Genomic DNA, 288,358 nt, shown 5'->3' with positions numbered 1-288,358 from the left:
CAGCATACAACTATGCTGGAGGCCCTGGTGGAAGGAGAGACGTCTACCCAGGGTCTGCAGAGCTTGAGAAGACAGAACACAGGCCGGACTAGCTGAGCCCACCCCCCGCCAACCCCGAAAATGCAGACACTCAGCTTCTTCTGTGTCATATTCCCTTTTGAGAAGGAGAATAGGATGCAAGATAGGTTAGGAGGGGAGAAACAGCCGTGACAGAGAATTTTAATTGTCTTAATTAAATTTACCTCAAATCCATGTTCAACACTCAAGGAGATATAATCTTATAGTTTTATTACTTATTTATTTTGTTGGCAGGAAGGCGGATTTGAGAATAAGATGAATTGGTACAGAAAACAAAATATTTATTACTTATTTCACAAAGTACTTAAGCATGGAGTGTAATTCAATTTTGTTAGAGGAGAATTAAATTGAGGTAATACAATTAAAGCCTTGTCTTGTATTTGACTCACTGCTAGGAGGCAGTTTCAAGGTAGCAAGTAGCTTAGCTAATAAGCATGGATTATACTGTATTAAAAGTCTCCATGGGTATGGAAATCATGCAAATCTTGCAGTTAGGCTTCAAGAACATTAAGTTCTAGCAATATAACAAGACAGCAATGCTTATGTTGTAGCAAGTCAGAGGAGTTTCTTTTTTTTAATTCATATTTTTATGATAAAAAATAAACAAGGATAAGCATATGCCAAAGCATGGTTATGAACAGAGGAGTAAAATTTTGGGGAATTTTACTCTGGGTTACTATATGATACATTACTACCATTTCATAAGAAATTTTTGTTCATAATAGAGTCCTAATTGTTAAGCACACTGTATTACTGAGATTGCTTGTTCACTCTGTAAATGGTATTAAATTTAAATGCTTCTTTTGATTATGAAAAGGCCTGTATCCTATCTATAAACCAAATTGAGTACATTGTCTTGAAAATTTTGGGTTAACTGGTGCCATCTAGTGGTGAAGGAATCTATTGCTTTTTAATCACCAGTGTTTTGGGACGGCAGTGGCTGGCTCCAGGGACAAAGCAGGCAAACATCAAAACTAAACAAACAAAAAATAGGCAATCATCCCCTACACGTGACCAATTGTTCAAGTTTTGTGTCCCCTCCACAAAATTTCTGCTTTTGTTTACTCTTTGGTATCTTCGTCTAGTTGTGGGTTTTTAAATTCACTTGTCCAGAGAGTTTTTAGATATTTGAAAGATGGGCAAAGGGAATTAATGCCACCATCCTGCAACCAGAACTTGAGTGATAGGGTTTTGATTCTAGAATTTTATGGTCCTTTGAGCGAACTTGATGGGCTTTAAACTCCTCTGGATTGGATTGATATCACACAAAATTCTGTTTCCCAGATAGGCTTCTCTCTCTCTTCTTGCATGAATAATATTTTTATACGGTAAAAAAGGCACCCATAGTTGTTCCTTGAAATGTGGCCTGTCTTAGGTTCCCTGCCTAAATTTTTCTGCATCCCCGTTTTTCCCAGGAAATGACTCTACTGTGTTTAAACTTTAAATCAGCTCCCACTTAGAAAAAAATTTCAAAAAGATTTTTTTTTTCCCAACTCTCAATCACACCCATTGAAATAAAGAAGCCAGAGAATGACATCAGCATCTTCGTGGCATAAGATATTCCCTTTCTCCTCTCCTTTGATTTAAAACCAATTGGATATGTATAACCAAACAAAAGTGCCTCTGTGCACTGCACTAGGACAGCTGGGAGACACATCCATTGTCTGCATCTGAAAGGGAATGGATTGGACCTCAGAGGAGACTAGGGGGCCGAGAGTATCACAGCTGCTGTGGAGGGAAGGGGCGGTCGTGGCCTCTCTAGCAGAGGAGGTGGAAAGGGAAGTGTTTAGTGAAAATCTATCTGCCTGCTCAGGTATAGCTGGAAAGACCTGCTGCTCTCCAGGAGCACCTGGATCTGTGAAGCAAACTCTGATGTAGGAGGGAAAGGAAAGGGAAGAAAGCAGACAAAGGGAATAAGAGGATCACATTTCCTGTTGTCCACTCCATGATCTCAGCAGGAAGACAACTCAGTCCCCTGGGGTTCCCTACTGGGCTGCGGACACAGCCAAAGCCCCAGGTCCCATGCACATACCTCCCCACTCTGCTACCAGCTTCTTTTTAGGCCACAATTTTTAGGGTCACTCCCAACTTTTTTGCAAGTCAGATCCACTCAGAAAAAACAAAAATTTGTGCTAAGAGCCATCTCCTGGAAAACAAAAAAAAAGGTTTCTGTCAATCTGTTGAACTGTTGAATCAAGGTAAACACAATCTTCCCTAAATAAGAAAGGCATTTGCCCTTTCAAATGAGATTTTTATCACATGTTATGAAATAGCATAGTAATACAGTATCACAGGAAGAAAATGGCAATTCTTAAGCAAAGGAACTGAAAGACACATAATATTGCAATACAACTGATAAAGAATTCAAATGGCTGTTATGAAGAAATTCAACAAGGTACAAGATAACTCAGAAAGACAATTCAAAGAACTTAGGAATAAAATTAATTCTATGGAGCCTGTTTCTCCAGTTTCGTCACTAGCCTTGACTAATTCCGCAGCCTTCTTCCTCGCAATGATGACTAATGTCTCTACTTTTGTGCATGTTCGTGTGTTTTATCCCCATTTTACAAAAATCTTGGCTTCTTAGGTGTCAATCCCATGTCAGCAGGTAAGGAATTTGCTGCAATGCAGGAGACCCTGGTTTGATTTCTGGGTCAGGAAGTTCCCCTGGAAAAGGGAAAGGCTACCCACTCCAGCATTCTTGGGCTTCTCTGGTGGCTCAGATGGCAAAGAATACACCTGCAGTACGGGAGACCTGGGTTTGATCCCTGGTTGGGAAGATCCCCTGGAGGAGAGACTGGCAATCCACTCCAGTATTCTTGCCTGGAGAATCCCCATGGACAGAGGAACCTGGTGGGCTATAGTCCATGTGGTCGCAAAGAGTCGGACACGACTGAGTGACTAAGCACACTGGGTCAGTATGTCTTAATAATCAGCTAGTAATTGTCCTAAGTCATGTGTGAACACTTTTACTCCTCCTTCTTGCTGAGGTATATGGGTGTGAGTTGGTGTGCACATTCAAAAGTTCAGGCAGTTAACAAATATTTCATGATTTTTGCCTTTTTGGTGCACAGGACATCATATTTAGCTCTAGAATGATGATGGGTGGAGAGTAATACAGTCTCTTCTGTGTGTGCATGCATCCTTGTGCATATGTTCAGACCCCCTGCCAGACCCCCTGAAATTCATTGATTATCAATTGTTGATTATCAAAGTCCACTTATGACTCTCACATCCTCTGGAAGTCTCTGTTAACATTTCTGGGTTTTCTGTTCATTATGCAAGCCAGTATCACATCTGCAATATTGACCTTCCATGAAGGCTTCCCACCATGACTATGATTATTTTTAACAATGTCCCTCGGCCTGGGGCTTTTCCAGGTTCTAGCCCAAATCAAACATTCAAATCAAATGCAACATTCAAAAAACAAAGATCGTGGCATCTGGTTCCATCACTTCATGACAAATAGATGGGAAAACAACGGAGACTGTGGGACTGACTCTATTTTCTTGGGCTTCAAAATCACTGCAGATGGTGACTGCAGCCGTGAAATTAAAAGACGCTTGCTCCTTGGAAGAAAAGCTATGACCAACCTAGACAACATACAGAAAAGCAGAGACATTACTTTGCCAACAAAGGTCCATCTAGTCAAAGCTATGGTTTTTCCAGTAGTCATGTATGGATTTGAGAGTTGGACCATAAAGAAAGCTGAGCGCCAAAGAATTGATGCTTTTGAACTGTGGTGTTGGAGAAGACTCTTGAGAGTCCCTTGGACTGCAAGGAGATCCAACCAGTCCATCCTAAAGGAAATCAGTCCTGAATATTCATTGGAAAGACTGATGCTGTAGCTGAAGCTCCAATACTTTGGCCACCTGATGTGAAGAATTGACTCATTGGAAAAGACCCTGATGCTGGGAAAGGTTGAAGGCGGGAGGAGAACGGGAGGACAGAGGATGACATGGCTGGATGGCATCACTGACCCAATGGACATGAGTTTGAGCAAGCTCTGGGAGTTGGTGACTGACACAGAGGCCTGTTGTGCTATCGTCCATGAGGTTGCAAAGAGTCAGACATGACTGAGCGACTGAACTGAATTGAGTTTTCAGTTTTAAACCTATCTTGAATCAAGATCGAGTGCATAGTAAAGGTGCAAGAATCTGGGCTGGGAGGACTTCAAAACCCTCCCCAGAGGAATGGATAAAGAAGTGTGGTACATATATATGATGGAATATTACTCAGCTATAAAAAGGAATGAAATAATGTCATTTGCAGCAACATGGATAGACCTAAAGATTGTCATACTAGAGCTGTGCTGGTGGCTCAGTGGTAAAGAATCCATCTGCCAATTGAGGAGACAGGGATTCAATCCCTTGTCCAGGAGCATCCCAAGTGCCACAGAGCAACACATGCCTGTGTGCCAGAACTACTGAGCCTGTGCTTTGGAGCCTGGGATCCACATATACTGCTTCAGCTATTGAAGCCTGTGAACCTAGAGCCCCTGCTCTGCAACAGGTCACTGCAATTGAGAAGCATGCACAACCCAACTAGAGAGTAGCTCCAGCTCGCCACACCAGAGAAAAGCCCCCACAGCAACGAAGACCCAGTGCAGCCAAAAACAAGTAAATAAAATGTAAAAAATATTGTCATACTGAGTGAAGTAAGTCAAACAGAGAAAGGCAAATTTATGATACTGCTTACAAGTGGAATCTAAGAAAAGGGTACAAATGAACTCACTTACAAATCAGAAATAGAATTACACATGTAGAAGAAAAGTTTATGGTTACCAGAAGTAATGGAGCAATAAATTGGAAGATTGGGATTGACATGCACACACTAGTTTATATAAAATAGATAAATAATAAGGACTTACTGTGTAGCATAGGGAACCCTACTTAGTACTCTATAATGGCCTATATGGGAAAAGAATCTAAAAAAGAGTGGATGTTTGTATATGTATAACTGATTCACTGATTCACACCTGAAACTAACACAAAATAGTGTCAATAAATCAGCTCTACTCCAACAACAGTAAAAAAAAAAAAAAAGTAAAGGTGAAGAAATTACAAAAACTAAAAGAAGAAAAATATTTTGAGCCACGTGCAAATTATATGATATTCAAATTTCAATGTAATGGATGAAGTTTTGTTGGCACACATGCTTACTTGTGTCCATATGTCTACGGCTGCTTTTGCACTGCAATGGCCAGGTAGAGTGACAGAGACAATTTACGGTGCTCAACAAACTCTTTGCTTCCCACTACTGCTCATCTCACTGCAAATCACAATGATGTCTTCATAATTTGGCTACTGTTAATAATGCCATGATTAGCATGGAGTGCACATATTTTCTTGAGTTATTTCTTGTATCCTTTGGATAAATACCCAGAAGTGGGATGGCTAGATCATATGGTGGGTCTATTCTTAAATTTTGAGCCGTGTCTATACTGTTCTCCAATAGGGCATGCATGCTCGGTCGTTCTGTCGTTTCCTGCTCTTTGAGACCCCATGGAATGTTGCCCATCAGGCTCCTTTGTCCATAGAATTTCCCAGGCAAGAATACTGGAGTGGGTTGCCATTTCCTACTGCAGGGGATCTTCCCAATCCAGGGTTCAAACCCACATCTCTTGCTTCTCCTGCATTGGCAAGTGGACTCTTTACCACTGAGCCACCTGGGAAGCTTGTTTTCCATAGTAACTACACCAATTTACGTTCCCTTCAACAGTGGGTCAGAGGTTAAAGTGTCTGCCTGCAAGGCGGAAGACCTGGGTTCAATCCCTGGGTCGGGAAGATCCCCCGGAGAAGGAAATGGCAACCCATTCCAGTATTCTTCCTGTAGAATCCCATGGATGGAGGAGCCTGGTAGGTTACAGTCCACGGGGTCACAAAGAGTCAGACACGACTGAGCGACTTCACTTCACTTTACTTCAACAGTGTATGAGGGTTCCCTTTTCTCCACATCCCTGCCAACGCTCCTTTTTTCTTGCCTTATTTGGTAAAGTCATTCTAACAGATGTGAGGTGATATCTCACTGGGGCTTTTATTTGTATTACCCTGATAATAGTTTTGTTGAACATCTTTTCACGTGCTTGCTTGTTGGCCATCTGTCTGTCTTCTATTCCACTCCTCTGCCCATCCTTTAATTAGGTTGTTTTTGTTGTTGTTGAGTCATATGCGTTGTTTGTGTTCATTATGGCATCATTTACAATAGCCAAAATGAGGAAACAAACTTGGTGTTCAACAACTGATGAATGAATAGAGATGTTTTACATGTATATGAAGTGGAATATTTCTCAGCCATAAAAACATCTTGCCATTTATGACAACATGGATGGAACTTGAAAATACTATGTTAAGTGAAGTAAATCAGACAAAGAAAAACAAATACTGTATTATTTCACTCATAAGAGGAATATAATAAATAAACAAACAAAAAATCCAAAATAAATGAACAAACAAAACCAAGCACATAGGTACAGGGAACAGAATAGTGATTATCAGAGGGTAAGGGGCTGGGGTGGGTTGGGTGGTGGTGCGGTAGGAAATATGTAAAGGGGGAAGAACTGTATGGGAATAGATGGAATGAAAACTAAATTTTTCGAGTGAGCAGGCTGTAAGTTCTTCAGAAACAGAAATACAGTGTTGTTCATTTGAAACTTACATAATCTTATCAGATCAGATCAGTCGCTCAGTCGTGTCCGACTCTTTGTGACCCCATGAATCACAGCACGCCAGGCTTCCCTGTCCATCACCAACTCCTGGAGTTCACTCAGACTCACATCCATCGAGTCGGTGACGCCATCCAGCCATCTCATCCTCTGTCGTCCCCTTCTCCTCTTGCCCCCAATCCCTCCCAGCATCAGAGTCTTTTCCAATGAGTCAACTCTTCGCATGAGGTGGCCAAAGTACTGGAGTTTCAGCTTTAGCATCATTCCTTCCAAAGAAATCCCAGGGCTGATCTCCTTCAGAATGGACTGGTTGGATCTCCTTGCAGTCCAAGGGACTCTCAAGAGTCTTCTCCAACACCACAGTTCAAAAGCATCAATTCTTCGGCGCTCAGCCTTCTTCACAGTCCAACTCTCACATCCATACATGACCACAGGAAAAACCATAGCCTTGACTAGACGAACCTTTGTTGGCAAAGTAATGTCTCTGCTTTTGAACACACTATCTAGGTTGGTCATAACTTTCCTTCCAAGGAGTAAGCGTCTTTTAATTTCATGGCTGCAGCCACCATCTGCAGTGATTTTGGAGGTCAGAAAAATAAAGTCTGATACTGTTTCCACTGTTTCCCCATCTATTTCCCATGAAGTGGTGGGACCAAATGCCATGATCTTCATTTTCTGAATGTTGAGCTTTAAGCCAACTTTTTCACTCTCCACTTATAAACTGCCTTAATAAAAAATTAAGAAAAATCACAGTGATGTCATTATTAGTAAATGGCACTTCGTGTGCCATTGTATGGCCATACTCTGATACTGTATTATTTTATTACCAATACATACTCATCAAGTAAAAGCAAGAAAAGTAGATTCAAGTGTATCGTTTTTAAAGTACAATGACGTATGGATTACTTTGATTTAAAAGTTGGTAAACAATAACACTTAAAGTTATGCTGAAAGAATACAGTATGCCTCAACATAACCAGACTAAGCAGTGATCACAACATTCCCAAATGACAGGAAAGAAATGAACAGAAAAATATAAAATTTTAAACAGAATACCTCATCACAGCAGAATTGTTTCAGAAAAATAAAAATAAAAGTGAAGCTACAATCAAATTTGAAGTGGCTCATTTGTTAGTCAAGCAAGATAAGCTATTTATTAGTGCAGAGTTATCTAAAGTGAGTTTGAGTAAAGCATCTCAACAAATGTATGCAAAGAATCTAAACAAACTTGCCAAAGACTCTCAACTTCTCCCCCGGGTCCTCTTACTCTGGCCTCTGTGAGACAACACTTAGAAAACGAAGACTTCACTAAGCTTTGGAAAATCCCAAGAAACAAAAAGGTTGGTGTAATTTCTTAGTTGCTAGGTGTACCATATCACTTTTTTTGGCATGGATATGAGGAAACTAAAAGAATGCCTTTGGTCACAGACATGATACCTATTGTCTTTTTCACTCTGATATTATTACAGAGTTATCTAGAAAGAAAGAAGGGGGAGGAGATCATAAGTGTCTCAAAAAGTTCCTAAATGATTCAGATAAATGAGAATTCATGATATGAAATCAGAGATTCTTTGCTGAGCAGCTCATTTTAATACATGTTCTAATATCATTGATTCCTAATTTTCAAGTTATGCCACACTCACAAAATGAACTATTATCTTAATTAACAAATCATCAATTCTTCGGCACTCAGCTTTCTTCACAGTCCAACTCTCACATCCATACATGACCACAGGAAAAACCATAGCCTTGACTAGATGGACCTTTGTTGGCAAAGTAATGTCTCTGCTTTTCAATATGCTATCTAGGTTGGTCATAACTTTCCTTCCAAGGAGTAAGTGGCTTTTAATCTCATGGCTGCAGTCACCATATGCAGTGATTTTGGAGCCCCCAAAAATAAAGTCTGACACTGTTTCCACTGTTTCCCCATCTATTTCCCATGAAGTGATGGGACCACATGCCATGATCTTTGTTTTCTGAATGTTGAGCTTTAAGCCAACATTTTTCACTGTCCTCTTTCACTTTCATCAAGAGGCTTTTTAGTTCCTCTTCACTTTCTGCCATAAAGGTGGTGTCATCTGCATATCTGAGGTTATTGATATTTCTCCCGGCAATCTTGATTCCAGCTTGTGCTTCTTCCAGTCCAGCATTTCTCATGATGTACTCTGCATAGAAGTTAAATAAGCAGGGTGACAATATACAGCCTTGACGTACTCCTTTTCCTGTTTGGAACCAGTCTGTTGTTAAGCACTTACATTTTTCATCGCCATCATGATATTTAGCTGTGACATTTGTATAAGTCTCCTTTCTTATAATTTGCATAATTTTCATACCCTTAGGATCTCAGAAGTTCTGTGTTAAAATTCTGTGGATTTCTGGGGAAAGAACTGAATCAGGAACCTGTGGATGGTCATTTCCTTCGAAAAGGCGAAGGTTAGCCGTGAATGGCTGTCTTGGACTGTGGTGCGAGTGAACCGCATTGTAGTGTGTGGGCTTCCTTCCAGAGTTTCCAAAAATGGCGTCCCTTTGGCCTTCTTCTCTTACCTAGTTAGTTGCGTTTCCATGGCTTCTGCTTCTTGTCTTACAAGAAACTACATTATGTTTTCCTAGAAGGTATCTGATAAATATCCTAAAATTGTAAGTTCTTCCTACCTGACACTTGAGCATCCACCAACGCCTAGCACAGTGCCTGGCACAAAGCGGTTGTTCATTTAGTGTTCATTTAATGTTAAACTCTTTCGCCTCATTAACAAGACCACAGAACTGATGATGTATGATGACTGTACTGTTGTCCATCACAGGCTGCTTTTACATCTCCATAATGTATCCTGAACCTCCCCCTAGGGAGATGTAATAACACAAATGACTTTCTTTCACTATTGAGAGGGGCTATTAGATACCTTTTATTATACCAAAATCTTATATCATAAAATTGATGAAAACATCTCATTTATCTGACCTTTGGTGATTAGAGTTTGCAGAATAAATGAATTCGTCATATGACAAATAAATTGGAACACATGAAAGGTCATATGCGTCTACGTCCAGCAGCAATAAACATCGGCTTTGTATTTCTCTAAGTTAGTATTTCTTTCACTTAATCTGAAGTATAATTTTCCCCTTTCTCTTGAAAAATAAGAACTGGTAACTAAAGACTTTACCAGTCTTCACTAAGTTTTTGTTTGTGTTTTCAGTTTATTTGGAGTTTCATTTGTTTATATTTCCATGTGTTTTAAAAATCATTTTCTTTTATTGCTACTCCTCCTATCAGCTGCTGTTTGTCATCAGAAATCAGTATCTCTGTAAGTTTAGTTTAAGGCTATCTCACATCTAAACTGGGTAAAGGTGTAATAATTTTAGCTTTGACATTATAAATGTATAACCTTGGACTACTTATGAAAATCTCTGTGTGAAAATTCATGTCCTCATTGCTAAATATTAGCTGACTGATCTTATGGAATTTTTAAGTACTTCTGTAATGTACAATAACCAGTGTTAGCCTGGAACAAAACAGTCATCAATTTATAGTAATTTTCTTTTTTTCCCAGGTAGTTGAAGGCACACTGTCTGTATGTAATTATAATATAAATACGATGGTAAGTGTGTTCACATGCTTCCATACAGTGGGTGAGTCATGGCTTTGTGGAGGCATAACTGGGAACTTGGCAAAGAAAAAAGTAAAAGAGGAAAAATAATGTTTTTCCAACACTAGGTTAGCATGTTTCCCCAACACTAGGTTATCATGTTTCCCCATCCTTAAAATGTCACCAAAGCAATTTCTTTGCTGTCCATCCAAGTACTGTTAGTGGCTGGAAAAATCATGTTGTCTATGGCTCAGAGTGAAAGGTTTCACAAGATTTTCCAAAAGAAGATGAAAGATTTCCCCTTGAGGTTCATCTGGGATATAAATGAAGAATAAAATTCTCAGCCAAATACATATAACCCTAAAAGATCAAATCCCAAAGACAATTTTTTTAAATGTTGCAATCCTTGACTGCCTTTGGCTCATTATTGAAAAACCTCAGGGATTAATAAATATTAATGTAGTAGCTTTATATCATGTGCATTTGTGACCTGTTTTTTATTTCCAGGGATTCCTCAGTTTCTGATCAAAAAAAGATTCCCTTAATATTGTGGCAAACAATTACGGGGTATCTCTAAATTTTTCATTCAGTAATTCCTGAAGTTCTTGAGCAAAAGGGGTGGTCATAACATGTGATCAATCTGTGATCTTCAGGCACCATCAATTTAAAATAAACTGCTTGTGGGCTATTTTCACTTTTAAGATTTTAATTTTTAAGTAATCAAATGACTCAACCGTGTTTTATGACTTATACATCCTGTGTTTTACTTATGAGCATTTGTATCTCACAGAGGCCCCTGGTGGGCTATAGTCCATGGGGTCGCAAAAGAGTGGGACGTAACTTAGAAACTAAACAACAATTACAACGTCTGTATCTCAATTATTACCATATATTCATAAATTATATCTTATTTCATCTGGATATTATTTTTATGTTTAAGAATACTCTGTAATGAGTATTCCCATAATCTAAAATATGTATCATCTATGTATATGAATAACTGATTGACTGTGCTATACAGCAGAAACTAACACAACTTTGTAAATCAACTATCGTTGTTGTTGCTTAGCTGCCCAGTTGTGTCTGACTCTTTGCGACCCCATGGACTGCAGCACGCTAGGCCTCCCTGTCCCTCACCATCTCCTGAAGTTTGCCCAAGCTCATGTCCGTGGCATTGGTGATGCCATCCAGCCACCTCATCCTCTGTTCCCACTGCCCTCAATCTTTCCCAGCATCAGGGACTTTCCAATGCGTCGTCTGTTCACATCAAATGACCAAAATACTGGAGCTTCAGCTTCAGCATCAGTCCTTTCAATGAGTATTCAGGGTTGATTTCTCTTAAAATTAACTATATTCCATATAAATTTATTTTAAAAAATTTAAAAAAAGAAAATGTATTTTTTCAAATAAAGCAAATTTACCCAGCATTATTTATTGAATATTGTATCATTTTCTTACAAACTATAATAGACTTCATTATCTTGTAAATAATTTTATGTATATGATTTGATTCTTGTATAATGACACATTGGCTGATAAACTTTTTACAGAAAATTGACATTTTAACTTATAAATTTATTGCTCTCATAAAGAATCCTATTGGAATTTTGTTATTGGTTTAAATTATAATTTAATAAGTGACACCTTTACAAATTGAGTATTTCCATTCAGAAATACTGTACTTACCATTTATTTCTGTTTTCTTTCAGGTAACTTGGTAAAGAACACTGCTCTTATAAAAGCCTTGCTCCTTTCTTGTTAAATTTATTCCTAAACCTATATAGATACTTTTTGTAGCTTCTGTGAGGAGAATACTGTTTTAGCTACATTCTCTAACTGCTTTCTGTTGCTCCTGATTTTTGCTGGCTCCTTGAGAATCTGGGTTCCTGGAAGTTAATCAGGCTGAGGGGGAAGCGACGCAGTTTGTGTGAGGTCCACAGTAGAGCAGGTGCTGCTCCACCCTCAGATTCTGCATCCACTGATGCCAGGCTTAGTCACTCAGTCATGTCCGACTCTTTGCAACTCCTTGGATTGTAGCCCACCAGACTCCTCTGTCCCTGGGGATTCTCCAGGCAAGAATACTGGAGTGGGTTGCCGTGCCCTCCTCCAGGGGATTTTCCCAACTCAGGGATTGAACCCAGATCTCCTGCATTGCAGGTGGGTTCTTTACCATCTGAGCCACCAGAGAAGCCCGCGTCTACTGGTACTTCTCTGCTAATTTGTGCTCAACTTAGGGTTCCTGGCTGCTTCACTTGCTTTGATTTCAATTTGCTCATAACTCTGTGTATCTTTCCCAAGAAACATATATGATTTTCTTTCCTACATTCTTACTTTGAACAAGGATGGAAGGAATCCTGATTCTTGCATCAGAAGGTTTCTCATTTTCCAGGTCTCCTCCTGGTTTTACCTCCTGCCTTTCTGAACTTCTCTGTTGGAGGGACTCAGAGCTACCACACATGGACTGAGGAAGGGACATATGTCTCCAGAGAAACGTTGTATTTTTTCTCCTTTATTCTTTCCCAACAAAGGTTTGGGTTAGTAGTTACAAAGTTTATATAAAACAACCCATGTTACCTCAAAAAATGATCACAATAATGTCATAAATTAACTACCTTTCAGAGTACATATGACCATAACTTTAATAGTTTACTTGTTATTACCAGGACATTCTTACCATGGAAAAATAAGAAAAATAGATTCGAATGTCATGCTTTGAAGGCACAGTGGAGAATGGATTACTTTTATTGATGAACAGATAAAGCAGTGTTTTTATTACATGATGATGCTATATTGTTGTTTTAGCTGCTCAGTCATGCCCGACTCCTTTGCGACCCAATGGACTATAGCCCACCAGGCTCCTCTGTCCATGGGATTTTTCAGACAAGAATACTGGAGTGGGCAGCCATTTTCTTTGGGGCATCTTCCTGACCCAGAGATCAAACCCACGTCTCTTGCACTAGCAGGCAGATTTTTTACCATTGAGCCATCAGGGAAACCCTAATAATACTATAGCTAAGCTAAAAGGATACAACATGCATTCATCTAAGCAGACTAAGTAGTTGTCACAATATTCCTAAGTTACATGAAAGAAATGGACAGGAAAAATACAAAATTTTAAACAGAATTTCTCAACAAAATGGCTTCACAAAAATAAAAAATGATTCTGCAGTCTAAATTTGCAGTTTCATTTGTTAACCAAGCAAGATAAGCTATTTATCTATTTTGGGTCTAAAACTTTGAGTAAAGTATCTATCACAGGGTCAGGAAGACTCCCTGGAAAAGGAAATGGCAACCCACTCCAGTATTCTTGCCTGGGAAATTCTGTGGACACAAGAGACTGACGGGCTACAGTCCATGGTGTTGAAAAGAGTTGGACACAGTTTAGTGACTAAACAATAAAAGTATCTAAAGAAACATATCCATAGAAAATATACAACTGTAAACTATCTCCTAACATCTGTGACTCTGGCTTTGTCTTTAGTAGATGTGTATTACAAAGAATTAAAGTATAAGCTTGAATGAATTCTTACAGAAAAATCTGTGGATTTTTGTTTCTTGTTATATAAATACTTACATAATAGTTGTGCTGTAAAACTAAAACCTTTACTGGCCTATTACCAAAAAGTTTGCCAATACTTCTCATTAGGTTCATATCTTCTTTCTTATTTAAAGAATATAATATTGTCATTATTTATTTTGGTGTTTCAGATGTCCCAGAACTTCTCAAATGCCTTGAGTCCAAGTTGGCTCATGTGCTTTTGAGGTCTCCAGTGTTCTTTGTGTTCTCTCTGGTGTAGGAGATGTTCTAGCCTCATTTGAACTTTCCTTGCACCACCACTGCAATCAGTCACTTACTATGAGTCCTCTAAATAGAGAACGGTATTTAGAAATCAGGAGCTAGGCTTTAGGTATGCTCATTGCTCTGACTTCTCATCGCTTCCAGGTCCCCCAGTAGACGGAACTAGGTAATATAAAATGGTATAATTTTATGTGATGATATGATGGGCTCCCAATTACTTCTACTTCTTGGGCTCCAAAATGACAACATGAAAAGTACTTGATTACTTAGAGTGAAGAAGAGAACAAACTGCAGCACAACCTCAAAATTATATAGGCCTTTCAAAAACATTTTCTCCATTTCACCTTTAGTTAATATTTTGGGCAGACCTTTATTGGAATAGGGCATCCCCTCCAACATTTCAGAAAACTAAGACTTCAGTAATCATTAAAAAGTGCTGAGGAACCAAAAAGTTACTAACATTCTTAGTTGCAAGCTGTACTGTACCTTTTTTTTTTTGTTATGGAAATGACAAAATTACACCAGTTTTTAAAATTGTAGATGTGGTACTGTCATTTTCACTCTTATGTTATTAATGACTTGTCTAAAGAGAGATGCCAAGCACCTCTAAAGGCCCCTAGAGAATTCAGTTCAATGAAAATTCCTGCCATAAAATCCGAAATTATTGGGGGAGCTATTCACCTTTGTAAGTGTTCTAATCTCTTTGATTCCTACTTTTCAGGTTCTCAAAATGTATTAGTGTCTTAATTCGTGAACATTAGGTGAAACAAGAGAGAAGATGAACATTTCCAAACATAAATTACCCTCAGATTAAACCCTATTTCCTTATCAGTGCCGATTTGGACATTGAAGGGATTAAAAATCTCCCCTGGAATCAAATTCTGTGTTTAGTGGAAAGCTGAGAATCACTATTAAAGAGAAGCTCATGCAAGCATGATGACTGCTGCCGCTGCTAAGTCGCTTCAGTCCTGTCTGACTCTGTGCAACCCCATAGACGGCAGTCTACCAGGCCCCTCTGTCCATGGGATTTTCCAGGCAAGAGTACTGGAGTGGGGTGCCATTGCCTTCTCCAATGCATGAAAGTGAAAAGTGAAAGTGAAGTCGCTCAGTTGTGTCCGACTCTTAGTGACCCCATGGACTGCAGCCTACCAGGCTCCTCTGTCTATGGGATTTTCCAGGCAAGAGTACTGGAGTGGGGTGCCATTGCCTTCTCCCATGAGGAAATGTCTAAAAGATATGTTAGGATAGATCTGAGACAAATTTCAATTATTGTTGAGTTCAGGAAAAGTAAGCTGGGATGTGATAATTCCTGGTGCTATTCCTGCTATTATGTTATAATTCTCAATATTGCTTTAGCTATTTGAGGACTTTTGCTGTTGCATGCAAATCTTAAGATTATCTGTTCTAGTTTTATGAAAAATGCCATTCATTATTTGACAAGCATTGCATTGCATTTGTAGATTGCTTTATGTAGTATGGACATTTAAAAACTACTGATTCTTGTAATCCATGAGCATGGTATATTGCTCCCTTTTTTCAGTTGTCTTCGGTGTCTTACCTGAATGTCATGTAGTTTTCAGAGTACAGTTTTTTTACCTTATTGGTTAAATTTGTTCCTAGGTATTTTATTATTTTTGATGAAATTGCAAACAAGATTGCTTTTCTTCACTTCTCTCTTGGTTAGTCAATATTAGTATATAAAAATGCAATAGGTTTCTGTATTTTAATTTTGTATTATGCAACATTACTGAATTTATTAGTCTAATAATTTTATATTCTCTGCAGCCAAAGATGGAGAAGCTCTATACAGTCAGCAAAACCAAGACTGGGAGCTGACTGTGGCTCAGATCACAAACTCCCTATTGCAAAATTCAGACTAAAATTGAACAAAGTAGGGAAAACCACTAGACCATTCAGGTATGACCTAAATCAAGTCCCTTATGATTATACAGTGGAAGTGAGAAATAGATTCAAGGGATTAGATTTGATAGACAGAGTGCCTGAAGAACTATGGATGGAGGTTTGTGACACTGTACAGGAGGCAGTGATCAAGACCATTCCCAAGAAAAAGAAATGCAAAAAGGCAAAATGGTTGTCTGAGGAGGTCTTACAAATAGCTGAGAAAAGAAGAGAAGCAAAAGGCAAAGGAGAAAAGGAAAGATATACCCATCTGAATGCAGAGTTCCAAAGAATAGCAAGGGGAGATAAGAAAGCCTTCCTCAGTGATCAGTGCAAAGAAATAGAGTAAAGCAAAAGAATGGAAACGACTAGAGATCTCTTCAAGAAAATTACAGATACCAAGGGAACATTTCATATAAAGATGGGCACAATAAAGGACAGAAATGATATGGACCTAACAGAAGCAGAAGATATTAAGAAGAGGTGGCAAGAATACACAGAAGAACTATACAGAAAAGATCTTCCTGACCCAGATAACCACTCTCACTTAACTCTATTGAAATGATAATTTATGGCTTATCAGCCAGTCTATTCTAACTCAGTTCTCATGAGTAGAGATTCCCTGGATTTCAGCTTCAGTGAGGAAACCTCTAGCAGGTTCAGTTCAGTCAGTTCACTCGCTCAGTCGTGTCCGACTCTTTGCGACCCCATGAACTGCAGCACGCCAGGCCTCCCTGTCCATTACCAACTCCTGGAGTTCACCCAAACTCATGTGCATTGGGTCGGTGACGCCATCCAGCCATCTCATCCTCTGTCGTCCCCTTCTCCTCCTGCCCCTAATCCCTCCCAGCATCAGGGTCTTTTCCAAAGAGCCAACTCTTTGCATGAGTCCTAGCAGGTTAGTAAGTTCTTATCTTGAACTTTTAATTGGGTGTCAAATAACACCTCATATAGGCTTCTCTGGAGGTCAAGAGAAAACATTCATCAAAACCAAGGGAATGCTTTATCACTTATTATTTTGATTCTGAATTTTTAATGTGACCGTTTGGATTGCTAAAATGCAGATTTTTGATAACAACCTGCCGAAATTCTGATTCTTCCAGTCTGGTGTAGGACCTATAACCAGGACCATTTGTGCAGAAACCCAGGGACTCTCATGAAACTGGTTTTCTACTCTTATACTCTGTAAACTTCTAAACTTTGACTCTCTTTATTAATCAAGTGAGTTAGTGAGTTACATTGGATTTTTTAAAAATTACAGTTTTTTTTTCCTGTGTAATTTAGACAAATCCATATTTGCAACTTTCTAACAAATTTATTTTCTTGGTGTGCATGTGAGTAATGAGTGAAGTCCCTCAGTCATGTCTGACTCTTTGCGACCCCATGGACTGTAGCCTGCCAGGCTCCTCCATCCCTGGAATTTCCTGACAAGGATACAGGAGTGGATTGCCATTTCCTTCTCCAGGGAATCTTTCCGATCAAGGAATTGAACCTGAATCTCCCGCACAGAAGGCAGACTCTACCATCTGAGCTACCAGGGAAACCTTGGTGTGCACAGAAATTTCAACAATACAGAATGGAATTATGGGGCTTCCCAGGTGGCACAGTGGTAAAGAATATGCCTGCAAATGCAGGAGACACAAGAGACATGGGTTCGATGCCTGGATCAGGAAGATCCCCCGGAGGAGGAAATGGCACCCCACTCCAGTATTCTTGCCTGGGGAATCCCATGGACAGAGGAACCTGGAGGGCTATAGTCCATGGGGTCACAAAGAGTCAGACATGACTGAGTGACTGAGCACATACACACACAGTGGAACTATATGTTGGTTCTAACAATGTTATTACAACTTCTGGGATTTCCTCATCTGTTTAACACTCAAAAATAGATATTTTAGGTAGAGCTAATAAAGAAAAACTTGTCTAGTTTGTGTTTTGGACATATATATCAAAATGCTTGCTTTTCATTTTTATTTAGACTTTCTTATTTTGATTTCTTTAAGATTCCTGATTAAAAAAAAAAAAAAACAACAACTTATTTTCAAAAACACAATAATTACCATACTGTGTCTTGAAATTTCCTCAGTGGCTCAGCAGGTAAAGAACCTGTCTGCCAAGACAGGAGAAGTAAGAGATGGGGTTTGATCCCTGATTTGGAAGATCCCCTGGAGGAGGAAAAGGCAACCTACTCCAGTATTCTTGCCAGGAGAATCCCATGGACAGAGGAGTTTGGTGAGCTATAGTCCATAGGGTCACAAAGAGTTGGACGCGACTGTGCATCTGAGCACACATGCACATCTTGAAACTGTATGAGGGCAACATTTCTATTTAGGTTTTGCTCTTATAAAGGAAAAGGCCATGAGTCTTTTCTCTAGTACATTTCACTGTATGAGTGGTTAGTGTGCCTCAAAGATACAGTGGAATCTAAGTCAATAGGAAAAAAATATTCCTGAGTTTTATGAAAATATCCTAGTGTCTCTCTTTTGCTGCCAAATTTGAAACTTAATACTTTGTTTAATTTTAAAAAAGGACCTTATTTGTACTACAGGGAATGGAGAAGGAGCTGAAGGATGAATCTGAATCACTGCTATCATGGAATCAAAACAATCATAGTGCTTCAGAGTGACGAAAGAACTAAGATTACAATATGCTTACTAATTTTATTGTAAAATACAACTAAACAGAAAAATTTTGGACAAGTTCATGGAGGTCATTAGAAGGATTAAAAGAAAAAACTCCAAATAATTTTGAGACAGACAGATGGGATTCCTATTGAACTGTTATTAAAAATTAAGTCAGAATTAAAAAGAGGATTATTTATTTTTACAGGTACCATCTAGACCCAGCAGGTGCTAAGCTACATTTATTTTTAGGGGCATCGTAACAGAACTGAACATGTGTGAACACTTGGCAGTGTCCTTCCTGGAATACAATCTACACCAACTGGACCCTGCCAAGAGGCCACCATGCCAAGGGACCATCCTCCTGCCTCTTTGCTTCCTGCATGCTATATTATTTAGCACCAAAAGACCTCAAGAACAAAAAAACTAAAATACATCATATAAATAGCTAATAGTCCTTTTTATAAATAAAAATACTTCTTTCAAATATTGCTCCCTAGCACCAATCATCTGCATTTCTTCAGGATTATTATAGCTTTTATTATTCTATATATTTAAAATATATATGGAATTATAAACATACAAATAAATTAGGTTGCAATATACATTGTTTGCTGAATGGTTATACAAAATATTTGAAAAATTCTTTTATTTTAGGCCATAAAATTCTATCCTTTTTAATAGTTTAATAGAATTATATTGTATAGCCATGCAATATTGAATGTATATTGATGGATCAGTTCAGTTCAGTTCAGTCGCTCAGCCATGTCCGACTCTTTGCGACCCCATGAATCGCAGCACGCCAGGTCTCCCTGTCCATCACCAACTCCCGGAGTTCACTCAGACTCACGTCCATCGAGTCAGTGATGCCATCCAGCCATCTCATCCTCTGTCATCCCCTTCTCCTCCTGCCCCCAATCCCTCCCAGCATCAGAGTCTTTTCCAATGACTCAACTGTTTGCATGAGGTGGCCAAAGTACAGGAGTTTCACATTAGCATCATTCCTTCCAAGGAAATCCCAGAGCTGATCTCCTTCAGAATGGACTGGTTGGATCTTCTTGCAGTCCAAGGGACTCTCAAGAGTCTTCTCCAACACCACACTTCAAAAGCATCAATTCTTCAGTGCTCAGCCTTCTTCACAGTCCAACTCTCGCATCCATACATGACCACTGGAAAAACCATAGCCTTGACTACACGGACCTTTTTTGGCAAAGTAATGTCTCTGCTTTTGAATATGCTATCTAGGTTGGTCATAACTTTTCTTCCAAAGAGTAAGCTGCAATCACCATCCGCAGTGACTTTAGAGCCCAGAAAAATAAAGTCAGCCACTGTTTCCACTGTTTCACCATCTATTTCCCATGAAGTGATAGGAACAGATGCCATGATATTCATTTTCTGAATGTTGAGCTTTAAGCCAACTTTTTCACTCTCCTCTTTCACTTTCATCAAGAGGCTTTTTAGTTCCTCTTCACTTTCTGCCATAAGAATGGTGTCATCTGCACATCTGAGGTTATTGATATTTCTCCCAGCAATCTTGATTCCAGCTTGTGCTTCTTCCAGCCCAGCGTTTCTCATGATGTACTCTGCATATAAGTTAAATAAGCAGGGTGACAATATACAGACTTGATGTACTCCTTTCCTGATTTGGAACCAGTCTGTTGTTCCATGTCTAGTTCTAACTGTTGCTTCTTGACCTGCATACAGATTTCTCAGGAGGCAGGTAAGGTGGTCTGGTTTTCCTATCTCTTTAAGAATAACGTTCATACTGGTCAACAATACAGAACATGCCAGCAAGAGAGAAGAATAATATGTGGTGAATTACATTAGCTGAATCATTTTCAGGAAAAGCACAGTGATGTATATATAGCACAGGGAACTCTACTCAATATTCTGTAATAACCTACATGGGAAAAGAATCCTACAAAAAAGAGTGGATACATATATATGTATAACTGATTTTGCTTTGCTGTATGTGTGAAACTAACACAACATTGTAAATCAACTATATGCTAATAAAAAATTTTTTTAAAGGGCAGTGATATAGAATCTTTGTGGGTTTTATACATTTGCAATCCTGTGATCTTATTAGGAGGATATGATAAAGACAATCAAATTATTTATTTTCATTGAATAAGTATTTACTGGCTGCTCACTCTGTTCTAGACCCTGAGGTCACATGGGAACAAAAAACTGGCCCCTGTCTTCAAGGAAATTGAAACTTACACCTAAATTTATTATGCAGTCATGGAAATGACTATAGATAAATGAGAGAATATGAACAAGTTGATAAATAAGTGATAAATAAGGTATTAAATTATGACACCCCAAATTTTTTTTGGTAATAAAACTTGGACACACAATTTTGCAGTTGTGCTTAGAACTGATTCCCAAGTATTCTTGCTTTAGAAAAGTGTGAAAGTGAAAGTCCTTCAATCATATCCGACTCTTTGCAACCCCATGAGCTGTAGCCTGCCAGGCTCCTCTGTCCATGGGATTTCCCAGACAAATTTACTGGAGTGAGTTGCCATTTCCTCCTCCAAGGGATCTTCCCAATCCAGCGATCGAACCCAGGTCTCCCACACTGCAGGAGGATGCATTACCACCTGAGCCACCAGGGAAATCCTAGAATGCTGTACCTGGCCTTACAGTATATTTTAATTCCCAATGTTTTACAACTGTGGAAACTGAAACTTAGATAGATTAAATAACCTGCCATACAAGTAGTAATTCATAGAACTGCAATTAGACACCAGGGCTCCTCTTCACATGAACCGTAAGTAGTTCTTATCTATTAATTCTACATAATCCCAGGTCCTGAACATTCATAGCTCAGCCTTGTATCAGTTGTCTGACTGAGAGCTAGTCTCTGGACACTGCACGTTTAATGGTGACATTGACAATAACTACATCACTGAAGTGTGTTGAACAGTAAATATAATGGGCTTTAGTTTTGTATTACTACATAACACATTATCACAAGCCTATGGTTTAAAACATCACCCATTTATTATCTCAGAGTTCTGTAGACAAAAGGTCCAGCATCATGGCTGGGTTCTTTGTTTAAAATCACCAAGGCTAAAATCAAAGAGTTGGCCAAATTTTATTTCTTTTTGAATACTCTGGGTGGTGGGGGGTACCCACTACCAAGTGCATTCAGGTTGTTAGAAGAATTTAGTTAGTTGTAGTTGCAAAACTGAGGACCCTGTTTACTTGACAGGTGGCCCTGTTTACTTGACAGGTGGCCCCTTCATCTTCTAGCAAGCCATGGCCTCTTGAATCCCTCCTGTGCTTCAAATCTTGCTGACTTTCACCTTCCTCTTCTGCTCCACAGGTTCACTGGATCACATTGAGTCCAAACGGATAAGCCAGGATAGTCTCCCAATTTTAATCAATGTCAGCTAATTAGTAACCTTAATTATATCTGCAAAATCCTTTTTTGCCTTGGAAGGCAAACACATGCATAGTTGTGTAGAATCGGGGAACTTCTTGGGAGAAGATTCCTAACTCTGCCTACCCCAGAATGTTAATTTGATTTAAGCCCCATAGCAAGAGCTCATCAGTTTCTATGAGGATGATAGACATGCTAAGCTACCCCTTTGTTCTCTTGTCCTCTGCCTTTGAATGGGATGGTTAGAGAAGGAAATGGGGGCAATCCCCTTCTTAAGCAAACTGTCTTTCTCTCCATTTAAAAACTTTGAACCTTGGAGTAATGGCATTTATGAAGGCAGTATATGCTGTGTGGAAAAAGTAGGACCAACATAAGGACCACTTCCAGAAAGGGGGAATCTTGCAACTGAGAATGGCACGTCCTCCTTTAAGATGGACCTTTAAGGTGGCATCATGCTGAATCTTAGTTCCCCAACCTGGGATCAAATCTGTGTCCCCTAAAGCAGAAGCACAGTCTTAACCACTGGATGGCCAGAGAAGTCCCCCTTAGGGATTCTTTACCATGGACTTCAGTGAAGGATTTCTTTGCAATAAAGAACACACAAAAAAGAAGAACTTAAATGAAAAGTGGGAAACTAGTCAGATATGTGCAGGCTGACCAACGGAAAACAACGGGCTTGTGTGCTCAGAGGACCAGTAACATTATCAATAATCAGGACTATCGCCCAAGTATTACACCTCATACATTACAGTCCACACTCCCAAGTGAGAAACCAGACCTCTCACCTGCACCTTGAATTCGTATCAATGGGAAAGAACCCAGGAGTCTGGGGGCATGCCACAAAGTTGAGATAAAAATGGTAATATAGAACATTAGGTTGTCTTTTATTATTTTAGTATAAAATACAAAAAAATTGGTAATGCTATAATTATAAATAAGTCTATAAACTTATTTCCAGTTTTAGAAATAAGGTATTATCTTACCACTGTGATGTATGTGTCTGTTCAAAATGTTAACTAAAGGCAAAATGAAAGAAAGGGTTTAAGATTCAAATTGTTCCAGAATTGGTCAGATGCAATATTTCAAGGCTGGTTCTGGTGTCCTTTTGACATGTCTCCAAGATTGTTTGTATACCTCTTTTCTTTCTGGTATAGTAAGATGATCCAAACTCATTTGCATTTTCTTTGCCCCATCTCTGTAATCAGTCATTTCTCCTGATTTCTGTAACTAGAGATTGGTATTGAGAAACCAAGATCTTGGTTTTATTTGTGCTCACTGCTCTGACTTTTCATAGCTTTTATGTCCCCTAGCAGACAGACATAGGAAATATAAAATGGTACAGTCTGAGATGATACGAAATAATGTGCTCCCACTTACCTCAAAGGACATAGAAAAAAAAGATGAAGTGATTATTTGAAGTGAGGAAGAGAAACCAGTTACTACGTCACAACTATATAGGACTTTCTAAATTCTTTATTCCATTTTACCTTTAGTTAATATTTTGAACAGACAATTATTGTACCATCCAAAACCTTAGAAAGCTAAGATTTCAGTAAGCCTTGGAAAGTTCCATGGGAAAAAAGATGACTAATATTCTTACTTGCTACATGAACCGTATCCTTGTTTGGTATAGCGATAAGACAACTAAAATAACGTTTTCGATCACTGACACAGCACTATTTTTTTTAAACTTGTGTTACTGCAGACTAACCAAAAATAATGGGCGAAAGATCTCAGAGCATCTCAAAAGACACGTAAAGTATTTAGTTTAATGAAAATACATGTTGTACATTCAGAAATTCTTGACTGAGATATTAATTTTAATAACAATTCTTTTATCCTTGATTTTTATCTTTAAGGCTATGCCACTCTCACAAAATGGATTAATGTTTAATTTTCAAACATTGTAAGAAACCAGATAGATGGAACATTTAGAAGCTTATCTCACCCTCAGATTAAACACTAGCTCGTACCAGTGGAGATTTGTACATTGAAAGGATTAAAAATGTCCTGTAGGATCAAATACTGGGTTTAGTGGAAACCTGAGAATCATTATTGAAGAGCAGCTTATGCAGGTTAGCTAACAGAATATTGAGTGAAAACTCCAAAGAGATATTTCCACAGATCTGAGACAAATGTTAATTATGTAGAATACAGAAAAGATGGGCCGAATCTTCTGTAACATCTAATAAAAAAATAAAGAGCAATGAAAGGCATCATTTAAGTGATGGACAAGTCTGGCAATTTTGAAAAATTGATTTAAATATTCAGTGAGTTAAGAAGGCTTTTGGATATTTCCATAGCCAGTTTTACATGGGATGATATAAAGAAATGAAGAATGCACACCTGCCCTCTGAGATATATCTAAACGATTTTACTAACCTCCCTTCAGGCCCAGCAAAGTTGTTTCTATAACTTTCAAATATTATACATCCTTTTGTGTGTTGTACTGTCCTCAAAGTTAAGTAAATATGACTTACTGGCCACATACATTTCTCTTTAGTATCTCCAACAGTTTTGACTACTTTATTACCGGGGTCCAGCTCTGGTTGGATCCAGGGATTCCCTCAGGAGGACGGCATTGGCGATTAGAATAGCAAAGCAGAGAGATTTTAGAGGCTCATTATAACTGATTTAGGCGAAAAATCAATAAAGTTTGTGACACCGAACTTGCTCTGACTACGGAAGCTGCAGGCGCCCTCTCGAATCGCTGAAGGTGCCCCATCTTAGGCACCTTCTCCAGTGGGTCTTAGAAGCCCAGGCAAGTAAGTGGTCCCAGAGGACCTCCATGCTCCAATTATTTTGGCCTGAAGGAAGATCAGAAGAGAAAAAGAGGAAAAGGAAACAAGAAAGAACGACATAGGGAGACCAAGCTTTGAGCAAGGCCTGTAGCTTTATTTTCAAAGGGAGCTTATATACCTTAAGTTGTGCATAGAGGATAATAGAGGGTATGAAATCATGCAAAGTCAGCAGTCTATGATCCTTATTGAGACCAGGCTTTATTTTCTGCAAACTTATCATATACAAATGGTTTAGGTGATTTACATCATCTTCTGGCCAGAAGGCCTGTTAACATTTTATGACTCTGATAAAGGTTTGTCAACCATAAGACTTATTTTCTCTAAGAGTAATTATTTTAAAGTTTGGCGCCATCCTCCGAAGGTGTTAGATAAAGTTGCATTCCTATAGGGCAAAGGTGCAGTGGGTTTACAACAAGGAAAGAATTTATTACCTTAAGGGTCTAAAGTTGTTAGCACCAAGGCCACTACTTATTTTTTCGATGTACCAATTATATTAATTAATACACTTTTAAGGATACAATACAGGGGATGTGGAAACTTGGCAGCAAGCATTGGCTCAGCAATGAAATCTTCTACTAGTTCTAACAATTTCTAACTCTCTGAGAGGCTCTATACTATTTGAATATCTTAAGCTTCCCGTGCCTCTCGGGGTTGGGAGACTGTAAACAATCGTATGCGCGGCTGTAGGAGTCCGGGTAAACCTGTCAGGCAAGTTAGAGAGCCCTCTGAGGGGTCTAGATTGAAACACTCCTATTATGCCCAGGAGGCTCATTAGCTAGAGCTCTAAATTGATTCCTTCAGAGAAAAGGTGGTCGGGGATAGCCCCCCGTGACTGTCAGAGGAGTTGGTGAAAGTCATGAAGCAGTAAAACAGACAGACTCTGGTTTTGGGGTAGATGCTCAGGCACGCCCAGAGGGGCACCCCTTGAGTTCTGGCTCGCCTTGCCCACCAGAACTCTCCCACATGACCCTGTCATGGGTGGGGACTCCCGGCACTTTATTGCTTCTGAGCAACCTGATATCCTTTCCCTAATGTCAACAGAATCTTATTCAATTGATCAACACTGGGCTACCAGCTGACATTCTAGAACACTACTCATTGGTCAAATCAAACTCTGCAAGGAGTATTTCTTCCTCAGCAACATGTCAATCCCTAACACCCTAAGGTTGTATCAGAGTGAATCCTGCTTCATCAGTTCACCTCTAACAGTGAGTAGTAATAGGGGCAGACTTAGCCTCTTTCAAGTCTTACCCTCTCTTCAGCATACAAACACATTTAATTTTTTCTCCTCAGATTGCTGGGTTTTTCCCCCCTCTCCCTTTATTTTAGACTTCAGTGCAAGAATAAGGAAAAACAAGATGTCCTTTCTCTCTACTGTCACTTTCTCCTATATTCATCATGAAGATACATACAAGTCTTGTCAATGCTGAGATCCTGTATGAATCCACCCCATAACCAACTCTTCTCTTGCATCTGTGACAAACAACTCATGATTTTATCTTAAAGCTGTGCAAGACAGACTGAACTATTAATAGCAAAGAAGTGGTATTCAGAATGTTTGTGTGGACTGCCTGATACGCTTTCAACTTTTCTTAACATTCAGTGTCTGGAATTTGTGTTTTCTAGGCGGTTGTTTGGGGCATTGTGGGGTGTCAGGTGGTTTGTGATATTGACTCATTTTCATCTTTGCTTGCACTTCAACTATAGTTTCTATTTATGAACTTATGCATTTGTCCATGTTATACAGTAAAAATGCTGCCACACCACACTCCACAGTATGAATTCTCCAAGGTTTTTCATGGCAACGTTGTGATGCCATGTCAAAATAGCACTGCAGATATTGAACCCATTCTTTGCAGGTTATCAGTCTATTCTGTTCTCAGTCCTCAATAGTTGAGGTTCTGTGGACTGCAACTTGAGTGAGATAACTACAAGCAGGTTGGTAGAACTCTAACTGAATCTTCAATTGAGAGGTAAATTGTTGTTGTTGTTTATTCACCAAGTCTTATCCCTCTCTTTTGTGACCTCATGGACTATAACGCATCAGGCTTCTCTATCTATGGGATTTCCCAGGCAAGAATGCTGGAGTGGATTGCCATTTCTTCTCCAGGTGATCTTTCCCACCCAGGGATCGAACCCACATCTTCTGTATTGCAAAGCAGCATGCCCCAAAGACTTCTCTGAAAGTTGAGATAAAACATCAATTGAAACAAAGATAGTGAATTAACATTATTTTGATTCTCATTTTTGGAAAGGCTAGGTTATTAAAATGCAGATTTCCAAGTTACACTCCCCAGAAATTCTGATTCTGCCAGTCTGAAATAGGGCCTACAATATGAAAGCTTGTCCAGACTCCCGGGTGATTCTAATACAGGTGATTTTTTTTTTCTCTTCCTTAGCAAACTAAGCCCAACTTTTATTTCCCTTTAATGATAAGGTGGTCTTTCTCAGGTGGTTCAGTGTAAAGAATCTGTAGGCAATGCAGGTTCAATCCTTGTGATGGGAACATCTCTTGGAGAAGAAATTGGCTACACGCTCCAGTTTCCTTGCCTGAAAAAACTCATAGACAGAGAAGCCTGGCAGGCTATCGTCCATTGGGTCAAAAAAGAATCAGATACCACTTAGTGACTAAACAACAACAGCAGTGATCAAATGAGTTAGATTGTTTGAAAGGATTAAATGTTGCTTTGTGATTAAGCTATATTTGCAAAATTTTTAACAAATTCATTTTCTTAGTATGCACAGAAATTTTTAAAAAGTACGTAACTGAAATATATGCTGGCTCTAAATATAATATTATTAGAACTTCTTGGATTCCCTCATCTATTTAACAATTAGGAATAGATTTCTCCCTAATAAAGGGCCCCTGGACAAGGGCCCTGTCCTTTCCTCACTCAGACCCATCAGCAAATCTTACTTCCTGACAAAAAAAAAAATATTAATAGTAAAGTCTTAGATATGTATTTAAAAATAGAATAGATTTCTCTGCCAGAGCTAATGAAGAAATGTTTGGCAGGAATGATTTTTGAAGATGTATCTTTAGACTGCTTCCAATTTTTGCTCTCATTTTCTTTTTTAGACTTATTTCAGGATTCTGATTAAAAACAATACAAAACTTCTATTGGAAAATATAATAATTACCAAATAGTATCTTGCAACTATATGAAGGAATATTTCCAGTGTAAATCCAATTGGTATTTCTCCCACACAACATATACCACAGTTCATCTGATAGAGCATATTAAATCCAAGAACCTCAAAAGCTTCTTTTAGACACAGTAGATTCTTCATGTTCCAGAAGAAAAAGAGAAGTTAAAAGTACATTCATTAAAGAAATGTCTACTTCTAAAACAATGAAAAAGCATGTAATGTGTAAACATATAAGATCATAGGAAACTGTATGATAAAATGTTTAAGACCATGGACTCTGTTGCCAAATTGTCTGGCATCAAATTGAAAGGTTGTTGCTGAGCCGTGAAAGACACTGGGATTCTTGGCCTCCAGAGGAGAACAATTCAATCTGAGGCCAGCAACAAAGTTTGATTGCTCAGAGATTTTGTGTAATAAAGTTTTATTAAAGTATAAAAGAGATAGAGAAAGCTTCTGACACAAACATCAGAAGGGGGCAGAGAGTGCCCCCTGCTAGTCTTTAGCAGGATGTTATATAGCTGATAGCAGTCAGCTAATTAAAAAAGGAGATGTCTCAAAACTCATGAATGGCACCAGGCCCCTCACCCACAACATGCATTTTGAGATAACATTGGCACAGTGTGAGTTGTCCTGGACCATAAAAAGATTGACATGAATCTTGAAGAAACGCAGGTGTCCAAGCAAATACAGTCTCATTAACATAGCTTAAGAGAACATTTGGTTGAGTAAAACATACTGGTTTGTCAAAGTCAGTTCTGAGTCATAGGCAAGACCTGACTTGAAGACAGAGTCTAGGATAAATACATAGTTCATTAACATAGCTTAAGATAAACATTTCCATAAGAAAAATGCATTGGTTAGCTCGAGGTTTGAGAAAAGTTAAGTTCTGGTGGAACCAGGTGTTCTCCTTATGTCAACACAGAATTTTTAAAAGAAATCTCTTTTTAAAAGAAACCCCTCTTAAAATTTCTATAGAGAAGGGGGAAATATCTAACACTTGTAGTTTGTTTCCTCCTGCTGCTTAAGAGAGAGAGAAAAAACGTCTAACATTTGCAGCCTATTTCCTCCATTTCAAGACCCTGGCCTTTCTGCCTGTTGCCGTCTCAAAATCTTGCAGCTCTGGTAACTGGGCCACCTTAAGCAGTTTGCTGATTTACTCACCTGTATGTTTGAAATCATGATAATATTGCCTTCAAGGCAACCACTTTAACTTAGCATCTTCCTTTCCCCATCTTTAACACAGTGGTAATAACAACATCTCTAGCAACAAAGGGTTCCTGTGAAGATTAAATGATATACTATATGTAAGCTGGTTTCTCTGGTAAACGAGTTGATCCATATTGAAAATTCAGGAAGTCTTAGTCATCATTGTAAATACTAAGGATTCGAATTGTATTTTATCTGTTTTTACTTGTAGGTGATGATTATGGATGGTGACGACAAATATTTATTGAAATTTAAAGGCTATAATTTTGCACGTCTTTTTGTTGATATTAACTTTCTAAAAAATCTAGATGACTTTGAAACTAGAGATGATGATGTCTTCGTCATTACATACCCCAAATCTGGTAAGTCTGAGTAAGTCTGCCACCTGTTTCATTCTTTACTCTGGTTTGGTAATACATGTGGACAGATGTACTCTTATCCAGACTTTGACAGTAGCCCAGCCAACAATTAGGTAACCATTTAGGATCAGAAGAAGGGTTAAACAAACCTCATGTGTCTATCTTATAAGGTCATTTGAAATGCTTATACTGTCATCTCTGTTAGCACCTATGAAGAAACCAAATAGGAAGCCAATAGCTCACCAGGCTCCTCCGTCCATGGGATTCTCCAGGCAAGAATACTGGAGTGGGTTGCCATTTCCTTCTCCAGGGGATCTTCCCGACCCAGGGATTGAACCCAGGTCTCATGCATTGCAGGCAGACGCTTTAACCTCTGAGCCACCAGGGAAGCCTTCAGGAAGCCAATAGGAGATACTTATTAAATGCTGCCCTTGGTCTGAGAATGAAGAAAATACATTTAAAAGAAAAAAACAAAACAAAACAGGATTTTTATTAGGAGCATATCTCAGCCAGAACTAATTCATGTTTCGTAGTTCTCTAATTGATTTGTACTTCCATATAATAAGAAACCCCAGTAGCTCAGACGGTAGAGAATCTGCTTGCAATGCAGGATACCTGGGTTCAGTCCCTGGGTTGGGAAGATTCCTTGGAGAAAGAAATGGCAACCTACTTCAGTATTCTTGCTTGGAGAATTCCATCAACAGAGGAGCCAGGCAGGCTACAGTCCAGAGGGTCACGAAGAGTTGGACACAGTTGAGCAAATAACACTTTCCATATAAGAAGAAAATAAATTTCTCTAGGACAAATTGTCCTCAACATGAAATTTTTACAACTTGTTTTTTTTATATTGGGCTTCCCTGATGGCTTAGATGGTAATGAATCTGCCTGCAATGTAGGAGACCTGGGTTTGATTCCTGGGGTGGCAAGATCCCCTGGAGAAAGGAATGACTACCCACTCCAGTATTCTTGCCTGGAGAATTCCATAGACAGAGGAGCCTAGTGGGCTACAGTCCATGGGGTCCTAAAGAGTCAGACACAATTTTTCATATCAGGCAATTTTTTATATTACACTGTTTAGAACATAAGATGACTGGGGCCAGTGAAGCAATGTTATATGAAGTGAATAATGGTCTCAAAGACACACTGGAATCTAAGTCAATGGAAATAAAAACATTCCTGATTTTTATGAAAATACTCCAACTCTTCCTTTTACCATCTACTTTGAAATTCATGACCTTGTTTACTTCCCTGAAATAGTAATACATCCCTTTACCCCTGGATTCTCCCACTCTGCACAACTTATTAACACCTCTGATTTGGTGATTATTTTTCCTCCCTTAGTTATCAGTGGCATCTCAGTCTGCCTAATTTTAGTTCAAACACTGAAGTCCATATCTAGTTTTTCCTTTATCCTTAATTTTGCCCAAGTATTTTGTCAAGAAATAATAAGTAAGCAAAAAAAGTGAAAGAGGTCTTGAGCTCTTAATTTGTCTATTCTTTTAAATGACAAAACTTCTATATGCAAGACAGCAAAAGAGACACAAATATAAAGAACAGACTCTTTAACTCTGTGGGAGAAGTCAAGGGTGGGATGACTTGAGAGAATAGCATTGAAACATGTATATTACCATATGTGATATAGATTACCAGTCCAAGTTCAATGCATGAATCAGCACACTCAAATTGGGTGCACTGGGACAACCCTGAGGGATGGGATGGGGAGGGAGCTGGGAGAGGGGACTCAGGATGGGGGACACATGTACACCCATGGCTGACTCATGTCAATGTATGGCAAAACCCACTACAATATTGTAAAGTAATTAGCCTCCAATTAAAATAAATATATTAATTTTTTTTTTTAAAGAAAGGAGACTAAGGAAATGAAAACAGAGTTAGTCAGAGAAAATTTTGGAAACAGACTTTACTTGAAGTAGAGGAAACCGAGCTGAAGGATGAATCTGATTCACTATTATTATGGAATCAGAACCCCCACAGCTCTTCAGAGTGAAAAAGGAAGTAAAACCCTTGATATCATCTCTAATAATTTTAATGTAAAACACAAACAAACAGAAAACTTGGACAAATTCACTGATGTCTTTAAGGTGGTAAAAAGAAAGAAACTGCTTCAGATAGTTTTGAGATGGAGGGCATTATTATTGACATTTATTGTTAAAAATTAATTCAAGGTTGAAAACAAGATATATATTTTTACAGGTACCATTTGGACTCAGCAGATATTAAGCTTGATTTACTATGAGGGACATCGTAACAGAACTGAAATTGTGAACACAGCTGACAGAAGCCCCTTCCTGGAATACAATCTACACAAAATAGACTTTGAGAAGAGACCATCCCCTCGCCTCTTTGCTTCCCACGTCCCGTACTATTTAGCACCAAAAGGTCTCAAGAACAAAAAAGCTAAAGTATGTCGCACAAATAGCTCATGAACCTTTTGAACAAACAAAAATAGTTTCTTTACATAATGTCCTCCCAAACCCACTCATTCACATTCCTTCTAATGTGATTATTATAATCTTTGTGATATTGTTCTTAGTCTCCCAGTCCTGTCCGACTCTTCACAACCCCATGGATTGTAGCCCATCGGGCTCTTCTGTCCATGGGGATTCTTCAGGCAAGAATACTGGAGTGAGTGGGTTGCCATGCTCTCCTCCAGGGGATCTTCCCAACCCAGAGATTGAACCCAGGTCTCCCATGTTGCAGGTAGATTCTTTAGAGTCTAAACCAACAGGGAAGCCCATGACTGCTGGAGAAGCCTATCTCTTCTCCAGGGGACCTTTCTGACCCAGGAATCAAACCAGGGTCTCCTGCACTGCAGGTGGATTCTTTACCACCTGGGCTACCAGGGAAGCCCTGGTACCTCCTATACCCCACCAAATAAAAATATTACTTTACACATTAAAGCTATATATGAAATTTTGCAACAAGCAGTCTTATAGATCTTCACACTTTTTTTGTTCTGGTGAAGTGTTTCCCTAAAAGTGAAAATTTCAGCTTTAGATGACCAAATTTTTAAATGTTGGTAGGTATTATCTATTTGCCTTATAAAATCTATCACTGACACTTCATCAAATAGCATATAAGAATGTTTTTTTCCTTACACACTCACCAAAGAATGAAATTATAAATCTTTGCTAATGCGTTAGGTAAGAACTATCTTATTCTTGAGTAACTGTAGTCCTTTTGGTTTTAGTAAACTTGAGCCCCTTTCTGTTTATTTCCAGGCCTTGAAATATCCTTCATATCCTTTGCCTATCTTTCTTAAAATTTGTCTTTATTTACTGTTTGCTTGAAGCATTTGTATGGGGTAAAAATTGTTCCACTTAACAGTTACCTTTAAAACTTGTTGAATGCATTTAATTTCATGTAACCAACTTAACAATTTTTCCTTCATAGTATCTTGCTATCGAATTTTGTTAATAAACACTTCCCAGCTAGAAAGATTGTGCAAATACTTTCCAGTTTTCCTCTCTGTTTTTATTTTTTACATTTAATTATAAATTATATCAGATATCACAGGTGATTTGAAATATGACTATTGGGTAATAATTGCCAATGGGATTGGCCAATTGATCCAATATGATTTCAGCATTTAGTCTTTCCCTACGGTTTTCAAGTCTACATTTTGATATGCTATTTCCATATTTCCCTCCTCTGACTATTCATTCTGCATTCCCAAAATTAATAGATATATTTAATATGTGCCCATTCTTCACTGTTTTGAATGATGTAACTGATAAAATCCCATGAAGTTTATTCTTTAATATGTTAATTTCCCAATAATATTAAATGCTGATTAACATTAATAAAATAAGATTAAGTCTGAGAAATCATTATCATAGCTCTTTTCCAACATTCCATCCAGCAATATTCTATGGCTCTTTATTTATCAGATATACATTTGTGTCTGGGCTTCCCAGGTGGCTCAGTGGTAGAGAATCTGCCTGTGAAGCAGCAGATGTGGGGTATATACCTGGGATGGGATGGTCCCCTGGAGAAGGAAATGACTAACCTCTCCAGCATTCTTGCCTGGAGAATCCCCATGGACAGAGAAGTCTGGCGGGTCACAGAAGTGCTGGACATGACTCAGCAACTAAACAAAGAGAACATTTGTGTCCACCACAAGTGTTATGATGCTCTTTGTATGCTTCCTACATTTTTTTTTGTGGATTGCCAGATTTTGGTTTAAATCTTACACACGTAATTAATTGGTTTTCATTATTGCCTTCTCTATTTAGCTATTACTGTTATAAAGTAAATGATACTGATCTTGTTACACTATTATATTTGGCTCCACAAATCTCTTCATTTGTTTTATTAATTTTCCCTATATTCTATGAAATACATTTTATTTTAAAATAATAATATATTCTATATTTCTCTGCTTTTCAATATTTGTACTTCTTTCTTTTCTGTTTCAGGACTTAAATATCTATAGAAAAGAAATAGAATACTGAGGTGATGAGAAATATTATGTCCTTGACTGACATTTTTTTGTACACTTTTCTTCATTTTGTTTTTTGTTTTATGTTGCAATGATTTTGAGGTACACAATGCTGAGAAATACTTTTTCCCCCTTTCTCAGTTCTCTTGAAATTTGAATTTTGTTCTTCAGAAAAGTTCTAATCACTTAAAAATCCTTTTTTGGCACCTGAGGTACAACGTTCCCTCTTTCCCACCTTTAAACTAAAGCAAAAAGAAATTGATTAGATATTTACTAATGCTTTATTTCTGAGATAAATCTTACATTTTTATATTATTGTACTTTATTAACATTCTGCTGGAAGAATTTTTTTTTTCAGGAAATTTTATCTGTAATTATTTTTTAAATAGACAGTTTTCTATGATATTGAAAGATATTTGATTTTAATATCATTGTAAGTCAATTTTGTAAGACAAATTTTGAAGCTTTTAAAATTTGTTTAGTTTTTCAAGTATTTTAAAATTACAAATAAGAATATTTTGAAGATTTAATTAAATTCCACTACAATATGTCTCATACTGATAGCTCTATAGTTCTAAAACATTTTCCCTTTTGCAGTTTACTTCATTTAGCTACCTTTCCCTAAATCATTAGTATAATTTTATTTTCAAAGTAAATTATCACCCTTTCATCTATATTTCAAAACTGTTGAAAAAAACTGCAATGTATACGTTCATGAACTGATGAATATTTATCTAATTCTATGATTACATTTTATCATTCATTAGTAACAGTGAAAATTTTTTCATTGTACATTCTTTGTTCTTTTCTTTGTACATTTTTCAGACTATGGGCATTTTCTTATTATATTGTTTTTTTTTGCTGCAAAGAACTAAAATTTTTAAAATAATTAATATTTTCCACTTCACTGATTTCTGCTTTGATTTTAACTTTTTCTCATATTTTGTTTGAATATATTTTTGTCATGTGATATCCAATATTTATTTGTTAAATATTGATATTTTAAAATGATGAATATCCATTTCAGCATTGCTATGGATATAATGTTGTTAGCATCAAAGTAACCTATCTTTTCATTTTTAATTTTCTCATTGGTCCAAATTATTCTGAAGAATTTTTATTTTCAAATAAAATGTTTATAAATATTTATAAAACTAAAATTGTTTTTCAGTGTTGATAATTAATATTAAGGAATAGTAATTATGGAATCAAGTAATGGTATAGTAAGAATTCTAAGTTTTGAAATACATCAAGAAGTTTTATGGCCAATTACATGTAGATCAATTTTTCAATGCATTCCATGACTACCTGAGAAAATAATGTGAATTCTCTGCTTGGGGCACCAGAAATTGAAAGTGTTAGTTATTCAGTTGTGTCCAACTCTTTGTGACCTCATGGACTGTAGTCTGCCAGGCTCCTCTGTTCGTGGAATTCTCTAGGCACGAATACTAGAATGGGTAGCCATTCTTTGTCCAGGGGATCTTCCTGGCCTAGGGATCAAACCCAGGTCTCTTGACTTGCAGGCAGATTCTTTACCATCTGAGCCACCTTGGGACCCTAACACAAACATATAAAATAAATTTTGCTAAATAATATTATAAATTTATTATGTTAACCTTTTATGCTTATGTTTGAAGATAAGTGTGTAAATTTTCATGATTGTAACTAAATTGAAATCTTTCCAGAGTTTCTAGACATTGTGCTATTCACATTTTTCTATTAATGCAGTATACAGATTCCTATTCTGTTGGTCATTAACCAATTTTTTTATTGTCCTATTAAAATATTTGGCTTTAAATTCTGCTTAGCTATATATTATCAATTGTTTTCCCCTTCCCTGAGATTTTGACATGTGCCTTTTCTTGTTCTTTATTTTCAATGTTTTTTTGACTGCTGTATAATTTTATATATTATGTAAGTAATTCTATGAGACCCACACTTTTCCTTCATTGAATACTTACCTTCTTCCATTATTCTATTATTAGAATATACCCTATTACATTACATTCTTGAGCATGTCCCATGGTGCACATCAGCATGAGCTTCCCTAAGCACCCAAGAATAGAATTGCAAAGCCACAAAGTACAAAAATATTCAACTTAATAAAAGGATGCTATTTTTTTCAAAGTTGTTGTAGCATAAACAGTGAAAACTATAAAATATGAGTTTTTATTTTTCTTTTAGTATTTTTTTTCTATCAGATTTCCTGATTTTATCAATTGGGTGATTATAAGATGCTATCTAAAACTGATCTTAATTTCCAGTTATTTAATCAATAATGAAATTAAGCAGGTTTTGAAAACCTTATTGCCCACAGTTATTTCTTATTCAGTGAAATTATTAAAACTTTTGTCAGTTTTTTTATGTTACCTATTTCATAGAGATTTGTATATGTATCTTCTGTTTTATTTTGTTGTTGTTGAGTCTCTAAATCATGTCTGACTTTGTGGGACCCCATGGACTGCTGCATGCCAGGCTTCTCTGTCCTGCACTATCTCTTGGAGGTTACTCAAACTCATATCCATTGAGTCGGTGATGCTGTCCAATCGTCTCATCCTCTGTCGCCTCCTTCTCCTTTTGCCTTCAATCTTTCTCAGTATTAGGGTCTTTTACAATGAGTAGGATCTTTGCATCAGGTGGCCAACGTATTGGAGCTTCAGCTTCAGCATCAGTCCTTCTGATGAATTCCGAGTTGATTTCCTTTAGAATTGATTGGCTTGCTGTCCTTGCAGTCCAGTGGACTCTCAAGGGTCTTCTCCAGCACCACAACTGAAAGGCATCAATTCTTTGATGCTCAGCCTTCTTTATGGTCCAACTCTCGCATCCATACATAACTACTGGGAAAAACACAGCTTTGACTATATGGACCTTTGTCAGCAAAGCAAGCTCTCTGCTTTCTACAGTGTCTAGGTTTGTCATAGCTTTCCTTCCAAGGAGTAAGCATCTTTTAATTTCATAGCTGCTGTTGCAGTCTGCAGTTGCTGTCTGCAGTGATTCTGGAGGCCAAGAAAATAAAATGTAGCACTGTTTCCACTTATTCTCCTCTATTTGCTGTGAAGTGAGGGGACAAGATGTCATGATTTTAGTTTTTGAATGTTGAGTTTTAAGCTAGCATTTTCACTCTCCTCTTTCACCCTCATCAAGAAGTCTCTTCAGTTCCTCTGCTTTCTGCCATTAGAGTGGTATCATCTGCATATTTGAGGTTGTTGATATTTCTCCTAGCAATCTTGATTTCAGTTTGTGATTCATCCAGCCTAGCATTTTGTATGATGAACTCTGCATAGAGGACTTCCCAGGTGGTGCTAGTGATAAAGCACCTGCATGTCAATGCAGGAGATGTAAGGGATGTGGATTCGATCCCCGAGTTAGGAGGATCCCCTGGAGGAGGGCTTACAACCCACTTCAATATTCTTGTCTGGAGAATCCCATGAACAGAGGAGTCTGGTGGGCTACAGTCCATGGGTTGCAGTGAGACAGACACGACTGAAACGACTTAGCACACAGGCACTCTGCATAGAGGTTAGATAAGCAGGGTGACAACCCACAGCCTTGATGTACTCCTTTTCAATTTTGAGCAATCCATTGTTCCATGTTTGGTTCTCTGCCTTTTCTAAATCCAGCTTGTACATCTGGAAGTTCTTGGTTCACATACTGCTGAAGCCTAATCGCATGATTTTGAGCATTACCTTGGTGGCATGTGAAATGAATGCAATTGTATGGTAGTTTGAACATAATTCTAGATACTAATCTATTATTGATATCTGTGCTGCCCTTGGAGAAGGAAATGGCATCCCACTCCAGTACTCTTGCCTGGAAAATCCCATGGATGGAGGAGCCTGGTAGGCTATAGTCCATGGGGTCACGAAGAGTTGGACACGACTGAGTGACTTCACTTTCACTTTTCACTTTCCTGCATTGGAGAAGGAAATGGCAACCCACTCCAGTGTTCTTGCCTGGAGAATCCCAGGGACGGGGGAGCCTGGTGGGCTGCCATCTATGGGGTCGCAGAGTCGGACACAACTGAAGCGACTTAGCAGCAGCAGCAGTGCTGCACTTACATTTTCTTGCTTTTTGTAAAGTTTGGTACATTTTGATGAACAGCATTCTTATTTTAATGGAGTCTGATTAATCCATTTTTATGTATTTCTATATGGGAAATATTTTCCTGTTTGAAAAATAGTTTCTTTACACAAGGTCAGTAATACTTTTTTTATCTTTTTAGATTCTAAAAATTTGCTTTCAAAGTTAAATCCTTTATCCTTTTGTAAATATGTTTCTACACATTGTGTGAAGTAGAAATTCATTTTTTAAATATGGATTATTATTTACCCAACATCATCTGTTAAGTAGATTTTCCTTTTCTCACTGATCTCTAATGCTACCTTGTCTGTATGTCAAATATCACTTAATGTTCACAGAGGGTAAATGGAATATCTTTTATGGAAGGTAATTTGCAAACTTAATCAACCTTACAATAAATAATTTCAGTTTTAGAAATTAGCCCTTTATGCTCACACAAGTGAAAATTCATAAGAATAAAGTTTTTATTGCAATGATCCTTTTGATAGAAAAAACTTTGGGAACAAGTTAGTGTCTGTCAGTAGTAGCCTGGATAAAATAAATTACTTTGGATTCATATAATGAAATACTAAGTAGGTATTAAAAACTCTGTAAAGATAATCCAGAATTGTTCAAATTGTTCATTTTCTCCTCTGCAGGTAATTTATGTCAGCAGAAACCCCAAGGATGTTTTGATCTCATATTTTCATTTTTCTAATATGTTGGTTACATTTGAAGCTTCAAATAACATAGGAGAGTTCATGGAAAAATTTCTAGATGGAAAAGGTAACTATGAATTTATTTATCAAGCAACATGTTTATGAAGCCACTTTGTCATGTAGCCAAATTCTCAAACCAAGGGAACATACTTAGCGAGAAGAGAAGGCTAATCATAATATGCTCAATACACACAAGTGGTTGGTATTGGCTATCTACTCACCATCCTATAGCTCGCTCTCTCTCTCTTTTTTTTTTATAACTAGGACCACCTATATGAGAATTGTCAAGGCTGCACAGTGTATAAAAGAAACTTTGACCAGGGAATAATTGAATCAGAAGAGATCTAGATCCAAAGCTCATTCCAGAGTAGCTAATGTAGGTGTCATTTTATGCTCTGTCATGGTCCTGGGGTAGACCTTATTTGGCAGCTGTGGGATTCTCATTCCAGCACTGAAAAAGATAGACTGATGCAAGTGATTCCTGGAATGTGGGATCTGGGCTTTCTCACACTTAGAAGTTTATATTCATGTGCTGGTAAATGAAGTTATTATACACAATCTTTAAATAGACAATAATAGGAGAAATAAAGATGTATGTTTTCAGGTGAAGGAAGCAGAAGAAGGAAGGGAGTGATCCTAACAAAATCTTAGTTCTTAACTAATGTTAGTTCTTACCTAAGAATTTAGTTCTTCAGGATTCTTTTCTCTGCATTGCTGCTTTCCTACAAACAGAATAACTTGCAAAAGCAGTTTTCTATTAAAATGGTGCAATTGTTTCCCACAACTCTACTTTTTAAAAGATAGCATAGATGTCCAGTGGTTTGGAGCTTGGTTTGCCTTTTGAGGATTCTTGAACAGAAAACACAGACTATAGCTTGTTATGTAATAAGTGTGACATCTTTACCTGCTAACTTATTAATTTTCCCACAGTGGTAGGAAGCCTTTGGTTTTGTCACGAGAGTGTATGTTCCTCGGTTCTTTGTCTCATCACAACAAAGATTTGGAGCAACGGACATTAAAGCCCTCGGTGCGTCACAGCTCTCAGGTCTTGGACAAACCGTGCTACAGCTCTTAGGCAAATCAGTGTTACAGCTCTATTTTATTTATAAGATAGGAGGAGAATCTAAGACCCGAAGAGAAGAGAGTGGAGAAGTGCGTGGGGAGGGAGAAAGAGAGAGAGAGAAAGAGAGAGAGAGAGAGAGCGCGCATGCACGCGGGAGAGAGGGTCCGAGAGAAAGCGCTTTGGCTCCTCCTTTTATATGTTTTTTTCCTCCACCTGGGCCTGCCCTATGCAAATTGGGCATAGCCAGGAGTGCTGTTTGTTCTGTTTGTTCTACCTGAAGTCTTCACTCTGGTCCTCGGACCTTCCTTGTCTTTTAGCCACCGCCATTTTGGACTCCTTTTCCCGATTCTACCTACCTAACAGTTTGATCACATGAGAGGCTGGTATGAGCACAGACATGACTTCAATATCCTGTTCATGGTGTATGAAGAGATGAAGAAGGTAAGAAAAGAAAGTTATTTTTAAATTCTTTATTGGAAATTCTTACGGTTTCAATAAACCACATTCTCCACTTATCTTTGTATGGCTGACTTTAAAAAGGCACTATGTAAAAGCTGTGATGACTAGACTGAACATCGACATTGTAGGAATCAGCGAACTGAAATGGACTGGAATGGGTGAATTTAACTCAAATGACCATTATATCTACTACTGTGGGCAGGAATCCCTTAGGAGAAATGGAGTAGCATCATAGTCAATAAAAGAGTCCGAAATGCACAACTTGGCTGTAATCTGAAAAACGACAGAATGATCTGTGTTCATTTCCAAGGCAAACCACTCAATATCACGGTAATCCAAGTCTATATCGTGACCAGTAATGCTGAAGAAGCTGAAGTTGAACAGTTCTATGAAGACCTACAGGACCTTCTAGAACTAACACTCCCCGCCCCACCAAAAAAACATCTTTTGCATTATAGAGGACTGGAATGCAAAAGTAGGAAGTCAAGAAACACCTGGAGTAACAGGAAAATTTGGCCTTGGAGTACAGAATGAAGCAGGACAAAGGTTAATAGAGTTCTGCCAAGAGAACACACTGGTCATAGCAAACACCCTCTTCCATCAACACAAGAGAAGACTCTAACATGGACATTACCAGATGGTCAACACCAAAATCAGATCGATTATATTCTTTGCAGCCAAAGATGGAGAAGCTCTATACAGTCAGCAAAAACAAGACCAGGAGCTGACTGTGGCTCAGATAATTAACTCCTTATTGCCAGATTCAGACTGAAATTGAACAAAGTGGAGAAAACCACTAGACTGTTCAGGTATGACCTAGATCAAATCCCTTATGACTATACAGTAGAAGTGAGAAATAGATTTAAAGGACTAGACCTGATAGACAGAGTGCCTGATGAACTATGGATGGAGGTTTGTGACATTGTACAGAGACAGGAATCAAGACCATTCCCAAGAAAAAGAAATGGAAAAAAGCTAACGGGCTGTCTGAGAAGACCTTACAAATAGCTGTGAAAAGAAGGGAAGTGAAAAGCAAAGGAGAAAGAGAGAGATATAAGCATTTAAATGCAGAGTTCCAAAGAATAACAAGGAGAGATAAGAAAGCCTTCCTCAGCGATCAATACAAAGAAATAGAGGGAAACAATACAATGGGAAAGACTAAAGATCTCTTCAAGAAAATTACAGATACCAAGGGAACATTTCATGCAAAGATGGGCTCAACAAGGGATGGAAATGGTATGGACCTGACAGAAGCAGAAGATATTAAGAAGAGATGGCAAGAATACACAGAAGAACTGTACAAAAAAGATCTTCACGACCCAGATAATCACGATGGTGTGATCACTCACCTAGAGCCAGATCCTGGAATGTGAAGTCAAGTGGCCCTTATGAAGCATCACTACAAACAAAGCAGGTGGAGGTGATGGAATTCCAGTTGAGCTATTTCAAATCCTAAAAGATGATGCTGTGAACGTGCTGCACTCAATATGCCAGCAAATTTGGAAAATTCGGCAGTGGCCACAGGACTGGAAAAGGTCAGTTTGCATTCCAACCCCAAAGAAAGGCAATACCAAAGAATGCTCAAACTACCGCACAATTGCACTCATCTCACACGCTAGTAAAGTGATGCTTAATATTTTCCAAGCCCGACTTCAGCAATACGTGAACTGTGAATTTCCAGATGTTCAAGCTGGTTTTAGAAAAGGCAGAGGAACCAGAGATCAAATTGCCAACATCCGCTGGATCATTGAAAAAGCAAGAGAGTTCCAGAAACACATCTATTTCTGCTTTATTGACTATGCCAAAGCCTTTGACTGTGTGGATCACAATAAACTGTGGAAAATTCTGAAAGAGATGGAAATACCAGACCACCTGACCTGCCTCTTAAGAAACCTGTATGCAGGTCAGGAAGCAACAGTTAGAACTGGACGTGAAACAACAGACTGGTTCCCACTTGGGAATGGAGTACGTCAAGGCTGTATATTGTCACTCTGCTTATTTAACTTATATGCAGAGTACATCATGCAAAATGCTGGACTGGAAGAAGCACAAGCTGGAATCAAGATTGCCGGGAGAAATATCAATAACCTCAGATATGCAGATGACACCACCCTTAAGGCAGAAAGTGTAAAAGAACTAAAGAGACTCTTGATGAAAGTGAAAGAGGAGTGAAAAAGTTGGGTTAAAGCTCAATATTCAAAAAACCAAGATCATGGCATCTGGTTCCAACACTTCATGACAAATAGATGGGGAAACAGTGGAAACAGTGACAGATTTTATTTTTCTGGGCTCCAAAATCACTGCAGATGGTGACTGAAGCCATGAAATTAAAAGATGCTTACTCCTTGGAAGGAAAGTTATGATGAACCTAGATAGCATGTTAAAAAGCAGAGACATTACTTTGCCAACAAAGGTTCGTCTAGTCAAGGCTATGGTTTTTCCTGTGGTCATGTATGGATGTGAGAGTTGGACTGTGAAGAAAGCTGAGCACTGAAGAATTGATGCTTTTGACCTGTAGTGTTGGAGAAGACTCTTGAAAGTCCCTTGGACTGCAAGGAGATCCAACCAGTCCATTCTAAAGGAGATCGGTCCTGGGTGTTCTTTGGAAGGACTGATGTTGAAGCTGAAACTCCAGTACTTTGGCTACCTGATTCGAATAGCTGACTCATTTAAAAGACCCTGATGTTGGGAAAGATTGAAGGCAGGAGGAGAAGGGGATGACAGAGGATGAGATTGTTGGATGGCATCACCGACTCAATGGACATGGGTTTGTGTGGACTCTGGGAGTTGGTGATGGACAGGGAGGCCTGACACGCTGTGGTTTATGAGGTCAAAAAGAGTTGGACACGACTGAGCGACTGAACTGAACTGAAAAGCTGTGAATTATGTTTTATTTGGGGCAAAATGAGTGCTGCAGCCCAGGAGACAGCACCTCAGATAGCTCTGAGATTATGCTCCAAAGATGCAGGTGGGAAGTCAGTATATATGTGATTTTGGTGAAGGAGGACACATGCAATCGAGCACATGTTTTCCCAGAAGGTTTCTTCTAGTCTTGTAAGCTTTTTCTATCCACGGGAACAGTTGTTGTCATGCAGGATTTTAGTGCTTTTCTAGATATGAGAAGAAACAAGAACTGGGCTCATAAAATCAGCTCCTGACAATATCTCACTATCTGAAGACCTATCCTGCCAGTTTTCCCCTGAGCACAGAATGCCTCATTTCTGCTCTCCAGCTGAACTCCTTTCAGGGGGTGTTGAAGGTCAGCAGCTGCAACAGCACATGATTTAATCCTTGTAGAAGTAGATGGCAAGTGCCAATTTGTAGTTGACAGTATCTAAATACTTTTCGGAGAAGGCAATGGCACCCCACTCCAGTACTCTTGCCTGGAAAATCCCATGGATGGAGGAGCCTGGTAGGCTGCAGTCCATGGGGTCGCTGAGAGTCAGACATGACTGAGCGACTTCACTTTCACTTTTCACTTCCATGCATTGGAGAAGGAAATGGCAACCCACTCCAGTGTTCTTGCCTGGAGAATCCCAGGGACGGGGGAGCCTGGTGGGCTGCCGTCTATGGGGTCCCACAGAATCTGACACCACTGAAGTGACTTAGCAGCAACAGCAACTACTTTTCAGGGTTATTTTTTTCTTGGAGGGGAGGGGTTTAATTTTCTGCAGGTCATTTATTACTGGTCTTCAGTGCTCTCTTCTCACTGTACCCACTCATCATTTTTGATTCCTCTTCATATAACCATCTGTCACAATAAAGGCATGTTCAACTGTGTAGAGCACTCACATTTTAAAATAGAGAGAGAGCACTAGGCACCACGGAGGTGAAGAGCTACTAAACTATGGCTAATTAATTGAGGTGAATGTGTGCTCTGTGATGGAAGCTCTTCCTGTGTGTGTGTGTGTGTGTGTTTTTTACAGAAACTGTTGAAACCAGCTTTCCTGCATAATCTCATAATGTTTATTCTTTGTCATTTAATTAAAGCTGTCTTAAAATATTGCTAAACCCAACAGAACTCTTTTAAGTTCACTATTTTGTAATCTGTGATTGATATGTTCATTCACTAAGACATCATTTCTTCACTCATTTCATCAAAAATTATTGAATGCCTAATATGTGACAGACAGTAAATTATGAGAAAATGAAAAGTGAACCTTTATTCACACAGCTTATCATCTAACAGGAAAGACAGGTATTCCCAAACAAATATAAATAATTAAAAACTATGATAAGTAATATTCAGAAAAACCGCAGATTTCATATAAGTATAGAGAAGAAGAGGATCTGGTGTCATCAAAGGTGCTAGGCAGTGTTTTCTGAAAAAAAGTAACCTGAAAACTGCAAGCTAATAAATTGGTTCAGTTCCGTTGCTCAATTGTGTCTGACTCTTTGCCACCCAATGAATCGCAGCATGCCAGGCCTCCCTGTCCATCACCAACTCCCAGAGTTCACTCAAACTCATGTCCATCGAGTTGGTGATGTCATCTAGCCATCACATCCTCTGTCATCCCCTTCTCCTCCTGCCCCCAATCCCTCCCAGCATCAGAGTCTTTTCCAATGAGTCAACAGTTCACATGATGTGGCCAAAGTATTGGAGTTTCAACTTCAACATGAGTCCTTCCAATGAACACCCAGGACTGATCTCCTTTAGAATGGACTAATTGGATCTCCTTGCAGTCCAAGCGACTTTCAAGAGTCTTCTCCAACACTACAGGTCAAAAGCATCAATTCTTCAGCGCTCAGCTTTCTTCACAGTCCAGCTCTCACATCCATACATGACCCCAGGAAAAACCATAGCCTTGACTAGACGGACCTTTGTTGAAAAAGAAATGTCTCTGCTTTTAACTATGCTAACTAGGTTCGTCATAACTTTTCTTCCAAGGAGTAAGCATCTTTTAATTTCATGGCTGCAATCACCATCCGCAGTGATTTTGGAGCCCCCAAAAATAAAGTCTGACGTATTTCCACTGTTTCCCCATCTATTTGTCGTGAAGTGTTGGAACCAGATGCCATGATCTTGGTTTTTTGAATGCTGAGCTTTAACCCAACTTTTTCACTCTCCTCTTTCACTTTCATCAAGAGGCTTTTGAGTTCCTCTTCACTTTCTGCCATAAGGGTGGTGTCATCTGCATATCTGAGGTTATTGATATTTCTCCCGGCAATCTTGATTCCAGCTTGTGCTTCCTCCAGCCCAGCATTTTGCATGATGTACTCTGCATATAAGTTAAATAAGCAGAGTGACAATATACAGCCTTGATGTACTCCTTTTCCTATTTGGAATCAGTCTGTTGTTCCATGTCCAGTTCTAACTGCTGCTTCCTGACCCTCATACAAATTTCTCAAGAGGCAGATCAGGTGGTCTGGTATTCCCATCTCTTTCAGTATTTTCCACAGTTTATTGTGATCCACATAGTCAAAGGCTTTGGCATAGTCAATAAAGCAGAAATAGATGTGTTTCTGGAACTCTCTTGCTTTTTTGATGATCCAGCGAATGTTGGCAATTTGATCTCTGGTTCCTCTGCCTTTTCTAAAACCAGCTTGAACATCTGAAAGTTCACAGTTCACGTATTGCTGAAGCCTGGCTTGGAGAATTTTGAGCATCACTTTACTAGCGTGTGAGATGAGTGCAATTGTGTGGTAGTTTGAGCATTCTTTGGCATTACCTTTCTTTTGGATTGGAATGCAAACTGACCTTTTCCAGTCCTGTGGCCACTGCTGAGTTTTCCAAATTTGCTGGCATACTGAGTGCAGCACTTTCACAGCATCATCTTTCAGGATTTGAAATAGCTCAACTGAATTCCATCACCTCCACTAGCTTTGTTCATAGTGATGCTTTCTAAGGCCCACTTGACTTCACATTCCAGAATGTCTGGCTGTAGGTGAGTGATCACACCATTGTGATCATCTGGGTCGTGAAGATCTTTTTTGTACAGTTCGTCTGTGTATTCTTGCCACCTCTTCTTAATATCTTCTGCTTCTATTAGGTCCATACCATTTCTGTCCTTTATCGAGCCCATCTTTGCATGAAATGTTCCCTTGGTATCTGTAATTTTCTTGAAGAGATCTTTAGTCTTTCCTACCACATTGTTTTCCTCTATTTCTTTGCATTGATTGCTGAGGAAGGCTTTCTTATTTCCCCTTGCTATTCTTTGGAACTCTGCATTCAGATGCTGATATCTTTCCTTTTCTCCTTTGCTTTTCACTTCTCTTCTTTTCACAGCTATTTGTAAGGCCTCCCCAGACAGCAATTTTGCTTTTTGGCATTTTTTTTCCATGGGGATGCTCTTGATCCCTGTCTCCTGTTCAATGTCACGAACCTCTGTCTATAGTTCATCAGGCACTCTATCTATCAGATCTAGTCCCTTAAATCTATTTCTCACTTCCACTGTATAATGTAAGGGATTTGATTCAGTTCATACCTGAATGGTCTAGTGGTTTTCCCTACTTTTTTCAATTTAAGTCTGAATATGGCAATAAGGAGTTCATAATCTGAGCCACAGTCAGCTCCCGATCTTGCTTTTGCTGACTGTATAGAGCTTCTCCATCTTTGGCTGCAAAGAATATAATCAATCTGATTTTGGTGTTGACCATTTGGTGATGTCCATGTATAGAGTCTTCTCTTGTGTTGTTGGAAGAGGATGTTTGCTATGAACAGTGCGTTCTCTTGGGAAAACTCTATTAGCCTTTGCCCTGCTTCATTCTGTACTCCAAGGCCAAATTTTCCTGTTACTCCGGGTGTTTCTTGACTTCCTACTTTTGCATTCCAGTCCCCTATCATGAAAAGGACATCTTTTGGGGGTGTTAGTTCTTAAAGGTCTTGTAGGTCTTCATAGAACCGTTCAACTTCAGCTTCTTCACTGTTCCTGGTTGGGGCATAGGCTTGTATTACCATGATATTGAATGGTTTGCCTTTGGAACAAACAGAGATCATTCTGTCATTTTTGAGATTGCATCCAAGTACTGCATTTCAGACTCTTTTGTTGACCATGATGGCTACTCCATTTCTTCTAAGGGATTCCTGCCCACAGTAGTAGATATAATGGTCATCTGAGTTAAATTCACCCATTCCAGTCCATTTTAGTTCCCTGATTCCTGGAATGTCGACATTCACTCTTGCCATCTCCTGTTTGACCACTTCCAATTTGCCTTGATTCATGGACCTAACATTCCAGGTTCCTATGCAATATTGCTCTTTACAGCATCGGACCTTGCTTCTAATCACCAGTCACATCCACAACTGGGTATTGTTTTTGCTTTGGCTCCATCCCTTTATTCTTTCTGGAGTTATTTCTACACTGATCTCCAGTAGCATATTGGGCACCTACCAACCTGGGGAGTTCCTCTTTCAGTATCCTATCATTTTGCCTTTCCATACTGTTTATGGGGTTCTCAAGGCAAGAATACTGAAGTGGTTTGCCATTCCCTTCTCCGGTGGACCATATTCTGTCAGCCAAGCTAATAAATAAGTATTAACAAAAAAGAGACGGGGGGAAAAGGATGCCAGGGAAAGAGAATGTGCAAGTTTCCTGATACATTAATGTGGATGAAAAATGAAGAAAGAAGAACAGGCAAAGTGAAAGTATTAAAAGATTGAGAGGTCAATAAGAGTCAGGCTGCTCAAAGACTAATAATTGATGGTGATTTCTTTCAGCTTAAAGGCAGTAAGAAGTCTTTTAAGAATCACCAGAAGGAGAGTTATGTAATGCAATTAATATTTTTAGAATATCATTCCTTTTTATGGATTGAAAATGATGGTAGTGAATACAGGCAAATTAGTTAGATACTAGTGTGATAACCCACTGAACACCAACGATGCTTTGGGTTAGAATGGTCACTCTGAGACTGGAGAAACTGCAGAGTTTTAACACATATGTTTAAGGTCAAAAGGAAAGGGATTATATACAGTAAAAATGAAAACGGGAGAAATAGTAAGATGCTTTCTATATTCTGGCTCATACACCTGTGTTGATAATGATGTCATTCATTTAGTGCTTAGGGAACACTGAAGCAGGGTAAAGCTGAAAAGAGAAGATTATGAGATTGATTTTGACATATGGAGTTTAAGATGATTTAGACGTATCCAAATGAAGATATTTGAAAATTTGGGGAACATACAGGCCTACATTTCAAAGAGGTTTGCTCTAAAATTATCGATGGTATTAATTTGGACATCATCACTGTATAGACCATAGTTGAAACCATGATTATACTTAAAATTGAGAGTGAGGAGGAAAAGGACAGAAAAAGAGGAGGAAAAGAGAAACGAAGAAAGAGAGTGTACAGGAGGAAAAAAGGGAACTAGTACTATTACTGAGATAATTTAAAACATAATGTTTGGGTAGAGAGAGTGAGCCCATGAAGGACACTGAAAAGGAGCTATCAGAGAGGTAGGGAGAAAAAAGTTGTGTGTGCTGACAAAAGCCAAGAAGGAGTGTCAAGAAACCTTTTTAATACTTTTTAACCTCTCAGGGCTGAGAAGTCAAGTGAAAATGAAAGTTTAAAATATCCATCAAATCTAATTACATGAAAAGTGCAGTAGAGTAAACCAGGTTGGATGGGTTGGGGTGAAATTGATGAATCCCAGATATATAACACTGGCACAGACACATGTATTAATATATTGCAACTGTCTTCTATATTTCTATTTTTATAGCTAATATTGGACTTCAAAAAAATCCTGCCCCCAGTAGAATTATCATCTCCCAACAAAAGCTGCCTGTTTTCCCATGAAATGTACTGTATCTCATGATCTAAGTCAGAAACTAGCCTTCATGCTTGATATCTCCTTCACCCTTGCCTCTTAATTTCGCTAGTTATTAAATGTCTGAATTCTGTCTCTGATTCCTTTGTGGAAGTTGCAAACATACCAATCTATATTGCCTCTTCCATGGTCCAGATCACCATTATCTTTTGCTTAGTTTCTATAACAACTTGTCTAACTGACTTGCCTACTTGCAATTCTCAGCCCATCTCCGTTTATTCTCTATTCTTCAACCCGTGCTATCATCTTAAAATGCAAATGTGTTCCCTTCCTTATTTTTATATTTGAGCTGTTCCATAAGAATGTGATCCCAAAAATATATTCATAAACAACAGATTTTGCTGGAATTGTGACTATAGGAGACACTGAGTAAACTATGCAAAATCCTGGAGAATTTGTCTGTTCCGTCATCAGTATACTATCACCAGGTATCAGTTTTAACTTACCTGCCATCAAGTTGCCCAATGTTGATATATTTTTGTTCTAGTTTTTTCATCAGTCTTTCAAGCAGATATTTTTTTCACCATATCTTGGAGAAAAACTCTTAACTTTCTCTTTCCAGGAAAATAGAATTTGGTCAACTCAAGTTTCTGCTTTAAAGCCCTTTCTAAAATGGGATCCACATTTAGCTCAAGCAATTATATACCATCAATACTGATGTAGATTTTGAGGTCTTCTTTGTCTACTACTTTCTTTGACTATTTCTTGGTAATTTGAGGTAATACAATTTATGTCTATTCTTTAATTGGAATTGACAAGCCCATATAGATTATCACAAAGCACTTTGAAGATTTCTCACAGAGCTGAAGGTGATATTCTTAACTATATAGTGTCTATGTTGAAACATTTTCTAGCTACTTGTGTCAACTGTATCAAAGTATGTAGTTTAAATGAAGGCAGAAGTAGCTATGTTGTTTGGAGATTCATAACTAAATGATAAGACTAAAAGTAAAATCAAAGAAGTAGGTATATATTTATAATGGTTAAGGATAATGGTTATTGGGGGCAGTAACTGCTATCCTTATTTATATAATCACTTCTTTTCTGCCCCTACTCCCATATCATTGTCACTCTATTCTTCTGACTCTAATATGTGAATAAACCTATTCACCAAGGTCTTCATTTGTATTCATGAATTGGGATCCCTTGTAAACCTGCTCTACTAATTTATTCAGATTGTAAAATATATCAGAATTGCCTTTCTTTTGAAGGGTGAATGATATTTCATTGCATCTATAGATTTTGTTCATACATTCATCCATTGACAGACACATGGATGACTTTCACTTTGTGGCAATTGTAAATAATGCTGCTATTACCATGAGTGTACACATATCTGATCCTCATCTTCATTTCTTTTGCATGTATGCCCACAAGTGGTCTTGTTGGATATGGACTTAATTCTTTGAGGACTTTGAAAGAGTAGCAAACTTTGAAAGAGGAGGTCTAATGCCTCTATATGAGATATTCTCATTCAAGAATCTATTGGATATCTAATGCCCCCTTGAGAGTCCATTTGAATTTTACAATGAATTTTTCAATGTGTAAAAATATCATTAGGATATTGATAGGGATTGCACTGAATCTGTGAATCACTTTGGGTGGTATTAACATCTTGACAATATTAAATTTTCCAGTTCATCACCATGGGTTGTTGTTCTAGTCAACTTTCTAAAATATTTTCCAGAACACAAATATTTTACCACATTGATTAAGTTTATTCCTAAGTATTTCATCAGTTCTGAAACAATTGAAATTGGAATGATTTTGCTATAATTTAGCCTTTTGGAGAAGGAAATGGCAACCCACTCCAGTATTATTGCCTGGAAAATCCCATGGACGGAGGAGCCTGGTAGGCTACAATCCATGGGGTCCCAAAGAGTCGGGCGACTGAGCGACTTCACTTTCACTTTCACTTTTAGCCTTTGGATTGTTCATTGTGAGTATATAGAAATATAAGAGTTTTGCATGTTGGCTTTGTATCATGCAACTTTGCTCAAATTGTTTATTAGTTCTAACAAGATTGTGTGTGTGTGTAGAATCTTTAGGATTTTTCTATGTCTGAAATCATGTTGCCTGTGAACAATTTTCCTTTCCAATTTAGATGCCTTTTATTAATATTGTTTATTTTTCCTTACTGTTCTGGCTAGGACTTCCAGTACTATGTTGAAAAGTGGGGAGAAGTGTTGAAGCGGACAGAACAAGCATCTTTAACTTGTTCCTGATTTTAGTAGAAAATCTTTGAGTCTTTCACCATTAAGTGTGATGTTAGCAGTAGGTACTTTATATAGAGCTTTTTCATGTTGAGATAGTTTCCTTTAATTCTTCATTTGTTGAGTGTTTTTGAATCATGAAAACGTGTTGGATATTGTCAAATGCTTTTTCTGCATTAAATGATGTGATCATGTGGTCTTTCCCTACATTCTGTTTATGTGATATTACACTAATTAATTTTCATAGTATGAACCATCTTGCATGCCAGGGGTAAATCCAATTTTATTATGGTTTATAATCTTTTCAATATGTTGTTGAATTTGTTATTAATTTTGTAGAGGAATTTTGCACCCTATGTTTCATAAGTGATATCGGTCTTTAGCTTTTTCTTACACCATCTTTCTGGCATTGGTACCAAAATAATTCTTGCTTAACTGAAAGATTTTGGAAATATTTCATACTCTTCAATTTTTTGGAAGAAAATGAAGAGAATTGGTGTTAATACTTCTTTAAATGTTTGGTAGAAGTTACCAGGAAAGCCAACTAGACTTGGGTTTTTCTTTGTATTTAGTTAGTTGCTTTATAATTCCCTTATGAATTATGGACTCCAGGGGGCTTCCCAAATGGTGATAGTGATAAAGAATCTGCCTGGCAATGCAAAAGATGCAAGATATGTGATTTTGATCCCTGCATCAGGAAGATCCCAAGAGTAGCAAATGGCAACCCACTCTGGTATTCTTGTCTGGAAAATCCCGTGAACAGAGGAACCTGGTGGGTTACAATCCATGGGGCTGCAAAAAGTTGGACATGACTGAGAGGCTGAGCACACACACAACAAACACAGAGAGAGTATTATTGACCGGTTAACATACTGAAGAACTTAGCAATTTCTGAAATGTATGCATGTGTGCATGCTGTTACTTCAGTCGTGTCTGACTCTTTGCACCCTATGGACGATAGCCTACCAGGCTCCTCTGTCTATGGGATTCTCTAGACAAGAATGCCTGAGTGGGTTGCCATGCCCTCCTCCAGGGGATCTTCCTGACCCAGGGATCAAACCCATGTCTCACATGTCTCCTGCACCGGCAGGCAGGTTCTTTACCACTAGTGTGACCTGGGAGACCCTCTGAAATGTATATAATAAGTCTAAAAGCGTGGCTTGAATGAGTGACCGAAGTTGAGCTCTCCTTGTAAAATCAAATGATAGGAAACTCCAACAAAGCTGACAACCACAGCACTGTTTAATAGAATGAATGTTACAGATCTTAGCCAAACTTTAGACTTAGAAAAAGCCCAAGGCACTGTCAGTTTTCTAAAATGTGGTAAAGATGTTGGGCTATAACTCAGGTGTTTCTTATAGAATGAACAGTTTCTCATACAATTCTTTCAGGATCTCAGAAGTTCTGTGCTTAAAATCAGCAGTTTTCTTGAGAAAGAACTGAGTGAAGAGGATCTGGATGCTGTTGTGAATCAGGCTGTGTTTCAGAATATGAAGGTTGATCCTCAAGCTAATTATGATAGCATTCTGAAAAATGAAATCGGGCTGAGAACAAAGGGACACTTCCTGCGCAAAGGTGATGTTAAGTGGGTAATAGAAGCAAAAGTGTTGAGACTTGTCTTGAATCCTTGGCTGCTGCTGTGGCTGCTGCTGCTGCTAAGTCGCTTCAGTCGTGTCCGACCCTGTGCGACGCCATAGACGGCAGCCCACCAGGCTCCCCTGTCCCTGGGATTCTACCGGCAAGAATACTGGAGTGGGGTGCCATTGCCTTCTCCGCCTTGGCTGCTAGATTAAGTTAAATGTGGCCTGCAACACGTCTCTCCAAGAATCGCCGTTTAAGCCAAACAGAGAATCATTGATCCTAAAATGAACCTGAAAATTATCCCAGGAAACAGAACAGAACTTCAGTGTCTGACTAATAAATACTAGGTTCCTTCTTTCTTCACCATGTGACCCCACTTTAAAATTTGTTAAAAAGTCTTACTGAAAGGCAAAAGATATGTGTCCAGGAGAGCTCCAATTCTTGGTTTACCTTATTGCTCTTTAGAACATTCTAGATGGAATGTTAATATGTATTTTGTTTTGAGAGGATTTTTATATCATTTCTTTCCCTTCAAGTGGATATTTCTTCATTGTAAAAACTAGATTGATACCTCATTAACCCAATCTGCTATGAATTCAATCATCCAACAACATGAATAAATTTTTATTATGCTCCATTAAGTTGCCAGGGGTTGCTAAGAATAAATATATTTTCTCCTGATGCTCCTTAATTTCAATTTTTTCATTTAATCTTTTTAATGTAAATTATTCTAAAACATAATTTGCACTTGTCTACATCTCTAGACTCATATTTTATCCTGGTATATTCATAACAGCACTATGACAATAGACACTGATTAAATTTTAATTATATAAAGATCTTATTAAAATTACTGTGGATACCAATATTTTAAAAAGTCGTTGCTTCCTCTTTGTCACATTTATTATGAGTTTTCACTTCTCACTGCTCAACTAGATCAGATATAAAGCATTTCTCATGCCCAACTTACTTACTGGCAAATGACCATAATATAAACAAAATAAATTCTGATAGCTAAAGATGCCAATTTATTCATCTTTATTGCATAATTGAATTAATGTTGGTTTCAAACTTCCATCAAGTGAAACTTTTGTATTAATGACAGCCCTTGGCACCCTCTGTTCCTTGAATTTATTACTTGAAAATCTATTTGTAATGGTTCCTCTTTCCATGGTATGCTCCAGGCAAGAATACTAGAGTGACTTGCCATGCCCTTCTCCAGGGGATCTTCCCAACCCAGAGATCAAACCCCAGTCTCTTGTGTCTCCTACACTGGCAGGCGGGATACAGTCTATTTACAATATTATATTAGTTTCAGTTGTACAGCATAGTTCAGTTCAGTTCACTTGCTCTGACTCTTTGCGACCCCATGGACTGCAGCACGCCAGACCTCCCTGTCCATCACCAAGCCCCGAAGTTTACTAAGACCCCATGTCCACTGAGTCGGTGATGCCATCCAACCATCTCATCCTCTGCCATCCCCTTCTCCTCCCACCTTCATCTTTCCCAGCATCTGGGTCTTTTCTAATGAGTCGGTTCTTCGCATCAGGTGGCCAAAGTATTGGAGTTTCAGCTTCAACATCAGTCCTTCCAATGAATATTCAGGACTGATTTCCTTTAGCATGGACTGGATAGATCTCTGTGCCATCCAAGGGACTCTCAAGAGTCTTCTCCAACACCACAGTTCAAAAGCATCAATGCTTTGGCTGTCAGCTTTCTTTATAGTCCAACTGGATAGACCTTTGTTGGCAAAGCAATGTCTCTGCTTTTTAATATGCTGTCTAGGCTGTTCATAACTTTTCTTCAAAGGAGCAAGCATCTTTTAATTTTATGGTTGCACTCACAACCTGCAGTGATTTTGGAGCCCCCAAAAATAAAGTCTGTCACTGTTTCCACTGTTTCCCCATCTATTTGCCATGAAGTGATGGGACCAGATGCCATGATCTTAGTTTTCCAAATGTTGAGTTTTAAGCCAATTTTTTCACTCTCCTCTTTCACTTTCATCAAGAGGCTTTCTAGTTCCTCTTCACTTTCTTCCATAAGGGTGGTGTCATCTGCATATCTAAGGATATTTCTCCCAGCAATCTTGATTCCAGCTTATGCTTCCTCCAGCCCAGCATTTCTCATGATGTACTCTGCATAGAAGTTAAATAAGCAGAGTGACGATATACAGCCTTGACGTACACCTTTCCCGATTTGCAGTCAGCCGGTTGTTCCATGTCCAGTTCTAACTGTTACTTCCTGACCTACATACAGATTTCTCAAGAGGCAGGTCAGTTGGTCTGGTATTCCCATCTCTTTAAGATTTTCCAGTTTGTTGTGATCCACACAGTCAAAGGCTATGGCATAGTCAATAAAATAGAAGTAGGTGTTTTTCTGGAACTCTTGCTTTTTCGATGATCCAGCAGGTGTTGGCAATTTGATCTCTGGTTCCTCTGCCTTTTCTAAATTCAGCTTGAACATTGGGAAGTTCATGGTTCATGTACTGTTGAAGCCTAGCTTGGAGAATTTTGAGCATTACTTTACTAGTGTGTGAGATGAGTGCAATTGTGTGGTCGTTTGAGCATTCTTTGGCATTGCCTTTCTTTGGGATTGGTATGAAAACTGACCTTTTCCAGTCCTGTGGCTACTGCTGAGTTTTCCAGTTTGCTGGCATATTGAGTGCAGCATTTTCACAGTATCATCTTTTAGGCTTTGAAATAACTCAACTGGAATCCCATCACCTCCACTAGCTTTGTTTGTAGTGATGTTTCCTAAGGCCCACTTGATGTCACATTCCAGAATGTCTGGCTGTAGGTGAGTGATTACACCATCATGATTATCTGGGTTATGAGTATATTTTTTGTATAGTTCTGTGTATTCTTGTCACCTCTTCTTAATATCTTCCGCTTCTGTTAGGTCTATACCATTTCTGTCCTTTATTGTGCCTGTCTTTACATGAAATATTCCCTTGATATCTCTAATTTTCTTGGAGAGATCTTTAGTCTTTCCCATTCTATTGTTTTCCTCTATTTCTCTGTATTGATCACTGAGGAAGAAGGCTTTCTTATAGCTCCTTGCTATTCTTTGAAACTCTGCATTCAAATGGGCATATCTGTCCTTTTCTCCTTTGCCTTTCACGTCTCTTCTTTTCACAGCTATTTGTAAGGCCTCCTCAGACAACCATTTTGCCTTTTTGCGTTTCTTTTCTTGGAGATGGTCTTGATCACTGCCTCCTGTACAATGTCACGAATCTCCATCCATAGTTCTTCAGGCACTCTGCCTATCAGATCTAATCCCCTGAATCTATTTGTCCCTTCTACTGTATAATCATAAGAGATTTGATTTAAGTCATACCTGAATGGTCTAGTGGTTTTCCCTACTTTGTTCAATTTTAGTCTGAATTTGGCAATAAGGAGCTCATGATCTGATCCACAGTCAGCTCCTGGTCTTGTTTTTGCTGACTGTATAGAGCTTCTCCATCTTTGGCTGCAAAGAATGTAATCAATCTGATTTTGGTGTTGACCATCTGGTAATGTCCATGTATAGAGTCTTCTCTTGTGTTGTTGGAAGAGGGTGTTTGCTATGACCAGTGTATTCTCTTGGCAAAACTTTATTAGCCTTTGCTCTACTTCGTCCTGTACTCCAAGGCCAAATTTGCCTGTTACTCCAGGTGTTTCTTGACTTCCTACTTTTACATTCCAGTCCCCTATAATGCAAAGGACGTTTGTTTTTTTTTGCGGGAGGGGTGTTAGTTCTAGAAGGTCTTGTAGGTCTTCATAGAAGTGTTCAACTTCAGCTTCTTCAGAATTACTGGTCAAGGCATAGTCTTGGATTACCATGATATTGAATGGTTTGCCTTGGCAATAAACAGAGATCATTCTGCCGTATTTGAGATTGCATCCAAGTACTACATTTCAGACTCCTTTTTTGACTATAATGGCTACTCCATCATACAGGTACAGCATAGCGATTCACTATTTTTGCATATTATACTCCATTATGAATTATTGCAAGGTAATTGCTATAATTCCCTGTGCTATACAATGTATCCTTGTTGTTTATATACTTTATACTGGAATCCTGGAGCAAAGGGTTCTCCAGCCTTTCTAAGTGTCCCAGTGGTTTCCCAATCAGCCAAAGTCTGAGATGCCCAGATCATGGCTCAATCTGTCCACTCCCCAGTGTCTTCTCACATGATCTCCCTTTTCCTCTGAGTCTCTCCCAAGGGTCAGAGGTCCTGGCATGATCGCCCTTCTTCCCTTCATACGTGTGCTACCTTGTAACTTTCTGATAGTCCTGGTTTTCCAGGAGTCTGACTGCCTGTTTCTAGATAGAGGTCTTTCAGTGAGAAAGAATCAGTTAGAAGCAAAGTTTCAATGAGAATTCTTCCACACGAAGGTGTATTTTTGATATATTCTTGGGGAGAGTTGAGGTTCAACTCCTTTTGCTCACCATCTTGATCTCTCTTCTACTTAAAAATCTTTGGGCCTCTCTCTCTCTCTTTTTTTTTTTCAATTTTAAAGTTGAAGAAAATACTTACTTTGAAGGGTATCATTAAGAACTATATTATGTAATATAATAGATGTGGTTTACCAAGTATGGTGTGTGGAACTTTGTAAGATATACTCAAATATTCTAATCTCTTTGCATATTTAGCTTTATTTTTCCTTCTTAACAATGTTCTATATTCTTAACAACAGTTCTATATTAATGGTAGTGGATAGTGAAGGTTTAAGATAAGGAAGTGGATTATAACTCTATTTTCTGTGTTATTGTGTCCTAAGTGTGTTTTTAGCTCAGCCACATATAAGAGAAAGTGAGGCATCAAATTCCATGGAAAACAAATAGATATTTGTCTGCTTGAGAAGATAATAAAGTGGATTGAAGGAAGCTTTTGCCCCAACAGTCCTACCTTCTAACCCAGGGCTGTCTGTGTTTGTCCCACCAGGTACCATTGGAGACTGGAAACATTACTTGACTGTGCAGCAAAATGAGCGATTTGACAGAGTATTCCAAAGGAAGATGAAAGATTTCCCCTTGAAGTTCATCTGGGAAATAGATGAGGAGTTGGATCAGTGAAAAATATAAAAATATTGTAAAAATCAACTTGAAAGCGTATTTTAATATACACATTAATTTGTGCTTCTCATACAAATGTTAATTATAAAACTTTCTTAATTAACAAAATCAGTAAACTGTGCTTAGATTCATTTCCATGCCGTTAATGAAACTTTGACATTTTACCAATTATAATGATTTGGATAATCTGCACTGTTAGCCTTTATGATAAAGTGAAAGAAAGAAAGCATGCAACATGAATATTTTGAGAGTGTTTTCCATAGCAGGCATACATTATTTATCTATAATTTTCTAATTGAAATTTCATATTTTGGCTTAAAACCAATGTGACTATTGAGTAAATAGAGAAATCACATGCATCTGAGAAGCAGATTCATCTGCTTAATGATTTAACAGTTCACAAAATTTATACTAAGGAGTTAAGTTTCAAAGGTAGATTGATCACCTAATGGTCTAATTATTTAATTATTTGGATGGAAAGAAATATTTGTATCTATATCATTCACTAAAGTAATTCTATGTGTATTTAACAGTTGAATATTTAGAATAAAATTACTTTGAACAACAAGAAAAATATAGATAAATATGTCTTTTAATTCCTAAATGGAGAAAACCTTGTGAGCATAAAAGTGTTGTAAGAAAATGAATAAAATTTATAAATTCACAATCAAACACCTCAAGGCATCATGCTCCATCAGTTCAGTTCAGTTCACTTGCTCAGTTGTGTCTGATTCTTTGCGACCCCGTGAATCGCAGCACGCCAGGCCTCCCTGTCCATCACCAACTCCCGGAGTTCACTCAAACTCATGTCCATCGAGTCAGTGATGCCATCCAGCCATCTCATCCTCTGTCATCCCCTTCTCCTCCTGCCCCCAATCCCTCCTAGCATCAGAGTCTTTTCCAGTGAGTCAACTCTTCACATGAGGTGATGAAAGTATTGGAGTTTCAGCTTCAACATCAGTCCTTCCAAAGAACACCCAGGACTGATTTCCTTTAGAATGGACTGGTTGGATCTCCTTGCAGTCCAAGGGACTCTCAAGAGTCTTCTCCAACACCACACCTCAAAAGCATCAATTCTTTGGTGCTCAGCTTTCTTCACAGTCCAACTCTTACATCCATACATGACCACTGGAAAAACCATAGCCTTGACTAGATGGACCTTTGTTGGCAAAGTAATGTCTCTGCTTTTCAATATGCTATCTAGGTTGGTCATAACTTTCCTTCCAAGGAATAACCATCTTTTAATCTCATGGCTGCAATCATCATCTGCAGTGATTTTGGAGCCCCCCAAAATAGTCTGACACTGTTTCCACTGTTTCCCCATCTACTTGTCATGAAGTGAAGGGACCAGATGCCATGATCTTAGTTTTCTGAATGTTGAGTTTTAAGCCAACTTTTTCACTCTCCTCTTTCACTTTCATCAAGAGGCTTTTGAGTTCCTCTTCACTTTCTGCCATAAGGGTGGTGTCATCTGCATATCTGAGGTTATCGGATAAGCTGGCAATCTTGATTCCAGCTTGTGCTTCTTCCAGCCCAACGTTTCTCATGATGTACTCTGCATATAAGTTAAATAAGCAGGGTGACAATATACAGCCTTGATGTACTCCTTTTCCTATTTGGGCCTAGTCTGTTGTTCCATGTCCAGTTCTAACTGTTGCTTCCTGACCTGCATATAGGTTTCTCAAGAGGCAGGTCAGGTGGTCTGGTATTCCCATCTCTTTCAGAATTTTCCACAGTTTATTGTGATCCACACAGTCAAAGGCTTTGGCATAGTCAATAAAGCAGAAATACATGTTTTTCTGGAACTCTCTTGCTTTCTCCATGATCCAGCGGATGTTGGCAATTTGATCTCTGGTTCCTCTGCCTTTTCTAAAACCAGCTTGAACATCTGGAAGTTCATGGTTCACGTATTGCTGAAGCCTGCCGTGGAGAATTTGGAGCATTACTTTACTAGCGTGTGAGATGAGTGCAATTGTGCAGTAGTTTGAGCATTCTTTGGCATTGCCTTTCTTTGGGATTGGAATGAAAACTACCTTTTCCAGTCCTGTGGCCACTGCTGAGTTTTCCAAATTTGTTGGCATATTGAGTGCAGCACTTTCACGGCATCATCTTTCAGGATTTGAAATAGCTCAACTGAAATCCATCACCTCCACTAGCTTTGTTCATAGTGATGCTTTCTAAGGCCCACTTGACTGCATATTCCAGGATGTCTGGCTCTAAGTGAGTGATCATACCATCGTGATTATCTTGGTCATGAAGATCTTTTTTATATAGTTCTCCTGTGTATCCTTGCCACCTCTTCTTAATATCTTCTGCTTCTGTTAGATCCATACCATTTCTGTCTTTTATTGAGCCCATCTTTGCATGAAACATTCCCTTGGTATCTCTAATTTTCTTGAAGAGATCTCTAGTCTTTCCCATTCTGTTGTTTTCCTCTATTTCTTTGCATTGATCGCTGAGGAAGGCTTTCTTATCTCTCCTTGCTATTCTTTGGAACTCTTCATTCAGATGCTTATATCTTTCCTTTTCTCTTTTGTTTTTCACTTCTCTTCTTTTCACAGCTATTTCTAAGGCCTCCCCAGACAGCTATTTTGCTTTTTGCATTTCTTTTCCATGGGGATGGTCTTGATCCCTGTCTCCTGTACAATGTCATGAACCTCATTCCATAGTTCACCAGGCACTCTATCTATCAGATCTAGGCCCTTAAATCTATTTCTCATTTCCACTGTATAATGTAAAGGATTTGATTCAGTTCATACCTGGTCTAGTGGTTTTCCCTACTTTCTTCAATTTTAGTCTGAACTTGGCAATAAGGAGTTCATAATCTGAGCCACAGTCAGCTCCTGCTCTTTTTTTTACTGACTGTATAGAGCTTCTCCATCTTTGGCTGCAAAGAATATAATCAATCTGATTTTGGTGTTGACCATCTGGTAATGTCCATGTGTAGAGTCTTCTCTTGTGTTGTTGGAAGAGGGTGTTTGCTATGACCAGTGCGTTCTCTTGGGAAAACTCTATTAGCCTTTGCCCTGCTTCATTCTGTACTCCAAGGCCAAATTTTCCTGTTACTCTAGGTGTTTCTTGACTTCCTACTTTTGCATTCCAGTCCCCTATCATGAAAAGGACATCTTTTGGGGGTGTTAGTTCTTAAAGGTCTTGTAGGTCTTCATAGAACCGTTCAACTTCAGCTTCTTCACTGTTCCTGGTTGGGGCTTGGATTACTGTGATATTGAATGGTTTGCCTTCAACGAACAGGGATCATTCTGTCATTTTTGAGATTGCATCCAAGTACTGCATTTCAGACTCTTTTGTTGACCATGATGGCTACTCCATTTCTTCTAAGGGATTCCTGCCCACAGTTGCCGGGGTCCAGCCCCGGCTGATCCAGGGTATTCGAAGCGGGGACGGCGTCAGCGACCTATTTATTTAAATATTTTATCAAAGATATAAAGAGTAATAGGATGAGGATAGCTCAGTAGGAAAATTCAGTGGAGAAAAGAGGCTGAGTAGCTTGGTTTACGCGGGAGACCAATAAAACTTCAAGACAAGAAGTTTGCACCACTTACGTAGGCCGCAGGCATCCTTCCGTTCTCCCGGAGAGGAGACACTGAGGCCTCCCCGGTCGGATCTTAGAAGCCCAGGCATAATTAGTAAGCATGGCGGGTTCTGGGCTCCAGATGGAGACTCAGCCAGAGTGAGAGAGAGAGCGACATGGGGAGACCAGTATTTCGAGAAACTGATCCCAATTCTTTATTTTCCATGGTCTACTTTTATACACTGAGATGTTATGCAAAAGTCACACGGGGTCAGCAGTCCTGACTTTTATCAAAGTCAGGTGCTTCATACAAATGTATACAGAGGTCTTAGGGGTGTTACATCATCTTCTGGCCAGGGGGGCCTGCTGACAATTTATGACCCTCTCCTTGTGACAGCGGTCAGTCAACCAGGACACTTATTTCTCCAGGGGTGATTATTCTTAAAACAGACGCCACCCAAATAAAGTTACATTCCTATAGGGTGAGGGTGTAGTGGGTTTTAGTTAAGGAAAGAATTTACTTAGCCTAAGGTCTAACATGATTAATATCAAAGGTTAATACTTATTTCTTCTATATATTCATTAATGTGTGTAAGGGCAGGGGATGTGGAGACTTAGCAGCAAACATTGGCTCAACAAATGAAAAACCCTTCACCAATACAATTTCTAATCAGCCCATTATACTTATACTAATAGTTTTCTAACTTTTCTAAGGAACCTGTTTTTAGAAGGTTTAAAGCATCTCGTGCCTCTCACGGTTGGGAGGCTGTGAGCAATCACATGTGGCCGGACAAGCCTGTCAGGCAGGCTAGAGAACCTTCAGAGGAGTTTGTAGGTTAAAACACTCTTATCCCGCCCAGGAATTATTATTAACTGGAGCTCTAGGTTAACTCCTTCTCCGAAAGAGGTGGTGGGGGACAGTCCCCCGTAAAGTCAGAGATGTAGGTGAGAGCACAAAGTAGTAAAGTAGGCAGGCTCTGGTTATGGGGGTAGATGCTTGAGGATTTCCAGGGGGACTCCTGAGGCCCGATCCCACCTTTGCGTATGTCGAGCCTCCTTCCTCATGACCTTTGTCATGGGCAGAGTACCTCACTCTGACCCCCAACACACAGTAGTAGATATAATGGTCATCTGAGTTAAATTCACCCATTCCAGTCCATTTTAGTTCGCTGATTCCCAGAATGTCGACATTCACTCTTGCCCTCTCCTGTTTGACCACTTCCAATTTGCCTTGTTTCATGGACCTGACATTCCAGGTTCCTATGCAATATTGCTCTTTACAGCATCAGACCTTGCTTCTATCACCAGTCACATCCACAACTGGGTATTGTTTTTGCTTTGGCTCCATCCTTTCATTCTTTCTGGAGTTATTTCTCCACTGATCTCCAGTAGTATATTGGGCACCTACTGACCCAGGGAGTTCCTCTTTCAGTATCCTATCATTTTGCCTTTTCATACTGTTCATGGGGTTCTCAAGGCAAGCATACTGAAGTGGTTTGCCATTCCCTTTTCCAGTGGACCACATTCTTTCAGACCTCCCCACCATGACCCGCCCATCTTGGGTGGCCCCACAGGACATGGCTTAGACAAGGCTGTGGTCCGTGTGATCAGATTGACTAGTTTTCTGTGATGATGGTTTCAGTGTGTCTCCCCTCTTGCAACACCTACTGTCTTACTCGGATTTCTCTTACATTGGACATGGGGTATCTCTTCATGGCTGCTCCAGCAAAGTGCAGCTGCTGCTCCTTACCTTGGATGAGGGATATCTCCTCTCGCCCTTTCTGCGTCGTTGCAGCCTGGCGCTCTTGGCCACCGCCCCTGACCTCCGTCGTGGAGTAGTTCCTCTCGGCTGCCACCCCTGATGTGGGTGAGGGGTAGCTCCCCTTGGCCACGCTTGTGCACGGTCCGTCACCCTCCATAACAGTCAATAAATAAAAACAACTCCATACTCAAGTACCATAAAATAAGTAAATAAATTGTAGTATTTCATATAAGTAAACTCTATACATCAGTAGGAGAAGGCAATGGCACCCCACTCCAGTACTCTTGCCTGGAAAATCCCATGGATAGAGGAGCCTGGTAGGCTAGAGTCCATGGGGTCTCGAAGAGTCAGACAGGACTGAGCATCTTCACCTTCACTTTTCACTTTCATGCATTGGAGAAGGAAATGGCAACCCACTCCAGTGTTCTTGCCTGGAGAATCCCAGGGACGGGGGAGCCTGGTAGGCTGCCGTCAGTGGGGTCGCACAGAGTCGGACACGACTGAAGCGACTTGGCAGCAGCATACATCAGTAAGGATGCAAGAATTACCATTACATGGTAAACGTATGTTAACCCCAGAAACATGGTATGCACTGGAAGAAAATCCATATGTTTGTTTCAGAATTCATTATACAAGACAGGAAAATTGATAAATTTAAACTATGGATTTAGAAGGGGTGTAGTTAGCTTTGCAGAGGGAGAAATATAGTAATTGGTCAGGAAAATGAGATCATTCCTGGGTGTTCAGTCAATTCAATCACTCAGCCATGTCCAACTCTCCGTGACCTCCGTGGACTGCAGCACGCCAGCTTTCCTGTCCATCACCAACTCCCAGGCCATGCTCAAACTCAAGTCCATCGAGTCAGTGATGCTTTCCAACCATCTCATCTTCTGTCATCCCCTTCTCCTCCTGCCTTCAATCTTTCCCAGCATCAGGGCCTTTTGCAGTGAGTCAGTTCTTCTCATCCGGAGAAGGCGATGGCACCCCACTCCAGTACTCTTGCCTGGAAAATCCCATGGACGGAGGAGCCTGGTAGGCTGTAGTTAATGGGGTCGCTAAAAGTCGGGCACGACTGAGTGACTTCACTTTCACTTTCCACTTTCCTGCATTGGAGAAAGAAATGGCAACCCACTCTAGTGTTCTTGCCTGGAGAATCCCAGGGACGGGGGAGCCTGGTGGGCTGCCGTCTATGGGATCGCACAGAGTCGGACACCACTGAAGTGACTTAGCAGTTCTTCGCATCAGGTGGTCAAAGTATTGCATGTTGGTATTGGATCCTGGGTGTTGGTAATACTCTATTTTTTGATCTTAGTACTGGTTCCTTAGGTGTGGTCCCTTTTTCAATATCATGAAGCTGTACTTGTATGATTTGTGAAATATTGTGCATCTTGTCAAATGTTAATGAAGTTTATGAAATAACTAATAAACATGAAATCATTCTGTTAGAGCAGATCTCTCCCCCCAAACTCTTGAAGTTTATAGAAACGACAAAATATTGATTCAAAAAAAGCAAAAGTTTAAAAACTAAGTAATGCTCAATGTTAAGAGAGACTAAGGTAAAATAAATGTTCTCTTAAATAAATTGTGGAAATGGAAATCAGTTCAAATATGCTTCATAACCATTTGAAACAAATTTTAAAAATCCTAAAAAATAGTCACATTCTATAATCTCGTAATTTTACTTTAAAACTTTCTGATTACTTCAGTGAACTCAATTTTCTGCAATTAAAATTTTACCTTTACTACATTTCTTTTTTCAGACAAGAAACATTTCCATTTCCATGAAATTGGTGTATTTTTACTGCACAGATATATACATATTCATCCCTTTGTGAAGAACAGGAATCTAGAGTTTTCTCTCTTTTTTGAAACTCTTTCTCCTTGCATCTTGTTTAAGCACTTTGTTACATGTAAGAATAATCTACTTCTAACCAGATTATGCAAAACAGGGTGCATGTGTTCGTGCTAAGTCACTTCAGTTATGGCGACCCTGTGGGCTGCAGCTCACCAGGCTCCTCTGTCCATGTGATTCTCCAAGCACGAATACTGGAGTGGGTTGCCATGCCCTCCTCCAGGGGATCTTCCCAATCCAGGGAATGAACCCGTGTCTCTTATATCTCCTGCATTGGCAGGTGGCTTCTTTACCACTAGCACCATCTGGGAAGCAAAACAGGGTGGTTCATCAAGATGATTGATCCCCATTCTTATGCCCAAGACCCAGGCACATACTAAGAAAGTAAAGAGCATAATTTCTGTCTCTATAACTTGACTTTTCTGGACATTGAAGTTCATTCATGTTGTACCATTGTATTAACATTTTTTTCCAGTTTTATTCCTGAATAGTATGCTATTTTATGGATATACAATATACATATTTTACAAAATTTACCAACTATATGCATAACATACATTAATTTTGTACAATGTTAATTATAGTTCAGTTTTAGCTAAGAGCATTGTGGGAAAGAAAAGAAAGAAAAGAGGTGGGATATGGTAGGGTGCAGATTTGCTTTCCTAGAGCATAGAAAAGTCCCATCAAATTCTGTGAAGCATGAAGAAGTGATAATAGAACCTACATAAATAGTTATGAATTTTGTAGAATGTAAAAGAGGCAATCTATGGCATCAAAATACAAAAGGTGAGGAGTAAAAGGGTAAATCCATTAAAGGGAAATAAAGATAAGTTTTTATCAGCAGAAAAAAAGAATATTTTAAGCTATTCGATGTTTTATGTAAGCTTCTAGACTAAAGATATGAAACATAAAAGAAAGGGGGACCTAGCATGTTACTATGGAAAAACCACTAATTCACAAAGAAAGAAAGAGGAAAAATGGAGTTATAAAATATCTAGAAGTCAAAAAAGAAGGTGGGAGTAGTAATTCCTTCCATGTCAATAATCACTCTAAATCTAAAGGAAAAAGCAATAAAGATCAAAGTGGAACAAAATGAATCATAAACAAGAAAAACAAACAAACAAAAAAAGGGTCAATTAAAGAGCTGGTTCTTTAAGATAAATAAAATTGACCAGCTGTTAACTAGATTGAGATAAAAAGAGAGAAGACTGAAATAAATACAATTAGAAATGGAAAAGGAGACATTGCAGGGGATACTACAGAAACACATAGAATCATAGACATCATTACGAACAATGACATGCCATTGAATACATAACCCAGCAGAAATGTATATAGTTCTAGAAATACAATCTACCAAAACCAAATGAGAAAGAAATAAATAATCTGAATAGAAAAACACTGAGATTAAATATGTAATCAAAAGCTTCCCAATAAAGAAAACACCAGGATATGAGGTTTTTACTACTGAAGTCTATCAGATATCTAAAAACTAACACAAATTCTCCTAAAATCTTCCAAAGTATCAAGGACAAGGGAATATTTGCAAACTTATAGTAGGAGGCCAGAAATACCCTGGCCAAAAACACATAAAAATACCACAAGCAATGAAAACCATTTATCAGTATCCCTGATGAATATAGATGCAAAAGTTCTCTACAAAATATTAGCAAGCTGAATTTAAGAACATATTAAAAAAAATTACACACTGTGGCCAGGTGAGCTTCATCCCTGGCATCAAAGATGGTTCACCAAAAGGAAACCAATAATTATAATATATCAAATCAATTATATGAAGGGTAATAAAAATAATATAATCTCAATAGATACAGGAAAAGAGTTTTTAAAAATAAATAATTTTGTAAAGAAATAAAGCATTACTAGATTGGGTATAGAAGGAAAATATTTCAACTTAATAAAAACCACATACAACAAACTCACAGCTAACATCATCCTCAGGAAGAAAAGTTTAAAACCTTTCCTCTAGGAACAGGAACAAGACAAGGATGCCTACTCTCCTGGCTCCCATTCAACATAATATTGTAAGTCCTACCAGAACAGTTAGGCAAGGCAAAGCAATACAAGTAATCCAAATCAGAAAGGAATGAGTAAACTTGTTGCAATTGACAGATGTTACAATTTTGTAAATAAGATCAGATCAGATCAGTCACTCAGTCACGTCCGACTCTTTGCGACCCCATGAGTCGCAGCACACCAGGCCTCCCCGTCCATCACCAACTCCCATAGTTCACTCAGACTTAGTCCATCGAGTCAGTGATGCCATCCAGCCATCTCATCCTCTGTCGTCCCCTTCTCCTCTTACCCCCAATCCCTCCCAGCATCAGAGTCTTTTCCAATGAGTCAACTCTTCGCATGAGGTGGCCAAAGTACTGGAGTTTCAGCTTTAGCATCATTCCTTCCAAAGAAATCCCAAGGCTGATCTCCTTAGAATGGACTGGTTGGATCTCCTTGCAGTCCAAGGGACTCTCAAGAGTCTTCTCCAACACCACACTTCAAAAGCATCAATTCTTCGGTGCTCAGCCTTCTTCACAGTCCAACTCTCACATCCATACATGACCACAGGAAAAACCATAGCCTTGACTAGACGGACCTTTGTTGGCAAAGTAATGTCTCTGCTTTTGAATATGATATCTAGGTTGGTCATAACTTCCCTTCCAAGGAGTAAGTGTCTTTTAATTTCATGGCTGCAGTCACCATCTGCAGTGATTTTGGAGCCCAGAAAAATAAAGTCTGACACTGTTTCCACTGTTTCCCCATCTATTTCCCATGAAGTGATGGGATTGGATGCCATGATCTGTGTTTTCTGAATGTTGAGCTTTAAGCCAACTTTTTCACTCTCCTCTTTCACTTTCATCAAGAAGCTTTTGAGTTCCTCTTCACTTTCTGCCATAAGGGTGGTGTCATTGCATATCTGAGGTTATTGATATTTCTCCCGGCAATCTTGATTCCAGCTTGTGCTTCTTCCAGCCCAGCATTTTTCATGATGTACTCTGCATATAAGTTAAATAAACAGGGTGACAATATACATCTTTGACGTTCTCCTTTTCCTATTTGGAATCAGTCTGTTGTTCCATGTCCAGTTCTAACTGTTGCTTCCTGACCTGCATATAGGTTTCTCAAGAGGCAGGTCAGGTGGTCTGGTATTCCCATCTCTTTCAGAATTTTCCACAGTTTATTGTGATCCACACAGTCAAAGGCTTTGGCATAGTCAATAAAGCAGAAATAAATGTTTTTCTGGAATTCTCTTGCTTTTTTGATGATCCAGCAGATGTTGGCAATTTGATCTCTGGTTCCTCTTCCTTTTCTAAAACCAACTTGAACATCAGGAAGTTCACGGTTCACATATTGCTGAAGCCTGCCTTGGAGAATTTTGAGCATCACTTTACTAGCGTGTGAGATGACTGTATTTGTGCGGTAGTTTGAGCGTTCTTTGGCATTGCCTTTCTTTCGGATTGGAATGAAAACTGACCTTTTCCAGTCCTGTGGCCACTGCTGAGTTTTCCAAATTTGCTGGCATATTGAGTGCAGCACTTTCACAGCATCATCTTTCAGGATTTGAAATAGCTCCACTGGAATTCCATCACCTCCTCTAGCTTTGTTTGTAGTGATGCTTTCTAAGGCCCATTTGACTTCACATTCCAGGATGTCTGGCTCTAGGTCAGTGATCACACCCTGGTGATTATCTGGGTCGTGAAGATCTTTTTTGTACAGTTTTTCTGTGTATTCTTGCCATCTCTTCTTAATATCTTCTGCTTCTGTTAGGTCCATACCATTTCTGTCCTTTATCAAGCCCATCTTTGCATGAAATGTTCCCTTGGTATCTCTAATTTTCTTGAAGAGATCTCTAGTCTTTCCCATTTTGTTGTTTTCCTCTATTTCTTTGCACTGATCGCTGAAGAAGGCTTTCTTATCTCTCCTTGCTATTCTTTGGAACTCTGCATTCAGATGTTTATATCTTTCCTTTTCTCTTTTGCTTTTCGCTTCTCTTCTTTTCACAGCTACTTGTAAGGCCTCCCCAGACAGCCATTTTGCTTTTTGCATTTCTTTTCCATGGGGATGGTCTTGATCCCTGTCTCCTGTACAATGTCATGAACCTCATTCCATAGTTCATCAGGCACTCTATCTATCAGATCTAGGCCCTTAAATCTATTTCTCACTTCCACTGTATAATCATAAGGGATTTGATTTAGGTCATACCTGAATGGTCTGGTGGTTTTCCCTACTTTCTTCAATTTTAGTCTGAATTTGGCAATAAGGAGTTCATGATCTGAGCCACAGTCAGCTCCTGGTCTTGTTTTTGCTGACTGTACAGAGCTTCTCCATCTTTCGCTGCAAAGAATATAATCAATCTGATTTTGGTGTTGACCATCTGGTGATGTCCATGTATAGAGTCTTCTCTTGTGTTGTTGGAAGAGGGTGTTTGCTATGACCAGTGCATTTTCTTGGCAAAACTCTATTAGTCTTTGCCCTGCTTCATTCCGTTTTCCAAGGCCACATTTGCCTGTTACTCCAGGTGTTTCTTGACTTCCTACTTTTGCATTCATAGTAAATCCTAAATGTCAGCCAAAACCCTGTTGGAGTTAATCAATAATCTCAGTGAATTTGCAGGATACAAAATCAATACAGTCAGTTGTATTCCTTCACATTAGTGACAAAACACCTAAAAATAGAAGACAACTACCTCATTTACAATAACAACAGAAATAATAGAATACTTGGGAATAAATTTAATGAAGGAAATGAAAGATATGTACAATGGAAGCTACATGAATTTGCTGAAATCAAAAAAGACACAAACAAATGGAAAGATGCCTCATGTTTCTGGATGGAGAGAAACAGCATCATTGAAGTGTCCACAGTACCCAAAGTTATCTACAGATCCAATACACTTCCCATCAAAATACCAAATGCATTTTGCACAGATACAAGAAGAATAATCCTAAAATTTGTGTTTCAATAGTTTGCAATGACATACCTTGCTGTAAGTCCATTCATGCTTTTATTTGTTGTTGGTTGAGCTGCATGTGTGCTTAGTCACTCAGTCATGTCTGAATCTCTGCAACCCTGTGGACTGCGGCCCAACAGGCTCCTCTGTCCCTGGGGATTCTCCAGGCAAGAAAGTTGGAATGGGTTGCTATGCCCTCCTCCAGTGGCTCTTCCCAACTGCAGGATTGAACTCAGGTCTCCTGCATTGCAGGCGGACTCTTTACTGACTGAGCTACCAGGGAAGTCCATTGAGCCACATAAATGCATAAATTGTTTTTCATCAAGTTTCGGAACGTTTTGGCCACAGCTTCTTCAATTATCTTTTTCTACCCTTTTCTCTCCTCTCCTTCTTGTACATATGTTGATATAATCAAAGTTTTTCGTGGGTCTCTGAGAAGAATTTTTAATTTTCTTCATTATATTGTTTTTCTATTCTACAGATTGATGGTTTCTATGAATTTATCTTCCTGTTACCTGATTCTTTCTTTTGTAAAATGCCACTTGCTGTTGAACTCTCCTAGTGACTCATCATAAAGAATATATTTTCAACTGTTGCTTTGTTTGCTATGTCCAACACCTGGGTGCATTCAGAAACTTTTGAAAATAAACTGCTTTTTTTTTTTTTCTGCATGTGTGGCACACTTCTTGGCATATTTAATTGACCATTTTATTAGAAACTGAACATTCAGGTAATACAGTTTCTCTAAATTCTGATCTCTTCCTGAAGGAGGTTTGTTTCTGCCTTTTTGCTTTGTTTTGTTTGTAATCATTTGTTTTAATGATTAACTGGGCTTCCCGGGTGGCACTAGTGGTAAAGAACCCACCTGCCAATGCAGAAGACATAAGAGAGATGCAGGTTCAATCTCTGGGTCGGGAAGATCCCCTGGAAGAGGGCATCGCAACCCACTCCAGTACTCTTGCCTGGAGAATCCCATGGACAGAGGAGCCTGGCAGGCTAAGGTCCATGGGTTCACAAAAGAGATGGACACAACTGAGGTGACTTAGCACGCAGCACAGAATAGATTCTACAGCCACTTTCCTCAGCAGTGTGCTGATTTTGATGTCTCCACTCATTTCTTTTTTAAATTCTTGTTTATTTACATCTGAGCCAGCACAGCTTAGTGCTCAGTCAAAACTTGGTCAGAGCTTGTGCTTAAACATCTAAAGTTGGTAAGATTTTCATCTTACAACACAGGCGAAAGTTAAAATTTTCACTTTTATAAATTTCCATTTACTTTCTTCAATAACTTATTTTGGGAGAATTTCATAATTATTCTTTTCTAATTATTAATGTATTTTCTCCCTAGAAATAGATTATGTTTTAAAATTTAGAAATCCCAGTGGAAAAAGGCAGTCTGAATAATTACAGTACCAGATTTCTGTCACATCAAACCCTATTTTCTTAGCTGTCAATATTTCTCCAATAAAAGAAACTGAGGTTTTCACTTGAATCAAATTTTTATAAGGAAAGATAATAATAAGAAAAATGAACCCATGAACTCCTCAGCTACTAAGAGCAGTTATAAGTAAGGAATCTAATGTGACTTTCCCTGGTGTAGTGACTACAAGATAGGGATGAGGGAAATTGTGCTATGAATAGCTTGAGTTTTGTTCCAAATTCGATAATGTGCCCAGTGTAAAATCAACACATGCAAAGTAGTCATGATTTTCCTTAGTTTATGGGAATAAATATCTGTGTGTCAAGAAACACTAGCAATAGAAGAGAGCCATCAGTTAATGTCAATAACCCAAATGAATACACAGGGAATTTGAATAGACTTTAGACTATCTATCCTTATGTCCATTCCATTTAGAAGACAAATTTACTTGCTAAATTGTAGAACCCATTAAAAAGATGATACGAAACAGTACCTGAAAGCTCAATCCCAGACCTATTTTTCCCTCTGTGATATAGTATTATAAAGGGCCTTCCCCGGTGACTCAGCAGTAAAGAATCCACCTGCAATGCAGGAGTTGAGGGGACACCAATTTGATCCCTGGGTCAGGAAGATGCCCGGAAGGCAGGTGTGACAACACACTCCAGTTATTCTTGCCTGGAGAACCCCATGGACAGAGAAGCATGGCAGGCTACAGTCCATATGGTCACAAAGAGTTGGACAGGACTGAAGAAGCTTCGGAGAAGGTGATCGCTCCCCACTCCAGTACTCTTGCCTGGAAAATCCCATGGACAGAGGAGCCTGGTAGGCTGCAGTCCATGGGGTTGCTAAGAGTCGGACACGACTGAGCGATTTCCCTTTCACTTTTCACTTTCATGCATTGGAGAAGGAAATGGCAACCCACTCCCGTGTTCTTGCCTGGAGAATCCCAGGGACAGGGGAGCCTGGTGGGCTGCCGTCTCTGGGGTCGTGCAGAGTCGGACACGACTGAAGCGACTTAGCAGCAGCAGCAGAAGCTTAGCACGCGCACACACACACGTCTGACTTTATTTCACTAAGCATAATATTCTCTAGGTCCATCCACATTGCTGCAAATGGCAATATTTCATTATTTTCATGGTTAAGTAATATTCCACTGTATGTGTCTTAATCCAATCATTTGTGAATGGGCACTTAAGTTGAAAACACCCTCTTCCAAAAACAAAGGAAGACTCTACACATGGACATCACCAGATGGTCAATACTGAAATCAGATTGACTATATTCTTTGCAGTCAATGATGGAGAAGCTCTATACAGGCAGCAAAAACAAGACCAGGAGCTGACTGTGGCTCAGATCATGAACTCCTTATTGCCAAATTCAGAATTAAATTGAAGAAAGTAAGGAAAAACACTAGACCATTCAGTTATGACCTAAATCAAATCCTTTATGATTATAGAGTGGAAGTGAGAAATTGATTCAAGGGATTAGACTGATAGACAACATGCCTGAAAATTATGGACAAAAGTTCAAAATGTTGTACAAGAGGCAGTGATCAAACCATCCCCAAGGAAAAGAAATGCAAAAAGGCAAAATGGTTGTTTGAGGAGGCCTTAAAAATAGCTGTGATTAGAAGAGAAGTAAAAGGCAAAAGAGAAAAGGACAGATATACCCATTTGAATAGACTTTGAATTTGGAATATTCAAATAGGGAATTTGAATAGACTTTAGAATATCTATCCTTATATCCATTCCATTTAGAGGACAAATTTACTTGCTAAATTGTAGAACCCATTAAAAAGATGATACAAAACAGTACCTGAAAGCTCAATCCCAGACCTATTTTTCCCTCTGTGATATAGTATTATAAGGGCCTTCCTGGTGGCTCAGCAGTAAAGACTCCACCTTCAGTGCGGGAGTTGCAGGAGACACAGGTTCGGTCCCTGGGTCAGGAAGATGCCTGGAAGGAGGGCATGGCAACACACTCCAGTATTCTTGCCTGGAGAATCCCACGGACAGAGGAGCACAGCAGGATTCGGTCCATGGCATCATAAAGAGTCAGATAGGACTGAAGCAATTTAGCACACATAGTTCTCTAAAGACCTTATCAACGTTTTCCCAATTCAGTGACAAAGAGCACACAAATGATGATTGACTGTTAGATAGGTATTAAACTGTGACAAAAATACTGCAGAATTTGGGAATACTCTAATCTTTCAAAGTAAGTCTATTTACTACATGGAGATATCACATTCTTTCATCATCATCTCAGTTCTTCATACTACACCTATTCTCAATTCTGTTTCATCAGAAACAAGACAACCACAATGATTTAAAGGTGCCATTCTAGTGCTATTGAAGTAGAAGCAACCCAATCTATTGTATTTGTGATGTACAGACATAAGACAATGAATGGGACACCAAGAAACACATCCTTACTTTTCAGAATTATTCAAAAGTATGGACCTTGAACCTTACCCAGAAGAACTGAGTAGCACTGAGCTGGTTGAATCATTTGCTAGCATTATTTGTGGTAAATGGATTACACTTTGTCACCATTCTACAGTAGATCATAAGAATATCTACATTTCAGCATCAGCCTATCACTCCTCTTGAGAGAATTATTGATTTTGGGAGCAGTACTATAATTGGTCATCCATAATATCTCTTTGTGGAATATTCAGTCTTCACATTCTCCTTTGGAGGCAAAATGGTTATTCTTTTCACTTGCATTTGTGTCAGAAGTTACCTCTCCATTTCAACTAATCTCTCCAGTGAGTAATTGCATACATGTGTAGGGGTGGAAAATGTTTCCCTTCTTTTCCTCTGTGTTCTTTGGCTGGTCTAATAATTCAAGAACACAAACCAGATTAACAGAAGAAAAGCAAATTCAGTTTCATATTTGACAGTGCCCCACAAAGACATGAAAACTCAAAGACACAGTGGCAATTGTGTTTATATTACATTCTTAGCTAAGGAGAAGGAGAAAAGGGTCTGGGATTGGAAGGAGAGGAAGAAAATTCACAGGAAGGTGAGGAGAACAAATGCCTGGCAAACAGATGGTGGCTTTGCCAAGCAGATGATACAATAAGTTATCTCTAGTGCTCAAACTACTGCCCAATTGCATTTATACCACACGCTAGTAATGTTCAAAATTCTCCAAGCCAGGCTTCAACAATACGTGAACTGTGAACATCCAAATGTTCAAGCTGGTTTTAGAAAAGGTAGAGGAACCAGAGATTAAATTGCCAACATCTGCTGGATCATCAAAAAAGCGAGAGAGTTCCAGAAAAACATCTATTTCTGCTTTATTGATTATGCCAAAGCCTTTGACTGTGTGGATCACAACAAACTGTGGAAACTTCTGAAAGAGATGGGAATACCAGACCACCTGACCTGCCTCTTGAGAAACCTATATGCAGGTCAGGAAGCAACAGTTAGAACTGGACATGGAACAACCGACTGGTTCCAAATAGGAAAAGGAGGACGTCAAGGCTGTATATTGTCACCCTGCTTATTTAACTTATATGCAGAGTACATCATGAGAAACTCTGGACTGGAAGAAACACAAGCTGGAATCAAGATTGTCAGGAGAAATATCAATAACCTCTGATATGCAGATGACACCACTCTTATGGCAGAAAACGAAGAAGGACTAAAGAGCCTCTTGATGAAACTGAAAGTGGAGAGTGAAAAAGTTGGCTTAAAGCTCAACATTCAGAAAACGAAGATCGTGGCATCCAGTCCCATCACTTCATGGCAAATAGATGGGGAAACAGTGGAAACAGTGACAGAGTTTATTTGGAGGGGCTCCAAAATCACTGCAGATGGTGACTGCAGCCATGAAATTAAAGGACCCTTACTCCTTGGAATAAAAGTTACAACCAACCTAGATAGCATATTGAAAAGCAGAGACATTACTTTGTTAACAAAGGTCCATCTAGTCAAGGCTATGGTTTTACCAGTAGTCATGTATGGATGTGAAAGTTGGACTATAAAGAAAGCTGAGAGCTGAAGAATTGATGCTTTTGAAATGTTGTGTTGGAGAAGACTCTTGAGAGTCCCTTGGACTGCAAGGAGATCCAACCAGTCCATTCTAAAGGAAATCAGTCCTGAATATTGATGGAAAGGACTGATATTGAAGCTGAGCTTACAATACTTTGGCCACCTGTTGCAAAGAGCTGACTCGTTTGAAAAGACCCTGATGCTAGGAAAGATTGAAGGCAGGAGAAGTGTCGACAGAGGATGAGATGGTTGGATGGCATCACCAACTCAATAGAGATGAGTTTGAGTAGATTTCGGGAGTTGGTGATAGACAGGGAGGCCTGGTGTGCTGCAATTCATGGGGTCTCAAAGAGTCAGACACGACTGAGCAACTGAACTGAATGAGCTGAGTAGCGTTTTTGGCCTCACCATGTCGCATGCAGGATCTTAATTCCCAGGCCAAGGAATGGATCCATGCCCCCTGCAGTGGAAGCACAGAGTCCTAACCACTGGACAGCCAGAGAAGTCCTTCTAGTAATATTTATTTTTCTGGTACTGGGCTTTTATCTAAATTCTTTCATACAGATAAACCAGAGATGAAAGAATTTCAAAGGCTGTTTAGTCTTAATTGCCTTCAACTCAAAACAAAGCACATGCCAAAGTAACAAATATATTCATCTTCCCCTCACTTGTTTGTACTGTACTAATCAAGACTCTTTAGTTATATGATAATTTTTAGAGCCACCTAAATATATGAAAGCTATATGCTCATATAAGAGGGCAAAAATTCTATAACTGTTTTGCCTTGACTTCTGATAAACCTAGCTCTATATAATTCCAAAATATTTATTTAGAGATTTAGGAACATATCCTGGGTTAGGAGTATATCCTGCAGGAGGGCATGGCCACCCACACCAGCAGTATTCTTGCCTGGAGAATCATGGACAGAGAAGCTTGGTGGGCTACAGACCACACGGTTGCAAAGAGTCTGACATGATTGAAGAGACTTAGCAAACAAAACAAAACAAAACAAAACACTAACACAAAATTTTAATTCACCGTGATGGTGATATTTACCATGATTCTAATATAAGTAGACAATAAACAGTAAAATCTTACATGATTTGTGGCAGTAGACTGAATTTTTTTGTCTTTTTTTTTTTTTTTTCTATTCTCTCCCCCTAGGATCACATTAAACGTTTCCATATCTTTCAAAAAATGTCTCTCTAGGAAAAAAATCCCATTCATTCATGATGGGTCCCTTTTTGTCTTCTCATTTTGTTTCATTATCCTCTTTCATTACAGTAATACATAAGAAGAAAATTGATGCTTCCTGTCATTAGGATGTTCACACAATTCTACACAAGCATCCAGCAGCACCAATTTCTTCTTCATTGGCTCTCCTCCTAAACTAGGCTTGATCGTTGTTCTCAGAAGCAGTATCTTTTGGCTACCTGTGTTCTTTTGGAAGGCTCTGGGAAAGAATTCACTTCCAAGCTTAGTCAGGCTTTTGGGAGAATTTGGATCCTTGGGGAGGTAGGACTGGACTTAAGTGAAGAGACACGTAAGGTCTTGGGGAATACACCGTGGAGATTTGGGGAGGGGATCATATATACGCCTACCCCAAAACGCATGGTCTAGGCCAGATGTTTAACACACGGTGAATGCTCATCACTTTCTGTGGGGCTTTGAGATATTCTACTGTTTACTCTCCACTGCCTTCTATGAGAATGGCTCGAGGAAGAAGTGGGAGGAAAGTCTTCTTCTTAACCAAACTGCCTTTTTCTCCAATCTGAAGGGTCGAACTCTTGGAGCAACCAAGTCCAGGATGGCAGTATGTGATGTGTGGAAACTTAATCCAGAAAGGAGGGAGGTCAAAAAATGCAGACACCTCATGGCTAAGAATGGCATGACCTCCTTTAATGATGGACATTTGTGACTCGCAATGAAGAATTTCTTTGCATCAAAAAACACAGAAAAGAAGTACTTACATGAAAAAAGGGAAGCTAGTCAGATAGGTGAGGTCTTCTCAGTGGAGCTCACTGGTTCTGTTCACTCAGGTGGCCAATAACATGAATGGCCTGAACCACTGACACAGGTATTAACGCCTCTTAAGTAACATTCCATATTTCCAAATGAAAAATTGGTCTCTCACCTGCACTGTAAATTGGTACCAATGGGAAAGAACCCAGGAGTCTGGGGGCATAGGAGGAAGCTGGGACAACAAAATGGTGATTTTAGGTTGTGTTTTAGAGATCATAAAGAGATCATTAGGTTGTATTTTATTTCTTTTATTATGAAATACAAAAATTATAGGTAACACTAAAATGAACAATTTATCTACAAACCAGTTTTAGAAATAAGATATTACTCTACATTGATTCCCTTGTAGCTCAGTTGGTAAAGAATCTGCCTGCAATGCAGGAGACCTGAGTGTGATTCCTGGGTCGGGAAGATTCCCTGGAGAAGGGTATGCCAACCACTCCAGTATTCTTGCCTGGAGAATTGCAAGGACAGAGGAGCCTGGCGGGCTACAGTCCATGGGGTCACAAGAGTTGGACATGACTTAGTGACTAAACCACCACTATGCTCATTGTATTCCCCTTCCCACATCCCAACTACCTCCCACAGAGAGAAAGTAATCACTACTGTCATTGGTTCACAGATATGTTTCTTCCACTAGTCCAGATATTGTTAAACTGCTCTCTATATTGATTGTACTCAATTTAAAAAATTTATTTATGGCTGTGTTGAGTCTTAATTGGGCTTCCCAAGTAACCTTAGTGGTAAAGAACCCACCTGCCAATGCAAGAGACAGAAGAGGTGCGGTTCCATCCCTGGGTCGGGAAGATCCCTTGGAGGAGCACGTGCCAACACACTCCAGTGTTCTTACCTGGAGAATCGCATGGACAGAGGGGCCTGGCAGGCCGCAGTCCATGGCATCGAAAAAAGTCGGACACACTGAAGCAACCTAGTATGCACGCATGCAGAGTCTTACCCATGCAGAGCGTGGGTAAAAATGCAGACTTGAGTAGCTGCAACTTATGGGCTCTCTAGATTTTGCATAGCTGGTTCAGTTGCTCCTTTGCTTGTGGGATCTTAGTTTCTTGACTAAGGATTGAACTTGCATCCCCAGCTTTGGAAGGCAGATTCTTAACCACTGGACCACCAGAGAAGTCCTATTATACTCTATTTTATTTCCATCAATAGTATCAAAGAGTTTCTATTGCTCCACATTCTCCCCTACACTTAATATCACTTTCCTTCCTACAATCTAATGGGTATGACGTAGTTTTAGTTTGTATTTCCATGATTAGTAGCAATTAAGTATATTAAAAAGTATTTAAATTCCTCATTTAATTCCTTTTATGTTTGCCTATTCATAATTTTTGTCATTTGTTCTTTTGTGTTATGTATATTTTTCTTACATATTTATTTGAAATTTTATAGATAATAAATGCTGCTGCTGCTGCTAAGTCGCTTCAGTCATGTCCGACTCTGTGTGACCCCATAGACGGCAGCCCACCAGGCTCCCCCGTCCCTGGGATTCTCCAGGCAAGAACACTGGAGTGGGTTGCCATTTCCTTCTCCAATGCATGAAAGTGAAAAGTGAAAGTGAAGTCGCTCAGTTGTGTCTGACTCTCAGCAACCTCATGGACTGCAGCCTACCAGGCTCCTCCATCCATGGGATTTTCCAGGCAAGAGTACTGGAGTGGGGTGCTATAATGCTACTCTTTGATAATTACATGCATTCCAAATAACTTCTAGGAAATTAGGGTAAATAAAATTTTTATGTAATTTCAAACATAAAAGTTATAAAAAAGGGACAAGGAATTCTCGTGTACCCTAAAGACATAAACCTCAAACGTTCATATTTTGCCCCAACTGCTTTGCCATTCTATCTCTCTTTTTCTCTCTGGACTGTTTGTGAATCATTTTCTCATTTTTCTCAATTACTTGTTTAATTATTTCCAAGAAATAAAGACATTCTCTTTCATATACACAGTAGCACTAACAAAAATCAGGAAAATCTGTTCAAAATTCTTCGACTGTTATAATGTCTTTTTTTGTTTGTTTTTTATTTTTTTCTGGGGCAGGATGAAATCCATACTAATGCATTACATTAATTGACAAGTATTTTTAGTATCCTAATTCTGAAGTAGTTTCTTTCCTTTCTCAGTGTTATTTGACCATAGTATTTCTGAATAGTACATATTAGAATGCTGCTCATTTTTAGTTTTTCTAATGTTTCCTCAGCATAGGTTAAGATTTTGACATAGGAAAAATTTTGACATAGGAACATTTTGACAAATTCTACTGAAATTTGGTGTCCTCGTCGATCATAATAAAAGTTCATTAGGTTGATATAATTCAATAACAGGGATGTTGGATTTGACAACTTGGTTGAAATTTTCTGTAAGGGTTTTTGCATTGTGAATTTATTTGCTTTTGTTATTAACAAATTAAGAACTTGTGAGGATTTATTTTGAGAATATATACAGCACTGACTTAAAGTTTTTACACATTTTTAAAACATAATAAATAATTTCCCCATTACTTATTCTATATGTATTACTTAGTACCATGAAAGTGAAAGTGAAGTTGCTCAGTCGTGTCCCGACTCTTTGTGACCCCGTGGACTGTAGCCTCCCAGGCTCCTCTGTCCATGGGATTCTCCAGGCAAGAATACTGGAGTGGGTTGCTATTTCCTTCTCCAGGGGATCTTCTCGACCCAGGGATTAAACCCTGGTCTCCCGCATTGCAGGCAGACGCTTTAACCTCTGAGCCACCAGGGAAGCCAAATTTCCCTTCTCTATTTTAATTTATTAATCTATTCATTTATATAGCATAGATGAGGAGTTGTCAACCTATAGCTGTTAACCAAACCCAACTCATTACCTGTTTTTGAATGAGTTAAGAGTTATTTTACAAGTTTTAAAGACTGAAAAATAATTAAAAGAGGAATAATATTTTGTGACACAAGCAAATTATATGAAATTAACTTTTAAGCTTACATGTGGAGAATTTTTTTAATACATACGCTTACAAATTTATGGATGTGTATGGCTGCTTTTGCACTCCAATGACTGAGTAGAGTAATTGTGATAAAATCAGTCCATCATACTATACATGCTTGTTGCTTCATTCTGCTACTTGTAGCCACTACTAATCACAATCATCATTATTATTGTTGTTATTATTATTGATTATTGGAATAGGGTCATTTACCTTTTTAACATAAGAATTTAGTATTTTCTTGTGTATCTTTCCAATATTTTTACATGTCATTATTAATCAATAGCATTTCATATGCCATTATATGGCCATGCTGAATATTTTATTTTTCTGTTATCAGTGCATACTCATCACATTAAAATAAATGAAGAAAAGTAATGTTTAAATGTCATGCTTTTAAGGCACAGTGCAGTATGGATTACTTTTATTGAAGACAGTAAATAAAACATTGTGATAATATAACTGTGCTCAAGACTAAGTACTCATCACACTATTCCCAACTTAACGAGAAATAAATGACCAGAAAACATTTTAAATGTTAAAAGTATATCTTGTTACAAAATTGCTTTACCAAAATTATTTAAAGTGACTTTGAGAAAAGCATCTAAAGTGTGTTCAGAGAAAATAAACTTGCCAAAGACCGTAAATCACCACTCACCTGCCCATAAGTCTAATTTTGTCTTTAGTAGACCTGTATTACCGAAAAAAGTTGTAATTTATTATTATAGTATGAATTTTATTAAGAAAAAGCCCTGGTGACTTTTTCCGTCTTGTTTTATAAGTACTTTCATATCTTTGTTCTTGTCACTTGGCCAGTAAAGCTAAAATATTTACTCTCTGGCCCTTTTACCAACAAGTTTGCCTATTCTTTGATAAATGTATGTTTTCTTATTTAGTTCAAAGGGTTATAATCCACACAATCATTATTAATTTAAAGACATATATTGTCCCAGAACTGGATGGGTACTATTCTGGTACTGGCATTCCAAGCTGGTTCTGATATGCTTTTGACATGTCTCCAGAGTATTTGTACTTCTTTACTTTCTGATATAATGAGACCTTCAGACTCACTTGTACTTTGTACTTTCCTTGCCCCATCTCTCCAAGAACTTCTGCTGAAATCTCGTAATAGAAAATGGTATTTAGAAACCAAGATCTGGGCTTCAGGTGTGTTCATTGCTTTGACTTCTCATTGCTTTTAGGTCACCGAGCAGACAGAGTCAGGAAATAAGGTACAATTAATGTATATGATATGAAGTACTCCCAATTACGTTAATTCTTTGAGCTCTTAAAAGATATAAAAGACAAGATAAGTTGATTATTTGGAATAAGAGGAGCTACTTATTATATCACAATTATGCCGGGCTTTCTAGATCCTTTATTCCATTTTGCCCTTAGATTATATTTTGGACACAGAATTACTGGACTAGGGCATGCTTCTGAAACCTTAGAAAATTAAAATGTCACTAAATTTTGGAAGGTTCAAGGAAACAAAAAGGTTAAGTGATATTAATTGTTGTAGGATGCCTCGTATTATTGTCTTATATGGAAATGAGTAAACAGAAACCATGCCTTTGGTCACTGATGCCATACTGTCTCTTTCACTTGTGTTAACACAGACTGATCTAGAGAGAAAGAATAGGGAAAGTTATCAAGCATCTCAAAAGACCCCTGAAGCATTTAGTTCACTGAAAATCTGTGTTATGTAAACAGCACCTCTTGGTAGACTTTTTCCCACTGCTTTCTGTCTTTCATACTATGACACAATCTCACAATAGATTTCTACCTTTAAGCTATGCCACGTCCACAAAATGGATTAGTGTCTAATTTAAAAACTTGTTGTGTAAAACAAAACAAGATTGAATATTTACAAGCTTAACTTCAGTTCAGTTCAGTTCATTTCAGTCGCTCAGTCCTGTCTGACTCTTTGCCACCCCATGGTCCTGGTGGACGCCAGGCTTCCCTGTCCTACACCAACTCTCAGAGCTTACTCAGACTTATGTCTATTGAGTCGGTGATGCCATCCAAAAATCTCATGCTCTGTCATCCCAATGTCCTTCCACCTTCAATGTTTCCCAACATCAAGGTCTTCGCAAATGAGTCAGTTCTTCACATCAGGTAGCCAAAGTACTGGAGTTTCAGCTTCAGCATCAGGCCTTCCAATGAATATTCAGGACTGATTTCCTTTAGGACGGACTGGTTGGTTCTCCTTGCAGTCCAAGGGACTCTCAAGAGTCTTCTCCAAAACCACAGTTCAAAAGCATCAATTCCTTGGCACTCAGCTTTCTTTACAGTCCAACTCTCACATTCATACATGACAACCGGAAAAACCAAAGCTTTGACTAGACGGACCTTTGTTGGCAAAGTAATGTCTTTGCTTTTTAATATGCTGTCTAAGTTGGTCATAACTTTTCTTCCAAGGAGCAAGTGTATTTTAATTTCATGGCTGCAGTCACCATCTGCAGTGATTTTGGAGCCCCTCCAAATAAACTCTGTCACTGTTTCCATTGCTTCCCCATCTATTTGCCATGAAGTGATGGGACTGGATGCCATGATCTTTGTTTTCTGAATATTGAGTTTTAAGCCAACTTCTTCACTCTCCTCTTTCACTTTCATCAAGAGGCTCTTTAGTTCTTCTTTGCTTTCTCCCACAAGTGTGGTTAAGCTTAACTTACCCTCACGTTAAACTTTATATCCTACCAGTGGAGATTTGTGTATTGAAAGAATTAAAAATCTCCTCAGGGATAAAATACTGGTTCTGGTGGAAATCTGAGAATCATTATCAGAGAGAAAGTTATGTAGGCAAGATAAAGGAAGAATTGGTGAAAAGTCCAAGAAGATGTTAGGATATGTCTGAGACAAGTGCCAGTTGTTGGAGGATACAGAAAAGATGACACATCTCCTTAAAATTATAGCAATGCATCTAAGCACAGTGTACTCACTTTTGTATATATAATTTTATGATAATTTTATATGAGAAACACAAATTAATATGTATATTAAAATATGTTCTCCATTTTAGACTTCTTTATATGATTTTTGCATTGACTCTACTCCTCATCTATATCCTAGATGAACTTCAAGTGAAAATCTTTCATCTTCTTTTGGAATATTCTGTCAAATCTTTTATCTTGCTCCACTGTGAAGTGATGTTTCCGGTCTCCAGTGGTACCTAGTGGGACAAGCACAGGGACAGCCATGGGTGAGGAGGTAGCACTATTATGGAAACACTTCCTACAACCTACTCTAATCTCTTCTCACACAGCTAAATATTGAGAGTTCTCCATGGGGTTTGATACTTCAATTTTCCTTGCACAGGACTGAGCTAAGAAACAAATTTAGTATGGAATAATTCTGAAAATGACTTATAGTCCACTTTCTTATCTGTTCAACTTCCATTACCATACCATTAAATAATAAACTTTCTTTAGAAGGAAAAACAAAACCAAAATTTATTTGTATGCTTGATTAATATTACAAATAATTTTGCAGAGAAGATGTTCAATTTACCCTCTTTAAGAATTAAGTGACATTTGATATACAGCCAAGGTAGCATTTGAGATGAGTGAAAAATAAAAAATCTACTTAACGAATGATGTTGGCTATATAATTATCCATCCAGAAAAAAAACGAAGGAAGATGGATTCTATCTTATATAATATATATAAAAACATGATTACAGATGAATTAACAATTTAAATTTGAAAGCAAAGCTTTGATGTTTAATAAATAAACAATATAATTCTGGTGTTGGTTAAGTGAAGGATTTCCCAAACAGGAAAATCTTCCCAAACAGGAACAAAAATTGAAATTGATCAATTGGACTACATTAAAATTGAGAATGCACTTATTAAAATATACCATAGTGTTACAAAAAGCAAAATAATAAAAAAATCTGCAACACATTATCTGTAATAGATTAGTGCACAAATGCTCAGTCGTTCAGTTGTGTCCGACTCTTTTGTGATCCCGTAGATTGTGGCCCACCAGGCTCCTCTGTCCATGGGACTCCAGGCAAGAATACAGGAGAAGTTGCCATTTACTTCTCTAGAGGATCTTCCCAAGCTAGGGGTCGAACCTGAGTCTCCTATTTCTCCTGAATTGGTAAGTGTATCCTTTACCACTAGTGCCACCTGGGAAGCCCTTAGTAGATCAGTACCCAGATTCACATATATATTTATATTAGTTAAATATATATAGTTAATAGCATAAATATATACAATGGAAATACATGTATAATAAATGAGAAAAACCATAAAAACTAAGTAGTGAATAAAAGTTATACTTGTTTAACAGAATAAGAAATACTTATGGCCAATAAACATATCATTAGTGCTTAGTCTTCATCATTTGCAATGATCTTCAGAAAAAAATGAGGGCTATATCATGTAAGAGTTATTTATGTACATATATATATTATTCAACCATATAAAAATAACTGACATTTTCAACAACGTGCATAAATCTGGAGGGTCTTATGTTTAAGTGAACTGAGCTAGAAAATGAAGGAAATATTGTCAAGTATCACTTATGTGTGGAATCTAAACTAAAGAAAGGTCTGGCTTGCAGAAAAAGAGAATAGAACGGTGGTTATGAGAAGCTGGGAGTCGGAAGAAACAGGAAGTTGTTGATCTAAGGGTAAAAAATCTAAGTGGTTTAATGCATAAGTTCTGAGGTTTTAAATTAAAAATATTAATTGATTAACTTAGGGCCTGGCAATGAAAATGAACAAGAATTTCCCTAAAATATTCTAGTATGTTTTCACTACAGAATTGAGGTCATGAGTAAACTTGAGTTTACCAGGCTGTTGCGTAAAGTTCAGTCTTCCCTTCTTGTGATGAAACCATTGAGGAGCTGAAATAGTGTAGTTTTCTGTTTTCTATCTTGAGGAGATAATTTTGGTTTTTTTATTTTTTAACTTTACTTTTTCTTTTTTAGCATGTGATGATCTTCAGGAAACTGAAAACTATAGTAGTACTTTCAAAGATCCTGAGGATTTCCTTTGACTTAGTTAAGTAAGAATTATTCTGGAGATATTTATTGGGAAAAGTCTTTAAATCTGAGCCTAAGCTTAGAGTCAAGAATAGCATTAAAACTTGTTACTTTCTACACATGAACATCACCAGATGATCAATACTGAAATCAGACTGATTATATTCTTTGCAGGCAGAGATGGAGTAGTTCTATGCAGTCAAAAAAAACAAAACAAAAAACAAGACAGGGAGCTGACTGTGGCACAGACCATGAACTCCTTATTGCCAAATTCAGAATTAAACTGAAGAAACGAGGGAAAACCACTAGACCATTCAGTTCAGTTCAGTTCAGTCGCTCAGTCATGTCCGACTCTTTGTGGCCCCATGAATTGAAGCACACCAGGCTTCCCTGTCCATCACCAACTCCAGGAGTCTACTCAAACTCATGTCCATCGAGCCTGTGATGCCATCCAACCATCTCATCCTCTGTCGTCCCCTTCTCCTCCTGCCCCCAATCCCTCCCAGCATCAGGGTCTTTTCTAATAGTCAACTCTTCGCATGAGGTGGCCAAAGTATTGGACCATTCAGGTATGACCTAAATCAATTTCGTTACAATTGTAAACTGGAAATGACAAATAGATTCAAGGGATTAGATTTGATAAAGTGCCTGAAGAACTAGGGAGGGAGGTTCATGACATCATACAAGAGACAGAGATCAAGATCATCCCCAAGGAAAAGAAATACAAATAGGCAAAATGATTGTCTGAGGAACCCTTACAAATAGCTGTGAATAGAAAAGAAGTGAAAGGCAAAGAGGAAAAGGAAAGATACACCCATTTGAATGTAGAGTTCCAAAGAATAACAAGGAGAGATAAGAAAGCTTTCTCCCTCAGTGACCAAAGCAAAGAAATAGAGGAAAAACAACAGAAGGGGAAAGACTAGAGATATCTTCAAGAAAATTAGAGATACCAAGGGAACATTTCATGCAAAGATGGGCTCAATAAAGGACAGAAATGGTATGGACCTAACAGAAGCAGAAGATATTAAGAAGAGGTAGCAAGAATACACAGAAGAACTACACAAAAAAGATCTTCATGAACCAGATAACCATGATGGTGTGATCACTCACCTAGAGCCAGACATCATGGAACACGAAGTCAGGTGGGCCTTAGAAAGTATCATTATGAACAAAGCTAGTGGAGGTCATGGAACTCCAGTTGAGCTATTTCAAATCCTAAAAGATGATGATGCTGTGAAAGTGCTTCACTCAGAATGCCAGCAAATTAGAAAAACCCACCAGTGGCCACAAGACTGGAAAAGGTCAGTTTTCATACCAATCCCAAAGAAAGGCAATGTCAAAGAATGCTCAAACTACCACACAATTACAGTCATCTCACACATTAGTAAAGTAATGCTCCAAATTCTCCAAGCCAGGCTTCAACAGTATGTGAACCATGAACTTCCAGATGTGCAAGCTGGATTTAGAAAAGGCTTGATATTTGGCAAAACTAATACAATTATGTAAAGTTTAAAAATAAAATAAAATTAAAAAAAATTAAATTAAATTAAAAAAAAAATAGAAAAGGCAAAGGAACCAGAGATCAAATTGCAAACATCCTTTGGATCATCGAAAAAGCAAGAGAGTTCCAGAAAAACACATATTTCTGCTTTATTGACTATAACAAAACCTTTGACTGTGTGGATCACAGAACTCTGGAAAATTCTTAAAGAGATGGGAGTACCAGGCCAACCGACTTGCCTCTTGAGAATCTGTATGCAGGTCAGGAAGCAACAGTTAGAACTGGACATGAAACAACAGACTGGTTCCAAATCGGGAAAGGAGTACATCAAGGCTGTATATTGTCACCCTGCTTATTTACCTTATATGCAGAGTACATCATGAGAAAAGCTGGGCTGGATGAAGCACAAGCTGGAATCAAGGTTGCTGGGAGAAATATCAATAACCTCAGATATGCAGATGACACCACACTTACGGCCGAAAGCAAAGAAGAATTAAAGAGTCTATTGATGAAAGTGAAAGAGAGTGAAAAAGTTGGCTTAAAGCTCAACATTCAGAAAACTAAGATCATAGTATCCAATCCTATCACTTCATGGCAGATAGATGGGGGAACAGCAGAAACAGAGACAGAGTTTATTTGGGGGGCTCCAAAATCACTACAGATGGTGACTGCGGCCATGAAATTGAAAGACACTTTCTCCTTGGAAGAAAAGTTATGACCAACCTAGATAGCATATTAAAAAGAAGAGACATTACTTTGCCAACAAAAGTCTGTCTAGTCAAGGCTATGGCTTTTCCAGTGGTCATGTATGGATGTGAGAGTTGGACTGGGAAGAAAGCTGAGCCCTGAAGAATTGATGATTTTGAACTGTGGTGTTGGAGAAGACTCTTGAGAGTCCCTTGGACTGCAAGGATATCCAACCAATGCATCCTAAAGGAAATCATTCCTGAATATTCTTTGGAAAGACTGATGTTGAAGCTGAAACTTCAGTACTTTGGCCACCTGATGGGAAGAGCTGACTCATTTGAAAAGACCTTGGTGCTGGGAAAGATTGAAGGCAGGACGAGAAGGAAACGACAGAGGATGAGATGGCTGGGTGGTATCACCAACTCAGTGGACATGAATTTGAGTAAAGGCCAGCAGTTGGTGATGGACAGGGAGGCCTGGCAAGCTGCAGTGCATGGGGTCACAAAGAGTCAGACACGACTGAGTGACTTAACTGAACTGAACTGAAAGGGGATCCTCCCCTGTGCATCTCAGTCCTTGGGAAGAACACAAAGAAAACTCTGAACTCTTACCTGTGGCCAAAACAAATATATTAAAGAAAGAACAGAAAAAACATGTGAAGGGAGAGGTGGATCAAGCCAAGAGAAGCACTGGCCCCGGATTTCCTGAAGAAAGAACAGAAAGAGCACCTGAAGGGAGAGTCGGGCCAAGCCAAGAGAAGCACTGTCCTCGGGTTTATTGAAGAAAGAACAGAAAGGACACCTCAAGGGAGAGGTGAGCCAAGCCACGAGAGGCTTTGGCCCCAGGTTTACACAACAGAGAACAGGAAGATCTCAAGGGAGAGATGGGCCAAGCCAAGAGAGGCCCTGGCACTGGAATGATGAGGTATGGGTGTGTTCAAACAGGGCTTTTACATATATATCTAGGTGCTTGTGGACTGATAGATTTGATTGACGGTTGCAAGTTATGTAACAACAGGCTTGAATGCACATGCCTTTCCCATAATTCAGTCTGTTATAATCAGATGTGTGTATGTATAGAATATTTGTGAACCCTTAATGGGCTCCTGGCTACCTAAGGTCACCTGAAGACACAGCTGTGCGTCAAGGATGCATGTGCCTGAATTGGAGAAGCCACTGAGGTTAGTCTTATCCATTGTGTGGTGCCTAGGGTACGTAGGCAAAATTGGAACAGTCCTTTTGGTTATTTTGTAGCCTATCTGTGAGCTCTCTTATGCCACATTGGAGTGTGTGTGGGGTGGGTTTAGAGCAGCTTTAATCTCTTTCAGCTAGACCAACCCCTGTGGCTCCTGCCTAACTAACTACCTAACAAGTGACAGTGGTGTACCTTTCTTTATAAAAGAGGTATTTAAATTTATCATCACTTATATATTCACTAGAACAAGCAGTCTCAGGAATACACTCTGTGTTTTACAAAAGGAACTCTATTATGAACAAAAAGTTTCTTATGAGACAGTATAGATGTATTTGTATCATATGGCAGTTCCCAAGAAATTTCACATAAATTAGTAATAAAATTTACATGTCAGATAAGCTTGACACACGCTTCTTTTTTACTTCTTTTTTCACTATAAAATGATAAACAATCAATAGAAAAGAAACTCACCTGCTCCAGAACAAGCCCTCCTGTATTTTGAAATAGCTGACCCAAAATTCTTGAAGTGTAATTATAGGACCTCCATGATTTCATATTCATAGGGATCTTTAACAGATACTCTGCTTATTCACTGGCAAAGGGACTTGCTCCCTGGAAGTCAGCTCCTAGGACTGAATCAAATTCAAGACAAGGCTTTAATTGTATTTAATTAGAATACAATCAAGTAAGTGGATTACACTCTGTGACATGTGTGCAAAAATTAATTATTTTGTTTGTATTACCAATTCATCCTATTCTCAAATTTCCCCTCCCGCTCATGAATAAATAAGTAAATTAACAAATGAAAAAGTGAAATTTTGAGATTAAAGATCACCTTTCTTTTCATAGTTCTACTATTGATTCACATGCAGTTTCAATTGTTTTTTGAAGATGCACTTGCTTCTGGCTGTGCTGGGTCCTGGGTGCTTTCTCCAGTTGTGGTACACAGGCTTCTCACTGGGGTGGCTTCTCTTGTTTCGGAGCACGGGCTGTAGGCTTCAGGAGCTGCTGCACGTGGGCTCAGAAGTTGCAGCTTGCAGGCTCCAGAGCACTAGCTCAGTGGTTGCGGTGAAGGGGCTTATTTGCTCTGAGGCATGTGGGATGCTGGACCACGGATTGAACTGGTGTCCCTTGTGTTGCAAGGTGGACTCTTAACCACTGGACCACCAGGGAACTCCCTCATGCCATTTTAATTTACACTGTAAGATAGGTAGTTAGAGAGCTTTTTCACAGCCATGACGGTCCAGTGCAGTGTGAGGAATTTGTGTAGGATTCAAAACCAGTTTTTCATGTTGTGACATTGTTCTTCTATCAGAAAATAGTTAGTGTCTCTGATTGCTAGCCGCCCTGACAGCCACAATACCCCGCCTGCACTTTATCAACCCCCACCCAGAACCACTTCCGAGCACCACTTACAGTCTACGGGCAACCAAGGGCAATGTCTCAAGATGTGTCCCACCAAAATGCCCTCATCGGTTCTGCTCTGTTGTTGTCCTGTCATTGGTTCACCCCGATGCTTTAAATTATGTTGTAAGACTTTTTAGGCTGGGTTCCCCAGGAAACAGACTGAGACGTGCATGCAGCCTGGAAAATGCTCTCAGGGACAATACCTCTGAGGAAGTGATGGAAGCAAGAAAGGGCGCAGGGAGAAGTTAAACTGCGATGTGGTGCAACAAAATCCACAGAGGACCGTAAACAGGGGGCTCAGGAGCTGGGATGCCCTTCAGAGCTGTTTTTCACTTGAGGCAGTTTTGCTGCTACAGATGCAAATGCAGAGCAACACTTCTGCATCTGTAACTGAAGGAGATGCCACCTAGGCTGCAAGTGAATCTTTTGTTTTTTTCTGAGTTTGATTTTTTGATGAAAACACCAGCAAAGGAATATGGAGGAGTATTTGTTTTAGTCCATTTGGGCTGACATGACAGAACAGCAGACTCTAAGTATTTGAATTTATTTCTTACAGTTCTGGAGGCTGGGAGGTCATGGTTGTGACACCTACATTTTCATGTTCGGTGAGAATCTGCTTCTTAAGCTGTCCTCTCACTGCAACCTCACATGGCAGAAGGAGCAGGCAGCTTTCAAAGGCCTCTTGCACAAAGGCACTAACCCCATTCAGACTTCCTAAAGAACTCAACTCCCAACATCATCACCTTGGGGGTTATAATAATAACATATGAATTTTGGAGGGACACAAGTATTCCATTCATAGCCATAGACTTCATTTTGGTATTCCTTTTGTGTAGTACGGTTAGAATAAGATGAACTGGGCAACGTGGAGATTTGTAGACAAAACCAGGTGTAGAAATTCATTGGTAAATGGACTCTTGGGGCCATTTTTAATGTTTATTTATTTTCCCTTTTAAATTAATTTTTTTAATATATAAATTAAGGAAGAGTGGTAGCTCAGCTGGTAAAGAATCCACCTGCAATGCAGGAGACCTCAGTTCAATTCCTGGATCAGGGAGATCCCATGGAGAAGGGGGAGGCCATCTATTCCAGTATTCTTGGGCTTCCCTGGTAGCTCAGATGGTAAAGAATCTGCCTGCAATGCAGGAGACATGCGTTGGATCCCTGGATTGAGAAGATCCCATGGAGAAGGAAAGGGCTACCGACACAAGTATTCTTGCCTAGACAATTCCATGGAAAATGGAGCCTGGCAGGCTACAGTTCCTAGGGTCAAAAAGAGTCCGCCAAGACTGAGCAAATTTCCTCACTTATTCATTATAAATCTCACTGTACAGAAGAGAAAATGGAAGATCAGATGCCATAAGATTTTTTTCTAGCTCCCAGTTAGTAGAAGAGCCTATTACTGCAATTCTCACACTTTTTCAGCAGAATCATCTCAATTATTTGTATACAAAACAATGTGTTAAATTTTAGTAGTGACCTAAGGTCCGTCTAGTCAAGGCTATGGTTTTTCCAGTAGTCATGTATGGATGTGAGAGTTGGACTGTGAAGAAAGCTGAGCGCCGAAGAATTGATGCTTTTGAACTGTGGTGTTGGAGAAGACTCTTGAGAGTCCCGTAGGCTGCAGGGAGATCCAACCAGTTCATTCTGAAGGAGATCAGTCCTGGGTGTTCTTTGGAAGGAATGATGCTAAAGCTGACACTCCAGTACTTTGGCCACCTCATGCGAAGGGTTGACTCATTGGAAAAGACTCTGATGCTGGGAGGGACTGGGGGCAAGAGGAGAAGGGGACGACAGAGGATAAGACAGCTGGGTGGCATCACTGACTCAGTGGACGTGAGTTTGGGTGAACTCCGGGAGTTGGTGATGGACAGGGAGACCTGGCATGCTGCGATTCATGGGGTCGCAAAGACTCGGACACAACTGTACGACTGAATTGAACTGAACAGTATTAGGTACTAAATATTAAACCTTCATTTTATGTCCCCATTTGCTCAAGCCCCCAGGGGCTGGAGCATAGTACTTCTTGCTCAGTCACTCAGTTTGTCTCACTCTTTGTAACCCCATGGTCTGCAGCACACCAGCCTTCCCTGTCCTTCAGCAGCTTTCGGAGTTTGCTCAAAATCATGTCCATTCAGTTGGTGATGCCATCCCACCATCTCGTCCTCTGTTGTCCCCTTCTCCTCTGGCCTTCTATCTTTCCCAGCATCAGGGGTTTCGGCCAATGAATGGGCTCCATGCATCAGATGGCCAAAGTATTAGAGCTTCAGCTTCAGCATCAGTCCTTCCAATGAATATTCAGGGTTGATTTCCTTTAGTGTTGACTGGTTTGATCTCCTTGCAGTCCAAGGGATTCTCAAGAGTCTTCTCCAACACCACAGTTCAAAGGCATCAATTCTTCTGCACTCAACCTTCCTTATGGTCCAACTCTCACATCCATACATGACTACTGGAAAAACCATAGCTTTGACTAGATGGACTTCTGTTGGCAAAGTAATGTTTCTGCTTTCTAACACACAGTCTAGCTTTGTTGAAACTTTTCTTCCAAGGAACAAGCATCTTTTACTTTCATGGCTGCAGTCACCATCTGCAGTGATTTTGGAGCCCAAGATGGTAAAGTCTGCCTCTGTTTCCATTGTTTCCCCATTTATTTACCATGAAGGGATTGGACCAGATGCCATGATCTTAGTTTTCTGAATGTTGAGTTTTAAGCCAGGATTGAGAATTTTTCACTCTCCTCTTTCACTTTCGATAAGAGGCTCTTTAGTTCCTCTTCCGTTTCTGCCATTAAGGTGGTATCATCTGAATATCTGAAGTTATTGATATTTCTCCTGGCAATCTTGTTTCAGTTTGTGCTTCCTCCAGCCCAGCATTTCCCCTGATGTGCTCTGCATATAAGTCAAATAAGCAGGGTGACAATATACAGCCTTGACATACTCCTTTTCCTATTTGGAACCAGTCCATTGTTCTATTTCCAGTTCTGACTGTTGCTTCCTGACCTGCATACAGGTTTCTCAAGAGGCAGGTCTGGTGATCTGGTATTCCCATCTCTTTCAGAATTTTCCACAGTATTGTCATCCACACAATCAAAGGCTTTGGCATAATCAATAAAGCAGAAATAGATGTTTTTCTGAAACTCTTTTGCTTTTTTGATGATCCAACGGATGTTGGCAATTTGATCTCTGGTTCCTCTGCCTTTTCTAAAACCAGCTTGAACGTCTGGAAGTTCACGGTTCACGTTCTGCTGAAGCCTGGCTTGTAGAATTTTGAGCATCACTTTACTAATGTGTGAGATGAGTGCAATTGTGTGGTGGTTTGATTTTGGAGAAGGGGTACATACAATCAAGTACCCACAGTGGTAGAGGGTTGCTGCTTCTCATGAGCAACAGTTATCTCAGCTAATGATTTTAGTGAATTTCCAGGTATGGAAAGGTGCAAGAAATTGGATTCATAAATTTTCTCCTGAATATGTTAATAATCTGAAGTCCTTTTCAGCCAGTTTTCCCAAAGCACAGAGCTCTTCATTCCTGATCTCCACCCTGACTCCTTTCAGTGTGTGTTGATGGTCAGCGATAGCAGGCGCTAATGACTCAATCCTTGTAGAGCCAGATGAGAACAACCTTCTTTAGTTTAAAGTCTAAAAATTTTCCTAAACATGTCATGGCTAACAAAGTTGTTGCTACTACCTTCAAATACTTTATTTTCTGTGTTGTATAATTGTCAACTGCTTATAGGAAGATATTGTTAGTATCTCCAACAGTTTTGACTGCTTTTTGGTTTCTGAAGAAACCAGATATCATTTTCCTCATTCAACAAAATGTTACCCAGTTTATTTATCCAAACTGAGCTACCTGCTTACATCCTACAGCTCTACTCACTGGCCAGGACAAACTCTTCACAGAATATATCTTTCTCAGCAACATAGGAATTCTCACCATTCCTAAATTTATATCAGAAGTGGATTTTGCCTCCTCAGTTCATATGTAACAGTGAGTAGTAAAAGTGTTGACTTAGCCTCTTTCAAGTCTCACCCTCTCTTCAGCACACAAATGTATATTTTCCTTTTAAGTTTTCTGTCTTTCCTCCTTTTCTTTCAGATTTCAATGCAAGAATAAGAGAGGGGCACAAGATGTCCTTTCTCTTCATACAGTCATTGTCTCTTGTAATCCTCAAGGAGATGCTAACAGTACATGTCTTACCAATGCTGACATCCTATGTATATCCATGCCCTAGACTTTTTTTCTTGTTTCTCTAACAAACAGCTCTTAAATTCCATCCCTCTTGAGACTGTGTAAGGTAGACTAAATATGTAAATAGAAAAAAACTGAAACAAAACATGAGTGATGTTCAGAATGTTCATGGAGGCTCAGTTCAGTTCAGTTCAGTCACTCAGTCATGTCCGACTCTTTGTGACCCCATGAATCGCAGCACGCCAGGCCTCCCTGTCCATCACCAACTCCCAGAGTTCAATCAGACTCACGTACATTGAGTCAGTGATGCCATCCAGCCATCTCATCCTCTGTCGCCCCCTTCTCCTCCTGTCCCCAATCCCTCCCAGCATCAGAGTCTTTTCCAATGAGTCAACTCTTCGCATGAGGTGGCCAAAGTACTGGAATTTCAGCTTCAGCCTCATTCCCTCCAAAGAAATCCTAGGTCTGATCTCCTTCGGAATGGACTGGTTGGATCTCCTTGCAGTCCAAGGGACTCTCAAGAGTCTTCTCCAACACCACAGTTCAAAAGCATCAATTCTTTGGTGCTCAGCCTTCTTCACAGTCCAACTCTCACATCCATACATGACCACAGGAAAAACCACAGCCTTGACTAGATGGACCTTTGGTGGCAAAGTAATGTCTCTGCTTTTCAATATGCTATCTAGGTTGGTCATAACTTTCCTTCCAAGGAGTAAGCGTCTTAATTTCATGGCTGCAGTCACCATCTGCAGTGATTTTGGAGCCCCCCAAAACAAAATCTGACACTGTTTCCACTGTTTCCCCATCTATTTGCCATGAAGTGATGGGACCAGATGCCATGATCTTCATTTTCTGAATGTTGAGCTTTAAGCCAACTTTTTCACGCTCCACTTTCACTTTCATCAAGAGGCTTTTTAGTTCCTCTTCACTTTCTGCCATAAGGGTGGTGTCATCTGCATATCTGAGGTTATTGATATTTCTCCCAGCAATCTTGATTCCAGCTTGTGTTTCTTCCAGTCCAGCGTTTCTCATGATGTACTCTGCATAGAAGTTAAATAAGCAGTTAATAAGTTAAATAAGAAGTTAAATAAGCAGTTAAATAAGCAGAAGTTAAATAAATTTAGGGTAAGATTGTTGAGTGTTGGGAGGCATTTGATAGTGACTCAGACTTTCATCTTTTCCTTCCCCTTCAGCTATACTTCCTACTTATGACCTTCTGCACTTGTCCATGTTATACAATAGAAATTCTCCCTCACCATACTCCATAGGCTGAGTTCGGTTAGGTTTATCCTGGAAAATTTGTGATGCCAATGTCAAAAGAGCTCTAAATCTCCCTCTATTGAAACTATTCTTTGTGGTTTAACAGCCACTCTATTTTATTCCACAGTCAAGGTTGACTGCATTCACTTGAGTGAGGAAACTTGTAGAAGTTTCATAAGGATTTAACTGGACATTTTCATTGAGTCAAATAACGTGGCACAAAGTCTTCTCTGAAAGCTGAGCTAAAATATCCATTTTAACAAAAACAGTGCTTTAACACTATTGGGACTCTTCCCCCCCCTCCCCACTTTGTATAAATGGCTGGGGTTTTAAGAGGCAGATTTGTAGGTCACACTCCTAAGAAACCAAGATTCTACCTATCTGATATAGGGCCTGCAACCATGAACGTTTACCCAAAAACCCGGGTGGTTTTACACAAGTCATTTTCTTCTCTTACTCAGAAAAACTTTAACCTTGGCCTCCTTCTATTGATCAGATGAGACAGATGGTTTGTAGAGGTATTAAATGTTCTTGACACATACTTTCCACAAAGCCATATTTACAACTTAAAAAAAAATTTGTTTTCTTAGTGTACACAGAAAGTTTTTAACAGTTCATAACTGAAAGGTATCTTCATTCTAAATTAATATTATTAGAACATCTGGAATTTCTAATCTATTAGCATTCTAAATAGATTTCTAGGCAGAGCTAATGAAGAACTACTTGAGGTCAAATTTTTGCACAGATACATCGTAAGAGTATTTACTTTCCATTTTGACTTTCTTTTACAGATTTCTTTTAGATTTCTCACAAAATATAATAATTTCCCTACAATATCTTGCAACTACATGATGGCAATGCTTTGTAGATTGGAAGAAAAACATACACAACCAAAATGCTGCAAAATAAGCTTTTTGGGGACATCTTACAGTCTTACAATATCTTACAATATCTGGAGTATATTAGGTGTCATTGTTGTTCAGTCACTCAGTCCTGTCTGACTCCCTGCAACTCCATGGCTTCCTGTCCTTTACTATCTCCTGGAGTTTGCACACACACATGCCCACTGAGTTGATAATGCTATCTAACCATCTCATCCTCTGACACGCCCTTCTCCTCCTGCCCTCTATCTTTGCCAGCATCAGTTCAGGGTCTTTTTCAATGAAACAAACAATACCTGGAGACAGCCTCTCAAATAGCTCTAAGGAAGTGTGCCTAAGAAGTAAGAGAGGAGCTAGGATATATATGGCTTTTTTTTTGCTGGGGGGAGAAGCGTGCTAATCACAAGAACTGACATCTTAAGCTAACGATCTTAGCGCTTTCTATGTATGTGAAAATGCAAAACAATCTGGGGTCAGAGAAATTGTTCCTTACATATGTATCTTAACTACCCAAGGCCAGTATCCAAAGCAAAGAACGCTTCATAGACTTCTTCATCTGGAATTTCCCTCAGGGTACATCATCCTTGGGTGACTGCCCTGGCTAGTGGCCTGATCCTCATGGAACTGGAGCAGAAGGCAATATTATTTTCTTTGCAATTTTGAGAGTAAATTGAATTTCTATTACTCATGCAGAGCATTTACAACTCGCTTAATGTTCCAGATATCAAAGCCTCAAAACTTCTTTCACAGCAGGCTATCTTAACTCCAGAAATCGACAGAAATAAAAAGTACATTTATTAAAGAATTTCAATTTCCAAAACAGTGAAAAATATAAGATTGAAGTTATAAAAGACTAAGAAACTATATGTTAAGGTGACTAAAAGCCTGGATTCTCCAGCCAAATTATCTGAAAAATCTTACAGCTCCACCAACTGAACTCTGTTGAACAGTTTGCTGAACTTCTTGCTCCTCAATTTTCTCATCCGTGTGTTTTGGATTATGGTAATACTACCCTCATATGCTTTTAGGAAAAACTGTTTCAACTCTTAGGATCTTAGTTTCCTCATCTGTAATATGATGATAAGAACAATATCTCACATTGAGTACTGCAAAGATTAAGTGATGTAATACATGTAAAGTGGGTTTTATGGTAAATGAGTTGATACACATATGACATTTGCATCGTTCTTGGCACATAGTGAACATTCAAGAAGTCTTAGTCATTATTGTAAAACACTAAGAGCCTGAAAATAATTATATTTGTTTTTATTTGTAGGTGATAATTATGGACAACACTGACACATATTTGCTGAACTTTAAAGGCTGTGATGTTCATCATTCTACAGTTGATTTTAATCTTCTAGAACATCTAGATGATTTTGAAATTGGAGATGATGATGTCTTCATAATCGTGTATCCAAAATCTGGTAAGTTTGAGGGGAGGCCACCTGTGTCAGTCTTGACTCTGGCTTGGTAATACACATGCACAAATACACATGGTCGCTTGCATGGTCGCAAAATCAGCAGAATGGTTGAAGGCATATCCCCGCAACAGAAGCAGCTTGATAAGATATCTGGTAATATCCCTCCCGGCAATATCCAGTCTCCTGGTAAGGTGAGGGAGAGAAAAGCCTTCATACACTGGGCAAATGTGAGTCACATCATCTCCAGAGTCCACCACGACTCCAGTTAATAAACCTTGAGCATACAAAGTCAGGACTGCCTGGATGGCTACATACACACCAGAAAACTGGTAAGTTTCAAACATTACCTCTACAATCTTCTCTCTGTTTTTGGTTGGGTTCATAGGAGGTTCTGTGAGTAGAATTTTACAATTCCTGGTATCTATGTTAAGGTACCATACCTTGATGGTACCCCAGCCTATGATTATGTAATCATTTAGCATAATTGACTGTGTGGATCACAACAATCTGTGGAAAATTCTTAATGAGATGGGAATGCAGGACCACCTTACCTGCCTCCTGAAAATCTGTATCCAGGTCAAAAAGCAATGGTTAGAACCAGACATGGGACAACAGACTGGTTCCAAATTGAGAAAGGAGTATATCAAGGCTGTATATTTCACCCTGTTTATGTAATTTATATGCAGAGTACATCATGTAAAATGCCTGGCTGGAAAAAGCTCAAGGTGGAATCAACATTTCCAGGAGAAATATCAATAACCTTAGACATGCAAATGATACCACCCTTAAGGCAGAAAGTAAAGTGGAACTAATAGATTTATGTTTTAAATCTATTAAAACATAGATTATTGGATTTGACCAGATCAGTCCAAACATATCTCAATGTGCTATAGTCACTGTAGTTAAATAAATTATACTTCAAATTTGGTAGTATTTTTAGTGGTTTGATTCTTGAGGAAGTGAGACTCTTTTGAAAACATGGATTTAGAACATTTTCCAACTATAATTTTGACATAAAGTTTCATTTAAGAAATTCTTAATGTTAATTTGGATGTAACTTCTAATTTAGTCTTTCAATTTAGCCTTAAAGTATCAGAATGTTCCATCTTTATGTAAAAGCCCTTAAGACATGAACATGTGTTACTAAGGGAGTTAGTATTAAAAGGTAAATATTGACACTGAGGCCATCAGTATTAGGCACATTCTCAAGGGTAAGCCTTTAATGTCTATCTTCCAGTGCAATTGTGAACTAGTTTTATGGGATTCAGCTTGAGATAGGGAGTGTCTCTTGGTGTGTAATTTTTACTCAGGGAGATTGGGATTTCTCTCTTTCTGACACTGATGCTCCATTATTAACAACCACCACACTATGTCAAAGAATGTTCAAACTACCACACAATCACACTCATTTCACATGTTTCAAGCTAGGCTTCAACAGTAGGTGAACCGAGACCTCCACACTGACAAGCTGGATTTAGAAAAGGCAGAGGAACCAGAGATCAAATCACCAACATCGCTGGATCATACAAAAAGCAAGAAATTGAGAAAAACATCTACTTCTGCTTCATTGACTACGCTAAAGCCATTGTGTGGATCACAACAAACTGTGGAAAATTATTTAAGAGTTTGGAATACCAGACCACCTTACCTGCTTCCTGAGATATGTGTATGCAGGTCAAGAAGCAACAGTCAGAACTGGAAATAGAACAATGGACTGGTTCCAAATTGGAAAAGGAATACGTCAAGGCTGTATATTGTCACCCTGCTTATTTGACTTATATGCAGAGCACATCAGGTGAAATGCTGGGCTGGAGGAAGCACAAACTGAAACAAGATTGCCAGGAGAAATATCAATAACTACAGATATTCAGATGACACCACCTTAATGGCAGAAAGGGAAGAGGAACTAAAGAGCCTCTTATCGAAAGTGAAAGAGGAGAGTGAAAAATTCTCAATCCTGGCTTAAAACTCAACATTCAGAAAACTAAGATCATGGCATCTGGTCCAATCCCTTCATGGTAAATAAATGGGGAAACAATGGAAACAGAGGCAGACTTTACCATCTTGGGCTCCAAAATCACTGCAGATGGTGACTGCAGCCATGAAAGTAAAAGATGCTTGTTCCTTGGAAGAAAAGTTTCAACAAAGCTAGACTGTGTGTTAGAAAGCAGAAACATTACTTTGCCAACAGAAGTCCATCTAGTCAAAGCTATGGTTTTTCCAGTAGTCACGTATGGATGTGAGAGTTGGACCATAAGGAAGGTTGAGTGCAGAAGAATTGATGCCTTTGAACTGTGGTGTTGGAGAAGACTCTTGAGAATCCCTTGGACTGCAAGGAGATCAAACCAGTCAACACTAAAGGAAATCAACCCTGAATATTCATTGGAAGGACTGATGCTGAAGCTGAAGCTCTAATACTTTGGCCATCTGATGCATGGAGCCCACACATTGGCCAAAATCCCTGATGCTGGGAAAGATAGAAGGTCAGAGGAGAAGGGGACAACAGAGGACGAGATGGTGGGATGGCATCACCAACTGAATGGACATGATTTTGAGCAAACTCCGAAAGCTGCTGAAGGACAGCGAAGGCTGGTGTGCTGCAGACCAAGGGGTTACAAAGAGTGAGACAAACTGAGTGACTGAGCAAGAACTACTATGCTCCAGCCCCTGGGGGCTTGAGCAAATGGAGACATAAAATGAAGGTTTAATAGTTAGTACCTAATACCGTAGATTACCACTAAAATTTAACACATGGTTTGGTATACAAATAATTGAGATGATTCTGCTGAAAAAGTGTGAGAATTGCACTAATAGGCTCTTCTACTAACTGGGAGCTAGAAAAAAAATCATATGGCATCTGATCTTCCATTTTCTCTTCTGTACAGTGAGATTTATAATGAATAAGTGAGAAAATTTGCTCAGTCTTGGCGGACTCTTTTCGACCTCAGGAACTGTAGCCTGCCAGGTTCCTTTTTCCATGGAATTCTCTAGGCAAGAATACTGGAGTCGGTAGCCCTTTCCTTCTCCATGGGATCTTCTCAATCCAGGGATCCAACGTACGTCTCCTGCATTGCAGGCAGATTCTGTACCATCTGAGCTACCAGGGAAGCCCAAGAATACTGGAATAGATGGCCTCCTCCTTCCCCACGGGATCTCCCTGATCCAGGAATTGAACTGAGGTCTCCTGCATTGCAGGCAGATTCTTTACCAGCTGAGCTACCACTCTTCCTTAATTTATATATTAAAAAAATTAATTTAAAAGGGAAAATAAATAAACATTAAAAATGGCCCCAAGAGTCCATTTACCAATGAATTTCTACACCTGGTTTTGTCTACAAATCTCCACGTTGCCCAGTTCATCTTATTCTAACCGTACTACACAAAAGGAATACCAAAATGAAGTCTATGGCTATGAATGGAATACTTGTGTCCCTCCAAAATTCATATGTTATTATTATAACCCCCAAGGTGATGATGTTGGGAGTTGAGTTCTTTAGGAAGTCTGAATGGGGTTAGTGCCCTTGTGCAAGAGGCCCTTGAAAGCTGCCTGCTCCTTCTGCCATGTGAGGTTGCAGTGAGAGGACAGCTTAGGAAGCAGATTCTCACTGAACATGAAAATGTAGGTGTCACAACCATGACCTCCCAGCCTCCAGAACTGTAAGAAATAAATTCAAATACTTAGAGTCTGCTGTTCTGTCATGTCAGCCCAAATGGACTAAAACAAATACTCCTCCATATTCCTTTGCTGGTGTTTTCATCAAAAAATCAAACTCAGAAAAAAACAAAAGATTCACTTGCAGCCTAGGTGGCACCTCCTTCAGTTACAGATGCAGAAGTGTTGCTCTGCATTTACATCTGCAGCAGCAAAACTGCCTCAAGTGAAAAACAGCTCTGAAGGGCATCCCAGCTCCTGAGCCCCCTGTTTACGGTCCTCTGCGGATTTTGTTGCACCACATTGCAGTTTAACTTCTCCCTGCGCCCTTTCTTGCTTCCTTCACTTCCTCAGAGGTATTGTCCCTGAGAGCATTTTCCAGGCTGCATGCACGTCTCAGTCTGTTTCCTGGGGAACCCAGCCTAAAAAGTCTTACAACATAATTTAAAGCATCGGGGTGAACCAATGACAGGACAACAACAGAGCAGAACCGATGAGGGCATTTTGGTGGGACACATCTTGAGACATTGCCCTTGGTTGCCCGTAGACTGTAAGTGGTGCTCGGAAGTGGTTCTGGGTGGGGGTTGATAAAGTGCAGGCGGGGTATTGTGGCTGTCAGGGCGGCTAGCAATCAGAGACACTAACTATTTTCTGATAGAAGAACAATGTCACAACATGAAAAACTGGTTTTGAATCCTACACAAATTCCTCACACTGCACTGGACCGTCATGGCTGTGAAAAAGCTCTCTAACTACCTATCTTACAGTGTAAATTAAAATGGCATGAGGGAGTTCCCTGGTGGTCCAGTGGTTAAGAGTCCACCTTGCAACGCAAGGGACACCAGTTCAATCCGTGGTCCAGCATCCCACATGCCTCAGAGCAAATAAGCCCCTTCACCACAACCACTGAGCTAGTGCTCTGGAGCCTGCAAGCTGCAACTTCTGAGCCCACGTGCAGCAGCTCCTGAAGCCTACAGCCCGTGCTCCGAAACAAGAGAAGCCACCCCAGTGAGAAGCCTGTGTACCACAACTGGAGAAAGCACCCAGGACCCAGCACAGCCAGAAGCAAGTGCATCTTCAAAAAACAATTGAAACTGCATGTGAATCAATAGTAGAACTATGAAAAGGAAGGTGATCTTTAATCTCAAAGTTTCACTTTTTCATTTGTTAATTTACTTATTTATTTATGAGTGGGAGGGGGAATTTGAGAATAAGATGAATTGGTAATAGAAACAAAATAATTTATTTTTGCACACATGTTGCAGAGTGTAATCCACTGACTTGATTGTGGGAGAATTAAATACAATTAAAGCCTTGTCTTGAATTTGATTCAGTCTTAGGAGCTGGCTGGAGAAGGCAATGGCACCCCACTCCAGTACTCTTGCCTGGAAAATCCCATGGACCGAGGAGCCTGGTAGGCTGCAGTCCATGGGGTCGCTACAAGTCAGACATGACTGAGCAACTTCACTTTCACTTTTCACTTTCATGCATTAGAGAAAGAGATGGCAACCCACTCCAGTGTTCTTCCCTGGAGGGTCCCAGGGATGGGGGAGCCTGGTAGGCTGCTGTCTATGGGGTCACACAGAGTCAGACACGACTGAAGTGACTTAGCAGTTAGGAGCTGGCTTCCAGGGAGCAAGTCCATTTGCCAGTGAATAAGCAGCTGCTAAGTCACTTCTGTACAATGTCATGAACCTCCATCCATAGTTCATCAGGCACTCTATCTATCAGATCTAGGCTCTTAAATCTATTTCTCACTTCCACTGTATAATCATAAGGGATTTGATTTAGGTCATACCTGAATGATCTAGTGGTTTTCCCTACTTTCTTCAATTTAACTCTGAATTTGGCAATAAGGAGTTCATGATCTGAGCCACAGTCAGCTCCTGGTCTTGTTTTTGCTGACTGTATAGAGCTTCTCCATCTTTGGCTGCAAAGAATATAATCAATCTGATTTCCGTGTTGACCATCTGGTGATGTCCATGTATAGAGTCTTCTCTTGTGTTGTTGGAAGAGGATGTTTGCTATGACCAGCGTGTTTTCTTGGCAAAACTCTATTAGTCTTTGCCCTGCTTCATTCCGTATTCCAAGGCCAAATTTGCCTGTTACTTCAGGTGTTTCTTGACTTCCTACTTTTGCGTTCCAGTCCTCTATAATGAAAAGGACATCTTTTTTGGGTGTTAGTTCTAAAAGGTCTTGTAGGTCTTCATAGAACCATTCAACTTCAGCTTCTTCAGCGTTACTGGTTGGGGCATAGACTTGGATTACTATGATATTGAATGGTTTGCCTTGAAAATGAACATTCCTGACATTGTACAGGAGACAGGGATCAAGACAATCCCCATGAAAAAGAAATGCAAAAAAGCAAAATGGCTATCTGGGCAGGCCTTACAAATAGCTGTGAAAAGAAGAGAAGCGAAAAGCAAAGGAGAAAAGAAAAGATATAAGCATCTGAATGCAGACTTTCAAAGAATAGCAAGGAGAGATAAGAAAGCCTTCTTCAGCGATCAGTGCAAAGAAATAGAGGAAAACAACAGAATGGGAAAGACTAGAGATCTCTTCAAGAAAATTAGAGATACCAAGGGAACATTTCATGCAAAGATGGGCTCAATAAAGGACAGAAATGGTATGGACCTAACAGAAGCAGAAGATATTAAGAAGAGATGGCAAGAATACACAGGAGAACTGTACAAAAAAGATGTTCACAACCCAGATAATCACGATGGTGTGATCACTTACCTAGAGCCAGACATCCTGGAATGTGAATTCAAGTGGGCCTTAGAAAGCATCACTACGAACAAAGCTAGAGGAGGTGATGGAATTCCAGTGGAGTTATTCCAAATCCTGAAAGATGATGCTGTGAAAGTGCTGCACTCAATATGCCAGAAAATTTGGAAAACTCAGCAGTGGCCACAGGACTGGAAAAGGTCAGTTTTCATTCCAATCCGAAAGAAAGGCAATGCCAAAGAATGCTCAAACTACTGCACAGTTGCACTCATCTCACACGCTAGTAAAGTAATGCTCAAAATTCTCCAAGCCAGGCTTCAGCAATACGTGAACTGTGAACTTTCAGATGTTCAAGCTGGTTTTAGAAAAGGCAGAGGAACCAGAGATCAAATTGCCAACATCTGCTGGATCATGGAAAAAGCAGGAGAGTTCTGGAAAAAGCAGGAGATTTCCAGAAAAACATCTATTTCTGCTTTATTGACTATGCCAAAGCCTTTGACTGTGTGGATCACAATAAACTGTGGAAAATTCTGAAAGAGATGGGAATACCAGACCACCTGACCTGCCTCTTGAAAAATCTGTATGCAGATAGGAAGCAACAGTTAGAACTGGACATGGAACAACAGACTGGTTCCAAATAGGAAAAGGAGTACGTCACCCTGCTTATTTAATTTATATGCAGAGTACATCATGAGAAACACTGGACTGGATGAAGCACAAGCTGGAATCAAGATTGCCGGGAGAAATATCAATAACCTCAGATATGCAATGACACCACCCTTATGGCAGAAAGTGAAGAGGAACTCAAAAGGCTCTTGATGAAAGTGAAAGTGGAGAGTGAAAAAGTTGACTTAAAGCTCAACATTCAGAAAACAACGATCATGGCATCTGGTCCCATCACTTCATGGGAAATAGATGGGGAAACAGTGGAAACAGTGTCAGACTTTATTTTTCTGGGCTCCAAAATCACTGCAGATGGTGACTGCAGCCATGAAATTAAAAAATGCTTACTCCTTGGAAGGAAAGTTATGACCAAAGTAGACAGCATATTGAAAAGCAGAGACATTACTTTGCCAACAAAGGTCTGTCTAGTCAAGGCTATGGTTTTTCCTGTGGTCATGTATGGATGTGAGAGTTGGACTGTGAAGAAGGCTGAGTGCCAAAGAATTGATGCTTTTGAACTGTGGTGTTGGACAAGACTCTTGAGAGTCCCTTGGACTGCAAAGAGATCCAACCAGTCCATTCTGAAGGAGATCAGCCCTGGGATTTCTTTGGAAGGAATGATGCTAAAGCTGAAACTCCTGTACTTTGGCCACCTCATGCAAAGAGTTGACTCATTGGAAAAGACTCTGATGCTGGGAGGGATTGGGGGCAGGAGGAAAAGGGGACGACAGAGGATGAGATGGCTGGATGGCATCACTGACTCGATGGACATGAGTCTGAGTGAACTCCGGGAGTTGGTGATGGACAGGGAAGCCTGGCGTGCTGCGATTCATGGGGTCACAAAGAGTCAGACAGGACTGAGCGACTGAACTGAACTGAACTGAAGTCACTTCAGTCGTGTCCGACTCTTTGCGACCCCATAGACGGCAGCCCACCAGGCTCCTCCATCCCTGGGATTCTCCAGGCAAGAACACTGGAGTGGGTTGCCATCTCCTTCTCCAATGCATGAAAGTGAAAAGTGAAAGTGCAATTGCTCAGTCGTTTCTGACTCCTAGCGACCCCATGGACTGCAGCCCACCAGGCTCCTCCATCCATGGGGTTTTCCAGGCAAGAGTACTGGAGTGGGGTGCCATTGCCTTCTCCAGTGAATAAGCAGAGTATCTGTTAAAGATCCTTGTGAATATGAAATCATGGAGGTCCTATAATTACACTTCAAGAATTTTGGGTCAGCTATTTCAAAATACAGCAGGGCTTGTTCTGGAGCAGATGAGTTTCTTTTCTATTGATTGTTTATCATTTTATAGTGAAAAAAGAAGCAAAAAAGAAGCATGTGTCAAGCTTATCTGACATGTAAATTTTATTACTAATTTATGTGAAATTTCTTGGGAACTGCCATATGATACAAATACATCTATACTGTCTCATAAGAAACTTTTTGTTCATAATAGAGTTCCTTTTGTAAAACACAGAGTGTATTCCTGAGACTGCTTGTTCTAGTGAATATATAAGTGATGATAAATTTAAATACCTCTTTTATAAAGAAAGGTACACCACTGTCACTTGTTAGGTAGTTAGTTAGGCAGGAGCCACAGGGGTTGGTCTAGCTGAAAGAGATTAAAGCTGCTCTAAACCCACCCCACACACACTCCAATGTGGCATAAGAGAGCTCACAGATAGGCTACAAAATAACCAAAAGGACTGTTCCAATTTTGCCTACGTACCCTAGGCACCACACAATGGATAAGACTAACCTCAGTGGCTTCTCCAATTCAGGCACATGCATCCTTGACGCACAGCTGTGTCTTCAGGTGACCTTAGGTAGCCAGGAGCCCATTAAGGGTTCACAAATATTCTATACATACACACATCTGATTATAACAGACTGAATTATGGGAAAGGCATGTGCATTCAAGCCTGTTGTTACATAACTTGCAACCGTCAATCAAATCTATCAGTCCACGAGCACCTAGATATATATGTAAAAGCCCTGTTTGAACACACCCATACCTCATCATTCCAGTGCCAGGGCCTCTCTTGGCTTGGCCCATCTCTCCCTTGAGATCTTCCTGTTCTCTGTTGTGTAAACCTGGGGCCAAAGCCTCTCTTGGCTTGGCTCACCTCTCCCTTGAGGTGTCCTTTCTGTTCTTTCTTCAATAAACCCGAGGACAGTGCTTCTCTTGGCTTGGCCCGACTCTCCCTTCAGGTGCTCTTTCTGTTCTTTCTTCAGGAAATCCGGGCCAGTGCCTCTCTTGGCTTGATCCACCTCTCCCTTCACATGTTCTTTCTGTTCTTTCTTTAATATATTTGTTTTGGCCACAGGTAAGAGTTCAGAGTTTTCTTTGTGTTCTTCCCGAGGACCGAGATGCACAGGGGAGGATCCCCTTTCAGTTCAGTTCAGTTAAGTCACTCAGTCATGTCTGACTCTTTGTGACACCATGCACTGCAGCTTGCCAGGCCTCCTTGTCCATCACCAACTGCTGGCCTTTACTCAAACTCCTGTCCATCGAGTTGGTGATGCCATCCAGCCATTTCATCCTCTGTCGTCTCCTCCTCCTGCCTTCGATCTTTCCCAGAAACAGGGTCTTTTCAAATGAGTCAGCTCTTCCCATCAGGTGGCCAAAGTATTGAAGTTTCAGCTTCAACATCAGTGCTTCCAAAGAATATTCAGGACTAATTTCCTTTAGGATGGACTAGTTGGATATTCTTGCAGTCCAAGGGACTCTCAAGAGTCTTTTCCAACACCACAGTTCAAAACCATCAATTCTTTGGTGCTCAGCTTTCTTCACAGTCCAACTCTCACATCCATACATGACTACTGGAAAAACCAAAGCCTTGACTAGACGGACATTTGTTGGCTAAGTAATATCTCTACTTTTTAATATGCTATCTAGGTTGGTCATAACTTTTCTTCCAAGGAGGAAGTGTCTTTTAATTTCATTGCCGCAGTCACCATCTGCAGTGATTTTGGAGCCCCCAAAATAAAGTGTACCACTGTTTCTGCTGTTCCTCATCTATTTGCCATGAAGTGATGGGACTGGATACTATGATCTTAGTTTTCTGAATGTTGAGCTTTAAGCCAACTTTTTCACTTTCCTCTTTCACTTTCATCAACAGGCTCTTTAATTCTTCTTTGCTTTAGGCCATAAGGGTGGTATGATCTGCCTATCTGAGGTTATTGATATTTCTCCCAGCAACCTTGTGCTTCATCCAGCCCAGCGTTTCTCATGATGTATCCTGCATATAAGTTAAATAAGCAGGGTGACAATATACAGACTTGATGAACTCCTTTTCCTATTTGGAACCAGTTTGTTGTTCCATGTCCAGTTCTAACTGTTGCTTCCTGACCTGCATACAGATTTCTCAAGAGGCAGGTCAGGTGGTCTGGTATTCCCATCTCTTTCAGAATTTTCCACAGTCTATTGTGATTTACCACTGTGTTAAAGATGGGGAAAGGAAGATACTAAGTTAAAGAGCTTGCCTTGAGGGCAATATTATCATGATTCCAAACATACAGGTCAGTAAATGAGCAAACTGCTCAAGGTGGCCCAGATAGAAGAACTACAAGATTTTGAGAGGGTGACCAGCAGGAAGGCCAGGGTCTCCAAACAGAGGAAATAGGCTGTAAGTGTCAGAAATTTTTTCTCTCTCCTAAGCAGCAGGAGGAAGCAAACTACAAGTGTTAGATTTTTTCCCCTTCTCCATACAAATTTAAAAAGAGGTTTCTTTTAAAATTCTGTGTTGTCATAAGGACACCTGGTTCCACCTTAACTTGACTTTTCTCAAACCTTGAGCTTAGCAATGCGCTTTTCTTATGAAAATGTTAGTCTTCAGCTATGTTAAGGAACTATGTATTTACCTTAGACTCTGTTTCAAGTCAGTTCCTTCTAAGACTCAGAACCAACATGACAAACCAGTATGATTTACTCATTCAGGTGTTTTCTTTCTTTTTTTTTTTTTTTTTATGCTGAATTTATTTTTTTTAATTTTATTTTATTTTTAAACTTTACATAATTGTATTAGTTTTGCCAAATATCAAAATGAATCCACCACAGGTATACATGTGCTCCCCATCCTGAACCCTCCTCCCTCCTCCCTCCCCATACCATCCCTCTGGGTCGTCCCAGTGCACTAGCCCCAAGCATCCAGTATCGTACATTGAACCTGGACTGGCATCTCGTTTCATACATGATATTTTACATGTTTCAATGCCACTCTCCCAAATCTTCCCACCCTCTCCCTCTCCCACAGAGTCCATAAGACTGTTCCATACATCAGCGTCACTTTTGCTGTCTCATACACAGGGTTATTGTTATCATCTTTCTAAATTCCATATATATGCGTTAGTATACTGTATTGGTGTTTTTCCTTCTGGCTTACTTCACTCTGTATAATAGGCTCCAGTTTCATCCACCTCATTAGAACTGATTCAAATGTATTCTTTTTAATGGCTGAGTAACACTCCATTGTGTATATGTACAGGTGTTTTCTTAAGCTACGTTAATGAGACTGTATTTGCTTGGAAACCTGCCTTTCTTCAAGATTCATGTCAATCATTTTATGGTCCAGGACAACTGACATTGTGCCAATGTTTTCTCAAAATGCATGTTGTGAGTGAGGGGCCTGGTGCCAGTCTCTGAGTTTTGAGACATTTCCTTTCTCTAATTAGTAGACTGCTAGTAGCTATATAACATTCAGCTCAGGACTGCAGGGGCGGGGGGAGGGCGCACTCTTTCTGCTCCCTTCAGATGTCTATATCAGAAGCTTTCTCTATCTCTTTTATACTTTAATAAAACTTTATTACACAAAAGCTCTGAGTGATCAAGCCTCATCACTGACCCCAGATTGAATTCTTCTCCTCTGGAGGCCAAGAATCCTGGTGTCTTTCAAGGCTCAGCAACGATCTTTTAATTTGATGCCAGACAATTTGGCAACAGAGTCCATGCTCTTAAACATTTTATCAAACAGTTTCTTAGGATTTCTATGTTTACACTTTACATGTTTTTCATTGTTATAGAAGTAGACATTTCTTTAATGAATGTACTTTTAATTTTTTTTCTGGAACATGAAGAATCTGCTACCTCTTAAAGAAGCTTTTGAGGTTCTTGGATCTGATATGCTCTTTCACATTAATTGTGGAACACGTTCTGTGGGAGAAATACTAATTGGATTTACATTGGAAATATTCCTTCATATAGTTGCAAGATACTATTTGGTAATTATTGTATTTTCCAATAGAAGCTTTTTTTTTTGTTTGTTTGTTTGTTTTTAAATCAGAATTCTGAAATAAGTCTGAAAAAGAAAGTAAAAGTTGGAAGCAGTCTAAAGATGCATCTTCAAAAATCATACCTGCCAAACATTTCTTCATTAGCTCTGGCAGAGAAATCTATTCCTTTTTAAAATCCATATCTAAGACTTGAATTTTAGTAATTACTTTTTTGTCAGGAAGTAAGATTTACTGATGGGTCTGAGTGAGGAAAGGACAGGGCTCTTGTCCAGGGACCCTTTATTAGGGAGAAATATATTCCTAATTGTTAAATAGATGAGGGAATCCAAGAAGTTCTAATAATATTATATTTAGAGCCATCATGTATTTCAGTTATATACTCTTTAAAAATTTCTGTGCACACTAAGAAAATGAATTTGTTAAAAAATTTTCAAATATAGCTTTATCACAAAGCAGCATTTAATCCTTTCAGACAATCTAACTCATTTGATCACTGCTGTTGTTGTTTAGTCACTAAGTGGTATCTGATTCTTTTGTGACCCAGTGGACGATAGCCTGCCAGGCTTCTCTATGAAGTTTTTCAGGCAAGGATACTGGAGTGTGTAGCCATTTTCTTCTCTGACAGATATTCCCAACCCAGGGATTGAACCTGCATCTCCTGGATTGCATGCAGATTCTTTACACTCAACCACCTGGGAAAGACCACCTTATCATTAAAGGGATAAAAGTTGGGCTTAGTTTGCTAAGGAAGAGAAAAAAATCACCTGTATTAGAATCACCTGGGAGTCTGGACAAGCTTTCATATTGTAGGCCCTATTTCAGACTGGCAGAATCAGAATTTCTGGGAAATGTGACTTGGAAATCTGCATTTTAACAACCTAGCCTTTCCAAAAATGAGGATCAAAATAATGTTAATTCACTATATTTGTTTCAATTGATGTTTTATCTCAACTTTCAGAGAAGTCTTTGGGGTATGTTATTTTGCAATGCAGGAGATGTGGGTTCGATCCCTGGGTGGGAAGGATCACCTGGAGAAGAAATGGCAATCCACTCCAGCATTCTTGCCTGGGAAATCACATCTCACATGCTAGTAAAGTAATGCTCAAAGTTCTCCAAGCCAGGCTTCAGCAATATGTGAACCGTGAACTTCCAGATGTTCAAGATGGTTTTAGAAAAGGTAGAGGAACCAGAGATCAAATTGCCAACATCTGCTGGATCATTGAAAAAGCAAGAGAATTCCAGAAAAACATGTATTTCTGCTTTATTGACTATGCCAAAGCCTTTGATTGTGTGGATCACAATAAACTGTGGAAAATTCTGAAAGAGATGGGAATACCAGACCACCTGACCTGCCTCTTGAGAAATCTGTATGCAGGTCAGGAAGCAACAGTTAGAACTGGCCATGGAACAACAGACTGGTTCCAAATAGGAAAAGGAGTACGTCAAGGTTGTATATTGTCACCCTGCTTATTTAGCTTCTATGCAGAGTACATCATGAGAAATGCTGGGCGGGAAGAAGCACAAGCTGGAATCAAGATTGCCGGGAGAAATATCAATAACCTCAGATATGCAGATGAAGGTGAAAGAAGAGAGTGAAAAAGTTGGCTTAAAGCTCAACATTCAGAAAACAAAAATCATGGCATCTGGTCCCATCACTTCATGGGAAATAGATGGGGAAACAGTGGAAACAGTGTCAGACTTTATTTTGGGGGGCTCCAAAATCACTGCAGATGGTGACTGCAGCCATGAAGTTAAAAGACGCTTACTCCTTGGAAGAAAAGTTATGACCAACCTAGATAGCATATTGAAAAGCAGAGACATTACTTTGCCAACAAAGGTCCATCTAGTCAAGGCTATGGTTTTTCCTGTGGTCATGTATGGATGTAAGAGTTGGACTATGAAAAAAGCTGAGCACCGAGCAATTGATGCTTTTGAACTGTGGTGTTGGAGAAAGAAGACTCTTGAGAGTCCCTTGGACTGCAAGGAGATGCAACCAGTCCATTCTAAAGGAGATCAGCCCTGGGATTTCTTTGGAAGGAATGATGCTAAAGCTGAAACTCCAGTACTTTGGCCACCTCATGAGAAGAGTTCTCATTGGAAAAGACTCTGATGCTTGGAGGGATTGGGGGCAGGAGGAGAAGGGGACGACAGAGGATGAGATGGCTGGATGGCATCACTGACTCGATGGACATGAGTCTGAGTGAACTCCGGGAGTTGGTGATGGACAGGGAAGCCTGGCGTGCTGCGATTCACGGGGTCGCAAAGAGTCGGACACAACTGAACGACTGAACTGAACTGATGTGTTATAGTCCATGGGGTCACAAAAGAGTCGGACAAGACTTGGCAAATAAACAGTAACAACAAAAACAATTTGCCTCTCAATTGAAGATTCAATTAGGGTTCTCCCAACCTGCTTGTAGTTATCTCACTCAAGTTGCAGTCCACAGAACCTCAACTATTGAGGACTGAGAACAGAATAGACTGATAAACTGCAAAGAATGGTTTCAATATACATAGCGCTATTTTGACACTGGCATCACAACGTTTCCGTGAAAAACCTTGGAGAATTCATACTGTGGAGTGAGGTAAGGCAGAATTGTTTCTGTATAACACGGACAAATGCATAAGTTCATAAATAGAAAGTGTAGTTGAAGTGCAAGCAAAGATGAAAATGAGTCACTATGACAAACCACCTGACACCCCACAATGCCCAAAGCAATCGCTTAGAAAACACAAATTCCAGACCCTGAATGTCAAGAAAAGTTGAAAGCATATCAGGCAGTCCACACAAACATTCTGAATACCACTTCTTTGCTATTAATAGTTCAGTATGTCTTGCACAGCCTTGGGAGAAAATCATAAGAGTTGTTTGTCACAGATGCAAGAGCAGAAGAATTGGTTATGGGGTGGATTCATACAGGATCTCAGCATTGGCAAGACTTGTATGTATCTTCATGATGAATATAGGAGAAAGTGACAGTAGAGAGAAAGGACATCTTGTTTCTCCTTATTCTTGCACTGAAGTCTAAAATAAAAGGAGGGGGAAAAAACCAGAAAACTGAGGAGAAAAAATTAAATGTGTTTGTGTGCTGAAGAGAGGGTAAGGCTTGACAGAGGCTAAGTCTACCCTATTACTACACACTGTTAGAGGTGAACTGATGAAGCAGGATTCACTCTGATACAACCTTAGGGTGTTAGGGATTGACATGTTGCTGAGGAAGAAATACTCCTTGCAGAGTTTGATTTGACCAATGAGTAGTGTTCTAGAATGTCAGCTGGTAGCCCAGTGTGGATAAACAAATTGAATAAGATTCTGTTGACATTAGGGAAAGGATATCAGGTTGCTCAGAAACAATAAAGTAGTCAAAACTGTCGGAGATACTAAAGAGAAATGTATGTGGCCAGTAAGTCATATTTACTTAACTTTGAGAACTGTACAACACACAAAAGGATGTATAATATTTGAAAGTTATAGAAACAACTTTGCTGGGCCTGAAGGGAGGTTAGTAAAATCGTTTAGATATATCTCAGAGGGCAGGTGTGCATTCTTCATTTCTTTATATCATCCCATGTAAAACTGGCTATGGAAATATCCAAAAGCCTTCTTAACTCACTGAATATTTAAATCAATTTTTCAAAATGCCCAGACTTGTCCATCACTTAAATGATGCCTTTCATTGCTCTTTATTTTTTTATTAGATGTTACAGAAGATTCAGCCCATCTTTTCTGTATTCTACATAATTAACATTTGTCTCAGATCTGTGCAAACATCTCTTTGGAGTTTTCACTCAATATTCTGTTAGCTAACCTGCATAAGTTGCTCTTCAGTAATGATTCTGAGGTTTCCACTAAACCCATTGTTTGATCCTACAGGAGATTTTTAATCCTTTCAATGTACAAATCTTCACTAGTATGAGCTAGTGTTTAATTTGAGGGTAAGTTAAGCTTCTAAATGTTCCATCCATCTGGTTTCTTACAATGATCGTAAATTAAACATTAATCCATTTTGTGAGAGTGGCATAGACTTAAAGATAAAAATCAATAGTAATAGAGTTGTTATTTAAATTAATAGCTCAGTCAAGAATTTCTGTATGTATAACATGAGTTTTCATTAAACTAAATACTTAAGGAGTCTTTTGAGAAGCTCCAAGATCTTTCCCCTATTCTTTCTAGGTCAATCTGCAGTAACACAAGTTTAAAAAAAAAAAGTGCTGCATCAGTGATCAAAAGCGTTGTTTCAGTTGTCTCAGTTCTCTACCAAACAAGGATACGGTTCATGAGCGAGTAAGAATGTTAGTAATCTTCTTTCCGTGGAACTTTCCAAGGCTTACTGAAATCTTAGCTTTCTAAGGTTTTGGATGGTACAATAATTGTTCAAAATATTAACTAAAGGCAAAATGGAAGAAAGGATTTAGAAAGTCCTATATAGTTGTGATGTAGTAACTGGCTTTTCTTCCTCACTCCAAATAATCAATTCATCTTTTCTTTTTATGTCTTTTGAGAGCTCAAAAAATTGAGGTAACTTGGGGCATATTATTTCATATCATTTCAGACTGCACCATTTTATATTTCCTATGTCTGTCTGCTAGGGGACATAAAAGCTATGAAAAGTCAGAGCAGTGAGCACAAATAAAACCAAGATCTTGGTTTCTTAATACCAACCTCTGTTTACAGAAATCAGGAGAAATGACTGATTACAGAGATGGGGCAAAGAAAATGCAAATGAGTTTGGATCATCTTATTATACCAGAAAGAAAAGAGGTATACAAACAATCTTGGAGATATGTCAAAAGGACCCCAGAACCAGCCTTGAAATATTGCATCTGACCAATTCTGGAACAATTTGAATCTTAAACCCTTTCTTTCATTTTGCCTTTAGTTAACATTTTGAACAGACACATACGTCACAGTGGTAAGATAATACCTTATTTCTAAAACTGGAAATAAGTTTATAGACTTATTTATAATTATAGAATTACCAATTTTTTTGTATTTTATACTAAAATAATAAAAGACAACCTAATGTTCTATATTACCATTTTTATCCCAACTTCGTGGCATGCCCCCAGACTCCTGGGTTCTTTCCCATTGATACGAATTCAAGGTGCAGGTGAGAAGTCTGGTTTCTCACTTGGGAGTGTGGACTGTAATGTATGAGGTGTAATACTTGGGCGATAGTCCTGATTATTGATAATGTTACTGGTCCTCTGAGCACACAAGCCCGTTGTTTTCCATTGGTCAGACTGCACATATCTGACTAGTTTCCCACTTTTCATTTAAGTTCTTCTTTTTTGTGTTTTCTTTATTGCAAAGAAATCCTTCACTGAAGTCCATGGTAAAGAACCCCTAAGGGGGACTTCTCTGGCCATCCAGTGGTTAAGACTGTGCTTCTGCTTCAGGGGGCACAGATTTGATCCCGGGTTGGGGAACTAAGATTGAGCATGCATGCCACCTTAAAGGTCCATCTTAAAGGAGGACGTGACATTCTTAGTTGCAAGGTTCCCCCTTTCTGGAAGTGGTCCTTATGGTGGCCCTACTTTTTCCACACAGCATATACTGCCTTCATAAATGCCATTACTCCAAGGTTCAAAGTTTTTAAATGGAGAGAAAGACAGTTTGCTTAAGAAGGGGATTGCCCCCATTTCCTTCTCTAACCATCCCATTCAAAGGCAGAGGACAAGAGAACAAAGGGGTAGCTTAGCATTTCTATCATCCTCATAGAAACTGATGAGCTCTTGCTATGGGGCTTAAATCAAATTAACATTCTGGGATAGGCAGAGTTAGGAATCTTCTCCCAAGAAGTTCCCCCATTCTACACAACTATGCATGTGTTTGCCTTCCAAGGCAAAAAAGGACTTTGCAGATGTAATTAAGGTTACTAATTAGCTGACATTAATTAAAATTGGGGGACTATCCTGGCTTATCCATTTGGGCTCAATGTGATTCAGTGAACCTGTGGGGCAGAAGAGGAAGGTGAAAGGAAAGTCAGCAAGATTTGAAGCACAGGAGGGATTCAAGAGGCCATGGCTTGCTAGAAGGTGAAGGGGCTACTTGTCAAGTAAATAGTTTTGCAACCACAACTAACTAAATTCTTCTAACAACCTGAATGCACTTAGTAGTGGGTACCCCCCAGAGTATTCAAAAAGAAATAAAATCTGGCCAACTCTTTGATTTCAGCCTTGCCGATTTTAAGCAAAGAACCCAGCCATCATGCTGGACCTTTTGTCTACAGAACTCAGAGATAATAAATGGGTGATATTTTAAACCATAGGCTTGTGATAATGTGTTATGTAGTAATACAAAACTGCTGCTGCTGCTAAGTCGCTTCAGTCATGTCCGACTCTGTGCGACCCCATAGACGGCAGCCCACAAGGCTCCCCCGTCCCTGGGATTCTCCAGGCAAGAATACTGGAGTGGGTTGCCATTTCCTTCTCCCATGCATGAAAGTGAAAAGTGAAAGTGAAGTCACTTATCAGTGTTCGACTCTCTGCGACCCCAACTAAAGCTCACTATATTTATTATTCAACACACTTCAGTGATTTAGCTATTGTCAATGTCACCATTAAAAGTGCAGTGTCCAGAAACTATCAGTCAAACAACTGATATGAGGCTGAGCTGTAAACGTTCAGGACCTGGGATTATGTAGAATTAATAGATAAGAACTACTTACGGTTCATGTGAAGAGGAGCCCTGGTGTCTAATTGCATTTCTATGAATTACTAATTGTATGGCAGGTTATTTAATCTAAGTTTCAGTTTCCACAGTTGTAAAACATTGGGAATTAAAATATACTGTAAGGCCAGGTGCAGCATTCTAGGATTTCCCTGGTGGCTCAGATGGTAAAGCATCCTCCTGCAGTGTGGGAGATCTGGGTTCGATCGTAGGGTTGGGAAGATCCCCTGGAGGAGGAAATGGCAACTCACTCCAGTAGATTTGCCTGTGAAATCCCATGGACAGAGGAGCCTGGCAGGCTCCTGTTCACCGGGTTACAAAGAGCTGGATACAATTGAAGGGCTTTCACTTTCACACTATTCTAAAGCAAGCATACTTGGGAATCAGTTCAAAGCAAAACTGCAAAATTGTGTGTCCAAATTTTATTACCCCCCAAAATTTGGGATGTCATAATTTGACACCTTGTTTTTCACTTAACTTTCCCACTTGTTCACATTCTTTCATTTATCTATAGTCATTTTAGTGACTGCATAATACTTTAAGGTGTAGGTTTCAATTTCCTTGAAGACAGAGACCAGTTTTTTGTTTCCATGTGACCTCAGGATCTAGAGCAGAGTGAGCAGCCAGTAAATACTTATTCAATGGAAATAATTAGTTCAATTGTTCTTATCATATCCTAATAAGATCACAGGATTGCCAATGCATAAAACAGTTACCCACAAAGATTCTATATCACTGTACTTAAAAATTTTTTTTATTAGCATATAGTTGATTTACAACGTTGTGTTAGTTTCACATGTACAGCAAAGCGAAATCAGTTATACATATACATTGGATTGGATTAAGTCACTCAGTCATGTCTGACTCCTTGCGACCCCAGGGGCTGTAACCTACCAGGCTCCTCTGTCTATGGGATTTTCCAGGCAAGAGTACTGGAGTGGGTTGCCATTTCCTTCTCCAGGGGATCTCCCCAACTCAGGGATCAAACCCGGGTCTCCCGCATTGCAGGCAGACACTTTACCATCTGAACCACCAGGGAAGCCTTACATGTACATGTATCCACTCTTTTTTTGTAGGATTCTTTTCCCATGTAGGTTATTACAGAATATTGAGTAGAGTTCTCTGTGCTATATATACATCACTGTGCTTTTCCTGAAAATGATTATAGCTAAGGTAATTCACCACATATTATTCTTTTGTCTTGCTGGCATGTTCTGTATTGTTGACCAGTATGAACGTTATTCTTAAAGAGATAGGAAAACCAGACCACCTTACCTGCCTCCTGAGAAATCTGTATGCAGGTCAAGAAGCAACAGTTAGAACTAGACATGGAACAACAGACTGGTTCCAAATCAGGAAAGGAGTACATCAAGTCTGTATATTGTCACCCTGCTTATTTAACTTATATGCAGAGTACATCATGAGAAATGCTGGGCTGAATAAAGCACAAGCTGGAATCAAGTTTGTGGAGAGAAATATCAATAACCTCAGATATGCAGATGACACCATTCTTATGGCAGAAAGTGAAGAAGAACTAAAGAGCCTCTTGATGAAAGTGAAAGAGGAGAGGGGAAAAAGTTTGCTTAAAACTCAACATTCAGAAAACTAAGATCATGGCATCTGGTATCATCTAGAAATTTACATTTTAACAACCAAGCTATTCATCCTAAAACATGAGAATCAAAATAATGCCAAAGCACTGTCTTGATTTCATTGAATGCTTATCTCAACCTACAGAGAAGCCTTTGTGGAATGTTATTTGGCACCCAGGTTAGATCCTACTAAACTTTTGGAGGGTTCCTCACTCCTGTTGAACTTCAGTCAACATCTATTGAGAACTAAGGACTGAATAGATAGGCTGATAAACCACACAAAGAATGGTTTCGATAGAGGTAGATGGAGAGCATTCTTTTGACATAAGCATCACAAATTCTCCAGTAAAAAACATAGAATACTCAGAGCCTAAGGAGAAGGAAATGGCAACCCACTCCAGTGTTCTTAATGGCAACCCACTCCAGTGTTCTTGCCTGGAGAATCCCAGGGACGGGGGGAGCCTGATGGGCTGCCATCTGTGGGGTCGCACAGAGTCAGACACGACTGAAGCGACTTAGCAGCAGCAGCAAGGAGTATAGTAAGGGAGAATCCATATTGTATAATATGCACGAATGTAGAAGTTTGTAAGTAGAAAATGTGATTGAAGTGAAAAGCCAAAATGGCAGTATGAGTAACTATCACACACTTTCTGACACCCCACGTTGTCACCCCAAACAATCATTAAAAGGCACTAATTTCAGAGACTCTGGATGCTGTGAAAAGAGGAAAGTGGCAGGCAGCCACACAAACATTCTAAACATCACTCTATTTTTTGCTAATTTAGTTCATTCTGTCTTGCACAGTCTCAGGAGAGAGAATTATAAGAGCTCTCAGAAACAATGCAAAAAGAGCAGGGAATAGGATAGATACATGTAGGAACTCAGGATTGGTGAGACATAAATAGTTTGTTTTTCCATGATGAATATAATAAAAGACAATGACTATATAAAGAGAAAGGAGATCTTGTGTCTCCTTCTTACTTTTGTATGGAAGCTCAAAAGAAAAGGAGGAAAATTAGAAAACTGAGGAGAAAAAGTACATTTTTACATTGAAATGAGGGTGAGACTTGAAAGAGATCGAGTCTACCCTATTACTACTCACAGATGAACTGATGAGACAAGATCCCTTCTGATGTGATTTCAGGGATGTGAGAGACTGATGTGCTGCTGAGAGAGATATATTCTGTGCAGGTTGTCTTGGTCAATAGGTAGCTTTCTAGGGTGTCAACCAGTAGCTCAGTTTGGATAAATAAATTGGGCAAAATTTTGTTGACTTTAGGAACATATCAGGTTCCTCCAGAAACAAACAAAAAAAGTGGTCAAAAGTGTTGGAGATATTAAAGAGGTCTACATGTAACCAGGAGTCATATTTACTTAACTTCGACAAACTGTACTGCACACAAAAGGATGCGTTTGAAAGCTATAGCAACAGTTTTGTTTGTCATGGAATGCTTAGTAAAATCTTTTAGACCATTCTCAGAAGACTGATGCTCAATCTCCAGGCTTTTATTTGCACTATCCCATGGGCGCCCCTTGTGGCTCAGCTGGTAAAGAATCCGCCTGCAATGCGGGAGACCTGGGTTCAGTCCCTGGGTTGGGAAGGTCCCCTGGAGAAGGGAAAGGCTACTCACTCCAGTATTCTGGCCTGGAGAATTCCATGGACTGTATAGTCCATGGGGTCGCAAAGAATCAGACACAACTGAGTGACTTTCAATTCACTTCACCTCATAAGGGCTTCCTAGGTAGCACTAAGTGGTAAAGAACCTGCCTGCCAGTGCAGGAGACATGACATGCAGGTTCGATCCCTGGATTCGAAAGATCCCCTGAGGAGGAAATGGCAAACCACCCCAGTATTCTTGCCTGGAGAATCCCCATGGACAGAGGAGCCTGGTGGGCCAAGGTCCATAGGGTCACAAGGAGTCAAACAGGACTGAAGTGACATAATATCCAGTTCTCAGTCCAGCTTACTGAGTTTCATTCATCTTTAGAGAGAAGCTTACAGAGTCTCCAGAATTCACTATAAACTGTATCAAATCAATCATCTATATAAATCAGTAGAGTAGTGACACTATAAGACTGTTAACATCTCACATCCTTTTAGATTACTGATGCTATTTTTGTGAAAATAGACGCAAAAATCCTAAAACCATTGTAAGCAAAACCAAGGTAGCAATGTTAAAAAAAAATACACCATGACAAAGGTGGGCTTAGTTCAATAGTCAAGGTTGGTTTGAAAAGTTTCATTCACATTGCTAGAGTATAAGAGAAAGCCTGTATTATCAATGCAATAATTGCAGAACCAGCGTTCAGTAAAATTCAGCAGCCATTCATGCAGGAAACTGTTAGCAAACTAGGGAGAAAAGGGAACACTTTTAACCTGAAAAAGAGAATCTACAAAAACTGCCACAAACATCACACACCAGTGCAACATTTAGTGAAAAATGTTTTCAAAAATGTTTCTTCACAAAAAATCAAGAACAAGATAAGACTGCCTGCTGTCCTTAGTTTTATTCAACACTGTGTAAGAAGACATGTTACATGATAATAAAACAGAAAAAGAAGTGAAAGCTCTTCTTAGTCTTAAGCTCTTAATTAGTCTATACTTTAAAAGATAAAGCTGTAAGAGAGGAGACTAAGGAAGAAGAAACAGGGAGCCTCAGAAAACTGTATTAAGGGAGTTTACTTGAAGTACAGGAAACAGAAAAGCTGAAGGATTAATCTGAATCACTGTCTTGGAATCAGAATCACTACAGCTCTTCAGGTTGAAAAGGAAGTAAGAGGCCATGGTACCACCTTTATTAATGTTAATGTAAAAATAAAAATAAAACAAAAAACTTGGGCAAATTCACTGGCACATTTAGAGTGGTTAACAGGAATTAAAAGCTCCAAATGATTTTGAAATGGATGGCTTTGACTATTGATATTTACTATGAAAAATTTATTCAAGGTTGAAAACAATATTATTTATTTTTACAGGCACCATCTGGTCTCAGCAGATATGAAGCTTGATTTATTTTGAGGGACATCGTAACAGAACTGAAATTGTGGAAACGGTTGATAGCATCCCCTTCCTGGAATACAAACTACGCACAATAAACCATGACAAGAGACCATCCCCTCTCATCTTCTCTTCCCACAACCCATATTATTTGGCACCGAAAGATCTCAACAACAAAAAAGCTAAAGTATGTCATAGAAATAACTTATGAATACTTTGCATAAGCAAAAATATTTTCTTCAAATATTGTTCTCCATCCCTACTCATCTACATTCTTTCAAATGTGATTATCATAATTTTTCTGATCTTGTCTTATACATTAAACCAATATATACGTAAATTAGATCATCACAAACATTGCTTGCAGTGTTATTATATGTGTTGTGCTTAGTCACTCAATCATGTCCAGCTTTTTGAGACCCTATGGACTGCTGCCAGCCAGGCTCCTCTGTCCATGGAATTCTCCAGGCAAGAATACTGGAGTGGGTTTCCATGCCCTCCTCCAGGGGACCTTCCCAACCCAGGGATCAAACCCACATCTCCCACATAGCAGGTGGATACTTCACAGTCTGAGCCACCAAGGAAGCCCAATATAACATATAGCAAAAACTTTTATGTCAGCACACAAAATTCTATTCTTTTGTAATTTCAGGATGGCAGTAGAATATATAGCATGTACTGGTGGACAGGTAGCAGCAAATAAACACACCAAATTGCAAATTGCAATAAACATTCTTATAGATCCTTGTACTTTTTAGGTCTCTGGTGAAATGTTTCTCTGAAAGTGGAGTTTTCAGATTAAAGGATCCAAATATTTTATATGTTGGTAGGTATTACCTATTTGCATTCTAAAATCTATTAATTTGCATTTCATGAAGTACTTTTTTCACATCTTGCCAAAGACTGACATTATCAGTTTATGCTAATGTGCTAGATAAATACAACGCTATTCTTGAGTAATCTGAAGCCCTTTTTTCTTGTTAAAGTTTGAGCATCTTTTTTTACATTTTTGGGCCTTCATATGTCCTTTATATCCTTTATTCATTTTTCTTTAGCCTGTCCTTTATTTGCTTTTTTATTGAAGTATTTATATAGGGGCAAATATTGTTCTAATTAACAGTTTACCTTTAAAAATTGTTCACTGCTTTTAATTTTATAGAACCAGTCTTTTAATCTCTCCTTCATAACTTCTGGCTCTTAAGACACCCAAAAATACACCTCCTCCACAAAAATGCAAATTCTCTCCAGAGTTTCTAATGAACTTTTATATTTAATTATAAGTTATATATGATACTACATGTGACTTGAACTAGGACTGTTGCATGATATTTGTCAAACTGGCTGGCCAATGGACCCAGTATATTTTAAGCATTTGCTTTTTACATATTATTTTGAACTCTACATTTTGACGTACTAACGTTCCTTAGTTCCTGCTTCTGAGGTTGCATTTTTATTCCTAAAATTGGTAAATCTGTTTAATATGTGGCAGTTCTTCACTGTTTTAAATATTATACCTGGTAAGGCAAATTCCCATCAATTTAGATTCTGATTAGATTTTATTAAAGGTATATATTAATTCTGGAACATTCATTGCATTGCAATATTCCACCATTCCTTCCAGCATCATTGTATCACTCTTTATCAAGTCTATTTTCATGCCCGTTGTATGTGATATATTTTATATGCTTCTACACATCTTTTCCTGAATCTTCAGTTGATAATTTTTTTATTGATAGTAAAAACTGGAAAATGTTCACCGTCATATTTCTATTTAGTTACTACTGTTTTAAAATAGCGACATTGATTTTGTTACCTTATTTTAGTTGGCTCCATTAATCTCTTTTTTAGTTTTATTAATTTGAATATATTTCATTTAAGAAAATACAATTTTTGCTTTCCTTTCCAATCTTTGCACTTCTTTTCCTTCTCTTTCAGTGGTTAAAATCTGCAGGAAAAAATACAATAACACAGATTATGACAAATGTCCTGGACTCTAGTACTCTTAGTATCTTTGCTTGGTTTTGTTTTGTGTTGTTTTGCAATTGGTTTTTGAGGGACATAATGCTGAGAAATACATTTTTGTTATCTTAGTTTACTTAGAGTTTTACTTGTAGTTTTGTTTTACTATTCAGTAGAGGTCTAATTACATAAAATGCCTTTTTAGGCAACTCAGTGTACCGTGTTCTTCCTGCCATGCTTTAATCTAGAGTGAAATGAAATCCACTAATAATTTACTAATGTTCTATTCCTGGGATAAATCCTACTTGTTTATAGTAGAGTTCTTGTGTTAACAAACAGCTGGAATAGTTTTGTTAATTTTAACTCAAGAATTGTTGCTGCTGCTGCTGCTAAGTCGCTTAAGTCGTATCCGACTCTGTGCGACCCCATAGACTGCAGCCCACCAGGCTCCCCCGTCCCTGGGATTCTCCAGGCAAGAATACTGGAGTGGGTTGCCATTTCCTTCTCCAATGCATGAAAGTGAAAAGTCAAAGTGAAGTTGCTCAGTCGTGTCCCACTCTTAGCAACCTCATGGACTGTAGCCTACCAGGCTCCTCCATCCATGGGATTTTCCAGGCAAGAGTACTGGAGTGGGGTGCCATTACCTTCCGCTATTTAAAAAACACACTTTAATATTCCATAATTGTTCTATTATTTGACTGTAGAATCACTAGAAATCTGATGTTGCAGATTTTTTTGAATCTTTGTGTATTTTTTCTAAGTCATCAAGTGATTTTCAAATATAAGACAACATAATTTTTTGAAGATTTGAGTATAGTCCATTATAAATATGTCTGATCCTGTTAAATTTATAATCTACAACATCTGTCTTTTTCTCCTGAGTTTAACTTACCTGCCTTTCTTAATCCAACAATATAATTTTATTTTCAGAGTAAACTATCCTCATTTCATCTAGATTGCAAAACACTGAAAAAAATCACAGTGTATTCTGTTATGACTTGATCATTTTGTCTTGTTTGCACATCTTTTTCAATCATTTGTAATTTTGAAAACTTTTACATTTTTTGAACACTTTTCAGGATATCACAGTTTTCTATTACACGGTTTTCTTTCAAAAATCTGGCTTCTTTTTTAAAGATAATTTAAAGTTTTCTATTTCATCAATTTCTGAATTTATTTTAATAAATTATTTCCTAATTTTTTTCCTGCAAATATTTTTCTATGTTTAATTAAATACTAATTTTATCTTTTTCCAAAATTGACATTTTAAGATGATAAAATTCTTTTTAGTATAGCTATGGATGTAATTTTGTTATTTTATAAATAATCTATCATTTTAGTTTTGATTTTATAGTAAAATTATATATAATATATAAATTTATACATTATATATAATTATAATATATTATAAAATATAATTATAATTTTATAATAAAAATTATTTTGAAGGTGTTTTCAAGGTTTTTTCTACAATTTTCTTTTTAAAATGTTTTCATCACTGATTATAGTACTATGATATTGTCATGAGGTAATGGTACTAAAGAGTTCCAACTTTTAAGATTTAATAAGTTTTATTGCCAAATGCATGATCAATTTTTCAATATGATCTATGAATATACACTATATTCATGAAAAATAGTGTATATTCCATGTATCAGGCATAATATACACACACATATATATAATATATTTTGTTAAATAACATTGTAAATTTATTATGTTAATCTTTTTATTCTCAAGTCTAAAGATAAATGTGCCTACAACTCCCGGTATGATTGTTGCTAAGCCAGAATCTTCAGTGACTTACTAGAAACTGTAGTGTTTATACGTTGATGTTATTTATTACACAAAATTTCCTGTCTTTTGCTCATTGCAAACAAATTACATGTTGTTTTGTTAAACTATTTGACTTTAAATTTTACTAAACTTTATTTTGACACTGTTTCCTGCCCCCACCGGGGTTTTCCCATATGACATTTTTTGTTCTTGACTTATAGTATTATTTTCCATTGTTCTATAATTTAAGAAGTTGTGTATATTATCCTATCTGAACTGTATTTTCTCTAACTGAATAATGAGATTCTTTGAATATTTTTTATCATAACACATGCTGCTATAAACATTCTTGAGCACATACCCTGGTGCACTTCTGAATGAGCTGCCCTAGAATAAACACCCTAGAATAGACATGCAAAGGAACAAAATAAAAAAACATTCAACTTTATAAGAAGATGCTGTTTTATTTTCAACAAAGCAGTTGTGCTAACTCAAGCTGAAATCAATATATGAGCTCTTATTTCTCATCTAGTAATTTTCCTATCAAACTTCTTAATTTTTTATAAATATATAATTACAAAAAAGTATCTCAAGTGTCAATTTGCATTTCTTAATCCTTGAAATTAACCACATTTTAATATATTATTGGCCATAATTATTTCTTTCTCTGTGAAATTATTACAACTTTTGCTCAATATTTTATGATGTTGTTTATCTTTTTCTTTTTGATTTGTTATTTGCATATATATATATACAAATATATACACTCTGAGTACAGATCTATTATTGGTTATATACACTGGTCCTCATATTTTCTTGCATTTTGTAACACTATGCTATATTTTGACTAATAGCATTCTTAATGTAGTCCAATTGATTAATTTTTATTTTAAATAATTTTTCCTGTTTAGGAAATCTTTTACTTATCCAAGACTAGAAATACATTCTTAATCGTTTTAGATGTTGAGGTTTTGCTTCCATATTCAAATCCTTAATTCACTCATAAATGTGTTTGAATGCATGCTGTGAGGTTGAAATTTATTTTCTTTGGTTTTTTTTTCTATATGGAAATTTATTTGCTCCACCATCATCAGTTACGCAGTTTTTCCTTGTTTCAGCAATGTCCAATGTTACCTTAATATCACTTAATATTCATGGAGAGTAAATTGACACAAATTCAATGCAAGGTAATTTCCAGTACTAATTAAACTTATAAATAAATAATTTCATTTTTAGGAATTAGTCCCGTATGCTTGCACATTATGAAATATCTTATGAACAAAGTTATATATTACGACAGTCTTTGAAATAGCAAAAAACTGGGAAAAATAAATTTCCATGTATAATATACTGCATGAAATATTAAGAAATTTTTATTCATTGATGTAACAACGCTATGTTGGAGAAGGCAATGGCAACCCACTCCAGTACTTTTGCCTGGAAAATCCCAGGGACAGAGGAGCCTAGTGGGCTGCCACCTATAGAGTCACACAGAGTCGGACACGACTGAAGCGACTTAGCAGTAGCAGCAACAATGTTATGTAGGCATTAAAAACCCTGTAAAGATAACCAAGAATTATTAAAATTATTTCATTATTCCTCCTGCAGATTTTTCACATCTACAGAAACCCCAAGGATGTTTTGATCTCTTTCATTTTCCAAATTCGGTGGCTACATTAGAAGGTCCAGACAACATGGGGGATTTCATGGAGCAGTTTCTAGATGTAAAAGGTAACTGTAAATTTAATTATCAAGCAACATGTTTATGAAGCATTGTTGGCATATAGCCAAATTCTCAAAACTGGGGAACATATTTTAGGAAGATGGAAAAGTGGTAATCATAAAGATAGAACGCACATAGAAGATAGAATGTCACTATAGTTAGAACTGGACATGTAACAATGGCCTGGTTCAAAACTGGGAAAGGTGTACGACAGGTCTGTATATTGTCACCCTGCTTATTTAACATTTATGCAGAGTATATCAGAGGAAATGCCAGGCTGGATGAATCACTAGGTGGAATCAAGATTGCTTGGAGAAATATGAACAACCTCAGATATGCAGATGATACCACTCTAATGGCAGAAAGGAAAGAGGAACTAAAGAACCTCTTGATAAAGGTGATAGAAGAAAGTGGAAAAGCTGGCTTAACGCTCAACATTTAAAAAACTTAAGATCATGGCATCTGATCCCACCACTTCATGGCAAATAGATGGGGAAAAAGTGGGAACAGTAACATATTTCATTTTCTTGGTCTCCAAAATCACTGCGGACAGTGACTGCAGCCATAAAATTAAAAGACGTTTGCTCCTTGGAAGAAAAGCTGTGGCAAACCTAGACAACATATTAAAACCAGAGACATCACTTTGCCAACAAAGGTCTATATAGTCAAAGCTATGGTTTTTCCAGTAGTCATGTATGGATGTGAGAGCTGGACCGTAAAGAAGGCAGAGCACCAAAGAATTGATATTTTTGAATTGTGGTGCTACAGAAGACTTTTGAGAGTCCCTTTGTCTGCAAGGAGGTCAAACCAGTCAAGCTTAAAGGAAATCAACCCTGAATATTTACTTGAAGGACTGATGCTGAAGCTGAAGCTCCAATACTTTGGTCACTTGATGCGAAAAGCCAACTCATTGAAAGAGTTCCTGATGCTGGGAAAGACTGAGGGCAGGAGGAGAAGAGGGTGACAGAGGGTGAGCTGGTTGGATGGTGTCACTGACTTAGTGGACATGAATCTGAGCAAACTCTGGGAGATAGTGAAGAATAGGGAAGCCTGACATACTGCAGTCCATTGGGTCGCAAAGAGTTGGACACAACTTAGAGACTGAACAACAATTGTCTGTCTACTTAGTCTGCCATCCAGTGGCTTTTCTGTCCTCATGAGGAACACTCTGGGGATTGTCAAGGTTGCAGAAGCAATTGTACAGGAAATATTTTTACTAGAGTATTAGATAATCACTAACAGTCTAACAACTCAAACTAGCCAGATTCAAAGCTAGATCCTCCAAGTGTTTCAGAATAGTTAATGTTCAGGATGGGTGAAGGTTTTGGACTCGGTCATGGACTTAGGGTAGGTCTTATATGGCAGCTGTGGAATGTTCATTCCAGCACTGAGGAGAATAGAGTGATGCAAGAGGCTTGTGCAATGTTGGATCAGGGCTGTCACTCATTTAAAAGATTATATTCAGGTGCTATCCTGTTGTAGATAGTTAAAATTGCTATCCACAGACCTTAAAATAGACAATAAGATGTATGTTTTCAGATGAAAGAAGTAGGAAAAGAAAGGGGCTTACCTTAACAAAGTTTTCAAAATTAGATCTTTGGGATTCTTTTGTCTACATTGCTGTTTTCCTGTAGACACAGACAGTAGGTTGCAAAGGTAGGTTTGGTATTTAAATGAGGTAATAGCTCCCCTGAACACCATTTTTAAAAGATAGTAAAGATGTCCAATGGTGGAATCTTGTCTATGTGGGAAATCCAGAACAAAAAAGAAACTATAGTTACTGTTGAATAAGTATAAGAACTTTATCTTGTTCTTTATTAATTTTCCGACAGTCTTAGGAAGGCTTTGGTCTGATCACATCAGAGGCTGGTATGAACACAGACATGACTTCAATATACTGTTCCTGATGTATGAAGAGATGAAGATGGTAAGAGGTGTGTTTTTCTTATTTTAATTATTTCTTTGAAATCCTTTCTTATCTTGGTTTCAATGAACCATATTCTCCTATAGTTGTCTTTATACCTAACTATTCAGGCTTCTTTTGATGTTTCTAATTTCCTGCCCCTTCATTTGTCAGAGCTCTCCTCTCACTGTGTACAAGTCATCTCTTGTGATTGATTCCTTTTCATGTAACAATTTATAGCAATAAAGGCAAACTCAAATGTGCAGAGCAACCATAACTTTGAAAAATTGAAAAGGGATTGTGGGAGCACGGGGGTGAGGAGCCACTAAGCTATGAGCAATTAGAAGTGAATGTGTGCTACTGATGCAAATTCTTCCCAATTTTAAGGAGAATTTTCAAAGGTAGCTTTCTTGTGAAATCACAAAATGTTTCCATGCAGGCATCTGATCAAAACTGTCTTAAAATATTGCATAAACCAAACAACCTTTGTGAAAGACAAACTTCTGTCAATGCATGTTACCCTTTCCCTAGTCCAGATCAGCCTTCCTAATTGGTCTACCTACCTGCAATCTCAGCTCATCAACATTTATTCTCATATTTTTCAACCAGAGTTATCAACTCAAAAAGCAAAATCTGATTTTTTCCGTATTTTTATATTTGATTTTCTCCATATAAATGTGCTCATGATAAAACTATCTATAAATACAGAATTTATTGAAAATTTGGACATAAAGACTACAGAGGAACTGGGCAAGATCTCTTGAATATTAATATTTCTCTGTCTGTCATCAATACACTATCACCAGGTGTCACTTTTAAATTACCTTCTGTCAAGTAGCAATTATTTATGTATTTTTGATCTAGGTTTTTGCCAGTCTTTCAAATAATAATTTTTTAGTTCTGTAATATGGAGAGAATCTTCTTTCAACTTCCCCTATCAAAGAAAAATAGATCTTAGTCAAATTATTTTTTCTGTTTTAAAGCTCTGTCTAGATAAAGATCTCAATTTTCTCAAGCTATTGAGTATACATTATGTTGTGGATTTTTAGGTCTTTCTGTGCCTACTACCGCCCATGGAAAATTTTTGGTAATTTTACCTAAAACTCTTGATGCTTGGCTTGCTAATTAGTTGCATTGGAAATACCCAAACTCCATATAAAACTTATTTCGGAGGATTTTGCATGTTTCCCACAGATTTGGGGGTATTATCTCCAGGATCGTAGTGACCATGAAGAGTCATTTTAATCTACTCTGTCTCAAGTATCAAGCAGTATGTATTTGGAATGAAGGCAAGGGTAGCCATACTGTTTGGAGTTTCATATTTAAATGAGTAAAATAAAAATAAAATCAAAGAAGTAGTACTTATAAAAATAAGGTAGTAGTTATTTAGGGGGTGGAGGGCAAGGTTTATGATTAGGAAAGGGATGTGTTTGTGGGGGGTCTGAGATACTGGCAGAGTTTAACTTGATGAGCAGGTTGTAATCATGAATATTCACTTTATAATAATTCATTATGCTTCATGTTTATTTTATGCCTTTTCTACATGTGTGTTTTGTTAAATGTAAAAAACACCTCATGAAGATTTTAATTTATCTTAAGTGAAATGGGAAGCTCCTGAGTGACATATCCTAGAAAAAGCCTAAAGCCTAATTTGGGGAGAGAATGAATCTTTCATCTTTTGTGATCTTTCATTTATATATTGATGTTGGTTGAAACCTTCATAAAGAAACTCATACACACCTTTATGTGTATATGTGTGTGTGTGTATGGGTGAAGTAGTCTCTGGAGGCTGAAGTCATAGCGTGATAAAGGAGAAGGGTGCTCACTGTCTTGTTTGGAGTACAGTTCACAAGTTCATGTATTGAAATCCCCTCTGTTATTATTTTTTTAATCATTTTCAGTTTTCTGTCAAATTTTTATTTTTGTCTCTTATACCTTGAATATCATAAGCATAGTGACTTAAACTTTCAGATAATTGCAGCATCTGTAAAATGTATCATTCTATTATTCCTATATTTTTGCTGATCGTTGACTGCATTGCCTTTTGCTTAATGTTCTTGCATATTCTGATTTACATAAGTTATTCTATATAAAAATTATTTGTAGAAATAATATAGTAAAGACGGTCCTGTTATTTTACTCACCAACGAACACTCAAACTATCCCACTGACAGTTGTCACCTACAAGGTAAATATTAAGATGTTCATTAACCTACAATGGAAAAGAATCTGAAAACGGAGAGATACACATGTATATGTATAACCGAATCGCTGTTGTAAACCTTAAACATTGTAAATCAACTATACTTGAAAGAATTTTTTTTGCTGTTTGCTCTTTGTACTGCGCATTCTTATTACATAAGAATGCGACTCATTTTTGTGGTTTTGCATTGTGCAACTCTGTTCAATATGTTTATTAGTTCTAAAAGATTTTGTGGCATCTTTAGGATTTTCTATGTATAAAATCATCTTGTCTACAAAGAGAAGTAATTTTATTTCTTACATCCAATTTGAATGCTTTTCATTGATTGATTGCTTAGTTACTCTAGCTAAGATATTCAGTACTATGTTGAATAAGTGATGAGAATGGGTATCCTTGCCTTCTTCCTGATCTTGGCAGAAATAGTTTCAGTCTTCCACCATTGAGTATGATGCTGCCAGTAGTATTTCACATATCTCCTTGTAATGTTGAAGTATTTTCCTTCTATTCTTCGTTCATTGAGTTATTTTATTATGAAAATGTGTTGGATATGAAATGCTTTTTTTCTATATCAGTTGAGATGCTCATGTGGTTTATTGCCCTTCACTCTGTACATGTGGTATTACAAAAATTAATTTTCATATTTTGAACCACCGTTGCTTCCCAGGAGTATATCCCACTTGATCATGATGTACATAACCCTTTTAATATGTTGCTGAGTTTATTTTGCCACTAATTTTTGAGGAGTTTTGCATCTTACATTTTACAAGTTATATGGATCTTTAGTTCTCTTTCTTCTAGTGCTTTTCTCTGACTTTGGTATCAGGGAAATGCTGGCCTTATAGAATAATCTTGTGAATGCTTCCTCCTCTTCAATTTTTTGGAAGAGTTTGAGAAGGACTGATGTTAGTACTATAAATATTTGATAGAAGTCACCAGTGAAGCCACATAACCTTGGGTTTTCTTATTCATGTGCCCACTATATTTAATTACTTGAATTTAATTACTCTTTAATTACTTTTTCCTCTTGAAATTCTGACTCATAACAAGCACAGATAGCATATTATTGTTCTCAATCTTTGCGAGCAATTATCACAATTTCTGGACCTCTCTTACTTTTTCCATGATCCAGCGGATGTTGGCAATTTGATCTCTGGTTCCTCTGCCTTTTCTAAAACCAGCTTGAACATCTGGAAGTTCACGGTTCACATATTGCTGAAGCCTGGCTTTGAGAATTTTGAGCATTACTTTATTAGCGTGTGAGATGAGTGCAATTGTGCAGTAGTTTGAGCATTCTTTGGCATTGCCTTTCTTTGGGATTGGAATGCAAACTGACCTTTTCCAGTCCTGTGGCCACTGCTGAGTTTTCCAAATTTTCTGGCATATTGAGTGCAACACTCTCACAGCATCATCTTTCAGGATTTGAAATAGCTCAACTGTGTTCCATCACCTCCACTAGCTTTGTTCATAGTGATGCTTTCTAAGGCCCACTTGGACGTGAGTCTCAGTGAACTCCGGGAGTTGGTGATGGACAGGGAGGCCTGGCGTGCTGTGATTCATGGAGTCGCAAAGAGTTGGACACGACTGAGCAACTGAACTGAACTGAACTGATCACAGTTTCTGAAATATATAATATATTCTAAAAGTGCTGGATGAATGAATGATGAGCTGTCTTTATAAAATCAATCAGTAGGAAGCTCTAACACAGCTGACAATCAGAACACTCCTTTTCATGTGTGCTCTGTGATATATCCTTGAAAAGCTCTAGATGTAAAATAAACCCAAGGACTTCCAGTTTTTCAAAACATGGTAAAGATGTTGGGCTGTAACTCATGTATTCTTTATAGACTGAATAGTTTCTCATACAATTCGTTCAGGATCAGACGGTCTGTGACTAAAATCAGCAATTTTCCTGAGAAGGAACTGAATGAAGAGGATGTGGATGCTATAGTGAAGCAGGCTTCATTTCAGAATTGAAGGATGATCCACGAGCTAATTACAATAATATTCTGACATCTGAAGTTGGGACAAGAACAAGCCAAGGACGTTTCCTGTGCAAAGGTGATATTCAAAGGTTTATAGAAGCAAAACTGCTGAGAGTTTCCTTGAGTACTTGGCTACTACACTAATTAAGTAGTGCTTCCAAAATGTGTCTCCCAGTACTGCCATTTGGTCCCTGGAGAGAAACAAAAGCCTAACTGAAAATGTCCCTAAAAAGTATTCCAGGAAACAGAACAGTACAGAGCCAGACACTTTAACCTGACTAATGAATATTAGGATCTTCCTTTCAGATCACAATGACCCTACTCTAACATCTGTAAGCAAGTCTTACCTGGAGGCAAAAGAGAGCTCCAACTTCAATTTCCTTTATTTCTCCTATTAACATACTAGAGATTTAGTTAATACGTATTTTTCTCTGAGGGAGGGTGTTCAGATTACTGTTATTTTCTCATGTGTCAGATTTCTTCTTGTAAAATGTAGCCTGATACCTCATCAAACCAATCTGCTATAAATTCAATTATTCAGTAATAGGTAGTAAATTTCTATTGTATTTTTGTAACATGCCAGGAGTCATTAATAATAAATATATTTCCCTCCCAATACTTTTAAACTTTATTTTAAATTCAGTTTTTTAATGCACATTATTCTAAAACATAATTTGTACTTCTCCATTATATTAAGATTTTATTCCCTAATGTATACATAACTTATATTATGCTGATGAACATATATTCTTAATTATGTAAAGTTATTTTACTGAAAATGCTATGCTGTGCTGCTGCTGCTAAGTCGCTTCAGTCGTGTCTGACTCTGTGCGACCCCATAGACAGCAGCCCACCAGGCTCCCCTCTCCCTGGGATTCTCCAGGCAAGAACCCTGATTTTAAAAAATCATTGCTGCTTCTTTTGTCCCATTTATTATTATTTTTAATTTATTTATTTTAATTGGAGGCTAATTACTTTACAATATTGTATTGGTTTTGCCATACATCTACATGAATCCACCATGGGTGTACACGTTTTCCCAATCCTGAACCCCCCTCCCACCTCCCTTCCCATACCATCCCTCTGGGTCATCCCAGTGCACCAGCCCCAAGCATCCAGTATCATGCATCGAACCTGGACTGGTGATTCGTTTCTTATATGATATTATACATGTTTCAATGCCATTCTCCCAAATCATCCCACCCTCTCCCTCTCCCACAGAGTCTAAAAGACTGTTCTATACATCTGTGTCTTTTTTGCTGTCTCGCATACAGGGTTATCGTTACCATCTTTCTAAATTCCATATACATGCGTTAGTATACTGTATTGGTGTTTTTCCTTCTGGCTTACTTCACTCTGTATAGTAGGCTCCAGTTTCATCCACGTCATTAGAACTGACTCAAATGTATTCTTTTTAATGGCTGAGTAATACTCCATTGTGTATTTGTACCACAGCTTTCTTATCCATTCCTCTGCTGATGGACGTCTAAGTTGTTTCAATGTCCTGGCTATTATAAACAGTGCTGCGATGAACATTGGGGTACACGTGTCTCTTTCAATTCTGATTTCCTCCATGTGTATGCCCCATTTATTATTGATTTTCACTTCTTGTTGCTCAACTGTGTAAAGCATTTCTCATGCCTATAAGAGCTTGTTTACTCTTACAAATGCCAACAATAATATTTACAGTAGAAAATCTGATAGCTAAAGGTACCAAATGTTACTCTTAATTAAAAAATAATTTAATAATGGTTTCAATCTTCCATCAAGTAAAACTGCAGAAATAACAGCTCAGGATACCCTCTGTGATATTGATTTCATCATTTAAAATCTTTGGGTATCATTTTTCTCTATTTTTACAAATGGAAAAATACTTAACTTGAAGAGTTTTGCTAAGAATTATATTACATGATAGGTGTAGTTTGCTTAGCATGGTGTGTGGAATTTAGTAAAACATACTTAGATGTTTTAATATTTTAGGGTTTTCTAAAGAAAGGTTATAATTTAATGGTAATAGTTGGTGGAAGTCAAGCAGATAAGGAAGTGAACTATAACTCTATTTTCAGTGTTTACTGCATGCAAAGTTTTCTTAGCTCAAAATTGTGAAAGGGAAATAAGATAAAATCCTGTGGAAATCTAATAAATATTTAGCTTGGCTTGAAGAAGAGATTAAGTGGATTGTAGAAAATGTTGGTCCTGACTGTGCTACCTTCCTGCTCAGGTGCTTTTCATGTGCTTGTCCCACTAGGTACCATTGGAGACTGGAAATGTCACTTGACTGTGGAGCAAAATGAGAAATTTGACAGAGCATTTCAAAGGAAAATGAAAGATTTTCCCTCGAAGTTCATCTGGGATATAAATGAGGAGTAGAATCACTGTGAAAGAATCATATAAAAATCTACTAGTGACAGAGCATATTTTAACATACACATTAATTTGTGATTCTCCTACAAATTATAAGTTAAAGTTAATTACATAACTTTTATTCTTGTTCAGTGGCTAAGTCATGTCAGCTCTGTGACCCCATGAACTGCAGCATTCCAGGCTACCCTGTGCTTCACTATCTCTCGAAGTTTGCTCAAACTCATGTCCATTGAGTTGGTGATGTCATCCAACCGTCTCATCCTCTGTCGCCCTCTTATTCTCCTGCCCTCAATCTTTAGATAACTTCATTTATAAACAAAATAAGGAAACTCTGCTTAGATTTGTTGTCTTGAATTTTATGACCACTTTGAAATTTCAAGAGTAAAATGATTTGGGTGATAGTCTGTGTTGGTATTATGTATGATAAAAGGAAAGGAAATAAGCATGGAACATGCATTTAAAAATTTTGAGACCATTTTCTATAGTGTGTATTTTTCCTTTATTTATAGTTAAATTTAGGATCAGACATTAAAAATCCTTTCATCTTTCTAAGAAATTTTACTTGTTGATTTAAAATCAATGTGAATGTTGAAATAAAGAATTCACAATAAAACATGCATCATTTTAATAGTTTCTGTCAGTCAGTTCATTCACTCAGTCATGAACAACTCTTTGCAACCCCATGGACTGAGCACGTCAGGCTCCCCTGTCCATCACCAACTCCTGGAGTTTACTCAAACTCATGTCCATTGAGTCAGTGATGGCATCCAACCATCTCACCGTTTGAGGTGGTTGTTGTCCCCTTCTCCTCCTGCCTTCAATCTTTCCCAGCATCAGGTTCTTTTCTTATAAATCAGTTCTTCGCATCAGGTGGCAAACATATTGGAGCTTCAGCTTCAGCATCAGTCCTTCCAATGAATATTCAGGACTGATTTCCTTTAGGATTGACTGGTTTAATCCTCTGGCAGTCTAAGGGACTCTCAAGCTTCTTTTCCAACACCACAGTTCAAAAGCATCAATACTTTGGTGTGCCCAGCCTTCTTTATGGTTCAACTCTCACATCCATACATGACTACTGGAAAAACCACAGCTTTGATTAGACGAAACTTTGTTGGCAAAGTAATGTCTCTGCTTTTTAATATGCTGTCTAGGTTGCTCATAGCTTTTCTTCCAAGAGCAAGCGTCTTTTAATTTCATGGCTGCAGTCACCATCTGCAGTGATTTTGGAGCCAAAGAAAATAAAGTCGTCAGGGTTTCCATTGTTTCCCCATCTATTTGCCATGAGGTGATGGTATCAGATGCCATGAGCTTCCTGTTTTTAATGTTGAGGTTTATATAACCCAGCTTTTTCACTTTCCTCTATCACTTTCATCAAGAGGCTCTTTAGTTCTTCACTTTCTGCCATAAGGGTGGTGTCATCTGCGTATCTGAGGTTATTGATATTTCTCCAAGCAATCTTGATTCCAGCTTGTGCTTCATTCAGCCTGGCATCTCACATGATGTACTCTGCATATAAGTTAAATAAACAGGGTGACAATATACAGCCTTCAAGCACGCCAACAGACAATCCCAGTCCATTGTTCCATGTCTGGTTCTAACTGTTGCTTCTTGACCTGCTTACAAATTTCTCAGGAGGCAGGTAAGGTGGTCTGGTAGTCCCATCTCTTGAAGAATTTTCCATAGTTGGCTGTGATCCACACAAAGACTTTAGCATAGTTAATGAAGCAGAAGTAGATGTTTTACTGGAATACTCTTGCGTTTTCTATGATCCAACAGATGTTGGCAATTTGATCTCTGGTTCCTCTACCTTTTCTAAATCCAGCTTGAACATCTGGAAGCTCTCGGTTCATGTACTGTTGAAGCCTAGCTTGGAGAATTTTGTGCATTATTTTGGTGGCGTGTGAAATGAGTGCAACTGTGTGGTACTTTGAACATTCTTTGACATTGCCTTTCTTTGGGATTGGAATGAAAACTGACCTTTTCCAGTCTTGTGGCCACTGCTGAGTTTCCCAAATTTGCTGGCATATAGAGTGCAGCACTTTCACAACATCATCTTTTAGGATTTGAAATAGCTCAACTGGAATACCATCACCTGCACTAGCTTTGTTTGTAGTAATGCTTCCTAAGGCCCACTTGACTTCACATTCCAGGATGTCTGGCTCTAGGTCAGTGATCACACCATCATGGTTATCTGGGTCATTAAAATCTTTTTTGTATAGTTCTTTGTATTCTTGCCACCTTTTCTTAATATCTTCTGCTTCTTTTAGGCCTATACCATTTCTGTCCTTTACTTTCCCCATCTTTGCATAAAATATTCCATTGATATCTCTGATTTTCTTGAAAAGATCTCTAGACTTTCCCATTCTATTGCTTTACTCTATTTCTTTGCACTGATCACTGAGGAAGGCTTTCTTATTTCCCCTTGCTATTCTTTGGAACTCTGCATTCGGATGGATATATCTTCCCTTTTCTCCTTTGCCTTTAGCTTCTGTTCTTTTCTCAGCTATTTTTAAGGCTTCCTCAGACAATCATTTTGCTGTTTTGCATTTCTTCTTCTTGGGAATGGTTTTGATCACTGCCTCCTATACAATGTTATGAACCTCCATCCATAGTTCTTCAGGCACTCTACAAGATCAAATCCTTTGAGTCTAATCATCCCTTCCACTGTATAATCATAAGGGATTTGATTTAGGTCATACCTGAATGGTCTAGTGGTTTTCCCTACTTTCTTCAACTTAAGTCTGAATTTGGCAATAAGGAGTTCATGATCTGAGCCACAGTCAACTCCTGGACTTGTTTCTGCTGATTGTGTCAAGCTTCTCCTCTTTGACTGCAAAGAATATAATCAATCTAATTTCAGTATTGACCATCTGGTGATGTCCATGTGTAGAGTTGTCTCTTGTGATGTTTGAAGAGGGTATTTGCTATGATCAGTGTGTTCACTATGATCAGTGTGTTTTCTTGGCAAAACTCTGTTAGCCTTTTCCCTGTTTCATTTTGTACACCAAGACCAAACTTGCCTGTTATTCCAGGTATCTCTTGGCTTCCAACTTTTGCATTCCAGTCCGCCGTGATGAAAAGCACATCATTTTTTGGTATTAGTTCTAGAAGGTCTTGTACATCATCATAGAACAATTCAACTTTTAGCTTCTTTGGCATTAGTGGTTGGGGCATAGACTTGGATTACTGTGACATTGAATGGTTTGCCTTGGAAATGAACAGAGATCATTCTGTCATTTTTGAGATTGCATCCAAATATGGAAATCTTTTGTATTCTTTTGTTGACTACGGGAACTACTTCATTTCTTCTAAGGGATTCTTGCCCACAGTAGTAGATACAATAGTCATCTCAGTTAAATTCACCCATTCAGGTTCATTTTAGTTCACTGATTCCTAAAATGTTGATGTTCACTCTTGCTATCTCCTGTTTGATCACTTTCAATTTGCCTTGATTCACGGACCTAACATTCCCAGTTCCTATGCAATATTGTTCCTTACAGCATTGGACTTTACTTTCATCACCAGTCACATCTACAACTGCACGTTGTTTTCGCTTTGGCTCAGCCTCTTCATTCTATCTGGAGTTATTTCTCCACTCTTCTCCAGTAGCATACTGGGCACTTAATGACCTGGGGTTTTCATCTTTCAGTGTCATAGCTTTTTGCCTTTTCATATTATTCATGGGGTTCTCAATGCAAGAATACTGAAGTGGTTACCAGATCACAAAGTCTACACCAATGATCAAAGGCTCAGAAGTGAAGTAATCATCTAATGGTTCAAACATTTAACTATTTGCATGAAAAAAATAATTGTATCTGTAATATATATCACTCGCTGAACTAATTCCACATGTATTTAATAAGCTAAATAGTTTAAGATAAAATCATTTCAAATAACTAGAGAAATATAGGTGAATCTGACCACAAATCTCAAATGGGGGAAAAATTGTGAAGCATAAGAGCAGTGAAGAAACCTTTAAAAATGTCCTATAATAGGTAAGTGGATTAAAAAATTTCTAGTGTATTCATACAATGGAATGTATGGATGGATGTGAACAGGCATGAACAAAGCAGAATAACTTCAATGGATTGCAAGGGCATTATGTTAAGTGAAGAAAGCCAAACACAAAAGGTTACATAGTTCATTATCTTCTAGTTATGACATTCTCAAAGCAACAAAGGTATAGTGAGGGAGAACAGATCAGTGATCTCCAGGTGTTAAATTTGGGGAGTGGTTGTGAATACTAATGGGTGACACAAGAAGTGTTTCTTCCTGTTGAGCAATCAGTTTGTATCCTGATTGTGCTGATGGCTACATGAAACTACACACATATGCTTGTCTTACTAGGTATGTTGGAAACTGGAAGCATCACTTGACAATGCAGCAAAATGAAAGATCTGACAGAGTATTCCAAAGGGAGATGAGATATTTTCCTTTAAGTTCATCAGGGATATAAATGAGGAGTACAATTTACAAAAGAATCAGATAAAAACTCTACTAACTAGAGAGCATATTTTAATATATATATTTATTTGTATTTCTAATACAAATGTTAACTATAACATTAACAAAATCAGTAAACTGTGCTTGGGTTAGTTGTCATGAATTTGATGAACACTTTGAAATTTCAAAAAATAAAATGATGGTCTGCATTGTTAGCCTGAATGATAAAGGAAAGACAAAAAGCATACAACATAAATTGTAAATGTCTTGAGTTTTCTGTAGTGTATACTTTTTATTTATCTCAATTAAATTTAGGATCAATCACATGTTAAACAGTCTTTTCATCCTTCTAATTAAACTGTAATGCTTTGGCTTACAATCAATGTATCTATTGAAATTGAGAAATCACATGTAAATACACACATCTATTAATAATTTACCAGATCACAGTTTTCACAAAAGATCAAAAGTTCAAAGTAGATTAATCAATTAACTATTTGGATGAAAAACATAGTTATGTCCATAACACATCACTAACAACTAACTCTGGCTATATTTAATACTTAAATATTTAAGATAAAACCATTTTGAACAGCTAGAAAAGTATAGGTGAATCTGATCATAATTTTCAAATTGCAAAAAACTTGTGAAACATAAAGCAGTGGAAGAAACTTTAAAATATTAGTAAATTTACAGTCAAAAACATTTTGAAGACTACTATCCAGTCAACTTCCCTGGTGGCTCAGATGGTAAAGCGTCTGCCTACAATGTGGGAGACCCGGTTTCAATCCCTGGGTCGGGAAGATCCCCTGGAAAAGGAAATGGCAACCCACTCCAGTGTTCAGGCCTGGAAAATCCCATGGACGGAAGAGCCTGGTAGGCTACAGTCCATGGGGTCGCAAAGAGTTGGACATGACTGAGCGACTTTCTTTCTTTCTTATCCAGTCAACGAATAGAAATAACCCAATACTCATGTACAGCAATAGAAATAAAGAAATTGGGTGGCTTTGTATAAAGAAACACTATAAGAATGCATGAATTACAACTACATGGAAAACATGTATGAATCTCAGAAATATAATATTCACTGGAAAAAATAGACACATCACACAATTCTTTATAAAAGATTAAAAAACAGTAAAATTAATCTATGGCTTGAAAAGGAGAGTAATCACCTTTTGAGGATGGTATAGTAACTGATTAGGTAAATGAGAAAAGCCTTAGGGTCTTAGTAATATTTTTAATTGAGTTATAGTTGCTGTACAATATTATATAAGTTATAGATATATAATATAATGATTCACAATTTTTAAAGATTATACTCCATTTATAGTTATTATGAAATATTGGCCATATTCCCTGTATTGTATAATATATCCATGTAGCTTATTTTATACATAATAGCTGTACCTTTTATTCCTCTACTACTATATTGCCCTTCCTCTCTTCCCTCTCCCCACTGGTAACCACTAGTTTGTCCTAGTAATAGTTTATTTCTTGATCTTAGTGCTAGTTCCATAGGTTTAGTCATTTTGCAAACATTATTATTTGCAATAATTTTTTAATTTTCCTGTATTTGTGTCATTTTAATAAATATGTGAAATAAATAACAAATATGAAAACATTTTGTATACTAAACACAAAGCTTGCCATTTATAGAAAAGACAAAACATTAATTCATAACTGCATACAAGCACGCTAAGTCGCTTCAGTCATGTTGAATGCTTTGTGACCTCATGGACTGTAGCCCACCAGGTTCCTCTATCCATGGAATTCTTCAGGCAAGAATACTGCAGTGGGTTGCCATGCCCTCCTCCAGGGAATCTTCCTGGCCCAGGGATTGAACCCACATCTGTTATGTTTCCTGCTTTGGCAGGCAGGTTCTTTACCATTAGCGCCACCTGGGAAGCCCAATTCATAATTAGCAAAATTTTAAAAACTGAGTAACGCTCAATGTTTAAAAGAGTAGAGTGAAATAAACATTCTCATACATTTTTGTGAAAATGGTAATCAGTTCAAATGTTCTTTACAGAAATTATGACAAAATTTAATTTTAAGAGACCATAGAGGAGCCATTAATCAATACAGCATCATATGGACAGAAGACACACAGACCAATGGAACAGAATAAATGTCCCACATATAAAATTACAGAAGTACAGCTGAATTTTGACAAAATTGCAAAGGCCATTACATCAAGAAAAATAGATTATTCAGCAAATGATGTTGTAATAATTGGACATTCATAAACAAAAACAATGACATTTGATTTAAATATTACATCTAATAGAAATTAACTCAAAGTTCATTGTGGATATAAATATAAAAGAAATCTATAACACTTTTAGAAGAAAACATAGGATAAAATATTCATGACTTAGGCACAAAGTTCTTAGCCATGAAATCAAGACATCATCTGTTCAAAAGATATAATGAACTTGTTTAAAATTAAGAAAAAAACTCACACTGCAAATTATTTTCTTAGGAGATGCAGAAAGCTTTTTAATTAATGTAGTATTCCTGAATATTCCTATTTTAATAAAGCTGTTTATTTTCAAAACAGAAAGAAAAGCCATAGACTGGAAGGAAATATTTTCAAATCACATACAGTATCTCCTGAAGGACTTATATCCAGAGAAAATGAATTCTCTAAAATTCAACAGTCAGGGAACAATTGGTCCAATCAGAAAATCAGCAAAAGACTTGAAAAACACTTTATCATAGAGGACAAAGGAACGGTGAACATTTCCAACTATATGTGCCACCATTAGTCACCAGAGAAACAGAAAATAAAGCAATTGTGAGATATCACTGCTTACTTATTTGAATTGATTTTATGAACTATTGGCAACATCAGATGCTGCCAATGATATGGAACAAATAGATCTCTCTTACATTGCTGAGTAATACACAAAATATCACAGCCACTTGGAAGACAGTTTGGAAATTTCTAATAAAATTAAACATATACTTAACATATGATTGGGCTTTCCTGCTGGCTCAATGGTAAAGAATCTGCCTGCCAATACAAGAGATGTCAGTTAGATCCCTGGATCAGGAAGATCTCCTAAAGAAGAAAATGGCAACCCACTCAAGTATTCTTGCCTGGGAAACCCCATGGACAGAGGAGTCTGGCAGGCTATAGTCCATGGGGGTTACAAACGAGTTGGACATGACTTAGGGACTAAACAACAGCAACAACACCATGTAATTATGTCAGGAGCCATGTTAGTCATTACTGACAAAAAGGAGGCATGGCCCCAAACCCCTCTCCTCATTCCGCAGGCACGGTCCTGGGATGAAGGAGTTAGCTCTTGTGATTCTGACTTGTTTCTTCCTTTCTTTGGTTGAGTTGGCTGGAAAGAATGTTAAGGTGCTTATTGTTCTTGAAAGGAGCATGAGAAAGCACAAAGCCTTGTGCAGCTGTGCCCAGAAAATAATCTATAAAGTAACCATTGACATTTGTTCAAGGATCTTTACAAAGAATGTCCCAGGATGAGCATGCAGTCCGCAGCTTGAGGCCATGGGAAGGATTGTTATCTGAGACCTGTTTGTGAGGGAAATGTTTATTGGCAAAGGAAGTTTGCTGAGTTTCGGGTTTAGGAATAATCAAGAATAACTAGAAGCCTTTTTAGGAGTCAGTGATCTTAAGATGCTAGGGGCAAACAGGATTTAGAAAGATAAGATACAAATTGAGGAATGTGGCTGGAGACAGTAAATCTGGGTGGGGGAAACTGAAAATGTCAAACCTCTGACCTAATGCTTTAGTCAAAGTATAAAAGAGAAACTGAAGCTTGAAATAAACATGTAGTTCTGTACTATGAGTCAGAGACTACATCATCGTCCGCTGATGTAGTTCTGTACTATGAATCAGAGACTATATCATTCGTCCTCCGACACCGCTAACCCCTTCAGGCTGATTCCCTGGCTGCTGGAGCTGGTCTCCGGCATAATTAAGCAATCCCACTGTTGTGGATTTATCCTAGAGAATGAAACTTTTATTCACACACAAAGTTGTTCATGAATTTATTACACCTGTTTGTAATAACCTAAACTAGATGGTATCTCAAATGTCCCTTCAGTAGGTGAACAGATAAAGACACCATAGTATAGCCATACAATGGCATTTCACTCAGGAATAAAAAGAAATGTACAAAACACAATAACTTAAACAAATTTCAAGGGCATTTCCCTAACTGAAGAAAGATTAACTCAAAAGGTAACATAGTTTATAATTTTGTTTTCATGACATTCTCAACCTGACAAAATTATAGTGATGCAAAGCAGCTAAGAAAAATCCAGGTGCTTAAGTAGGTGGGTGGGTATAACTACTAATGGGCAATGACAGGAGCTTTCTTCGTGGTGATGGGGCACTTTGTATCTCCTGACTGTGCTGAAGTTTACATGAATCTACATGAGATAATGTTTCATAGGAGTATAATTACCTCAACCCCCAAAACAAGTACATGTAAACACTGGTGAAATCTTAACAATGTCTGTTTTTGAATTAATATTTTACTAAAATCAACTTCATGCTTTTGATAATGTATTATGGTTATGTAGGATATTATTATTGGAGGAAACATGGAGAAGGGAACTTCTCCATGAGTTTCTGTATTATTTTTACATGTTCTTATGGAGCAAACTCTTTCCAAATAAAAATTATAAAATAGAACATCAGTTTAAAAGTCCTTAAAGAAGAACAAAGCTGAAGAATTCATCCTAGACAGTTATCAAGATCTATTTTCAAACCTCTTTATTTTTAAATAAGTAGATCTATAACAGTTTTTCAAAGACAGTCTATAGTCCCAATGTTCCCTCTTTCTCTTACAATGAAAAAGTGATCTCTACAATCCACTTGCTTATATATTCAACACTAGTACACATGTAAGTAGTATAACAATTGCTAAGTTATGTTTCTCTGAAAAGAAATTTACCAACTGGATTACAGTATTGGTATTCAGTTCTTTTTTATTTTTAGCCTTGCAGTGTATGGACAAAATTTGATTTCTACAATTTATTTTTTATTATATATTTTTAATTGGAATATAATTGATTTACAATATGCCTGCTCCTTGGAAGAAAAGTTATGACCAAACTAGACAGTATATTAAAAAGCAGAGACATTACTTTGCCAACAAAGGTCCGTCTAGTCAAGGCTATGGTTTTTCCAGTAGTCATGTACAGATTTGAGAGTTGGACTATAAAGAAAGCTGAGTGCCAAAGAACTGATGCTTTTGAACTGTGTTGTTGAAGACTCTTGAGAGTCCCTTGGACTGCAAGGAGATCCAACCAGTCCATCCTAAAGGAAATCAGTCCTGAATATTCGTTGGGAGGACTGATGCTGAAGCTGAAACTCCAATACTTTGGCCACCTGATGCGAAGAGCTGACTCATTTGAAAAGACCCTGATGCTGGGAAAAATTGAAGGCGGGAGGAGAAGGGGATGACAGAGGATGAGATGGTTGGGTGGCATCACTGACTCAATGGACATGCTGCTGCTGTTGCTGCTGCTAAGTCGCTTCAGTCGTGTCGGACTCTGTGTGACCCCAGAGACGGCAGCCCACCAGGCTCCCCCATCCCTGGGATTCTCCAGGCAAGAACACTGGAGTGGGTTGCCATTTCCTTCTCCAATGCATGAAAGTGAAAAGTGAAAGTGAAGTCACTCAGTCTTGTCCAACTCTTAGTGACCCCATGGACTGCAGCCTACCAGGCTCCTCCATCCCTGGGATTTTCCAGGCAAGAGTACTGGAGTGGGCTGCCATTGCCTTCTCCGTCGATGGACATGAGTTTGAGTAAACTCAGGGAATTGGTGATGGACAGGGAGGCCTGGGATGTTGCAGTCCATGGGGTCGCAAAGAGTTGTACACGACTGAGAGACTGAACTGAACTGATTTACAATGCTTTTTACATATATGTATGTACATACGTATGTACATATGTGTGTATATATATACGTATACACGTATGTATATGGCTTCCCTGGTGGCTCAGTGGTAAAGACCAGCCTGCCAATGCAGGAGATGTGGGTTCGATCCCTGGGTCAGGAAGATCCCGTGGAAAAGGAAATGGCAACCCACTCCAGTATTCTTGCCTGGACAGAGGAGCCTGCTGGGCTATAGTTCATGGGGTCACAAAGAGTCAGACACAACTTACTGACTAATTGAGCACGCATCCTTTACCTCAGTACCTTTATAGCCTTAAAAATCTAGTGTGGCTAGTCCATGTCTAACTGCAGTCTCAGCCTACACTGCTGAGATTTTCATTTGCTATTCTACAGCCTCTTTGTCTCCTATCAGTTTCTACAGAGCCACAGTCTCTTTGACCAATAGTTCTTTCACCCACATCTATATTCCAAGATTTCCCTGATTTCTTAATGTGGTGTAGATCACACAATTAGTATTATTGATTCATTTACTTTTTCATATTACATTTATTGCAGTCTACAGTTCTATATTTGTGTATTTTATTTAACACTTCTTCTCTCTCCATTCTTCTTCTTTTTTTAAAAATTTATTTATTTTTGACCACACTGCCTGCAGCATGTGAGATCTTAGCTTCCTGACCAGGGATTGAATCCATGCCCCATGAAGTGAAAGTGCAGAGTCCTAACCCCTGGGTCAGGGAAGTCTCACTTCACTCTCCACTCTTATGCTGGGAGAAATAAATACACTGTGAGAAAAGGCACTGACTACTTTGTATTATTTCACAGGGCTTGGTACATAGCAATCACACACACACAAAAATTGTTTAATGATTTAACTCTCAAAGGAGTATAAAAGTAACTAGGCAGACAAAAGAGGGAAATTATTCCTGGGAAAACAAGTAGGAAGTATGAAAACTCACAAGATGAGAAGAGTATTGATGCTTTTGTGAATCGCCAAATAGTTTGATGTGGCCAGAGGTCAGTACGCACACAGTAAAGGACAGACAATATACAGAAAAGGTGTATTTGAGGACAAATTCCCAGAAAATCACCTAAGGACTACAGGATAAAAGGAAAGGTATAAGAAAAGTTAGTAAACACATAAGCATGTCCAGTAGTGCATCTAATTCTTTTAAAAAGAAGGAAATACTAATATTTCCACTATTGTTTTCTAAATTATGAATGGATCTTCAAGTGAACAACAGACCATGAAAAGTGCATGTGTATATGAATGGAGAGTACTGTTAAATGTTTTAAATCAAAATAAATCAAAATCAAAATTGCTGATGTATAGAATCACTTGTGATCTTCATAACAATTATTTCTAAACAGGAATCATTTAACTAAATAGACAATTTCTTCAAAACCTTGGACAAAGGAGAATCTATTGTCTTTCTCTGATCTTGCCCCCGACAGAACAGCTTCTGCTGTAGCCCATAGAAAGTTCACTAATGTGTGTGTGACAGGGGGTAGGGGTGGGGAGTGAGGAGTGGGGGAGGGGTAGGTAACTATTGTAAACAATTTAATTCCATTAAACCAGACATACATAGAGGAATAACCAGACCAAGTCCAAGTCTAATGATTCAGTAATACAACCATTTAATTGAAGCTTTTCCACAAGAAGAAAATAGGTATTGTATAGCAAAGTTCAGTTCAGTTCAGTAGCTCAGTGGTGTCCCACTCTTTGCAACCCCATGAATCGCAGCACGCCAAGCCTTCCTGTCCATCACCAGCTCCCAGAGTTCACTCAAACTCACGTCCATCGAGTCGGTGATGCCATCCAGCCATCTCATCCTCTGTCGTCCCCTTCTCCTCCTGCCCCCAATTCCTCCCAGCATCAGAGTCTTTTCCAATGAGTCAACTCTTCGCATGAGGTGGCCAAAGTACTGGAGTTTCAGCTTTAGCATCATTCCTTCCAAAGAAATCCCAGGGCTGATCTCCTTCAGAATGGACTGGTTGCATCTCCTTGCAGTCCAAGGGACTCTCAAGAGTCTTTTCCAACACCACAGTTCAAAAGCATCAATTCTTCGGCGCTCAGCCTTCTTCACAGTCCAACTCTCACATCCATACATGACCACTGGAAAAACCATAGCCTTGACTAGATGAACCTTTGTTGGCAAAGTAATGTCTCTGCTTTTCAATATGCTATCTAGGTTGGTCATGCTTTCCTTCCAAGGAGTAAGCATCTTTTAATCTCATGGCTGCAGTCACCATCTGCAGTGATTTTGGAGCCCAAAAAAATAAAGTCTGACACTATTTCCACTGTTTCCCCATCTATTTCCCATAAAGTGATGGGACCAGCTTAGAATGATGGTAAACATGAGTGGCTGCTGATCCTGGAGTTACTTCACTGTGACAATCTTTTCTTTCTCATCAGAGGAGAAAAGAGAGAATCATTGTGAAGCATACTACCAGAGAGAAGACTGAATTGTAACTGAGGGACCGTATTCATGAAAGGATCCTATGGAAATATTCTTTCCACCAGTCCCATTTTTCTCTCCTGGTAAACAGAGGTATGGGAGTTTAAAATAGTCTGTAAGTTAAGCAGTAGGAAACGTGTCTCCTCTAAGTAGTCAAGGTCAAAATTTACCCCATCTAGTCAAGGGAAAAAACTAGGCCCAAAATTAAATTCAAAGCTTAAAAGAAGCAATGTAGAGCAAAATATTTAAAAAATCAAGAAAGTACCTGCATTGTTTTATATATCTGTGTCATTCTAATGCACAAATATCATAGGTGATTTTGAATCACCTGTTGCCTTGAATTTAAAGCTCATTATTACCCCCAGATAAACTCAATAGGGATATTTTTCATCTTTTCCTGAAAAAAAAAAGTCATGATTTTGTTGCTGTCAGTTGCCAATAACCACATGTAACAGAGGAGGAAATAGTAAAAAAGTCAGCTGCAAGTGAGTTTTGCACAAATAACATATTTTGTTGAAAGCTTCAAATCTCTGAATAATTTACTGCATCCTGACCACTTTTAATTTAGAGAAGTGTGAGGTAGGTGGCTCAGATGGTAAAGATTCTGCCTGCAATGTGAGAGACCTGGGTTCATCGATCCCTGGGCCAGGAAGATCGCCTGGAGAAGGGAATGGCTACCCACTCCAGTATTCTTGCCTGGAGAATTCCATTGTCAGAGGAGCCTGGAGGGCTACAGTCCATGGGATTGCAGAGTTGAATACGACTAAGCGACTAACACATACACACATGAGGTGATACCTGGGTCAAGTCTATAAAGCTACCACTTCATTTTAATTATCCCAAGTTAACAACTGGCCAAATTGTCACATAATGTCAGCGAAGTCTGGACCCTAAATTATTTTAAATGAGTACTGAGATTTATATCTACTATATTCTTAAACTTCAAAATTGTTCATATACCTACATATGCACAAAATAAACTTTACGGCCTTATTTAAGCAAACAAAACATAATTTGGATCATCCTAGTTGATAAAATCAATTTAATAAAATAATAATGTTAAGATATTTGAAATACATTTCTACAATGAATTACCAAACTCCTCTGTATTCTGCTATGTCAGCGTTGCCCTACAGTTTATGCTCTCTGATTTATACCTTTTCTTCTTGTTTCCCAGAAGCACAATTTCAACATCAGACAGGGGTCTCCTTTGTGCCAGCAGGATCTCACTGAAAGTGGTTAGCCTCTCTGAGATTGGCCTGTTTGAAATAAGAATGTCCTCCCTGGACTCAGTTCAACTCTTTTTTCTCAAAGATATCTCTTCTGAATGCTCTGCTCTTTCATAATGCACAGATTTCCTCTCAACAGCCCATAACGTACAGGTCTGAAACATTATCTTTCTCATTTGGCTCATACCAAATGTGATCATATGCATATAACACAATAAACTAGAATGAAATTAAGCTTTATCTCCATTACAAATGACTCACCTCTAGCTCTTACTAGTTGGGAGATGTTCTTCATATCATTAATTACCAGCTGTGTGACCTTGGGGTCAAATGTACCACTCCAACTTTACATTTCTGAGACACGTTAGGAAGAAGAGATGTACATTATAAAATTCATGTAAATAAAAGTAAGATTATAATTTAACTTTAAATAGCTATAGGGAAAATTATCAGCATCACCGACTCAATGGATATGAGTTTAAGCATGCGTTTAAGGGGCCACAAAGAAGATAGGACTTAACAACTGAACAACAACAACAATATTTGCATTTTGTAGCAAATTTAACCAGCAAACACTAGGTTTGCAGAAGGTCAAGGGCCCACTGCTAGGATCTCTGTGGTTAAAAGAATGGGGAAGTCATACTATTACTTCCATAAACAAATTTATACTCTAGTTAGGATAATGAGGTAATCCCAAATATAAAAGAATATGTTTTAAAAAAGCAGAACTTTGTGAGTGAATTTAGAATGCACATTCCAAATGAGGTCAAATTGAATTAAATAGGATGATGAATGTAGTAGGTAATAAATTTTAAGATGAATTATAAACTTATAAGACACACAGGTCAGTAAGAATTAGATATAGAACACAGAAAAGGAGGAGTCAAACGTTTGGTTAGTAAAGAACCTTGACCAGAGGCTGCAGCTCTGGACCAAGCTCTCTAGATATTCTAGATATTGAGAGAGAACTTAGAGGTTTCCAGTTTGAATGTCATAAAGTAGGAACTGCCCCCCTCTGCAATCTCCTAAAACATCACACTGCTTCTCATTAAACTCTAACATTCCAAAGAGCTTATCACTCCCAAAATCACTGAATCAGTGTTGAGACAACGCAACCTACAAGAGAGCTGTCCCCTGTAAAATGAGCCAAAATTTAGGAGTGAAATGCCTTGACGTCTTTGAACATATTTTGCCCTTGATCATCATGTCAGGATTTGAGCTTTATTGAGGGCACCTGCTATAAGCAAGTATAAACGGAAATTCTATGAAATTGACTAAATGAAAACAAAGAATGTAATCTAATCTGCTCAATCTAAATAGTTTTAATGGTAAAGGATTTGGGAGTTTACTAGAACTGGCTTAAGAAAATAACAAATACAGCCAATAATCTGGTGATTATCAAAACAATGGCAAACGCACATGTTAAAAGAGAGATTCCATCAAAAACAGGGCAGTCTCCCAGAAGGGGAAGGTAGATGAAGGAGAGGTGCCGGGGCAGCCCACCGCGTGGTCAGGCGGCCGTTGGGTGGACGCCCTGGCCTTGGCGCCTCCGCCCGCTGTGTGGCCACGGCAAGCTCCGCACCCACTCAGCGGGTTATCGTGCCCACTCGCACCAACGTGGTTGCTAGCATGCCCAGCGGCAAAGTGAGATACGCAAAGCTCTCCAGCCCCGGCGGCGGACATATTAACCGTCAGAAGGAAACTTCACCTGCCAAAGAGAGCTTAAAGCCGAAAAGATGCCCAGGTGTCGTAAGACCTCATGTATTGGAGAAAAGCCGTACTGACATTCCTTTTAAGGCCATTGCCTGCGCCTTCTCACAGTTTTTGGTTGGTGCTTTTCTCATTATTACGGGCTGCCTCTTGCTGGCAGGCTATATCAGCAAAGTGGGCGCCAATCGAGCCTTCCCAGTCCTGACTGTCGGCATCCTGGTGTTCCTCCCGGGGTTTTACTACCTGATCGTCGCCTACAGAGCCTACCGAGGCTGCCCGGGCTGCTCCTTCCGTGACCTTCCGGACTTTGATCACTAGCCCCCACCCCAGCCAGAGGAGTCACAGGTAGGGGTGAGCAGAGTTGGAGGCATTGGACAGAAGCTGTGGAAATCTATGCTTAAGAATTAAGGAAATCTACCGTTTTGCAAATAAATATTTGGCACAACTATAGCCAGATTTTATAAATCCATCCTCCAAATGTTGAGTTTACAGTTAGCCAACTAGAAAGTTAAGAGAGGACGTGTTCTTTTTTTCTTTTCCTGGCCCTTGCAGAATCCCATGACAAATTTTTCCACTTGGATATGTATGGAGGAGGAATAGCAATGTTAATTGTGTGAGGAAGTGAAAAGTTGTTCTGTGAAAGCAAAATGTTGCCACCGCCACCTATTTAGAGCTGAATGTTTCTTTTAAATAGTCCTCATGGACAATTTTATTATATCTTGTGGCAAATAGAAAAATGCAATACATTATGTTAAATTTATTACCAAGTGATTTATTTGAAAAGTTTTTATTTTATCCCTCATATTAATCTCTAACTTTGTATTCTATGGATGATCTTGATAAAACCAAATATCAATTGAGGAAAAATTAAAAGACCACTACAGCTGTGTTGTATGGAGGCCCTACAAGTTTTAGGGTCACACAAAGCTCCGTTTAAATCCCAGAGGCAAACTTGCCAGCTGTATATAAGCTTGGACAAATTAATACTTTGAGGCACAGTTGGGGACCATAATTCCTACAGTTTTAGGTTCTTAGTTCAGTTCAGTTCAGTTGCTCAGTTGTATCCAACTCTTTGCAACTTCATGAACCACAGCACGCCAGGCATCCCTGTCCATCACCAACTCCGGGAATCCACCCAAACTCATGTCCATTGAGTCGGTGATGCCACCCAACCATCTCATCCTCTGTCATCCCCTTCTCCTCCTGCCCCCAATCTTTCCCAGCATCAGGGTCTTTTCAAATGAGTCAGCTCTTCACATCAGGTGGCCAAAGTATTGGAGTTTCAGCTTCAACATCAGTCCTTCCAATAAATACCCAGGACTGATCTCCTTTAGAATGGACTGGTTGGATCTCCTTGCAGTCCAAGGGACTCTCAAGAGTCTTCTCCAACACCACTGTGCAAAAGCATCAATTCTTCAGTGCTCAGCTTTCTTTATAGTCCAACTCTCACATCCATACATGACCACTGGAAAAACCATAGCTTTGACTAGACAGACCTTTGTTGGCAAAGTAATGTCTCTGCTTTTTAATATGCTGTCTAGGTTGGTCATAACTTTCCTTCCAAGGAGTAAGCATCTTTTAATTTCATAGCTGTAGTCACCATCTGCAGTGATTTTGGAGCCTAGAAAAATAGTCAGCCACTGTTTCCCCATCTATTTCCCATGAAGTGATGGGACTGGATGCCATGATCTTAAGTTTTGCGTTCTAGTGGGGGTTAAATAAAAAATTCCATATCAACAACATAGCACATACGTGTTTTCAAAAGTATTAGTTTCTCACTGTAAAATAGGGTTCTGTAGAAGAATGCACTAAGCCATAAATGAATTACATCTATTCACCTCAAACAACATAGAAGAGCTGGCCACCAGAGAGAATTAGACTGCTAATCTGCAAAGTTACAAGTTTAAATCCAGACACAGCGTTACTTTTTATTTGCATGAACCTTCTCTTGATTCCTATAAAGGAATAGGGCAGATCAAGGCTTTGTGGTGCCTAAATTTTCTATAATTTGGATGGGGGGGGGGTCCTCTTTAGAAATAGAATGCAAATTTGTGAATTCAGAATTAAATAGAGGGCTTATCAAGGGGCATATACAAGGGTGGGGCCCTGATGGGTAAGTCTCATTAGCTTCCTGATAAATTTGGCTGTTAGAGAAAGTGAAGAAAGGATCTAGAGAAGAGGACTGAATATGGAGTCAAGGCTGTGGCTCCAGAATAAAGGTAATATTGAACAAACTAGTAATATTTTCTAGAGAAAAGTATATCATCATATAAAAACAAATACTTTTTGAAGTGTTATAATAAAGAACATAGATTTGTGAAAGATAAGGAAAGGAGTATATTTTCTGGACAAAGAATATTGTCAATTCATAAAAGAGAAGGAAGATACTCTCAGATGTGTTACTGTTAGAATAAACAGGATGTAGTCAAGTTTAAAAAAAGAATTTGGTGATCTTCCATGAGTATTATATTATTGTTCATACCTAGACATATACATAATGAATGTGAAAAACAAATAAAGCTCCAAATATTAGTTTGATATTTATCAAATTGTGCTAAATAAACAGAGATAAGATGAAATGTAATTTGTTTGGGCTCAGATAGCATCATCATAATCCACTCTCTTATTAGAAACCACAGAATATACAGAAGAGTATATTGGGAAAGTAACTGGTAAAAAGTTCACCACAGCTTCAATATGAGTAATTAATATCAAAGAACAATAAATCTGTGCAACGTTAGTTAAGGAATGCAAATTCATGAAATCAAAGATCCAAATAAAGTCAATAGTGGTAAACCTTTGTTTAGAGATGAACCTTATCCCAAAGAACACAGTTAGGCCAGTAAAGACACGCTATGAGAGCATGATCATACCCCAGAAGATGATACTAGAAATCCAAACATTGTCTTAACTCCACATGGTATGGATAGTGTATGTGGTAACTTTATAATTTTAGTTTACCAAGTCACATATCTAACAACTCTTCTTGAATTGTACTTATATTTATGTGTCGTTTCTTTTGTTATACAGAGTTGAGACAAATTTCCTAGAACAACATCCTTTTGAAACGACTAGATTTCCAAGCAGTGCCTGACAGCCATCTGATAACAGTTAATTGGCTCACCAAGCTGAGTCATTGGACACAAGAGATGGTGAGAGAGTGTAAGAAGCACAACCCATCTCCAGACAGAAGGATATTTCTAACAACATTCTGAGAGTAGGAGCTTATCTTTGATTTTGAAACAGAGCACAGTACTTCATTAATTTTTGGAAGAAAGTCTTATTTCTCTGTCCTCCCAAGAGTGTGGGCCACAAACTCATAATTTACTCTGAGGTCTTCTTCTGTGGTTTTGAAAGTAGCCTGTTTCACGGTGGATTCCACAAGCTCATTCATCAGCTGCTTTTCAAGAAATTTGTGGAACATGTCAAGTCTTAAAACCCATACTGAATTGAGAATATTACCTGTCAAAATTTTAAACAGACTAGATGCACCTGCCCAGTAAACTTGGGTCCCATCATCAAGATTTGTGTGGGAGACACAAAAACAAACACCTATCCTGTGACAGCACGTTCAGCTTCAAATATATCATTTAAATGAATGTGGGGGAAAACAAGACACTGGTCCTGCTGAACAGGTGCTAGTGCAGCAGTCAAATGAGCTTTTTTTCTATGCCTTTTCCTTTCTGCCTTTCCCTCCTCAAAATACGTTATGAAAGGGTCTATTTGACAAAGTCGTCAAGTAAAAGTATTGGCAAAACAAGAACAGAACAAAACAAAAAAGCAGCAAACAGGATCATATAGAGCTATACCTGGAAAAAGGAAGTGGGAAGTAGAAGAAAATGTTTCTAGACTTGAGTAGATCCAGCTCACACTCTAAGATCTTTCAAGTTAGTCATCAGTGATTGGGAATTTTGGGGCTCCCTCAAGTTAAGAAAGAATGGTTTGTGCATTTAACAATGAAGTGATATATTCCATTAAAACTGATCAGGATACACATACTTGCTTACACCTTTCCTCTCTTGGGACACGTTTGGGAAAAAATTATTCCTAAAAAATGATAATAAATATTTATAACAATATTTTCTAGTGATTATTGATATATACACTGCTGCTGCTGCTGCTACGTCGCTTCAGTCGTGTCCAACTCTGTGCAACCCCATAGACGGCAGCCTACCAGGCTCCTCCATCCCTGGGATTCTCCAGGCAAGAACACTGGAGTGGGTTGCCATTTCCTTCTCCAATGCATGAAAGTGAAAAGTGAAAGTGAAGTCGCTCAGTCATGTCTGACTGTTCCTGACCCCATGGACTGCAGCTCACCAGGCACCTCCATCCATGGGATTTTCCAGGCAAGAGTCCTGGAGTGGGTTCCCATTGCCTTCTCCCGATATATACACTAAAATGTTTTTAAAATAAAAATAATTATATGACTTACTATATTTCAGATAAGAATCAGTAAAGATAAATGGCGTGGATTTCAAAGTCTTCCAGCACATTTAGAAAATTTGGGTTCAAAAGTGGGCATGAAAAGTTAGAGCTTTGAAAGTCTACCACTGATTATCAATTGCCTTTGTTTTGATCTGCCATTGTTCAGTGAAATGCTACTAAAGCAGAGTAGCAGCTTAGAAAAAGTGAGCTTAATTTCTTTACTATTCACTGTGTAACTGGGCACTACATGGGGAATAAAAACAAGACAGTCTGGACTCTTGGCACTACTACCAGCCAATAAGGTGCTTTAAAGCCCGATATTCTTACACAGATACATTTAGCTTCTAATTTTAAATGGTTCGTTAGATGTTTAAGTGCATTACCTGAGTGCTAAGTTATAAAGAGTATATCACATAGCATGTACATAAGTACAAACTTGTTTTGAATAGCCAAAATACTAGATCATGGTATTTATTTGTATTTGCATCACATTTTCTGTGACGTATCAATGTAATTGATATATTGACATTTTAAGATGGTTGTATTGCTGCTTCTCCATATAAAAATTTAACTGGAAAATGAAGCATTTATAAATACAATTTAATAGAAAATTCTTTATACAGAATCAGAATATTTCAGGTAAGATATTATTTAACCAACTGACTTGTTTAGTTGCTCAGTTGTATCTGACTCTTTGTGACCTCATGGACTGTGGCCCCAGGCTTCCCTGTCCTTCACTATCTCCCGGAGCTTGCCTTATTGAGGTTAATTTATAAATATGAGCACAAGCCATTCATATCTACACAACTCAAATAATTTGTCAATTAATATATTGCCCCAGATTTTTCAGACATCTTAAAATGTAACAATTATAGTAGATTATCAATCTTTGTTATTGTTATTTAGTCACTAAGTCATGTCTGACTCTTTTGAGACTCCATGGACTGTAGCCCTTCAGGCTGCTCTGTCCATGGGATTTCTCAGGACAGAATACTGGAGTGGGTTGCCATTTTCTTCTCCAGGGGATCTTCCAAACCCAGGGATTGAAACCTTGTCTTCTGCATCGGCAGGCAGATTCATCAGGAAAGTCATTATGAATCTTGTTAGCTATCATTTGACAATGTGAATAAAAATTTTAAATGTACATAACTTCTGACCCAGAAATTTCACATTTAGAATTTATCACATATATATAAATACATATACACACTTATAATATATACTTTATGATCTGAACAAACATAATTGTGTTAAGATGTTTAGTGTTAAACTGTTTCAAATATTAAAAATTGAACAACTAAGTCTCCATCAATAGCCATTAGGGTTAAATAAATTATAGAACATATTTAATATCAAATATGTTATACAAACATATATGTACAAATTTTAGAATGTGTTGAATAATTATTGAATGTAATAAACATTTCTAGAATAGTGCCTAGCATTATCCCATTTGTTTCTTTACAAAGTAAATTCACAAATACATATATTCCCTCCCAGTTTAACAAAAAAGATAAACTAAACAGTGGGAAAATATTTTTTCTAAGTTCATTCATTTTTATCAATTGGCTTAGAAATGTATACTATTACAACATTCATATTTGAGTAATGGATTCAAAATTGTATGTGCATAAACTTTCTTACATTATACTAATACTTTTTAAATGTTTATTATGAGCACATATTATTTCTGTGTTTGAGAACTACTTTTAAGTACCCTGAATAATGAAATTTTATCCTATCAAAAATAAACTACGTGTCAAATCCTGGAAGATGATGCAGTGAAAGTGCTTCACTCAATATGCCAGCAAATTTGGAAAACTCAGCCATGGCCACAGGACTGGAAAATGTAGTTTTCATTCCAATCCCAAAGAAAGGCAATGCCAAAGAATGCTCAAACTACTGCACAATTGCACACATCTCACATGCTAGTAAAGTAATGCTCAAAATTCTCCAAGCCAGGCTTCAGCAATACGTGAACCGTGAACTTCCAGATGTTCAAGCTGGTTTTAGAAAAGGCAGAGGAACCAGAGATCAAATTGCCAACATCCTCTGGATCGTCGAAAAAGCAAGAGAGTTCCAGAAAAACATCTATTTCTGCTTTATTGACTATGCCAAAGCCTTTGACTGTGTGGATCACAATAAACTGTGGAAAATTCTGAAAGAGATGGGAATACCAGACCACCTGACCTGCCTCTTGAGAAACCTATATGCAGGTCAGGAAGCAACAGTTAGAACTGAACATGGAACAACAAACTGGTTCCAAATAGGAACAGGAGTACGTCAAGGCTGTATATTGTCACCCTGCTTATTTAACTTATATGCAGAGTACATCATGAGAAACACTGGGCTGGAAGAAGCACAAGCTGGAATCAAGATTGCCGGGAGAAATATCAATAACCTCAGATATGCAGATGACACCACCCTTATGGCAGAAAGTGAAGAGGAACTAAAAAGCCTCTTGATGAAGGTGAAAGAGGAGAGTGAAAAAGTTGGCTTAAAGCTCAATATTCAGAAAATGAAGATCATGGCATCTGGTCCCATCACTTCATGGGAAATAGATGGGGAAACAGTGGAAACAGTGTCAGACTTAATTTTTCTCAGCTCCAAAGTCACTGCAGATGGTGACTGCAGCCATGAAATTAAAAGATGCTTACTCCTTGGAAGGAAAGGTATGACCAACCTAGATAGCATATTCAAAAGCAGAGACATTACTTTGCCAACAAAGGTCCAGCTAGTCAAGGCTATGGTTTTTCCAGTAGTCGTGTATGGATGTGAGAGTTGGACTGTGAAGAAGGCTGAGTGCAGAAGAATGATGCTTTTGAACTGTGGTGTTGGAGAAGACTCTTGAGAGTCCCTTAGACTGCAAGGAGATGCAACCAGTCCATCCTAAAGGAGATCAGTCCTGGGTGTTCTTTAGAAGGACTGATGCTAAAGCTGAAACTCCAGTACTTTGGCCACCTCATGCGAAGAGTTGACTCATTGGAAAAGTCTCTGAGGCTGGGAGGGATTGGGGGCAGGAGAAGAAGGGGACGACAGAGGATGAGATGGCTGGATGGCATCAGTGACTCGATGGATGTGAGTTTGAGTGAACTCCGGGAGTTGGTGATGGACAGGGAGGCCTGGAGTGCTGCAATTCATGGGGTCGCAAAGAGTCGAACATGACTGAGCGACTGAACTGAATTGAACTGAACTAGATCTATAACGATGTGAGAATGCTGAAATAATAGTAATTTGTGTCATTAAAGCAATCAGGTGAAAGTACTTTAGAGAATGTCTCCAAATACTAAACTCAATATAAGATTAATATCTAACTGCATTAAAAATAATGTTAATCATAATACCACTATTTGACCACACGTCCTAAAATTCTTACCACAACCCTTTATAGATATTAGTCCAACATTTTTATGGATAAAATCTGAGGCAAGAAGTCTTCAAAAAACTTACCTATGTTTAGCACATAACTAGTAAGTAGAGAGCCAGGACTGGAATTCACAATTCTATGTGTTTAAGTCCTGGCAAAAAGAAAAAAAGGAATACCAAAGATGGCAGTGGAATCACAACCAAAATCACTAGGTCTGTGCCAGAAAATTAAACAGAAAACTGGACAGCTTTCTAAGTTTAGAGGGCTAACAACATTTTTCAGGTAATAGATTCAATTCATCCTGTTTTTACATAAATACCCGATAGATTTTTATCTTGTGAACAAACCCAAATGTCTCTGCCACACTTCATCTTGAGAATTGCTAGCATTGTCTAAAATGATAGTAATGACATAGTAGAGAAGGACAGTGGGCAGAATGAAAAAGCATATCTTTAAAATGGAAATAGTTTGTGACTATATTGTATAAACTATATCCCACATTAGCAAGAGCTATTTCAGGGAGTTATTAATTGTAAAAGTGTAAAGTGGCTCTCAATAAAAAGTTTGAGAGCCAGGAACCTATTTCTATAAGAAGTTCCCCAAAATAACCTGGTATCAAGTTGTATATTCATTGCAAAGGTGTTTCTTTCAGAGTAATTTGAGAATTACAAAAGAATTAGAAGCCTCCCTTCAAGAGTTAAACAGTAATCTGGCCCTAATTTGAGAGTCTGTAACTCACGAGCATTTCTCATAGAAAGACATATCACTATCAGGGAGCAATTGGTTTGTTTCTAAAGTCTGAGATAACAGTGAAGTCTGAGTGAGCTAATATGATAGACTATTATATATGTCAGAGGTTATTGAGATGCTATATTAGTTCTTTTTGTCTTTTTTGCATTCTTCCAGTATTTTTTATTCTGCAATGAATTTGGTCTACTAAATTGGCAGTTAGTGGAAACAGGAAAGCAAGAGGATAATGATATGTCCATTTTTTGTCTACTTGATACTCATACTCCATACCATGGACAAAGAATAATGATGCTGAACTAAGCTCAAGTAGTTATGGTGTTAGCTTCCTGTACATACCAAGGTTTTGTTTGTACACTGGACATGTCAGTTCAATTATAAAAGATTTAACAAAGTCAATTATATCTTATCTACAAGAAACCCACTTTAAATATAAAGACGTATCAGTCAGTTCAATCGCTCAGTCATGTCTGACTCTTTGCAACCATGTGGACTGCAACACGCCAGGCTTCCTGTCCATCACCAACTCCCAGAGCTTACTCAAACTTGTGTCCATTGAATCCGTGATGTCATCCAAGCATCTCATCCTGTCGTCTCCTTCTCCCACCTTCAATCTTTTCAGCATCAGATTTCCCAGTCTATTCCAATGAGTCAGCTCTTCACATCAGATGGCCAAAGTGTTGGAGTTTCAGCTTCAGCATCAGTCTTTCCAATGAATATTCAGGACTGATTTCCTTTAGGATGGACTGGTTGGATCTCCTTGCAGTCCAAGAGACTCTCAAGAGTCTTCTACAATACCACAGTTCAAAAGCATCAATTCTTTGGTGCTTAGCTTTCTTTATAGTCCAACTCTCACATCCATACCTGACTACTGGAAAAACCGTAGCTTTGAGTAGATGGACCTTTGTTGGCAAAGTAATATCTCTGCTTTTTAATATGTTGTCTAAGTAGGTCATAGCTTTTCTTCCAAGGAGCAAGAATCTTTTAATTTGATGGCTGCAGTCACCATCCACAGTGATTTGGGAGCCCAAGACAGCAACATCTCTCACTATTTCCATTGTTTCCCCATAAATTTGCAATGAAGTGATGACCCTGGATGCCATGATTTTAGTTTTTTGAATGTTGAGTTTTAAGCCAACTTTTTCCCTCTCCTCTTTCACTTTCATCAAGAGGCTTTTTAGCTCTTCTTCACTTTCTGCCATAAGGGTGGTGTCATCTGCATTCTGAGGTTATTGATATTTCTCCCAGCAATCTTGGTTACTTCTTGTGCATCATCCAGCCCGGCTTTTCACATGAGGTATTCTGCATATAAGTTAAATAAGCTGGGTGACAATATACAGCCTTGATGTACTCCTTTCCCAATTTGGAACCAGTCTTTTTTTCCATGTACAGTTCTAACTGTTGCTTCTTGACCTACATACAGATTTCTCAGGAGACAGGTAGGTGGTCTAGTATTCCCATCTCTTAAAGAATTTTCCACAGTTTGTTGTAATCCACACAGTCAAAGGCTTTGGCGTAAGTCAGTGAAGCAGAAGTAGATGTTTTTCCAGAACTCTCTTGCTTCTTTGATGATCCAACAGATGTTGGCAATTTGATATCTGGTTCCTCTACCTTTTCAAAATCCAGCTTGAACATCTGGAAGTTCACAGTTCATGTACTGTTGAAGCCTATCTTGGAGTATTTTGTGCATTACTTTGTCAGTGTGTGAGATGAGTGCAATTGTGCGGTAGTGTGAACATTCTTTGGCATTGCCTTTCTTTGGGATTAGAATGAAAACTGACCTTTTCCAGTCCTGTGGTCACTACTGAGTTTTCCAAAATTGCTGGCATATTGAGTGGAGCACTTTCACAGCATCATTTTTCAGGATTTGAAATAGCTCAACTGGAATTCCATCACCTGCACTAGCTTTGTTTGTAGTGATGCTTCCTAAGGCCCACTTGACTTCACATTCCAGGATGTCTGGCTCTAGGTGAGTGATCACACCATCATAGTTATCTGGGTCATGAAGACCTTTTTTGTTTAGTTCTCCTGTGTATTCTTGCCACCTCTTCTTAATATCTTCTGCTTCTGTTAGGTCCATACCATTTCTGTCCTTTACTGTGCCCATCTTTGCATGAAATGTTCCCTTGGTATCTCCAATTTTCTTGAAAAGATCTCTAGTCTTTCCCATTCTTTTGCTTTACTCTATATCTTTGCACTGATCACTGAGGAAGGCTTTCTTATCTCTCCTTGCTATTCTTCGGAACTCTGTATTCAGATGGGTAAATCTTTCATTTTCTCCTTTACCTTTAGCTTCTCTTCTTTTCTCAGCTATTTGTAAGCCCTCTTCAGACAACCGTTTTGCCTTTTTGCATTTCTTCTTGGGGATGGTCTTGATCACTGCCTCTTGTACAATGCCGTGAACCTCTGTCCGTAGTTCTTTGTGCACTCTGTCTATCATATCTAATGCCTTAAGTCCATTTGTTCCTTCCACTGTATAATCATAAGGGATTTGATTTAGGTCATACCTGAATGGTCTAGTGGTTTTCCCTACTTTCTTCAATTTAAGTCTGAATTTGGCAATAAGGAGCTCATGACCTGGGCCACAGTCAGCTCTCAGTCTTTTTCTTTTCTTTTCTTTTTTTTTGCTGACTGTATAGAGCTTCTCCATCTTTGGCTGCAAAGAATATAATCAATCTGATTTCAGTACTGACCATCTGGTGCTGTCCATGTGTAGAGTCTTCTCTTGTGTTGTTGGAAGAGGGAGTTTGGTATAAACAATGTGTTCTCTTGACATAACTCTGTTAGCCTTTGTCCTGCTTCATTTTGTACTCCAAGGCCAAGTTTGCCTGTTACTCCAGTTATATCTTGACTTCCTACCTTTGCATTCCAGTCCCCTATAGTGAAAAGGATATTTTTTAGGGGTAATAGTTCTAGGAGGTCTTGTAGGTCTTCATAGAACTGTTCAGCTTCTTCAGCATTACTGTCTGGGGCATAGACTTGGATTACTGTGATATTGAATGGTTTGCCTTGGAAACAAACAGAGATCATTCTGTCATTTTTGAGATTGCATCCAAGTACTGCATTTCGGACTGTTTTGTTTACTATGATAGCTACTCCATTTCTTCTAAGGGATTCTTTCCCACAGTAGTAGATATAATGGTCATCTGAGTTAAATTCCCCCATTCCAGTCCATTTTAGTTCACTGATTCCTAAAATGTTGATGTTCACTTTTGCTGTCTCCTGTTTGACCACTTCCAATTTGCCTTGATTCATGGACCTAACATTCCAGGTTCCTATGCAATATTGCTCTTTACAGCATCGGACTTCACTTCCATCACCAGTCACATCCACAGCTAGGTGTTCTTTTTGCTCTGGCTCCATCGCTTCACTCTTTCTGGAGTTATTTCTCAACTGATCTCCGGTAGCGTATTGCACACCTACTCACCTGGGGAATTCATCTTTCAGTGTCCTATCTTTTTGCCTTTTCATGCTGTCCATGGGGTTCTCAAGGCATGAATACTGAACTGATTTGCCATTCCCTTCCAGTGGACCACGTTTTGTCAGAACTCTCCACCATGACCGGTCCATCTTGGAGAAACCTATAGGGCATGGCACATAGTTTCATTGAGTTAGACAAGGCTGTGGTCTTTGAGATTAGTTTGGTTAGTTTTCTGTGATTGTGGTTTTCATTCTGTCTGCCCTCAAATGGTTATGGATAAGAGGCTTATGGAAGCTTCCTGATGGGAGAGACTGACTGAGGGTGAAACTGGATCTTTTTCTGATGGGTGGGGCCATGCTCAGTAAATCATTAATCCAATTTTCTGTAGATGGGCAGGGCTGTGTTCCTCCCTGTTTTTTGACCTGAGACCAAACTATGATGGAGGTAATGAAGATAATGGCGACCTCCTTCAAAAGGTTCCATGCACGCACTGTCGCACTCAGTGCCCCTGACCCTGAAGCATCCCACTGTGGACACACGCATCTGCCAGAGACTCCTGGACACTCACGGGCAAATCTGGGTCAGTCTCTTGTTGGGTCACTGCTCCTTTCTTCTGGGTCCTGGTGCACACAAAGTTCTGTTTGTGCCCTCTGAGAGTCTGTTTCCTCAATCCTGTGTGAGTTCTGGCGGGTCTATGGTGGGATTAATGGTGACCTCCTCCAAGAGGGCTTTTGCCATACCCAGATCTACTGCACCCAGAGCCCCTGCCCCTGCGGCAGGCCATTGCTGACCCGTACGTTTGCAGGAGACACTCAAACACGTCCTGGCTCGGTCTCTGTGGAGTCTCTGGATCCTGGTGGGCACAAGGTTTGTTTGAGTCCTCTGAGCATCTCTGGCCGGTAAGGGGTTTGAAATTTCTACACACAATTTCACCCCCGTACCATCTTGCTAGGGTTTCTCATTTTCCCTTGGACATTGCATATCTTTTTTGTGTGTGGGGGATCCAACATTTTCAAGTCAATGGTTGTTCAGCAGCGAACTGTAGTTTTGGAGTTCTCGCAGGAGAAGATGAGCGCACGTCCTTCTACTCCGCAATCTTATGCCACAAACATCACCAAAGACACACACAGGATAAAGTAAATGGATGAGCAAGAATGCCATGCTAACACTCAAACTCAGAGCAGCTATATTAATTTCAGACAAAGCTAAGTTCAAAGCAAGGAAAATTATCAGAGATAAAGAGGGGTATCACATAATAAGGGATCAGTCGTCCAAGAAGACATGTGCTCAGTTGCTCAGTCATATCCAACCCATGGACGATAGCCCACCAGACTCCTCTTGTCCATGGAATTTTCCAGGCAAGAATACTGGAGTGGGTTGCCATTTCCTTCTCCAGGGGATCTTCCTGACCCAGGGATCAAACCTGCATCTCTTGTATATCCTGCATTGCAGGCAGGTTCTTTACCACTGAGCCACCTAGAAAGCCCCCAAGAAGACATCAGTTCAGTTTGGTTCAGTCACTCAGTTGTGTCTGACTCTTTGCGACGCCATGGACTGCAGCACGCCAGGCAAGAAAACATAACAATCATTAGTGGCTTCACACCTATAAGCAAAAAGTCAAAATACATGAGGCAAATACTGATAGAACTACAGGGATAAATAAGTGAATCCACTATTGGAGTTGTAGACTTCAACACTTTTCTATCAGAATAGACAGATACAGTAAGGAGAAAATCAATAGGCACATAGTTGAAGTCAACAATACCATTAATCAACAGACTGTAATTGACAACTATAGGCCACTTCATACAACAATAGCAGAACAGGCATTCTGCTTAGACCCAGCGGAGAAGGCAATGGCACCCCACTCCAGTACTCTTGCCTGGAAAATCCCATGGATGGAGGAGCCTGGAAGGCTGCAGTCCATGGGGTCTCTGAGGGTTGGACATGACTGAGAGACTTCCCTTTCACTTTTCACTTTCATGCATTGGAGAAGGAAATGGCAACCCACTGCAGTGTTCTTGCCTGGAGAATCCCAGGGACAGGGGAGCCTGGTGGGCTGCTGTCTATGGGGTCGCACAGAGTCGGACACAACTGAAGTGACTTAGCAGCAGCAGCAGCAGCTTAGGCCCAGATGGAATATTCGTCAAGGTAGACCACATTCTAGGCCATAAAAGCATTTTAACAAATTTAAAGGATATAAGAAAATAAATATTAAAATCATATAGACCAGAATGGAATTAAATTATAAATCAATAACAGAAAAATAGGTGGAAATCTCAAAATATTTTGAAATAAATGAAAATATAACATCAAAATTTGGGGAATGCAGCAAAATTAGTATTTAGAGGAAAATTCATAGAAGTGAACACATATATCAGAAAAGAAGAAAGATGTAAGTCATCTAAGCTTCAATCATCTAAACTTCCACCTTAGGTAACTAGAAAAAAGGAGCAAATTAAATCCAAAGTAAGCAAAAGAAGAGAAACAATATAAATATAAATTAGAGCAGAAATTAATGAAATTGAAAACAGAAAATTAACAAGACCAAAAACTATTTCTATGAAAGAGTCAATCAATTAATAAGCCTCTAGCAAGGTTAAGTAAAAGAAAAAAAGGAGAGAAGGTGCAATTACTAATTCAAAAATTAAAGATATAATACTAAATGGCACCCCACTCCAGTACTCTTGCCTGGAAAATCCCATGAATGGAGGAGCCTGGTAGGCTGTAGTCCATGGGGTCGCTAAGAGTCGGACACGACTGAGCGACTTCCCTTTCACTTTTCACTTTCATGCATTGGAGAAGGAAATGACAACCCACTCCAGTGTTCTTGCCTGGAGAATCCCAGGGATGGGGGAGCCTGGTGGGCTGCCGTCTATGGGGTCGCACGGAGTCGGACAGGACTGAAGTGACTTAGCAGCAGCAGCAGCAGTGATCCCATAGATGTCACAAGGATAATAAAAGGCACTATGAACAAGTCTATGTTTGTAAATTTGATAACTTAGGTAAAATGGACCAATTCCTTGAAAAAATCAGTCTGCCAAAACATACATAGACTTATATATATAGGCAATTTCCTCATATATATATATATGTGTGTGTGTGTGTGTGTGAATCCATTGACTCAGTAATTAATAATCTTCAAAAATAAGCCCAGATGGTTTCACAGGTGAATTTTACCAATTCTCTACAATCTCTTCTAAAATACAGAACCAGAGAAGATACTTTCTGATTCATTCTATGAAGCTAGAGTTACTCTAACAACAAAACCAGACAGACATTACAAGAAAAGGAAACTACAGATAAATACTTCTTGAGAATATAGATGCAAAAAACTCTTCCTTATCATCCCTTTCTCCTGGTCTTACCACCCTGCTCTGGCTTGTCAGTCCAAGGAAAAAGCCTCCATCACTTCTTCCAGCTTCAAGGGTGGAGAGAATAGAACTATGAAGGGGAAAAAAAATGCTATCCCCCCTTCAATCCTTGTACCAATGACAAAAAATAAAATCTCCAATTTATAATTCTAGCTTATCTTTCATTTTGTTTTTTGAATCTATTCCAAGAGCTCTAATCTGGGGCCTCTGACTTCAAGCAGTCCCTGAACTAGAAGAAATTACATACAACATTCTGTGTGTGCACACCCATGTACATTTTGGGAGGGGTAAAGATCCACAACTTTGAACAAAGTATTGAAGAGGAGTTCTGTTCTTTTGAATTCATAACTTCTTTCATGAAGTTAGAATTTATGACCAACAAGTTGTTAATTAGAAGTTATACCAAGTATTAATTGGCTTGTTTTAAAAGAGAGATACAGAACAAATTAACATGAAAGACTTTAATTAATTTACAGTTTTTAGTCAAGGCCAGGTATGTATGATTCCATCCTCTATACATTCTTTTTGTTGGGGATGGAATAATTAATAGTCATAATCATGACCTTGCTGCTGCTAAGTTGGTTCAGTCGTGTCCGACTCTGTGAGACCCCATAGACAGCAGTCCACCAGGCTCCCCTGTCCCTGAGATTCTCCAGGCAAGAATATTGAGGTGGGTTGCCATTTCCTCCTCCAATGCATGAAAGTGAAAAGTGAAAGTGAAGTCAGTCAGTCGTGTCTGATTCTTAGCGACTGCTTGGACTGCAGTCCACCAGGCTCCTCCGTCAATGGGATTTTCCAGGCAAGAGTACTGGAATGGGATGCCATTGCCTTCTCTGAATCATGACCTTAGATACTGCAAAATTATGAAATCACAGGTGTATTATAAAAAAAAGATAACATTATACTAATATAGTTTTAGGGTTAATTTGAATTTCAGTTATTAGAAAACAGGTAACCCATGAATTATCTATTTACATAGGGTAACCTTCTCATTGCCTTCCCTTGAAGGTAGTTTTTTGCCTACTTATCTGGCAGATTCCACAGGAGGGAGAAGAGGAAAATCAGGACTCCTTTGTTTACTGTCCAGAAGTTGCCAGTTTGGTTGGCACAAACGAGACACCTTTGATTTCTGAGTTTTGGACCCTGATGTTGTGCACACTGTAGTCTCCTTGTCACCTGAACCTCCAGATTTCCAAGGTCTTCACCTCGCCCTGACCCCTGTCAGTCTCTTCTCCGTTACACACACACACACTCTCTCTCTCTCAAACACACACAAGCTCTGTAAATGCATTCTCCCCCGCCCCCATTAATGTAAGACTCCCTCCTCAACGCTCAACTTGAATAAAAATACTAGTATCAGACCCTGAAAATTCTCCCGGGCTCCTCCTCTGCGTCGGCCCAGTTCTCAGGTTTCCAGGCGGGCCTGATGGACGGCAGATTAGATTGGCTGAGCTACCGGAGAAGCAGAGGCTCCACCAAATCACAAACCCAGGATTTTCATCCTTCTCGGCCTCCTCCCTAGACTCCTGGCAACAGGCGTGCGTCGTTTCTCTTAGGGGAACCCAGCCTGGGGTTGCTATGGAGACATGACGCTGCGACTTGCAGAACAACTAGGACCCAGATATAGCCTAGCAAACCTAAGCAAAGCCAGTGCCCTGCGTTGCTGCCTTCCATATCTGCACGCCCTCTTCATCCAAAACTTTTTTTTCTCTTAACTCCTTCCATGGAAGATTCCATCCCCGTCAACCAAAAAATAAAACACCAAGAACTTGGGGAAACAGGGCGGCCGTGGGAAGAAACGGTAACTACTTCCCAAGCTCCTGAGCTTGGATTATCCGAGGCCCTAGAGTTGGAGCAGGGGCCAGAAACTGGACTCCAGCCCAGGAGCAGCCCTCCTACGATGCCCCTCTCTGGAGCCAGAACGCCGGATCGACCTGTGGATGACCTCGTAGGACTACGCGCATCATTTCCATCTTCCGCATTTCAGGAGCTCCCTTCCACTCTTTCTCCCCTGGCTCTGGCCAGGCAAGACTTTATGGCACCATGGCAGTCAGACAAGACCACTAGTGTTATTCCTGAAGCTGAGACACCTCATTTTGGCCATTTGGAACAATTATCTGATAAAGGTGGATCAACTCTTCATCAAACATGTCAATCAAAGGGAAACACCTTTCATCAATCTCAGCAAACTAAATATCCCCTGTATGAACTGAGGGATGTGAGCGACCACACCTCTAAACAGAAAGAGCTGAGATTTGACATTTTTCAAGAAGACGACTCAGACAGTAACTGTCATCTAGATCAGCCTGAGTCTGGGGCTTCTCAAGTGGCCCCCAGCATGCTTGAGATTGCCATTCAGAATACTAAGGCTTACCTACTGAAGACCAGTAGCAAGTCGGGCTTAAATCTGTAAGTCTTGGAGGAAAAGAGAGAGGAAAATTTGGCAAAGGGAGGGGCTATGATTATCTTTGTGTGAGGATGTGCTTCTGTGGGTGAATGAAAATATATCTGAAAAGTCTGAATTAGTGAGAGAGTAACTTCATAACTCTTTGTATTGTAGGACTCAAGACAGGTCACTGGTGGAGTTTCTTTTAGCTTCTTTAAAGGTCCTAGATACACAGAAATAAAATCTAGGAATTATGGAATCTGGGGTTTGAAAGAAACCATTAAGTATCTCTCCAGGATGCTTATTTAAAAGGACTGTCTACCAAAATCTAAGCATTTTCAGTGCTTGTATGATGTGGTTTCAAGTCCCTACCCAGGCCAGTGCTGGAGGGATAAATTACCTGCTTCACCTGGGACTGTCCCAACTAAGCATGGCATCCTGAGAAACTTCTCAGTCTGAGGCAAATCAGGAGAATTCCTTGCTATACAGGCCACCCAAGTACATGCCATTTTATCCAGATCTCTTTTAAAATAACCAATGACCCAGGAATATTCTGACCATCCTATTATAGCTAAGATTCAGATCTCATCATTGAGTCCAGATTTCTAGAGGTTCTTGCTTCCAGGATTACATAATCATAGGGTCAACAAAATTACAGGGCTAGAAGGGACTTGAGAAAACATCTAATATAATCCGCTTGCTTTTTAAATGAGGGGACTAAGTCATGGAAAAATTAATTTGCTCAACATTTCTCTGGCTACAACACTCTCTGACTCTTACCTTTCCACCATCACTCTGCTTCAGCCACATGGCCTTGTCAGTTCCAGTGTTGCTACCTTGGCCCAGATGGCTTCTTCCCTAAGTCCTCCTTAGTTTTTGCTGGCTGTCTTCACATCTTAGGAATCAGCTTCCATAGAACTCTATTATAACTGCCTGCTCTTTGCTTCATAGTACTTAAGGTCATTTATAATTGTATAGAGACTTACAGACTTATATTTAATGTTTGACTCTCCCACTAAAGTGCAGGTCCCCAGAGTACAGGGACCGTTTGATTTTTGAACGCCACTATATACTTAATGCCTCAGAGAAGGCAATGGCACCCCACTCCAGTACTCTTGCCTGGAAAATCCCATGGACCGAGGAGCCTGGTAGGCTGCAGTCCATGAGGTCTCTAAGAGTTGGACACGGCTGAGCGCCTTCACTTTCACTTTTCACTTCGTGCATTGGAGAAGGAAATGGCAACCCACTCCAGTGTTCTTGCCTGGAGAATCCCAGGGATGGGGGAGCCTGGTGGGCTGCCGTCTATGGGGTCACACAGAGTAGGACACGACTGAAGCGACTTAGCAGCAGCAGCAGCATATATTTAATGCCTAGCACAGTGTTATCAGCTATTTACTGACTAAAGAATTAATTAATTAATTAATTAATGACAGTACAGGAGACACAGTCTAGACCTTTTGAATATAGTTAATCCTCAAATGGGGGCTTCCTTGGTGATTCAGCGGTAAACAACACGTCTCGCAATGCAGGAGATGCAGGTTCAATTCCTGGGTTGGGATCTCCTGGAGATCCCCTGGAGAAGGAAATGGCAACCCACTCCAGTATTCTTGTCTGGTAAATCCCATGGACAGAAGGAGCCTAGCGGGCTACAGACCATGGGGTCACAACAGAGTTGAACACAACTTAGTGACTAAACAATGACAACAATCCTCAAAACAATTTGCTGAGATGCCTACTGATTACTCAGCAAACATTAATACCATTCAATATACGTATGTGGCAAAAGCTTGTAACTATTACTTGGCTTTTAAAAATGTGAAGTATAATCTTATAGTCTGAAGAATAAGATATCAGTTAATATATAATGTGAGGAGTCTTCACAAAACCCAAATTAAAATATTATTTATAAATTACTGTCTTTAATTACAATTTACTTAAACTTCAGGTATGTAATTTGCTGGATTCTACTTGAATTGCTGATATAAACTTCTTGTCACAATTCCCTGGGTTAAATAACAAGCAAGAATTTACAAACTTTGATAAAATGTCAAAAAAGTTCATTATAAATACTTGAAAGTTCACAATTTAAAACTGAATACAAAACATAAAATGGGAAATTTTCTTTTACTGAATTATTTTATAGCTGACATTGCTTAAATAGCTAAATTTAATTTAGTGTCCAAATGCTAAGTCTCTGAGGTGGTAAATGAATTCCGTCCATAATATTCACTATTACTTTCTAAGTGCTTTATAGCCTGTAGTTAAAAATGGCTCATTAAAGATGAACTAAACTCCATATCTTATACACAGCTCTTATTTAACAACCATGAAAGCTATTTTTTATTGAAGTTAAAACAATTTTGACTAAAATACAAAATTGGTTTTCATTTTGTGGAATAAAAAGCCTGCAAAAAAGACTGCTTCCTTCTTTTCTGCCAGTCATAACATTTCTGTTCATTTATAAAAATAGCAATTTTTGGAGAAAGAAGAAGATATTCTTCATATATAATATTTTCAAACTGTCCTTCACATTTGTCGTGCATATAATTTACCTATTTTCCTTTGACATTCTTAAGATCCATTAGACAAATACAGATATTAAAGAAAGAATTAAATAACTAGGGCAGGGTAAAGATAGTAGGAATTTATTGAACATCCATTTTGTTTCACTATGATAAGGAAGGAGATGTATTAAAACACCAAACAAAAACCTAATTTCAGCCCTGGAAGAACCTACTGCAGTTGCTGAATCAGAAATACATAATGTACACAATCACACCACAGTGTATCAGTGGTCTTAGAAAGGCCCAGTCCACACTGAGGAAGAACAGTTTCAGGAATAACCTGAGTGGTAAGGCTTTGAAGATTAAGTGTATAGTAAATCATTTCTTGAGAAAAATATATATAGGACACCACAAGCAAAGGCTCTCAAGTCAGACAGCAACAAGATGCTGGACAGACATTTACCTTGCTGGGCAGACATTCTAACTGAACTAATTGTTAGAAATGAAAATGGAGAGATATAGTGCTTATCCACCAGAGAGGTAATTTATGCAAGTCCTCACACTGGACAGAGGAATTTCTATCTCGCCTGAGAGCAGTTTGACAGGCATTTTGGGTTCTTCAGTAGTAAATTTCACGTTGAAAAACTGGTATCTTAAAAAGCACCTCCTAGCAGTTATGTGTAAAATGTAATGAATTAATGAGAGCTTAGAGATTAATTAATGAATCAATAGAGAGGTTAGAGGCAGCTTCACTAACTCAGTTATGAAATAAAAAGCTACAGCAGTGGTTTTAACAGAAAAGGACAAAAAATATTAGAATGCATCACATTTTAATAAACGTGAGAACATCAGATGACATTTTTCTCTCCATTTGTGTGTGTGGGGTGGGTTGGGGTTGCAATATGAAATGTATTTCTTGTAGGTCTAAAAACACTGAAGTATATAACTGGCTTAGGAAATGTGAAAAGAAAATTGATCTTAAAAGAGTCAGCTGGATTTAAAAATCAAGTTGGATTTGATAAGGGGTAGGAAAGGGGGATGGAAAATAAGTTATGTTAAAAGAATGAAAAATAAGCTTAGTCACTTTTAAATATATAACTGAGCGATTTTGATCTGAAATAAAAAGTAAAAATTGTAGCTGATGTAGAACATGTATCTTGCTGTAACGTGTTTTTCTTTATTAAGTTAAATATTCATATCATATTGAAGGAATTTCTTAAAAAGTTCTAGGATAAGTTATTCTTGACAATGGTAAAAGTTACTGAGTTTTTCCACTAAAAATCTCTCAAGTCTTTAGGTTGTTGAAGTTTCCTAAAAACTCACTGAATATGTATGAAATATTTCTTCAGATGCTTTAGACAGGGATATTATCTGGACTTTTCTCTTTTCGGGTAGATATGATCATCTTTCTGAAATGCTGACCAAGGTTTTAGATAAGCGTCCTGAAAATGCTGTGGACATCATTGAAAATATTAGCCAAGATGTCAAGATGGAACATTTTAGTAAAAAATTAGATACACTCCAAAATGAGAATGAGATGCTTCCAACCTATGAAATGGCAGAGAAGCAGAAAACTCTTTTTCTTCAGGGAAATGTAGAAGGAGCTGACCAAGAACTGGAAGATGAAATAGTAAGTCACTCTGTAAATTTGAATAGGTCAATCTTAACGGTTTTTTTGAGGTGAATGGGGTGTGGCTTTAAATTCATACCCACTGCCTTTTTATAGCTTACTAAATAGTATTTGCAACCTCATTTCACACCACTCATTTCCTTGGTTAGAGTTTCTTATGTTTTCACCTTGTGTTTTAGTATTTCACAGATTTAGCTATTTTATGTTTGTGGGGCTAAATTCCTTGGTATCAGTGAAAATGGTTTCTTCACCTTTTATATTTTCCAAAGTGCCTGGGACAGCCTGAGTGCATAGCTATTTCTTATTGAGTATTGTTGAATGAATGAATAAATGGCACATAATTTAAAATTTGGCTTTAAATCAAGATGCATATTTTTCCCTTTAATTTACTGGAAAAATTAAAATAGCTTCTAATGTCATTTGCATTTTCTTCCAAGGCTACTTCTTCATATTGTAACTTGACAGTATGTATATCAATGAGACATAATAGGAGAGAAATAAAAGATTTCTTTTAATCCCCAAAGATAAATTGTTGAGAATATTTACCGAGAAAGTTGGTGACAGAGATTAAAAGCTATCATTCAAGAATGAAATCAGCTGTATTACAGAAATTTTACTTTCAAATATTTCAAATCAGTATCCGCTTTGTTTCCTAATGCCTGCATTTTTGCAATTTATTCTACTGAGTAATTTATACTGTACATCTACTGAGCTTCTATGTTCCATTACTCTTAGGCTATTTAAAACTGTCTACATACTTACAAATTTGATGTTTGGAGTAAGACACATTCAAAAAAGGACACAGAGTTCAGTCAAGCAAAGATAGGAGGGGTAGGGATATACCACATGGAACTAATGGTAAAGAACCTGCCTGCCAGTGAGTTAGAGACGCGAGTTAGATATCTAGGTCGGGAAGATCCCTTAGAGGAGGGCATGGCAACCCACTCCAATATTCTTGCCTGGAGAATCCCATGGTAAGAGGAGCCTGGAGGGCTACAGTCCACAGGGTCACAAAGAGTTGGACATGACTGAAGCAACTTAGTAAACACACACGCAAACCCTCTAGAGCTCTGTAGCCTTCATAAGGAGACACAAATGACACAGTGAGATATAGAAGAGTCAGAAGGGACAAGTGATAGGTGTCAAGGACTTGACATTAGCTGATCTTTTCTAAAAATATCTTACTCAAAACACTTGGTTATGGAGCTGTATATAGCATTGACAAGTCTGGGGACAAACAGCATGTGGGGATCAAATATTTGTTATTTTTGCTTTTATTTCTTTTGCATTGGGAGACTGATCTAAGAAAATGTTGCTATGATTTATGTCCAAGAATGTTTTGCCTATGATCTGTTCTAGGAGTTTTATGGTGTCATGACTCATAATTAGGTTGTTAAGCCATTTTGAGTTTATTTTTGTAGATGGTGTGAGGGAATGTTCTAATTTCACTTATTTGTATGTAGCTGTCCAGCTTTCCCAAAACCACTTGTGGAAGAGATTGTCCTTTCTCCACTGTACACTGTTCTTGCCTCCCCTGTTGTAGATTAATTGACCACAGGTACACAGGTTTATTTCTAGGCGCTCTATTCTGTTTCATTGATCTATATGTCTATTTTTGTGCCGGTACCATGCTGTTTTGATTATAGTAGCATTTGTAGTATTGTCTGAAGTCTGGGAGGGTTACACCTCCAACTTTTTTTTTCCCCTCAGGATTACTTTGTCTATTCTGGGTCTTTTGTAGCTCCAAGTAAATTTTAGTATTAATTGTTCTAGTTCTATGAAAAAGGTCATTTTTATAAGGATTGCATTAAGTCTTCGGGTTGCAAGCAGTTCTTTTATGGATAAAATATTAATCACAATGCTTGTATTCCCAGGCAGAACACGCTCTTCCAAACATTATGGAATCAGCTTTTTATTTTGAACAAGCTGGAGTTGGTTTGGGCACAGATGAGACTTACCGCATATTTCTTGCCCTCAAGCAGCTTACTGACACCCACCCAATCCAAAAATGTCGTTTCTGGGGCAAGATCTTAGGTCTGAAAATGAATTATATTGTAGCTGAAGTGGAATTCCGTGAGGGAGAAGATGAAGAGGAGGTGGAAGAGGAAGATGTACCTGAAGAGAGGGACAACGGAGATAGTGAAGCTGATGAAGACGATGAAGATGAATTACCAAGGCCCTTTTACAAGGCCCCACAGGCTATTCCAAAAGAAGAAAGCAGAACAGGTGCCAACAAATATGTCTATTTTGTTTGCAATGAACCAGGAAGACCATGGGTGAAGTTACCAGCAGTGACACCTGCACAAATCGTTATTGCAAGGAAAATCAAAAAGTTTTTCACTGGGCGATTGGATACCCCCATTATAAGCTACCCACCCTTCCCAGGAAATGAGAGTAATTACTTACGAGCACAAATTGCCAGAATTTCAGCAGGGACCCATGTCAGCCCACTAGGATTCTATCATTTTGGTGAAGAAGAAGGAGAAGAGGAAGAAGAAATAGAAAGTGGGCGAGATAGCTTTGAAGAAAACCCTGATTTTGAAGGCATCCAAGTGATCGATCTAGTGGAATCCCTATCCAATTGGGTTCATCATGTACAGCATATCCTCCCTCAGGTAGGGGTTTTGCAATTCTCAGCCTATCAGCTAGTCAGTAAATATGTATTAAATTCTGTCTATAATGCACACAGTATATTCAAGACAAAGGCCTTCAGACTGTAGACAAAGACAGAGACAATTTAAAAATCTAAACACAAAGTAGTATATAATTGCCAAGTCATTTAGACCCAGGATCTTCAAACAGATTTTATTTCCAAATGGAAGTAAAATGGGCTTTATTTTATTTGGGCTTCCCTTGTGGCTTAGATGGTAAAGAATCTGCCTGTAATGCAGGAGACCTGGATTTGATCCCTGAGTTGGGAAGATGCCCTGGAGGAGGGCATGGCAACCCACTCCAATATTCTTGCCTGGAGAATCCCCATGGACAGAGGAGCCTCGTGGGCTACAGACCATGGGGTCGCTAAAAGTCGGACACAACTGAGTGACTAAACACACATGGAGTATTTGGCAAGTTATGGAAGAATTTAGGTTTAGGTGTGTTGTGAAATTATTTTTATATGTTAAATATAAATGGGTACATTAATTTTGGGAAGAGTTCTTTTATTCCATTCTTATTAGCCAAGGAAATTTTTTTGCATGAACAATAAAAGATTTTAACAAAAGCAAGTAAAGTGCCATATAGTAGTTACATAGGACCTTTTCTGCCAGTTTTTAATAGCACTTTATATATAGTAGCTCATTTAAGACTCACACTTGTATAAAAGACTAATTTCTTTATTGTACAGGTGAGGAAACTAAGGCAGAAAGCTTAGGAAATGTCACAAGGGAAACAGATCTAATAAGTTTCAGATGTGAATGAGCAGAATGGATCCAGAATGGATCAAAAAATCCGGTAAACGGTCTCATTGGCAGGTAGAATATCTTCACTATACTTTGATATAGATAAGAGATATTCTTAAATATTTCTAGATGAGTTAATTAAATGAGAAATTATAACCTCAAAACTCCATACCTAATCTTATTATCACATTGTTGCTATTAATAATAATAGTACCTTACCATCATATAAATGAGTAAAAGGCATTATTACCTTTTTCACTAAGGTTTGAATAATTTTAATATATAAATACCCTGTAACAATATTTTGCTTGAAATAACATAGATCAAAATAGCATTTGGTAAATATACATCAAATGAATGAATGGTCAATATGCCACACAGTGGAACACCATGCAGATTAATTATTTCAATCCAAAGGAATATTCTGGCATTTTAAGGTCCTCATTAGACCTCTAGATCTTGCAGTATTTTTGCCTAGGGTCGCTGTAATTGGTTCAACCCCATACAAAAAAGTGAGGAGGAAGAGGAAGAAGAAGATGAAGAAAAAGAAGAAGAAAAAGGAGAAGAGCCTGACGACACAGAACAGGAAGTGGGGCCTCCACTCTTGACACCAATCTCTGAAGATTTAGGTAATTTTACATATCCTACATATATATGTGTGTCCATAGATGTGTGTATATATATATATATATATACACGTGTATATATATATATATATATATGTACACATGTATATATATGTGTGTGTGTGTGTTTTGTGTGTGTGTGTATACAGGAATACATAAATATGTACATGTGTATATACGAGCATGAAAGTGAAAGTGAAGTCGCTCAGTCATGTCCGACTCTTTGCAACCCCATGGACTGTAGCCCACCAGGCTCCTCTGTCCATGAGATTTTCCAGGCAAAAGTACTTGAGTGGGTTGCCATTTCCTTCTCCGGGGGACCTTCCTGACCCAAGAATCAAACCCCGGTCTCCCTCATTGCAGGCAGACGCTTTACCCTCTGAGCCACCAGGGAAGCCCATTTACGAGCATACCTTGGAGACATTGTAAGACAGATTCCAGACCACTGCAGAAAATGTGAATATTATAGTAAAATGAGTCAACTTTTTGGTTTCCCAGTGCACATAAAAATTATGTTTACACTTTACTACAGTCTATTAAATGTACAATAACATAGTATCTAAAAAATGTGCATGCCTTAATTAGAAAATACTATATTGTTGGGGGATGAGAGAATTAGGTGAGGGAGATTAGGAGAGACAGATTTCTAGTTACAAGATAAACCACTTATGGCTATGAAATGTAGAGTGTGGGGAATATAGTCCAAATAACATAAGATCTTGGCATGGTGACATGCTGCATGCTAAGTTGCTCAGTCGTGTCCGACTCTTTGTGCCCCCTTGGACTGCTGCCCACCAGGCTCCTCTGACCATGAGGATTCTCCAGGCAAGAATACTGGAGTGGGTAGCCATGCCTTCCTCCAGGGGATCTTCCTGACCCAGGCATCAAACCGGGGTCTCCTACATTGCAGGCTGATTCTTTACTAACTGAGCTATGAGGGAAACCCATATATGAATATATACACAGGTATTTCTGGCTTTTCAAAAAATCAATTTACAGCACTTTGCTTTTATGAGAGAAGTACATTAGTACAAATTTTCACTGATAGAAATTAAAAAAATAAAAAGGCAAAACAAAAGTAATGTTCAGCATTTTTTGCAGTGAGCAGTTATAGGGCAGCACACACTTCAGGCTGTCAGAGCGGCACCTCCAAGCTCCTTCCCCAGGAACTACACTCAGCATCAAGTTGTCATAGCTTTGCATTGAGTTTGGAGCTTCCGTGCTTTATCTCAGTTTATCTTGGCAATCTATTAGCAAGGTGTGTCCTAAGGTAATTGCTTCTTTGCTCTATGTCATTTCGGCTTACAAAATGTTTCATAGGAGCGCTCTACTTTTGGATAGTGGGGGAAACCTTTACACACACATACACACACACACTGTAGTTAATGGTGGGAGTAAAGACAGAGGTTGCAGGAGTGTATTGCAGAGGGGAAACATAAGTTGGCTCTCTTACTAGAAATGCTGACAGTTATCTTTTTTTTTTTTTTCATACTTGTTTTGCATTCTACAGATCATAAATACATGACATAGAGTAAAATATCATGAAGTACTATTTTTTTTCCAGTATACTCTTGTTCTCATATTCTTCTTTTCTTCCTGTTCAGTTTTGGAGTGTTCATGCTCCAAACCGTAGCTCTCTTTCATAATACTGAATTGGTCATCACATATTTTTCCCTCTACCACACAGGCCTCCTCTCCCTTGGTAAAACTTATTTTCTCTGTTGTTCAAATGTACACACAAGACAAATATATATAAACACACATTTTTTTCAAATTTCATTGTTCCACAATGTTCAAATGATATCCTCCTGATTCTATGTTAAACAGATGTTTTAACCTTTCTATGTCAAGTGTGTGTATGTTTTAAGGTTTATAAATATAGCTTTTCTGTTACACAGTATATGCTTGTCTGTTTAGGAGTTAAATCTATTTTGAGTTTCTCTTTGGTTTACAGAGATTCAGAATACATCGCCTTGGACAACACGGTTATCCTCAAATCTCATTCCTCAATATGCGATTGCAGTCCTTAGATCCAACCTTTGGCCTGGAGCATATGCCTTTTCCAATGGCAAGTAAGTATGCGCCCACTTGTAAGGCTGTTATTTTGGTGATTTAACTTCTAGAAAGTATAAGTTATCACTGGAATGTGAAGTTACTACTGTTTTCACTCTTCTTTGGCATGTCAAGTCTGTAATGGCATAAGATGAATTCAAACAACATCCATCTTATGCAACAAAGCATCAAATTCAGAACATTAGAGTAATTCAGACTTCTGTGTTTTCATCTGAATTATCCAATTAACGGAGCTAAAATGTTTTTTATTCTATGGTTATTTGAGTAATTGATAATCATTTCATGGAGGTAATTCTAAGCAGTGTCAAATTGAGTCTTATCACTTTTGTTAGATATCTTGAGAAAAGATAATTTAAAATATGTATGATTTAGGCTATCACTTTCAAGAGAATTAGGATAAGAGGATAGTCAATGTCCATCTGTCACCCAGAGCATATACTTCCATTTGTCTTATGCTTCCATTCCTTACTTAATAACCTAGGGTCAGGAGCTTGGCTGAGCTGGAGAACTGAGTGGTCAAATGTCAGAGTAGCTATGAGATCAACAAGCCAAAAATGAAAGTGTTTTCAAGCTGTTAATCACTTGCTGTGATGGCATAAGCAAGTTGAAGCACTGATTCTACTCGCTGTCCGCCGCCTCATTCCATTTGCCTGCGTGGAACAGCACCCTGGTGGAAGGTCAGATGGGTCAGCACAGATGTGAGGGCATCCCAATGACAAGGAAGTCCTCGACATAAGGCTTTTGCAGTTTTATGGACCTGCTACCAGAGGAAGGTAGGGAGGGCTAGGAAAAAGTACTGGGTACTGGGACTTGCCTGGTGGTTCAGTGGTTAAGACTCTGACTGCCACTCCAGAGGATGCAGATTCGATTCCTGGTCGAGGAACTAAGATCCCACGTGCCATAATGCCAAAAATCAAAAACAAAACAAAAAAACTACTGGGTACTGAGGTCAGAGTAAGGGAAAGCATCTATAAGATCTCCTCTTCTCTTACTCAACCCCCATTAGGAAGCCTTGGCAGAGGGGCCTGAAGACTTCTGCTGAAGGCACGAGATGAAGAGGCTTGGGAATAAAAGGCACCTGGGCCAAAAATACAATTCTATCAAGAGCATGTCAGGCCAGAGGGGCCAGAGTCCTTGCCCACAACTCCTCTGAGACTGCAGTGCACTGGCTCTGCACCAAGTCTGTTGCGGAGAGCACTTTTCTCCATGAGGTCTACCAGGGAAAGCTTTTGTGATTGCCCAAGGTTGGACCTGAAAAATCATGCATAGGTTTCTAACCACAAGCCCAAATCCTCATGCAGCCAAGTTTGCTAGATTGGCAACTTCTTTATTCTTCCTAACACTAAGGAATGTATGCAACCTTTAACTTAGTTGTTTTGTTTTTCTGAAAATAATTAAAAGATCAAAGGCTGTGGTCCAGTCCAGGTGTAGGGTTCATTTTGAGAGTCTGGCCCTATGTTTTCTTAACCAGGTTGAGCAGTTTGGGTCATAGTAACCCGCTGTGGGCTTCCCAGGCTGTGTGTGGTAAAGGATCCACCTGCCAATGCAGGAGACGTGAGAGATGTGGGTTCAATCCCTGGGTCAGGAAGATCCCCTGGAAGAGGTAATGGCAACCAGCTCCAGTATTCTTGCCTGGGAAATCCCATGGACAGAAAGGAACCTGGCGGGCTACGGTACACGGGGTCGCAAAGAGTCGGACACAACGGAGCACACACACACACCTCCCTGTGGTAGAAGAATCATTTAGAGATAGTTCATCTCTAATGCATTTTAAATATACTGTACTGTTTTAACATTATGGGGCTATGATACTCTTAAGTACTTTATTCTTCAGAAAAGGATAAGTTTTTCTTACTGAAAACTTATATATGATCTACATTTTATTTTTAACTTACAGAAAGTTTGAAAATTTCTACATAGGCTGGGGTCATAAATATAGTCCAGACAGCTATACACCTCCAGTTCCACCACCTGTTTATCAAGAGTACCCCAGTGGACCAGAAATTACGGAAATGGATGATCCTACTGTGGAAGAGGAGCAGGCTTTCAGGGCTGCACAAGAAGCAGCAGCAAATTCAACGGAGGAGAATGAAGAAACTGAGGAAGAGGAAGATGAGGAAGATGATTATGACTGATACAAGTAGAATTAGCCCAGTCTCATGAGACTGATACACACATACTCCTTATTTGGGACTGGTTTATATATATAAATTACAACTATTCATTGTAGAATATCATTCCCTGAAAATAAAAATTTGGAATTTCACATTTGGAAGTATTATTATGTACTTTTAGAAAGATGCTCAACAGATTTTTCAGAGGCTAAATGACATTTTCTTAATTAGTTTTGATGGCTTCAGCTAACCAAATATGTACTTCTGTATTTTTTAAGCCTCAGGTTGAATTTCTAATAGGCAAATAAGATAATATATACTCCACAAAAGCTACTTGGGGGGCTTAAATATTTTTTGAGTGTCAAGGAATACTGAGATCAAAAATATTCATAACTAAATTAGAGCATGTGTTCTTCAGCAATTTGTGATACTTTTGCAAATACTGTATGTATATACATCTATCTATCTATCTATATATATTCCCCCCAACCCTCTGTATACAGAGGGTATACAATTCTATTACCTGCTTCAAGACTGTAGGAACATTCAAATTTTTTAGCTTTTACCTGTTACTTCTTAAAGAATCTTCTCAATGTAACTCTTCTTTCATCCTATAGAAATTGGTTTTACCTGATTTGGGGAAAAACTATTTGCAGAGATGGCTAGCTGGGACATCAAAAGACTTCAGACTGATATTTTCTATCACTGCTTTTCTAAAACTAGTTATTTTTATTCACTAAGAAAGTATTTTTAAGTCCTATATCCCTGGCACTCCAAGGCTACTAGGCATTGCTTCAGAAATCTTAGGAGTTTACATTCAAGGAGGGAAATATTTTGTGATACAAATATTATGTCATACTACAGTGTCAAGCCCTGTGGTGAAGAACCAATTAAAAAATAAAAATAAAAAACCCTTCTACTCCATGGTTATTATGTGTAAAATGAAAGTATCAGTAATTGTAGTTTCTGTAATTTTCTTGTCATAGACTGGCAGTTTGCAGATGAGTGATCTTACCTTCAAGCAACATTGCTTATCAAACCCTTAGAAAGGGAAGTTCCTCAGTCGTGGCCGACTCTTTGCGACCCCATGGACTGTAGCCCACCAGGCTCCTCTGTCCATGGGATTTTCCAGGCGAGAGTACTGGAGTGGGTTAGAAGGTACATTTAATCCAAACTTGAGCAGTTCAGGAAGCATTTCTAAGAGAAGAACTAAGGAGGAAAGGATCCTAGGCAGCGCCAGCTGTATTTTGGCAAAGGACTTTAGGCTGAAAGAGTGAAACTTTGAGCATGGTGAGAGATGAAACTGAAGAGGTAAGCAGAGCCCAGATTGTATAGGACGTTTGGATTTTAATCATGAGCAATGAAGGGGACTCAACTAGGCAGTCACAAAATCGTATTTGTATTTTAGAACAATTTGGCTTCTGTGTGGAAGATGGACTGACAGAGGATCAAGACAAGCAGACCAGTTAGGAGATATTACACCATCTAGGTAAGAGATAAGGATAGCATGAAGCACCATAACTGCATGGGGATATAGAGTGGAAACCTGTTTACCAGTCTGAATGACAGTATTAGAAAGGAGGTTTTCCAGAATTTTCCAATTGGCAATACTATTCATTCCAAGAGTGCAACACTTAGTATTTAATATAATAGATAATATTCATAGAACTTCATTCAAGTAAGTTCTTGTTTGTTTTTTAATGGGGTAGCAGCCCCTTACTGCTTCTCCTTTTTAATTTAATATCTCTTTTTTCATCTACCCAGATTTCTTTTTAAGAAAGTGCCTCTGACCCATGGTAGATGGTCACATGCTAATCAGATGTGCCCTCTATGGAATCTGAAATCTAAGCAGACATTCTACCTCAACTCCTAACTTGATTGCTCTTGCTATAATATTAGGCCATATTCTAGCCTCAACTGTTGCCTTTGTTCTAGAATAGTTCCCTAGTTACCTGTGGATTCTGTGAACTTCTGATAATTTGAACGAATTCTCTTCTGCTTAAAACTGGCCAGAATAAGATTCTTGCTTCAACCTTAACTGGCAAATCTAACGTGAAACTGAAAGATTCCTTCTTACAGGACACATTAAACATATGACTCTCACAGTTATATAAGAGTGCAAATATTTAACAAAAGCAAATTACTCTTTTCAGAACTATGCCTATGAAGTATTAAGGTTCTTTCTATCTAGTGAGGAGGGAATTTCATTACATATATAATAACAGAATAAAGCAGAATGCTATAATGGTAAGAGCTTGGAGGTGAGACAGTCTGGGTTCACATCTTGGATTAGGGCCACTTTCTTGGGCAAATTACTAATCTCCAAAGTTTCAGCTTCCTCATAGGGCTAATAACAGTATTTGTCTCACAGAATATAAAATATTTTGGAAATCAAACTAATTAATACATGCAAAATACTGAGAATACCTAACACAAGTTAGAACTCAACAAATAGTCATATGACTATAACACAAAAATAGTTTCTGAAACATGGATAAATCAAGAAATACAAAACTCACAGTGCAAACAAGATATTTTATTGGAATAATTACTAAACAATGAAGCACTAAAGGTATAATTTAGACATTTTAGAAATTAAAATATAAATGGAGTATTTAGAAAATTCACAGATTCATATGTTGTATTAAGGTTAATACTGGAATTTGGAAAACAAAGAAAAATTCCACAGTCACTGAAATGCTGACTTCTTCAAGGGATCTTCTCAGCTGTAAAGACTTGAGAAGCTTGTCTCCTAGCCTTGAAAAGAAATTTTAAAAATGTTAAGTGAGAAGTCAATTAATTAAAATATGCATTATCATCTAATATCAAAAAAGCTAAAATCTTGGATTTTTTTCAAGATAATGAAAATTCTGTAAGGAATAGTACAACTTAAATTTAGGAAATTAGGAAATAATTTTTAAAGTCAATGAAAAAATAGAGAAATTAAGGAAACAATTCCATTCACCATTGCAACGAAAAGAATAAAATACTTAGGAATATATCTACCTAAAGAAACTAAAGACCTATATATAGAAAACCATAAAACACTGGTGAAAGAAATCAAAAAGGACACCAATAGATGGAGAAATATACCATGTTCATGGATCGGAAGAATCAATATAGTGAAAATGAGTATACTACCCAAAGCAATCTATAGATTCAATGCAATCCCTAACAAGCTACCAACGGTATTTTTCACAGAGCTAGAACAAATAACTTCACAATTTGTATGGAAATACAAAAAAAACACCCTCAAATAGCCAAAGCAATCTTGAGAAAGAAGAATGGAACTGGAGGAATCAACCTGCCTGACTTTAGGCTCTACTACAAAGCCACAGTCATCAAGACAGTATGGTACTGGCACAAAGACAGAAATATAGATCAATGGAACAAAATAGAAAGCCCAGAGATAAATCCACACACCTATGGACACCTTATCTTTGACAAAGGAGGCAAGAATATACAATGGAGAAAAGACAATCTCTTTAACAAGTGGTGCTGGGAAAACTGGTCAACTACTTGTAAAAGAATGAAATTAGAACACTTTCTAACACCATACACAAAAATAAACTCAAAATGGATTAAAGATCTAAACATAAGACCAGAAACTATAAAACTCCTAGAGGAAAACATAGGCAAAACACTCTCCGACATACATCACAGCAGGATCCTCTATGACCCACCTCCCAGAATATTGGAAATAAAAGCAAAAATAAACAAATCGTACCTAATTAAACTTAAAAGCTTCTGCACAACAAAGGGAACTATAAGCAAGGTGAAAAGACAGCCTTCAGAATGGGAGAAAATAATAGCAAATGAAGCAACTGACAGACAACTAATCTCAAAAATAAACAAGCAACTCCTGCAGCTCAATTCCAGAAAAATAAACAACCCAATCAAAAAATGGGCCAAAGAACTAAATAGACATTTCTCCAAAGAAGACATACAGATGGCTAACAAACACATGACAAGATGCTCAACATCACTCATTACCAGAGAAATGCAAATCAAATCTACAATGAGGTACCATTTCACACCAGTCAGAATGGCTGCGATCCAAAAGTCTACAAGTAATAAATGCTGGAGAGGGTGTGGAGAAAAGGGAACCCTCTTACACTCTTGGTGGGAATGCAAACTAGTACAGCCACTATAGAGAACAGTCTGGAGATTCCTTAAAAAACTGGAAATAGAACTGCCTTATGATCCAGCAATCCCACTGCTGGGCATACACACTGAAGAAACCAGAACTGAAAGAGACATGTGTACCCCAGTGTTCATCGCAGCACTGTTTATAATAGCCAGGACATGGAAGCAACCTAGATGTCCATCAGCAGATGAATGGATAAGAAAGCTGTGGTACATATACACAATGGAGTATTACTCAGCCATTAAAAAGAATACATTTGAATCAGTTCTAATGAGGTGGATGAAACTGGAGCCGGTTGTACAGAGTGAAGTAAGCCAGAAAGAAAAACACCAATACAGTATATTAATGCATATATATGGAATTTAGAAAGATGGTAACGATAACCCAGTATGTGAGACAGCAAAAGAGACACAGATGTATAGAACAGTCTTTTGGACTCTGTGGGAGAGGGAGAGGGTGGGATGATTTGGGAGAATGGCATTGGAACATGTATAACATCATATGTGAAATGAACTGCCAGTCCAGGTTCGATGCATGATACTGGATGCTTGGGGCTGGTGCACTGGGACGACCCAGAGGGATGGTACAGGGAGGGGGGGGGCGGTGTTCAGGATGGGAAATACATGTACACCAGTGGCGGATTCATGTTGATGTATGGCAAAACCAATACAATATTGTAAAGTAATTAATCTCCAATTAAAATAAATAAATTTATATTAAAAAAATATAATGAGAAGTAATACCAAGTAAAAATGCAAAGCAAATTTGAAAAAAAAAATTAAGAAAATTTGAGATAAAGATAAAACACAAAAAATTAAAAAGAAAATATCACCTTTTTATGGAATAATGAATCAAAAGTAAAAATCTGGCTGAAATTCAGAGAGAGACAAGTAAAAACAGGGAAGGAGAGATAAAGATGAGACTATGAGCAAAGAAATACCACCAATGCCTCACTTTCAAGACCAGAAAGATAACAGCCAAATAAAATACTCAGCTAAACTCCATCTTAGTATCTAACCTCATCTATGATCTCAAGTTATCTGTATACTGGTGAGCAAGCATCTTGCTTTTTCTAACAGTTAAAATTAACCTCTAACTTCATTCAGCCAAATAAATGATAGGGTTAAAAAAAAGGAATGCAATTTTGGTATTTAAGTCATTGCAAAGAAACCTCTTTGCACAAACATTTGCAAAGAAACTTATCATAATTAAATTGAAGAACTTCTTCAACAATCCTTGCCTTTATATCCCAAGTTGTGAGGCTAAAAAGATTACTCTAGCTCTCTCTCTTTTCAAACAACTTTAGTCCTTTCCCTCATGATCCTATTATTCTTCATAAATGCTCCTCTCTACTGCGGTGTCTCTTCTCCCTTTGAAAGTGAAAGTTGCTCAGTCTTGTCCAACTTTTTGTGACCCCACAGACTATATAGTCCATGGAATTCTCCAGGCCTGAATACTGGAGTGGGTAAGTGTTCCCTTCTCCAGGGGATCTTCCCGACCCAGGGACTGAACCCAGGTCTCCCACATTGCAGGAGGATTCTTTACCAGTTGAGCCATAAGGGATGCCCTTCTCTCTTTAGAGGGAAACAAATGTGGAGTACTTAAGAGGGACTTTTTTTCTTCAAGATTAGAGAATTGTGCATTTTCTAGACTTGATATGCTACCATATAGCTTCTGTTTATACAAATGGAGGGGATCCACTTCTTAGGAATTTTTCTATAATGTACTGCTCATCACTTAAATGCAAGGGATAAAGAGGCAACACCACTGGAGTTAATTTCTGGAATTGTATATATCCAGTAAGTATTATGTGTATGAACAGTTCTTGAATCTGAAAGAAAAACATGTCCCTCAGAATACTTAACTCTCTCAATAGTGTGATAATTATATCTCCAATAGTACATCCAATACATCCAAGTGCCTAACATAGAGCCTCAGGAATCTTTAGAATCACATTTAATCAACCAAGACCAATATGAGCTGGAACTCCTTGATTAAGTTAGACTTTCTTATCATACTGTTGCCATTTTCATTACTCCCTGATAATCAAAATTAAATTACGTATTATAAAATTAAATATTTTTATGAAGTTCTCAGCAAAGTATTTGACAATATTTGGGTATCATCTGAAATTTAAAGATGTCCATTCTGGAATTAAATGAACAACAACATATCTTTGCCAATCTAATATTATAAAATGAGGTGTTAGGAGTTACAAAGGAATAACATTGATTTTTAACTTAAAAATTTTACACTTTGAAGTTCAACCTGTCCAAGCGTCACATGAAAAATATTTAGATACTTACAATTTTCTCCTCTGAAGAAAGCACACCTTCTACTGCCACTATCTGGTATTGCTTATGTTTTAAATTCCCCACAAACTTCCGTAGTTGCTTGAGACTGCTAACTTCCATGTCGTGCTTTAAGAGTTTCTGCATTTCTCGAGAAGGACACCCAGGATCAAATACTAGTAAACACAATGTTCGGTTTTTTTTCTCTTCAATTCCAACAACTGTTCGACTATGACCTATAGAAATATCAAAAAAGAGTACATATATAAATGTGAGAGAGACACTTATTTGAGCAGGTACATACAGGTGTAAGTTACTATACACACACACACACACATATATATAGACACCTTATATATACTTTTTATGTGTGTTTCAAATATAAATACAGTCAGTCCCTCTGACATATTGCTTATCTGAGTTCTTTTAGTTCTCAGACACAAAACTTTAGTTCTACTTCCTAACCTCCAGTTTTCTTTCGTTCAATTTTAGTTTTCCAAAGGCTTCATGGCAAAATATTCTACTTCTACTATGCCAAATATTTTAGTTTCTTTTCCTAATCCCATAGTCCTTTTTATTTAAGTGATCTCAGATAAAAGGATTTGAAATTTAACTGCTGGGGGACAAAAACTCATGGTTCCAAGAGGTAAACAAAAGTTAAGCAAAGTAATGCAGGGAAGAGGGAAAGGAAATGCCAGTGCTAGAGAGGGATGAGTAATGAGTTAAAAAATTTTAAAGGGTGGCCAGGGAAGGTCTCATTGAAGTGAGGAAAAGCCCTGAAAAAAATTAATGATGAACAATAAAGGAAGAGGTAGCCCTGAATCAGGTAGCCCCAAAGATATCAAGGATATCATCTATTACTGCAATGTATTATGATGATGCTATAGCTCTAAAAATCAGAGTAATGTCAGTGTACTTCTCTCCTCTCATTATCAGAATCTTAACATACTCTAAAGCAAAAGCTAATTAGTTGTCTTATATAAATAAATCATCTTATAAGTTACACTCAGTATCTATAAATTATACTAACCTTGATGCTGAAGATAGATAGGAGGTTTAGATGTACACACTACTTTTGGACTTCCTTCTCTCTCTGAAGCATAGTAGCTCAATATCCACTCAAATAAGCGAGGGTGTGTACCCAAAGGACCAGTTGACTTGTGAAAGTCAACAATACGGCACCTATAAAATAATTTACAAAATGGATTATTTAGAAAATATTTTAAAAACTTTTTTATAAATGGAGTTATAAAATGCAAACATTTTAAATTAATTTTATTTCATCATTATTTTCCTAAGAAGAAATAAAAGTTTATTATTTATCTGAAAACTGTTATTTTAGGAGGAAATTCTTTAATAACTTAAGGTTGATGACAGCTATCAAAGTTACAAAAATTTTCTCACACAGAAAATCTCCCTTTGTAGTAAATGAGGATCATACCTGATTTTAAAGAGTCTACATATAACCTGAGACATGGGGACTTTTATTCTAAAGTCTCTAAACCTGACGATTACTTAGAAGTTGATTTTTAATTCCTCAGCAGCCATGAGGAGCTATCAAAAATATCCCAAATATTTTTCCTGTCAGTTCTCTCAAATTTCAATAATAGACAAGAAAAGAATACCTGTAAAGATCATAGAAAACCTGTGTGTACCCCCATCTATACATCTATCTATCCTCTATTTAGCAACAGACCATACTGGTACTGTTTCCTCAAGAGGAAGTCAACCATGAATAAATCAAATTATTTTAACCAGGAGCATTATTTACACTTCTCAACAACTATTTTAAAAAGACTGAGTATAAAGGAAAGGAAAAACAATTAAAAGCTTTATTTTCACTTTAAAGTATAGCACAGATATCCTATTCTTGTCTTTCTTGGCCATAAAGTTTCCAGACACACCCACATTGCACTGGTTGCTATCTTCAGCCTCACCAAGTTTAACGTTGATAACTTTCAGCTGATTACTCCTGAGCTTTAAATATTGAAATGAACTTCTGGAAAAGCTATCAAAAAGTAAGAACAGTGATCTTGGGTTAGCAGTTGACTACAAGTTTAGATTGAGAATTTGCATAGTATTCTATGGATAAATTCACAGAGAGCAAAAGGAAGACATTTAAATAACTAGTAAACAAATTGAGGGTATAGTAATAAAAAGGCTTTACAAAGAACTAACTTATTACAGGTACCAAGAAAACAGCTTGATATATCAGGTACTTTAAACAAAAATTTTCCTTTCCTTAAAAATGACTTAAAAGCTCAAAACATGATATAGTATAAACAATCTGAAGGTGTGACCAGACTGGCAAAAAGGAAAAGAAGAAAAATTTAAAGGGCATTAAAACAGTCCTTTGAATTTAATAATTCAAGAAAGTTATTATATACACAGTCATTTTTCTATTTAAAATTCAAGAAGTATTTTTATCTCTGAATATAACTCATATATAGAAATGATGTAAAACACTGGCAAAATGACTTGGAAACAAACATAAAAGGAAATATACAGTCATGAAGCTTAAGGCAAACTTTCTATTAAAGATGATCATAAGCATTTATCTCTGATGCCTCTTGAAAGCCCAACAACATAATACTGAAGGAGAAAATGATTTAAACACCTATGGAGAAAGAGAATAGGGTCCAACAAGAAACTGGCACACATTTCTGGAAAATGGATAGCAGGAGAGAGTAAACATAAAAGTGAATGCAAAGAAATAGAGACAACTTTCTTAAAACCCAAAAGAGGACAGAAGTTTAATGAACACCAGGTATTGGGTAGAATAGTACTGAGGCTGAAAACAGAGATTAACTCGAAGGTTGAATAAATAGAGCAAATCACTAATCAACTCCTCACCTAGTGGAGGAACTATAGGCAAGAATGGACTCTGAGAAAAGAGCTGTCTCTTATACTAATATTGGAGAGTCCCCAACCACACAGCAAACTTCCACCTAAGAAATGAAGTTTTCTCAACTACAAGCGCCAGAAACCCTACAGGACTGCCAATCAGCTTTTTTAGTGCCTCATTCTTCACTTTAGGAAAAACAGTAAGGATTTTTAAAAGTTAGAAGGAAGTCTTCTAAATGAACAGACTAAAATAAATAGACATGAAACTAATTTAACATGGAGGAAACAGAAAAATGCAAGGAATAGAAAAATTTTACAATCATAAAAGGCTATGATGCTATGAAATTACTCCTTAAAATCAAAAAACATTATTGTTAAAATAAAAATTTCAATACAGTAGTGAGGAGATAAAGTTGAGAATCCAGATAGTAAAACAAAAAGCAAAGATCAAAAAGTAAGACATGACCAGTGAACTCAAAAAGTCAAAAAAGTTCAGGGGCCAACAAACAGGAGTGCCAGAAAAAAAAAAAAAAAAACAAACTGGAGAGATCATATTCATCAAACAACAGTGAACCCTTAAGCTCTTACTGCATGCCAGTCACAGTCTTAAGCACTATATCATCACTACAACTCTATGAAGCAGTCTCTATTTATGTGTTCTTTTTTCAATGGTGGAACTAGGGTACGAACAAGTTAAGTCATAGAGTTAATAAGCAGAGAGCTAGAATCAGTTGTAGGCAATTTTACTCCAAAAAGTCTAAGCTCTTAACCACTATGTGCTTAGTCCCTCAGTCATATCCAACTCTTTGTGACCCCATGGACTGTAGCCCACCAGGCCCCTCTGTCCACGGGATTCTCCAGGTACATCTTGCCTTCTCATTAAGTAATACTTATTGTTAGAAGCTAGTAGAGGAACAACTTGAAGAAGTGAAGTCGCTCAGTCATGTCTGACTCTTTGCGACCCTGTGGACTGTGGCCTACCAGGCTCCTCCGTCCATGGGATTCTCCAGGCAAGAATACTGGAGTGGGTTGCCATTTCCTTCTCCAGGGGATCTTCCCAACCCAAGGATCGAACCCAGGTCTCCCACATTGGAGGCAGACGCTTTAACCTCTGAGCCACCAGGGAAGCTTAATCTAATCCATAAATGATTTTGAGTTAAGAATAATATAGCAACACAAACTATCACTCAGTAATAAGACTAGGCATCCTTTCTTAGGAAGCTAATAAAGGAAGTGTTCAAGTAAAAGAGAATAATCCAAAAATGAGAAAGACATGGAAGCCAGGAAAAAAATCCAGGATCTAATGCAACAGAATGAAGAACTGCAACACGATTAGAGCTGTGGAAAGGATCTAGAAGCAAACAATCCAGACTAGAGAAAAGGACAATCGGGTTCAAGAAAAACGTCTCCAGGAATAAGGAGTACCTCAGATTACATAAATGGAGTTTCTGCAAAAACTTTACCATGATGCAGTCAAATAGTAAAAGGGAAAAGGTAAGGCAATTCTTAAGGAAAACTTTAAAAAGCTTTTCAGGAAAGATATAAAATCATTAGTGAATAATATTTACATAGTTATGACTCTAACTTAATAAAAACTGGAGATTTAACCATATTATAAAAAGTGAGGAGAAACAGGTGGGAGATATAAGGAGAATGCAACAGGTAATGTCTAAAGCTGACAAACCAAGAAAAAGCCATGAAAGCATATTATTTAAAAACAATGAAAGTGACAGCCGTCTCTAAGAAATAAAACTTGAGAATAGAGAAGAGCAAGAAACAGGGTATGTGTGGTTGGTTTTCATTATAAGTCCTTAATTTTATTAATGCTACTTAAATTTTATTTTTAAACTATCCCTTTGATAAAAAGCACAAACAACAAAAACTTCCTAGACATAACAATTAACTTGGTTTTTAGGTACATACTTTATCCTCAGGGAGGTGAGAAGGGTATATATTTCACATGCTCCAATCCAGGCCTTTGTTCCCTGTAACTTGTCATTAAGCTGAGAGGCACCCTGTGGATCAAAACCTTCCTTCCATGCATCTTCAATCATAGACTGAATTTTTGGAATGCAAGGAACTGACATACCTAAAATTATACAAAGCAAACATGTAATATGACAGTTACTAAAGTACTGAATAATACTAAGCAGTACATCATATATTCTACAAGAACCTAACATTTATAAGACAGTTATTTCTGACATCTACTATATCATTTTCTCTTCCTACAACCAGAATGAAGACTTTTAATGCAAATATCCACTAAAATACATCTTTATTAAAGCTATCAATTTTAATACGCATATTATATATTAATTCATTCCACATCATATGTATTTATTAGATGGTAAATTCAGAGTCTGTATTTCACATACCTTTCAAGCTATCATCATAAGCATCATTTTGCAATAATGATGAAAGCAGCATTTGGAAATTTCTGTAACCACAACCCCAACCTTTATCACCAAAAGATGAATGAAAGTGATCCACTCCTGCAGAAAGCCACACACGTCTCACATCTGTGGCAGCATTCTGATAATACCTATAAAGTGCTTCCATAATTCCTAAAGTGGAAAAGAGATATAGAAGGTTTAGAAGGGTATTACCTTTCTATGTCTGTCCATACATTTCCAGTATCAATCTCTTTTTCAAGGGCACATGTAAATCCTGCCAATTCCATCTTCTACCTTTTTACTGACATAGTCTTAGTTATTGTCCTGCTTGTTTTACACAATGCAAGGTTCCTAATACTAGCGTATTACTTATGCTGAATTGAAATTGTTTGCATTTTTCATTTCTGCATCTACAGGGCCTAGCACATAAAAGTACACTGCTGAACGAATGTTATCTCTCCATTTTATTATACATTATGCTGGATATCATTCTCTCTCAAGCTCAGTTCTAATCAGTTTGCTCCCAATTTAAAAACCTCATTATGGTTTATCACAGAGGGTTGATTTTTATGTGATATAACTACTTCCGGTTGGCATAAAAAAATACCAAGATCTACACGAAGGAATTGTTTTTATGTACATCAGATCAGATCAGATCAGTCGTTCAGTCGTGTCTGACTCTTTGCGACCCCATGAATCGCAGCATGCCAGGCCTCCCTGTCCATCACCAACTCCCAGAGTTCACTCAGACTTACATCCGTCGAGTCAGTGATGCCATCCAGCCATCTCATCCTCTGTCGCCCCCTTCTCCTCCTGCCCCCAATCCCTCCCAGCATCAGAGTCTTTTCCAATGAGTCAACTCTTTGAATGAGGTTGCCAAAGTACTGGAGTTTCAGCTTTAGCATCATTCCTTCCAAAGAAATCCCAGGGCTGATCTCCTTCAGAATGGACTGGTCGGATCTCCTTGCAGTCCAAGGGACTCTCAAGAGCCTTCTCCAACACCACAGTTCAAAAGCATCAATTCTTCGGTGCTCAGCCTTCTTTACAGTCCAACTCTCACATCCATACATGACCACAGGAGAAACCATAGCCTTGACTAGACGAACCTTTGTTGGCAAAGTAATGTCTCTGCTTTTCAATATGCTATCTAGGTTGGTCATAACTTTCCTTCCAAGGAGTAAGCGTCTTTTAATTTCATGGCTGCAGTCACCATCTGTAGTGATTTTGGAGCCCAGAAAAATAGTCTGACACTGTTTCCACTGTTTCCCCATCTATTTCCCATGAAGTGATGGGACCGGATGCCATGATCTTCGTTTTCTGAATGTTGAGCTTTAAGCCAACTTTTTCACTCTCCACTTTCACTTTCATCAAGAGGCTTTTTAGTTCCTCTTCACTTTCTGCCATAAGGGTGGTGTCATCTGCATATCTGAGGTTATTGATATTTCTCCCGGCAATCTTGATTCCAGCTTGTGCTTCTTCCAGTCCAGCATTTCTCATGATGTACTCTGCATATAAGTTAAATAAACAGGGTGACAATATACAGCCTTGACGAACTCCTTTTCCTATTTGGAACCAATCTGTTGTTCCATGTCCAGTTCTAACTGTTGCTTCCTGACCTGCATACAAATTTCTCAAGAGGCAGATCAGGTGGTCTGGTATTCCCATCTCTTTCAGAATTTTCCACAGTTTCTTGTGATCAACACAGTCAAAGGCTTTGGCATAGTCAATAAAGCAGAAATAGATGCTTTTCTGGAACTCTCTTGCTTTTTCCATGTATATATATAATTTTTTTAACTTTTTATTTTATATTGAGTATAGTTGATTAACATTAACAATGTGATAGTTTCAGGTATACAGCAAAGTGATTCAGTTATACATAATTCTGTTCTTTTTCAAATTCTTTTTCCCATTACGATTATTATATAATATTGAACAGAGTTTCCTGTGCTATACAGTAGGTCCTTGCTGGTTATCCATTTTAAGGGTATAAATATTTAAAGAATATAAAAGGATATGTTTATGATATTAAAGATGCAGGAATTTCTTAAATAAGACACTTAAAAGACACAAGTAAAGGGAAAGATTGAGAAGTCTGATTACATTCAAATTTAAAATTCTGCCTAATTAAAGACAGCATATACAAAATTTGGGCTTCCCTGATAGCTCAGCTGATAAAGAATCTGCCTGCAGTGCAGGAGACCCCGGTTCAATTCCTGGGTTGGAAAGATCTTCTGGAGAAGGGATAGGCTACCCAACAGTATTCTCAGGCTTCCCTTGTGGCTCAGCTGGTAAAGAATCTGCCTGCAATGCGGGAGACCTGGGTTCAAGGCAAATTATAGATTTGAAGAAGAAAACTGCTCTTCATATCATCAATGAATAATTAATATCTTGAATACTTAATGGACTGCCAAAAATCAATAAGAAAAAGACAAACAATCCAACAAAGACGAGAAAAGGGACTAGGTTATTTACAGAAGAAGCGAACTCAGGAGACATCAGAGAAATACAATTAAGAGGTGTATCTTACCATTAAATGGCAAAAACTTTAAAGAGTCACAATATAAATAAAGTGTGAGTCAAAAACACAATGACCTAATGTAGGTTACAACCATTCTAGAAAACAATTTCATAATACTCAATGAAATTAATTATGCAAATGCCCTTTAATCTAGTATTTCTAGTCTGGATGTTAGAGAAACTTTTGAGGAGGAAATCTGTTCATAATTTTTAAGAATAAAACACTGGAAACAATGTAAGTCATAAAAGCAAATTCTGTTCAGCAAAGTGAAAGCAGCACAGTTTAAGAATCAACATATTTAAGCAAATTCAATCAGAGCATACATATTGTATACCAACTTACACATAGTTTAAAATATAAAAGATTATATATTATTATGGAAACTTACATACAAGATAAAATTACTAAAACATATATGAGATTGATAAATACCAAATTCAGGATAATGATTCCCTTTGTGGAGGAGGAGAAATTAGAAATCAAAGAGGGGTATACAAGGGGTCTAAAATACATATAAAAGGTTTTACAGCTTAAAAACATTAAGTTTCATAAAAATTGGGTAGCAGGAACAAAGCTGTTTCCATATAATCTTTTTTAACTATACTAACAGATGGTCATGTATGGATGTGAGAGTTGGACTGTGAAGAAGGCTGAGTGCCAAAGAATTGATGCTTTTGAACTGTGGTGTTGGAGAAGACTCTTGAGAGTCCCTTGGACTGCAAGGAGATCCAACCAGTCCATCCTAAAGGAGATCAGCCCTGGGATTTCTTTGGAAGGAATGATGTTGAAGCTGAAACTCCAATACTTTGGCCACCTCATACAAAAAGTTGACTCATTGGAAAAGACTCTGATGCTGGGAGGGATTGGGGACAGGAGGAGAAGGGGATGACAGAGGATGAGATGGCTGGATGGCATCACTGACTTGATGGACATGAGTCTGAGTGAACTCCAGGAGTTGGTGATGGACAGGGAGGCCTGGCGTGCTGCGATTCATGGGGTCGCAAAGAGTCAGACATGACTGAGCGACTGAACTGAACTGAACTGAACGGATATGTTTTTTTAAAATGTGGAAAATATCAGGAAAAAATACATTCTTTGGAACAAGGCAGATCTGATTGTGAATACCAACTGGGCTATGCAACCTCACCTTGTGCTACTTTGCTTCAGTCATGTCTGACTCTTTGCAACGTTATGGACTGTAGCCCTCCAGGCTCCTCTGTCCATGGGATTTACCAGGCAAGAATACTGGAGTGGGTTGCCATGCCCTTCTCCAGGGGATCTTCCCAACCCAGGGATTGAAACTGTGTCTCTTATGTCTCTTGCATTGGAAGGCAGGTTCTTTACCACTAGCGCCACCTGGGAAGCCCAACCTTACCTTAGGAAAGTAATTTAATCTCTCTAAGTCACAATTTTCTCATCCAGAAAAATATAATACACAAGGTTTTTCTTTTGAGAGTTACATGATACAATATATAAGGTCTTAATGTCTAAAACTATACTGAACAATATGGCAGAAACTATTTGCATATGGTTATCTGAACATCTGAAATGTGGCTTGTCCAAACTCAGATGTTCTGCAAACTAAAATACACATTGCATTTTAAAGAATGTACAAAGATTGAAAATACTGCACTGATAATTTTTAATACGATTACACATTGAAATATATTTTGGACATATTGGAAAAATATTAAAATTAATTTCACCTAGTCTTATTTTTCTAATGTGACTAATGGAAATTTAAAATTATTTATGTGGCTTACTTACATTCTACTAGACAGCAATTGTCTGGAAAATAGTAAGCTCTCAATAAAAACTATTCTCAAAGGTCCATTTTCAAATGTCAAGTAAATTGATACAAGATAAAAGTGAATCATTTACTATAAAAATAAAAGATCAGGAGTTTTAAAACAACACACAAAAAAATTATTTGAATACATGGTCTCACCTAAAACTATATAAACTGTGGGCTGTGAAAATCAAGCACAATTCAAATAATCCTATTACTTCAGTGATGTATGAAATATTAAAACCATGATTTGGATTAAATACTCACCAGACGTTTTTGTTTTTCCATCATCAACACCAATAGCTAATGATTCCATCATATCAGCTTTTCTTCTGTGAAATTCAGATGGATGCATTCTTCCCCTATTTACTTCTATCTCCATATTTCGTAGCTGCTGTTGTTTGTACCCTCCAGAATTATCTAAACCATATTGTCTCTATTGAACATAAAAACAAATGACTTAATTTTTATGTCCCTTTACATCAATGAGGTGAGAAATTTACCACTATTTTATATATCTGGAAATATATTTTGAAACATTCTGGTTTATTGACTTCTATATAAGTCAACTTACAGATTTTTATGAAAAATAATTACACAACAAAAAAATCCCTGAGTTAATAATAGCCTTTCTCTACAAACAACCATTACGGCAAGAAACTTCTTTTCCTTGAAGTAGGGAAAGTAGAGAATCCAGTCTTCCTACTAATGGTAATGTGAAAAGCAGATGAGTTCTGACCATTCTGCTGATTTTTTTGAAGACAACCTATCAAGGAGCCTGTACTTCTTCCCTGGTTCCTAGGCTAGCCTACAAAGGCCTACTTAATCCACAATTCACTCAGGTATTCACTCTATGCAGTAAATGAACTATGTTTTTGCATACTGACAGAAAATCTAAAATAATATGTTAAAACAGCCCCTACAAAAATATTTCTGAGATCTAAACAACTAACCTGCAAAGTTACTAATACTATAATAAACGTATACTCCCTTAAACATTGAAAACTTTTGTATTGATAATATAAGGTAGAGAAGATATAGGAAAAGTCAACTTTTTTCTCCTCTGAATCTTGGTAGGAAAATAATTATGCAAATAGATGAACCACAGATAAAAAAAATAGCCTAAATTAGATATTCTAAAGAAAGAATAGCCATGTGCAAGAAATCAGAGGAAAAAAAGTTAGGTCAAACAAGTTCAGGAAGATTATGATTTGTACAATGCATATTAGTATATTAAAGGCTTTAAGAAGACATCAGGTACACAAACCTGTTTAATTGAACATTTTCAAACCTATTCATTCATAAATCCTTTTTATTCACACATTATCCTATAAGCACATAGAAAAAACATTTAAAATCTATGAGCATTATTAGCAAATGACTACATAGTCTACAGCAAGTTAGGACTCAAAAGAGTAGAAAAAGTTGTTAAAATATAAAAGAAGCTACCAGTTTAGTTCAGTAGATACTACCATTCACCTAAAATAGGCTCAAACTTCATAAAAAAGCATTTTCCATTAAAAGTGGTTCTTTCTAAATTCCTGAACTGCAGTCACTAAAAGAATTTAAGACTCAGGAGACATTAATTCTAAGTTTCTGTTTTAAGTATTTATGCAAACATTTAAAATTCTGAGTCTCAATTTCTTAGTTTTCTCCATTAACATAGGTTTAAAAGTAGGCTTCACCATTTAATACTGCCCAATCCTGAACAAGTTAAGCTACATAAGCACTCTTTGTTTCCATTTCTTCCTCTGCTGTTCAAAAAAAAAAAAAAAAAAAATCTAAAATAACTTTATGGAGTACGGAAGACTGTAAGATACTTTACATCAGGGTCCCCAACTCCAGGGCCACAGACTGGTACCAGTTCATGACCTATCAGGAACCAGGCCGCACAGCCAGAGATGAATAGTAGGTGAGTGAAGAAAGTTTCATCTGTATTTACAGCCGCTCCCCATCACTTGCATTACTGTCTGAAACTTGTCAGATCAGCAGCAGCATAATAAACGTAATGCACTTGAATCAACCTGAAACCATTCCCCTGCCACTCCAGGTCCATGAAAACACTGTCTTGGTCCCTGGTGCCAAAAAAGCTGGGGACTGCCGCTTTATAACAAGTGTTTGCTCCAGTATGCAAATGCATACTTATGAATGGTGGTTGTTATGAACAATAAAAAATATATGTAAAAAATATTTTGTATTATAATAAAGACAAAAATAATAAGCTGAAGTCTTAACAGCATGTTTAAAAAATAAGAACTCTAACTAAACCAAAATAATATAATAATTATTAATCTTTGTACCTGCAGCTTCTGAAATTCTTCCATTTCTTGTCTTGATTCTTCAGATCTCCTCTTTCTGTCTTCTTCTTGTTGAAGCTGTTGAGCCAACTCTAGATCTCTAGAACACTGGACTCTATTCACACCTATTATATATTTTTAATATTTAGAATAAAAGACTGAAATCAAGGCTCACTTATATGTTAGTACATATTTTTAAAATGGAGTAAAGGCTATTATTTTGCCATTTATTCATGACTATGATGTCATAGAAACACTGAGTATAAATCCAGCAGAACTTAAACTGCCTCTGTAAGGGTACAACCTCCACTTAAATCACTAATATTCACCGAGTGTTTAGGCTGTGACAAACACTTCTCATTAATTATCATTAATTATCTCATTTGGATCTTCATAACAGTTAGGAAGTTAAGTATTATTATCTATTGAAGAAATCAGAACTTAAGAGAAATTAAGTAGCACCCTGGAGTGGTGCCCCTCATTAATACATATAAGGCAGATTGGTTTTTAAGAGAAATACTTGGTTGGGGTGGGTATGGTGGAAATAATTAAGGAATAAAAAAACAAGTGAGCAAAGTACAGCTATTAGATCACAACCTAATGTCTGACCTCAAGCAAAGAGTATAACTTGCCCATTTTGCTCTCTATCCAGGGTGCTACACATCCATTATTCAGTGCTCTCTGGCTAGCATCTCCTTGACCTCCCAATTTGATGGTTTAATTATGTATCTAAATATTCTTTCTTTTCCTTCAAATCTCTCAGCCTCTGATACCTCTTCCTAATTGGTCCCCACTTTTACTGGTGGAAATACACAATCCAAAACTGATTTTTAGCATATTTATAAGGCTATCTACAGTGATTCACTCAGACTCACCTCAGACTCCAGCCTATGGAGTACACATAGCCTATGTGTAAGCCTATGGAGGTTACAGAATAACTCATGTACCCATACAAAGCTTGGGTCTCCCTGGTGGCTCAGTGGTAAAGAATCTGCCTGAGACCCGGGTTAGATCCTGGAGTTGGGCAGATCCCCTGGAGGAGGGCATGGCAACCCACTCCAGTACCCTTGCCTAGAGAATACCATGGACAGAGGAGCCTGGTGGGTTGCAGTCCATAGGATCACACAGAGTTGGACAGGACTGAAGTGACTCAGTAGCAGCAGCAGCATACAAAGCTTATCATAAACAAAGAATTATCAGAAACTCAACTTCAGAGTTATTCTTCCACAGTAATTAGTAAAGAACCAACACAGTAAAGAACTGTCCCATCTTTACTGCAGCAATTCTCATCTTGGTATTAGGCTGAGTGATCAGGTAATGCTGTCCATGGACATCACTAACTGTACCAGGATCGCTGCTAATGAATACTAGAAACCTCTGCAGTAACAGGAGATATCTATGTACCTTAAGAAACTGATATCCAGTAGAACACAATTGGTTTCTCTTTTTGTCTACTTTATATTTTGTTTCAATGGAATTGTGAAACTCAAATAGGATCTTTCCACTTCTAAGACACCATCATGATTACTTAATCAATGCCACTAGCAAAAAAGATAGGGAAACAGAAGAAAACTTTAGAATCTCTTATAAAACTAGTCAGTGGTAATAAAGAAGCTAGAAGAGTAGTTGAAAATGTACTTGAAAAACTTTAAAGTCACATACTTCACATTCTTTTTAAAATTACATGTGCCATATGGCAGCTTCTGAGTTCATAAACAATTTTTACTGTTAAGATGTTAAATTCAATTACTTCCAGCTGCTGAAAGAATGGCCTCAACTTTTAAATCAAAAAGATTTTAAAAATGGTACAATATTTCATTATCTTCTGATGTTCTGGGTCAAAACCCTGGATGCACACCCCTAATTCAATTGTTGGTCACACCAGTTAATCCTTTACATCTTTTCTGTGAAAAATCTTTGACAAGTTGAAGCTGTATTAAAATTTTTTTAAGGGACAGATTTATTTTTAACCAGTGTGTTTTCTTCCCCTCTATAACACCAATCTAAAAAGTAGATAAGTGTCTAGGAAGTAGAAATTAAATCATAACATCCTTATCTTTAAACATATAGTCATACCTTGTCCAAAGCTGCTTTCTTCCAAATGCAAGTCAACATGTTCCTGCAGAATATGGTAGTTTGTACAGACGAGCCCACACATAGGGCAGTCATAGAGTAGTTGATTACAGTCTGTATTAGAGATATAATTTAGTTGGTTTTATTTTTAAAATCTTTAGATTTTTCACATCAAGTCAAAGACTGTCTACTACTCACTAACTATATTAAGTAAAAACTCTTTGTAGTTGGATTTAAAGCAATTTTCTACTTCTAGATGAAAGACTGAGCACAAACCTCTTATCACTACAGTGAAAGGAAATATTAATAATAAATATTCAGCTCTGTAGTCAAAATAAGAAAAGGAGAAAGGAAAATCAAATGGTAAATAGTGGTCAGTCTAGATATGGATTTTGGGGGCTGGATTCTCAGTACCCTCCAAACTAAGTAGTGATGTGCAGAATTCAAGCATTTAGCATAAAGCTGGACATGGATCAAATGCCCTAGTTTGCAGCATAAGATCAAAGAGCTGCATCCATTAACCAGCACTGCAGACAGACAGGTACAACTTGCCCAAGAGAGAAATGGTACTTCTATAAGACCAAGACCTAGCTGATACTGGGTACAGATGTTATTAGAAAATTACAAATTAAAATAAAACAACACTACATATATATTAGAATGACCAAAATCTAGATAGTCAAAATCTGTATGATCAAAACTCTGGTTTTTCTTAGTCATGTATGGATGTGAGAGTTGGACCGTAAAGAAGGCTGAGTGCTGAAGAATTGATGCTTTTAAACTGTGGTGCTGGAGAAGACTTCTGAGGGTCCCTTGGACAGCAAAGAGATCAAATCAGTTAATCCTAAAGGAAATCAACCCTGAACATACATTGGAAGGACTGATGCTGAAGCTGAAGCTCTAATACTTTGAGAATGAGATGGTTGGATGGCATCACTGACTCAATGGACAGGAGTTTGAGCAAACTCAGGGATATATCGAAGGACAGGGAAGCCTGGTGTGCTACAGTTCATGGGGGTCACAAAGAGTTGGAGTGACTTAGTGACTGAACAACAACAACAAAATCATAGACAACACCAAATGCTGGCAAAGACTTGAGCAACAGGAACTCTCATTCACTGCTGGTGGGAATGCAAAATGGTCCAATCCCTTTGAAAAAGTCTGGCAATTTCTTATAAAACCAAACATACTATTACTACATGATCCAAAATCACGAATTCCCTTGTGTTCACCAAAATGAATTGAAAACTTCTGTCCACACAAAAGCCAGTACAGTTTATAGCAGCTTTATTCGTAATTGCCAAAACTTGGAAGCAACCAAAGGGACCTTCAGTAGGTGAACAGATAAACTGTGAAACATCCAAAAGAATATTATTCAATGTAAAAAAAAAAAAAAAAAAAGCTATGAAGCCATAAAAAGACATGGAGGAATCTTAAATGCACATTGCTAAGTGAAATAAACCAATATGAAAAAGCTACATGGCATATGATTCCAATTATACAACATTCTAAAAAATGCAAAAACATGGAGACAGTATAAAAAGATCAATGGTAGCCAGTGGCCACAGAAAGGGAGGATGAACAGGTGGAGCACAGGGGATTTTCAGGGCAGTGAAGCTATTCTGTATGATACTAAATACTAAATGGTGGGTTCGTGTCATTATACATTTATCAAAACCTGTGTACATCACCAAGAGTGAACCCTAATATAAACATGGACTTTGGGTGATATTGACATCAATGTAGATTCACTGACTTTGACAAATGTATCACTTGGTATGGGTTGTTGAATGCTGGAGGAGTTTAGGAGGATATACGGACAGAGGGTACTTGGGTACTCCCTGTACTTTCTACTGCATCTTACTGTGAACCTGCAACTTTCCTAAAAAATAGCATTTATTAAAATTCAAAAAATGAATATATGCCCTCTCCTTCAGTTCAGTTCAGTCGCTCAGTCGTGTCCGACTCTTTGTGACCCATGAATCACAGCACGCCAGGCTTCCCAGTCCATCATCAACTCCTGGAGTTCACTCAAACTCATTTCCATCGAGTTGGTGATGCCATCCAGCCATCTCATCCTCTGTCATCCCCTTCTCCTCCTGCCCCCAATCCCTCCCAGCATCAGAGTCTTTTCCAATGAGTCAACTCTTCGCATAAGGTGGCCAAAGTATTGGAGTTTCAGCTTCAGCATCAGTTCTTCCAATGAACACCCAGGACTGATCTCCTTTAGGATGGACTGGTTGGATCTCCTTGCAGTCCAAGGGACTCTCAAGAGTCTTCTCCAACACCACAGTTCAAAAGCATCAATTCTTCGGCGCTCAGCCTTCTTCACAGTCCAACTCTCACATCCTTATATAACCACTGGAAAAACAATAGCCTTGACTAGACGGACCTTTGTTGGCAAGGTAATGTCTCTGCTTTTGAATATACTATCTAGGTTGGTCATAACTTTCCTTTCCAAGGAGTAAGCATCTTTTAATTTCATGGCTGCAATCACCATCTGCAGTGATTTTGGAGCCTAAAAAAAATAAAGTCTGACACTGTTTCCACTGTTTCCCCATCTATTTCCCATGAAGTGATGGGACCGGATGCCATGATCTTCGTTTTCTGAACGTTGAGCTTTAAGCCAACTTTTTCACTCTCCTCCTTCACTTCCATCAAGAGGCTTTGTAGTTTCTCTTCACTTTCTGCCATAAGGGTGGTGTCATCTGCATATCTGAGGTGATTGATATTTCTCCCGGCAATCTTGATTCCAGCTTATGCTTCTTCCAGCCCAGCGTTTCTCATGATGTACTTTGCGTATAAGTTAAATAAGCAGCATGACAATATACAGCCTTGACGTACTTCTTTTCCTATTTGGAACCAGTCTGTTGTTCCATGTCCAGTTCTAACTGTTGCTTCCTGACCTGCATATAGGTTTCTCTCCTTAACCTTTCATAAAAATTATTCAAATGAATCAGACTTAAATGTAAAATTCAAAACTTCTAGACGATAACATGGGAAAGGTGACCTTGGGTTTGCCAGAGTTTTGATACAACACCAAAACATGAAAAAACACCAACCCATGAAAAAAGAAATCAAATAAGACAAACTTCATTAAAAGTAAAAACTTCTGATCTGTGAAAGACACTGTTAAGAGAATGAAAAGACAAGTTTCAGACTGGGAGAAAATATCTGTGAAATATTTGCAAAATCCAATAAAGGACTTGCATCCACAATATATAAATTATTCTTAAAACTCAACAGCATCAAAGAGACATATGATTCTAAATGTGTATGCACAAACAACAGAGCCTCACAATACATGAAACAAGTCTGATATAGCCTAAAGGAAAAACAGACAAATATACTGGGATATATAGATATATATAGATCATAATTGGGAACTTTAACCTCCTTCCAAAAACTGGTAGAATTGCTGGACAGGAAATTAGTAAGGACATGGAAGATCTGAACACAAACAACACACAAATATAGACAAATATAGAACATTTGATGCAACAACAGCAGAATATACATTTTTTTCCTCAAATGTCTATGGAACATGTGAACATGTGCTAAGACAGACCATATCCCATATCTTAGGCCATGAAACAAGTTTCAATAACTTCAACAAATTCAAAGGAACTTAAATCTTAAAGTTTGCTCTCTGATCAAAAACGAATCAAAGTAGAACTCAGTTAACAGAAAATCAGAATCCCAGACAATCCAGATGCCACTGGCCTGGTGGTAAATAAAAGAATACCCTCTGGAAACTGGTCTTCCCTGTGGCTTAGATAGTAAAGAATCTGCCTGCAATGCAAGAGACCCAGGTTCCATCCCTCAGTTGGAAAGATCCCCTGGAGAAGGAAATGGTAACCCACTCCAGTATTCTTGCCTGGAGAATTTCATGGACAGAAGAACCTTGTAGGCTACAGTCCATGAGATCACAAAGAGTCAGACAGGACTGAGCAACTAACACTTTCATTTTCACTTTCTTCCTCTGGAAACTAGATTGTGAGTCTACTTCTCCTCAGAAAGTTTCTACAGCTACTTTTGAAGTAGATGAAACATTTATTGTTTGCATCAAAACTCCTTTCCATTATAGTAGTTTCATATTATAATAATGGCAAATGAGCAATGCTATAAACTTAAATTAAAAACACGTTTGTAGTGATCTTATTTACAAACCAACTTTTGGGATACTACATATTAAATTGAGACTCATGCTACTTATTATATAAAATGAATACTTTACCTTCTAACGGAGTGTCTAAAAGATCAGCATGCTTTGTTTTCACATGAGTTTCCATATCTTGACTATTATCTTCTATTTTTCCACAGAATGGACATTCAGGAGGACTGTACATTGTTTCATAAATTGATTCTTTAATTTTGGTTCGGTCAGACTGTTTTTCTGTACTTTTCAGGAATTTTCTAGATTCAGTTAAGTTCTCTGAATAAAAGTCTTTATGTTTTAAAGTACCATCCTTAGGCAGGCTTTGAGCTGAAATCTTCGGCTGATTAGATGCACAAGCTGAATGAACACTTGAATTAATGTCTGCTCTGCACTGTAGGCTGCTGTCCTTCCTGTTATCGGAAATTCCATACTGTACTGTATTAATCCTCTCAAAGTTTCTTTCTAGTTCATTTTGCTCAAAATGAGCAGTTTCAATATGAAAACACATTTCATCATAATTCACACCTGACAACTTGCAAAATGGACATATAACTTCATTTTCCATGTGAACAATTAGGAGGTGAGCCTTCATGTCTGGTTCTGAGGATACTGTTTCACCACAAATATCACAAGATAGCATGGTAGAGCCGGTAACTAGAAAAGAATACAATGTTATTTATGTTAGAAAGTAAGAGCTGAAGAAAAAGAAAATACATTTTATAAAAGGATTTGGAACAACTATATTTGTTATTTATAACTAGATTATTTAGATGAAGAAATTTTCAATGTCCTTACTGTTCCTCAAATATACTATTTATAAATCTCAACCAAAACTTCACTACTGTATTTCAAGTTTATGGTTTGGATAAAACAAAGGCAAAGCACAAGTGAAGTTGCTCAGTCGTGTCTGACTTTTATGGCCTGTAGTCCATCAGGCTCTTCCATGCATGGGGTTTTCAAGGCAAGAATACTGGAGTGAGTTCTTATTTCCTTCTCCAAGGGATCTTCCTGACCCAGGGATGGAGCCCTGGCTCAGACTCTTTACTGTCTGAGCCACCAAGGAATCCCTAAACAAAGGCAATGATACAGCAAATTGAAATAAAAAATTTTTCAAAAATTTCAAAGTGTGTCTGGACTGAGGTGAAGAAAAAATAATGTATATAAACTCGCCCAGGTAAAATAAGCCAAGTAAGAGAAAACAAAGAGAAGAAACCTTATCAACCAATATATCTAAATACAAAAATGTTAAAGTTATTAACAATGAGTTGCACAAATAAATTTCATAATAGCAGTTAACAGTTGAAGAGTTTTACATGTCAAACTAATTTAAGCACCATTACTATCATTCTGGGCTTCACTAATAGCTCAGCAGTAAGAATTTACCTGCAATGCAGGATCCAACCTGCAATGTTGGATCCCTGGGTTGGAAAGATCCCCTAGAGGAGGGGACAGCAACCCACTCCAGTATTCTTGCCATGAAAATCCCATGTACAGAGGAGCCTGTCAGGCTATAGTCCATGAGGTTGTAAGGACTGAATTGACTGGGCACACACGATCATTCTAAATGAAGGAAACTGGCTCATAGTCACCAGCACCAGAAAATGATTAGCCAAAATGCTAACCCAGTCAGGCTCCAGAGCTGCACTCTCCACCCAAAATATAAAAAAAGCACAGTAAACACAGTTTCGGAGAAGGCAATGGCACCCCACTCCAGTACTCTTGCCTGGAAAATCCCATGGACGGAGGAGCCTGGTAGGCTGCGGTCCATGGGGTCGCTAAGAGTCCGACACGACTGAGCGACTTCACTTTCACTTTTCACTTTCATGCATTGAAGAAGGAAATGGCAACCCACTGCAGTGTTCTTGCCTGGAGAATCCCAGGGACGGGGGAGCCTGTTGGGCTGCCGTCTATGGGGTCACACAGAGTAGGACACGACTGAAGCGACTTAGCAGCAGCAGCAGCAAACGCAGTTTAAAAGAGCACCGATTCCAGAGCCAAGAGAACTGGGTTATAATCTCAGGTTTCATAATTTTAGATGAGACACCTCACCTTTCTGAGGTTCGGCCTACAAAATGAGCTGTACTGAATCAGCAGTCACTTCTGGGTTTTACAAAGTTCTGGCTATGACACAAATTTTGCTAAGACGTTTTTTAAAAGCAAGCACAGTCATAACCTTTCTACTATCTAGACTATCTTTCAGCTAGGAATTGTTTTAAAACAAACAAAGTGAAAATAAGGAAACTATCCCCACCATTTAAGTAAATTTAGTTTCATAAGATCGCCCAACTTTGTCTCTCCTCCCCCCCACCCCTTTTCCTCAGACAAGTGAAAACAGTCTCTGATTTTGATGTAAATTCTCCCAAACCATCAGTGCAAAGAACGTGACACCCAGAGAAGTTTCTTCTTTTCCCGGGCCAGGACCCAGAAGAGTGTGCTTGAGCTCCCCAACACTTAGATCAGAACAAGTGGATGACAGATGTGTGGAGGTCGGCGAAAGGTGCCGGAGCCTGCCCAAAGATCCATGCCAACGTCCCAAGGCCAGGACGTGAAACCAGTCCCGATACTAACTGGGTCAAAGCGTTGGGCCTAGGGATCCGGGGCTGGGACGGTCAGTTCCTACCGGCCTGCAGAGCCGGCCGCTGTCACACTTTCCTATGCTTGGCTTCCTCTTCGGATCCCGCAGCAGATGTCGTCTGGCTCGCGGGCAAAGGAGTGCTGCCCGGTGTCGATTACCTTTCCCGGCCTGAAAATCTGAGGTAGGCCCTTATTTTTACCCAGAGACTCACGGTTAACCGAGAAGAGAACCGGCGACTCTGAAAAGCCTCAACCCACAGACGCAAATTCAAAAAAGCTTTTCCTCTCTTCCCCGGAAGAGAAGGAATCCCAGCATGAACCTCTGCACGCTAATCTGGGTCGTAGTGCATTGTGGGAGTCGTAGTCGTTTTCCCGTCAAGGTTCCAACGCCTAATTTAAGAGGAGACACTAGACTCAGAGGTCTCTATAAATGAATTCCCAGGTTGGGTCCTAAGGCATTACGCGAATCCACAATACCCACTGTCTAGGGCCTGACTGAGTAGCACTCTATTACACCATCAATCAAGGGCTTATAATGTTACAGCGTGCCAAACTCCGCGAACTATGGAGGGTGGCAAAGACCTGTTTTTGCCTCAAGGTTTCAAGATAACGCTATTTTGACCCCTGATTAAAAATATGAAACAGCTCTTGGTACTTAAAAATACAATATCAGAATTTAAAAAATCGTATCAATAGAGAGCTGTAAGGTAACCCAAAAACTTTCTCAGAAAAGAGAACAAAAAAGAACAAGAGATGGAAAACAGGAGCTTCTTTGGGGAAGGAATCATGTGCTAATTATCTTGCATATTCTGTGCCTTGCACTACATAAACAATCTGTTTTCAATACTGCTTGTTCAACCCCAAGGTTGAATCATGTGTTGAACAAGGCTATATGTGTGTTATAATAAATTAAGAATACTTTACTTGGAGTTATTTATTTCATATATCAGTGGCTACTATTTTGCAAAAAAAAAAAAAAAAAAATCCACAGATGTTACGGCATCCAAAATTTTTCAACTGAAAGGTTGAAACAAATGAGCAGAGAAGATAGGAAGAAGTGAATGAAGTTGAAGAAAATGAAGCTCCACGAGGTCAGGATTTTTATCCGTTGTGTACACTATTGTACCTCCAACATCAAATCAAGTCTGGCACAGATTAGTCCCTCCGTCAATACTACGTTGTAAAATGAATAAATGAATGGATGGAAGCTTGGATGTATGGATGAACAAAAGAACGAACGGGTGAATGACAGAATTGGCAGGGAGCGCTACTGCTGGCAGGGCAGTAGGACACACTTCTGCCACAGCAACGCACAGAGTTAAAATCCCAGAGTCCAGAAGTCGCCGGATCCTCCATGAGTGGGTGGGGCTGGGGCGTCCGCTTCTCTCCGCCCCTCTGCCTGTCGGTGCTGCAGCTTCGCTGCCGCCGCTGCAGCCACCGCCGCCGCTGCCGTGTGCAAGGACTTCTGGGAGCCCAGACTTAGGGGTCTAGAGTAAGGGGCGCAGGAGGCCGCCATCTTGAGTTGTGAGCCTGGTCTCTGTACTCATCGCTAGGGGCGGAGTGCTGACCCCACAGTTACCGCAGCAGCCACCACAGCCGGGGACTGGGAAGTCAGGGCGCCGGCTAGTGCCACATTAATGGGTAAGTGGGAGTGACACACACCAGGTGGGGTGAGCCTCGGGTTTGGTCCTTTCGGGAGCTACTAGTTCCTGAGGCCACTGTTTTTATCTTCCACTACAATTGGAGAAGGAAATGGCAACCCACTGCAGTGTTCTTGCCTGGAGAATCCCAGGGACCGGGGAGCCTGGTGGGCTGCCGTCTGTGGGGTCGCACAGAGTCGGACACGACTGAAGCTACTTAGCAGCAGTAGCAGCAGCAACAAAGGGTTCAGGGCCGGGCCGGGTTCTCTCAGCTTTTCCAGAGGGAGACAGCAGTGGCGGGGGCGTGGCGGCCAGACCTTTCCCTTGAGGACGCGAAGCCGCAGGGAGCTCAGAGCCTCTCCGAGAGCCAGGCTGATGCTCAGGAGTTTTAGGCACAGGATCCTCTCGCCGCTCTGCTCCGCTGTCTCTCGGCAGTTCTTTTTTTTTTTTTCGGTACATGGTCTTAACAGACGTTGCCTGTCACTTCAGGGGCTCAGCAGTCTGTTCCACAGCTCAGCTTGTTAGAAGTTCCTTCGTGTCCAGAATAAGGCAGGTTCAGCCCCAGGGGCCTACGTGTCGCACCCTCTACCGCCAGCGCTGCCGTCCACCTGGCGCAGATGCCTGGAAGGGCTCAGTCCTGACGCGGGCCAGCGCGATTTAGATGCTTTAGTTAGCTCACTTCCAAGGTGACAGTTTAATAGTGTCTCCTCACTAATGCACAAGACATGAGAGATGAGAGGAATTGAAAGCTGTGAGAAAGGATAGTGCTACTTCAAAAGAATATGACACTGGCATTTACTCTTTGTCTTTTTGAACACTTCTTTAAAAAAACCTTCTGATCTGATGTCTCTTAGTTACAGCATTCCATGATTTATATTTTATTTTAAAAAGTGACTTTCTCTCATGGTAAACAGGAAATGGCTCTGTCCTTTAGATCTTCAAGTACTGCTTGTTTGCTTGTAGGGGCTCTGGTTGCTGCACTTTCCCCTTTGTACTGATCTTGTCATTTTACTAACAGACACCCAAGCCCATAGAAACGCAGGCTTTATGGAGACAAGAAATTCCGTTAATATGTATTAGAAAAAGTTCAGATTCCAGTTATTTGCCCAACCTCCGCACAGTTTTTTCAAAGAGCGGAGTAAAAAACAAGCTTATGACTGAAGAAAATCCTCTGGCAACTTTATAGTGTTTGAATGGCATTTCTTATATTTGAAATAACTTGTATGAGACAGCAGGCTTTGAAGTACTGTCTTTTAAGCTATATTCCAAAGAAAGAAAATCCCCTTGGGTGAGGCAGCTTTAAAAAATCATTTTCCTTGAACTTACCCCCTTTAAAGCAACTGCAGTGAGGATGCAGATGTTAAATAAGGGACAAGAAGTTAGTACTATAGAAGGAAAACAAACAATGAGTTGCTGGGGCGAGATTTTATTTGGTTAGCATTTATACTGAAAGATTTTAATTTGTCATTGCCTAGATTGATGGTCTTATGAGTACTGTCTGCTGTGTGTGTTGGGAGGCACAGGTGATTCAATCAGATGTGGGGAGAAAATATTAGAACTTCTGCTTATATTTTAAAACTTTTCTTTTTTTAATAAACTTCTGTGAATTTATAAGTGGATAGTTTATTAAGTTAGTAATATGCATATATAAATAAACAAGCATATTGAGGGTGAATTCCCAAATGTATTTTGTGTGCATAGGATATGTGATCAAAAGTTTAGAAGCCAGTGGCCTAGAAGATGCCTAATGCATAGGTGGTAAATATTGTAAAGAGGTTTATTGCTGCAAACATTTCATTTTGCTAAGATATTTTATACTGTTGAGTGTAATTCAACAATAAATATGAAGCCATTTGCTCGGTAATTAACTTTGTTTTTCCCTTCCAAGAGCCTAAGCTTTTATTAGTGCAACAGAGCTTTTATATATAAAATAGAGAATAATGCTAAACATTGTTATTAAGAAAGTTAGATTGAACTGTTTCTAGACATAGGTATTTGTAGGTGCACACAATATTGCTAAAATTAATTGATTGACTATTTTATAAAGAGATATTGGTTGATTATACATGTATTTTAATTGCACAACTATATACATGTGTTAAGAGGTGCAAAGTACTTTTTAAATCATTGTAAAGTCCTCAGCCCTTTCCATTCTACCTTTAGTTCCACCACTAAAGAAATTTTTCTTACTTTACCAGTGACCTGATTATCAAGTCTACCTTCCTGTGGCACTTGACTTATTGTAGACACTTAAATATTTGCGGGATAAATCAATGAATGAATAAATTGAGTGACTTTTTTTTTTTTTAGGGTCACTGCAACTGAAATATTTCTTTATCTTTTAAATTCCCTTCTTTTTCAGGACTCTTATTTTCTTCTGATCCTTCTATTTATGTTTGGTTTCCTTTGTTTTCCATTTTCCATGGAAATGTGAACATCCTTAAGACATCCTTTGGGCGTCTTTCTTTTATAGCTCTAGTGCTCTTGTATGATCATTCAATACTCTTTTCCTGAGTTTGACTCATAATTTTTAGCCATTTATAAATCAAAACCTTCTGTTTGTGCTCTATGTACTATAAATTTAACACATTTAAGATTAAATTCACTATACATCATTAGAGTTGCTGCAGTAAACAATAACAAAATTCTAACAAGGGTAGCCAGGATACAGAGCAACAATAATAGCTAATGGAAATGCAAAGTGGTATACTTACTTTTCAGAATGGCAGTTATAAAATGTGAAGCATATTCTTGTCCTGTTATCCATAGATTCTACTCCTAGATATTTACCTGAGAGAAATGAAAACTTACATTTACACAACCTGTACATGAGTGTTTATAACAGTTTTATTTGTAACTGCCCTAAACTAGAAACTGAAAACTACCAGGGCTTCCCTGGTGGCTCAGAGGGTAAAGTGTCTGCCTGCAATGCAGGAGACCTGGGTTCGATCCCTGGGTCGGGAAGATCTCCTGGAGAAGGAAATGGCAGCCCACTCCAGTATTCTTGTCTGGAGAATCCCATGGACAGAGGAGCCTGGTGGGCTACAGTCTACCGGGTCGCAAAGAGTTGGACACGACTGAGCGACTTCACCTTCACTAAACTAGAAACCACCCTAAATGTCCTTCAGCTAGTGAATCAATAAACTGTGGTATATCTGTACAATAGAATATTGCTAAACAATAAAGAATGAATTTTGATACATGCCAACAATATGGTGACTCCCAGATACACTATGTTAAATGTAGACAATTAAGACTATATACTGTTGTAATTTCATTTATGTGAAATTTGGGGAAAGGCAGAGCTATGGAAATAGTGGTTGCCAGGTTTTAGGAGTAGGAGAAGGACTAAATAGGAGCAGCATGAGGAAGTTTTGGGGGGAATTATGAAGCTGTTCTGTATCTTAATTATGTTGGTTATACGCCTGAGCATTGTGTCAAGTTCGTAGAACTGTGTACTGAGTGATTTTTGCTGTGTGTAAGTGAAAAATAAAATAATTGAATTCATTGTTTTCATCTCAAAAACAAGGAGGCAAGAAAACAAAACCACTACGCCAATCCTCCATCTGTATTCCCTTCTTGGGTTATTTTGTCATTATTCTGAAAGAGTTCATGCTGGAAACCATGAAATCATCCTCAACTCCTTTCTCTTTCTTAGCACATATTTCTTATGCTCACTTGGCCTCTAATTCTTATTGAATCAGTATCTGAAATATTTCTGGAATCAGTCTGTCTTCTGTGTTTTTCAGTGCAGCTACTAATTTACTTTAGGTCTTTTATCATCAATGTTTGAAACAACCTTCTCTTTAATTTCTTAATTCTTCTCCTTAGGATCAAGACCAGATTTCTCAGCTAGATTGCAGGAACTATATATTTCAACCTTACCTACCTTTCTGGTTTTATCTCCTGCCCCTTTTAAAATATATTTTATGTTTATATGTTTTGTATATTTATAAAATATTTATGTGTTAATTTTTAAAATATGTATAATAAAACTACTTAAAATATAGAAATATTTCAGTATTTTAAATGAACTGATTATACTCTAGTACTGAAAATTGGTATTGTAGTCATAAGTCAAGTCCTGACCTGTGTGGTTTTAGTTCTTTAGGCAGTTCCTTAAGTAAATGAAAGAAGCCAGACACCAATAAATACATACGGTGTGCTTACTGAAACTTGATGCTGTATTTTATTGAAAATAAGACAATTCATTGCTGATTATTTCTTGATCTTTCCAGAAGCTGTGATTTAGAAGTTTTTTATCCAACTGTTTTCATGACTGTTTGCTGGCTAACAGTTATTTTAAGATGCACCTCACTTATAGAAAGGTTAAAATACCAGGGATACGAGAGTGCCTCTCCGAATCAGTGAAATTATGGTAATGACTTTGTGTTTAGACCAAAATCTATTATTTGTTTGATAGTGAAGTCCTAAAACATTTGATTATTTTCCTCCAATTTTGATGTAGAGGTGAGAGGATGTATTCATTGTACATAATTTTCAGGATGAGTTTTATTGGTGTATTTAATCCACGAGCCTGAATTTATTGCCCCAGAGTAAACTTCTCATGTTATTTTGAAAGTAATTGATACCTATTTTCTTCACTCCTAATCTTAAGATGCCATGGCTAGTCCAGGGAAAGATAACTATAGAATGAAAAGTTATAAGAATAAAGCCCTAAACCCCCAGGAGATGCGTAGACGAAGAGAAGAAGAAGGAATACAGCTTCGAAAACAAAAAAGAGAAGAACAGGTAGGTGTCTTAAAATATTTAATTCTGTTATTGCTAATTTTTAGATAATTTTAAATGAAAAATTTTTTTCTAGGAAATTGAATATAAATATATTTTTATTAGAATCCAGTAATATTAGCAAATTCATGAATCAGAATCCTTTGCTATTTTAATCACTGACAAGAATGACTTTTCTATTCCATTGATGAATCTTTTATGTCAATATTTCTACCCCAGCGCTAAGACATATTTACTCTTGAGCCTATTTGTATCACTTCCACTCAGTGTTGCAAAATTTGCCCCCTAGAAAAACATTAACTGTATTCGTCACTTTGTGGTTTTCATAACCCTTGCCCCTAAGTTAATTATAATCGTTTTCCTATGCTACTCATACTGTTCTCCTATAGTCTCATCAGGCAGACCTCTTAGCCTTCTCTGTTTGAGCTTTATATATGGAACATAAGGAATAGAAAAATTCATTTAAAAGAATGCATCTCCACATGTTTCATTCCAAGACACACTGAAATTTAGAAGTATTCATCAATAAATAGAAGGGTATGGTCCTCACATACATGAATTAGAACCACTATGTAAAAGGGACTAGCAATGTAGAAAGTTAAAAAAGGCCTGTTTTAGAAATATGATTATCCCCCCTATTTATAGCATCTAACATAGTCTCTACTATATTACAGTAGGTACTTAAGAAAAAAAAGTCTGTTAAATAAAGGAATAGGAAAAGAACTGTGTAGAGACTGAGGAAGAGCAGAATTTTATTTAGCTATCAAAAAGATTATGATACCAGATTTTTTATCAGTTTTGATTTATGAAATATACCTGTAAATCTTGCTCTGTGACTTGACCATGTCTCTCTCTTCCTCTCTTTTTTTTTTTCTTTATGTTCACTCAGTTATTAAGCATAGGGTCATCTTCCCTGAGAGTTGTTCTTGTTACTTGTTAGTCTGATATACTGGCTCTGTTAATATATCGCATTATCTCACTCATATAACAGATCTGCTTTTCTTCTTAGATATCTCATAATTCAGTGTAGGCATATGTGTTTTTCTAAGTGCTGTAAAATATAAATGTGTGTTCTGTTTATGGTACTGGAAATTGGTTAAAAGACCTGAGATTAAGAATGTCCCAAAGCAGTCTATAGAACAAGAGCTAATCTAGCCCCAGATGTTTAACTTCTCTTGAATAATTTAGGTGTTTATGGTATGGCGATTACAAAATACTAAAATATTCGGAACTTTAAGTGATAAAATGATTGTTTTGTTCACTTAAAGGAAAAAATAATTCTGTGGGAATTTAGGGTTTTATGGAAAACTTAATGTATTATTTCTCTTTATTATAGTTATTCAAACGCAGAAATGTCTCTTTGCCCAGAAATGATGAATCTATGTTAGAAAATCCTATCCAGGATCCAGACATCAGTTCCACTGTACCCATTCCAGAGGTAGATATTACAAATGTATTTCAAATTATATTTCTTCAGTATTTCAGAGATGTACTGCAAAATTATTAATTTAAAATGTTTGGATAATAATTATATTTTCTGTGTTTTAGGAAGAAGTTATTACTTCAGATATGGTTCAGATGATTTTTTCTAATAATGCTGATCAACAGCTAACAGCTACACAGAAATTTAGAAAGCTGCTTTCTAAAGGCAAGAATTATTTTCAGTGTGCTTATTTGATGTTACTTATTTCCTGATGTTACAGGAATTTGTAGTGCAATTTTGTTAGTTTTTTTTTAAATTTTAAGACTCTTTGCCAGTACGTCTTAATTTTTTCTATAATCTCTTTTTTAAAACCATTATACTGTCAAAGTAACACATGTTGATTGTAGAATATCTGCAAATGTAAAAGAATTTAAAGAAGCAAAATAGTCCCAAATCAGTCCCATTGCTAAGAAAGTTAGAGATACATATTTATAAATTCTTACAGAAATATTTTTCAGACTTTTTAAAAATGGCAGCATGACAGCAGAGCATGAATGTAAAATAATTTAATCAGATATTTCTTTTTTTACAAATTTTAAAAAATTTAATTTCTATTTTATATTGGGTGGGAGTAAAAGCATTAATATTATGTATTATCTTGATGTTTTATAACTGTAAGAGCAGTTTAGGCTGTAGAATCCAGACTTTTCATGTAGAACATCAAAACAAAACTTTGTAGTATTTTACTAGCTTTGCAGAAATCTCCCAATTTTTGAAAAAGTTAGGATAGCAAATTTGTAGAAAAAAGAAAAGGAAAAATGTCTATTCCTTTTTTTTTTCTTTTGACCACATTGCTTGACTTGTGGGATCTTAGTTCCCAATCATTGAACCTGGGCCCCCTGCATTGCAGGTGCATTGGACTGCCAGGAAATCCCAGAAATATCTTTAAGTTTGCATTTATTTTAATTGCACTTACTTTTTGCACTTATTTTAATTTTCATTTAAACTTCTTAGAGATTTTATTATTCTCTTAAGTCCTCACCTATTGTGAGAGTTTATCAAAAATTCTACATAGTTGAATAGCATTTTTGTAAATAACATCTTGAGAAGATAGGACTTGTCTGGCTGAAAGACATTAGGCAGTTCATGGTTGTAGTGAAAGGGATATCCCTGGAAATTGGAGTATGGTTATGAAGAATTAGAAGGACTGTTATCCTTAGGAGGGTTATTATCCTTTGATTGGTGTTTTGAGTATTGGACTGAAATACTCCCATACTGTAAAGGTGACCTGCTAAATAGCCTTTAATTTATGAATTTTAAATATTTGTTTAGGAAATATTTTAAAATTTTCTTACTGTTACACTAATGAAAAATAATTTGCTTTTTTGTAGTTTTTTTTTTTTTTTTTTTGCAGCAAACATTGCAGTTATGAGAGCATTTATTTTCTTCAGTTACGTCCAGCTAAGGGTTTCAAGTCTGGGCAGTGAAATCTAGGAAAGAGTTATTTTGTGTGTCCTGTTAACTGACACAGGGTCCAGATCATTGTGCTTTTGTATCTGCATAATAGCTTCATTCTTTTTTAATTTTTAGAACCTAATCCACCAATTGATCAAGTTATACAGAAACCAGGAGTGGTGCAGAGATTTGTGAAATTTCTTGAAAGAAATGAAAATTGTACATTACAAGTGAGTTCTGTAGTTTATGTTCTTAATTATCTTTCCAGAAATGACATAGGATTAGTTTCTAGTGAAAGCAACTTCTACAGTACTGAATATATTGTAAGCATTCAGTAAATATCAGTAGGTGGCGATTAAAGGTGGTGCTACCTGTCTTGCCCTGGTCAAGTTTACAGTGCTAATTTTTTCTAGGAACTATTACTTTCTCTAGAAACTATTATCATTAAGCAATTTTTTTTGAAAAATATATTTAAAATCATTTGTAATTTTAAGAAAAATTTTATAGTTGTCAACCTTTAATAACTTTTGCTTTAGAAAATCATAAATCAAAATGTTAACTTACTTAATAGTTAAATTTATTTTGGCTCCTAACTAAAGTTGTGACTTTTTAGTATAAACTCTTGTACCTCTTAAAACATTTTTATCTGATTGATCAGTTTTTTTTTTTTTTAAGAAAGAACAAATCAGTATAATCTACTTAAAATGTGACCAAAGTTAAGTGTGTCTTAAAGAGTGTTGCTTCTCAGTTATAGTGAAAATTTAAAGATGTCTTCCAAATAATTGGCTACTAAAAATATTGAAGTTTGCAAATATTTTACTGTTTAGGATTGTTCTTCCTGACTTTCATTGCTATATATATATAACCTACACCTACTTTCTTAATGCTCTTATTGGTATAGGAGAACTGTTCCTGGTATTTGAATAATTTGAAATTACTTGGGAAAGATCCTCTCTCTAGGTATAAGCAAAGAAATGTGCTGCACTTCTGAATATTACCCATCATGAGCTTTATAAAAAATGCTGAGAATGTTTACAATAAGGATAGTCTTATGTCAATTAAGTGATAATGCTATAAGGACTATTAATCACCTAAAATCTATCTATCAACTAGGGTCTTTATGTAATAGTGCTGTAAGGGCTGGAAATCATGGTTTGGTCATTGACTTTATTTGTAAGCTCTGAGTCCAAACTAAAATCTAAGCCTCCTGATAGCAGTTTATTTGGCTCTTTAATTCTAAGTGATTGAAAGAAGAAGTGAATGGATAAAATTGAATGTTACTTTAAACAATACATTGTATAAGGCATTGTAGTTACAGATTGGTAAGATATTTCTCTCTTTGCAGAAATTCTTCACTCTGTTGGGGAAGACAAACACCTAAACAGATCTATAGTACTATAGATGATACTATAGTTCACTTAGTGCTAATAGAAAATTGTTATACAAAGTACTTTGAGAGCAGAGAGAACATAGCAGCTTATGTTTACAATGTTACACAGCTAGTCTTAAGGGGGAATGAGAGTTTAACAGGCTGAATAAAAGGAAAAGTAATTTCAGGTTGTGAAAATAGCATGTGTAGAAAGCACACAGTATTCAAGAATGTTGGGGATTTGAGAGTTTATCAATCATTGTGTGTGTGTTAGTCACTCAGTCGTGTCCCTTTGTAATCCTGTGGACTGTAGCCCTTCAGGCTTCTCTGTTCATGGAATTCTCCAGGCAAGAATACTGGAGTGAGTTGCCATTTTGGTCTCCAATTAATCATTATACTTGAAACCTAGTGAAATTCAACAGTGTGTTCTTTGGGCAGCTATATGGTGTACCATATTATCCAAGTTAATATGAAATATATTGTTCAATATATTCTTGAACCATACCAAAGAATGCTCAAACTACTGCACAATTGCACTCATCTCACACGTTAGTAAAGTAATGCTCAAAATTCTCCAAACCAGGCTTCAGCAATATATGAACCGTGAACTTCCAGATGTTCAAGCTGGTTTTAGAAAAGGAAAAGGAACCAAAGATCAAATTGCCAACAATCACTGGATCATCAAAAAAGCAAGAGAGTTCCAGAAAAACATCTATTTCTGTTTTATTGACTATGCCAAAGCCTTTGACTGTGTGGATCACAATAAACTGTGGAAAATTCTGAAAGAGATGGGCATACCAGACCACCTGACCTGCCTCTTGAGAAACCGATATGCAGGTCAGGAAGCAACAGTTAGAACTGAACATGGAACAACAGACTGGTTCCAAATAGGAACAGGAGTACGTCAAGGCTGTATATTGTCACCCTGCTTATTTAACTTATATGCAGAACACATCATGAGAAACGCTGGGCTGGAGGAAGCACAGACTGCAATCAAGATTGCCGGGAGAAATATCAATAACCTCAGGTATGCAGATGACACCACCCTTATGGCAGAAAGTAAAGAAGAGCTAAAGAGCCTCTTGATGAAAGTGAAAGAGGAGAGTGAAAAAGTTGTCTTAAAGCTCAACATTCAGAAAACTTAGATTATGGCATCCAGTCCCATCACTTTATGGGAAATAGATGGGGAAACAGTGGCTGACTTTATTTTTTGGGGCTCCAAAATCACTGCAGATGGTGATTGTAGCCATGAAATTAAAAGACGCTTGCTTCTTGGAAGAAGAGTTACGACCAACCTAGACAGCATATTGAAAAGCAGAGACATTACTTTATCAGTAAAGTCAAGGCTATGGTATTTCCAGTGGTCATGTATGGATGTGAGAGTTGGACTGTAAAGAAAGCTGAGCACTGAAGAATTGATGTTTTGAACTGTGGTGTTGGAGAAGACTCTTGAGAGTCCCTTGGACTGCCGGGAGATCCAACCAGTCAATCCTAAAGGAATTTAGTCCTGAATATTCATTGAAAGGCCTGATACTGAAACTCCAATACTTTGGCCACCTGATGCAAAGAGCTGACTCATTTGAAAAGACCCTGGTGCTGGGAAAGATTGAGGGCAGGAGGAGAAGGGGACGACAGAGGATTAGATGGTTGGATGGTATCACCGACTTGATGGACATGGGTTTGGGTGAACTCCGGGAGTTGGTGATGGACAGGGAGGCCTGGCGTGCTGCGGTTCATGGGGCTGCAAAGAGTCGGACACAACTGAGCGAATGAACTGAACTATACTAAGTTCTGTTTTGAGAGTGCATTTATCAGTCCAATAACGTGACCCTAGGTACCCAACTAACACAATTGGCTATATAGTACTGTGCTGTAAAAGGTTTATAATGCTTTCCACACAAATAATACATAAAAAACAACCAAAAAATAAAGAAAACATTTTTAATCTCGTAGTATACTACCTTGAAAAGTATAGTAGTGTAGTACAGCAGCTGGCAGGCAGGGGCTGGCATGCCAGGCGAGAAGAGTTACTGACTGGAGGAGGGAGAGAAAGTGGGGATGGTAGAGCTGAAGGATCGTCAACAATAGGAGATGGAGGTTAGGCTGCAGATATATATCAGTATATATATATGCAGTATATCTGTATCACTCTTGCCTGATGTTGATGGAACACACGTTCATATCTTTGAAAGTTTGTGTCTTGAAGGCTCATATGTAGGGGACTTGCTGTAATTGAGAGGCCTCAAACTGGGGACCTACATGTTTGGCCTGCACATGTTTTAAAATATATGAATTCAGATATAAGGCTTTCAAAAGTTGAAGAATTTCAAATGGAAGTCTAGATTTGGGGCTTCTTTTTACAAATCAGAAGAATTGGCATTGTTGCCAAATACTGAAGATCTAGTGGAGTTGAATAGGAGCTCTGCCTCTTTTTTTTTTCCTTTTAAAAAATATAACCATTTTCTCTAGTTTTATCTGTACTTTTCATGCCTTTCACTAATGCTTTTTATTACACTTTTATTAATCATAATAATACCTACCTTAATGTGAAAAGTTGTCTAGGCCAAATATTTTTAAAGCCATTGTCATTATTGTCACTCCTTAATTTGCAGGTCTAATTTGCTAGTCGGTTAGAGAACCATGAGTTAAAATTTTCTCAATTGCATCATTATAAATCCATCACAGATAAGTATATCTGAAATCTGATTGATATGAGTAACTTCCCAGAGGCACTGCTACTTGAAAGAATACCACAAGTTTTTGTCTCTGCTAATAATGAACTCTTTCACCTTGAACTAACCACCTAAATGTATGGCTTTCTAGTTTTTCTTATTTAAGTGAGAAGGTTTAGAATAGATGATCCTTAGGGAAACAAAAGTAACCTTTTATGATTCTGCTGCTGCTGCTGCTAAGTTGCTTCAGTTGTGTCCGACTCTGTGCAACCCCAGAGATAGCAGCCCACCAGCCCTCCCCCGTCCCTGGGATTCTCCAGGCAAGAACACTGGAGTGGGTTGCCATTTCCTTCTCCAATGCAGGAAAGTGAAAAGTGAAAGTGAAGTCGCTCAGTCGTGTCCGACTCTTATCGACCCCATGGACTGCAACCCACCAGGCTCCAATGCCCATGGGATTTTCCAGGCAAGAGTACTGGAGTGGGGTGCCATTGCCTTCTCCATTTATGATTCTAAGTTCCATAAATATTCTATTAATTAAGTAGTGTGTATCATTTTGTTTTAAACTGCTTGATTTAGAATACCTGGCTCCCTAATAGTAAACATCAGGGGTTTTATGAAATATAAATTCAGATGTGTTCATTTATTGTTCATGATTTTATAAATTTTTATTCTTCTCAGTTCTTATTTTTCCAGATTGAAGAGTCCTTTTTAAAAAAAATTTTTTTTACCTATCAAATCTGATTTCACATTGAATCTTATTAATCGTAAGTGAATCTTTCTCTCAGACTTATTCAGCTAAGTCTTGACTCCCTCTCTTCTTCCTTTCTTCCTCTTTCTGGCATTTCTTTGGGGCTTTCATCTATTTTGCTTTTATTTTTCCTTAGTTTGAAGCTGCGTGGGCATTAACTAATATAGCATCTGGAACTTTTCTGCATACCAAAGTAGTGATTGAAACTGGGGCTGTTCCAATTTTTATCAAACTTCTTAATTCAGAGCATGAAGATGTTCAAGAACAGGTAAGTTTCTAACTTGAACTGTTATATCTACTAGATTTTAATTTTCTCTTGAAAGTGCCATTTGTGATTATGATTTGAAATTCATTTTTACCAAGTTGCCTGTGCATTACATTTGTTAGAATATAATAATTTCTGTTTAGTGTCAAATTGGAAGGAAGAATGAACTGTTTTAGGTATTATCCTAGCTCCTTTGTATATAGATTTCAGCTATTGAGAATTACTATTCCCATTTATAGAAGAGCATACTGAGACCCAGAAAAGATAGTAATTTACCCAAAGTCACGGTGAAGGGCTGAGCCAGGTTTTAAACCTGGAACAGTCTGACTCCTTGTTCTTTACTTGTATGTAGATTATTTTATTGTTTCTTTTTAATATGTCATGTTATTTTTAATAAACCATTTTAGATTAGACTTTATAAATAAATTATCATAGTTGTTGTAACAGGGAAAATTTAATCACATATAATTTTTACCATCTAGAGAAAGTCAAATGTTTTGTTATTTTTGTTTTGATTCATGTTCATGCAAATTGATCCATAGATCTCACTACCATTCCATTTGTTTGTTTATATATATATTTTTATATTTTTTCTTATTATTTATTCTTTATCATTATTTATTAATTATTATTTTTATTATTTATTCTTGAAGAAAATTTTACTGATTACTCATTATCCATTCAGGTAGCTACATAATTTATTCCTCAGTAGTTGTACAATTGAGTTATTTCTAGCTTGTTGGTGTTAATATTGTGGTGAGCATCATTATATATCAATCTTGATAGTAATATGTCTTGACATTAATATATGCCTTGATTATTTCATTAGGGAAAAATGATTATACTCAAAGAAAAGCTTTTAAAGTGCTATTACTATTTCAAAGTGGACTTCCAAAATGTTATAAAAATTGATATCCCACAAACAAAATACTTAACAGGGTGAAAAATGTCATCACTTTAAAAACTTTTTCTTAAAAATGTAAAAAATAAACTTAGGTCTAGAGTAGATGTTAAAAATATTAGTGTAAATTTTAAATGTTAAAATATAATTTTCTCAGTTGAAAAATTAACTTATGTCTACTTTTGTACTTATGAGAAACTTGAAATGAAAATATAATGATCATTTGCATTTGTGTAATTTCTTATCAAATTGAAATTTAATACATGAATAATTTGATCTTTTACTGTCATTTATTTAATCTGGACTATCTCTAAGCTTATTTTTAAGCATTAATTCAAGACAGTTCTCACATTAGCTTTACCTTATAGTTTACTATGCTTTATCTCTCCTTCCTTTTTTCTTTTACAAGTTAGTTCCTTCCCAGTGAGTGGATTCTTTGGCATAGTGGCAAACTTCTAGCATAGGTAATTGTAAAATTCCCTAAATAGATATACAGTTGACCCTTGAACAAAACAGGTTTGAATGTGTTGGTTTACTTACACACAGTTTTTTTTTTTTGCAATACATACATACTGCAGTACTATACAATCTGAAGTTGGTTGAGTCTGCAGGTGATCTTGGGTAAGGAGGGCCAGCTTTAAAGTTATACATGGATTTTCGACTGTGCAGGGGTTGATGCCCCTCACTGCCAAATTGTTCAAAGGTCAACTATATTTTGTCTCTCCATGTAGATTCAAAGTAGACAAACTATCTCCTTCTTAAAGAGAATAAACATTTCACTATCATGTAAGAAAAAATTTTTAAATGCCCTGTGTTTTAATTTGACTAAAAATATTATTAAAGATATTTTTGAAGTTTTCCTTTCTTGTCTACTAGCATGTTTTTTTTTAACATCTTGAAAACTTACCAGTTTTTTCCTTTTACAATAAAATTTCATTCTTAAGAGAGAATCTTATTTAAGATATTGTCGTAAAAGAATATTTTTTATTGTTTTTTGAAGGCTGTTTGGGCACTTGGTAATATTGCTGGTGACAATGCAGAATGCAGAGATTTTGTTTTGAATTGTGAAATACTTCCACCTCTTTTAGAGTAAGTACTTTAAGTTTATCACAATTAAATACTATTAACTTTTGGAAACGCAAACTATTTACACTATATTTCTACGTACACATTTACTTCTTCAGTGATACTTTTAAATTTTGCTTATGTTTGGCCAAGCCTGAAATAGCTTGAAATTACATAAAACTAACAAAATTTCTGGTTGTATCATATCTGTCTTTTATGTTCCCTTAAGCCACACTTCACAGCATTCATTGCTTACTTGATGCCTACTGTGCTAAAACAATTATTCTAGAGAACAAGGATAAGTAGTAGTTTTTAATACACTAAAAATTTAAAAGTTACTAAAGCAGATGATATTGAGTTGATGAACAGATGATGTGTTGAACTTGTCAGATTTTCATATTTGATTTTGAAATGTTCAGAGAACAGAGAGATTTTTTCAGAATTAGAATTTTACTTAAAATGACTTAGCTAGTGGTTTCTTTTTCTAATACTTTACACTTTTTTTAAGAAAAGAAGCTCCCCTATAATATAGGGTTCTTTACAAAGATGACATAAAATTATTTGAAAGATAGGTTTATTTATCCAAGTTGGTTATCATTTATTGAGAAAATTTTTATTTAGGCTGAATACCATTGGCAAATAGTGAAAAAGGAAAAAGTAATTGAGATATTTTGAAAGGGAAAATTTTACTCTTAGCATTTCTGTGCCATTTGCCATCCTTTCCAAGCTTAGAAATTAGAATATGTTTTTAGATACAGTTTTGTTTTGTTTTTAGATACAAAGAATATGTTTTTAGATACAGTTTTGCAAAATATTGACTTTCCGTGGACAAAATGGATTTCTCAGCATCATTTCACTCAACTCACACTGAGTACTTAACTATGTTCAGGCCACTGAACCACTTGTGATTTCATTTACTTTGGGCTTATTCAAAATAATATCTGAGCAGTTAGTCCAATTATAAAGGAAAATACTGATTTAGCATTCAATATCAGAATTATTTTGACGTTCATACTACTAAAAGTATCTGTTAAATTTTCAACTTAGGGTTTTTCTGGCCTGATTTTATGGTTTGTAGATTAACTGTGAGCACTTTGTTTCTCTTTTTACTTTGTCTCTAGGCCATATTCTTTGCTGTCTGTCTTTGGGTCATTTATTATTTGTTAATATTTAAAGTTGGTAATGGTTTATGAAATAATAAGTAAGCATTTCTTAGTTCTAATTACTCTAAATGTTCTGCTGTTAAGTCACTTCAGTCGTGTCTGACTCTGTGCAACCCCATAGACGGCAGCCTACCAGGCTGCCCCGTCCCTGGGATTCTCCAGGCAAGAATACTGGAGTGGGTTGCCATTTCCTTCTCCAGTGCGTGAAAGTGAAGTCGCTCAGTTGTGCCCAACTCTTAGCAATATTTTAATTATGACTAAAGAAACCAAACTAAAAAACAAAGGTCTAATGAAAAACAAACAGTACCCAGCTATCTAATCATGGTTATAAACATAATAAATTTCAGAAAAAGAGTAGGTTTAGAAGTTTTCAAAGTTTCATTAAAAAATTGAGAAAGGTGATAAGAAGGAAGGTATGTCAAGATGTTCTCACCATGGTTGGTCAAAAGGAAAAATGGTATTACCTTTAAGAAGATTATGGATAATCTGTAGTTCACATTGAAGTTAAATTAACATTTAGCTAATGTGTTAAGTATGTATAAAATTTTTATTAATATAATACAGTTTTATCAGTTCTGCCTTTTGATTTTCAGTAAATGTAAAGCTTTTACTATTATGGACTTTATATACTGAAATGGTGATTTAGTCACCAAGTCGTGTCTGACTCTTGTGACCCTATGGGTTGTAGCCTGCCAGGCTCCTCTGTCCATGGGATTCTCCAGGCAAGAATACTGGAGTGGGTTGCCATTTCTTTCTCCAGTGGATCTTCCCAACCCAAGAATCGAGCCTGGGTCTCTTGCCTTTCAGGCAGATTCTTTACTGACTGAGCTACTAGAGAAGATCCCAATATACTGTTATAGCTTTGTTGTTTTAATTTAATGCAACTTTAATTTATAATACAGCAAATTTGGATAAGAAAAGATTTGTAATTTCTCATAATATTCCCATTAATACAAGGAGGATAATATACATCACAGCTTAGCCAAGTACAGTCTTCATGCCAAATTTGGCCTGTCCCCTGTTTTTGAAAATTAAATTTTACTGGATCACATCAATTTGCTTACTTAATGTCTGTGGTTGCTTTCATGCTGTATCATCAGAGTTCAGTAGCTGCAACACAGGAAGGCCTGTGAAGCCAAAAGTATTTACTGAAAAGTTTGTCATTTCCTGATGTAGTAAGTCAGTGTAACTACCTTATTTCTAAATGAGTTATGGTTTTAGGAGGTTTCAAATATTCTTTATAGCAAAACTTTTAGAGCATATTTTTGTGTGACAGAATATACACAATAAAAAATTTACCATGTAAAAGTTTACAATTTACTGCCACTCAGTATGTTCATAGTGTTTCTCAACCATAACAACTATCTAGTTCTAGAACTTTCTATCATCCCAAACAGAAACCCCAATACCCTTTTTTCCAAGTACTTGGATACCTCTAATCTGTTTTCTGTCTCTGTGGATTTGCCTATTCTGGATATTTTACATAAATGAAGTCATATACTGTGTGACCTTTTGTGTTGGCTTCTTTCACTTAGCATATGGTTTTCAGGGTTCATTCATATCATAGAATGTATCAATACTTCATTCTTCTTATAATTAAATAATATTCCATTATATGGATATACCACATTTTGTGGTACATTGATCACTTGATGGTCATTTGGGTTATTTCCACCTTTTGGCTACTGTATATGTGCAGTACTCCTGTGAACATTTGTGTGCAGGTTTTTGTTTGAACACCAGTGTTTTCAATTCTTTTTAGGTATATACCTACCAGTGGAATTGCTGGAATGTGCTAATGCTGTCTTTACCTTTTACCACCAGACTTTTTCCATAGTAGCTGCACCATTCTATTTCTACCAGCAATGTGTGAGAGTTCCAGTTTCTTACCAACAGTTGTCTGTTATTTTTTTTAATTGATATTTTAATGGAAGCTAATTACTTTACAGTATTGTGGTGATTTTTGCCATACATTGACATGAATTAGCCATGGGTGTACATGTGTCCCCCCGCCCCTGACCCAAACCCCTCTCCCACCTCCCTCCCCATCCCATCCCTCTGGGTTGTCCCAGTGCACCAGCTTTGATTGCCCTGTTTCAGGCATTGAACTTGGACTGGTCATCTATTTCACATATGGTAATATACATGTTTCAATGCTTTTCTCTCAAATCATCCCACCTTCACCTTCTCCCACAGAGTCCAAAAGTCTCTTCTTTATATCTGTGTCTCTTTTGCTGTCTCACATATAGGGTCATTGTTACAATCTTTGTAAATTCCATATATATGCATTAATATACTGTATTGGTGTCTTTCTTTCTGACTTACTTCACTGTGTATAATAGGCTCCAGTTTCATCCACCTCATTAGAACTGACTCTAATGTGTTCTTTTGAATAGCTGAGTAATATTCCATTGTGTATATGCACCACAACTTCCTTATCCATTCATCTGCCGATGGATATCTAGATTGTTCCCATGTCGTGGCTATTATAAACAGTGCTGCAATGAACACTGGGGTACACGTGTCTCTTTCAGTTCTGGTTTCCTTCGTGTGTATGCCAAGCAGTGGGATTGCTGGGTCGTGTGGCAGTTCTGTTTCCTATTTTTTAAGGAATCTCCACACTGTTCTCCATAGTAGCTGTACTAGTTTGCATTCTCACCAACAGTGTTAGAGGGTTCCCTTTTCTACACACCCTCTCCAGCATTTACTGTTTTTAGACTTTTTGATAGCAGCCATTCTTACCTGTATCAGATAGGACCTCATTGTGGTTTTGATTTGCATTTCTCTGATAATGAGTGATGTTGAGCATCTTTTCATGTATTTGTTAGCCATCTGTATGTCTTCTTTGGAGAGATGTCTATTTAGTTTTTTGGCCCGTTTTTTGATTGGATCATTTATTTTTCTGGTATTGAACTGCATGGGCTGCTTGTATATTTTTGTGATTAATTCTTTGTCAGTTGCTTTGTTTGCTATTATTTTCTTCCATTCTGAAAGCTGGCTTTTCACTTTGCTTATAGTTTCCCTTGTTGTGCAAAAGTTTTTAAGTTTAATTTGGTCCCATTTGTTTATTTTTTCTTTTATTTCCATTACTCTGGGAGGTGGGTCATAGAGGATCCTGCTGTGATTTATGTAGAGAGTGTTTTGCCTATGTTTTACTTTAGGAGTTTTATAGTTTCTGATCTTACATTTAGATCTTTAATTCATTTTGAGTTTATTTTTGTGTGCAGTGTTAGAAAGTGTTCTAGTTTCATTCTTTTACAAGCGGTTGACCAGTTTTCCCAGCACCACTTGTTAAAGAGATTGTCTTTCTCCATTGTATAGTTTTGCTTCCTTTGTCAAAGATAAGGTTTCCATGCTGCTGCTGCTGCTAAGTTGCTTCAGTGGTGTCTGACTCTGTGTGACCCCATAGACGGAAGCCCACCAGGCTCCCCTGTACCTGGGATTCTCCAGGCACGAACACTGGAGTGGGTTGCCATTTACTTCTCCAATGCATGAAAGTGAAAAGTGAAAGGGAAGTCACTCAGTTGTGTCTGACTCTTAGCGACCCCATGGACTGCAGCCTTCCAGGCTCCTCCGTCCATGGGATTTTCCAGGCGAGAGTACTGGAGTGGGGTGCCATTGCCTTCTCCAAAGGTGTCTATAGGTTTGTGGATTTATTGGGCTTTCTGTCTTGTTCCATTGATCTATATTTCTGTCTTTGTGCCAGTGCCAAACTGTCTTGATGACTGTAGCTTTGTAGTATAGTCTGAAGTCAGGCAGGTTGATTCCTCCAGTTCCATTCTTCTTTCTCAAGATTGCTTTGGCTATTCGAGGTTTTCCTAAATATTTTATTCTTTTTGTTGGCAGTGGTGAATGGGATTGTTTCCTTAATTTCTCTTTGTTTTCTCAGTGTATAGGAATGCAAGGGATTTCTGTGTATTAATTTTATATCCTGCAACTTTACTATATTCATTGATTAGCTCTAGTAATTTTCTTGTTGTGTCTTTAGGGTTTTCTATGTAGAGGATCATGTCATATGCAAACAGTAAGAGTTTTACTTCTTTTCCCATCTAGATTGCTTTTTTTTTCTTTTTCTTCTCTGATTGCTGTGGCTAAAACTTCCAAAGCTATATTGAATAGTAATGGTGAGCGTGGGCACCCTTGTCTTATCCCTTACTTTAGGCGCAATGCTTTCAATTATTTGCCATTGAGGATAATGTTTGCTGTGGGTGTATCCTATATGGCTTTTATTATGTTGAGGTATGTTCCTTCTATGCCTGCTTTCTGGAGAGTTTTCATCATAAATGGGTTTTTTAATTTTGTCAAAGGCTTTCTCTGCATCTATTGAGATAATCATATGGCTTTTCTTTCAATTTGTTAATGTGGTATATCACATTGATTTGCAAATATTGAAGAATCCTTGCCTCCCTAGGATAAAGCCTACTTGGTCATGATTTGTGATCTTTTTAATATGTTGTTGGATTCTGCTTGCTAGAATTTTCTTGAGGAGTTTTGCATCTATGTTCATCAATGATATTGGCCTGTAGATTTCTTTTTTGTGTGGCATCTTTGTCTGGTTTTGGTATTAGGGTGATGGTGGCCTCATAGAATGAGTTTGGGGGTTTACCTTTGCAGTTTTCTGTAAGACTTTGAGTAGCATAGGTGTTAGTGCTTCTCTAAATTTTTGGTTCAATTCACCTGTAAAGCCATCTGGTCCTGGACTTTGGTTTGTTGGCAGATATTTGATTAGTTTCAATTTCCATGCTTGTGATGGGTCTGTTAAGATTTTCTATTTCTCCCTGGTTCAGTTTTGGAAGGTTATATTTTTCTAAGAATTCACCCATTTCTTCCAAGCTGTCCATTTTATTGGCATATAGTTGCTGATAGTAGTCTCTTATGATCCTTTGTATTTCTGTGTTGTCTGTTGTGATTTCTCCATTTTCATTTCTAATTTTATTGATTGGATTCTTCTCCCTTTTCTTCTTGTTGAGTCTGGCTAATGGTTTGTCTATTTTATTTATCTACTCAAAGAACCACCTTTTAGTTTTGTTGATTTTTGCTGTATCTCCTTTGTTTCTTTTTCATATATTTCTGCTCCGATTTTTGTGATTTCTTTCCTTCTGCTAACTTTGGGGTCCTTCATTTCTTCTTTTTCTAGTTACTTTAGGTGAAAAGTTAGGTTGTTGTTTGATTTTTCTTTTTTCTTGAGGTGAGCTTGTATTGCTATGAACCTTCCCCTTAGCACTGCTTTCACTGAATCCTGAGGTTTGGGGTTGTTGTGTTTTCATTTTCATTCATTTCTGTGCATATTTTGATTTCCTTTTTGATTTCTTCTGTGATCTGTTGTTTATTCAGAAGCGTATTGTTTAGCCTCCATATGTTTGTATTTTTAATAGGTTTTTTTTTTTTCCTGTAGTTGACATCTAATCTTACTGTATTGTGATCAGAAAAGATGCTTGAAATGATTTCAGTTTTTTTGAATTTACCAAGGCTAGATTTATGGCCCAGGATGTGATCTATCCTGGACAATGTTTTGTGTGCACTTGAGAAAAAGGTGAAATTCATTGTTTTATGGTGAAATGTCCCATAGATATCAATTAGGTCTAACTGGTCCATTGTATCATTTAAAACTTGTGCTTCCTTGCTAATTTTCTGCTTGGTTGATCTATCCATAGGTGTGAGTAGGGTATTAAAGTCTTCCACTATTATTGGGTTACTGTTAATTTTTCCTTTCATACTTGTTAGCATTTGCCTTACATGTTGAGGTGCTCATATGTTGGGTTCGTATATATTTGATTGTTATATCTTCTTCTTGGATTGATCCTTTGATCATTATGTAGTGTCCTTCTTTGTCTCTTTTCATGGTCTTTATTTCAAAGTCTATTTTATCTGATATGAGTATTACTACTCCTGCTTTCTTTTGGTCTCCATTTGCATGGAATATCTTTTTCCAGCCCTTCACTTTCAGTCTGTTTGTGACCCTTGGTTTGAGGTGGGTTTCTTGTAGATAGCATTTATAGTGGCCTTGTTTTTGTATCCATTTAGCCAGTCTTTGTCTTTTGGTTGGAGCATTCAACCCATTTACATTTAAGGTAATTATTGATAAGTTTGATCCTGTTGCCATTTTGTTGTTTTGGGTTTGATTTTATAAACCTTTTCTGGGTTTCCTGTCTAGAGAACATCCTTTAGCATTTGTTGAAAAATTGGTTTGGTGGTGCTGAATTCTCTCAGATTTTGCTTGCCTGTAAAGCTTTTGATTTCTCCTTCATATCTGAATGAGATCCTTGCTGGGTACAGTAATCTGGCTTTTTCTCTTTCATCACTGGTTCATCACTTTCATCACTTTCAGTATGTCCTGCCAATGCCCTTCTGCCCTGAAGAGTTTCTGTTGAAGGATCAGCTGTTAGCCTTATGGGGATCCCCTTGTGGGTTACTAGTTGCTTTTCCCTTGCTGCTTTTAATAGTTATTGTTTGTGTTTGATCTTCGTTAGTTTAATTAATATGTATCTTGGGATGTTTCACCTTGGGTTTATCCTGTTTGGGACTCTCTGGCTTTCTTGGACTTGGGTGCCTATTTCCTTCCGTATTTTAGGGAAGTTTTCAACTATTATCGCCTGAAGTATTTTTTCATGCCCTTTCTTTTTGTCTTTGTCTTTTGGGATACCTGTGATTTGAATGTTGTGCGTTTAACATTGTCCCAGAGGTCTCTGAGGTTGTCCTCATGTCAATTCTTTTTCCTTTTTTCCTCTCTGCTTCATTTTTCCACAATTCTTTTACCTCACTTATTCTCTCTTCTGCCTCAGTTATTCTACTGTTGGTTCCCTCCAGAGTGCTTTTGGTCTCAGTATTACATTATTCATTATTGATTGACTCTTCTTTATTTCTGCTAGGTCCTTGTTAAACATTTCTTGCATCTTCTCAATCCTTGTCCGTAGTCTGTTTATCTGTAACTCCATTTTGTTTTCAAGATTTTGGATCATCTTTAATATCATTTATTCTGAATTCTTTTTCAGGTAGACTCCTTGTCTCCTCCTCTTTTGTTTGTTTGGTGGGTATTTATCATGTTCCTTTACCTGCTGAGTATTTCTCTGCCTTTTCATTTTGTTTAGATTGCTGTGTTTGGGGTGCCCATTCTGTAGGCTAGAAGTTCATGGTTCCTCTTTATTGTGAAGTCTGCTTCCTGTGGGTGGGGTTGGACTAGTGGCTTGTCAAGGTTTCCTTGTTGGGAGAGCTTATATCTGTGTTCTGGTGGGTGGAGCTGAATCTGTTCTCTCTGGAGTGCAATGAAGTGTCCAGTAGTGAGTTTTAGGGTATCTGTGGGTTTGGCATGGCTTTGGGCAGCCTGTTTTTTAATGCTCAGGGCTTTGTTCCTGCTTTGCTGGAGAATTATCAGTCTTGCCCTGGAACTTGTTGACCCTTGGGTGGAACTTGGTTTCAGTGTAGGTATGGAGACTTTTGGGTGAGCTGTTGTCTATAAATGTTCCCTGAAATCAGGAGTTCTCTGATGTTCTTAAGTTTTAGAGTTAAGCCTCCTGCCTCTGGCTTTCAGTCCTTCTCTTACAGTAGCCTCAAGATTCTCCATCCATAAAGCACAGATGATAAAACATTTAGGTTAATGGTGAAACAATTCTCCACAGCAAGGGACACCCAAAGAGATTCAGAGTTACATAGAGAAGAGAAGAAGTAGGAGGAAGACAGAGGTGACCAGGAAAAGAAGAGGGGGAGTCAAAAAGGGAGTGAGCAATCTAGCCAGTAATCAATTCCCTAAGTGCTCTCCACAATCCAGAACACCCAGAGAGATTCACAGAGTTACATAGAGAAGAGAAGAGGGAGGGAGATAGAGGTGACCAGGAGGAGAAGACAGGGAGTCAAAATGGAAGAAACCAATCTAGCCAGTAATCAGTTCCCCAAGTGTTCTTCACAGCCCAGAACACCCAGAACAAGTAGAGAAGAGGAGAGGGAGTAAGGAGATTGAGGTGACCTGGGAGAGAAAAGGGAGAGTCAAAACAGGAGAGAGCAGTCAAGCCAGTAATTATATCCCTAGGTGAAAATGGATACTGAAGATTACATTCTTAAATGTACAAAATTGATTAACAAATACCAAAATGCAAAGATTAAAAATCTAGAATAGAGGTTAGACTCTCAAAAATGTAATATAAAAATTACAAAACAAAATCAATCACAGAAATTTTAAAAGAAATATATATATGTGAAATTTGCTTTAAAAATAAGGTCTTTTTTTGCAAGGTAATAGTAGGTTATAAAAATGAAAATTAAAGGTGTAATAAAGAACTTGAAAAAAAAAAGTGATAATAGTAAAAATATATCTAGGAATTTCTCTGGAGCTGTTGTGGGCAGTGTGGGTCAGTTCAGTTTCAGATAGTTCCTTGTTCCAGCTTTTACTCAAGGTCAACTTATTCTCAAGGTCTGTAGGCCCCCTTCAATGCACAGTTAATGTTAACTACAGGGTTTCTGAAGGAGATCAGCCCTGGGATTTCTTTTGAAGGAATGATGCTAAAGCCGAAACTCCAGTACTTTGGCCACCTCATGCAAAGAGTTGACTCATTGGAAAAGACTCGGATGCTGGGAGGGATTGGGGGCAGGAGGAGAAGGGGACGCCAGAGGATGAGATGGCTGGATGGTGTCACCGACTCGATGGATGTGAGTCTGAGTGAACTCCAGGAGTTGGTGGTGGACAGGGAAGCCTGGCGTGCTGCGATTCATGGGGTCACAAAGAGTCAGACACGACTGAGCGACTGAACTGAATAGGGTTTTAATCTGTTGCACCTGTCACTTACAGAGCGGTTCCCTCTTTGTTTCTTTTGGCTTCCTTTGTTTGCAAGTCTCTTTAGTGTCTAATTTTTGCCCTAACACAAGGGGGCGAAGGTGGTCACTTATTTAGGCTTACTCGTTCAGTTGTGGGGAGGAAGGGACACTGCAAACAGATATCTGGTGTTGGGGGAGTGGTCTCAGCGTATGGACCACACTGAGCTTGCCACAACCCAAAGCAGCATGTGCTTCCTGGGTCTACACTGCTCAGGCTCCAGGGCAGTCTGCAAGGTCACTGTCCCAAGTGGACCCTGCATTTCATGCACTTCCCAGGTCTAAACCATGCATGTTCTTGGGTACTCCACAAGGGCACAGACCCAGATGGGCATGCGTTTTGTGCCCTTCCCAGGTCCGAGCAGCTCAGGTGACCAGGTGCTTGGCGAGTGTACTGTCCCAAATTGGCCGTGCGTGTGTCTGAATCACCTCCCTGGTCCCAGGCGCTTGGTGTTTTGGGTACGCTGCAGTGGCACCATTTCAGGTGTCATGTGTCTCCTCTGGGGAGTTGATCTCAGGCTGCAACCCTCCTGGCGGATGTCAACCACCCAGGATCCCAGGAAGACATGGTTAGCAACTGGGTGCCTGCTCAGTTTGGTGGAAGATGCTGAAATGTTGGTCTCTGGGGCCGCCCCTTGCCTTCTGGCTGCCTCTCTACCTCCAGGCTGGGTAGGGGTGGGGAGGGTCCTATTTGCAGCTGTCTAGGACGCAGGCCTTAGAGCCCCTCTTGGGAAAGTTCCTTTTTTTTTTTGTCTCTCTGGAGATCCCACAGTTTTGGTTGCTATCTCATGTTAGATCCTTCAGATTGTCCTCAGGGCACTCAGGCCCGGTCTGATGATATACCCCAGCCTCAGCAAGCCCCTGGGCTGCTTCTCCACTGGCAGTGGTGGTTAGGCGCATAATGTGTGGTTTTTTGTTTTTTCGTTTTTTTCCTCCCGGTTATGTTGCCCTCTGAGATTCCAAAACTCCCCACAGACCTGCCTCTGAGAGGGTTTCCTACTGTGGCAACTTCTCCTCCTTCACAACTCCCTCCCCAGGACGGATATCCATCCCTAAATCTTCTCTCTTTTTTTCTTTTATGCTTTATCCTACCTCCTTTCAAAGAGAATGAGTTGCCTTTCTGGGTGCCCGGTGTCCTCTGCCAGCATTCAGAAGTTGTTTTGTGGAAGTTGCACAACATTCAAAGGATCTTTTGATGAGTTTATGGGGGGAGAAAGTGGTCTCCCCATCCTATTCCTCTGCCATCTTCTGTTGTCCATTATTCTGATTAAAGCCATCTTAGTGGGTATGAGGTGGTATTTAATTTTGCTTTGATTTACATTTCCTAATGACATTGCATATCTTTTCATACATTTGTTCGCTATTTGTGTATCTTTGGAGAAATATCTAAGTCCTTTGCATATTTTTAAATTCAGTTGTCATTTTGTTGTTGAGTTGTAAGAATTCTTCATGTATTCTGGATAGATTCTTATCAGATAGATGATTTTAGAAGATCTTTTGCATTCTGTGGGTTTTCTTTTCACTCTCTTGATAATTTCTTTGATTCACATAATTTCTGAATTTGAAGTCCAGTAGTATCTATTTTTTCTTTGGTTACTTATGTTTTCAGTGTCATATGTAAAAAACTATTGCCAAATTTAAGGTCATGAAACACTATGTTTTCTTCTAAGAGGTTTACCTCTTATATTTGCATTTTTTGGTCCATCTTGAGCTAATTTTTTTGTGTGACTCTAATTGAGATACATGTGAACATCCACTTGTTCTGGCATGGTTGCTTGGAGACTATTCTCTCCTTGTTGAATGATCTTGATACCTTTGGTGGAAAGGAGTTGACCATCCATGTGTGAGTTGAATCTGCAGACAGATTCTTTACCCAGTGAGCCACCATAGTGTTGCATAAAAGTGGCAACATTATGTTTTTTATCACTCATTCACCATTGAGAATAATGTTAGCTGTGGGTTTTTCATAAATATCCTTTATCTTATTGAGATGGTTTCCTTGTCCTAGGTTGCTGAGTGATTTTATCATGAAGAGGTGTTGGGATCTGTTAAATGCTTTTTCTGCATCAGTTGACATCATCACATGTTTTGTTTTGTTTTGTTTTCCTTTATGCTGTTAATGTGGTGAATATATTGCTTGGTCTTTGTTCATTGAACCATCTTTGCATTCCTGGGATAATTCTCAGTAGTTCATAGTGTATAATTCTTCTAATATGTTCCTGGATTCAGTTTCCTAGAATTGTGTTGAAGATTTTTTTGTATCTGTTAGTAATACACACACATACACTCTTGTCATATCTTTGGCTTTGGTATCAGGATAATGCTGGCATCATAAAATAAGGTAGGAATGTTCTTTTTTATTTCCTAGAAGAGTTTGAGAAGGATTTAATTCTTCTATAATGTTTAGTAGAATTTACCAGTGAAATTGTTTCATGTTTGACTTTTCTTTATTAGGAGGGTTTTGATTACTCATTCAGTATCTTTAATTGTTATATATCTATTTAGATTTTCTGTTTCTTCTTGAATCAGTTTGGTAGTTTATGTGTTTCTGAGAAATTGTTCATTTTCTTTGCATTATCCAATTTGTTGGCTTAGAGTTCATAGTATTCTCTTATAATTACTTGTGTTTCTGAAAGATAAGTAGTAATATCCCTAACTCTCATTCCTGATATAAGTCTTTTACTTTGTCAGTCTGGGTAAATGTTTATTTTGTTGATTTTTCTTTCAAAGAATCAACTCTTGATGGAGTTCATTTTCTCTAGTGCTTTTCTCTTTTCTGTTTTATTTATCTCTGCTCTTTATTATTGCCTTCTTTCTTCTAGCTTGAGGTTTAGTTTGGTGCAGATTTTTTAGTTTCTTAATTAAGATGAAGGTTTATGTTATTTATTTGATATCTTGTTTAATGTAGGTGTTTTCAGTTATAATTTTCTCTGTGAGCTTTCAGTGAATTCTGTAAGTTTTAGTATGTTGGGTTTTCATTTTCATTTATTCTGAAATATTTCCTCATTTCCTGGTGACTTTTTTGACCTACTGGTTGTCTAAAATTATATTACTTAATTTCCACTTATTTGTGAATTTTCCAGTTTTTCTTCTTTTAGTGATTTTTAGCTTCATTCCGTTGTTCTCTGTATAATTTCAATCTTTAAAAATATATCAGATTTACCTTGTGGTCTAATATATGGTATATCCTGGAGAATATCCCATGTGCACTTGAAAAGAATGTATGTTCTGCTGTTAATGAGAAGAATGTGGTATGTGCTGTGCTTGGTCATGTCCACCTCATTATGTCCCCATAAACTGTTAGGTGTCTAACTATTAGTTGATTTATAGTGTTGATCAAGTCCACTATTTTTCTTATTGATCTTCTGTTTAAGTGTTCTAGCTATTACTGAAAACTATATTAAGGCCTTTGTGATAGTACAGCTGTCTATTTCTCCCTTCAATTCTGTCAGTTTTTGCTCTGTACAATTTGCTTTGTTGCTAAATGTTAAAACTTCATGATGGATTGTCATTCTTATCAGCATGTAATGTTATTCTTTATCTCTTAAGCAATTTTCCTCTTAAGTCTATTTTTCTAATATTAATATAGCTACCCTGGCTCTCTTTGGGTTATTATTTGCACGGAATATTTTTCCCATCCTTTCACTTTCAACCTGTTTGTATCTTTGAATCTAAAATGAGTGTCTTGTAGAATGCATTACAGATGGCTCATGAATTATTGTTTTTTAATTTGTTTTTTAATGCATGCTGCTAGTCACTGCCTTTTAATTCTAATTCAAGAGTTCAGTCTGTTTACATTCAGTGTAACTACTCATGGGAAAGTACTTCTGCCATTTTGTTGTTTTCTATGTATCTTATGCCTTAAACCTTTTTTGTTCCTCACTTCCTTCCTTCTTGCCTTCTTTTGCATTTATTGACTTTTTTAAAAATAATATACTGTATTTATTCCCTTCTCATTTCTTTTTTAGTATATTTTTTGGTTGTATTTTTTAAATCTAAGGAGTACAGTGAACATCTTAAACTTAAAATAACTTTGAATTTATACCACTTTAGTCTCAGTATGCGGAGAAGGCAATGGCACCCACTCCAGTACTCTTGCTTGGAAAATCCCATGGATGGAGGAGCCTGTTAGGCTGCAATCCATGGGGTCGCTAAGAGTCAGACACGACTGAGCGACTTCGCTTTCACTTTCCACTTTCATGCATTGGAGAAGGAAATGGCAACCCACTGCAGTGTTCTTGCCTGGAGAATCCCAGGGACGGGGGAGCCTGGTGGGCTGCCGTCTATGGCGTTGCACAGAGTCGGACACGACTGAAGTGACTTAGCATAGCACAGTCTCAGTATGATACAAAAGCTCTGCTCCCTTATATCTCTTACAATGAGTTACTGTTATTACAGATTACATTGTTTTACATTGTGTGCCTGTTATCATAGATTTGTAACTACTGCTGTAAATGTATATTTTTTAAATCATAGAAGAAATTATAAACCAAAAATTAAATAATGTCTTTTATAATTACCTGTGTAGTTATTTTTAATGTTGTTATTTCTTCACACAGTCCTGAGTTATTCAGATCAGATCAGATCAGTCGCTCAGTCGTGTCCGACTTTTTGCGACCCCATGAATCGCAGCATGCCAGGCCTCCCTGTCCATCACCAGCTATCTTATTTCAGGACATTTTAGTTATTTTAGTTATTTTTATAAAGTAAATATACTAATGATGGAATTTTCTCAGCTTTTGTTGTTCCTTCATTTTTAAAGGGTAATATTGCTGGATATAGAATTCTTGTTTGATTAGTTTTCTTTCAGCAGTTTAAGTATATTATTGCCTCTGTTCTCCATGACTTTTGATGACAAATCAGCTATTGATCATAATGAGAGAACTCCCAGTTAGGCAAAACAAAGGCAAGCCCCCTTCATCAATCTTTCAGGGAGTACCCAGATAGGTTAAAACAGAGAAATACAATAATTACTTGGAAACAAGTCTCCATAGACCCTTTTGGAAACAGAACTCACAGTGGGAACTCCAGCTTTTGTCTTCAAGGCTGCTTCCAGGCTAGGGAGGGGACTGGACAAAAAGGTAAGATATTGCCAGAAAGCTCTCCTTCCACATTTCAGTCCCTTCCTGATTAAAAGTTTACTTCCTTACTATGAACATTTACAATCTTGGACAGTTCTAATTAAGCTAATACTAACAGAGTTTGCAAAAATTGGTGTTTTGGGGAAGGATAGGCCTCCAGGGTTATCTTCTGTACCATTTTTGCTGAAGTCACTCTAGAATAAGAATTCTTCCTGAATCTAGGTTCTCTGTACTTCTTGCAGTTTGCTAGCAGGCTGCAGATGGAAGTACTAAGACAGGCAGTCTGTTAAAAACAAAACAAAAACTATTTTTTCTTAATATCTGATCTTCATTCAATTTGACTCTGTATTCCTTACTTAATGAATTTGTATTGTGTATTATTTTCATGGTAAAAAACAAGTAATCTAATAATGTACTCCTTTAATTTTTTTTGGTTTTGCTTTTGTTTTTAATATAAATTTATTTATTTTAATTGGAGGCTAATTACTTTACAATATTATATTGGTTTTGCCATACATTGACATGAATCCACCACTTGTGTACATGTGTTCCCCATCCTGAACCCCTCTCCCACCTCCCTCCCCATCCCATCCCTCTGGATTCTTTTTAAAATATATAGAAATAACTAAGTCAATTTCCCATGGCATTCTTTATTTTGAATATTTTTCTTTTTTTCTGGAAATATACTGAATCTTTAAAACTCACTTTTCCTTTTACCACATCAGTTTGATTCCTTATAAGATATATTAAGAATTTTTGTGTTATGATAGTAGAAGCTAGCTGAAAAGGAAAAATGAATATAAAGTGACAGTTCCTTTTTTCTTTTTCTTGGCAGGTTACTAACAAATTCAAACAGACTTACAACAACCAGAAATGCCGTATGGGCCCTCTCAAATTTATGTAGAGGCAAAAATCCTCCTCCAAACTTTAGTAAGGTATTTGTAAAGTACACAAATTAAGGAATCTATGTACAAAAATTTTTAAGTCTCCTTATAATAGATTTTTAGAGATTGAAGGGACTGTTATCTTTTTAGTAATTATTTTTAATTGACTGGACAGTGTTTGCACATACATAAAATCAAAAGATGCATAATGAAAAGGCTCACTTGTTTTATTTTCCCAAATAAAAAAGTCTGAGAAATATTTGACTGAATAACAATTAAGAGTCAGTCTTTTAAGTAAAAATGGTATTACTATAGGGAAAATAAAATAGCAAATTCAGCTTGTAACTCAAATGTGTATATTTTCTGGAGATAATCATCATAGTTTTTTGATATGCAGAAGTGCTTGATGTGTACTTTCCATTTTATCTCACAATATTCAAAAGACATGTATTCAGGAGTTGAGGTTTAATAAAATTAGTAATATTTACTGCTTCTTTGGGATTATTCTCCCTCCCCACTATTAACTATAAGTATGTGGATGTGAAGACTACAGTGATCTGTGGTACATTTTGGTATCACTGCCTTTATTTGTGTAAATGTGCTGATAATTTTACTACCCACTATTGTTTTTATACTTTTAGTGTAAATGTCAACAAAATAAAAAAGGCTGATTGTGTTAGTATAAGCTAACACATAATAACTATGGAAATAGTTTTGGCATTGCTGCTGCTGCTGCTAAGTCGCTTCAGTCGTATCCGACTCTGTGCGACCCCATAGGCGGCAGCCCACCAGGCTCCCCCGTCCCTGGTATTCTCCAGGCAAGAACACTGGAGTGGGTTGCCATTTCCTTCTCCAAAGCATGAAAGTGGAAAGTGAAAGTGAAGTCGCTCAGTCGTGTCCGACTCCTAGCGACCCCATGGACTGCAGCCCACCAGGCCCCTCTGTCCATGGGATTTTCCAGGCAAAAGTACTGGAGTGGGTTGCCATTGCCTTCTCCGAGTTTTGGCATTAAAGACCCCCTAAATACAGTGGAGGACAAGGCAATGGCAACCCACTCCAGTACTCTTGCCTGGAAAATCCCACGGACGGAGGGGCCTCGTGGGCTGCAGTCCATGGGGTAGCTAGGAGTCGGACACGACTGAGCAACTTCACTTATTTTTTCACTTTCATGCATTGGAGAAGGAAATGGCAACCCACTCCAGTGTTCTTGCCTGGAGAATACCAGGGACGGGGGAGCCTGGTGGGCTGCCGTCTATGGGGTCTCACAGAGTCGGACATGACTGAAGCGACTTAGCAGCAGCAAATACAGTGGAAGTGAGAAATAGATTTAAGAGACTAGATCTGATAGACAGAGTACCTGATGAACTATGGACAGAGATTCGTGACATTATACAGGAGACAGGGATCAAGACCATCCCCATGGAAAAGAAATGCAAAAAAGCAAAATGGCTGTCTGGGGAGGCCTTACAAATAGCTGTGAAAAGAAGAGAAGCGAAAAGCAAAGGCAAAAAAGAAAGATTTTCCCGTTTGAATGCAGAGTTCCAAAGCATAGCAAGGAGAGATAAGAAAACCTTCCTCAATGATCAATGCAAAGAAATAAAGGAAAACAACAGAATGGGAAAGACTAGAGATCTCTTCAAGAAAATTAGAGATACCAAGGGAACATTTCATGCAAAGTTGGGCTCAATAAAGGACAGAAATGGTATGGACCTAACAGAAGCAGAAGATATTAAGAAGAGGTGGCAAGAATACACAGAAGAACTGTACAAAAAAGGTCTTCACAACCCAGATAATCATGATGGTGAGATCACTGACCTAGAGCCAGACATCCTGAAATGTGAAGTCAAGTGGGCCTTAGAAAGCATCACTGCGAACAAAGCTAGTGGAGGTGATGGAATTCCAGTTGAGGTATTTCAAATCCTGGAAGATGATGCTGTGAAAGTGCTGCACTCAATATGCCAGCAAATTTAGAAAACTCAGCAGTGTAACAGGACTGGAAAAGGTCAGTTTTCATTCCAATCCCAAAGAAAGGCAATGCCAAAGAATGCTCAAACTACCGCACAATTGCACTCATCTCACATGCTAGGAAAGTAATGCTCAAAATTCTCCAAGCCAGGCTTCAGCAATATGTGAACTGTGAACTTCCAGATGTTCAAGCTGGTTTTTGAAAAGGCAGAGCAACCAGAGATCAAATTGCCAACATCTGCTGGATCATGGAAAAAGCAAGAGAGTTCCAGAAAAACATCTATTTCTGCTTTATTGACTATGCCAAAGCCTTTGACTGTGTGGATCACAATAAACTGTGGAAAATTCTGAAAGAGATGGGAATACTAGACCACCTGACCTGCCTCTTGAGAAACCTATATGCAGGTCAGAAAGCAATAGTTAGAACTGGACATGGAACAACAGACTGGTTCCAAATAGGAAAAGGAGTATGTCAAGGCTGTATATTGTCACCCTGCTTATTTAACTTATATGCAGAGTACATCATGAGAAATGCTGGGCTGAAAGAAGCACAAGCTGGAATCAAGATTGCGGGGAGAAATCTCAATAACCTCAGATATGCAGATGATACCACCCTTATGGCAGAAAGTGAAGAGGAACTAAAAAGTCTCTTGATGAAAGTGAAAGAGGAGAGTGCAAAAATTGGCTTAAAGCTCAACATTCAGAAAACGAAGATCATGGCATCTGGTCCCATCACTTCAAGGGAAATAGATGGGGAAACAGTGTCAGACTTTATTTTTTTAGGCTACAAAATCACTGCAGATGGTGATAGCAGCCATGAGATTAAAAGACGCTTACTCCTTGGAAGGAAAGTTATGACCGACCTAGATAGCACATTAAAAAGCAGAGACATTACTTTGCCAACAAAGGTCCATCTAGTCAAGGCTATGGTTTTTCCAATGGTCATGTGTGGATGTGAGAGTTGGACTGTAAAGAAAGCTGAGTGCCGAAGAATGATGCTTTTGAACTGTGATGTTGGAAAAGACTCTTGAAAGTCCCTTGGACTGCAAGGAGATCCATCCTAAAGGAGACCAGTCCTGGGTATTCATTGGAAGGACTGATGCTGAGGCTGAAACTCCAATACTTTGGCCACCTCATGTGAAGACTGACTCATTGAAAAAGACCCTGATGCTGGGAGGGATTGGGGGCAGGAGGAGAAGGGGACGACAGAGGATGAGATGGCTGGATGGCATCACCAACTCGATGGACATGAGTTTGAGTGAACTCCAGGAGTTGGTGATGGACAGGGAGGCCTGGCATGCTGTGATTCATGGGGTCACAAGAGTCGGACACGACTGAGCAACTGATCTGATCTGATACCATCCCTAGCCACTGACCTCCACATTTTACTCTTTTTTGTCAATACCTTTTAATATAATATGTGTCTTTTTGTTGATTTTTTTATATTTAAAAAAATCTTTCTTCCTCTAAAGTATAAAATTCTTAAAGTTAGGAGTCTTTTTCTTTCATTAGACTTTTGTTAAGTAAATTTTTTGTGATTTTCTATGAGAGAAATTCTTATCATGCGAAGTTTTAAAAATTTTATTTTTACAATCATTTTATTTCTTCAAGAATAGTATTTTTTGTTCTTTGATTGCTCATCTTTATATTTTTATTCTTTTTATTCTTTTATAATTTCAGCAAACTGTCTTATCTGTGTAGGTTTGTAATTTTTGAATTTTTCTTTTTTTCTGATGTCTCCTTCATTTTGTTTATGGTCTGTTTATTTTGATTTCTTCCCTACTAGAGGCTCTCATGGAGAAGGAAATGGCAACCCACTCCAGTGTTCTTGCCTGGAGAATCCCAGGGACGGGGAAGCCTGTAGGGCTGCCGTCTCTGGGGTCGCACAGAGTCAGACACAACTGAAACGACTTAGCAGCAGCAGTAGCAGAGGCTCTCATACAGCTGGTGATCCTTGACACTCTGCAAATACTCCAGAGGCAGGCACTAAGAAGCTGATTGAAAGATGGGTATATAGGCTCATCGTCTTATGAGCTTCACTATAGACTAATTGGGTAGCAAAACCATGTTTTCTTTGAGGAACTCCAAACTTCAGTATGTTTTCTGAAACCGTTTTGTTTCTCTAGGAACAGATTTTCTACTCTCCTGTTGGAAGGTGGGTAGATTAGGTTGAGTAGGTAATACCATTAGAGATCTAGGACCTGGGAATTGCAAGAGGGCTGCAAGTTTTCAATTCAATCAGCATGTAACTTTTACTTAATCTCTCTAGTTTACAGTCCATTGTTTCATTTCAGCTTCTTCTATGAACTGTATCCCAAAGTTCAGTTTCTGTAGCTCACCAGTTGTAGTCAAGATTATAAATGTCTACTGGACTCCTCAAAGCTAGAATTTGTATTTCTATTTCTTCTTTTTCTAGTTTCTGAGAAGACAGTGGGGCAAAAATGTTTTTGTTTTCTTAAAACTAGAACTCTGTAGGACTTCATTGTTTTTTAAATCATTGTGGGGGTGTGTGTATATGACTCAGACATAGGAGATCCCTAATACATAATTATTTTTACAAACTTTGCCAAATAACTTATTCAGTATAAGATAAATAGGAATCATAATCAGTTTCATGTTTATATGTAGTTTTCATGATCATAGTTTTAAAACAGTGGAATGTCTTAATTTCTCTGTTATTTTTCTAGCTTAAATTTTGTGTTTAAAATTTTTATTTTAATTTAAATATTTTATTTTTATTTAAAATATTTATTAAATATTTTTATTTAAATATTTTAGAAATTATTTTCCTAAAGAAACTGTTTTGGATAGAGAAAAATTTTAAAAACTGGTTCTTTCTTCCCTTCCAGGTTTCACCTTGCTTAAATGTCCTGTCACGATTGTTATTTAGCAGTGACCCAGATGTATTAGCAGATGTGTGTTGGGCCCTTTCTTATCTTTCTGATGGATCCAATGATAAAATTCAAGCAGTCATTGATTCTGGAGTCTGTCGAAGATTGGTGGAACTTTTGATGTAACTATAATTTATGGTTAATAAGTATATGATTGTGTTTTAAGTTTAGCAGAGTAATGGTCTTCTAAACATCTCGAGTTACAAACTTCAGGAAGGATTGAAAAGCTACCAAATCCACTCTGCAGAATAGCTGAAATACTGAGAATCTGACCCTTAAACTTAGCTTTTATATCCTCTATTTGGAACTAGTCAGTTTGTTAATGAATTTGACTAGTTTAATCTCTTCATGAATGGGCGGGACTTAAATCAGCAAGTATTTATTGAATGCCTATTACCTGCTAGAGTGTTGTGCAATATGTTAATAATGTATGGAACACAGTTCTGCTCTCACAGAACCAATAATCTAGTTAATTGTTCATTACAATAATCAATTTGTGTATGGGTCCATGCAGTGAAAAACATTTAGTATTTCACTTGTATTAAAGATCATGTTTTTCTTTGCTGGGCTATTGTTGCTACTTTCATTAAAAAGAACAGATTTTCTATAAAAGAAATTAAAAACTTGTAAGAAAACTTGTTTTAAAAAGATTATTTTAGCTTCCTCATCCTCTTCTTTTAAAAAAGTGTATTATTTTTCTGCCTTTTTTCTTTTGTCAAAAAGTCATCAGGTAGGCTCAAACAAGGAAGATGGTACAAAAGAGAGGTTCAGTAAGAGGTTGTGGCCCTAGCTTGAAGACAGCATCTGAGGAAGAGGGGAACACAGTGCAACAGAGGGATCAGATCAGAGCCCACACTGATGATGACACCCACTAGAGCAGAGCAGATAAGCAGGCTGGAGCAGAAATTGGAACCAATACATGATAGCAGTCTAGCTGAATCAGAAGACCGGTCATACATAGGGAGGTTGTGATAATGGAAGCCAGCTTCGTATTCTTAGAAAATGGAGATATATGTCTGGAAAGGAGAAAAGCCGGAATAATCTTATGGTGCTAGATCAGAAGTAAAGGTATCAATGTGAGCTCATGGCTTTCATCATAAAGAGATAGAAATAAATATATATGTAAATGTACATGTATGTGTGTATGTGTCCTCTTAGAGGACCTGAGAGCAGTGACAAACCTATACTAACAAGATGAGCACACCAAATGCACAAATCTTGGTTAAACACTACTCTCATCAAGTAGAGTCATGGGTTCTTGAAGAAATGACTAATACCAGGACTGGGCCTAAAAAGAAAAAAGGCAAGATGAACCCAGAAAATATTGAGAGCTCAAAGAAGCTGCTGCTGCTAAGTCGCTTCAGTCGTGTCCGACTCTGTGCGACCCCATAGACGGCAGCCCACCAGGCTCCCCTGTCCCTGGGATTCTCCAGGCAAGAACACTGGAGTGGGTTGCCATTTCCTTCTCCAATGCATGAACGTGAAAAGTGAAGGTGAAGTCGCTCAGTCGTGTCCAACTCTTCACGACCCCATGGACTGCAGCCTACCAGGCTCCTCCATCCTTGGGATTTTCCAGGCAGGAGTACTGGAGTGGGTTGCCATTGCCTTCTCTGGCTCAAAGAAGAGAGAAGTATCAAAAGGACACAGGCCACTTGAAGGGACTCCTACAGTTTAAACCTGGAATGATTTGAACATTGAAATAAATTGTAATAACATATTACAACTTTTTTGAATAAAATAGCAATCCATAAGTCCACACTTAAATAAGTAGATAGATCAATAGATTAAAAAGAAGGTACATAGTGTAAGTGATAGTATTAGAAAGTCATCGTTGGCAACAATACTGATGATTATTATTAATTCAGACAATAAATATCAGAATATGCTAAAGCTAGTGGTGAAAGTGGATTAAGGAATGGTATTTTACATAGTCTAAAAGTATTATTTTCTCACAAAACACTAATTATAAATGGAAAAACAGTAGTGAAGAAATCTGGTGGACACCATCTTATTTAAGTGACAGAGGTCAGTGCCACTATAATGGACAAAATAGATACCATATGCCATACAATACCATATAATGAAAAGACTATAGCATTTCTGATATCTCAGCCAAAAGCATGTAACTTCATCTTAATCACTGAACAAAACCAAATAATTAGCTTTTGATTGTCACAGGGAAAACGAAGGAATTCTTTTGACTTGATAGAGACTGGAAAGACATGGGTACAACCCATGATTCTGGGTTAGATTTCTTTGTTAGAGGAATATTACTCGGAAAATTAGTGAAACTTGAAAGGGATCTCTGGGTGGAGTATGGAGGAATTTTTTGTACTATTTTTGCAAATTTTTTGTAAATTTTAATATAGAATGTAAGTTCATATTTTTATTACTTTTAGGCACAATGATTATAAAGTTGTATCACCTGCGTTAAGAGCAGTTGGTAATATTGTGACTGGTGATGATATTCAAACACAGGTGAGTTCAGACTTTAATATGATAAATTGGTAACTTAAGGAACTTTTAAGAAGTTTATCATTTTCATATGACTCAATTACATGTTAATCAAGATGTTAGTATTACCATAATTGTGCAGGCATCTGTTATATGTCAGTAAGCATATTCTCAGTAATAAGTAATCCATCTCAAATACCTCTATATGAAGGCACTATCCTAGACCTATATCAATGTAAAGAAGTATAGGATAGGAATTTGGCTCTTGAGGGGTTTACATTTCAATTGAGGAGACAATATATAATGAAATAAAGCAAATTACCTAAGGTAGTATGTTTCCTGAGAACTGATTTGTCCTTAAATACTATAAAATTTTTTTTTTAAAAATCGGTGTGCTGAGAAATCTTTGTAGATTCCATAAAGGAGTTGGGATTAAAGTTGGAGAATTTCAGTAGACTAGAAGAAATTTATGTGGTATGAGGTAGAGGCACACATGTGTGAGTTATGATTAAGAGGTGTTAAACTTGGCTGGAAAAGAAACTGCTTAGGAAATGGTGATTGATTATAAAAAGGTTAAAAGTTGGGTTGGAAATGCAAGGGTCTTTGTAATAGATTGAAAACCTAGATTATGAGAGTTGAAGGAAGGAAAGCAAGGAAACATTTTCCCTCTTTGGTAACTAACTGTGTGTGTCTGTGTCTGCATGTGTGTGTGTCTGTGTGTGTCTACGTGTGTGTTTGCCTGTCTTGGATGATGGTGAGACTTAAAAAAAAAGATGTGATGTCAAACTGATTTCAGATCTGGAATATTCTTTCTTAAAGATACAAACTTTAACTCAGAAACATTAAATTATCCATTGCTATCATGAACTGTATATTCTAATCTACATTCTTTCAGTTTTAGTCTTTTGAAGTCATATTTAGATATTTAGTTATTAAACAGTAGATCTTTAGTAATTGATAGTTATTAATTTAAAATACGTCTTTAAAATAAAATGCACTTCCACACATACACTGTTTTCAGCAGAATTTTGGTGCACTGCTTCATATGTTCTTCACCAAGTAAACATAATGTAAATCATTGTGGTTACTGTGAAAATGGAGCATAATTAATCTTGCCGTGAAATAAAGAATGTAAAGAGACAGAGCAAACCGTGCTGTGCTTAGTCACTCAGTCATGTCCCACTCTTTGTGACCCCATGGACTTGAAGCCCACCAGGCTCCTCTGTCCATGGAATTCTCCAGGCAAGAATACTGGAGTGGGTTGCCATGCCCTCCTCCAGGGGATCTTCCCAACCCAGGGATTGAACCCAGGTCTCCTGCATTACAGGCAGATTCTTTGCTGTCTGAGCCACTAGGGAAGCTCCTAAGAATACTTGAGTGGGTGGGCTTTCCCTTCTCCAAGGGATCTTCTGACCCAGGAATTGAACCAGGGTCTCCTGCATTATAGGCAGATTCTTTACCAGTTGAGCTACCAGGGAAGCAAACTGTACTTACTTACAAAAGGAAAATAGGACAGTATAAATTTTAATGAAACAAATAGACTTAATATACACATTTCTTAACAGTTTCTTAATAGACACTATTTCTTAACAGTTATGGAATTGGGTACATTGAAACTGTTTGAGGTATAGATATAGATACATTTCCCCCATTAATTTATTTGGCAAAACTTAAGTGGTTGGATCCTGACCAATCACTAAATCTCTGTTCAAATAGTTGTGTCAGTTGAACTCTGAATGTATTTGTAAACTTGAAGGGCACACCTCTGTATTCTGCATATTTGCAAATGAGTGGATTGAGAACAGGGCACTTCACTACACCAAGTTTTGGCAGATTGGGAGCGTAGAAGACAGCAAGTACGTAACTAAGTTTTACTTTGAGAGAAATTTATTTTTTCTTAATACAGTTTTCCAGAATTATTATTGTGTTTCTAAATAGTATATTTTTGTATAGTTCTTTTCCAATAAAACTGTTTTCATTTTGTTATTGTTGTTTTAGGTAATTTTAAATTGCTCTGCTTTACCCTGTCTTTTACACTTATTGAGTAGCTCAAAGGAGTCAATCAGAAAAGAAGCCTGCTGGACTGTTTCAAACATCACTGCTGGAAACAGAGCTCAGATTCAGGTAAATCGCTTTCATATCTGAAAAAACAGGAGATCTCAGGAGTTATTTTGGACAAAGGTCAGCATTTTATCAGTGATTTTTTTTTTTTTTTTTTAGTGAGTTACTGAAAATATTTTCTTAAAAGATCCTTGAAAAGTTTTTTATAGAACTGAATTTTCCTCCTCTAAAATAGTAACATTTACTTGTTGTAGGTATTCTAGTACAGTGCCTGACACATAACAGTTAGTCATTAAGAAGAGCTTGAATTTCATTAGGTTTCAGTATCAGCAATGATCAGGCTTCCCTGGTGGGTCAGATGGTAAAGAATCTGCCTGCAAGAGACCCAGGTTTGATCCCTGGGTTGGAAAGAGTGGCTAACCACTCCAGTATTCTTGGAATGGCTACCCACTCCAGTGTTCTTGCCTGGAAAATCCCATGGATAGAGGAGCCTGACGGGCTACTGTCCATGGGGTTACAAAGAATCAGACACGACTGAGCAACTAACACACTAGGCAATAATCTTCCTCTCAATGCTTTTAAATAATGATTTATTAGTGTCCCATCAAGCTCCTTGAGTCATTTAATACTAATTTCATCTTGATCAATGACCAGCCTGTGCTTTATCATCTTTAAAATTTATATTCTGCTAATATATTTTCCAATCTTTAAAAGAAAGTATGTGAAAGTTTGTTGAAAATTTAGAAATAAAGTATTTCTAAAGGTGTTTCCAAAAAGTCTGACATTTTAAAGCCAATGAGTTTCAAGATTCCTCTACTTCATAATATTTATAAGACACTATTTGCATTGATTATGCTATATCATTTTTTCTCCTCAGGCTGTTATAGATGCAAATATTTTTCCTGTTTTAATTGAGATTCTTCAGAAAGCAGAGTTTCGCACCAGGAAAGAAGCAGCTTGGGCTATAACTAATGCAACATCAGGAGGCACTCCAGAACAGATCAGGTGAAAAAAAATTTTTAATTGTTTTTTTAATATAAATAGGACAAAATTTGGAATAATACATACTTTTTATTTGTTGATAAAACTAAAACATTTCTAAGTTAGTTTTATAAGCATTTCTAATGTGAAATGATAGCATTTGTTACATCTTTTATTCATTCACAGTGGTTTATTTTTGTCAAAGTATAATTGATATTCTCCTAGGCAAACTATGAAAAATCAGAGATTAAAAATCTGAAAAAAAAAGTGTATGTTAATTTGAAAACTATATTATTATGGGCATTAAGTATTTTTTTGACCATTAAAATCTCATGTGTGTAACTTTATAAAATGGCTAATAAATTCGAATATCCACTTATTTAAAATAAAATTGAAATAGACATTCCTAGTTGGTTGTTAGCCTTGCTGCTGGTGCTGCTAAGTCGCTTCAGTCATGTCTGACTCTGTGCGACCCCATAGACGGCAGCCCACCAGGCTCCCCTGTCCCTGGGATTCTCCAGACAAGAACACTGGAGTGGGTTGCCATCTCCTTCTCCAGTGCATGAAAGTGAAAAGTGAAAGGGAGGTCGCTCAGTCGTGTCCGACTCCTAGTGACCCCATGGACTGCAGCCTACCAGGCTCCTCCGTCCATGGGATTTTCCAGGCAAGAGTACTAGAGTTGGGTGCCATTGCCTTCTCTGGGTTGTTAGCCTTACCTGTGTATATTATCTCACTTTTATTCTTTCATAAATAAAATTTATTTTTTTTCAGGATACTTGTTTGGTTCTAGGATTTTTATTGTTTTTGTTTCTTTTCCTAACAACGTAAATAATAGGTATATGGACTTTGAAGTTAGCCTGCTTTCAAATCCTATTCAGTAAAAGATGCATGACCTTCCAAAGTCATTTAGTCTCTCTAATCCATGATTGTCTTCATTTTTTTAAATGGATAGTATGTTATGGTAGTGTAATTTGTACACTTCCAGTCTTACAGCATGGTGCCTAAACATTAAGCTCTCTACTAAGATTAGCTATTATCATTATTATTTGTAATCATCATAATTTTTATTATCGGTATTCTCTTTTCTGCTGTCACCTTTTTTTTTTCCTGCATTGGTGGTTTGCGGGATCTTAGTTCCTGGACAGGGATCAAATCCATATCCCCTTCAGTGGAAACACAGAATTCTAACCACTTGACTGCCAGAGAATGTCCTGCTTTCACTTTTTTCCTCCATAGCAAAGTTCTACTTTGCCGTTCTATCTACAGAATCTTCTTTTTCTGAGGATCATTTCATGAAACTCGAAACTTCTTTGGTTTCTTGACGTGCTTATTTAGGAAATAATTGTCTAATACATATTTGATTTAATTATTAATTTATACAAAAGAAGTTAGGCTGCTATGCCAATTTATAAATAACTAGGAGGATTTTGAAATCTACTTTTTGGGAGATCATTGTCTATTATTGCCTTCATTTCTACTGTTATTTTCTTTTCTCAGATATGTTGATACCATCTGTCTCTGCCTTTTATTTTCTATTCCTCCTCTTTGATTTAATCAGTATTACTTCCATTTCATTTGTGTCACGAATACAAACAGTAATAAAATCTTTCATTTGTTCTAACTTGTATATTTTTTGATGCTGATGTTATTTTTGTCTGTTTTGGGGCCCAAAGTTTGTAAACAGTTTATAAACAGTTGTATTTTCTTTTTCAATTTATTTTCATCTTTGTGTCTGTTCCTTAAAATGTATTAATATGAATCAGGTGTCCAAATTGAGATAATTATTTTTCTAGCCATTTCCACCATTTCATTAACTCTACATATAGGGGAAGGAGACTTGATCTCAGATAAGGTTCAACATTCATATCACTAATATTTATTGACTGCTAGTTGTTATGCTAAGTCATTTCAGTTATTGAGCGTCAGCAGTACATCAGATGCTTTCACGTATTTCCATTAACTTTATAACTATGAGATAGTTATTCATTCAGCAATTACATTTGATCAGTCACAGGTTAGTATATGGCAAGCAAGTATTCCAGTGAAGATATGCACATTTAAAAGAGGTGGGGATGAAAACTAACTTCTACTGAATGTTTGCAGTATTCTCACAGCAACATTCTAGTTTAGTACTATATTATTTCCATTTTTGATGTGGAAACTGAGGCACAGAGAAGTTACACAAAATCACACAACTAAATAAGGAGTGGGATTAGGACTTGAAACCATGCAGTTTGGCTTCAGAGCATGTTTAATATGGACTTTAGAGCATGCTTAATATGGACTTTTGCCAGGTGAAGAAGTTAGCTATTTTAAAGATCTAATAACAACTAGAAAAGGAAAAAGCATTAGGAAATGAGAATAATTTTTGTGATCGTTGTTTATTAAGATTATTCACAACATGGCCTGTTCTGCTTCTAAAAGCCTTCTGTGCTTCTGAAACACAGCCTATATTTTAGAACATTAACTACGATTGTTTCTGTGGAAAATTTCTTTCAGTTTGATTTAGGTGTCTCTTTTCGGTCTTCATTTCTACCTACCCCGATGTGGCTTCATGTGTTACACGGGCTAGAAAGAAAGTGAAGTCACTCAGTCGTGTCTGACTCTTTGCGACCCCATGGACTGTAGCCTACCAGGCTCCTCCCTCCATGGGATTCTCCAGGCAAGAATACTGGAGTGGATTGCCATTTTAACCAACCTTTAAAACAAAAACAAACCTTGAGCCAACTATTCTCTGCACTCATATGCTATGCAAAAACAACTATAAGTACCAATTTGCTTATATGTATTTTTTGTAATATTTGTAATACCATTAATTGCTAATTATGTTAAATTATGAAAATAAGAGAGTAAGAATTTTCAGGTTCCTATATAAGTAAAAATTTAAGTATTTTTAATGTTTGAGATTGTTTAGGAATACTTAAGTGTTTATGTAACATTTCATTGAAGAATGTTTTCATGTCATTGCTATAAATATTTAAATCTTTTAAAATGTTTCTCCCCCACATTTTTTTTTTAATTACTCTAAAGGTATTTGGTAGCCTTAGGCTGCATTAAACCACTTTGTGATCTGTTGACTGTTATGGACTCAAAAATAGTTCAAGTGGCTTTAAATGGACTTGAAAATATTTTACGGCTTGGAGAACAAGAATCTAAGCAGAATGGAATAGGCATTAATCCATACTGTGCCCTCATTGAAGAAGCATATGGTGAGCATTCAGTAAAATTTATAGTTGGTATCAATTTTTTAATTGAGATCCAAGCGACACATTGGTTTCATGTATATAACATAATTCAATATTTGTGTATACTGCAAAATGAATGTAATAATTATAGTTCATGTCACCATAGTTAAAATTTTTTTTCTTGTAATGAGAACTCTTCAGATTTCCTCTTAGCAGCTTTCATATATATATTACAGTATTATTAAATGTAGTCCCCATCACTGTACATTACTTCCCCAAAGCTTATATAGAGTAGAAGTTGGTGCCTTTTGACAGCCCCTTTCACCCGTTTAATTCACCCCCTCACCTCCTATCTCTGGCAACAGCCAGTCTATACCCTGTATCAATGCGCTCACTCTGAGCTCTTTGTTTTTGTTTGTTTAGATTCTGCATATAAGTGAGATTATAAGGTATTTGTATCTGTGACTTGTTTCACTGAGTGTAATGCCCCCGAGGTCCATCCAGGTTGTTGTAGATGGCAAGGTTTTCTTCTTTTTCAAAAAAACTGAATAATATTCCTCTGTATGTGTATGTGTTGTGTGTGTATGTACCACATTTTCTTTATTGATTCATTCTTTGATAGATAAGGTTGCTTCCATGTCTGGGCTGTTGTAAATAATGCTGAAATGAACATGGGGTTTCATAATATCTTGGAGTTCATTTTTTTTTCATTTTCTTGAGATAAATATCAAGAAGTGAAATTGCTGGATTATATTTTTTAAAAAAATGTAAAAAGTTAAAACTAGAACTACCATATAATCCATATTGTTATCCATAGGGATTGCACCAGTTTTCATTCCCACCAATAGTGCACAAAGGTTTCCTTTTCCCACATCCTTACCAACACTTCCTGTCTCATCTTTTTGATGGTGGTTATTCTAACAGGTGTAAGGTGATATCTTATTGTGGTTTTGATTTCCATTTCCCTAATGATTAATGATGTTGAGCATCTTGTCATATACCTGTTGGGCATCTTTGTATCTCCCTTGAAAAAATGTTCATTCAGATCTTCTGCCCATTTTTTAATCAGATAGTTTGGTTTTTGAGTATTGAGTTATATGAGTTCTTTATATATTTTGGATATTAACCCCCTACTAGGCATATGATTCGCAAATACGTTCTCTCATTTCCTAGGTTATCTTTTCATATTGCTGATGTTTTCCTTTGCTGTGCAGAAGTTTTTTAGTTTAATGTGGTCCCACTTGTTTATTTTTGCTTTTTTGTCCTTTGTGTTTGGCATCAGATCCAGAATTCAAACAACTGTCATCAAGACCATGGAATTTATTTCCAGATGAGGCATGAATCTAAGTCAGTTCTTTCTCCTCTCAGTATATTTCCATTAAATATTCACTTTCTGTCTTAAGTCCTATTAAATCCATTCAAGCTTTTATTTGCTATTCAACCAAGCCTGGTAGACCACTTTGCCTTTATTTCAAATTATTGTCACTGGTTAAGACATCATATAAACAAAAGATATTAATCGCTGATTTAAGAATATTTCCTACTACAATTATTATTTTGGCCCCAAGTTATACTAGAGTTTGAGCTATTCTATGAGTATATATAGATATGATTACTTGATATATTTATATCCTGCAACAAATTGAAGAGGTTTATCTATAATTAAGTGAAAAATACTTTTAGCATCATCCAGACTTACATGTGGATTATTTTCTTGTAAGCAGTAAAATAAAGCACTGTAGATTCTCCTTACACTATGCAAATGGGTTTTTTCAGTTTCACTTATAAACTGTATTGGATTTACAAATAGTATTCATTTATTCCTTATTGATACACTTTGGCTTATTCTGTGAGAGAACTTATTGTTAGTTTGCTCATTAATTTTAGGGTTTTGTTTTGTTTTGTTGCTTTCCCTTTTTGTGCTTTTTATTTAGCATGATTACTCTGGAAACAACTTGTGGAGTTTACATGATCTAAAACTGTCATTTTAAAATTCAGAAACTTAAGTACAGAGGAATCAAACTTATTTGGGAAAAATCATAAAACTAGAAGGGTGGATTCTATGATCTTCCTACTGCCCAGCCTATGCTTACTCTTCATACCCTATTGCCCAATATTTTTATTCCTGAACTATAAAGCATAAGTATTGACTGTCATTATATGCAAAAATCAGATAAAAGCTACAGAATCACTTAAATGTGTAATCTAAAAAATACTACAAACTAGTGACTATAACAAAAGAGAAGCAGACTCATATAAACTAGTGGTTACCAGTGCAGCCAGTGGGGGTGGAGTGCAAATTATTGGGTAAGATAGGCTCAAGGATGTGTTGTACAACACAGGGAATATAGCCAATGTTTTGTAATAACTGTAAATGGAATACAACCTTTAAAAATTATGTTTTAATTTTTAAAATTAGATTAAAAATAATAGTTCCATTGACAGTGGACTGGTGATACTATTGATTGATTATTTTGATTTAAATACATGTTGAAATCTGAGTAATAACTTTGATTTTATATATATGCTTTATATAATAGGTCTAGATAAAATTGAATTTCTGCAAAGCCATGAAAATCAGGAAATTTACCAAAAGGCTTTTGATCTGATTGAACATTACTTTGGTGTAGAAGATGACGACCCCAGTATTGTACCCCAAGTGGATGAAAATCAGCAACAGTTTGTATTTCAGCAGCAGGAAGCACCAATGGAAGGGTTCCAGCTTTAACTTGGTAGGAGGTAAATTAATGGCTAAGAAGGGTAGCTTTATATACCTCCCCTTTCTTGCATTGTCAGTAGGAATATTTGATGTGTTTTTGTGTAGAACAAAAAAAGAAAGAAGATGCACTTTTAGAAAGCAAAACAAGTTTCCATTCATATGCAACCTTTTATTATAGTTTTGTTGTTATGTTGGTGTGCCTGTATATATGTCTTTCATTGTTTTATCTTTTTTTGTATCTATTTGAGAACAGTTAAATACACTATTTAATAATTTAAGGCTGAGAAGGAGAATTTTGCTAAAGTATTACAATAATGGTTCTGAATTTTTCTAGCACTTGTGGAAACTGCACATCAACAGCACAGCTGTCGATAATTGCATTTTGGCAGTGTCTGACATTCCCGCTCTCTACTAAATCTACCTCTCAAAGCAAAAGCAAAACAAAAAAGCTTCAGAAGCATGAAATAGAGAAAAGGCTAAATTAGAATGTAAAGACAGATGTTACCAGAAATTATAAATCACTGTGCTGTAGGTTATACTTTGCAAAAAAATAAAAAGGTTTAACAAAACCAGTAAGAGTTACTTATAAAACATAGGAAAAATATTGTACTGATAATCAATTAAAATGTAGCAATTGTGAAGAGAGAAGCTGTTCTTCATATTGAACATATTAAAATAATTACACAACATTTAAATATTTGTGTTTTTAACATATAAATGCTATATTTTATATTTTGACCAAATATGCTAACATTTTTGAAATAGTTTTTTTTTTTATTTTTTCACTGCTCATTTTAGAGAGCATCATGATAGAGATGCCATTATGAATCTAAAGTAGTGCTGCATAGCAAAAATAATACTGTATTCCTTTCTCTGATTTTTCAGAGCAGTAATTGAAAAGTTTCACTTTCTGTGTAATAATGAACTTAGGTATTTGAATGGCAAAATTGTCCTGAAGAAATCACCTTGTTATGTATTAAATTTTATTAAATGTACTTAATGTTTGGACACAAAAGGATGATATTAATGAAAATTACTAAGGATTCTTTAATTGGTTGAAACCTATATTAGGATTTTTTTTTCCCTTTGGTAATACTCAGAGGGTCATACTGCTGCTTGTCAATGTACCATTGTATTAGATTACATTTGTATCAGATTGGTTAATATAATGTAAGTGTTTATGTATTAACAGCAAAAACCTCTTCATATTGTGAAACTTTAAAAAAAATTTCAATAGAAAATTATATATATATTTATTTATAGATCCATATATATGCATGTGTCTTATGTGTTTTTTTTCACGGTACTATATTCGGTAGTTTTCTAAGCAGATATGGTACTGTTGAGCTCAGTCTTTTCATTTATAGTTATATACAGGCTATTTACATTTCCAGTTATATATCTAAAATACTTATTTAAAAATTAGTTTATTGCTGTTTTAAGATAGAAACTAAAAGCATTTTTGATATGACTCATAGTCTATTCTGTAAAGAAAGATTTCATTTATGGTATCATTTATAATGTTTCTGCTGGAAATCAGAGGCATGTTAACAAGAAGAAAATGTATACAGAGGTACTTTTAAATAGTATGACACTTTGTAAAATTATATATCATGAAACTAAGCTTTTGGCAAGACACTTAAAACCTACAGGCTATAGACTACAGGTTTAAATGGTGTCTGTAATGCTGACTGCATCTGCCAAACCTCTTTATATTGTTAAGTAGAGTATTGTATCTGTGCCCTTTTTATTGTAGTAGAAGTTATGAAGTTCAGTATATGTATATTCAAAAGAACAGGGTAGTTATATTAAAGATTACCAAACTGATGGTGAATTTATCAGATCAACACTTTTTTGTGATGCTGATAGTCTAAGTATCAGGTGACAGGGTATTCCACTCTTTCTAATCAATTGAACTTGATAATGCAGCATAATTCATAAACTAACCAGCTGTGCCTGCTTTTATTTTGAGGACCCTGTAGTCAGTTTAGGAGGTTTAGGTTAATAAATCTCTAAGCCACGTCTTTCAAACAAAATAGTTCTTACAGAAGGAAAAATAATGGAAATAATAGAATGGCCTTTAATTTTAAATTTTTGCCAGTAAAGCAAGCATTATACCTCTAAGTATAGAATTTGACCATATTTTAGGCATTTATATACAAAAATTTAATTCATTGGATCTGTTACTAGGATAATTGATTTGATTAGATTTGAATGCAAGGGGCAATATATAATTAATTGTTGGGATCAGCTATTGGTGTGGTAATAACTTTATTGAACCAATACTAGCAAATACTTTGTTTCTAAAATTTTTCTTAATATGACTACTCTTTTCAAATGTACTATTTTAAATGCTCCAAAATGTATTTTCCTTAATCTTCATTGGCCCTTGTGGGAAATTTTTTTCTTTTTTCAACTTGCTTTCCTAAGATTTATTATATTTAAATCCGAGAGAAACTGTGCCAAAAAAAAGAAAAGAAAACATGTTCTAAAGGGCAATGCATGCAACATTAATGCAGAAATAAAAAAAAAATACTTGAAAGAGTCCTTTACGTTTAATTAAATTTGGTGTTTTAGTTTTGTCTGAATTTGAATTTTTACTAGCTAACCTATGCAATTATGCTTACTTGTTTTATATTTGTAAGTACTTGACTCAATGACCTGGGTGTTTTTACTATCAGTTTTATTTTGAAAACTGTTTTTAGAATTTAATTTTTAGTGTCGTTTTGTTCACTTAATGGTAGCACTAGAACAGGAAAGCAAAAAATAAAAACAAAAAAAAATGTAATAAAATCTGCTGGCACAGAAACAGCATATCATTCGGTAACTGTAAAACCTATTTGCAGATAAAGATTGATTTGTTGATAAAGGACTTTTGTTGGACAAAACATTACCTTTGCCTTCATATTTTTTCTTCTCTTAAGAAGGAGCATTATGGAAAAAGTAATTACAATACAAAGTCTTAGTGGATTTTTGTTGCTGTTCTAAATTCAGCAGTCTACTTGCTGCTTTGTGAAACTGTGAAATCAAAGTAATTGTTAACCTTTACTCATTTTAGTTCATAGCATTACTGTTTTATAGAATGTAACATATTAGGAGCCCATATGATAGAGCTCTAGAAGGATAATGTGTCTTTAAGTTGGGAAGTGGGATGGGGAAGATGTTCTTGACTAACTAAAAAAACAACAACATTTGAGTAATATGCAATATTATGAAATGTTACAGCACTATATTAAAAACAATAAAATCCTATTTTACAATTGCATTTATATAAGTGTGTCTGTTTCATTTGTTCTCACTTAGGATTGTGTATTCCTAACAGCAAAAATAGATGCCCTCAATGATTAAAATTCCATCCCCTTTCTAGAACCAGTACGATTTCGTTGGTAGGACTATCTGATAAAGTAGTATGTTGCTTTTATTTTAGAACATATATTCAACTGTAATGGAGGATGTATCTAATTTATGTTTGTATCTCATGCCTTGGCAATTAATGGAACATTCACATGTTCAGCTGAGATTATTTTTCCTTTTCTATTATTTTAATGCAATACAGTGCATTTATTTAAGGCTTAGAGTTTTGGAAATAGAAGGGAATATCTGATTTAACTTTCTTAGTGTGCTCTGAAACACAAAATCACACAGTAGCCAAGCTTAGCCTCCCCCCCTAGTTTAGTGTTTTTATTTTCTTATTCTACTACCTTTTTTTTTTTGCTTCATCTGGCCTCATTTCCTTCAGTATTTGAAACTTTGTTAATCACAGAGTAGTAAAAGTAGTTATGTCAGTTATTTTTAGGGTTTCTTGCTCCCAGTAAAGCAGTCTGCAATTTTAAGAGACATGTACATCATATCATTATTAGTCACTTTAACATTTCAATTTTCCATTCTTATGAAATAAAATTTTCAAATAGTTGCACTTGCAAGCATTGCTGTACAGCACCACCAGAACTAAAATGTTGGTTGGGAGCAACCCCACCAAGTAAAGAGCTTAAAATGCTCACTAGCTTTTGCATAAACACTTAAATTTGGAAGCAGTAGGCAGTTTGGGGAATTTAATGTGTAATGCTCAAAAGTACCTGTTATTTAAAAATTGGGAGTTCTAAACTTTGGACAGCTTTACTTTTGAGGGATCCCTCTTGTTCCCTTTCAGTCATGGTTGTTTTTTTTAAACTGCTGTCTAAAAAAGTATGGCAAAATTTTAGGGGTTTAACATGACTCATTATTTTCTGAGCATTCCACCTTCTAAATTGTTTTATTATAAAATACACAAAGAGAATAATGTGTAAGAAGACAGTTGAATAATAAAACACCTGTGTATTCAGCATCCAATTTAATTATTATCAGTCCCTTGTAACTATTACTCTGGATGTTATTAATAATCCTTGTGCTTTGCTTCATTGTTTCATCTCATGTGTATATATATCCCTAAGAAATATAGCCTTACTTATCTGTTTTCTAAATGTATAAACTGGAAGTTTACATATATTTTCTGTATCTGGGAATTTGGGGTTTTGGCTCAATGTTAACATTTTTTGAGATTCATGTTGATGCATATATGTGTGGTTTGCTCATTCTCTTTGCTGTTTACTATTCTGTTTTGTGACTACATCATGATGTCTGGTAGGGGAAGTTTGTTTTACTTTTGTTCCCGAGGCATGTGGGATCTTAGTTTCCCAACCAGGGATGAAAACTGTGCCCCGTGCGGTGGAAGCGCAGAGTCTCAACCACCGGCCCGCCAAGGTAGTCCCCAGAATGCTCATTTTAGCATCATCTCTAGTGGCCAAAAACTGGACCAAATAACCAGATAAACTGGCATATTCATACAATGGAATACTATAACAATGAAAATGAATGACTTCCTGCTACTCACAGTCTGTGGATGAACCTCACAGTATAATACTGAGTATAAGAATTTATACAAGTGTATATTATATAATCTTATGTATATAAAGTTAAAACAGGCAAAACTAGTCTACGGTGATAAAACAACATCTTTTTTTATCTGTGTGGTAATGACTGACTGAGGGCAGAAATGAGGCAGAAAGGAGATGTTTTACATCTTGATCTGAACAGTTATACAGTTGTGTTCACTAAAATTCTATCAAACCGTGTACACTTTTGTGCACTTTCTAAATGTATGTTCTACTTCAGCAAAAATTTACTAAAAGTAGAAATAAAAAAAGACTTCGCCATTCTTGTTACCAAATAAAGCCTTGACAAGTACTTTGTCAAATATTCTCTTTTACCTATCATTTATTGTTGCTGGTCATAGTGATGATATTCCGATGAATACTTTGTCAGTTAGAATATCATTTAGCCTTGGCCTGTGCAGCCAGTGCTGCTTCTTCACGCCATTTTGCCTTCTTTGCCAGGTTCCAACTTGTTAAAGATTCGTGTCGTTCTGCAGCCTGCAGAAGCAAAAGGCAAAGCATTTTGATGCTCTGGAAAAATTTGTGTTTTAGAGATACACAGCAGACTCCATAAAAGAAGAAAAATAACAAAGCGTCAATCACATGTAGCATTTAAGATAAACGATCCTTTGATACAGAAAAAATCGGCCTAAGTTATTAGACTTCTAGACAACAGTACCGCTATATCAGAAATCTGCCCCCACCTCCTCTTGGCACACAAAAGATACAGTTGTTGGACAAAACATAAATCACTTTCAAATAGTTAAAATCAAGAAGGGGAAATCCTCAGGTACCTTTTATGAAAAGAATGCAAAAGGCATAAGTTAATGGGGAATGAGAAGGACAAAAGCCAGGATAGATGGAAGTGGCTTTATTAGGGGGAAATAATGGCTTTAACAGCTGTGGGCTAGAAGTTGAATCGCTATACCAATAGGCAAGTTCAGGATTTAGATCATGGGCATGGAGCTGAGGTATTCCTGTGGAATGACTAAAACTCTTACCAGCCTGAGAACTGGCAAGGACACTAGGCATTTACCTGGGGGAGAAAAAATTACTTGTAAAAAGAGAAGACAATTAGCATTGTGATCAGGAGGAAAGAACTCTAGCTAGAAAATGGATCAGAGGAAATAATCTAAATGTGGCACAGAGATATAAGTACAAAAAAATAGAGAAGTTAAGAGACTTGGAGAATAGAATTAGAAATTCCAACATATATTCCCAACAGGTGAGTTATTAGAATGAGGGGAGAGGTCATATTTGAAGTAATAACAGCTTACACTTTTTCAGAAGTGAGCAAAGCTATAGGTCCCTCAGACTGAAGAACATACAAAGTCATTTGCAGGAAAAAAATAAAAATCTAATAGATACTGATGGAAGCCTAATATGCATTTCACACTTAACATATCCAAAATAGAGGACTTGATATATTTTGTCTGTCAGGGCTACCAGTTCTTTCCCTAGCCATAAACATGGGGAATGGCAACACCATCCATCGTAGGTTCTCAAGCAGAAATCCAGGCTTTTTTGATGTCGTTCTTCCATTTTGTTTCCTCCTCCCACACTGAACTTACCATAAAGGTCTATCCTTTTTACCTTTCTAAACACATCTCAAATTGCTACCCATTTCTCCATCTCTATCTGACAACATCTTAGATAAGGTAACATATTAATTATTCAAAGTGACAGATGAATTGGAGAGAAGGAAGATGGATACAGTTCAGTTCAGTCGTTCAGTCTGCGACCCCATGAACCACAGCACGCCAGGTCTCCCTGTCCATCACCAACTCCCAGAGCCTACCCAAACTCATGTCCATTGGGTTGGTGATCCCATGCTCTCCTCCTGCCATCAATCTTTCCCAGCATCAGGGTCTTTTCAAATGAGTTAGCTCTTTGCATCAGGTGGCCAAAGTATTGGAGTTTCAGTTTCAACATCAGACCTTCCAATGAACACCCAGGACTGATCTCCTTTAGGATGGACTGGTTGGATTTCCTTGCAGTCCAAGGGACTCTCAAGAGTCTTCTCCAACACCACAGTTCAAAAGCATAAATTCTTCGGAGCTCAGCTTTCTTTATAGTCCAACTCTCACATCCATACGTGACTACTGGAAAAACCATACCCTAGGAATCCCTTAGAAGAAATGGAGTAGCCATCACGGTCAACAAAAGAGTCCCAAATGCACTTGGATGCAATCTCAAAAACAACAGAATGATCTTTGTTCGTTTCCAAGGCAAAACATTAAATGTCACAGTAATCCAAGTCTATGCCCTGACCAGTAACGCTGAAGAAGCTGAAGTTGAACAGTTCTATGAAGACCTGCAAGACCTTCTAGAAATAACACCCCAAAAAAGATGTCCTTTTCTTTATAGGGGACTGGAATGCAAAAGTAGGAAGTCAAGAAACACCTGGAGTAACAGGCAAGTTTGGCCTTGGAGTACAGAATGAAGAAGGGGAAAGGCTAATAGGGTTTTGCCAAGAGAATGCACTGGTCATAGCAAACACCCTCTTCCAACAACACAAGAGAAGACTCTACACATGGACATCACCAGATGGTCAACACCAAAATCAGATTGATTATATTCTTTGCAGCCAAAGATGGAGAAGCTCTATACAGTCAGCAAAAACAAGACTGGGAGCTGACTGTGGCTCAGATAATGAACTCCTTATTGCCAAATTCAGACTGAAATTGAACAAAGTAGGGAAAACCACCAGACCATTCAGGTATGACCTAAATCAAATCCCTTATGATTATACAGTGGAAGTGAGAAATAGATTTAAGGGGCTAGATCTGATAGTGCCTGATGACCTATGGATGGAGGTTCGTGACATTGTACAGGAGACAGGGATCAAGACCATCCCCAGGAAAAAGAAATGCAAAAAAGCAAAATGGCTGTCTGAGGAGGGCTTACAAATAGCTGTGAAAAGAAGGGAAGCGAAAAGCAAAGGCGAAAAGGAAAGATATTCCCATTTGAATGCAGAGTTCCAAAGCATAGCAAGGAGAGATAAGAAAGCCTTCCTCAGTGATCAGTGCAAAGAAATAGAGGAAAACAATAGAATGGAAAAGACTAGAGATCTCTTCAAGAAAATTAGAGATACCAAGGGAACATTTCATGCAAAGATGGGCTCAGTAAAGGACAGAAATGGTATGGACTTAACAGAAGCAGAAGATATGAAGAAGAGGTGGCAAGAATACACAGAACTGTACAAAAAGATCTTCACGACCCAGATAATCACAATGGTGTGATCACTCACCTAGAGCCAGATATCCTGGAATGTGAAGTCAAGTGGGCCTTAGAAAGCATCACTATGAACAAAGCTAGTGGAGGTGATGGAATTCCAGTTGAGCTATTCCAAATCGTAAAAGATGATGCTGTGAAAGTGCTCCACTCAATGTGTTAGCAAATTTGGAAAACTCAGCAGTGGCCACAGGACTGGAAAAGGTCAGTTTTCATTCCAATCCCAAAGAAAGGCAACGCCAAAGATGCTCAAACTACCATACAATTGCACTCATCTTACACGCTAGTAAAGTAAGGCTCAAAATTCTCCAAGCCAAGCTTCAGCAATATGTAAACTGTGAACTTCCAGATGTTCAAGCTGGTTTTTGAAAAAGCAGAGGAAGAGATCAAATTGCCAACATCTGCTGGACCATCGAAAAAGCAAGAGAGTTCCAGAAAAACATCTATTTCTGCTTTATTGACTATAATGAAGCCTTTGACTGTGTGGATCACAATAAACTGTGGAAAAATCTGAAAGAGATGGGAATACCAGACCACCTCTTGAGAAACCTATATGCAGGTCAGGAAGCAACAGTTAGAACTGGACATGGAACAACAGACTGGCTCCAAATGGGAAAAGGAGTACGTCAAGGCTGTATATTGTCACCCTGCTTATTTAACTTATATGCAGAGTACATCATGAGAAATGCTGGGCTGGAAGAAGCACAAGCTGGAATCAAGATTGTCAGGAGAAATATCAATAATCTCAGATATGCAGATGACACCACCCTTATGGCAGAAAGTGAAGAAGAACTAAAGAGCCTCTTGATGAAAGTGAAAGAAGAGAGTGAAAAAGTTGTCTTAAAGCTCAACATTCAGAAAATGAAGATCATGGCATCTGGTCCCATCACTTCACAGCAAATAGATGGGGAACCAGTGGAAACAGTGGCTGACTATTTTTCTGGGTTCCAAAATCAATGCAGATGGTGACTGCAGCCATGAAATTAAAAGACACTCCTTGGAAGGAAAGTTATGACCAACCTAGACAGCGTATTAAAAAGCAGAGACATTACTTTGTCAACAAAGTCCGTCTAGTGAAGGCTATGGTTTTTCCAGTGGTCATGTGTGGATGTGAGAGTTGGACTCTTAAGAAAGCTGAGCGCCGAAGAATTGATGCTTTTGAACTGTGGTGTTGGAGAAGACTCTTCAGAGTCCTTTGGACTGCAAGGAGATCCAACCAGTTCATCCTAAAGGAGATCAGTTCTGGGTGTTCATTGGAAAGACTGATGCTAAAGCTGAAACCCCAATACTTTGGCCACCTGATGTGAAGAGCTGACTCATTTGAAAAGATCCTGATGCTGGGAAAGATTGAGGTCAGGAGGAGAAGGGGATGACAGAGGATGAGATGGTTGGATGGCATCACCAACTCATGGCCTTGGGTGGCTCCGGGAGTTGGTGATGGACAGGGAAGCCTGGCATGCTGCAGTTCATGGTGTCACAAAGAGTGGGACACAACTGAGCAACTGAACTGAACTGACTAGACGGACCTTTGTTGACAAAGTAATGTCTCTGCCTTTTAATATGCTGTCTAGGTTGGTCATAACTTTTCTTCCAAGAAGCAAGCATCTTTCAATTTCATGGCTGCAATCACCATCCGCAGCGATTTTGGAGCCCAGAAAAAGTCAGCCACTGTTTCCACTGATTCCCCATCTATTTGCCGTGAAGTGATGGGACCAGATGCCATGATCTTAGTTTTCTGAATGTTGAGCTTTAAGCCAACGTTTTCACTCTCTTCTTTCACTTTCATCAAGAGGCTCTTTAGTTTTTCACTTTCTGCCATAAGGGTGGTGTCATCTGCATATCTGAGGTTATTGATATTTCTCCTGACAATCTTGATTCCAGTTTGTTCTTCCTCCAGCCCAGCATTTCTCATGATGTACTCTGCATATAAGTTAGATAAGCATGGTGACAATATATAGCCTTGACGTACTCCTTTTCCAATTTGGAGCCAGTCTGTTGTTCCATGTCCAGTTCTAACTGTTGCTTCCTGACCTGCATATAGGTTTCTCAAGAGGTGGTCTAGTATTCCCATCTCTCAGAATTTCCCACAGTTTATTGTGATCCACACAGTCAAAGGCTTTGTTATAGTCAATAAAGCAGAAATAGATATTTTTCTGGAACTCTCTTGCTTTTTCGATGGTCCAGCAGATGTTGGCAATTTGATCTCTTCCTCTGCTTTTTCAAAAACCAGCTTGAACATCTAGAAGTTCATGGTTCATATATTTGTCAAGCCTGGCTTGGAGAATTTTGAACATTACTAGCGTGTGAGATGAGTGCAATTGTGCGGTAGTTTGAGCATTCTTTGGCATTGCCTTTCTTTGGGATTGGAATGAAAACTGATCTTTTCCAGTTCTGTTACACTGCTGAGTTTTCCAAATTTGCTGACATATTGAGTGGAGCACTTTCACAGCATCATCTTTCAGGATTTGAAATAGCTCAACTGGAATTCCATTACCTCCACTAGCTTTGTTCATAGTGATGCTTCTTAAGGCCCACCTGACTTCATATTCCAGGATGTCTGTGGCATGCTGCTGCTGCTAAGTCGCTTCAGTCGTGTCCGACCCTGTGCGACCCCATAGACGGCAGCCCACCAGGCTCCCCCGTCCCTGGGATTCTCCAGGCAAGAACACTGCAGTGGGTTGCCATTTCCTTCTCCAAAGCATGAAAGTGAAAAGTGAAAGTGAAGGCGCTCAGTCGTGTCCGACTCTTAGCGACCCCAGGGACTGTAGCCTACCAGGCTCCTTTGTCCATGGGATTTTCCAGGCAAGAGTACTGGAGTGGGTTGCCATTGCCTTCTCCGTCTATGGCATAGAATCACGAAATAGTTAGAAGTGCAAAATTTGGAAGTGATGACCACAGAGGCTAGTTTGCCTGTGTCCTGTATATGAGCCCTTTCCCTTGCCATCTCTAATATGTAGTTTCTGAAGGGAAATTATGAGGTAATAACTTTCTAATTTTGCTTCTTGCTTTTCCCCAATTCTTGCATCTGCTGATCAGTTTTTACCATGAAATGCAGCCCCACAAATATTGATATCTCTGTGAAAATTTTCTCTAGTCTGAATTTCTCCATCCCTAACAACTTTCCTCTGTGTTGAACTCTCCTCTGGATACACTCCAGTTTATCAGTGTACTTCTTCATGGTGGTACCTACAACTGAGCCCATTTGAGTGTGATTATAACTTCTTTGTTTTAGAACTATGTTTTAGTAACACAGCCAGGGGTGGAACTGGATTTTGGTAGCCTCATCACACAGAATAGTTTGCCTGGAACCAACTAAGCATCTTTGACTCGCTGTGATGCTATGGACTGTAGCCTGCCAGGCTCCTCTGTCCCTGGGATTCTCCAGGAAAGAATACTGGAGTGAGTTACCATGCCCTCCTCTAGGGGATCTTCCCAACCCAAGGACTGAACCCTTGTATCCTGTCTCCTACATGTCTCTTAGGTCTCCTGAACTCTCATGCAGGTTCTTTACCACTAGTGCCATCTAGGAAGCTCTAATGTTATCTGTATGTCTATTATTTTGGCCATGCCACGTGGCATATGGGGATCTTAGTTCTCAGACCAGGGAGTGAAGCCTTGCCCCTGCAGTGGAAGCATGGTCTTAACCACTGGACCACCAGGGAAGTCCCTATACATATCTATCTCTTTCTGTTGGCTTGGCAAAGAACTTAGGCTTTGAAATTATTCTTATCAAATGGAAATTTTAGTAAATGTTTATTGGAATGAACACTTAAACATAGAAATAAAGAAATTCAGTCATCTCTAGTTTTTAACCTACCTTAGTAACCTGCCTATCCAGTTGGTGATTCTCTAGCTCCTAAATGACAGATTTTATTCTGATATTGCCTGGACGCTTCGTGTTTCAAACTGTCTTCCCTTTATACTTCAGCCACATTAGTTCGTTGTTTTTTTTTTTTTTTTAAATATACTAGACACTTTACTCTCTATAGGTTTTCCTCACTTGTCTTGGCCTTACCCTAAATGACTTATTCTCATTCTTCTCAGAGTGAGCTTCCCTGACCACCACATCTGAAACACTCTCACTCAGGTACTATTTTATTATCTTCCGAGCTACTCATAAGTAAGTCACTATACACCAGCAATCCTATTGGCTCTGCTTAAAAATATATCCCGGTTGGACCACTCCACATCATCTCTCCTGATATCACCCTTGTCTGAGATAATCTGTTGCCTAGTTTATTGCAATATCTTTTACATAGTCTCAAGGCTATGGTTTTTCCAGTAGTCATGTATGGATGTGAGAGTTGGACTATAAAGAAATCTGAGCGCCAAAGAATTGATGCTTTTGAACTGTGGTGTTGGAGAAGACTCTTGAGAGTCCCTTGGACTGCAAGGTGATACAACCAGTCCATCCTAAAGGAGATCAGTCCTGAATATTCATTGGAAGGACTGATGCTGAAGCTGAAACTCCAATACTTTAGCCACCTGATGTGAAGGACTGACTCATTGGAAAAGACCCTGATGTTGGGAAAGATTGAAGATGGGAGGAGAATGGAACGACAGAGGGTGAGATGATTGGATGGCATCACCGACTCGATGGACATGAGTGTGAGTAAGCTCCAGGAGTTGGTGATGGACAGGGAAGCCTGGTGTGCTGCGGTTCATGGGGTCGCAAAGAGTCAGACACGACTGGGCAACTGAACTGAACTGATGCCATAGCTAAACAGTTCATGATTTAAGGAAGGGTGTAGTTTGGATAACTTTCATACAAAAAAGTTCTTCCTTTGCCAATTTTAACCAGGTTATAAACTGTAATTTCTCATTTTTCTTTGTGTTATAAATGGAAACAAGCTTCTGTCCCTTCTGTCCAGATAGTTAATTTGTTGACTCAAATTTCCATGAACAGTGTTGTTTTCAGTACAATTGATACATGCGGATGGCTCAAGATGTCTGAGATGAGACTGTTCTTACATTGGAAAACCAGCAATAATCCCCCAAATGAGAACAAAGCTATAATCTTTCTTAAAATTCACAAGTCTATTTTTACTTTTAAGAGGTACTCACCCTTTTGGCTGATGCTATCACTGCAAAGCAGGCGATGATTGTGAGTCCAATCATTATGTAACAAGCTTTCACCCGAGCTTTGTTTCTTGCAGCATCTATCATTTCTGGCCTAAACCAAGATGTGTATTCTATTAATTACATTAAAGCAATATGATTTCCTGACTGGCATAATAGACAATGATTTTTTATGTAAATATTCAAAAAATTTCCCTGAATGCAATTGGCAGATGTGAAAGCCTTACAAATTCTAGTACATTATCTTACTAATTTCAAATTAACAGGTATTTATTATTTATATTACTGCAGTAATATGAAGTGGCAGCTTATAAATAGATATAAGTAAAGAATGATTTTTGAGAAAGTATTCAGCAGTATTTTTTCTTATCTATGTTATTTGAATAGAATGCAGTAACATAAAAAAATAATTCTAGGAAGTAATTCCTCTTAAAAATTAAAAAAATGTATCTTTAACTTTCCACTAGTTGAAAGAACACAGAAAACCAATATCTAGCCTGTTTTCCTCAGGTTTTAGGCAGATTAATGTAAGTTTTAAGATATTAGTTGCAAACAGGTGAATATTAGCACATTATTAGATTACACTTGTTGTTAATTTTTGTTCCAGATGGAACCTGAAAGATCTGATCTTTTTTACCCATCCATCTGGCTTTGAACTGCTATACCAAATTAGTTTAACACTGAAAAGAAAGGAAAAAGTACAGTCATTATTAAATATCATTAGTGTATGGTACAAAAATTATAGGTCAGTTGTTCATTATATGTCCATTAAAAGCATAAAAGTGAAAGCTGTTTACATTGTAAATCTAACACTTAGCTTAGGAGGCATATCTCTCCTAAATAGCAATGATTTGAAAATTATAGAAAACAATAAAAAATATTCAAATACTTTCATGTCTCCAACCCCAAACTATAATACTTTTCCTAGGCACCTTGCTCAAAGTTAATTTAACAGAATTTCTCCTTTTTACGATATTTCTTTGTGATCGTGGGGAAGAATTATTTCTGTAAAATGGGTCTCTTCACATATACAGCTATATTGCTATAATATTGGGTCTAGAATCTCTAGACATGCGTTAATTTACAATAATGCAGGTTCTTTACATTTTTGATTACTCTGTCATATAGCCCTAGAATTCAAAATCCAAAAACACTGAGGGTGGTCTTTTTAAGCTTTTCTGGGGCTAATTTCTGCTCTGGGCTAAATTATAGATCTCAAGGAAAACAAAATTTGTTTTGTAATATTAGAAAAAAAATCTCCATGGTGAATAAGTGCTGAAAACAGAGTTCAAATTCCATGTCCATTCCTCATTAAATCATTTAATCCAAGAAAGGAATAAAAATGTTTTGAGAATTCATTACTGAACATTTTCCCATATTTTTCCCATTTGAAATGCTTTTGATGACTAATAAGTTGACAATCAATAAAAAGTGTGCACAATATGCACAGAACAAGGTGTAGACCCAGTTTCCATCATCCATTCTAACAGGCATCGATCACATCATATAAAATAATATTTGAACATCTGAAATCCTTATTTGATTTTATAGTTCTAGTCTCACTTTTTTTTTTTGACATCAGTTTAAAAAGTGGTAGATTGGTTTTGTCTTTAGTTTCCTTCCTTCCCCTTTTAACCACTCCCTTGTAAAGTGCTGGGAAGATTTCTGGGCTTTGCATAAACTGAAGCTGTAAAAAAATGTTTTTTACGGGTGACCTTTACTTTATTTTTATTTTCGTAAAAGATTACATTTACCCTGGAGTTGAAGTTGTCAGTTTAGGTTTTATCAAGCGAACGTCTGTCATGGATATGGGATGAGGAGGCCAGAGACACAGATGCGCCCTGGCTCCTAGTCCTAGAAAACCCGCGCTCAGAGGGCTGCAGAACCGCGTACACCAGGCATCTCCTGCCCCAGAAGAGGAGGTCACATGGATGTGGCTTCTTCCCAGAGACTCTTCGGCCACACCATGAGTTATGATCCTTCCTTGGGTGGATTAGGGAGCCGCAACTCCTCCCCTCCCCAGCCCAGGCCAGGGCCCCTCCGCCTCTCAGCCAGCCGGGCATATGCGAGGACCCTAGTTTTTGTTTGGTTGGCTTAAGGGTTCCACTGCCTCCCGGCCCCTGAGCTCGCCAGGGGCGGTTATCTGAGCGACCGTGCAAGTATCCATTGAACTTGGGGATTTTCACCCGACTTCAACAATCTCCCCATAAGCTTAGCTTGTCTCTCACAGTCCAGTGAAGGAGCTTGGCATTTAACCGCACTAAGGGCGCGTGAGTAATTCCCTATAGAGTGGTAAGTAGTACTGTGAAGACCCGTGTGGCTCTGCACACCTCTCCCGACCTCTGTGCGCCCAGGTCGGGAAGTCGGTGGACCCCGAGCCTTCCAGGCCTGGAGCGGACCCTCGAGGGCTCCCTCAACCCGTCCCGGCACGGGCCACACTTACGGAATCCGAGGCGGGATATCCTCCATTGCTTTGAAACGCCCGGTCCACAGCAGGATTCTCTTGTCAAATTGCGACGGCTTGTGCTCGGCGGGGACCCTATGGACCTTCTCGGCTGCGAAAGCGACAGGGACATACATAGTGACGGAGAGACCGACGGCCCAGTGATCGGGGCGCACTCACGCCTCCATCCCCCAGCCTCAGCACTCCACGGACCCGTCCCTCCCGGGTCGTTCCCAGCCCCTGCTCACCAGAACCTGGGGGCTCCGAGCTGCCGGGGCTCCCGCCACAGGAGTACTGGGGGTGACCCCGGGGCCAGAGAGACGCGACCGGCCGCCGCTCGACTTCTGGGGGCGCTCCCGGGGCGCAGCAGGGGATGCGCCCTAGGCGGAGGCGCAGGAGGCTCCCGACCGTGGCCAGCATGCTGCTGAGCCCTGGTCCAGCGCCCTCAGCCCAGCCAGGGCCGGAGCTCCCTGGACCCCTGCCGCCCCGCCCCGCGCCGCTCCCAGGGGAGCCCGGGATGCGCAGCTGGAGTCTGACGTGCGCACCCTGGGCTCCGGGTCCCCGCCCCCAGCCGGCGACCCCCGACCCGGGAGTCTCGACCCTGGGGCAGAGTCGGTCCCCTGGCGCGCCGCGGACGACTTTCCTCCCGAAACAGCTCCATGCCTTTTAAAGGCAATTCTTGGTATTGAATAGAAATGTGTTTCCATCACATATATATACATGTTTTTGTGGGGTTTTTTTGTTTGTTTGTTTGTTTTAATTTCACTGTTTGGTGCTTAAGAGAATAAATTTAACCGCTCTCTCTTCCAGGGGAAGCCAACAATCAGACCTTCAAGAGCAGGTCGTTTCAGTTGTTTACCAAGCGAGAGTAAGGGCTTTCAACAAACTTCTGACTTTCCCATCAGGCGATTTTTTGAAGTTAGGTCTTCACCTCACCCTCCACTCCCATACTTTCGTCTTCTCCAGACAAAACAACCTCAGTTCCCACAGTTTTTGTCCACCTCTTCATTTCTTAGATCGCAAACTCTCCAAACACTCTTCAAAATGAGCTTTTCTACATTTCTACCATCTTCCCTCTCAAAAAGAGGGGAGAATCCTCTATTCTTTGGCATCTAAATGAGGATAGGAACTCAGAAAAAAAAGGGCTTGTAGGAAAACTGTCAACTCTAAAGAAATATACTTATTCTATGTCCTCATATTCCCTGGTGGCTCAGAGGATAAAGAATCTGCCTGCTATGAGGAGACCTGGGTTCCCTGGGTGGGGAGAGCCCCTGGAGAAGGGAATGGCAACCCACTACAGAATTCTTGCCTGGAGAATTCCATGGATAGAGGAGCCTGGAGGGCTACAGTTCATGGGATTGCAAAGAGCCAGCAGGACTGAGCCACTAACAACACAACTTCCTCAGATTCAAGGGACCACAGACCTCATCCAAGTTAAAGTGCTCCCCTGGGGGGAGCCCCAGGCCAGTTCACCCTCTGGCTTTTTCTGTCTCTGAGGTTTTTCTGAACCCAGACACTGAGCTACTTTTAGTTGGGTCTCCAGATACTTCTTTCCTTCCTAACTAGAAGTGTCCAGCTCTTGAGGGCAATATCTCTGTAACTTTGCATCTTTCGTGTAATATGTTCAACAAAAGAAAACATTCATATCTCCCTAAAGAAACATGCATTGAGAGATGTGATAATGGAATGAACCATGAGCTTTGCTTTCACACCAAGGTTTAAACCCCTAATTTGTGATTTAAGAGTTGCACGATTATTAGCAAATCATTTAAGCCATTAGTCTTGGTCTCATTTGTAAAATAAGAATGGCTTCCTTTCAAGTTCATTCATGCAACAGCTATTAAAAAAAAAAAAAAAAAACAACCCTGCTCTATCTATGCCAGCTACTCCTCAGAGCTGGACTTAGAGCAGTGAACAATGTCCAGTGAGGATTAGCATATGAAGAGGGATAAAAAGACCAGGATGAGAAAAAGTAAGAAGACATGAGGTAGAAACTATTTAGAGAGGATGGTTAAGGATACCCTTCTAAATGTCCCTGGCATGTTAATAACCTTTCAAAGATGTTTCCTTCCCTTCACATTCTTTAACTAGTTCCCAAGCACAAGTGCATTTTAATTCATGAAATCCCTTTTAGGGAACTGTAGGAGGCTATGAGCTCTCTGAGGGTATAGCCCAAACATTGGCTCTTAATAGATACTTAATTTTAATCTTACACAAATGAAAAAATTAATGTGAATCTTCAATAATAAAATGGATTGCATCTGGGCTAGTTTAAGAAGAGACTGGATACTTAGGACATGCTGCATGACAAACAGAATGAATTCCTACCTGAAAAATTATGTTGCCATAGGTAATATTTGATGGTTGCAAGTATATGCCAGTTGAAAATTCTCCCATTATTCAAATGTGTTTCTTCCTTTATTATTTTATTTTTCTTCACGTCACCGAGAATATCCATAGAGCTAGAGAAAAACATCTCTGTGAATCAGCCGGTCATTAATAGTTCACCAAGAAATATTAAACTAGTTATATAAATTTATTTCCCTGGAGAGAACCAAATGTCAGGCATCGACACATGGTTTTCTATCTCAGGCTTCTCTAGCATTGCAGAACCATAGGGCAAGAGAATCGTGGCTTATGTCATGAGAGAACAGTTTGCATTCTGTTCTCTGTTACTGATGGGATTAAAATACCACTATTTGGCAGTGTTCTCCATTTTTAAAAAGTTACAGCTGCATGAGAGATATTTTCTTTAGCTCTAGAATTGGGACAACCAAACAAAAATATAAACAAACAAACTCAAATCAACTCCTAATAGAAAAAAAATGCCAATTATATTTCTTTCTTTCTTCTAAACCAGGAGTTCATTTCTTCATTCCACAGATGTTCATTGAGTGTCTCCTGTGCGCTGAGTACTGTTCTGGGCTTTGAGGTCATTGCATAACAGGTAAATATACACAATTTTTGTTTCTCATAGAGCTTATTATTCATCCGTGGTGCTTTCAGTTTACCCATTCCATACAATATTATTTCTCAGTCCAATGGTTCATCTAATTTGCATGTACTGTTTTCAGTTTTGCTCCTTCAAAGCTTGTTTGAATTAGTATAGTTTACTTTCCCATTTCCTACAGTTAATTTACTTGTGTTGTAGATATATAACTTTTTAGAATAAAGTTATTACATAAAGTAAGTGGAAAGTGTGGGTAATTTTAACTTATTATCATTTTTTTATTATTAAAAGCTAGTGTGTGCTCAGTACAGGGCTAAGGCAGGAAATGCAAAGACTGCCACAGTCCCAGAAGTTCCCAGTTTGGCTGGGATGATATTCCCTCTTCAGGAAATGCCTTGCTCCCAAAGGAGGAGCTGGGAGGGACTTTAATCTGTTTCCAATCCCCTACTAGTCCCTCTGTAGGGAAAGTTCTAAAGTGACAGTTTCCTGGCAGGCCCAGGTTACAGTGGTCTCCACTGGTTCACACAGCCTTGCCAAGTCGGTGGTAAAGTGTCGGATTACCTGCTCTGTACTACGTGTGTGCTGAGGACACCAGCCAAAGTTCAAAATGAGATCTCGAAAACCAAAAAGATCTATGTACTTCTCTTCATGTTATTCCTTTTAATTTCCATTTTCATTGCTGCAGTTCAGTCTTTTATTCTCTTTCAATCATCCTATTGTAAGGACCTCCAAAGTATCTTCCCCATCTCTGGTCAGTTCCATCTCCAGTCCTTTCTCTGCCTAGTTGCCAGAAATAGTTTTCTAAAACATGGATGTTATCATGTAAAACTTTCATGGTGCCAGTCTCTTCCCTATTCCTTTTCTAATCCTGCTCCCCACATCCCAATCCCCAGACTACAAAAAGGACCCTGAAAAAACTTATAGCAAGGCAGGGAGGACTCTTTTAAAGTCTTCTGCTTTGGTATTTTGCCTAGTTTGATTCAAACCTATGCCCTTGTCATATTCCTAGACATTTAAAATGTTACTAAGCACAGGTAGGTAGATTACATTGAATTACTCTGTGCTAATAGTGATGCACAACAGCAATCAACTAACATCACAGTTTAGTTCTGGCTTATATAGCTGGGTAGGCGCAGTACTCATCAGGGCACGGCTGAGTTCTGACTGGCTGAGTTGCTTGTTGTCCCATTGTTCTAAACATTAGTCTGAGAAATACATTCAGAAGAAACCAGGCTGCATTAGCTGCTTCTGCACCAATCAAAGCCTTTTATATTTTCAGTAATACATAGCCTGCATTTTTTCTAGAAATAGCAAGTCTGAGATATAAGCATATTTATGAAGTACTATTTATGCAAACTGTCCCCTAGGGCAGTGAAGAGGCATCTGTAGCGGTCATGTCTCTCACTTTCTTTGGCTGAAAGGTTATTTTTGTAGCCTACTTGAATGTCTATAAAGACACATAAATGTCAGATTTTATGTAATTGCTAATCATTTTTGGCGGAGCAGCCTCTGGCACCCATGATCAATTTCAAACTCCAGAATTCCTAGTAACAATCTTTTATGACAAAAATGAGGATTTTATGATCCCCTACCCTGAATTTGCTATAGACTTCACACCCTTGAGGCACAGTCATGCCTTTATGTGGTTCAAATCTGTATCTTGCAATAGAAATTTATAATGACTTGCCAGTACGTCTCCAGCTCCGAGCCCCACATCAACCTCTTTACACATGAATAGGAAAGTGGTCTTGCAAAAGTTAATGATGTCCATTATAAATGTATGATATAATACCTTACTTATACAGTTACAATTGAAGAAGGTGTTTGATTTTTTTTCATAATCATGATGTGAATGATGCCATCTCACGTTCTCTTAAAACAACTGCCTGTTTCCCTACATGCATCTATTCAGTTCTTCAGCTTCTCTCAGCTGCTTTTCTCTCTCTTGGTTCATGTGATCATATTTTCTAGGAAATGGGGAATTGGCCTATTTGAATGTTTTCCCTATTCAGGGATAAAGAGATCAGCTTATCAGAATAATTTTCATTTTGCTATTGTGAATCTTTTTTCTTGGGGCTACTCATACTGATTTCTAATTTCCAATGTGAAGTCTGATAATATCCAGGCACAGCTAATTTTTAAAAGGGTAGAGTCTCAAGAGTTTTTTTTTTTCATATTTCTCCTTACACCACCATCTACAAATTCACACTAAATTATTATTTACTATTTATGATTGTGATAATGAAGATTAACAACAGAATTTGTTAAAGGTAATTGACAGGACACTAATACCACAAGTCATTTAAATTATCAGAGCTCTCCTACAAGAGAGCTAGGTAAAAAAATCAAAATCTAGGGAAATATTTTAAGGTCAAAACTAGATGGCCCAGGATACAGAATGTTATATAGGTTAAAAATCAGCTATTATTTGTTTATTATTCCTTCATTCTTTCACTCAACCAAAAAGTATAGATTAAACATCTATTCTCAAAAGCTTAATACTAATAAACATCCGAGAGTCAACCCTACTAGACTATCCAAAAATAAAACATTAATAATATTAAAAAAGCTATCTCCTTGAATACATACTTGTTATTGGAATTTCCATGTGTATTTTGACTAAATGGAAGTTCTAAAACAAAAAAAATTATGACACTGAGAGGCTGAAATATATTGATTCAATAACAAAGTTTTGTTTAGATCATGCAAAAAAAAAAAAAAGTTAAATGGAAGCAGAGACAGAGGTACCTGAATGTTAAATACTCTTTACTTCTATTACAAACATCATGTTCTGAGTTTGAAAGGTTTCCTGGCTTCCTCTGCTAAGTCACTTCAGTCGTGTCCGACTCTGTGTGACCCCATAGATGGCAGCTCACCAGGCTCCCCCGTCCCTGGGATTCTCCAGGCAAGAACACTGGAGTAGGTTGCCATTTCCTTCTCCAATGAATGAAAGTGAAAAGTGAAAGTGAAGTTGCCCAGTCATGTCTGACTCTTCTCGACCCCATGGACTGCAGCCCATCAGGCTCCTCCGTCCATGGGATTTTCCAGGCAAGAGTACTAGAGTGGGGTGCCATCGCCTTCTCCGGGCTTCCTCTAGTAGTCATCTAAAATCTTGAAAGCTGGTTCATAAAAAGCTAGACTGCTCTAAGAGGCCATTAAAGTACTTACTAGTTGTGTAAGCATTGTATTTAAAAATTGAGTTATAAGGCCAGAAGGGAGTGGCATGATATATTTAAAGTACTCAAGGGGGGAAAAAAAAAACAAACTATAATCCTATGATACAGGATACTTTACCCAGGATGGTTGTAATTCAGAATTGAAGGGGAGAGAAAGCTTCTCAGGCAGAAAAAACTAAGTGTTCATCAATCCTGAACCAACTTTATAGAAGTGTTAAAAAAGAGCTTCTTTAAATACAAAAAGAAAGGCTACAATAAGAAATGCTGAGTGAATGAATAAATGGTGGGAAACTTTAAAAAAAAATTGTGAAGATTTTGTTCATATGTGTTATAGTTTGACTTTTTAGGGAAGAAAAGCAATTTCTATAACCAGTCATCCCCAAAGAAAAAAATGTTTAAAAGTTGAAAATAAGGGATCATTGCCCTGACAAAATGAAAACTTGTAATTTTTTTGAGTCAGTTTAAAAGCAAATTCTTTGCTCCTAAGGATATATCTTTACATTCAGTTCAGTTCAGTTCAGTTCAGTCGATCAGTCGTGTCCAACTCTTTGCTTCCCTGTTCATCACCAACTCCTGGAGTTCACCCAAACTCATGTGCATCTAGTCAGTGATGCCATCCAGCCATCTCATCCTCTGTCATCCCCTTCTCCTCCTGCTCCCAATACCTCCCAGCATCAGGGTCTTTTCCAATGAGTCAACTCTTTGCATGAGGTGGCCAAAGTATTGGAGTCTTAGCCTCAGCATCAGTCCTTCCAATGAATACCCAGGACTGGTCTCCTTTAGAATGGACTGGTTGGATCTCCTTGCAGTCCAAGGGACTCTCAAGAGTCTTCACCATCACCACAGTTCAAAAGCATCAATTCTTCGGCACTCAGCTTTCTTTATACTCCAATTCTCACATCCATATATAACCACTGGAAAAACCATAGCCTTGACTAGATGGGCCTTTGTTGGCAAAGTAATGTCTCTGCTTTTGAATATGCTATCTAGGTTGGTCATAACTTTCCTTCCAAGGAGTAAGCGTCTTTTAATTTCATGGCTGCAATCACCATCCGCAGTGATTTTGGAGCCCCCCACAAATAAAGTCTGACACTGTTTCCACTGTTTCCCCATCTATTTCCCATGAAGTGATGGGACTAGATGCCATGATCTTAGTTTTCTGAATGTTGAGCTTTAAGACAACTTTTTCACTCTCCTCTTTCACTTTCATCAAGAGGCTCTTTAGTTCTTCTTCACTTTCTGCCATAAGGGTGGTGTCATCTGCATATCTGAGGTTATTGATATTCCTCCTGGCAGTCTTGATTCTAGCTTGGGCTTCCTCCAGCCCAGCATTTCTCACGATGTACTCTGCATATAAGTTAAATAAGCAGGGTGACAATGTACAACCTTGATGTACTCCTTTTCCTATTTGGAAGCAGTCTATTGTTCCATGTCCAGTTCTAACTGTTGCTTCCTGACATGCATATAGGTTTCTCAAGAGGCAGGTCAGGTGGTCTGGTATTCCCATCTCTTTCAGAATTCTCCACAGTTTCTTGTGATCCACACAGTCAAAGGCTTTGGCATAGTCAATAAAGCAGAAATAGATGTTTTTCTGGAACTCTCTTGCTTTTTCCATGATCCAGCAGATGTTGGCAACATCCAGAGATGTTTGATCTCTGGTTCCTCTGCCTTTTCAAAATCCAGCTTGAACATCTGGAAGTTCACGGTTCATGTACTGCTGAAGCCTGGCTTGGAGAATTTTGAGCATTACTGTCCTAGCGTGTGAGATAAGTGCAATTATGCGGTAGTTTGAGCATTCTTTGGCATTGCCTTTCTTTGGGATTGGAATAAAAACTGACCTTTTCCAGTCCTGTGGCCACTGCTGAGTTTTCCAAATTTGCTGGCATATTGAGTGCAGCACTTTCACAGCATCATCTTTCAGGATATGAAATAGCTCAACTGGAATTCCATCACCTCCACCAGCTTTGTTCGTAGTGATGCTTTCTAAGGCCCACTTGACTTCACATTCCAGGATGTCTAGCTCTAGGTCAGTGATCACACCATTGTGATTATCTGGGTTGTGAATATCTTTTTTGTACAGTTCTCCTGTGTATTCTTGCCACCTCTTCTTCATATCTTCTACTTCTGTCAGGTCCCTACCATTTCTGTCCTTTATCGAGCCCAACTTAGCATGAAATGTTCCCTTGGTATCTCTAATTTTCTTGAAAAGATCTCTAGTCTTTCCCATTCTGTTGTTTTCCTCTCTTTCTTTCCACTGATTGCTGAGGAAGGCTTTCTTATCTCTCCTTGCTATGCTTTGGAACTCTGCATTCAAATAGGAATATCTTTCCTATTCTCATTTGTTTTTCGCTTCTCTTCTTTTCACAGCTATTTGTAAGCCCTCCTCAGAGAGCCATTTTGCTTTTTGCATTTCTTTTCCATGGGGATGGTCTTGATCCCTGTCTCCTGTACAATGTCACGAACCTCCCTCCATAGTTCATCAGGTACTCTGTCTATCAGATCTGCTCTCTTAAATCTATTTCTCACTTCCACTGTATAATCATAAGGGATTTGATTTAGGTCATACCTGAATGGCCTAGTGGTTTTCCCTACTTTCTTCAATTTAAGTCTGAATTTGGCAATAAGGAGTTCATGATCTGAGCCACAGTCAACTCCCAGTCTCTTTTCGCTGACTTATGTATAGAGCTTCTCCATCTTTGGCTGCAAAGAATGTAATCAGTCTGATTTCGGTCTTGACCATCTGGTGATGTCCATGTGTAGAGTCTTCTCTTGTGTTGTTGAAAGTGTATGTTTGCTATGACCAGTGTGTTCTCCTGGCAAAACTCTATTAGCCATTGCCATTTCTTAAATACTTTATCTTGTAAACTAACAAAATATATATTTTCATTTAATGCTTGTTAGTATTGAATTAAACAGAAACATAAATATAAGTTTTTATCATGAAGTCGTTCTAAAATCGTTCCATAACGGTCCTAGTTCCTATTATGCTATTGGCTATAAATAGTAAAAAATATGATTGCCCACTAGGTGGCAGCGGAATTCCAAATTGCTCCAGGCTCCTCTGTCCATGGGATTTTCCAGGGAAGAGTACTGGAGTGGGTTGCCATTGCCTTCTCAGGTTCTAGGAATACACACCTACAAAATAGAGTCTTCCTAAATTCTCATGGTAGGTATGAAAAGGATGAGTTCTGTCCCTGCCCTCAGCTAGCTCACAGTCTGAATTCCGCAGCTGTATGTGTACTTTCTGTTTTTTTCCTTTTCCTTTTCGTAGCTAAAAATTCTAAATACAGACTATTCTCAAATATCAGGAAAAAAACTGAGTTTACTGTAGCCTTTTTTTGCCAGTGTGGATTCTGAGCAACCAAGTGGTTATGTGAGGTGCTTGGAAGCAAATATGAGATTTGTGTGCCATAAACCCAGTTCCCTAAAGGTTAATCTAATAGACATTCTTTGACAGTTTTTCCACTAAAAATGTATTTGGTTTCAGGCATTGCTTTTTTTTCATGATTTTTCTCAGCCTCCAGACAATTAAAACTAGTATTTATGATTAGAAACCAGCAGTGCTCTAGGGCATTCAGTTCACGATTATTATATTTACTTCATAGTCTACTTTTGCTCTAACTAGTGGCAATAGAATTGCAAATTGATGGGAACAATCCCATTCTTTTCATCTCCATATTTCACTGTACTCCATTACATTATTTACATGAGAGTCCCTTGGACTGCAAGGAGGTCCAACCAGTCCATTCTGAAGGAGATCAGCCCTGGGATTTCTTTGGAAGGAATGATGCTAAAGCTGAAACTCCAGTACTTTGGCCACCTCATGCGAAGAGTTGACTCCTTGGAAAAGACTCTGATGCCGGGAGGGATTGGGGGCAGGAGGAGAAGGGGACGCCAGAGGATGAGATGGCTGGATGGCATCACTGACTCAATGGACGTGAGTATGAGTGAACTCCGGGAGTTGGTGATGGACAGGGAGGCCTGATGTGCTGCGATTCATGGGGTCGCAAAGAGTCAGACACGACTGAGTGACTAAACTGAACTGAACTGAAAGTCATATTAAAGGTAACATAAAATTTCCATATTCTCACATCCTGAACACAAATATTTTCTATTTCTTATGCTTTCTTAAAGTACTGTGCTCAGCCGCTTAGTTATATCTGGCTCTTTGTAACCCCATGGACCATAGCCTGCCAGGCTCCTCGGTCCATAGGACTCTCCAGGCAAGAATTCTCCAGGAGTGGGTTGCCATTTTCTTTTTCCAGGGGATCTTCCTGACCCAGAGATTGAAACCGTGTCTCTTATGTCTCCTGCATCAGCAAGCATATCTACATTTATATAGAGTTCTAATTAGAGTATCCATAATATCTTAAAACGTTTCACTTATTAGATGATAAATCATTTCCATTTTGCAGCTTAATCTTTATATGCAGCATCTTAATATTTAGCTATCAGATCAGATCAGATCAGTCGCTCAGTCATGTCCGACTCTTTGCGACCCCATGAACTGCAGCACGCCAGGCCTCCCTGTCCATCACCAACACAGAGTTCACCCAAACTCATGTCCATTGAGTCGGTGATGCCATCCAACCATTTCATTCCCTGTCATCCCCTTCTCCTCCTGCCCTCAATCCCTCCCAGCATCAGGGTCTTTTCCAGTGAGTCAACTCTTTGCATGAGGTGGCCAAATTACTGGAGTTTCAGCCTCAGCATCAGTCCTTCCAATGAACACCCAGGACTGATCTCCTTCAGAATGGACTGGTTGGATCTCCTTGCAGTCCAAGGGACTTTCAAGAGTTTTCTGCAACACCACAGTTCAAAAGCATCAATTCTTTGGCGCTCAGCTTTCTTCACAGTCCAACTCTCACATCCATACATGACTACTGGAAAAACCATAGCCCTTGACTAGACGGACCTTTTTTTGAGAAAATATTGTTTCTGCTTTTTAATATGCTGTCTAGGTTGGTCATAACTTTCCTTCCAAGGAGTAAGCGTCTTTTAATTTCATGGCTGCAGTCACCATCTGCAGTGATTTTGGAGCCCAAAAAAATAGTCAGCCACTGGTTTCTAACTTTACCTGTTGTAATTAATTATAGAATATATGTTGTCCTGGAAGGGCTTTAGTTCAGATATTTTGTATAATTCTATCTATAAATATGTACTCTCATATTTTTCAAAACATATATTCTGAATTTGATTCCCAACACATGTCAAGAATCATGTGTGTGTGTGTGTGTGTGTGTGTGTGTGTTCACCAACAGTTTTACTCTGGGAAGTTTTAAGGAAACAGTTCACACAAACAAAAATGTCCAAGTAATACAATGTTATGATATTTCTTCAGACTTCACTTAAATTCTGTGAATTTTATCATAACTTTATTTTTTGTAAGTAATGCTTTACTTTTTTTTCACTTTTCTATGATCAAATAATTGACAGAGAGTTTGTTCAGGGTGTAAGTTTTAGATCTAAATCAATTTTCTCTAAACTGTACTTCAATATCCCTCTCTGTTTGTTACATAATAATCACTTTCCTGGAATTATGTGATTCTTATTTTACTGACTGCTTAACTATAATATATAAACGGGTTAATTTGGATTTTAAAGTTCTGTTTTACTTATGTTTGTTTTTGTTTCAATATTGCATCATTTAATTATGTTACTTTATCTGGAAGCACTACTGACTCCTGGTACTTCTCCCACCCTTATCATTCTTATTCTCTTTTAGAATATTCTTTGCCACTTATTTTCCATTTTTATTATATAAAACAGCTTTTTATGATTTTCATTGCATTAACACAAAAAAGTGAATGGGCTAAATTGAGAAATTATTTTTATTAAAATTTTTATTCTGAAATGAAACATGCTTATTGTAATGAAAACTCAAACAGTAATGAAGCATAGGAAATGAGTCTACTCGATCAAGTATTCTTTAGGGAAAACTAGTGTTTTCAGTTAGATTCTTATCTTTCCAATCTTTATATATATTATATATGCAAAAAATTTACTATTCTGCAACTGATTTTCAACATTCAGAATGGAAGGCAGGGCTTTCAATACCTGTTCATATAAACTTACTTCACTTTTTCAAGTGGCTGAACAGTCATTTATTGAACAAATGTGCCGTAATTTATTTAGTGAATTCTTTATAGACATTTAACTTATTTGAAATTTAAAAAAAGTTTATTTTATGTTTTGCTATTAAATTGATGTATTTAAAATAAATTTATCCTTAAATGGTTTTTTACAAGGAATATCTTGTAAATAAATATATTTCTGTGTAGTTGCGAATTTATTTCTGAGATATGAATGTTCTAGTGGGAGAATTGCTAAGTCAGAGACTGTTCTTTAATTGTGATAAATACTGACAAATAGACCTTCAAAAAGTTGTCTTGAATTACTGTTTCATCTACAGTATATAATAATTCCTATTTCCAAACTAGTAAATTTAACACAATTTGAAGGTTCCAAGAATATCTTTTCCTGGTTGAGTAAACACTGTTCAACACACGCTTCCCTCTTGTTCTGTATCTGGTTTTGATTGACTCACTGGAGAAACAGGTTTATGATTCTAACCTGATACTTGGATGTCGGTAGGTTCATCTAATGTATCTCCTTAAAAGTTTAAACATTTTTAGGTCAAAGGCATGAAATAAGTTTTGATACATGACTCTGGAAGCCTTTTCTGGTTGAAATTTGCAGAGTACATGGATTTGTATGGTCTAGCAGCAAGTTGAAGTGTCTGAATTCACATCTGTTTGGACATTAAATAGCTGTAGACTTCAGGCAAGATGCTTAATCTTACTGTTCCATAATTTCCTCCTTGGTAATAGTTACCAACTTCACAAGATTGTTGTGAAAACTAGTAATGACAGTGATGAGGATAATAATAATATTTTTGAATAGTGATTTGTAGCTTTCAAAACACATTAATGGTGCCTTATCTCTTTAGATCTTTATGCTGTGCTGTGCTTAGTCTCTCAGTCATGTCCAGCTCTTTGCAACCCCATGGACTGTAGCCCACCATGCTCCTCTGTCCATGGGGACTCTCCAGGCAAGAATACTGGAGTGGGTTGCCATGGCCTCCTCCAGGGGATCTTCCGGACCCAGGGATCGAACCCAGGTCTCCCACATTGCAGGTGGATTCTGTACCATCTGAGCCACCAGGAAAGCCCCCGAATACTGGAATGGGTAGCCTATCACTTCCCCAGGGGAACTTCCCAACCCAGGGATCGAACCAGGGTCTCCTGAACTGCAGGCAGAGTCTTTACCAGCTGAGCTGCCAGGGAAGATCTTTATAGTAACCCTATATGGCAGGTGGAATATGCACTTTGATCATCATTTTTTCACATAAGAAAAGTAAGGCACAGTTAAGATGTGGGAACAGTATCAGGGAATGTTTCTTTGAGAAGCTAATCTTACTCCACAAAGTTAATACCAAGGACAAGGACACTTACATAAATATTCCTAGCAAAGCGTTTCAGGGGCTCCTGTGTGTGTATGGCATTTCTTCCAATGTTCCTAAGGATGTTTACTATGAGCAGACAAGTCTGTGACCAACAGGTCTCCCTCTGCTTTTCCCGCCAAAACTCTTTGAATATAGTTATGGAGAAAAGTTTAATTACTAAAAAATAGAAATGTGTGTGTGTGATTTATAAATGTGTATGTGATAAAAATACTATGAATTATTAGACAGCCATTGCTTTTGTATAGCAATTCACTCACCTATGCCCACTGGAAGTAGAATAGGCAAGTTTCCTCTTGTTTCTTCCACCCCTGGAAGCCTTGGTTCTGCATTTAATTTGCACCTTCTGTTTTCTCAGCTTCCACTAGAGCTTCATTACAAGCACTGATTTGCAGCCTTCCACACGCTAGGTTATTAGGAATAGCCCCAGAACAAAATACACACAGGCTCTTAGAGGTGAACCAGAAAGGGACCCTCTCTCATGTGGCTTAGCAGAGATTTGTCATCTTCTTCCCCATCCTGGAGGACGTGTATGTAAATATGCATTTTTATTTCTTTCTGAGGAGTAGGAGTAGATACTTGAAAGAAAAGAAAGTCTTGACATTAACAGATTCATGAGCTAGAGTTCGAAATTTGGCTCCTACTTTTTAAAACGACTGATCCAGTAAATGCTTTTATACTCCCCCTGATTCAAATCTTAAAAGTTCATTATGAGTGGAATGATTAATAATTTTTCTCCCTAACTTGAACTATGTCACTAATATATAACTCTCTTGGAATATTATATTTCCCATGAAATCAGACTTATAGTTCAATGTGTATTTCTCACTTGGGTTGTAAACACATTCAGTTATTCAGCTACATTATTTAGCTCTTTTTCGAGGAAAGAGAACCTATGAGCGTATATCTGATACTGCTTTATTTGGGGATACAGATGGGGAATAAGTAAGCAAAATTAGAGATAAATAATTATAGAATAGGTTTGAAAAGTGGCTCACTTATTTTTTTTTTTCAATTGATTCCCAGACATAGCTATTGAGAGTCTTCTAAGTGGCACAAATTCTTGATACCAAAGTTGATGAGATAATATCCTTGTGCTGAAGGAATTCACATATTAATCTAGTCAGAACTATAGAATTTAGATTGGAAAGGAAAGTTTGAAATCAACTTATTCCATGTCTTTCATTTTACAGATGAGAACATGTAACCAGTGATGTGAGACACAAGTGTTTTAGTCATGCTTCTTTAATTTCAATTAGTAGACATCCAAGAAAAATAAACTGAAGAAAACGGGAAAATTATTTGCTTTCATAGCCAATAGTCTAAAGAAAGTTTAGCTTTAGTTACTGCTGTGTGTTCAAATGTTGGTTTCCCTCTCCTCTTCTTCTTCCCCTCTACCCGCTTCCCTCTTCTGTATTACTTGGCTCAGTTTTCCTTTTCATTTTGAACTCATTATCTTCTGTCTCAAACAAGTTTCCTTCAAGAAAGGTGAAGGTTGATAGCCCTATGGTTCACAAACTGAAATCAAGGAGGGTCTTTCTGTCTCCTTCCCAGTGCAGAGAGGACCCAGGACTCTTGTGGCTGGCTCAGTCACAGATGCTTTCCACCCTTGTAGTGCTCCAGGATTGACAGTCCTTTCAGTGTCGCATGGAGTAGACAGTTCCTCAAAGAATTATAAAGAGGGTTGGAGACTTGGAACACAGCAAATGCAGAAGGAGCTGAGACCAGAAAACAAGCCTCGGAGACGATGAACTTCCCAATGGCACTGCAGGTTATGCCTACTTGAGGGCGCTGGTGTCCACTTCCCTTGTCTGCCAAGATGCCCAGAGCTAAGTTTAGCACAAAAGCAATCACTACTCCTCACTTCAATTTCAGTTATTATTTGTCTTTCTAGACATGCCTTTCTATTATTTGCCTTCTAGAATGTCTAAGAATTCTATTATATGTATTTTCCTTTTAAAAAATACACTTCAGATCTCTTTTTGGAAATAGGTGGTTGCAAATATAATAAATAACTCACACCCTTCAACACCTCACTTTTCTTGTGCTTTTTACCAACATGGGCATCTCTTACTATCAGTTCTTATGTCTATACAGTGGCATGTAAGGACTAATATCCTGGATTCCATTAGTTTTACATTGGTAACTTGCAGAATTTGACCTCCAGGTTTTGTTTATCTAAAGTATTTACAATTGATAGCTCTTTAGATGGGAAATATCTAACACAGGCCCACTGGTTAACTGCTGACTAGATTTCACACTGTCAGCTTGTACATCTTATAGTCCTGCCTTCTATTTCAAACAAGCAAGAAACA

General features: G+C 38.0%; 5 protein-coding genes and 2 pseudogenes across 10 annotated transcripts; 5 read left to right on the top strand and 2 right to left on the bottom strand.

Annotated features, from left to right (window-relative positions):
- The first annotated feature begins 29,410 nt into the window (after positions 1-29,410).
- LOC109563499 (amine sulfotransferase-like) lies at positions 29,411-57,933 on the top strand. The gene is made up of 7 exons (XM_019966900.2): positions 29,411-29,552; positions 31,764-31,972; positions 38,730-38,856; positions 39,720-39,751; positions 40,216-40,293; positions 52,683-52,866; positions 57,803-57,933. Exons 1-7 carry the CDS (start codon positions 29,411-29,413, stop codon positions 57,931-57,933), a joined length of 903 nt encoding a protein of 300 aa, XP_019822459.2.
- Positions 57,934-90,862: 32,929 nt separating this feature from the next.
- On the top strand, positions 90,863-135,760 carry LOC109563498 (amine sulfotransferase-like; annotated as a pseudogene).
- A 15,191-nt stretch (positions 135,761-150,951) lies between these two features.
- LOC109563497 (transmembrane protein 230 pseudogene) lies at positions 150,952-155,224 on the top strand (annotated as a pseudogene).
- A 12,855-nt stretch (positions 155,225-168,079) lies between these two features.
- RSPH4A (radial spoke head component 4A) lies at positions 168,080-182,736 on the top strand. Of its 4 annotated transcripts, XM_019967160.2 has the most exons (7): positions 168,083-168,906; positions 172,783-173,017; positions 174,892-175,632; positions 176,894-177,044; positions 178,996-179,113; positions 180,586-180,717; positions 181,012-181,380. In XM_019967160.2, the coding sequence occupies exons 1-7, from the start codon at positions 168,221-168,223 to the stop codon at positions 181,247-181,249; spliced, it is 2,301 nt and encodes a 766-aa protein (XP_019822719.2). In that variant the 5' UTR covers positions 168,083-168,220; the 3' UTR covers positions 181,250-181,380. The 4 variants fall into 4 exon arrangements, with proteins under 4 accessions (XP_019822723.2, XP_019822719.2, XP_019822721.2 ...); XM_019967162.2 differs by lacking the exons at positions 180,586-180,717; positions 181,012-181,380 and adding an exon at positions 182,637-182,736; XM_019967161.2 differs by lacking the exon at positions 180,586-180,717 and having other exon boundaries at positions 168,086-168,906.
- Positions 182,737-183,743: 1,007 nt separating this feature from the next.
- On the bottom strand, positions 183,744-208,620 carry ZUP1 (zinc finger containing ubiquitin peptidase 1). Of its 2 annotated transcripts, none has more exons than XM_019967158.2 (10): positions 208,311-208,620; positions 205,821-206,396; positions 201,587-201,697; positions 199,514-199,635; positions 197,481-197,649; positions 192,889-193,077; positions 192,434-192,599; positions 188,697-188,848; positions 187,682-187,902; positions 183,744-183,985 (listed from the first exon to the last, which is right to left on the bottom strand). In XM_019967158.2, exons 2-10 carry the CDS (start codon positions 206,380-206,382, stop codon positions 183,938-183,940), a joined length of 1,740 nt encoding a protein of 579 aa, XP_019822717.2. In that variant the 5' UTR covers positions 206,383-206,396; positions 208,311-208,620; the 3' UTR covers positions 183,744-183,937. The 2 variants fall into 2 exon arrangements, with proteins under 2 accessions (XP_019822717.2, XP_019822718.2); XM_019967159.2 differs by having other exon boundaries at positions 208,363-208,620.
- Positions 208,621-209,702: 1,082 nt separating this feature from the next.
- KPNA5 (karyopherin subunit alpha 5) lies at positions 209,703-260,054 on the top strand. The gene is made up of 14 exons (XM_019967157.2): positions 209,703-209,957; positions 214,575-214,708; positions 216,042-216,143; positions 216,254-216,353; positions 217,719-217,813; positions 222,509-222,640; positions 224,539-224,627; positions 240,485-240,584; positions 245,348-245,511; positions 247,789-247,867; positions 249,842-249,967; positions 250,782-250,909; positions 253,916-254,094; positions 256,611-260,054. The coding sequence occupies exons 1-14, from the start codon at positions 209,954-209,956 to the stop codon at positions 256,796-256,798; spliced, it is 1,620 nt and encodes a 539-aa protein (XP_019822716.1). The 5' UTR covers positions 209,703-209,953; the 3' UTR covers positions 256,799-260,054.
- FAM162B (family with sequence similarity 162 member B) lies at positions 250,937-272,947 on the bottom strand. Of its 2 annotated transcripts, XR_011568422.1 has the most exons (5): positions 272,704-272,947; positions 272,456-272,567; positions 269,998-270,106; positions 262,036-262,197; positions 250,937-253,583 (listed from the first exon to the last, which is right to left on the bottom strand). XR_011568422.1 is itself a non-coding variant. In XM_019967155.2 (4 exons), exons 1-4 carry the CDS (start codon positions 272,873-272,875, stop codon positions 262,099-262,101), a joined length of 492 nt encoding a protein of 163 aa, XP_019822714.2. In that variant the 5' UTR covers positions 272,876-272,947; the 3' UTR covers positions 261,084-262,098. The 2 variants fall into 2 exon arrangements, 1 of the variants encoding a protein (XP_019822714.2); XM_019967155.2 differs by lacking the exon at positions 250,937-253,583 and having other exon boundaries at positions 261,084-262,197.
- Positions 272,948-288,358: the final 15,411 nt, after the last annotated feature.

Source organism: Bos indicus, chromosome 9, assembly GCF_029378745.1.
Source record: "Bos indicus isolate NIAB-ARS_2022 breed Sahiwal x Tharparkar chromosome 9, NIAB-ARS_B.indTharparkar_mat_pri_1.0, whole genome shotgun sequence".
Classification (NCBI taxonomy): Eukaryota; Metazoa; Chordata; class Mammalia; order Artiodactyla; family Bovidae; genus Bos; species Bos indicus.
Note: the sequence above shows the minus strand (reverse complement) of the source record. Positions and strands in the feature narration are given on the sequence as shown.

Coding starts and splice junctions, on each gene's coding strand:
- ZUP1 (XM_019967158.2), bottom strand. CDS start 206,382: ATGCTATCTTGTGATATTTGTGGTGAAACAGTATCCTCAGAACCAGAC. Junction 199,636..201,586: donor AGAAAGCAGCTTTGGACAAG/GTATGACTATAT, acceptor AATATATAATAG/GTGTGAATAGAGTCCAGTGT. Junction 193,078..197,480: donor TGGAAAAACAAAAACGTCTG/GTGAGTATTTAA, acceptor TTTCCACTTTAG/GAATTATGGAAGCACTTTAT.
- LOC109563499 (XM_019966900.2), top strand. CDS start 29,411: ATGGATGGTGACGACAAATATTTATTGAAATTTAAAGGCTATAATTTT. Junction 40,294..52,682: donor TGTATGAAGAGATGAAGAAG/GTAAGAAAAGAA, acceptor CAATTCTTTCAG/GATCTCAGAAGTTCTGTGCT. Junction 52,867..57,802: donor GGGACACTTCCTGCGCAAAG/GTGATGTTAAGT, acceptor TTGTCCCACCAG/GTACCATTGGAGACTGGAAA.
- FAM162B (XM_019967155.2), bottom strand. CDS start 272,875: ATGCTGGCCACGGTCGGGAGCCTCCTGCGCCTCCGCCTAGGGCGCATC. Junction 272,568..272,703: donor CTCGGAGCCCCCAGGTTCTG/GTGAGCAGGGGC, acceptor TCGCTTTCGCAG/CCGAGAAGGTCCATAGGGTC. Junction 270,107..272,455: donor GATATCCCGCCTCGGATTCC/GTAAGTGTGGCC, acceptor ATCTTGGTTTAG/GCCAGAAATGATAGATGCTG.
- KPNA5 (XM_019967157.2), top strand. Junction 214,709..216,041: donor AACAAAAAAGAGAAGAACAG/GTAGGTGTCTTA, acceptor TCTTTATTATAG/TTATTCAAACGCAGAAATGT. Junction 250,910..253,915: donor GGCACTCCAGAACAGATCAG/GTGAAAAAAAAT, acceptor ATTACTCTAAAG/GTATTTGGTAGCCTTAGGCT.
- RSPH4A (XM_019967160.2), top strand. CDS start 168,221: ATGGAAGATTCCATCCCCGTCAACCAAAAAATAAAACACCAAGAACTT. Junction 168,907..172,782: donor AGCAAGTCGGGCTTAAATCT/GTAAGTCTTGGA, acceptor CTTTTCGGGTAG/ATATGATCATCTTTCTGAAA. Junction 175,633..176,893: donor TACAGCATATCCTCCCTCAG/GTAGGGGTTTTG, acceptor ATTTTTGCCTAG/GGTCGCTGTAATTGGTTCAA.